Source organism: Kogia breviceps, chromosome 4 (assembly GCF_026419965.1).
Source record: "Kogia breviceps isolate mKogBre1 chromosome 4, mKogBre1 haplotype 1, whole genome shotgun sequence".
NCBI classification, from domain to species: domain Eukaryota; kingdom Metazoa; phylum Chordata; class Mammalia; order Artiodactyla; family Physeteridae; genus Kogia; species Kogia breviceps.
This window is the reverse complement of record NC_081313.1, coordinates 150,569,059-150,855,190: the sequence shown is the minus strand read 5'-3', so window position 1 is coordinate 150,855,190 and position 286,132 is coordinate 150,569,059. Positions and strand designations below refer to the sequence as shown.

The 286,132-nt window shown below is 49.3% G+C and overlaps 1 protein-coding gene and 1 pseudogene across 2 annotated transcripts; one reads left to right on the top strand and one right to left on the bottom strand.

Annotated features, from left to right (window-relative positions):
* Positions 1-48,714: 48,714 nt before the first annotated feature.
* Positions 48,715-279,429, top strand: ADAMTS2 (ADAM metallopeptidase with thrombospondin type 1 motif 2). Of its 2 annotated transcripts, none has more exons than XM_059060511.2 (22): positions 48,715-48,968; positions 49,987-50,381; positions 125,840-125,999; positions 188,775-188,977; positions 211,075-211,158; positions 231,581-231,737; positions 236,200-236,305; positions 236,959-237,102; positions 237,462-237,594; positions 238,210-238,323; positions 253,542-253,687; positions 256,362-256,537; positions 257,692-257,825; positions 262,237-262,360; positions 263,389-263,469; positions 265,146-265,312; positions 267,184-267,343; positions 269,207-269,339; positions 270,154-270,361; positions 271,820-271,949; positions 272,865-272,954; positions 278,945-279,429. In XM_059060511.2, exons 1-22 carry the CDS (start codon positions 48,854-48,856, stop codon positions 279,400-279,402), a joined length of 3,618 nt encoding a protein of 1,205 aa, XP_058916494.1. In that variant the 5' UTR covers positions 48,715-48,853; the 3' UTR covers positions 279,403-279,429. The 2 variants fall into 2 exon arrangements, with proteins under 2 accessions (XP_058916494.1, XP_066888300.1); XM_067032199.1 differs by lacking the exon at positions 48,715-48,968 and adding an exon at positions 49,226-49,645.
* Positions 211,683-212,657, bottom strand: LOC136794185 (eukaryotic translation initiation factor 2 subunit 3 pseudogene; annotated as a pseudogene).
* Positions 279,430-286,132: the final 6,703 nt, after the last annotated feature.

The window sequence follows — 286,132 nt, the reverse complement described above, 5'->3', positions numbered from 1 at the left end:
CTTCCTGCCCTGTGTCCTCAAGTCTGTTCTCTATGTCTGCATCTTTATTCCTGTCCTGCCACTAGGTTCATCAGTACCATTTTTCTAGATTCCATATATATATACGTTAGCATATGATATTTGTTTTTCTCTTTCTGACATTTCACTCTGTATGACAGACTCTAGGTCCATCCACCTCACTACAAATAACTCAATTTCATTCCTTTAAACGGCTGAGTAATATTCCATTGTATATATATGCCACATCTTCTTTATCCATTCATCTGTTGATGAACATTTAGGTTGCTTCCATGTCCTGGCTATTGTAAATAGAACTGCATTAACATTCTGGTACATGACTCTTTTTGAATTATGGTTTTCTCAGGGTGTATGCCCAGTAGTGGGATTGCTGGGTCATATGGTAGTTTTATTTTTAGTTTTTTAAGGAACCTCCATAGTGTTCTCCATAGTGGCTGTATCAATTTACATTCTCACCAACAGTGCAAGAGGGTTCCCTTTTCTCCATACCATCTCCAGTATTTATTGTTTCTAGATTTTTTGATGATGGCCATTCTGACTGGTGTGAGGTGATGCCTCATTGTGGTTTTGATTTGCCTTTCTCTAATGATTAGTGATGTTGCGCGTCCTATCATATGTTTGTTGGCAATCTGTTTGTCTTCTTTGGAGAAATAACTATTTAGGTCTTCTGCCCATTTTTGGACTGGGTTTTTTTTTTTATTTTTATTTTTTTATTTTTTTTATTTTTTTTATTGAGCTGCATGAGCTGATTGTATATTTTGGGGATTAGTCCTTTGTCAGTTGCTTCATCAGCAAATATTTTCTCCCATTCTGAGGGTTGTCTTTTCAACTTGTTTATGGTTTCCTTTGCTGTGCAAAAGCTTTTAAGTTTCATTAGGTCCCATTTGTTTATTTTTGTTTTTATTTCCATTTCTCTAGGAGGTGGGTCAAAAAGGATCTTGCTGTGATTTATGTCATAGAGTGTTCTGTCTATGTTTTCCTCTAAGAGTTTTATAGTGTCAGGCCTTATATTTAGGTCATTTAATCCATTTTGAGTTTATTTTTGTATGGTGTTCGGAAGTGTTCTAATTTCATTCTTTTACATGAAGCTGTCCAGTTCTTCCAGTTCCTCTTTTTGAAGAGGCTGTCTTTTCTCCATTGTATATTCTTGCCTCCTTTGTCAAAGATAAGGTGACCATATGTGTGTAGGTTTATATCTGGGCTTCTATCCTGTTCCATTGATCTATATTTCTGTTTTTGTGCCAGTACCATACTGTCTTGATTACTGTAGCTTTGTAGTATAGTCTGAAGTCCGGGAGCCTGATTCCTCCAGCTCCGTTTTTCTTTCTCAAGATTTCTTTAGCTATTCAGGGTCTTTTGTGTTTCCATACAAATTGTGGAATTTTTTGTTCTAGTTCTGTGAAAAATCCCATTGGTAATATGATAGGGATTGCATTGAATGTGTAGATTGCTTTGGGTAGCATAGTCATTTTCACTATGTTGATTCTTCCAATCCAAGAACATGGTATCTCCCCATCTGTCTCTATCATCTTTGATTTCTTTCATCAGTGTCTTGCAGTTTTCTGCATACGGGTCTTTTGCCTCCTTAGGTAGTTTATTCCTAGGTATTTTATTGTTTTTGTTGCAGTAGTAAATGGGAGTGTTTCCTTAATTTCTCTTTCTGATTTTTCATTGTCAGTGTATAGGAATGCAAGAGATTTCTGTGCATTAATTTTGTATCCTGTTACTTTACCAAATTCATTGATTACCTCTAGTAGTTTTCTGGTAGCATCTTTAGGATTCTCTATGTATAGTATCATGTCATCTGCAAACAGTGACAGTTTTACTTCTTCTTTTCCAATTTTCATTCTTTTTATTACTTTTTTCTCTGATTGCCATGGCTAAACTTCCAAAACTATGTTAAATAATAGTGGTGAGAGTGGGCACCCTTGTCTTGTCCCTAACCTTAGAGGAAATGCTTTCAGTTTTTCACCATTAAGAATGATGTTTGCTGTGGGTTTGTCATATATGGCTTTTATTATGTTGAGGTAGGTTCCCTCTATGCCCACTTTCTGGATAGTTTTTATCATAAATGGGTGTTGAATTTTGTCAAATGCTTTTTTTGCATCTGAGATTATCATATGGTTTTTATCTTTCAATTTGTTAATATGGTTTATCACATTGATTGATTTGCGTATATTGACAAATCCTTGCATTTCTGGGATAAAACCTGCTTGATCATGGTGTATGATCCTTTTAATGTGCTGTTGGATTCTTTTTGCTAGTATTTTGTTGAGATTTTTACATCTATGTTCATCAATGATACTGACCTGTAATTTTCTTTTTTTGTGACATCTTTGGTTTTGGTGTCAGGGTGATGGTGGCCTCGTAGAGTGAGTTTGGGAGTGTTCCTCCCACTGCTATACATTGGAAGAGTTTGAGAAGGATAGGTGCTAGCTCTTCTCTAAATGTTTGATAGAATTTGCCCGTGAAGCCATCTGGTCCTGGGCTTTTGTTTGTTGGAAGATTTTTAATCACAGTCTCAATTTCAGTGCTTGTGATTGGTCTGTTCGTAATTTCTATTTCTTCCTGGTTCAGTCTTGGAAGGTTGTAGTTTTCTGAGAATTTGTCCATTTCTTCCAGGTTGTCCATTTTATTGGCATATAGTTCCTTGTAGGCGTCTCTAATGATCCTTTGTATTTCTGCAGTGTCAGTTGTTACTTCTCCTTTTTCATTTCTAATTCTATTGATTTGAGTCTTCTCCCTTTTTTTCCCTGATGATTCTGGCTAATGTTTTATCAATTTTGTTTATCTTCTCAATGAACCAGCTTTTAGTTTTTTTGATCTTTTCTATCATTTCCTTCATTTCTTTTCATTTTTTTCTGATCTGATATTTATTATTTCTTTCTGCTAACTTTAGGGTTTTGTTGCTGTTATTCTTCTTCTTCTTTCTCTAGTTGCTTTAGGTGTAAGGTTAGGTTGTTTATTTGAGATTTTTCTTGTTTATTGAGGTAGGATTGTATTCCTATCAACTTCCCTGTTAGAACTGCTTTTGCTCCATCCCATAGGTTGTGGGTCATTGTATTTTCATTGTCATTTGTTCCTAGGTATTTTTAAATTTCCTGTTTGATTTCTTCAGTGATCTCTTGGTTATTTAGTAGTGTATTGTTTTGCCTCCATCTGTTTGTATTTTTTACAGTTTTTTTTTCCTATAATTGATATCTAGTCTCTTAGCATTGTTGTCGGAAAAGATGCTCAATACAATTTCAATTTTCTTAAATTTACCAAGGCTTGATTTGCGACCCAAGATGTGATCTATCCTGGAGAATGTTCTGTGTGCACTTGAGAAGAAATTGTTTTCTGTTGTTTTTGGATGGAATGTCCTGTGGATATCAATTAAGTCCATCTGGTCTAATATGTCATTTAAGGCTTCCATTTCTTTATTTATTTTATGTTTGGATGATCTGTCCATTGGTGTAAGTGGGGTGTTAAAGTCCCCTACTATTATTGTGTTACTGTCAATTTTCCCCCTTATGGCTGTTAGCATTTGCCTTATGTATTGAGGTGCTCCTATGTTGGGTGAATAAATATTTAAAATTGTTATATCTTCTTCTTGGATTGATCCCTTGATCATTATGTAGTGTCCTTCTTTGTCTCTTGTAATAGTCTTTATTTTAAATCCCATTTTCTCTGATATGAGTATTGTCACTGCAGCTTTCTTTTGATTTCCATTTGCATGGAATATCTTTCTCCATCCCCTCACTTTCAGTCTGTATGTGTCTCTAGGTTTGAAGTGGGTCTCTTGTAGACCACATATATATGGATCTTGTTTTTGTATCCATTCACCCAGTCTGTGTATTTTGGTTGGAGCATTTAATCCATTTACATTTAAGGTAATTATTGATATGTATGTTCCTATTACCATTTTCTTAATTGTTTTGGGTTTGTTTTTGTAGGTCTTTCCCTTCTCTTGTGTTTTCTGTCTAGAGAAGTTCTTTTAGCATTTGTTGTAAAGCTGGTTTGGTGGTGTTGAATTCTCTTAACTTTCACTTGTCTGTGGAACTTTTGATTTCTCCATTGAATCTGAATGAGATCCTTGCTAGGTCGAGTAATCTTCATTGTAGGTTTTTCCCTTTCATCACTTTAAATATATCCTGCCACTCTCTTCTGGCCTGCACAGTTTCTGCTGAAAGATCAGCTGTTAACCTCATAGAGATTCCCTTGTATATTATTTGTTGCTTTTCCCTTGCTGCTTTTAATATTGTTTGTTTGTTTAATTTTTGTTAGTAAGATTAATATGTGTCTTGGCGTGTTTCTCCTTGTGTTTATCCTGTATGGGACTCTCTGTGCTTCCTGGATTGATTGACTATTTCCTTTCCCATGTTGGGGAAGTTTTTGACTATGATCTCTTCAAATATTTTCTCAGACCCTTTCTCTTTCTCTTCTCCTTCTGGGATCCCTATAATTCGAATGTTGGTGCATTTAACTTTGTCCCAGAGATCTCTGAGGCTGTCCTCAATTCTTTTCATTCTTTTTTCTTTATTCTGCTTTGTGGCAGTTATTTCCACCACTCTATCTTCCAGCTCACTTTACCATTCTTCTGCCTCAGTTATCCTGCTATTGATTCCGTCTAGAGCATTTTTAACTTCAGTTATTGTGTTATTCATTACTGTTTGTTTGTTCTTTCGTTTTTCTAGATCATTGTTAAATGTTTCTTGTATTTTCTCCATTCCATTTCCGGGATTTTGGATCATCTTTACTATCATTACTCTTAATTCCTTTTCTGGTAGTTTGCCTATTTCCTCTTCATTTATTTGGTCTTGTGGGTTTTATCTTGCTCCTTTGCCTGCAAGATATTTCTCTGTCTTCTCATTTTGTCTAATTATAGTGTTTGAGGTCTCCTGTCCTTAGGCTGCACAGTTGTAGTTCTTCTTGCTTCTGTTTTTTGCCTTTGGTGGTTAGGTTGGTCCAGTGGCTTGCATAGGCTTTCTGATGGGAGGGACTGGTGCCTGTGTTCTCGTGGATGGAGCTGAGTCTTTTCCCTCTGATGAGTAGGGCTATGTCAGGTGGTGTGTTTTGGGGTGTCTGTGAGCTTAGTATGACTTTAGGTAGTCTGTGTATTGATGGGTGGGTTTGTGTTCCTGTCTTGTTTGTTGTTTGGTGTGAGGTGTCCGGCACTGGGAGCTGCAGGCAGTTTGGTGGAGCCAGGTCTTGGATTCAGATAGAGGCCTCCAAGAGAGCTCTCAGTGATTAATCGTCCCTGGGGCCATGAATTCTCTAGTGGTCCAGCATCCTGGACTTGGTGCTCCCACCATAGAGCCTCAGGCCTGACTTCAATTTGGGGAACCAAGACCCCACAAGTTGCTCATCCCAGCAATAAAGGGGAGTAAAAAAACCTTTTTTTAATTAAAAAAATGATAACAAACCCCCAGACAAATGGTAAATAGTAAAATCAAACAAACAAAAATAGAAACAAGGAAATATGCACACACACAAAAGAAACAAAAACAGAACCAAATAAAACAGAAAGCAAGAGAACAATCAGACAGACAAGAGAATCCAAGAACAAAATCAAACAATTAAAAAGAAAACTAACAAAAACACAAAACCAGAAAACAAAACCAAAGCAGAGTGAGGTTGGGGTGATTAAGACTTACTTTGACAAATGGAATACGGGAAAGTGATGCTGTGTCAGTTCCACATGTATCCCTTAAGAGCCCTGGCCGCTCATTCTTTCCCTCTCAAAGTCAGCCACAATGTAGAAAATATGACTACTCTGAGGTTGCACTGCTAAGAGGGAGCTCAAGAGGACAGACCATCTGAAGGAGCACTGAGGTACCAGACATGTGAGTAATGCATCCATGGACCTTCCAGCTTTGCCCAGCTGCTGGCTGAAAGTGGCAGAGTGAGTCATCCCAACCAACACCATTTGGAGAACCACCCAACTGAAGTCAATTATTTTAGCAACAACAAAATGATTGTGATTTTTGTTATTTTAAGTTGCTAATTTTGCAGACTGGTTATGAAGCAATAGGAAACTGAAAAGCAGGGCTTTCCATGTTTTCTCATTTTTCGTGTGTCATTTTTGGTTGTGTTTCAAGGAATGTGTCCATTTCATCTAAATTGTTGAGTTTATTATCATAAAGTAGTTTATAACATTTCCTTATTCTTTGAATATCTGTTGACTCTGTGGTGATATCTTCTGGTTTAGATGTTTTGTAAGTTTTCCTCTTTTTCTTGATTAGTTTTGCAGGGTTTTAAAAAATTTTTGTTAAGCATTTCAAAGAGCTATATTTTGGCTTTATATTTTTATTTGCTTCTTTTTTATTTAATTGATTTTGGCTTTTTATCATTTCTTTCTCTCTACTCACTGTGGGGTTAATATGTTCTTCCTTTTTAGATTGTTAAGGTGTAAATTTGAACTACTGATTTTTTTATATGAAAATATATTTTTAACATCTTTAATGGCGTATAATTGCTTTACAATGGTGTGTTAGTTTCTTCTTTATAACAAAGTGAATCAGCTATACATATACATATATCCCCATATTTCCTCCCTCTTGTGTCTCCCTCCCACCCTCCCTATCCCACCCCTCTAGATGGTGACAAAGCACTGAGCTGATCTCCCCGTGTTATGCAGCTGCTTCCCACTAGCTATCTATTTTACACTTGGTAGTGTATACAAGTCCATGCCACTCTCTCACTTCATCCCAGTTTACCCTTCCACCTCCCCATGTCCTCAAGTCTATTCTCTATGTCTGTGTCTTTATTCCTGTCCTGCCCCTAAGTTCTTCAGAACCTCTTTTTTTTTTTTTTTTAGATTCCATATATATGTGTTAGCATATGCTATTTGTTTTTCTCTTTCTGTCTTACTTCACTCTGTATGACAGACTCTAGGTTCATCCACCTCACTACAAATAACTCAATTTCATTTCTTTTTATGGCTAATATTCCATTGTATATATGTGCCACGTCTTCTTTATTCACTGTCAATGGACACTTACGTTGCTTCCATGTCCTGGCTATTGTAAATAGAGCTGCAATGAATGAACTATTGATCTTTAATCTTTGCTTTTCTTCTATTATAGACATTTATAACTGTATATTTCCTTGTAGGCACTGCTTTAGCCTCATCTCATAAAATTTGTTATTTTTTGTTTTTATCATCATTCAGTTAAATTATTTTCTAATTTCCCTACTAATTTTTTTGTCATGAGTATTTAAAAGAATGCTGCTTACTTTTCAAATATTTGGGAGGATTTTCTAGGTATCTATTTTTCTTGATTTTAAATCTAATTCCATTGTGCTCAGGAAACACACTCTGAAAGATTTTAATCTTTTGCCATTTTACTGAGACTTGTTTTATTACTCAGCATATGGTCTATTTTGGTAAACGTTCATGTGCACTTGAAAAAAAGGTGTATTTAAAAATTGCTCAGTGAAATATTCTGAAAATGTCAGTTAGATCAAGATTGTTGATAATGTTGTTCAGATCTTTTATATCTTTACTTTTTTTTTGTCTCCTCATTCTGCAAATTACTGAGGTAGAGGTGTCAAAATCTCCAGTCATGATCAGGGAATTGTCTATTTTTCTCTTTCCTTTAGTCAGTTTTTGCTTTATGAATTTTGAAGCTCAGTTATTATGTACAAAGTTAAGATTTTAACAACTTCCTGCTGAGCTAACTCTTTTGTTATAATGAAATGTCCCTCTTTATCTGTGGAAATACTCTTTGCCTTGAAGTCTACCTCATCTTATTTTAATATAACCCTACCAGATTTCTTATTTTTACCATTTTCATCTTTTTCCATCCTTTTACCTTCAATCTGTGTCTTTATATTTCACATTCATACAGTTGGGTAATGTTTTTAAAAAGTTTACTCTGACAATCATTTCCTTTGAACTAGAGTATTTGGTTCATTTTTACTAAATTATATAGTGGATTTTAAGTCTAACATCTAGTTATTTTATAAAAATTTTATTATCTTTGGCTGCATTGGGTCTTAGTTGTGGCACACAGGATCTTCGTTGAGGCATGTGGGATCTTTTGTTGCAGCGTGTGGGCTCTTCAATGTGGTGCATAGGTTTCTCTCTAGTTGTGGCATGCAGGTTTTCTATCTTTAGTTGTGGTGCCTGGGTTCAAGAGCACATGGGCTCTGTAGTTTGCAGCATGCAGGCTCTAGTTGAGGTGTGCAAGCTCAGTAGTTGTGGCACACGGACTTAGTTGCCCCACGGCATGTGGGATCTTAGTTCTCTGATCAGGGATCGAACCTGCGTCACTTGCATTGCAGGGCAGATTCTCTACCACTGGACCACCAGGGAAGTCCCTAGTTATTTGTTTTATATTTGTTCCATCTGCTTTGTGTTCCTCTTCCTCTTTTGTAGAATTCTTTTGGATGAATTGAATACTTCATATTCTTTTTTCATCTCCTTTATTGGCATCAAAGCTATTCCTCTTTTTTATTTTTATTTTTTATTAGTTGCTTTAAGGATTATAATATGTGTTCTTAATTTATCACAGTCTAATTGTAATTATTATTGTTTCATTTCACACATTATTATTTACACTTCACAAATATAAGAAACTAATAGCAGTATAACTTTATTTTCCTCTTCATCCTTTGTGATATTGTCATAATTTTAATTATATGCATATTATAAATCTCAATTTGTAATGCTATTATTTTCACTTTAAATGGACATTTGTCTTTTAAGGAAATTAAGGGGAAAGCTAGTGTTTTAAATTTACATTTAACATTTTTCAGTGTTTGTCATTTCTTCCTATAGATCTGTGTTTCCATTTGGTGTCATTTACCTTTAGCCTAAGAACTCTTTTTAGTAGTTCTTATAGTGCCGGTCTGCTTGTAACCAATTCTTCCAACTTTAAAAAAATCTGAAATGTTTTTAATTTCACCCTCATTTTTAAAGAATATTTTTGTTGGATACAAAATTCTTAGATTACAATTTTTTCTTTCTTCATTTCAGTGTTATTCTGTGATCTTCTTATCTCCCTTGTTTCTAATGAGAAGGTAATTGTCTTTGTGTCCGTGCTTCTGCATATTTATTTTGTCATTTTGCCCTGATTGCTTTCAAAGTTTTCTCTTCATCTTTGGTTTTCAGCAGTTTGATTATAATGTACTTACTTGTAGTTTTCACTGTATTTATCCTGCTTGGGGGTTCATTTAGTTTCTTGAATTGGTAAGTTGATGCTTTTCACTACATTTAGGAAAATTTCAGTCATCATTTTTTCAAAAAATTGTTTCTTTCCTACTCTTTCTCTGCTTTCCTCTGAGACTTGAATTGGACTTATGTTAGACTATTTAACATTGTCCCACAGGTCACTGGGACTCTGTTCATGTTTTTAAATTAAAAAATTTTTTTTTTCAGAGTGGAAATTTTTATGAACCTATCTCTAGTTCATTTGCTCTTTCTCTTGTCATCTTATATTTGCTTTTAAGCCAATCTAGTAAATTTTTGATTTCTGATATTTTCTTTTCAGTTCTAGAATTTCCATTTGTTTCTTTTTTATAATTTCTATTTCTCTGTGGACATTTCTTATATGTTCACTCATTAGGACCATATTTTTCTTTAAGTTTTTAACATATTTGGAATAGCTTTTACAAAAATCCTTGTGTGCTGATTCTAACATCTGAGTCATCTCAGGATCTGTTTCTAACTGCTTTTTTTTCTTGATTATGAGTCATAGTTTTTGCTTCTTTTCATGCCTAGTAATTGTTTACTGTATCCCTGGACATTGTAAGTTATACATTTTAAGGAATCTGGCTTATTTTTTTTCTTTAAAGAGTTTTGAGTTTTGTTCTGGCAGACAGTTAATTTACTGGTAGCTCTCCTTGATCCTTTTGAGGTTTAGTTTTAGGCTTTGCTAGGGCAGGGCTGTTGTATTTATCTGTTGCTGGGTAACAAATTACCCCAAAACTTAGCACTTTAAAACAACTTTTATTATCACACCATTTCTGAGGATCAGGAATCTGGGAGTGACTTGGTTTGATGGTTCTGGCTCAAGGTCTCTTATGATGTTGCAGTCAAACCGTCATTTGGGGGCTGTAGTCATCTAAGGCCCCATCATAGTTGCAAAATATGCTTTCAAGAGCACTCATGTGCTTGTTGGCAGATCTATTCCCATTGCTGGCTATGACAGAGGCCTCTGTCCCTCTTCATTTGGACTTCTCCATGGGGGGGGGGCTAGATAAAGTTATAAATAACACGTGAGGATCATTGAGGAGGGGGCTACCAGCTGCTACAAGGGTCTAGAGTAGCACTTACTCTAGGTTAGGGTTTCTCAACCTTGACAATATTGACATTTTGCGCTGGAAAATTCTTCACTGTGTGGGATTATCTTGTGTACTGTAGGATATTTAGTAACATCCCTGGCTCTACACACTAGATGGCAGTAGTGCTTCCTATCATGACAGTGAAAAAAGGTCTCCAGACTTTACCAAATGTCCTTTGGGGGAGGGGCAAAAATCACTTCTCCCCTCCAACTGACAGCCACTTCTCTAGGACCCGAATCTTATTTGTGAGATGTGGGATAAATATTCTGTCACAGATCAGTGTCTTAATGAGGTCTCTTTAATCTGGTTGGGCTAGAACTCCAATGACTCCTAGCACTGTGTGACCTTTAGTATCGCAGCTCTGCTTTCAACCATGCGTCAACTGCTTTCTGCTGTGTCTTTCTGTTTTTCTCTGTACATGTGCAGCGCAGGTCTCATCCAGTTCCCTTCTCTATGCTAGTCAACTCTTTTTTTGGTTAATTAATTAATTAATTAATTTTTTGGCTGCAGTGGGTCTTCATTGCTGCACATGGGCTTTCTCTCATTTCGGTGAGCCGGTGTTTTACTCTTTGTTGCAGTACGCGGGCTTCTCATTGCGGTGGCTTCTCATGTTGTGGAGCACAGGCTTTAGGTGCGTGGACTTCAGTAGTTGTGGCACGTGGGCTCAGTAGTTGTGGCTCGTGGGCTCTAGAGTGCAGACTCAGTAGTTTTGGCTCATGGGCTTAGTTGCTCCGTGGCATGTGGGATCTTCCCAGACCAGGACTCGAATCCATGTCCCCTGCCTTGGCAGGCAGATTCTTAACCACTGCACCACCAGGGAAGTCCTGCTACTCAACTCTTCACATTTTGGGTGCTTCAACAGCCCGAAACTCTTATCTCTGCCTTTTCAACTCAGCATTTGTGCTCTCTCTGCTATTTGTGCTCTCTCTGCTATTTGTGCTGGGGCTCTTTCTTTGCCGTGGTCAGGAAATTGTCCTAAGTCAAGAGCCAGACAGCACATGGGGCTCACCTGATGTGCTTCCTTCTCTTAGGGGTTGCAATCCTGAGCTGGCTACAATAATGCTTTACAGCATTTTCCTTAGGTATTTTGTCCCGTTATATCTATTTATGGCAGAATGGCAAGAGTGATGGCAATTATTCCATTATGGCTGAAGGTACACATTCCCAGCATATTGTTGTTGTTTTTAAAGGAACCAACATTTAAAAATCAGAAGATTTCACTGCTCTGGAGAATCTCATGGGACTGACAAATGGCAGTATTTGTCCAGACTGATGGTTGCTGTTCATCTTCACATTTATGCTGTTGTTTTTCTCATTTCTATGAATCCAAGTGCCTCCACCTCTGTGTCTCACAAAAAAATGGAAAGGTATTCTGAGTGGACAGTGTGGTTTTTCTCACACATGTCCAACCTCACTTGTTTTTGTCATCCACACTTGAGCTGGTGACCCCTTTTCTGAAATTTAGGGGAAGATGAGATCCAGGGGAAGAAAACATTCTGGTGTTATCTTGGAGACTGTTTGATTTGAGCCAGTGCATCTCTCATGAATTCATTGGGCTGGGGTTAGCCACATGGCCACCACCAGGCAATTAAATGAACAGACTTCCTGAGGGATTGGCTCTGATGTGGTTATCTGAGTCTACTCAGAAGCTATTCATTTTCCTGAGGGCTCTGGAAAGAGACCCTTCAGTAGCACGTTACTGAAAGAAAACTCAAAGAGGAGAAGAACTGTGCTTCACCATATCATGGTCATCTTCTGAATCAGATCCCATTTCACCCTGTCTAGGGGTTCTGAAGGAGCAAGAACAGGCTCTATCTTAAATGGAGACCAGTGGCTTATCCCCCAGGAGGTCCCTATGCACGAAATCAGAACAATCATCACTGAATCCATAAAAGCAGGAAGAGCGTTAAACTGCACTTAAATGGGGTTTGTACATTTGAATGCCCAGAGGCGCCAGATATGCAACATAAATGAATCAAGTCAGATGTTGAACAAAATACAGTGGAGGGGTCTGTGGCCCCTGGAGGTCACCTTTCCTGGTTGGGCAATCCATTTACAGAAGTTTAAAACATGGAGCCAGTCAAACAAATCCACACCTGGGTTTGCCTGTGGACTGCCAGTTTACAGATCTGGTTCACATTCTTTATTAGTTCAGTGGAAGACACTGTTGCCAGTTTTCCCTGGGGGGCATCAGTTGTCTTGTCGGGATGTACACAGTATGGAGGAGGCTAGTTTCAGTAGCTTGGGCCATTCCTGGGGGATTTGGGTTGCACCCAAGGGCAAAGGAAGAGCCCAGCATGAGCTTCATGGTCTGGACTTGATGGCTACTCTGAGCTGTCCCCTGACGGAGGATTCCTGCCCCTCAGTATCTCATGCCTTAGGGAATGCACTCTTCTGAGAGCTTTTCTCTTTTTGTTGGAGTTGTGTGATTCTCAGTGAGTGCAGGGCTATGGAGGGGAGTGGAGGGGAGTGAAGGTAGCTCCAGGCCACCCAGCCATTCACCCTGAACTGACACTTTCCCTCAGATCACCCTAGTGGGCCTGACTCCAGCCTGCCCAGCTATGGCACACACCAATGCTGCAGTCTGAGTTGCACAGGTAGGAATGGGGGACAGGCCCACCTGAGCCCATGGGGCCAGGAGGAGAGATCACACTGAAACCCCTTCACCCCATTTCTTGGCCACAGCAAGTAGCCCTCCTCCACCCTGCAGCCATCTCTCCTATGCACACAGTCAGAAAAGCCCTCTTTTCCCTGCAGTCTCACTTTAGCTCTTCACATGCAGAGGTGTCTCCACTTTTTCTGCAAAGAGTTCCCAGCAGGGCTGGGATAGAGCTAGTGGCCCAGGCTAGTTTTTCATCCTCCCCACCTGATTGGTTACCTTACAGTGTCTTCCTGGCTTCTCTAGATTTTTCTTGGTGTTCATGAGAAAACTGTGCACACTAGTCTTTTAAATATTATATTTTTTATAAAGTGCTGATCTTAAGTATTTTACTAGGTTCAGAAAAAACAGTCCAATGCTTACATAAGATTTTTAAAAAACTATCAGAAAACTAGGAATAGAAAACTAGGACAGAAACTTCTTTAACTTCATAACAACTTCTATGTTTCAAAAGCCTTCAGCAAATAGGATACTTGGTGAAAACATATGCACTATGAACAAGGCTGGGTGATAAGGCCCATCCCCACGGTTAACACCACATTTAAGATTTGGGCACCAATGCTCTATGGAATGAACATGTCATAAGACCTGTCAGAATTGGAAGAAAAAATTAAATCCTCATTACAAGAAGAGAATAGCATCACATATATATTAAACTCAGCCGAATCAACAGACAAAATAATAGAACAAACAAGTTGCTTAAGCAGTTTTCTGGATGCACAATCAGCCTACAGACAGCAACAGCCTCCCTCTATATCAGAAACAACCATCTAAAAAGTAAGAAGTCATTGAGCTTCTTGGTTGGTGACCATGTCGAGGTGCTGGGAAGGTGCTGCACCTGGAGAAAGCATGGAAACTCTGTGCCCTTTCCCCACACATCACTTAATGCATCTCTTCCATTCAACTGTTCCTGAGTTGTGTCCTTTATAGTAAACCAATAAACAGACTGAAGGCAAAGCCTGTAATACCTTTTCTAAAACAGAATTCTCTTTTTATTGATTCAATTTCGGTGTGGAAAATACAGAAGGCTCCTTGGTTTATACATGACTTTGTAAGAGAATCAGTACTTATAAGGCTATTGAAATTCCAGGTATTGAAGCAATAGCAGAATTACCCCTGGACTACAGATGAACAGGGTTCTCTTCAAACAATCCCCAAAACAGCTGACTACTAGCCAAATTCTCCATTGGTCCTGTCAAATGATGAGACATTGCCAACCAAAGAAATTACCTTTACTGAAAAAGAAGTGAGGAAACATATACGCAGCAAATGTACTGGAAAGATGTTGATATTCAAAAGATACCATAAAGTGCTTTATAGGAACAAATTCTTAATGAAAAATGACCAAGAAATTTTAAAAAGTCACCATTTGCAATAGCAAAAAAGCATCTAGAAGTCAACCTGACAAAGAATGCAGAGGACTTTTCTGTAGAAAAATGGAAACTTCTAGTAAAGGACATAAAAGGAGACATTACTACATGGAGAGATTACTGTGTGTATGGGTGAGATTTCTTACTGTTACAAGGCTTTCAAGTCTCCCAGATTCATCTAGGCATTGAATGCAATCCAGATCAAAATTTTAGCTGGAATTGTTGAGGAAATCAACAAACTCATTGCCAAATGTATATGGAAGAATCAAGGTATAAGAAGAGGTGAGTCACTCCAGGCCAAACACATGTAGGTCTTTCCATTGCTTCTCATGTGATGAGGTTTCCAGACCCTACACCATCCTAGGCCTCCACCTTAGTATATTCCAGTTCATCAAAATCCTTCATAAATTGCTGTTCCAAGTAGCAAATTCATTATGGTCATTATGGTCACCACAAGATTCAGGAGGGCCACAAGCCTCCAACTAGGTACTCTGGAGTAATGGAAATGGCAGAAGCCTTGGAGTCTGGTAGATGTGGTGGGACAACCCCCAGCTCTGATCCAACTTCCATCTGTCACTCAGCCTACACTCCAAGGAGGTGGATTTAACAAGCTTACCATGATAGGGGCATTTCCATCCCTTCTTTTTTTCATGTTCAATCCTTTCCTACTCTTTGTCTTCACATATTACTTGGTTCTTTCCTTCTATCCTCTTTATTTATTTTTAATACACTGGTTCATAACCAGTGTTCTTTTTTTCCTTTTTTTTGGCTGAGTTTGGGCTGCGTGTGGGCTTTCTCTAGTTGCGGCGAGTGGGGGTTACTCTTCGTTGCAGTGCGCAGGCTTCTCATTGTGGTGGCTTCTATTGTTGCATAGCACGGGCTCTAGGTGGCGGGCTTCAGTAGTTGCTGCACGTGCACTCAGTAGTTGCGGCTTGCGGGACTTAGAGCACGTGGGCTTCACTGTTGTGGCTTGTGGGCTCTAGAGCGCAGGCTCAGTAGTTGTGGTGCACAGGCTTAGTTGCTCCGTGGCATGTGGGATCTTCCCGGACCAGGGATTGAACCCATGTCCCCTGCATTGGCAGGTGGATTCTTAACCACTGTGCCACCAGGGAAGTACATATCCTCTTTATTTTTAAAAGAGGTGGAAACATAAAAGCAAAAAAGGAGGTGAATGAGAAAGGAATCTGAGCAGGTATGAAAAAGTTTTTTATAGCAATTTTATAAAAATTAGGCACACAGAGTATTCCCAATTTCTAAATAAACTATCAATCTAGTTTGCTAATTGGACTTCTCCAAGGGCATCACGAAAGCCCAAGAGGGAGAACACTGAACCCATTGCAGATGAAAGGAACAGACCTGCCTACCACCCAGTGTCCACCCAGTGAAGCCAGGAAAGGTCAGAGGGAAGGAACTTCTGGAGAATTCCTGGCTGGAAAAAATGCTTAGGCAGGGCAAGAGCTACTGAGGAGAGAGAGGGCCTGCAGGTTAACAGCACTTTCCTCAGGGTCACTGGACCTCTGCAGCACTTGAGAGGTGAAGGTTGAGACATATTAACCAGAGGAACTTGTGATATCTTAAAAGAATTTGAGAGCTAAGTCATATAGGTCTCAACTGTTGTAGACAAATAATAAATCAGAATGTCTGTCAAAATTTTTTTTTTTTTTTTTAAAGAAGAGCTAAGTCAATCTTTCAAAATTTCTCGGTCACAGCATGTCATGGAGGCTGTGGTCCTGGTCATGGGATAGACTTGGCATGTCCATAGCATGAAATAGAGAACTTGAAACAGACCTGGTATTCATGGGAATTTGGTATACAAGTGGCACCACAAAGAAAGGGGGAAAGGACAAGTTGTTCAGTGGATGAGGCTGGGAAAACTGGCTCACTTTAAAACTGGACTCTACTCCAATATCCCATGTGGTCTCTGGATGGATTAAAGGATGACAGATGGAAGGCAAAGCTTTAAAGCCGGCAGAAGATTATGCAGGACAATATCTTTGAGATCTAGAGTGGTAGACTTTGTAAACAAAACTCACCACAATGCAAACCGAGGTGAAAAATTGATGCTTTTGGCTAAATCAAAATTAAGTATATCTGTTCAACGAAGAACTCCACAGCCCAAGTCAAGAGAGGGCAGACTGGGAGAAGACATTTGTGATGCCTGCAACTGCTAAGAGATTACTTTTTAGAATACAGGAAGGTCTTCGGCCAGTCAGTAAGAGAAAGGCATGCAACCCGATAGAAAAATGGGAAAGGAGAGGAAGAGGCATGTCTTATAAGGAGTTGATGCCCAAATGGCCAGCAAGTGTCTGAAGAGATTTAAACACACCAGGGATCAAAGAAACACAAAGCAACAGTAAGATGCCACTGGACATCCAGCAGAGTGGCAACATCAAAAAGGTGGATGATACCAAGTGTCAGTGGGGTGTGTGCTAGGATTTTCAGGCATGACTGGTTGGGGTGTGGTTCTGGCAACAATTACACAGAGTTTTGTGGATGTGCCCTTTGACCCAGGAATCCTAGAGAAGCGTTCACAGGGATGCCTGAGGGGACATGCATGGCTATATTTATTATGGCATCGTTTCTGAGAGCAGAATGCTGGAGATAGGCTCCAGGATCCCAGCCAAGAGAACGTTACAGGTTCGATGTAGCAGGTGCAAAATGTCATGTATGAAGCAGCACGAAGGAACACTGAATGAGTTATTCATACAGTTCCATAGACAGAGCTCAAAAAATGTGTTAAGAGAAGAAAGTAGGAATGGAATGGAGTTTGTAGCCCAAAATTGTTTATGTAAGGCAACATGGGGAGAGTTCCATGCACACTTCACAGGGAAGCCTGCCTTTTTAAGGTCGGATCAGACATGTTAGAGAATGTGCTTATGGAGGGAGGCCACTGAGGGGGGGTAGTAAGTAGGGAAAAATTAAGTGGAATAAAATAAATCAGGGGCTTGCATGCATCTGTGTTAACAGAGCTGTGATCTGAAGAGTATGGTTTTAGCACAAATATCTGAAGCTGAAGTTCAAATAAATGAGGAAATGAATAGGCAAGCAAGTTCCAGGTTTTAAAATAAATTCACAAGTCATCTGTCCCTATATGGAGGAACCATTAAATAAATGTAGGTGGGAAAACTGGCTTTTAATCTAGGGAGAAAGGAAATCTTAATCCAGTCATATCCCAGACATCATGATGAATTCCTCATGCTTTCAAATGTAATTAAAACAGTGAAAAGACAAAGTGCTTGCATGTTGTCTCAACTCCGGAAGGAAGAAAATGCTGAGTGACAGTGGTGGTAATATGAGAATACAGATTTTAAACATGCTTACTATGTGTTAGGAACTCTGTACTGTGCAATGAATTTTACATGGATGGTTCTTTTTATTGCTCATGGCCATCAGCTGCTATCCATCGTACAGATGATGCTCTTGACTAGGGAGGTAAGGATCTTGCCTGAAATCATGGAGCAAGGGCTTGACCAGCTTGGAACTCAGCCCGCCAGCCTCAGAGCCTGTGCCTTGACCCAGTGACGTGACAAGCCTTGGGATAACAGCAAAACAGAGGAGGCTCTGCAAATGGAACACAACCAAGATAAAAAGCAGCAACAGATGGGAAATAGCAGGTTCCATAACGATGATAGGAAAATTAATATAAACATAAGGGCTTGTTACAACTCTCATCCTCCAGGACACAGTGTCCAAAGCAAGTGAAAAAGGAATTTACTTAAACGGGAACTAAAGCGGTAAACCCATGTCTCAAGAAGTTTCACTTTAAGTCATTAAAAAATGCCAAGTAATAATGCGTTTTCCCCTTACCCAGTTATTGTTATAAAAAAATAAGCGCATGCCATGAAACTTTGTGTTATTGAGAATGTGGGGGACAGGCACAACCACGCCCAGCTGGTGGAAGCTAAACATGTAATGCAACTAATATGGGGAGCACACGCCCCTTGAAGTAACAGTGTTTTTCTTCTACTTTCCCCTTAACATGTGTTTGGTTGGAGGACATCTTGCCCTCTACATATGTGGGCAGGTGCCATGCCCTCTTTTTTTTTTTTTTTTCCGGTACGCGGGCCTCTCACTGTTGTGGCCTCTCCTTTCGTGGAGCACAGGCTCCGGACGCGCAGGCTCGCATCGGCAGGCGGACTCTCAACCACTGAGCCACCAGGGAAGCCCCCCATGCCCTCTTAGTTCTCTCTCAGATGACAGGTCTCTCGCAGAGTCCATTCAGAAATCAGCACGACCAGTTCAAGGTTGTGACTAACGTCTTAATTCAGCAGAATGTGCCATTTTCTGCCTGTCCCCAGGCTGGGCTGACTTCTGGTTGGAGTTCTACCATAGGAAGTTGGTGGGGTTGCCATCTGCTCTGTTCCTCCCCCTGGAGCTTCTCTCGCAACCTTGTCAGTCAGGGTGGGCTGGCTGCCTGCTCTTGGCCTGGCCGGTGTTGGGCTGTATCTCTCACGTGTGCTGTTTGCTGGAAGGTTCCAGCTCTGTGACCATGGGGTTCTTGGGATGGAAAGTCCCCTATCTCACGGGTCCCTCAGGAAGAGACAAAGCTTTCCTCAGGAGGGGGCAGTGTAAGGGTGGGTGGTCGGGCGCTGCAGTTGTTCAGCAGGTGAACCATGTGCTTTTTCCTCTGCCAGCCTCTCCTCTGGTCCTCAGCTTCTGGTTCCTGCCGGTTCATTGCATGCAGACTCCCCCTAAGCTCCTCATCCCTTCAGCCTGGGGTTCTGGGTTCCACCACATCTGGTCACCAGGAACATCCTTCATCTTTGGTCCTGATGCAGTGGGAGGCGGGCTGTTCCTAGTACAGCAGCCCCCTCCAAAATCTGTTTCTATGACCATGATACTGGGCCCACAATTGGCTGGCACTGGCTCCCAAGTGGGAGTCAGGCATCAGTCCTCAGTGTCCAAGGCCTCCAGGTGGCCTCATGGAAGTGCCCTCAGTAGACTAGAGGTGAAGAGGTGGCACTCCACACCCCTCCACCTTGGAGGGGGCAGCATTCATAATATGAAAGTGGCTCCTTCCAAACAAATGTACTCCAATCCTTCAAAATCCTCTCTCAGCACCTTTATATTCTTCTAGTTGGTGACGAGGTTCAGTAGGAATTGGGATGCAGGCTGAATTTTGGGGTGCCCACCTACTTTTGAATTCCTCATTGCTTCCATCTGGGACTGACCATTAATTAGGCTTACATGTTGGAGCACTAGTGTGTGCTGGGCACACCACCAGAAGGTTTTAAGTATACAAACGTGCCTATGATATGGCCTTTGTCTTGAGCATCCAAGGAAGCAGACTGGATGGGGGGGTAGGACAGGGCCAAGGAGACATCTGCCTGATGACACCAGGATGAAATTCATGGAGTTGATGGCATGTGTACCAGGCCCATGTCCAGGATTGGGCTATGGGGTCCACTAGGAATTTCTGTAAGTGACAGAAGATCCCACTTAAACTGGCTTAAGCTCTAAAGGGAATTTATTGGCTCACGTTACTGACAAGTCCAGAGAGACTGGCTGCAGGTGAGGTGCAACTCGCCACTCCAGTGACGTCACTAGGAACCAGCTCCAGTACTCTGGAATTCTCTTGGCTCTGCTCCCTCTGAATGCTGGGTTCATCCTTAGCCTGGCTCCCACCATGGAAGCAAATAGCTGCAGCAGCTCCCGACCATCCACTCTCACACCGCTTCCTCCTGCAGAAGAGGTCTAGCTCCTCTTAAGGTACCCGTGGGATAGAGGGACTTTCCATCCCAGAACCCCGAGGATCACTCCAGGGGTGCCCTCTGGCCTGGTCAGGGACCGGGAGGTGCACAGACCAGGGCATGAAGCTTCTATTCTTGGAGGACAGGAGGGCATGTAGAACTGGGGGTGGTGGGAGCCTAAGAAGGGTGGTCTAGGCTGGATAACAGGCCTTGAAGGTCAGGCAAAGGCAGTTGCCCTTTATCTTGTAAGATTTGGGGAGTGATGGGCAGGTTTCAGTGAGGAAGTAGAGGGATTGGCTCCAGGTTTTGAAGAGAGCACCAGGGTTCTGGGTGGATGGATGGGAGGCAGACACAAGGGCTGTGGTGACACCTGGGACTATATACCTGGGCTCTACCCCCCACAACTCCTGGTTATTGCCGTCCATGGCAGCACCTCCAGCTTGCCCAGGCTCGATTTGGAGGCAGGGCCTTTGCCCGGATGCTGAGCTCTGGGAGAACCAGTCACCATCGAGTCCCTGACAGTTTACATCCTATTGATGCTGGAAGGGATACCTATTCTCTGTTACTGATCAGGGGATGTTCTGTGTCCATCTCATGCCCTACCTCCTGGTCCTGTGGCCTGCGCCCTCTTCTCTCAGCCTCCTCTTCATGCTGCTCACTGGCCTGAGTAGATGAGAATTTTTTCCCAAACAATCATACAGGATCTAGTATGTCCTTTCCTAAAACAATGGAGAAATTGTGGTTCAATTGAGGACATCCAAATCCTCCCCTGAATTCCTGACAAAAATCTACCCAGAGGGCTTCCCTGGTGGCACAGTGGTTGAGAGTCCGCCTGCTGATGCAGGGGACATGGGTTCGTGCCCCGGTCCGGAAGGATCCCACATGCCGCGGAGTGGCTGTGCCCGTGAGCCATGGCCGCTGAGCCTGCGCGTCCAGAGCCTGTGCTCCGCAACGGGAGAGGCCACAACAGTGAGAGGCCCGCGTACCAAAAAAAAAAAAAAAAAAAAAAAAAATCTACCCAGAGTGACGTCCAAACCCCTTAGACTGGCAGAGTCACTCCCGTTCTCCAGCTTCACCCACAGCCCCATGCTGCTCCATATCTAAGGCATTCAACTCAGCTCCCCTCCCTTACCAGGTCACATGCTTTGATACCTGCCTGCCTCGGCACAGGTACCCCGCAGACAGGGACCCTGCAGGGGCTGCATGTTTGTTCTCTTCTGAAGTTGCAGGCTGTTTTATGAAAACCCGCCTCCTCCAGGCACATCTCTTGCTCTGTGATGAAGGTCTCCCTCGGTCACATAAATGGGAGGTGAGACATTTTCACGGGTCTGGGACTCAGTAACTGGGCTGAAGTCCTCCCCTTCTAGATCTGCCCCCATCTGGGCTCTTCTTTTTTCAGACCTAGCTCAAAGTCTCTCAGAATCAAACTGTTGCTGTACCCAAGGGACACTGGACCTAGGATCGGCATGCCCGGACCGTCCTCTGTCTGCCTTTGGGGTCTCCCTCAGGCCAGCTTCTTCCCCATAGGTGTGACTATCCCCTTTTTTCATATGAGGAAACTGAGGTCCAGAGACCTAAAGAGACTCTAAGAGGCCAGGTCACCAGCCTGCAGAGTCATATCTGGGTCAAGATCTGCCAGGCTCCCAAACCTGAGTTCTTCCCTCCAAAAATACCCATGGCCAAGGCCATTCTTGGAAATCAAACAATAAAGTGTAAAAACAAGATAAGGGAAGCATGCTAGATGAAATGAACTGATAGCTTCCATGATAAAAGTCTGAGATAATACAGGAAAAGAACTACAAAATTTTTTTAAACTTAAAAGTACAAGAGTAAATGACATTAGCTAATGGAATAATCAAGACAGAAGAAATAGTAAAATAGGGTAATTAAAAAAATTTGACTCTGGATGGGAAGGAGGGGGATGGGCTGGCAGCACAGTCCAGATGAGTCTGGCGTGGGCTCCTGCCATCTGCCTCTTTCCCCAGGGCCAGTGGCTGGCAGCCCCACCTGGCAGGGCCCCAATGGAAGGTCTCACTGCTGACCAGGCTCTCTTTGCTCTGGAATTAGGTACCCCGACCACACAAGCTGATGTCCAGCAGCAGTTCTGACCAGACAGGGAGGGGATGGCCCACAATCTCCACTGGGTCTGGGTTAGCACTCACTTCTGTAGCTGGTCTCTTTGCAGGATGATAATACCTTCCCGATTCAAGTAGCTGCATCTCCATAAAACATCCTACACATGCATTTATTTACAGACTCATATCTTAGCTGCTCGCATTTCAGACAGGCCTCCCTGCAGTTTACCCTGATCTAAGAGGATTCATTACCTGCTAGGAAGGCAGCAGAACCCAAGGGCCCCACTTGGTGGGGTCTTTGGCCTAGACACCTTTCTCAGCCTTGCCTGCTGGGAGTTGGTCTCTGGCCCAGGAGGTGAGCCCAGGAGAGCCCTGAGTGGAGGCTTCAGGCTCAGTGGCTCCAGCCAGAACTGGCTGGGCTCTGGTGTCTGAGAGCAGCATCTTCTCAGTAGCCTGCAGACAAGAGGATGCGCGTGTTGTTGCTGGGATACGGTGGAGGCCCGGGAAGCAAGGCCTGGCTGATTGCCGGCCAAAGCATTGATTTTTACCAAGGGGCTCCGCAGGATCCTGTGTCTGGGCAGACCTGGGACTGGGGGAGCTGGGGCTGGCTGCCAGGGGGCTCAGCTCTGAAACAAGCTTTGAAAGAGAAGCCTGTTGTGAGGGCTTCAGTCCTTGGAGGGTAAGGACCAGTTTAGCCTGAACATACCCCTCTTTGGTTGTCACTTCCTCATCCAGCACCTTCTCTGTGCTGGCATCAGGGAGGGAACAATCTACTCCTACCTTCATGAACCCTGCTTCTAGTGGGGGGACCAACAAGGCCCAGGCAGTGCAGGTGCTGAGAAGGTGGTGGAGAAAATAAACGACTGCAGTGATGGGAGGCAGAACAGCACTATGGCTGGGTGACCTTGGATGATTGCCTTACCTCTCTGAGCCTCAGTTTTCTCATCTGTAACATGAGGATGATAAAAATAGTGTGTGCCTCAGGGGGTTGTTGAGAGAATTACATGAGATAAGGGGTAAGGCACTTAGAATATTGACCACACATAACAAGTGCTTGACAAGTGTTATGGGCTGAAATGTGTCCCCCCAAATTCATGTGTTGAAATCTTAGCCCTTAGTACCTCGGAATGGGACTGCATTTGGAGAATAGGTCTTTAAAGAGATGGCAAGTTTAAAATGAGGGTGTTAGGACGGGCCCTAATCCAGTATGACTGGTGTCCTTATAAGAAGAGGAGATTAGGACACAGACACACACAGAGGAAAGATCATGTGAGGACACAGGGAGAAGACAGACATCCACAAGCAAGGAGAGAGGCCTCAGAAGAAACAAATCTTGGCCACGCTTTGATCTTGGACTTCCAGCCTCCAGAACTGTGAGGAAACAGATTTCTGCTGTTTAAGCCACCTGATCTGGTACTTTGTTATAGCGGCCCCGCGAATTAATACAAGCGTTAACTACAAGCATACGTTGTTTTATTGCAACTTCCCAGATACTGCAGTTTTTACAAATTGAAGGTTTGTGGCAACCCTGTGTCGTTGGATTATGGTTAGAATTTTTTTAGCAATATTTTTAAACTAAGGTGTGCACATTTTTAAAATACATGCTGTGGCACATTTAATAGACTACAGTATAGTGTAAACATAACTATTATGTGCACTGGGAAACCAAAAAATTCGTGGGGCTTGCTTTATTTCAACATTTGCTTTATTGTGATGGTCTGGAACTGAACCCTCATTATCTCTGAGGTCTGCCTATACTGTTGTTATTTCCTTGCCCCAGCACTCAGCCCAGGGACACACAGCAGGCGTTGGGGAGTTTATGGATGGAACCCTCAAGAGTAGATGACCCTACAAAGTGGCAGGCTGCAGTGAGGTGAGCAGCACGGGAACCCTGGTGAGGCAAAGGCCCTCCTTGTAGTGAGAGCGGCAGGCTCCCAGGGGCATGGCCCCAGGGAAAGAGAAGGAGGTGGGGAGGAGGGAGAGAAGGGGGAAGAGGGGAGGGGGAGGGGGAGGAGGGGGAGGGGAAGGGGAGGAGGAGTCTTCTGTTGTTGCTGTCTGTAAATGGCATCATCTGAACTGCAGCACTATGACTTGCATTCACCACATAGACAGCGAGAGTAGAAATCTCTGCTGGTGGTCCGCAGGTTCTCCCTCTCAGTGTGGGGGGCAGCTTATTCAGCTGGTCTACTGTTAATTGGACATCACTGTTGTTCCCGTTATTCTGCTCTTACACACAACACTGAAGGGAGCAATCTTGCACAGCCCCACTTGGGCACATGGGCAAGTCTTTTCTCACCCAGGTGGGTATGAAGAACTGCTGGCTTGTGAGGCACATGGATTGTTTATTTTAATTTTAATAGATTTTTCCTTTAGACTCATCTTTTTTTTTTTTTTGGTGGTATACGGGCCTCTCACTGTTGTGGCCTCTCCCGTTGCGGAGCACAGGCTCCGGACGCGCAGGCTCAGCAGCCATGGCTCGCGGGCCCAGCTGCTCCGCGGCTTGTGGGATCTTCCCAGACAGAGGTACGAACCCGCGTCCCCTGCATCAGCAGGCGGACTCTCAACCACTGTGTCACCAGGGAAGCCCTAGACTCATCTTTTTAATGGTAACCTAAAAGTCAAAGTAAGGGGCCAGCAGGGGTCTGTGTTCAGAAGCTTGGTGGGGCCCTGACATCCCTTAAGGCAGGTCACTGCAAGAAGGTACTATGAAGGGGTTACAGGCCCCTCCACCATTTTTTCATATAGTCTCAGTTGTTGGGAACCCTATGGGCGACAGACTCAGGAGATCATTGCTTCCAGCATATGGATAGATGCTGGGAGCTGGGGGAAAGGAACTGCTCAGTCCCTCTAAAATCGGCAGGCTGCTCCTCCACTGCTTCCACTGCATGCTCAAGCCTCCTCCTCGTCTCCCTTCTAGCTGGTACCATGTTTATGATCGTCACCCTGGGTGGTGAGCAACCCAGAAGAGGGCCTGGTCACTGCTTTCCTTGATGACCATCGTATATCAGACCTGGATCCTGAGACCCTCCCCCTCTTCCCTCTCCATGTGGGGGATGTTGAGGCGGGCACACATCAGGTACTCCTTGCTCCCAGGAAGGACTTAAGACTCCAAATGAGTTCAAGTAGATTCAATAGGCCAGCCTGCCCTGATTTATATTCCCCCAGCAGCTTGGGAGAGGACCCATTTCCTGCTGTCTGGCAATGCCATTCCCAGCTGAGGAGTGACAAACGCTGGCTGGTGGTTTGTCTGCACATCCCTGGCTATGGATGAGGCCCTGCATCTTTGCCCTGGCTTATGTGGGCCTTTTCTCCTGTCGAATGGGTGGGATTGGGGCAGAAACTAGAGGTGGGAATTCCAGGTGGAAGAAGAAGCCCAGGCAAAGCAGAGAGGCAGGGTCATACGAGGTGTCTTCCAAGAACAGGGGCAGTGCTGAGGGCTGGAAGGTGAGGCCAGTGTGAGGCACAGAGGGCGGGTGGGGTGGCAGAGGGTGGGTCTGGAAGTGCAGGGAAGGGCTTGGGCTCAACCCTGGGGCAGAGGAAGTCCGGGAGGACGATGGAGGAGGGTGGGCTCCCAGGCTACTGCAGGGTGGATTGGGAGCTGGGGGGGGAGGGGGGGAGGCAGCAGCCTGCCTAGAGCAGCCAGAGTGTGGCCAGGCAGTGGGACCAGTGAGGGGAGTGGCCTGAGAGGCCATGCAGAGGTAGCCCCAAGGGACACTTGACTGACAGATGTCGAGGTATAGGTATAGGTAGCGGGTGCTGAGGCTCTGATGTGACAGCAGCGCCCTGCAGCACTGGCCCAGGAGACCACTCAGGGCTTCCTGGACGACAAGCCTGCTGAGCCATTACTTCCACTGGCCCCAGCATGGCCTGCCGGTAGTGGCCGGAAGCTTCTGCAAGCCGCTGGTGCTATGCCCAGATTGACTGGTGCTCCATGGATGAAGGCAGCCCTCATGTTTGCCCCGAGGAAGGGAGTGGGGTCCTCTCCAAGCCACCTCAGGCCTTCTGTTTCTCCAGCATAGGAAAAGAGGGCTGAGCCTGCTCCAACTGCCTCGGGCTCTGTAAGTCTCTCTGACTTGCAGTAGAAGGCCTTGTGGAAATAGCCCTGAACCAGGTTCCTGGAGCAGCCAGTCTAGGGGCCCCCTGGTACTCACCAGTGAGCCGTTGGGAGCATGGGAGGAGAAACTGTTTGGGTGGGAAATGTGGCTTTAGAGCCTGACAATTGTTGGTGGCAGACCAGTATTATCCTGGGACTTCTGTGTCAGGGAATTCACCAGGATCATTGCCTTGGGGATGGGGAGGGACCATCTGCTGAGCTGTCCCACCCCTCGCACCTGTGATATGCCGGCAGGGGGGAAGGTCAGCAGGAATGTGTTTCCTGGATGGCCTTTTGTGCTGTAACTTTGCCCCACCCTTCACTGGGGGTCTGGGGTCACAAACTCAAAAGTCCCCAGGCCAAGTGGCCCTGCAGGGCAGTGGTGGGGGAGCTCAAGCCTGGTGGAGAGGGAGTGGAGTTTCTTGGCTCGGGGCTCCAGCCGGTTGCTGCATCAGGACATGGACCCTTGGATCCCTACTCTTGATTTTTCAAGAGAAGCTGCAAATCCAGATTTCCATGTGAAATCCTTTTGTATTTATTTGCCAGGGCTGCTATTACAAAATACCATAGACTGGGGAATTTAAACAATAGAAATTTATTTTTTCACCGTTCTGGAGGCTGGAAGTCCAAGATCCAGGTGGCAGCAGCCTTGGTTCTTCCACTCTCCTTGGCTTGCAGGTGGTCTTCTCACTGTGTCCTCACATGGTCACCAGTCTATGTGTACATCCCTGGTGTCTTCTGTGTGCAAATTTCCTCTTCTTATAAGGACACCAGCAAGATAGGATTAGGGCCCATCCATATGACCTCATTTTATCTTCTGTCTCTTTAAAGACACTATCTCCAAATACAGTCACTTCTGAGGTACTGAGGGTGAGGACTCCAATGCATGAATTTCTGAGGGGACACAACTCAGGCACCACATTCCCTAACGGTTAAATGTTGGCTTTCATTAAAAAAAATTCAAAATCTCTGTAGGGGCAAACGAACCTGCCCATGAATTGGATTGGGCTTGTGAATGGTCTGTTTGAGGCCTCTGATTTCAGGCCTGACCTCAGACCCCCAGGAGCTCCCAGGTGTGATCCGGACTTGTACACAGGTAACTTTAGCCCCAACCACAGCGTCCTGTGCATTTGAGCTCTGGGGATGAAGATCCTTCCCCCACTGGTGAATGAGCTGAGGAAGGAAAGAGTTGGAGAGGAAGGGAGATAAACTGAGCACCTATTATGTGCTGATGCTGTGCCAGGCACTGGTGACCCAGATGTGTGTCAGACACCCCTACCCCATCTGAGGGGCACACAGGGGCTTCCCTGGAGGCCTGCACAGGCCATGGGTGGGTGCTCAGATGAGCAGGAGCCTAGTACGACCTTCGTATGGGGTTGGGGTGAGGGTGGCAGGATCGTGGGGCAGCGAGAAGTCTGGCTGGATGAAAGGCAGGACGGCGCATCTTCTCATGTGTTCTGACCCATCCAGTGTGGGCTCCGATGTCAGTCTCAGAGCCTCCTGATGTTCTAGTCCAGCCCGCAGTAAATGAGGAGCTGGAATAGACTTTCTCTAGGTCCCATGGGCTCCTCTCACCTATCTGCACCGGAGTGGACATTGGGAAGGGGAGGGGAGTGAGCGAGATGGGCCTGAGCGGGCTGAGGGCGGGGCTGAGTATCACCCATCTCTGTGCACCCTCCCTGTGAAACCGAGAGTGATCGTCTGTTGGATCCGTTACACCTGTAACCTGCCTTCACGGATCAAGCTCACTTTAATTTTTGCTGCAAAAAAAGTTGCATGTCCTCCAAGAGCTCATGCAGCTTAAACAATGTTTGCCTGAATTGTTTTCCAGGAACTTGGAGTCAGCTGTGTCTCGTTCGAGCTCCAGCCAGTTAAGGCTGATATAGACCACCGACCCTGCAACTGGGCCCCTGCAAGTGTCCACTCAATGACCTTTTAACATCAGAGGGCTGAACACTCCACCCTCCGTGTGTGCCACCGCTGCCATATTCTGAGCATGCGTCCCATGGAGAAGCCTGTCGCTAAGCTGCACCTGCGCAGAACAACGATTATCTCACCTTTTTCTTATCTCCAATAAACTTTCCCCACGCTCCCCATGCCTCAGACCAGCCTGATTCTTTATCTCATAAATATCCCGAGCCCCTCGCCTTCCAGGAGGCCAATTTGAAATTTCTTCTCCCGTCTTCTTGCTTGGCTGCCTCATGAATAAACTCTTTCTCTGCTTTAGTGTTTGGCTTGCTGTGCGTCGGGTAGACACACCTAGTTCGGTAACACCGGGGTCTCAGGCCCGGCGAGGTCCAGGGCTGGGCCATGCAGAGCCATGGGAAGGAGTCCCTGACTCCAGCCAAGGGCACATGAGGCTGCGCCTGGGCAGCACTGCACAGGGCTGAGAAGGAGGTGCACGGGGATCATCTGCCCATCTGGCCTTTCACAAGCCAGTGTTCGGCTAGTGTGGGAGAATGGCAGACAAGGTGTGCTTTCCTTACCAGAAGCGAGGGTGACTCGGGAGCTTGGAGAAGCGGACCACTTCCTGCAGGACGAGGGCCCTGCATGGATATGGGCTGAGGGCCCATGGACACTTCCCAGTACTTTTACAGTGTTACCCTGAGTGTGTGTCACTGCATTGTGTGTGGTTACGATAATTCCGGGCCCCATATCCCCAGAGAGAGTGACTGGGGACAGGTAGCCCAGGCTCTCCCTGCTCATGGGAGCTCATATAGGCTCTGGTCCCCCTCTCTTCAGAGGCCTGAGCCTGAGGTGCTGCTGCCCCAGGCTGGCGGCTCCATCTTGGCTCATTCTACCTTCCCCTGCCTCCTCCCCCAGCCCCTGCCCAGCCCGAGGGGCGGCCTGGGGAACTTGCATGTTGAGAGCATGCTGTGGCAGACAGACTGCTTTCCTCACTAGCCCTGCATGTCAGCCTGAATGGACATGAGGCCCATTTGTCAGGTGGGGAAAGTGAGGCTCAGAAGATTTCTCAGATGGGATCAGCAGAGCCCACCACCCTGCCCTGCCTCCCGTCCCCATCTGAAGGCAAAGTTGGAAGGGGCTGGGACACTGGCCCAGAGAGGAGAGAATGCGGGATGGCGACGGAGAATGGTCTGGTCCCACAGGCAGGATGAGAAAATGCCCTGGAGGAGGCAATGAGGCTCAGCTGGGACCTTCCAGTGAGTTCCAGTTCCTCGAAACCCAAGACGATGTTGATGGTGCTGTGCCTGCCTGGCTCTCTGTCCTCTGCACGCACCGGGGCTCCTGGGCCACCCCAGCCTCTCTCTGCTGGTGGCCTGTGCCTACATCTCTCCAGTCTGAGCAGGGGGACACAGGGAATATGGACAGAGGAGAGCCAGGGCCCTGAAATTTCCAGGCTGTTGGCCCAGTGTGGGATCCGTTGACCTTTTCATTGATAATCTGGACAGCGAGGAGGGGGATACCTCCATTAGAAGCAGAATTAACCCACTGGAGGCCGTTTCACGCATCTCATCAGAGGAGAAACGCCCAGAGGTGCTGAGGCCTACAGCACGCAGGGTGCCGGTTTGAGAGTAGGAGCTGAGAGGTCTCCTCCTGGGGAGAACCTGAGTCTTGAGGCCTCAGGGCCCCGGCATGGCTGACCCATCCGGTCTGCTGACCTTGTCTGTGTCCTCACCTAGGCTGGCCCTTTGGTAACAAGCAGTCTCGTGGTTACTTTCCACGTCACATACTGTGTCTTTTAAATACCTTTAGGTGTCCTGTCCAGCATATTCATCACCATTTCTATAATAAGATGCCTCCTGCCCTGCTGGGGTGCTGTCTGCCTGGGCAAGGGGCTGGATTGTCTTCCTCTCTCTGTCACTCACTGGGCGGTGCAGTGGTGGGGAGCTGGGCCAGCTGGGAGTGTTCACAGGTGAGGACCACTGCCGAGAGATGGCCCTGCTCTTCACCTATTCTTGGAATACTTCCCCCAGCCCCACGGCCCCCCCACTCCTTGTTGCGGCAGGGAGTCTCCAGATGTATGCTCCTGACCCCCTCTGACCAGCAGGCCACCCTCTGGGGCGGGACTCCGTGTGAAAGGACCCGCACCGGGGTCCCACCCCAGTCTCAAGGCTCCATTTCTCTGAGGCCATCCTCTCACATTCACACCCTGGAAGAAAGTGAGGGGCTCAAAGTCACAGAACTGGTTCATAGGAATTCCCTTGAAAACCTGCTCTGTTACATGGCTCCCTCTTGGGGCTCCCGAAGCCTTTAAACATGTTTTCTAATTAACGTTTATAAGATGGAGCTGCTTGTTCAGGCTTTTACTGGGCCACTCAGATTATCTTAGAGCTAAAAGGACTTAGGGAGCTGGCCCAGTTGATCTCCTAAATTTACAGGTAGGGAAACAGAGGCCCAGAGGGGAAGGGGCATGCCTAGGGAGATGGTTACTTGATGACAGAGCTGGGCTGGAATGGAATCCCTGGCGAGTTGCTTATATGAGCTCAGGGATCCCTTTTAAAGGCATTTAAAGGCCACAACCCTGGTGCTGTTCACAACCACTGGCTGCTGCTTTTCCCACCCTAGTCCTCCAGTCACTCCATCCACACTGCTCTCCTTGAATCAGCTTGAGAGCTGTTGCTGAGTCCTCTGTGTGGCCTCCTCCTGCTCTTCATCTCCTCCCCTCCCTGCCCTCTTCTCCAGCCTCATTCAGTTAATGCATATCCAGAACTCACGGCCTCAGGAAAGCCTTCTCTGACCCCTCAGTCTCCATCGGGTGCCCCAGGGACCTGTAAACACACACGACCACTTCAGCCTCCTCTCTGGTGGTCAGGAGGTGCAGATTAAAACAATGAGGTGCCATGGTCACATATCAGATTAGCAAAAATGATGTGGGAGAAGGGCCACTCGTGCACACAGCTGATGGAAGTGAGAATTGCTCGGTCCTTTTGGAAAAGGCTAGTGACATCTGTTAAACTTAAAAGACGCATTAACTTTAACCTGCCATCCCACCCTGGGATTTTATTCTGTAGAAATAAAAGCACCAGCATACAAGGAAATAAGGCTGTTTATTGCAGGACTGCTGGTAGTAACACACACACACACACACACACACACACACACACACACACACACACACACAGAGCCTTTAAACAAGCTAAAGAAGTCAATAAATTTGGAAGTGGTTGACAAACTGCAGCTATGGGCTTTCAACCAGCTGCTAAGAGAAGGTAAGAAGGCGGTAGATACCTCGAGTTACCATCCTGGAGGGATGGCTATGATGTGTCAGCAAGTGAGAACTGTTAGTTGCTGATATGTATGATGTGATTCCATCTTTGCCAAACCTTCAAAGACCCTTCCATGTCCATGAGGGTGGGCTGTGCCAGAGCTGGGAGTCACCAGGGGTGAGGGTGTAGCACAGAGAGAGGCAAGAGAGGCAGGTGGCTTCAAGGGGGCAAGGAGACCCTCAGGTTGGGATTCTGAGACTGGACTCTAAAAGGAGGTGAGTGCAGCCATTAGGGCTGGGGTCCAAGGCCAGGGTGGACCCAGCACCAGCTGACCTGCCCTTGACTGCACCAGAGCTCCTCTCTCCCCCAGGGTGATGGTGGTCCTGGAGCAAGGCTGGGCTGGCTGGTGGTGATGTGATGGAAGAAGAATTGTAGGAGTTAGGAGACAGTCAAAGTCAAGGTGGTAACCCTGACCTTTAACTCCTATTTGATCTGGGACAGCTCCTTACTTGCTTGCTAAGTTTGTATTTCATGGAATTTCATGCCATGCTCATACAGGACCCAGTAGAGATACACAATTAGCTGGTTAGTTTGACCATTATTCTGGATGAATTGTGTCCCCCCGCCCCAAATTCAGGTGTTGAAACCCTAACCTCCCGTGTGACTATTTGGAGATAGGACTTTTAAGGGGGTAATTAAGGTTAAATGAAGCCATAAGGGTGGGCTCTGATCTGATAGAACTGGTGTCCTTATAAAACAGGAACAGACACTAGAGACAGATGTGTATGTGTGTACGGAGAAGAGGCCATGTGAGGGCACAGAGTGAAGGCAGCAGTCTGCATGCCAGGAAGACAGACCTCACCAGAACTGGACAATGCTAGTACCCTGATCTCAGACTTCCAGCCTCCAGAATTGTGAGAAAATGAATACTGTTGTTTAAGCTACCCAGTCTGTAGTATTTTGTTATGGCAGCCTGAGTAGACTAATACAGCCATTAAACAGGACAATTCAGGTTATAAGGATTAACTTCTTTTGTGACTTAACAGGCACACTCTAAGTCAGAACTGTTAGGGTGGTACAGGGGACATTTACTGTTTTGTGGCCACTTATACCCCTTTACTATGGGTCATATAATGAGGGTGAAATTGACCCAGCCCTGGCTTAGAGGGTGGATCACATGGCCCAGTCCTGGCCTCTCAGTGAATTTCACCATCTTGACCATGGGGTGGATTCAGGAATGGGCATCTGACCCCATTTGGGCCCATCAGATACTTGGGACTCAATCTGAGCCCTTGGGGCAGCACTGATTTTCCCTCAGTGTTTGAGGTTGTGAGAATGTGAAGCTGGAACTACAGTAGCCTTCTTGGCATCATGAAGAGACTTCTTGCCTTAGAAGCGAGTGACCCAAAGGAAGAGGGGAAGAAAGTTGTAGGGAAAAAACCTGGGTTCTGGGGACATAATTTCATATGTCTAAGGCCAAACTATCCCTGGATTTTTAATTTTGTCAAGCAATAAATTCCCTTTTTGCCCGAGTCAGTTCCTGTCACTTGTTATATAACCATGACTGAGCCACCCGTTCTTGTCAACCTCTGAACCTTCCTGTGGTTGGGTGGGACCCCTCTGCTGTCCTGACATGGAGTGGACTCCCTACTTATCTAGTGACTGGTTTTGGTGCCCAGGTGTCTTTCTGACTTCCAGCCCTAGAGCTGAAACAGCCCTGTGGGCGAGAATTGCACCCAACCTCTGAGAACTTTGCAGGAGGAAGACGCTTTGAAAGGCATATCAGAGCATTTCCCTTCAGGAAGGCAAGCCGAGCACTGAGTCTCCATGGCCCAACTTTAATTTAACTGACAATTTAAAAAATCAAAACCAGCCCCTGGGCATTTAGAATGTCTGTCTTCCTGGTTTAATTTCACTGGGATTGTGTTATGGCTTTTGATAAAATGTTTCATTTTGAAGGACTGGTTTCATCAAAGCAGGGCTTTCCTTTACAGGGTCAGCTCCACAGATAAGAGACATTTTCATTACGAAAAAGTGGCATCTGGCTTGGAATTAATTGTAGGTTCAGAGAGCAGAGAGGAAATGCCTGTGCCCTTTGGTGATCCCTCATGGTCCCTGAGGAGGCAATATAGCTGAAATCTGGAGTAATTTCTTGAACACATCATGCATGGTCACACCTCCTGACTTTGTCCATGATGCTGCCTCTCCTTGGATGTCTTTCCTCTGCCCGTGGCAGGCAAAATCCCATGCTTACTGGCTTACCTCTGCCAATTCTGGGTGTGGTCTTGGGCAGCTCCTGCAGTTTGCCAGGGCTGGTTGGTTGCAAAATGGTGTAAATATGACCTTATTTGCAGGTATGATTTAATTTGAAGACTTCGAGATGAGGACATTGTCCAGATTTATCTGAGGGGGCCCTAAATACAATCACAAGTGTCCACATAACTGGGAGACTGAGGGAGATTTGACACAAACATACACAGGCAGTGAGATCAAGGAGGTGGAGACAGGAGTGATGCAGCCACAAGCCAAGAACTGCTGGCAGCCACGAGAAGCTGGGAGAGTCGAGGAATGGAGTTTCCCCTAGAGTCTCTGGGGACAGCTTGGCTCTGCTGATGCCTTGACTTTGGCCTCTGGAACTGGGAGAGAATACATTTCTGTTCTTTTGAGCCACCTGTTTGGTGTTGATTTGTTGTAGCAGCCATAGGCCACTAATACAGAAGGGAAGGCCATCTGAACTTTCTTGAGTAAACCAGGGACTTTGTGTTGAGGATGGTGGAGGGGGTAATTCGTGAAACCCAGAGTGGAAAGAGCATTCTACCCTCCTAGGGCTGGAAGCAGGGCCAGAGAGATGCCAGCGACCTGACAGCCCTTTCCCTGCTTCCGTCTTGCTCCCCCCCACTCTCCCTGGCTTCCCCGTGCATCATATGCTCCATTCTTTTCTAACCAGAAGGAGAAGAAAGTGGGAGGTTCACAGGGAAGAGATACTTGCTTTTTTCTCACATGATTTGGAATTGTTTCACTTGTTACGACAACTTGTACTTTCATAATCTGAAAAATGTCAAATAAGGAAAATTGAATCTAAGCTCTTTCCCAGTTCCATGCCCATCTCTTTGTCCATGCCTTGTGCTACATCACTTTGCAACTTCTCCCTCTAGAATGGAGTAGGTGTTCTGCCCCATTCATGTGGCTTTCCTGTCCCATGGAACATGGGGGGAAGTGACCGTGTGCTGGTTTGGAGCCCAGTCCATAAAGGGCTTCATGCTCTCATGCTCAGCCTCTGAGAAGCTCCTGACCTCCTCCATGAGATGGGCTTCCCCTGGGCCCCAGGGTGCACACACAGGGAGCAGAGCTGTGGGCCTGAGCAGACATTATTGTTGTTCTAAGTTTCCAGGTTCTAAGGTGGTTTAATAGCCAGTGTTACTATGGCAGTGGGTAACTGCTACAGAAATTGGTACCTTGATAAGAAACCTGCAATATGTGGCATTGGCTTTGGAATCAGAAACTGTTATAGGTGGCTGGGAAAATAATGGCATGTGTTATGGAGTAGTGGAATGTTTGCTGAAAGGGAAGGTGTACCTAATACACTTGTGGCCTTGGGCAGGGAGTGTCCAGGTAGAATGTTGCAGGCACGATCAGCTCCTGCTGTCTGCATTTAATATGGAACTACAAAGAAGAGACAGCTCAGGAAAAACCTGGCCAGATCTCAGAAAGAATTAGAGGGAAGGAAGAAAGTCTGGAAAATCTGGGACTTACTGGATTGAAAAATAAAACTATTTCTAAATCGCCAGCTTCTCCATTCAATAAGAGAGTCTCAAATGAAGCACAGCCTGAGAGAAAAGTCAAATCAAGGGCATGGCTATTAAGATATAGCTTGGGGGGCTTCCCTGGTGGCGCAGTGGTTGGGAGTCCGCCTGCCGGTGCAGGGGATGCGGGTTCGTGCCCTGGTCCAGGAGGATCCCACATGCCGTGGAGCGGCTGGGCCCGTGGGCCATGGCCGCTGGGCCTGTGCATCTGGAGCCTGTGCTCCACAGTGGGAGAGGCCACAGCAGTGAGAGGCCCACATACTGGAAAAAAAAAAAAAGAAAGATATAGCTTGGGGGTCTAGAGTGAACCAAAGGCATAGCACTTGCACTCATGTGAAGGCCTCTGGAAGAATTAAATGGTGCCTAGAAGTTACTAAAAGATCAGTGGTGTGGTCCTGCAGCAGCCTGAGCTGCCCACAGTACCTGTAATTAAGTACAGAGAGAGACATGTCTTGCAATGAATTGTGAATATGGCTTTTGGCACATGATATCAAATATATAGGAAATCCACAATTTTTGAGAGGGTTGTATTGGCAAAAGCCCACCAATCTGGACCGAAAGAGACTGAGATTATTCAAGATGGAAAAAAAATCTCTGGGCCACTAATTTGTTATGGGTAAGATGCAGGCTGAGAAAACATTCAGCTGCCATGAAGGGCATATTTTGGAGTGTCCTTCTCAGAAGTGACCAAGGAAAATGATGGAGAAGGAAAGATATCCTAGAGAGTAGAGCCAAGAACCACTTACAACAAGGGACTGAGGATCCAGGCCCAGGGAGTGAACCTGAAGCCTAATCCCAGAACATTCCCTACTCCAGGGTAGCAGTTCCTGGCAATGTTTCTCCAACAGGATGTAAGAATTGCTGTGGACCAATGACTATTTGGGGCCTCCTGTCCTCCTCCTTTTTGAATGGGAGTGTTTTTTCAGTGATCTGTCCCTGTTCTACCATGGTGTATCGGGGCTGTGTGTGAGACATTGGAGGGGAGGAGGGGTGCAAACAGCTTCTCCTTTTGTTCCACAGGTCCCAGGAGCAAGGGGAGCTGCATTCAGATCTGACTTAGACTATGAGATTCTCATCTTCAAGCTTGACGCCATGATTGGGTGTCTTGGGTGAGAATGAGTGTATTTTGCAAGTGGGAGGGTCTTGAGTAACTATATCCAAGAGGGCAGTTTGTGGTAGATTTTATCATTATTCCCAATTGCTCACGCATCCTGTAGTGGTTTCCTAGAGTTGCCATAACAAGTTACCACAAACTTGGGTGGCTTTAAACAACAGAGACTTATTGTTTCATGGTTCTGGAAGCCAGAAATCTGAAATCAAGGTGTCAGCAAGGTTAGTTTCTTCTCTCAGGGAGAATCTGTTCCATGACTCTCTCCTAGCTTCTGGTGGTTGCCAGCAAGCCTTGGCATTTCGGCCTCTACTGTCACATGGCCTTCTCCCTGTGTGTCTCCATCCCCTTGTCTCTTTTTTTTTTTTTTTTTTTGTGGTATGCGGGCCTCTCACTGCTGTGGCCTCTCCCGTTGCGGAGCACAGGCTCCGGACGCGCAGGCCTAGCGGCCATGGCTCACGGGCTTAGTTGCTCCGTGGCATGTGGGATCTTCCCGGACCAGGGCACGAACCCGTGACCCCTGCATCGGCAGGCGGATTCTCAACCACTGCGCCACCAGGGAAGCCCCCCTTGTCTCTTCTTATAAGGACACTGGTGATATTGGATTAGAGGTGCACTCTGATTCCTTATGACTTCATCTTAACTAATTACTTCTGAAAAGACCCCATTTCCAAATAAGGTCCCTTTCTGAGGTTCGGGGCAGACATGCATTTTTTGGGGGGAACACGATTCGGTCTACTACATGTCCCTATATTCACACCCTTTGCCCTGTGACTCTGCAGCTTCTCTCTCCAGGTTGGAGAGTATATCTGTGCCATTCACGGGGCTTGTCCATGTGACTCATGTGGCTAAGGGACGTGGGTGAAACAAACTGTGGGCCAGTTTGGAGCCCAGGTCTTAGAGGCATCGTGCATTCATGCTTACCCTTCTAGAAGCCTCTGATCTCCTCCGTGAGATGAGCTTCCCCTCAGAGCTGCACCTTGGCCTACATATGAGCTGCCCCAGCTGCCCCGCAGACCTGCCCTGTCAGGAGAGCTGCCTTGGCCAGGCTGTAGAGCTGTGAGCTGGGGGACAACACTTGTTGTCTTTCTCTACTAGGTTCTGGGGTGTTTCGTGAGGCAGTGTTCTTGGAACAAGAGTTAATCAGTATGGTGGGAAAGGGGCAGCTTTTTCCAAGCCCTGCTCTGGCTGCCATGCTGAAATGTGAGCCCAGTGTTGCCAGAGTATATTATTTTATCAAAAGGAGACAAGAATCTCGATTTCAAACCCATAATCTCCTAATTTTTATATGTGTGTATCTGAGTCAATTAAAAATATCACTGTGCTTTCCCAACCAGACACACCTGAGGTTAGGATGCTGCCTGTAAGCTTCCAGCTTATGGCCTGGGCAGACTGGTTGGGCCAGGGGGATCCCTTTGCTCAGCTGCTTCCTGTCAGAGGCAGCATCCTGGGCAGATCCTGACTCGAGGAGGAGAGGGTCCTTCTGTGTGACACAGAACCCAAGTGGGCCCAGCAGCCACCGAAGTTTCCCATCAGGAGGAAGTACAGAGCCCGTCTCTGCAGATGGCCGTGCATGGGATGATAAGACCATTTAGGGGATCTGTCATCTTGGTGCCTTTCTGCCCCTTACAAGGGCATCTTAGATTATGCTGTTAAGAAATATTTGGCAAGAAGATGCCCATGGTATTTCTTTTACAAAAATGGTGGAGTTTCAGGGATTGCTCTAAAAAACCAAACCAAACCAAATAAAGCCAAAACAATTACTGGAGAAGGGGGCAAATCAAGCACCACCAAGGTGAAATTGATTTTACTGGATGAACATCTCACTTTAAATTTAAATTGAGTCCAAGTTCATTTTCTCTCCCAGACTTCTAGAAGGTGGCATTCAAAATGTTTACACTTGTTTCATCTGCCTTTTTGCTTAGCCCTGGTCCCCCACCTCCTTCCCTTCACTTCACACTTATCGTTTCATTGCACACATATGCTCCACTTTATATTTACATATATCTAATTTTTATATATGGCTTGTGAAATATGCCAGACGAAGAGTGAAATGGTCCTGAAACAGCTGGAAAATTATGCAACAGCGAGGAGAGTGGGCACATTCACATTCTGTACTGCAAAGTTGCACAACAGACCAAGTTTGTTATAAGTGAAGCTGGGAGGTTTTTATTTTTTCTCCAGGGTGACAGCTTGCATGGTGGAGTAGGCCTTCTGCAGAAGGCATTTCCTCAGGAGCCTCAAACTCCCCTCGAAGGGAGAGGCGAGGCTGGAGCTTCACTGGGAGCACAGAGGCTGAAGCCCAGGCGAGGCTGTCGGAGGGCTGGAGGCAACTCCAGAGGTCTGGTGAGGTCAAGGCCAAGGGTCCAGTGAGACTGAAGTCCGAGGTCCAGCAAGACTGAGGCCCAGTTTCTAGTGAGAGGAGGTCTGGCCTTTTGGAGGCATCCATGTCCCTGCTGCCTTGTGTTGGGAAATCCTGGGGACAGAGAGCCTCGGATGGATCTGGAGCCAAGTGGTCCCTCACTGCCTGCTGCTCCCAAAGCTCAGGGTCTTCGACTGCCCAGCACCACCCTGGTTCTGCAATTCTCTCCCAGACCTTCTGCAAGGTCTCTCCCATGCCCCAGGAAGATTCAGGAGAGTAGGGCCTTGGGCCCTCAGACCAGGGCTGGGTCATCCCTGGAGCCATCAGGCCCTGCAACACTGCTCGGCTGTGTACCTCATCTGTGTCTCACAGGTTAGAGCCAGTGAATCCTGCAACTGAGTTCAAAATCTCCATTGCCGACATCCAGTGGTGGGGGGAAGGCTTCACTATGTATACATTAAAAAGATCTGAGGGTCTCAGTCGACCTCAGGTATAACAGGGTGGCCGATACTGTGATTTGCCTGCTCAACAATTTAAGATAACATTATGGTCAGCAGTGACCTTCTGTCTGGGCTCAGTCTGACAACCTGTGTGGAGTAGGGAGCCTGGCACGTTCTGGAGGAGGGACTCCCCATCAGAGGGTCTGCGGAGCAGGTCAGGAGGAGGACGGACACCACAGCACAGCCCCATGGGGAAGGGAAGAGCCTCTGTGAAGCTGGAGCCCAGCCCTTGGCACAGGGTTTGAATTTACCCTGAGACATGGGCAGGGCTATTGGATTCTCCCCAGTAATGATGGGGAAAATCAGGGGTTCTGTGCTCTGAGGGGGACTGAGAACAGAAAGCCTGTTGGGGGCTTTGGCTACCCCGGCAAGCAGGCCAGCGGCTCCTGGGTGAGCTGGCAGGTCCTGTTCACGGCCTTCGTGGCGAGGGCAGGCCAGGACATGGCAGAGCCCGTAGGCCAGCCGAGGCTGGGGACCTGCTGCAGTGTGGACCCTGCGGAGGGTTGCTAAGGAGTCTGGGGCTCAGCTGAGAACTTGGGCTGCCGCGGCCACTCAGAATGGAGATGGGAATCGCCGTGGGGGAACAGTGCTGCTGGACTCATTCAGTTTCCTCTTTCTCATTTTCAGAAATGCGATTAGGGAGGCCAAGGCGCTGCATGGGCTCTGGAGCGAATGTCTGTGTGTCTGGGTCTGTGCGTGTTTGTGGGCTGGGTCAGCATGCGTCTGTGTGCTTGTTTGTGCATATGTATCACCACATGTATGTGGCACAGTGTGTGTGTGTGTGTGTGTGAGAGAGAGAGAGTATGTGTGTGTGCGTGCACACGTGTTCATAGGTGCAAACGAACACTCTTGCCTCCCATCTCTCAGGACAGTCGTCTATCAGGTGCCTCGAATTGGCTTCCTGCTTTCCATTCCTATGAACTTGTTGACAAGTCCCCAGACCTTGAAGTGACGGTTCTCCTGTGGCACTCCCCAAACCCTGCACTCCCAGGTCCCCTCCACCCCTGCTCCCAGTATCTCCCAGTAGCAGCCTGTGCTTTCAGACTCATCTTTGGAGGGCCCTGTATTCTCAGCCAGGGGGGACAATCTCAGTGGGCAGCAGGGGGCCAATGGTGCCGGATGGGGACCATGAAAAAGAGTATCTTAGAAAGTTCCAGCAACCTGAGGCCCTAGTGGAGGTCCTGAGTGAGCATAGCAGAGAAGCCTGGGATGGGGGAGGGGATGCAAAGTCAATTTGTGCTGGAGAGCTGCCCCCATAGGCTGCAGGTGCCTCAAAGGCCATGCAGGGGCTGGTTGAGCACAGAAGCCCTTGTTCTAGCCTCCCCATCTGAAGAAACCAGAGGTGGGCCCTGCAGTGCAGGGTAGAGGCCCTGATACCCCTTGGTGAAGCCAGCTGGGTGGAGACCATGAGGTCAGGAAAGCATCTAAAGGCTGTGCTGCCCTTCAGATCCGGCTCAAGCCTGCCTGTGGCCTGGTAGGCCTAGTGTGGCCAGATATGCTTTTTTTTTTTTTTTTCCAAGAGAAGCCAGAGATACATATTTTAATGAGATATCTTTTGATTTTTTAAAAAATCTAAGCAAGTAGTTTGAGTTAACAAACAAAACCCTGTGGGCTGCTAGTTGGCAGCCCCTTATGCATCAGCTATGATACTTGACTTTATAAGCACTAGCTAATGACTCCACTGCTTTAGGCAACAAGCAGGGGCTGATAGGAAGGAGGCTCAGCAGGCCTCAGAGGAGCACTCAGAGGAGCTCACCTCGTGGGTGATGAGTGTTCTGGTTCTGGAGTGAGTCATGAGGTCTGGTCTGGCTCTGTCCCTGGCGGCTATCATCTCTAAGGCTCACCTTCTTCATCTGAAAGTGGGAATGTTGCATTTCCACCTGGTGGGATGTAGTAAGGATCAAGGGAGATAGTTTATTTAAGAGCTCTGCTAATTCACCAACAGAGCTGCGGGCTTGCAGGAAATACTGTGATTGACAAAACACAGCCTGGCACATAGAGGTGCTTCCCAAGGGCACACTGCCCCCATTGTCTTCACTGGGAAGAGGAAACTGTGGGGCCCATGCTGGCCAGTCATATTTGACCAGGGCACACAGGGATGGTCACAGGACATGGATGTGTGAGATCCTTGCCCTGAAAAGGGAGCCAGGAAGCCCCAGGACTCACCATTGTCCTAGTGAGTGCTCCCAGCTCCCAGAGCATTTTGAGATGAACTTGCATCATGAAGCAATGATCTTGCTTCATTCTCCTACTTAAATCTTCCACTTAGAACAAAATGTAACCTGCAGGCCAAGGCCTTGCCTCATCTATGATCCCCTGGTTGCCTCTCTCTCTTCATCTCTTCCTTCTTTCACTACCTTCTGGCTTCACTACTCTTCTTTCCCTGGAGCAGTAAAAGCTCTTTCCTGCCTTAGGGCCTCTGCATGTGCTGGTATCTCTGCTTGAGATGCTCATTGCTTAGATTGCCCTTTCCTGGCAACTTCTCTCTGATCAGCTTTCACCTTTCCTCCATCTTCCTCTCCCTTGTCCCATGCATTCTATATCATGAACCACGTTTTATTTTCTTCATGGCATCTATCTTTGAAATTTATCTTATTTTTTAAAATTCACTCTGCAAATAGTTACTGAGTGCCCACTATGTGCCAGGCTGTTTTTTGTCAATCACAGTATTTCCTGCAGTTCTTCAGCAAGGTTCCTTATTAGGCCATGGCATCCCAGTCACCCATGTCCTGCAGTACAGCCAAGGTTTAGTTCTAAAGTCAGTGATGATATGAAAAAAGCACGTGGTCAAAATACTTTGGAAAATTTCCAATCCACACAGCTTTGCATCTATAGGCCAATGCTGAACTGTGTACAGCTGGGTACAGGGAGTGCTGGAGAGCAAAACTAACTAAGGTATGGAGGGCTTCATATTGTGTTAAATCATTTAATTCTCCAAGCCACTCTGTGAAGTAGGTGATATTACTCTGCCCATTATACAGTTTAAGAAACTGAGGCATGGGGAGGATAAGTAAGTTTCTCAAGGTCACGTGACTGGAAAGTGACTGACAGAGCCCGAGCAACCTGTTGCAGGGCTGCTATGAGGAGTTGAAATCAAATATGCTGGAGAGCCATCACGAAATTTCCCTCTCAGCAGCCCTCAGGGAGCAAGGCCTCCACTGCCCAGGATGACAACACTGACAGGGTATGGGAAGAAACACTCTCATTAGGAGATCTGCCTTGTTATTCTAAAATAATACCTATATTTTCAGCTGCCAGTGTGCATTAAGGGCTCTCACGTTCATCCTGCATTGAAAATGAGGGTGTGCCAGGCCCCAAGCTCTTCCTGACCCTGGGAGGAAGGCGTGTGGTCCCAGCCCTGCAGATGAGGAAATGGGCAGTGGAGAGACTGGGCACCATGTGCGATCACAGTGTGCAAGGGGCCGGAGATGCCCCATCTGACTTTCGGGAGAGAAAGTCACTAGACTCAACATCTCAATTTCAGGCCTGATCCTAAGGGTGTTGCCGCTGTGCCAGAGAGAGGCGGCCAGGTCTGGGATAGAGGGAGTGGCAGGGAAGAGGGGCAGATTTCTTTTCCTAATGAGAGGGTAGATGGAGCCGTGACTGCCTTGTTGTGAGGGGGGGGCCTCAGATGCCCCTGGGGCCGAGGAGGGAGAAGAGGTGCCAGATGTGAGCCCAGGAGGCTGAGGGTGGGGTGGAGGTGGGGGCTGTCAGGAGCTGCGTCTCTGAGACACCTTGATGGAGATGCCTAGGGGTTACCGTATTTACAGGTGGATGGACCTGGCTGGGGTGGTCTGTGAATAGACTCTTGAACCCATGGGAAAGGGTAAGATTGCCCAGGATGGGTGGGCCTGGGACATAGGTGAAGAGGAGTCATGTGTGTGAAGAGAGAGTGGCATCCATTGGGACTGGCCCTGAGGAGTGGCCAGAGGCTCTGGGGACAGCGTGAAGGGTAAAGCCCTTTCCTGAGGGGCAGCCTGGAGCCAGATTTGCAGAGTCTGCAAGGGACGATTTATTTTACCCTAAACAAAAAAATTTTAAAACATTGCAGAAAAGATACAGATATATCTCTTTTCTTTTTTTTGAATGATCGAAAGATGGGGACTCTAATTTGCAGGGAGCAGAGGTGACCCGTTCTTCCATGGGCTCCACTTTGAATATCCTGCGGACTTTGGGTCGGGTCTCAGCATTTCTGCAGAGGAGGAACCATCTGAAACTGGGAGGGAGATAGTCAAGAAGCACCCTCCTGCTAGCGATGGGGACTTTGGTGAGGCAGAGGCCTCCTAGCACCCCCCGGAGGAGCAGAGGGTCCCCAGGGAGTGTCCAACAGCAGCAGTGATGGCCAAAGGCCCTCAACCCTGCATCCAGAATTTCTTCCCACTGGGTCTTGGCCTTTGGATTCCATGGTTAGTGCTACTGCCAGCCCCAGCCAGAAGCTTTGGTTTCTTTAAGGCCCACATCCTAGATGCTGTGAACCCTGCAGGGTTAGGCAGGACTGCAGTGGAAGGAACTTGACACAAAGGGAAGGCAATCGAAAGAGAATAAAGCTCTGGAGGCCAGGGATCCTGGGATTTTGCAAGACATTGTCCAGGGCCAACCGTTGACATTCCCCGGATTGTAAGTGAGGAAATGTCCAGTTAAACTTACAAAGGATTTGAACACAAAGTGCCACAATGTAATAGGATTGTGTTCCTTCACAAGTTACATACAGGATTTATATGTAAAGAAATTAATTCTCCAGGCTCTGTAGATGATGTCATCTGGGAATGGGAGATAAACAAAAAGTCCAGTGAAGAACGTATTCTTTCAACAGACGGGGTAAGCCGGGGACTGTGCCATGCTCTCATTTGGACATAAGGGCAAGCAAAGTGCTGGGGGGGCATTAGGGCTGACCCCTAACATGTTTCTGCCCCAGATTGTTATTCCAGGCTTGCCCCAGTAACACCCCCGCCCCTTGTCAGCAGCTGGTTCAGCAATGGGCATGTGAGCCTGTCCTGGCCCATAGATCAGAGGGGAGTCAGCTGGTCCATCTGGGAGAGGGGAGGACACCTGCATGTGGTTTGGTCATCCTGCTACCTGGTTGAGCTCCAGAGCTGCCATACCCGCAGACCTCCCACATCCCCTTATGGTTTAAGCAGGCTGGGTTACTTGCATCCAGGGACATCTTAAGGGACCCAGAGGCCTTTCTCAAATGGGAAGTCTGGACCAAATGTCCCTCCTGACCTCTGTGAGAAGCCAGACACAGCTAGACCCTGATCCAAGTAGACCCAGCACCTCACTACCTGCCACATCCAGACATCTCCTTGAAAAATCTTGGGCCTTGCTGCCTCTCTGCCACGTTGAGCACATGTTGACAGTCACAGGTGGGCACTGAGCTTTATCTTTCCCCAGATCGTTACTGCTTAGGTTGAGCCTGAGCCTCCAGCTTGTGTCTCCATGTAGAAGTGTTGAATGAGCCGGCATCCCTAAGCCTCCAAACCTCAAGCACCTTGCTTTTTACTTCCAGGCAGAACTGACTGTAATGGGGGTGGGACATCTCTGTGTGAAACACGGCAATGAAAATAATTGTTGCCTGGACACCACCTACATTTCCTCTTTTGCCTGACACAGATCCCTGTGCGGGGACACAGATCCCTGTGCGGGGATGCTCAAGAAACTGCGAGAACCACACCCTCAAAGGTCACCTGGTTGCCATATTCTGTTTAATTAGCATTATTGCTTACCAAGGCCGTTCCTGGCCAGAACTCTGCCTGTGCATCTGACGGGGCCACTGCACCCGCTGTTTGCCAACAGCAGAGGGGGGCAGAACTGCTGTCTTCAGAGGCCCTTTGACAAGGTCACCAAGTCCTCATGGCTTGTTATGCTCAGCATACGGGTCCCCAGAGGACTAGAAAAGTCTAGATCCCTTCCCCCAGCCCCCGGGAGCTTGCTTGTTGGGAGAGAGGACAACGAACCCTCACTACTTCCATCTGCTTGTAGCCTGCAGTGCGGGCAGGTCCTGCCAAGGATGGTGACCTCGTCAAAGGGCAGAAGCACTTCTAGTTTCCGTGTGGCCTCCAGGGGACAGGGATGGCTCTGATGAAGTCTGTGCTGGCACATGTGGCCCGGAAGTCAGAGATGGGCTGAGAGCCCTGCTTCTCCTTTTCAGAATAATGCAGGGCACTGCTCCCACCAGAGAGCTTGGGCAGGTACAGGGAAAGAAATCTCCTTTCTTAACGTTCCTGCTCGGAGGCATGCGTGGTGATTTGTGACACCCAAGATGACCAGGAAAGGTGCCCATCTCTTTCTGCTCTTCACATTGTTGGGAAGATTTTAACGGGTCCGGAGGGCTCAAGCTCACCCTGAGTTGTTCTCATCCTTTCCCCACAACATGGGGCTGTTCTAGATTAGCGTTGCAACTCATCCTGGTAACAACCATGAGCAAAAGGCAGGTATAGGACAATAGGGAGTGGTAGGGACTGTCAAGTAGGAGAGTGCAAGCCAGACCTAAGGACACTCAAGTTCAATTAAAATCAAACACACATGACATGCACTTAATAAGTGTTCCAGCTGAGTTTGTTCTGTGGTCCTTGCGTTGTCTTTGGGATCTAGACTGAATAAGGAGACTTGAACAAAGAACCACTGGGGATTTTTGTGTTCCACTTTCACCTGGATTAGAGGAACGGGGAACAGAGAGGTAAGCACCAGTGGGTGGGGTAGCATTTTCCAGAAGAGGAAGAAGAGAGATCTGAACCATGGAGGTTTGAAGAAGTAGGGGTGACTCTTTTTTTTTTTTTTTTTGAGCTGAGGACAAGTGATCAGGAAGCTGGGATGAGTCCACAAGGGCCCCCGACATGGAGGATTCAACCATAAATTTTGATGCATGTGTGCTTGGTTCTTCCGCTCAGCCTAGAGGGGTGTCTTTGTAGGGACTAAAGATGGGGTGGTTAAGGGCCGTGGTCTGCCTTCCACTCATGAGGAGTCTCTGTCTGGGTGGAGACCCAGGAAGCTGGGGGTAATTTGGGAAGGAACAGTTGCCAGAAGTGACTCAGGAGAGTCAGAGAGACAAACCTTCTTTCCAAAAAGATATTCTAGAGATGGTTTTCCAAAGTGTGCAAGATAATTTTGTTACATGGACCCATCAGAAAATATTGACTCGCGAAGTGAGAGAGTCGGTCATTTTCAATTCTCCTTTTGTCCTTCTGATTGCATCAAAGGAAAGGTCTTTGCTTCTTCTAGTCTGTCTCACCACTTTTCCAACACTTGTTAACCAGCTTCAGCCTCCGTGCCTTTTGCAGGCAATAGTATTTACAATTTGATAGCAGCTTTTTGTTTCATATATTTAGGTTTGGCAGTTATCTTTTTTTTTTTTTTTTTTTTTTTTTGCGGTACATGGGCCTCTCACTGTTGTGGCCTCTCCTGCTGCGGAGCACAGGCTCTGGATGCACAGGCTCAGCAGCCATGGCTCACAGGTCCAGCCGCTCCGTGGCATGTAGGATCTTCCCGGACCAGGGCACGAACCTGTGTCCCCTGCATCAGCAGGTGGACTCTCAACCACTGTGCCACCAGGGAAGCCCTTGGCAGTTATCTTTGATTTATGGCAAGATGTTGGCTTTCCCATTTATGGTAGTGATTTAAAGTATCCTTTAAAAACTTAAGTACAGTATAAAGAAATAATGGTGGTGGTAGGAGGATTATGGTAATCACCATAAACCTGGCAGGGAAGCAAGTGAGGTAGTAGAACATCACCCTCATCAAATAGGTGAGGCTGCTGCTTGGGTCTCATTCATCTTTTGAGGCGGATGAAAGTACGACAGCCACAGGGGGAATGAGTGGAAGTGTCACGGATTCCAAGACAGCACCTAGCTGGACTCAGCTCTGGGCTGCCTGGCTTTGTCAGCCTTCAGGGTTCGACCCAGGCTACTTCTTATGGGAAGTCCTCCAGGATACCTGGCTCTGGAGTCATCTCTCTTCCCATACATTGATCACCATCCACTTTCTCTGGAACCATCAGAGGTCACAAAAGTGGATGCCTTCTGGGGGTAAGGGAAGGGAACCTACAGCAACCTGCAGGGCATTTGCCCCACTCAATGGCTGATAAGCAGAAATGAAGGCCCAGTGTGGTCACACTGTCCAATTTCTCAAAAGAAGTCAGAAGTCTAAATTCTTATGTGAAATGTTACCATTTTTAACACTGACAACAGATGTTCACCATGCCTGGGGGCTGGATCCTGTCTTGGGAACCCTCAGGTGTCACAGAGGAAAGGTTCCAGGTGAAGATGGCCATCAAGCCTCAGTGCCCTCTGAAAATGACGGGTCCTGAAAATGAGGGAACTGAGAATATGAAATCACAGCTAGAGCAAGTTGTGTAAGTCATGTGTTTTACATAAGACTGGGGCCTTCTGGTGGGCAGGGAGGGACCTGAGTCATCAGGCCCTGCCTGACCAAGGCCAGCCCCAAAGCCCTGGCCACACAGGCCTGGGGCAGGGTGAATGAGAAAATCCAAAGGGACAGGTGTCCACCCTCCAGGGAAGTGAGGTCACATAGCAGAGGTGTTCCCACAGACACATGCTTGGGAGTGGGTTCCCAAGGGGAGGGAAGCTCATTGTGCTGGGGGACAGCAGACTTGGTAGGACAGGCAATGAAGATTCTGCTGGAGAGGAGGGAGTCCAGCTGGGAATGGGCTTTGACAGCAAACTGGCTCCAGGATGGAGAGGGATGCCTTGGATGCCGAGTTGGGAAAGGTGGGCAGAGTGTAGAGAGGCTATTTCAGGCAGAGCTTGGGGGTGTGCAAAGACCAGGCGTCTAGAATCCCATGTAGGATTCAGGACAGGTGAGGGAGGCAACCTGACTGAGCTCTAACAGGCAGAGCCCAGGTCTAGGTGGAGGAGACTGTGCTCAGAGGCTGCAATGGAGGGTTGGGGAGGCAGATGGAGGGGGAGATGGACTTCAGGCAAAGAGGAGCTGGAGACTGAGGGAAACTTGCCTCTCTCGGTAAGGGTAAAAGTTGATCTTTGGGATGGCTCTTGTGGTGCATGCACCCTCCTTGTAAAACTGTTTTTCAGCCTCTGGGGTCTCCAACTGGTCAAAAGGCCTGGCTCAGCCCCATGGACCAGTAATCAGGCCTCCCCACCCCTTCCCAGCTCTGCTCCCTATCCTGCCCCAGGGCGCACAGAGGGAGAGGTGGCCCCTTGCGCCCCAGGGCTGACGATTGGGACCCGGGTGCTCCGAGGACTCTTTGGGTGGGGATGCTCGGGCGGGCTTTAGCTCCTCCGAGGTTTCGCGCCACGAGTGCGCGGGGAGCCGCAGAGGGTGGCCAGCAGCGGGGCTCTCCCGACCCGGCCCGCGGCGCTTTTACGCCGCCGCCTCGGGGTGTCTCTGCTTCGCTACGAGCCGGGAACCGCGGCGGGGACGGCGCGAGGAGGGGAGCGGGCGGTGGCGGCGGTGGCGGCGGCGGCGGCGGCGGCCTCGCCAAGAAGCGCCGGGTCACCGCAGGCTGAGGCGCCCGCCGTCCCCGCCCTCCCCTTCGCTCGCCTTCTCCCTCCCTCCCGCCTCCCTCGCTCTCTCGCTCCTTCACTCTCCCCGCCTCCCTCCGCTCTCCCCCGCCCTCCTCTCCGCGCCTCGCCTCCTCCGCCCCGCGCCCTGCGGTGCTGCAGCTGCGGGCGGCTCCAGCTGCCCCCAGATGTGGGCTGGGCGGCGCGCGGGGAACTTTCGCGCCGGCTGCGAGTGCGGGGCCCCGGCTGCGGTCCGGCTGCCATGGATCCGCCGGCGGGAGCCGCTCGCCGCCTGCTCTGCCCCGCGCTGCTGCTGCTGCTACTGCTGCCGCCGCTGCCCGCGGACGACCGGCTCGCCGTCGCCGCCGACCCCCCAGGTAGGTGCGGCGCGGCCCTCACGCCTCGCGACCCCAGTCGGCCGGGCTCCTCCCCGCCCCGCGTGCCCCACCGCCCCCTCCCCAGGCGTCGTCCAGCCTGACTTGGGCAAACTCCGCGCGCCCCGCCTGGGGCCAAGTTGGCCAACTTCGGGGCCGGGTTGGTCGCGCAGGGGGCGCCCTGCGGCGCACCTGGGCGTCTCGGGCTGCGGGGAGCCTCGGAGCGCTCGCGGCTCCCGGGACGCGGAGCTTGGAGACCGAGGGCCGGGAAAGCCCCGCGGCGGAGAGCGCAGCGCCAGCCCCAGCGTGTCCGGGGGAGCCAGGGCGAGGCGGCGCCCCGGCTCGCGTCCGGGGACGCTCGGGAGGAGTAGGGTGCGGAGCGCGCCGCCTTGGGCCCTGAGGATTGGTTGGGGCGACCCGGAGGGGATCCTCGAAGATCTGAGGGACCCTCCTTCACCCTCCCTGCCCTCGGGCACGCGGGGAGGGGGGCCGGCAGCGGGCTGACCCGGAGCTGTACACGGAGGACAGGCCGCCAGTGCCCGGGGGAGCCGAGTCCTCGCCGCTCCGGAGGCGAGCGGTGAGGGCAGTCGGGCGGCGGGGACTGCTGAAGGGGTAGAGGCACACGGATAGGGGGCCAGCCGGGAACGGCTTCGGAGCAGCCCCACGTACTGCCGAGGACGGTAGGTTCAAGGGGCGGAGGATGCTCTGACCGGGCCGTCCCCTGGGGAACTGTGAGGAGCCGCGGAGCCCCAACCCGGAACGGGGCAGGGTGCAGAGCTCTTGGCTGGGAGGGCTCCAGAGCGGGTCGGCCCGGGGTAGGCGGGGGTCGGGAGTGGCGGCCCTGTTAACGCCCCTTCCCGGTTGGAAGAAGGCCGGGGAGGTGCAGGCTAGTTTCTGGGGGTTGCCTAGCGGAATGCCCTTCCCTTCGCAGTGGGGGAGGGGTTTGTGAGGATGCTGTACTCGGTGGCGGGGCCCTGGGGTTCCCAGGTCTCAACTGTTCTAACGTTCCTTCCCATTGCAGGCTGGTCCCAGGGGCACGGAGCGGAGCGCATCCTGGCGGTGCCGGTGCGCACTGACGCTCAGGGCCTCTTGGTGTCCCACGTGGTGTCGGCGGCGACGGCGCAGGCTGGGGTACGGGCCCGCAGGGCCGCCCCTGTCCAGATCCCGGGTTTCTCTGGAGGCAGCGAGGAGGACCCTGGCGGCCGCCTCTTCTACAACGTCACGGTCTTCGGCCGAGACCTGCACCTGCGGCTGCGGCCCAATGCCCGCCTCGTGGCTCCCGGTGCCACGGTGGAGTGGCAGGGCGAGTCGGGCGCCACCCGCGTGGAGCCCCTGCTTGGGACCTGCCTCTACGTCGGAGACGTGGCCGGCCTGGCTGAAGCCTCCTCTGTGGCGCTCAGCAACTGCGACGGGCTGGTGAGTACGCACTTCTCTCCCTTCTTTCTGTCCATTGCCCTCGCCTGGGCTTTGGAAGCTGTTTATCTGGGAGCCCCCTGGGAGGGCAAGGCCTGTACTGAGGACCTTCTCTGCACCCCTGTGCTTAGGGACCACTCGGTACAGACTGAAGGGGTTGACTGGAAGGCAAGTTGTTTCGATTGGACAGAGAGGGTGATTTATGCAGGGGGAAGGCCACATTTCCAAAGCACTTATCAAGTAGCAAAGTGTGGTCTCCCTTATGCCTGCAGGCACAGGTCTTCATCTTGCATCCAGGTGTGTGTATATCTCTGTGAGTGCGTGCATCTGCACATGTTTTTGGGAATGGGTACTAGCATCTGAGTACCTGTGTACGTGTGTGAACATGTGAATGTGCCATTGTGTCTTGTCCATGTGTGTATCTGCAGGCTTCTGTTCATTTGTGTGTCCGTGTCTGTTGAGTGTGCTGCTGTGCATTGTGGCATGTGTGATATTTGTGTGTGGGCATGTGTGCTGGCAGTTGGTCTTCTCGTTTCTGTGTGTGCAAGCGGTGCCAGCCTAGGGAGCAGGCAATGGTGCTGAAATACCTAATTTTCCCTCTGCCCCCTGGCTGACCAGGAACCACTGATTTTTATGCTGTGGTTTCCTGTTGGACTTCAGCTCGTTATTTGAAAAGTTGGTTTTCTCTCTCTATTTTGAGCCAAGGGGAGCATTTGGAAATACAGCCTCTGGTGCCCATGGGCAGCCCCTGAAGGACAGGAGAGCCTGGGGAGCGGGTCTCTTTTGGGACTGCCTGGGCCACTCAATGTGACCAGAGCCCTGGGAGGTTCTCCTGCTTCTGAGGGCCTAGGGGGACCATGGCCTGGCATAAGGGGTCCTTGGAGGAAGCCTGGATCAATGCTCAGGGAGGAGGCTGACATTGGCGGTGCTCCGTCCGGCCACCCTGAGGCCTGGCACGTGGGAGAAGCCACTGCAGTTTTCTATTTTGGATTGGGTGTGTGGTGGTCAGGCTGGCTGTGCTGGCCAGACATCTGAAGCCGCCCACCATGGGTTCCGCTCTAATTGCTGCTCAGGGAACTCCTACTCTGAGCAAGTGGCCTCTCTCCCAGTCCTGCTGGCCCTCAAGCCCCCTGTACTCAGTCTCGCCCTGCAGGCTGCAGAGCCAGCAATTACACAGAGCCCCACAACCGCTGACGTTCTTTTTATGGAGACACAGGAAATGTCACTTGTTGCTTCGGAAAATCACTGCCTTTGGCTGGATTTAGTTAGAACCTGGGCGTACTGCAAACAACTATAAATGTCCTTGGAGGAGTTGGGTTAACACGGTGCAGCCCTTTATATCCTTGTTGCCTCTGAGGCTGCCCTGGACCTCATACGTGTGTCTCATTTTACCCTGGAGGTGAATTTCCTAAATAAAAGGAAATTGGTGCTGGGGGCTCTGGGGGTGGCCTGGGCTGGGGTGGGGGAGTTGACATGGAGGTAGTCTGTTGCTGGGTCAACTCCTTTGTGCTAAGTAATACTTGATGGAGAGCATTTCAGGGAGGCTTTGTACATGCATCATTCATTCTGTGATTTTTTTTGTTCAGCCAGCACCTCCAAGCGCCATTGTCCACTGTGATGGTCAGAGATGTAGCTGGCCTGGTGCCCACCTGGGGCACACATGCTCAGCTGATGGGCTGGGGCCCACTCTGGTCAGGGCTTGGAAAGCGTGCTCCTGGAGGCTATTTGAAGAATGAGTTGCCAGGGGCAAAGGCACATAGAGAAGAGCATATGCAGAGAAGTACCAGGTGTGTATTGGCTTGGTCAGAACAGGTGCAGTGAGATGTCACATGTACTGGACACACACCAGCAGAAGTGCAAGACACAGCTGGAGAGAAGACTGGAGTTGGAAGAGGCACTGGCGTCTGCCTGAGTGGCCTTGAATGTTGTCAGTGAAAACTGGCCTTGAGATAGTGGGGCAGCATCATTAGTTCTTCTCTTTTTCCTTCTTTCTTTTTCGCCTGTGTGTGTCTGTTCTGATCTTATACCACTTAATTCCTTAGCCCATTAAGTCCCTCTGTGCATCAGTGATAGGCCCACTTGCTAAGGACCCGGGGTTTAAACATCATGTTTCTGGTCCACAGAGACCCTGTGGGGGAGGATTCTTCATCCCTGGTTTACAGATGGGCAGCTGAGGTTCTGGGAGGTTGAGTGACTTGCCCAAGGCCACACAGCCTGTGGTGGCAGGAGTCTCACCTGGTTCTGTCCAGCCCCTTCTGCCATGGTGCTCCCAAGTCTGAGTGGGTAGAAGCCCCTGAGGTGTAGTAATAGAAGCTGCAATTCCTAGGCACTCCCTCTCAATAGTCCTTACAAGGCTACATGCATCCCATCCTCCCAGCACCCATGCCACACAGTACCCCTTCCTCTGCAGCCCTGCTCTTCCTTCATAGATAGTGAAACACACTGAAGCAGGTGTGTCAGGTTGCAGTGTGTGCAGATCCCCAAGGATCTTGTTAAAATTCAGATTCTGAGCCAGTATGTCTGGGGTGGGGTTCAAGGTTCTGCAGTTTTAATAAGCTACCAGGCTTGTGCTCCTGGGCTTCAGGACCGCCCTTTGAGAAGCAAAGCACTACACCCCCATTGCTGCAAAGGAATACTACAGGATTACACCACAAGTTTCTCTGAGCAAATGCGGTTCAGTGGACAACTGGTGTGGGGAACGCTGCACCTTTGCTTTCAGCCTGGGAGATTTAAGGAGGCCCACTGGGTTCTCTGAGAAGTTCTGTAATAAAGAAACCTCTTGAACTCCGTGTAATGCAATACTTCCCATGCAGATGGGCCATCAACACCTTCTTTGCAGAACATGTGGAACTAGACTTCCTGGAAGATGTGTGGAGAAACCGTGGAGCAGGGTCACTGCAGGCAGCTGTGGTCTTACAGCTTAAGTTTAGATGCTTAGGTGGGACAAGCCTCTCCCAAGAGCCATAGGCCCTTTCAGGCCTATCGTCCTGCTCCTGGCCTGGGACACACATTTGCTCATATACTTGCTTGGTCCCGAATTTGTTTCTCTGCCTTAAAGGAAGGCAGTAGTAGCTTTGTTTTCTGTGAACCGGAGTCCCCTAATCTATTCAGCACAAGGGGATTCTTAAGGTCAGCATCCTTTCAGTCACAAGCGAAGGAAAACTCAAGTCAAATTAGTTTAAGCAGAAACGGGCAGTTAGCAGCTCACATAATGGTCAGTCTTTAGGCATGGCTGGATCCAGGTGCTCCTGTCATTAGGACTCTTGCTGTCTCTTGCCTCTGCCTTCTTATGTGTTGGCTTTGTTCTCAGGTGGAGTCCTGTGGTAAGTCAAGGGGCCACACCGGTGCTGGCTGACATCTTTTTCTGATAATTCCAGCTGAGTCCTGGGTAGCACTCTCTTCAGGCTGGGGCCAGATGCTCCCATGAGAATCAGGACATGAGGTTTGCAGAACCCCATGGATGGAGAGGGCAAGGGGTGCTGCTCCCTATAATGATATGAGGTTGCAACCTGGGTGTGCCAAGGTGAAAATTCTACTAGAGTCAGGTAGAGGTACAGACTCAGGAAATGCCACATGCTTCATAAGACATACCATGCCATGTACTTTATTTCCAGAGAGGTTGGTAGGTGTAGTTTCCAGGTTCTTTTACGGCCACTAGACAGGTATTGTTCATCATATTCACAGGGAAAGGTTAACATTTGCCTTTTCACAATGCGTGAGAAAGTAATGCTTAACAAAGGATTCTTGTATATCTCATTGCTATGGAAGAGTTTTCTAGTACATCTCAGGCCACATGATAGGTGTACTAATTTCACATCATTCTTACATGCTCATTAAAAACCCAAGGAGAGAAGCCTGTTGACATAAAAAGTAATAACAGAACGTCACAGTACACCGTGCCCTTATTATGTGCCAGGCTTTCTTCTGAGCACCTTATGCTGTATCACCTTGATTAATCCTCACAACACCCTATGGTGTATGCTGATATTATCCCCATTTTACAGATGAATAAACCGAGATAGCTTACTTCAAGCTTTGCAGTCTGTATTTAAACGCATGTCTGTTTGGTTCCAAGCCCCAGCTCACTACATGTTATTGTGTTTTTTGCACACCAACAAGAAGGATAAAAATGAAGAAATGCATTTCTTTAAAACATTTCTAGTCAACTCCTGGAGACCTTCTCAGTCAGTGGTGTTGACTGTTGTCAGTGTCAGTGAGTGGGAGCTGGGAGCAGGTCTGGTGGCCAAGTGGCTTGGTGACTTGCGTCTGACTTGCTCTGGGCTGCAGCTCCTTTCAGGTGGCCTGAGTCCTCATGGCTAGGTGATGGCAGTGGGGACTCCAGTAGGATGGAAGCACCCTGCCATACCTCTGTCTCCCTCACGCAGTGCGGCTCAGGGGACCACTCTGGCCTGGTGATTCTGGTTGGCAAGGCCATTGGTGGAAGCCTCCATGGGCTGGGCAGTGACTCTGTGAGGCAGGCTCAAGGGCTGCTGCCTTGTAGGCTGGCGCTCCCCTGCTGGGCTGCCATCCTGGCCAGGCACCTGCTCTGTATAGTCTTGATGGGCATTAAAAGTCACTAAGGGCCACAGAGAAGTCATTTCCTGGCCTAAGGGACTGAACTAATTGAGTTTCATTTTTCCTAAAAAGGCTGCTATCTTTTAGGCCACACGCGGGGCTCCAGCTGGAATGCGGAGGGCAGGTGCAGCAGGCTTGGGCTGCAGGGCTGGGGGTGAGAGGCGTGTGGGACTTGTAACTGCCCTTTGTAGGGTCTTCCTACCTTTCACCTCACCTTGACACTGCCTGGAGGGCAATGAGCAGGTCTCAGGAACACCAAAGAGGGGCTGCGGGAATGTCCGGGTTCCCTGGGTGTTGGAGCTGCTCAGGTCAGAGGAGCAGAGGTACCTGCTTGGCCCTGCTCTTGAGAATCTACACAGCTGCCCAGGGTGGTCTCAGCCTCCTCCATGGCTTATTATTCTCCTTGTTGTTTAAGACTCGCTCAGTTTAAGTGGCAGAAAACCAACTTGGATGAAACAAACAAAGGATGTCATGGGCCCAGTTATCCTTGGGGTTCTGAGGAGTTCCAGCTTCAGGCATGGCTGGATCTAGCGGATTCAGGGCTGCTTTTAGAACATGCTTTCTGCCTTTCAGCTCTGTCAGTGTCTGTGTTCATCTCAGGATGGCTCTCCCCATGTGGGGTCCACCAGCAGCTCCTGGCTTAACTTGTCTCCCACGGTAGCAATCTCTTGGAAATGGAGAGCACTCCTTCTTGGATGGTTCTTGCTAGAGTCCTGGGGAGGGTTCTGTTGGGTCCTACTTAGGTTATAGGCCCACCTTTAAATCAACCACTGTGATGTGGGCCTGGCCAGAGTCTCTTGCCCCTCTTTGGGGTTGAGAGTGAGGGTCAGATCCCCAAACTCTGGAATGGATTGGGGTTTTATCATAAAAGCAAGAGGAAGGACCAGTGTGCTGGCTGCCACTCTCCACCCAGACTTCAGGCCCTGCATCTGGCCCGAAGCTCTTTCTGTGCTCCAGACTTGCCTGCCCAGCTGCCTTGGGGGCTCTTTCCCTGAGTGACTCCATGCTTCTGAAATGGAACACAGGTCTCTCTACTCTCTTCCAGACCTCACCCTTCACTTGGGCAGGAATCCCAGGATCGCCCTTCCCCTCCCACTCCATGACCACCACATCCAGCCAGTCATCAGCCTAGACATCTCCGGACTTCATCCCAATTCCCATCTTTCCACCACACTTAACTCCGAGCCCCGACTTTTGCCCGTGTGCTCCTTAGTCACTCCAAATTGGAGCAACTCTTTCCCACCACAGCTGCCAGACTGATTTTTGTAAACCACACATTCAATCCTGTCACCCCTTTGCTTAAGACCTTTCTTAAGTGGTGGTCTTAAGTCTTTCTTAAGTGGTGGTCTTAAGTGGTTCTTATTGCCCTTAAAAAAAACCCCAAACTCAGGGGCTTTCCTGGTGGCGCAGTGGTTGGGAGTCCGCCTGCCGATGCAGGGGGCTCGGGTTCGTGCCCCGGTCCGGGAGGATCCCACATGCCGTGGAGCGGCTGGGCCCGTGAGCTATGGCCGCTGAGCCTGCGTGCCCGGAGCCTGCGCTCCGCAACGGGAGAGGCCACAGCAGTGAGAGGCCCGCGTACCGAAAAAAACAAAACAAAACAAAAAAAACCCTAACTCAGAAAAATAAATTCAAACCAACTGGCCTGGCATACAAGGCCTCCCATGACCTGACCCAGTAACCTTCAGCCTCGTCTGTCACTGTGTCCCGCCTCATGCCTGTGCTCCAGTCACATCAAGCTTTCAGTTTCTCCACCACTGGACACTCCCATCCTAGGGTCTTTGCACAGGCTGTTCCCTCGCCTGGACCGCTCTTATCCCTCCCTCTTTACCTGGCTCACTCTGTAGGTCTCAGCTAAATGGCACTTCATCCAGGAAACTGTCCTGGACATTCACATGCCACGTTGTACCCCATGCTTCTTTGGTAACTTGTACTATGGGCAACTTGTACCTGGGCCCACAGGGCCCAGCTGCACCTGGGTGGAGCTCAGCTAGGGGCCATGAAATGAGTGTGCCTGGAGAGTGGGGGCTGGAAGGCTGTGAAGTTCCTTGCCCCCTAAGACCCTGTGCCCCATGCCCAGGGATGGCCCACCTCTCCTTGTATGCTTTGCCGCAGACCCAGAATGTCCACACTCAGTGGGGTAGGCCCCCTTGGAGAATGGCCAAAAGCTCTGCTTCCTTTCCCGCAGGAAAGCACTTATGCACACGTGTGGTTTTGCACAGTTTTCTTGCCCCCGCTTTGGGGTTCATGAAATGTGAGTTCAAAACCCGTGGTCTAAATGAAACTAAGTAAGGAGGGAAGCCCCTCTGGGCCTGTTTGGAGGAGGGTTGGGGGTGGTGAAAAGACCTTGGACTGGGCTCTGGCAGGTCATCATGCAACTCTGGGCAAATGCTCCCACCATGAGCTTCGCTTTGTCCAGTGACAAGTGGGGCTGGATCAATTATTTCTGAGACCCTTCTAGGGCAACTCTGGGTTTCTTAGGGGCCAAATGGGGACCAGTTGAGGGGATCGGGCTGATGGAGAGATGGGGACCCTGGCTAGTCTGTGCCCTGCCTCCCTGATAGATTGTTGGCCCTCAGGAGCATGGGCTCCTTGCTGCCGGACCTACGGATGTTTCTTCAGAGAAGCTGTATTTCTGAGTCTGTTGATATCATGTGGGCAAATGAATCCAGTGTGAATCCAGTGAGCTCTGAGGTCCCCTGACCGGGCCTCCAGAGGCATATGTGGAAATGTTGAGAGCTCTGCTGGCAGCAGGATCATTCGATGGGCCAGGGCTCCCTGCAGGCATGGGCTGTCTTCGAGAACTTGCTGAGAACCCAGCCTTGCTTCATCACAGCTACCCCATGCCCTCTTCTGGGGCATCCACAACCTCCTGTCTGGCCTCCTCACCACTTCTCACTGAGTGCCATTTGGCAGGAGGGAAGGGGCTTCCCAGGGGCTCTTCCCTGCTGGGACTGGGGAGGGATGTGCACTGACCTGTGGCTGCCATGGTGGAGGCTGGCTTGTCAGGGGTTTGTGCTAGGAGTGGTAGAGCAGCAGCCTGCGGCCCCTGCCCACCTCATGGTGGCCCCTCAGAATGGTGTAGGCATGTCTGTGGTCTGAAACCCAGACGCAACAGGCTTCAGCAAATATGGCATCTGAAGGCACTTACAGTTGTCCAAATCTTAGAGACAGGGGGTAGAGTGGAGGTTGTCAGGGGCTGAAGGAAGGAGATGGGGCGTTGTTTCGTGGGTACAGAACTTCAGTTTTACAAGAAGGAAAGAGTTCTGGAGATGGATGGTGGTGATCGTTGCACAACATTATGAGTATATTTAGTACCACTGAATTGTACACTTAAAAGTGGTTAAGATGGTAAATTTTATGTTATACGTTTTTATTTTATTTTTTAATATTTATTTATTTGGTTGGGCCGGGTCTTAGTTGCGGCTCGTGGGCTCCTTGGTTGTGGCAAGTAGGCTCCTTAGTTGTAGTACGTGACTCCTTAGTTGTGGCAAGTAGGCTCCTTAGTTGTGGCATGCAAACTCTTAGTTGCGGCATGCTTGTGGGATCTAGTTCCCTGACCAGGGATTCAACCCAGGCTCCCTGCATTGGCAGCACGGAGTCTTATCCACTGCACCACCAGGGAAGTCCCTGTTGTATGTATTTTACCACACACACACAAAAGGCGTCTGAGGACTGGTGGGATTGGGTAGGTAATTCAGGGGTGGAGTGGTGCCCCTGCTTGCCCAGCTCCCTCTCCCCAGTGTGACTCTGTTCCTTGGTGGACCATTGGCTGTAGTTGCACCCACACCCCTCACATCCCCCAGGTATAACCAGGTGCAAAAGGGAAACAGACTACTTTTTGGAGGTTCCTACCACAGTTCTGACTTCACTCTGAATGGCTAGGCTAGGTCATGAGACCTTTCCATAGCCAATCACTGTGGCCCAGCAATGCATAGTGCAGGAGCATAGTGAAGCCTCACTGGACCCCTCATGAAGGCCAGCATGGCTGGTCACCGATCTCTGAGCCTCAGCCCAAGGAGGCCAGCTCTTTCTGGACCATCTTCTGTGACATTGCCGTCCCTGCCCTGACTTCACTGCCTGGTTGTGTGTTCCCGAGTGTAAGGATGCTGCTCCTTCAGGTGTTGGCAGGTTTCAGGTTTCCCTTGCCTGATGGCCAGCCTTGACTGCCCATCCCCCCATATCCCCAGCACTTAGTGAGTGAGGAGTGACCCAGCATCAGCTGGGAGGTGGGGGAAGGCTGGGTCTTCACCCAGGCCTGTTGTGAGGACCACAAACGCCACAATCTGTGTGAGTAGAGAAGTCCTCGAAGGGCTCATCTGCTCTGAGCCACAGGGATGCCCCCCCTGCCCCCCACCGTGGCCTGGTGTGTCCACTCAGCATAGAGGATGACTTTGCTGTTTGGTGGTCTGAGCTGTGGCCTGGGCCTCCTCATTCTGGTCTCTGACATCTGTAGGGTCAAGTATGCATGGGGCCTCTCTTGGGACCATGGGTCTGTACTGGCAGGCAGATGAGTCCTTGATTACCCCGACTGCCCTCCTGCACTCGGGCAGGCTGGGGGGTTTTGTGTTGCTGCCAGAACACGGCAGGCTGCTGGTGTATGTGAATGTGTGTGCATGTTCCTATACATGGGATGTGTATGTGGAAATGTGTGCATGTGTATGCATGTCTGTATGAGTATGATGTGTATGCATGTGAGTGTGTGTGGGTATCTGCGCGTGTGCCTGTGTGCATTTAAGTAAGCATGTGTGCGAGTGTGTGTATTCAAGTGTGAGTGTGCATGTGTGGTCATGTATGTTCTTGGCAGGGGTTTCCTGCAGGGGAGGGGACTGAGGTGGGATGGGGACGACTCCGGTCCCCTGAATCTTGGTGCCACCTTGGGCCCCCCTGCCCCATAGTGGCAGGCATTCTGGAATGGGAAGGCCCAGGTAGGGGCCTCTCGCTCTGCTGCATATGTTTCATATTAAATATCAGCTGTCCACTGGGTCTGCTGTGCTGCCATTAATATGGAGAAGTTATTACTGAGCCTGGAGCCAGCTCCTCAGGCTGATCCATGAATTTCAGTTACACTGCATGTCTACTCCAGGGCCTGTGGAGCGGGGCACACAGCTTCTGCTCCGAGGCAGAGGAAACCCTAGCATCTAGGACCAAGGCTCAGGCAGGCTCTGCACTGCCCTACCGTGCCCTTTACATTTCAGTGTTCACCATGGTGAGAAGTGGACTTAGCGTGGGCTGGAGGCTGCCATGTGCCATGGTCAGCTTTGCCCTGCGCAGCTGGGCAGCCTGGACAAGGGCCACAAATGCTGCCGAACATCAGTTCCTTAGATTGCCAACCTCACTGGGCTTTGGAAGGGTGGGTGCACTTAGCCCAGGCCCCGGGTTTGGGAAGTGTTGGCCGTTTCTGTGTTTCATTGCATCTAAGGTACCATCAATTATAGGGCTCCACAAGAAAGAGGGGACACTCCCAACTAAACCACACCACTGCACCTTAACGGTAGTCCCGTGAGGTGTAGGTACCAGCCACCGCGCCTGTAGTTCCTCTGAGTGGTGGGCTGTTTTTCCTGGCTTGCTCACTTTGCTTACTTAGTGTGTGACTGGCTTCGTCCGCTTCTGGGTGTCTTCCTCTCTTTGGTAAAGGAATGAGGTTACAGTCCTTCCTCCAGGGACGTTCCTCACGGATGCCAAAGCTACACACTCTGTCATCTCCGTGCCTTTCTGCACACACTGTAATGTTTTACATCACAGTGTGACTTCTTGAAGACATTTTGGGTGGGAAGGGTCTCAACACAAGAAATGTTGACCCTACAAGTAACTCAAGTGAAGTAATGGCAGGACGAAACACCGTGGCAGAGCTGGTGTGTGCCAGGAAATGCCAGCCACATCATGGCTGCTGCCAGCTGCCAGCAGTGATAAGACCCATTGACTTCATCCTGAGTTTGGATGTGGTAAATGTGAAAAATGGGTGTCTTGGAGTCCCGGACACATAGTTTTATTATTATGATGACGTTACAAGTGATTTCAGGGCCTGAGAGTTGGCATGTAATTTCCATGCTGGGGAAGCAGGGCAGCAGCAGAGACTGGGCTGTTCAGACTGAAGGGACAAGCCCTTGCTGGCTCTGTGAGCAGAACATTCAAAGATTTATCTTTGAGGGACTTCCCTGGTGGGACGCGGGTTCGGTCCCTGGTCGGGGAACTAAGATCCCACATGCCGCGGGGCAACTAAACCCACGCGCCACAACGAGGATCCCGCGTGCCTCAACAAGATCCCACGTGCCACAACTAACACACGGCACAGCCAAACAATAACAACGACAACAAAAAAAGATTCATCTTTGAACCAGGATATTTCCCCTTTGAAAACAGGGATTGGAACCACATGGCAAATAAGGTGTATTTATGTTTCATGCAAGGTATGTCTAAGGCTCAGCGGTGGACAGTCTGATTGAGACAGAGCTTCTGGAGGTATGGTAGAAACTGGCTCAAGAGCTGTGAGTACGTATAATTTTTTAAATGAATTATGCCACATACTGTCTCCAGTCAGTTGCAAATGAAACCTCAGGTCTGATATCACAGATAAATTCTTTTTTTCTTTCATCCTCTTCTTGTACCAGTACTGAATTCTGTTCATTATAAGAGCTTTAAAGCTCTAATATCTAAAGTACTGGCTACTTGACAGCTGTGCTGTTCACTACTATGGTAGCTACAAGCCACTTGAGGCTGTTGGCTATTTGAGATGTGGCTGGTCTGAACTGAGAGGTGCTCTTGAGTATAAAATATACTCCAGAATTCAAAGACTTAGTACCCCAAAAAAGAATAAATAAAATGTCTAATTGATGAATTTAAAGTATTGATTACAGGTTAAAATGATAATAGTTTGGATGTATTGGGTTAAGTAAAATATACTGCTGAAATTAATTTCACCTTTTTTTTTTTAGCATGGCTACATGCGACATTTGTATTACATTTCTGTTGGATAGTGCTGCTATGAAACATCTGGCTGGATACTCCCCATTTCGCTGTTATTCTTTTGTAAAATTTTCTTGGCTGGTCACATCTGTTTATTGTTTCAATTGAATTTTAGGATTGTTTTGTCAGGTTAGAAAAATCCCTTGTGAATTTGATTGACATTAAATTAAACTTAGAAACCAATTAAAGGAGGAGTGGACAAAATTTATAGTATTTACCAGGAACGTGGTGTGTTTTTCGATCGATTTAATTCTGCTTTGATGTTGCTTAGTAAAGTATTACACATTTTTTATATGGGTCACCTATTGTTTTAAATCATGGCCATTTCAAGGATTTTTTTCTTTTTGCCATTGTGAATTGAAGCATTTCCATCTATCGCTGGTATACAGGATGGCTATTGATTTTTATATAATTATCTTTTATCAGGATGCTTGATTGAACTCATTAATTCTTTTTCTTTGAACTCATTCATTCTAATACATCTTTGTGAATTCCCTTGGGTTTTCTGTGTGTACAATTGTACTATCTGTAGACTATGGTAATTCTGGAGGCTCATTTTCAATCTGTGCCATCTAGAACCTTTGGAATAACGTTAAGTAACAGCAGTGGCTTTGCGTATCCCTTTCTGTGCCTGACTCTGATGGGGACGCCCCTGGCGTTTCTCTGCTTGCTCGTGGACTAAGATGGATTTCATGCGAAGGCAGTATCCTTTGAATTCCAGTTTTCATCAGCAAAGGAGCTGAAATATAGATAAAATATGTCTAACCCTCTCACTGCCACCACCCTCCTTAAAGGCTAAAGACATTGCAGTTCCCAGGGGCTATGTCTCCTGCTGTCCTGGACCTCAGGGCTGCTGCCGGCTCTCCTCAGTTGCAAGCTTGCTGGCCCAGAATACAAGCCATCCCCTGTGTACAGCTGTCAGCCACTCACAGGAAGCGTTTGTGGGGTGCGGGGAGCTTTGCCGAGGAAGGTGGAGGAGGCTGCACCGCCCAGCCGTGCAGGTGGTGTTTCCCTGTAGAACAGGGACTGGTTCATAGAAAGTCCATCTGTGGGGGAATTGTCACTTTGACGGAAGGTTCCCCTCCTCTCAGTGATGTCTCTCCCATCCTCCAATTTCTCTGGGGCAAGCCTCCTGGCTCCTCCTCTCCTGAGTCTTACAGAAGACTTTGTCCCCCTTTCTGAGTCACTGGTACCTGCTGACCCAGGCCCCCTACGTCCCGCTGTTACCTTTATTCCCACATGCTTCTAGAAGGTCTTTTTCCAAAGACTGTTGCCCCCTAGAGGAAATCTGTGGCCTGTAAAAATAAATTTGTTTTCCATCATGTTATCTGTCTGCCCACAGACAGGCATGGGTTTTGAGCAGCTTTGAACAATGCCTGTGCCTAGGCCTCACCCTGAGAGATTCTGACTCATCAGACCTGGGCAGGACCTGGGGGTCAGGAGGTGTGAGGTTGGACAGAACCAGGTTCAGGACCCTGCACTTCTTTTGCTGGCCTGTGACCCTCAGTTTCCCTACTTGCGATGCCACCTGCCTCGGAGGGCGTCTGTCTGTGAGGGAGTGACAGGGAATGAGGCTGGCTGGCCTCAGTCCAAAGGAATGTCGTGGGGAGATTGGGGCGAAAGGAGATGATGGCCAAGAGGGACGGCCAGGCCTCCAGGCAGCCTGGGACCAGGGGAGCTGCCTTTGGGGTGGTGGCTCCTGACCCTCTGTGCCCTGGGTCCCTCACCTAGGAATTCAGAGTCTGTCAGAGGGAGGACACCCTCCCTTGCATGGCCATTCCACAGGCTGGCTCTGCATGCTGCAGGCACATGGAACTCAGTGGGCACCGATGCCGCAGATCCTGTCAGCAGGGTAGGCACAGGGGCGTCCTCCTCCTTGAAGCCCCCCCAACCAGGCTGCAGGCCCTATGAGGCTCCCAACCTTATCCCCTCCCTTGGATCTCTGCACCCGCCGGCTGGCCATTAGCCCCTGGCCTGAGCTCACTAGCTCCAAGCTGGGGTCTGGGCATCCGGGTGCATGGGTCCGTCACAACCTGGAGTGGCTTGTCTGAGACCCGCATGCACAGTGCAAGGAGAGGTCCTGGCCCCGGGCTCAGCTCAGCTGACAGAGGGCGGACCTGTGTCTCCTGAGCAGCTCCCAAACAGGGAGAGGTGGAGGGTCTGGGGGTAGTGCTGGATCCTGGCTCAAAGGCCCCTGGCATCCCTTCTCTCCCTCTCTCTTCCCCGCCTTACCCCTCCCTCCCCTCCCTTCTTGTCCCTTGCTTCCCCTCTGTCTCTTTCTCTCTTCCCCCATCCTCCCCTTCCCTCCTCACTCCACCCCCCCTTCTCTTTTTTCTCCCCTCTTCTCTTTCCTCCCTTCTTTCCACTCCCTCCCTCCCCCTCCCTTCCTTTCCCTCCTCTCTCTTCTCTCTGTCCTCCCCTTCTTTCCCAGAGTGACGGGAGCCCCCTTCATCACCCTGGGTGACCTTCCTGGGCAGTGGGCTCTTCATCACTGGCCCCAGGCTGCTCCTGCATTGTCCTATTTACAGTCACCTCCTGTGATGCTCACAAGCTCCCACCGGCAACAGGCACACTCAGGGAAGGCGACATTATCCCGCCGTACTTGGAGGAAAGCAGGGCTCAGAGAGGGGGGCCATGACCTAGCTCAGGTCACACAAAGTCCAGAGCCTAGGCTCCTTCTGCTGTAGTTGGAGCTCTGGATCCAGCCCCTGTGATCCTCAGAGGTACCCATCACGCCCCCCCGCCACCATCCACACAAGCAGGGTTATCTGAAGGTTATCTGAAGTGGAGTAGCCCCCACTTCAGATAGTGTGGCTTGGCCTTTGGGTGCCATCTTTCCTGCCAGGGTGCCCAGGCCCTTGCTGACTGTGTCCTTACTAGGGAGGCTGGTCAGACCAAGCTGTGCTCTGCCCCAGGGCTGCCATAGAAGGTTGTGCAGGTGGTGTCCTGCACAAGGGCATCCGGGCAAGGGGACGAATGAGGTTGGCTTCTGCTCAGTGTCTGGGAGTGGATGGAGTAGAAGGCAGAGGGTGGCCAAAGCTGAGTGGTGGACACCAGAGGGACAGGAAGGGTGTGCCAGACATCTGCCCCCACCATCAAGGTCACTGGAGTTGCTGCATTCTTCTCTCTGAGGAGCTCCCGGGTCTGCAGGATTTGGAGTACAAGAAGCAAAGCCAGGGCCAGTCGCAGGGGGCTGCTCTCTGTGGATGATGGCTCTGGTGACCTGGGTGGATATTCTGGGACTGGGCATGATGGGGGAGGGCAGATGGTAGGCTCTGTCCAGGCGTCAGCTTGTCCTGCTGGGGGGCAGGGTCCTCGAAGTCCTCCCCAACCTGAAGGTGCTCCTTGGTTCCAGTGGAATGAGCTCGGCTCCTGAGTGCAGGGGTTGGGCTGGGCCCCTCAGCCCTGGGCATTTGCTTTGGGTTAATTATATGGGTGTGGCTATGATCCTTCCTATTGTTGCTGAAAATTGTATTTCTGTGATGACTGGTCGTTGCTCCTCACCACCCCCCTCCCGCCTCCCCTCCCCTCCCCCTCCCCCTTCCCCACATGCCTTTTCCTCTTCTGAGGATGGCTGGTCCTCCTTGGTGCTAAACGTTAACCCTTTATCATCTTGGGTAGATTTATATTCATGAAGTTTCCTTTCTTATTTTACCTTGCTGACTTTCATTTCTTCTGGTCAACTCTGCCAGGCCCTTCCTGTTGATTTCTTCTGTTTATTTAAGCTGTAGAATATAATCAGCCTTTCAAAGAAGTGCTTCATAGGTTTTGATTTTTTTCTGATTTGAATTTTAAATATTTAACTTCTTTAATTCCAGTGAAGTGTGTTTCCTGTACTGTATAAGGTATTGGTTTTAAGTATTTATTTTTTCTAAATTGCCTCTCTGGGGTCTCAGCACCATTCATTTACTAATTTCACCCTTCCTCCTGACTTTGGGGTGCATATTCCCTATCTATGAAGTTCATGGAAGTGATCTGGCTTCTTTCTGGACTTTCTGCTCTTCTTCTTGCAACAGGACTACTTTTGCTTAACAATATGTTGTGATACCTAATAGGGCAAGTATCACCATCATGACTTAAAATGGCTATTTTTGTCCATTTTTCAAATGGATTTTAGATTTGTTTTCTTGTGGTTTTAAACAATATCATAAGAGCGTCTTTATTTTGGATGATATTGCATGCTTAAGTTAGTGTCCAGCATACAGCAGGGCCTCAGCAAATCTTTACTGAACAAGTGAATGACATCTTCATGACGGTTAATTTTCTCAGGGAAATAAGAATATTAGTTCAAATCTTTTAAAATATATCCCTTATTTACTACCAAGAGTTAGAATCTTATTGCCATTGTGAATAGGATCTTTTCCATTATATTTTATAGTAGGTTATTATAGATGTCTAGGAACATTTTTAATCTAGGATATAGCAGGTGATCCTTTACTCAGAGTACCTGGGACCTACTTGTTCCAGATTCAGAATATTCTCAGAGTTTAGACACTTTCATTCCCAAAGAGCCAACGGAAATAAAAACAGCATGTGAGTACAAATTATATATGCATTTGCACAATTGCTGCTAAACACACGACAGCCATTGTTGACCTACCAAACTCAAGCCCCATCAGGCCTCACCGGCTCCTTCTCATTTGTTCCCAATGACTTGCATCTTCCTCTTGCACTTCAGCAAAATCAATCTTCCATCATCATAGTGGCACAGATGCAAAACATGGATAATCACAAAAAATCCTTTTAAAATAAATCTCTCGATTGGATGTTTCCCATGTTTGCACTCTAGATATGCAAGTTTCCATATTTATTTCGCATCTAGGCATTTTCATGAACTTCCATATTATTATGTTTGTCCTTTTTGGTGGATTATTTTTGCAGGAGAGGATTTTCTAAGTATGCAGTTATTTCTGCAATTCATAATATTTTCGCATCTTTTCCAATATTTATTCATTTTATGTCTTATTACGTTGGTTAGAGTATAAAATTGAATTTTAGTAATTTTGTGTGGGAGCCACAACCATGTATTCAGAACATCTGGCCTGCCGCCATCTACGAGAGAGCAGGACCAGGTCCTGCTTCTCCTTCTGTGAATGCTGCAGACGGTGGACCTAAAGTGGACAAGTCTGGGTGGAAGTGATCTCCCGTCTTCACTTACCCTTGGTGGAGCAACTTTTCTTTTCCTGGTCTGTTGCATCAAGTAGAGCTTGAGCATAGAACATGGATGTGTGGTGGTTTTGGCGGGGTGGGGGGGGTGAGTAGCAGTGACTGGTGGACTTCCATTAGGCCCACCATTAGGTCAGGGAGTCTCTCTCAGCCCAGTGTGGCCTGTTAGGTGTCCCCTACAGACAAGGAGTTGTGCACCTGGGCAGGATGGTTTGCAGGGCTGGCAGGAAAATGACTGTCTTTGAAAGACTGTCCTGAGTTTCAGCTGGGGAAGTGGTTCAGTGAGACGGAGGGCTGGCAGGTAGATCCAGATGTATAACCTGAAACTCTGAAGGGAATGAATGAATCTGAACTTTGAAACCCCGTTTTGAGTCCCTGCCTTGCCCCGTAGCAGTGTAATAATTTCTGAACCTCAATGTTCTCATCGTGCAGGGCGGAGTTTGCAAACTGGCGGGCTGTGTGCCATGTCCACCCACAGATGAATTTTGTTTGGCCTTCCCAGTGTTTGACAAATTTCTCACAGAGCTCCAGATTTCCAGTTTCTCTGGAGGACCTGGGAGAGCTGTTAGGCCTGTATTCCAGAGGGTTGGAACTGAGCAGGGCCAGAGCCCTCCAGAGGGATCTCACAGCCTCAGCACCACGGTCTCTGCTGCTCCCTGTGGCCACCCCCCGACCCCGCCGCAGTCACCTTCATTTCCTGCGTGGGCCCTGTGTCGGCACCTGAGCATTTCTCTTATGTTGCGGTGGATGCCGGAGGGGTTTCTGAGGCTGGTTGTCTCTTCCTCCCACCTTTGTCTCAGGATTTCGGCTTACCATTGTCTCTGTCAGATGCGGTCCCGCCCCATGCTTGATTCTGGCTCCCTCACTCGCAGAGCCTCCTATTTCTCATCTGTGAAAGGTAAATTTGATGGCAGCAAACAGTCTGTTGGGTTATTATGAGGATTCAGTGAAGTGAGGCCCACGGCTGGCACTTAGTAGCGAATGGCCCTTGTTACTACGAGGTAGTATTTTCCTTATGGTGCTGTTAGGAGGAACCAAAGTGTGAAAGTACTTAGAGACGCATGAAGTGCAGTGCAGTGCAGATATTCATCACTTCTGAGTGCTCCGTGGGTGGGGCTTGGGCTGGGTGGGCGGAGTGGAGAGGCAGGGCTGGGGGCCAGCAGGCCCCTGGGTAGGATGCTCTCCCCGCCCCAGGCCATAACCAGCCTGGGACCTGTTGCCAGATGAGGCTGTGACTATTCTGAAATGGAATTCCTGGGTTAGGATAAGGAGAACAGATGTTTACTGGACGAGGCCAAGAGCCGCTGACATCACTGAGAGCCCGTCAGGACACAGACTGCAGCCCAGTGTCCTCTGTGCCTTCCTGCCGACACAGCATTCCTGGGGCAGCTGCCAGGGCTGGGGGTGGAGACACACACACACACACACACACACACACACACACACACACACACACGCCATTTCTTCCACCAAATCCTCCCCACCTGAATACAGTTAGCCAGGATGTGGGAAAGATTTCCAGCCTGGAAGGAGAGAAGAGTGTCTTGTTGGCAGGCAGGCTGGGGAGGGGAAATGCAGGGCAGGTTGATGAGTGGACTCTGTAAGACAGAGGAGCAGGTTTTGGGGGTGAAGAGCTGTCTGGAGCCACTGGCCAGGGAAGTGGGGGGCACATGTCATTTCCTCCCACCATCCCCTGAGGGGGAGAGCCTGTCCCCTAATCTCTTCTTTGGATGTGAATCTGGAGGGTGTGACTGAGAGGCTGAGCCGTTGCTCCTGTGCTTTCACCAACACCTGTGCAGCTGGTGCTGCCGCCCTGTCCCTTCCAGAAGGCCATCCCCAGGTCCAGACCCCTGCCACTGCAAGTACAGAAAACCCAATGTGAACCAACTCGGGCCAGAAGGGGATGCTCAGGCCTTCTGCCCTGTTTCAGCTCTACTTCCCTCCTCCTTGGCTTGGCCTCAGCAGGCTCTCCCCAGAAAGGGGCTGCAGGCTCACCTGGCACCAACTGCCAGCCCAGCGGAAAGACCTTCTTTTCCCCTGGGGTTTCAGCAAGCAAGCATCCTGAGTCTGGTTCTTACTGGCTTAGGCTAGGTCATGAGTCAAGCTTTGAGCAATCACTGTGGCCAGGGCAGGGAGCAGGGCTTCTACTGGCCAGGCCCGGTCACTTGTCCACTGGCTCCAGGGAGTAGAGTCAATGGTTTGAAGCACTGGGACACGGACAGGGAGTGCTGGGTACGCAGAGGAAAGCCAGGCTGCTGTTGGTGGGGGAGCAGCAGGGGCCCACGGCCTTCTCTGTCTCCCAGAGTGCTGCCCACCTTGCCCTTGCTCTTCCCTCCCATTTCTCCTGCTCTTGTCTGCCTTGCTGTGCCTTCCCCCTGAGTGCCTCCAATGGCTCTTCTTCATCCACTGGGTAAAGCACAGGCCCGGAGACCAGCAGTCAAGACCCCCTCGTGACCAGTCAGCATTTCTGACTTAGTTTACCCACCTCCCTCTCTTCCATCCTGTGGGCCCGGGACAAGAGCTTTCAAAGATCAGACACTCCCATCAAGGTATGGGAATGTAGGCTCTGCCCATGTTGAAAATAGCCCTTGTCGCAGCACTAGGAGGGAGCTGATTGTCTGGGCTGCAGTTAAAACTAAAAACAATCTGAGGGTGAGAAGTTTTAACTGGGGCCTAAGACAAGTCAAGGGTGTGATTGGGCAAGGAAGCTGAGATTCTGTGGGCCCATCTGGGGTAGCACTGGCAGAAAAGATGGAGTGGGGGGTCCCCAAGGACCTCTGTGCCTTTGTCTTAAGTGCTGGGAATCCTACATGCCTGGCCGACTCACCATCCCTGTTCCAGAAGGCCTTGCCTGTTCTCTGTGTCATGGCAGGTGACACAGCTGCATCATAGCACCCATTTTCTGGCCTATAGACTCCTTCTGTGTCATGAACCTTAGCAGTCTGTTGAGGCCCTTTATCAGAATAATGTTTCGGGGACTTCCCTGGTGGTCCAGTGGTTAAGAATCCGCCTTCCAGTGCAGGGGATGAGAGTTCGATCCCTGGTTGGGGAACTAAGATCCCATGTTCCTCAGGGCAACTAAGCCTGCGCCATAACTACTGAGCCTGTGCACTCTAGAGCCCATGTGCCACAACGAAAGATCCTGTGTGCTGCAACTAAGACCCAAAGCAGCCAAATACATAATTTTTAAAAAAAGAATAATGTTTTTAAGGCATAATTTAAAATACAAAGAACACCAATACTATTGAAATAAAGCTGTTAACATTGAAAACAATTTATAATACAGCAGTACGTGTGCTTTAAAATTTTTTATTGTCATGCTTTTTTTTTTCGTAATGGTTTACTGAGATATAATTCACATACCATGCATTTCACCCATTTAAAATAAAATTCAGGGCTTCCCTGGTGGCATAGTGGTTGAGAGTCTGCCTGCCCATGCAGGTGACACAGGTTTGTGCCCCGATCCGGGAGGATCCCACATGCCGCGGAGCGGCTGGGACCGTGGGCCATGGCCGCTGAGCCTGCACATCCGGAGCCTGTGCTCCGCAAAGGGAGAGGCCACAGCAGTGAGAGGCCCGCGTACCGCAAAAAAAAAAAAAAAAAAAAAAAAAAATTCAGTGGCTTTAGTATGTTTACAGAGTTGTGCAACCATCACCCATCAGTTTTAGAACACGTTCATCACCCCCTAAAGAAACCCCATACCCTTTGGCTATCACCCCCAATTGTCCTGTCCCCCCGGTCCCTGAGAACCACTAATCTACCTTCTGACTCTATAGACTTGCTTATACTGAACTTTCCATCTAAATGGAATCATACAATATTTGTCCTTTTGTTTTCAAGTGTCTTCCATGTTGTATCTTGTGTCAGAACTTCCTTACTTTATTATTATTATTATTTTTTGCTGTACGCGAGCCTCTCACTGTTGTGGCCTCTCCTGTTGCGGAGCACAGGCTCTGGACGCGCAGGCTCAGCGGCCGTGGCTCACAGGCCCAGCCGCTCCGCGGCATGTGGGATCTTCCTGGACTGGGGCACGAACCCGTGTCCCCTGCATCGGCAGGCGGACTCTCAACCACTGTGCCACCAGGGAAGCCCTTCCTTACTTTTTTTTTTTTTTTTTTTTTTTTTTTTTTTTTTTTGCGGTATGCGGGCCTCTCACTGTTGTGGCCTCTCCCGTTGCGGAGCACAGGCTCCGGACGCACAGGCTCAGCGGCCATGGCTCACGGGCTTAGTTGCTCTGCGGCATGTGGGATCTTCCCGGGCCAGGGCACGAACCCGTGTCTCCTGCATCGGCAGGCGGATTCTCAACCACTGCGCCACCAGGGAAGCCCGCCCTTCCTTACTTTTGATGGACAAATAATAATCCATGGTATGGATAGACCACAATTTTAAAAATCCGTTCATCAGTCATTGGACATTTGGGTTGATTCCACATGTTGGCTCTTATAAATAGTGCCACCATGAACATTTGTATACCAGTGTTCCATGTGCTTTTCAATTAATGCATGAAATAAGAAGACCCAGCTGCATGTGTCACAACCTCTGTCATTTGAATCGTGCTGTTGTGTAAACGCCACTTGGTCTCATCCACACCAGCGGGAGTGAGAGACACATAGCCCGGTCATGGCTGTCGTGATGGGCACAGGTTCTGCTCCTTCTGCTGGGCTTGCTGCCTCTACCCAGGGTGGAAGGAAATGCCGGCTGCTTTAAGAGCCATCCAGGAAGCTCCCCGAGGGCAGTGGTAGGCTTCTTGCTGTGGGTGCCCAGTGCCTGGCACCTGGTACAGTGGTGCAGAAAGGCCTTGGTGAGTGCTGTGGCCTGTGGGGGGATGGAGTGTCCAGATCAAGACGGTTGCTGCCCTGCTCTGCTCTCGGCCTGCTGTGAGGGGGTGATGTCCTGCTACTGTTTCCTCCCCACAGGTGCTCTCTGTGCCTCTGGCTTGGGAGTCCTGCAGCTGGAAGGTGGGGGGCCCAGGCCCCCCTCGACTGCTGGGGACCCCTTCCCTTCCCTGTCTTCCCGCTTGCCATGTCACTTCCCTTCACAGCTGCTTAGGAGGAAACACCACCACAGGCTTGTCAGCAGTGGACTGCCGATGGATTTTACGTCAGACACACAGACCCAGCTCCCTGCCACCAGCTGAGGGCACTGGGTTTCTGTCACTTCTTGTGCAGTCCCTGCCAGCCACGGGGCTGCTGAGGGTTCCTCGGCTGTGTGGGGGCCATGGCTCCTGGCTCTGGGGTGGGCTCAGCCTGGGAGGCTTGGGTTCTGCCTCCTGCTTGTCCATGTCTACGGGCAGGATCCAGTCCTCCTGGCCCCATGTGGGCACTGAGGAGGGAGAGCGCCTGTGACTGGGAGAAACCTTGCCAGGCACCTTTCCTTGGGGACACCTGCAGTTGAGGATCAGGTTTCAGCTTATATATGAGAGACCAACTCTTCCCATGGTGCTCCTGGAGGCCCCCGCTGGAAGGAGCTCTAACCACTCTAGCTCCTCAAATGCTGTGCTTGGGTTAATACCCTGCCCGGCCTGGGCCTCACCTGCCCGTGGAACTGCCATGGTCCTTGTCTCCTAGAGGGGCCTCCTGTCCTGCTTTTTGTATTTCAGAGGCAGCCAGAGGCTTCTCTGACTCTGTGGTTGGTGGCTGCCTTGCTGAGCCATCTAGAATTGGCTCCCGGCCTCCCCGTGTCCCCTGGGTGTCTTATGTGGCAATGCAGCTCTATTTCAGGGCCTGCGGGAGCCCTGGGATTGCTTCAGGGGGTGCCCCAAATTGAGGAGATAGCTCACAGCCTGTAGTGGGAACCTGGTAGTGAAGGGAGGACTCGGCTCCGTGCTCACTCCTTTCTGACCTCAGGCAGGTCACTTCACTTCTTGGAGCCTCCAGGGCTTCAACCATGAGGCTGCAAGTGAGGACTTATCCAAGGAGGGGATGGGCTGGGGGCACAGCCTCTGGTCCTCTCCCCACGTGTACATCTCCCATCAGATCTTGGGAGGCCCGGCACCAGCGGTACTGGAATGGTTTTAAATGGTTTACAGTGGGTGTTTTTTCTGTCTGTCTTAAATCCAAGAGTGCCTGTGCATTGAAAACAATGCATAAATAAACCAAAGGAAGAAAATCGAAATACCTTGTAATCCCATCAACATTTTACTGTGTGTTTTGCATATATATGCACATGTATACAAACATACTTATAAAAAAGGCTGTATTGTACATCCTGTAACCTGCTTTTGTTCTATATATATATATATATATATATATATATATATATATATGTATGTATATATAAAATGAACATATTTCTGGATCATTTTATGTTCTACCTTAATGTTTGGGCCAGAGGCAGCAGAATCTATTTAGGAAATGTGGAGAGGCCAGTGTCCCTGGGTGCTGGCAGATGTGGACCCGGGAGGTGAGGGAGAGGATGAGGAGGAACACTCCCAGGCCTCTGACTTGGGTGGGTGGGAGGAAGGGTGAGAGGTGCGCTGGCTGGGAAGGAGGAGCAGCTTGGAGGGGAGCGTGTAGCTGAGGCAGTTTCCCAGGAGGAGTCCTGAGGCAGTTAGAAGTGCAGGTTCTGTGTGTAGGAGCAGAGTCTGGGCAGAGCTCATGAGGGAGCTGTCTGTGCAGAGGGCTGAGGGTGCCATTGCCTAGGGAGGGTGAGCACCAAAGGAGAGAAGCCAGGAGGAGGACACTGCCTGGCCTTTCACCACCTCGGGGCCAAGTGGGGGAGGCAGTGGACACCTGAGGCACACAGGGTGCGCTCCTGTGCTAATGGATGAGAGAGATTTAAGAGCGTGGGGCTTGGTGAGGCAGGCTGTTCCCAGATGCAGTGCGCGTGAGGTCCATCATCAGAGAGGGGGCTTTGCAGACGTCAGGGCCAGGGTGTGGGGAGCGGGTGGAAGTGAGACTGACCAGGGGAGGGGCCAGGGAGAGGTAAGGAAATGGAGGAAAGAGGGTGCATCATGGGGACGCTGTAGCCGGGGGAGATGTCCGGGTGAAGAGGACTTTTCCTTTTTGACAGATTTGAATGTACATATGTGCATGTAGTAGTCACATGTGCACATATATATATGTGTGTTTGACCTCTGCCTCTTTGTACAGAGGAATTTTTTTGGACACTTAAAGAAGTTTTTTATAATTTTAATTTTTTTATTGAAGTATAATTGCCATATTATATTAGTCACAGGTGTACAATATAATGATTCAACTTTTTATATATTGCAAAATGATTATCAAAATGAGTCTCGTTAATATCTGTCATCATGGTTACATGCTCAGAGGATTTTAGTTGGCTTAAGTTTGGTCATAGATGGAGGACAAGGATTTAGGAGAGAGGGAAAGTTTGAAGATATGGAAGAGAATGGGTGTATTAGTCAGGAGTTATTCTGCAAGTGTCAGAAATCCAAATGAAATTGGCTTAAAGAAAGAAGAATTGGGCTTACCTGGTGGCGCAGTGGTTGAGAGTCCACCTGCCGATGCAGGGAACACGGGTTCGTGCCCCGGTCCGGGAAGATCCCACATGCCACGGAGTGGCTGGGCCCGTGAGCCATGGCCACTGGGCCTGCATGTCCAGAGCCTGTGCTCCGCAACGGGAGAGGCCACAACAGTGAGAGTCCCGCGTACCGCAAAAAAAAAAAAAAAAAAAAGAAGAATTTATTGGTTAATAAGTCTGAAAAAAAAATACAGGGCTGACTAGCTTCAGGTATGGCTGGATCCAGGTAACCAAATAAAGTTTTAGTCTCTTACTTTTCTCCAGCTCTTGGCTCTACTTCCCTCAGTGTTAATTTCATTCATGCATGAGAAAAAGGCTACAGGCAGGGGCTACCTCACATTCGTACAGTTTAACAACCCCAGGGGAAACAGCTCTTCTTTTCTAATAGTTACAGCAATAGTTTCTGGATTTAATCTGATGGACTGGCATCAAGTCCTCATCCGTGAGCTGTGTTTACTGCAGTTGGGTTGGCCTGGCCTGGGTCATGTGCCCCCTTTCCCCCCATGTGACCTGGAGGGAGGCAGTGGGGAGTGGCTCCCGACAAACACAGGGCTGTGTTATCAGAAGGAAGGCTGTGGACTCTAGGCAGGCCTGAGGTCCCCAAGGAAGAGGCGGGGCTGGGATCGGGAGCCCTAGATGGCTGGAGGAGGCAGTTGCTGCCCCACAGGATGGAAGGAAAGAGAAGGATGAGGATAAACAGCAGGAGGGAGTTTCCTCTGTGGCCTCCCCTCACTCACTGGGCAGGGCAGGTACACCGAGGTTGCCAGCGAGGCTGTGCAACTCTCCTGGGAGTTGGCCAGCCCTGGAAGGCGAGTATTAGGCTGGGGGAGGTTGACCGACCACTGGCCGCCTTGGGAACCTTCAGCCTGGGCAGCTAGAGTGGGCTGAATGCAGAACAACATGCACCAGGGCCAGGCAGGGCGGTCCGCCTACCTCAGGAACCAGAGACCAGGAATTATCAGGGCCAGTCTGAGGTGAGGTACATTGGATAGGAAGGTGCTGGCCAGCAGAGAGACAGGCAAGAGTGCTGGGGAGCCAGGCGTGACCACACTGCCCAGGAGAGGCTCACGGAGGCTGAGTCCATCCTGCAGACATGCTCTGTGTGACTGTCGCTGAAAAGACGGGCACAGCCCTGCTTGGCAGAGGGTGGCGGGTTTTATTCTGCTGGATGAATATGGTCAGGGTAGTGGGGGGAGATAGGCATGAACCTTTCAGAGAGTGGTAAGAACCGTGAAAATAGGTAAGCAGATAAAGAGGCCAAGAGCAGCTAACAGGGTGAGTGCATGTGCATGCGAGTGCATGTAGGTGTATGTGTGACACCTGTGCAGGAACAACACATGTATGCACATGTATATGTGTAAACACATGTACGTGTGGTGGATGAGTGCACGTGTTGTGTGGGCGCACGTGTGTGCACGTGATACACTTGTACAAGTGCCTGTGTGGTGCATGTGGATGCATGTGTGAGGCATGTGGGAGTGCACACGGATATACATGCATGTATGTGGTGCACGTGTACGTGTCAAAGGGCATAGCTGCTGGGCACCTGCAGTCATAACTGAGAACAACCTATAATCTTTCACCAGACCTCACTCATGGCTGGAGGAAAACAGAAGAGAAATAACATGCAGGGGGAAAGAAAAGTCAACATGGCAAACATCGACCCTTTCCCCAAGTGCACAGTTGAAGAAGGCTTTCCTCCCCAGTGGCTGGTTCTGTCTGTGACCTGCTCCTTCGGGTTGGGGCCTGACCTTCCTGGATGGCCCTTCAGGCCTCTCCCCCAGAAGATGCCAGGGCTCAACGTCTCAGGGCCCAAGAGAGGAACATCAGTGCTCCTCCCAGGAAGTTGCCCTGGAGGACAGCTCCAGACTGAGCCAAGGGGCCTCAGGGTTGCCCCCGAACCCGGGTCCAGGGCAGGAGCTGTCCTCTGCCGCATGGGAACGAATGCCAGCTGCTGGGCTGTGCCGCTTGTCTCTCACTGTTCAGTTTCAAAAAGAGGAGACCCAGTGTTGCTGGAGCACCTACAGCGTGCACTTGGTTTATTCCCCCCTCGCAATCTTGTTGAGAAAGGACTGGAAACAGCTGTAGCAGGCACATTCTCCAAAAGGGGTTTGTGCTGGGGCCCCTCCCTGCGACAGGGCCCATGGCCTTCCTGGCCCTGTCTGCCCCATGCCTCTCCCTCACCGCTGTCTCTTCCTCTCCCCGTCTCATGTCTGGCTCCCCCTCTACCTCTGCTACCTCTCCTGGCTTCAGTCTCACGCCGTTTTAATGAGGGCTTGGCCTCCTGTGTGGGGAGGCTCAGCAGCAGTGCATTTAATTAATAATCTTACATTGCAATTCTTCAGGGTAAACGCTGCCATTTTATTCTTCACTAATTGGAAGAGGCTAGTTAAGCTCAGAGATGAATGGCCTTTTCTGCAGGGGATGTGTTAGCCCAGGATCTCTGTCTGGGTGGCCATGCCAGGCTGGGTCCTGTGGGCCCTGGGGTGGGGCTCTGAGCTAGGAGGGCAGAAGGGCTGGCCTGTCCCACCTGCCTGGTCCAGGGAGGGCCCTTTTCTAGTGGCCAGGGCAGCCATCTGGCCCAGGATCAGCCTGCTTGAGACCTGGGGAGGGCTTGCAAGTAGGGATCCTGCTGGTGGGGGGGGGCGGGGATTGGACTCCCTGCTGCTCATTCTTCGTGTCCCGGCTCTGTGTCAGCCCTGGGCAAGGCCCCCAAGGACCCCAGAAAACCTCGGTCTACACCCGCCTCCTGCTCACTGTGGCCCAGCCCTATCTCCACCCTGCGTGCCTGCACCACTCTCCTCACCTGGCCAGGGCGTCCTGCCTGGTGCTGGCCACATGGCAGGTCCTCAGTGAGATGTGTGCTGAGATGGATGTTCCCCTAACAAGCATAAGCTCTGAGTTGCACTGGCTGTTAGAGAAACATCAATTACCCCAGTGCTGCGGTGCTACTGGTCAGCTGTGGGTAGGCAGCAGCGAGGAGGCTGGTCTGCTGTGTATGGGGGCGAGGAGCACCCACTGGGTGGCCGCCTACCCTGTGCTCCAGGCCTTGAGATCTCCCCGAGACGCAGACGTGCTGGGCACCATCCTGCGAGATAAGACGTCTTAAAGTACCACCATGTCCGTCTGGAGGAGAAAGGTCAAATGAACTGCATACCCCGAGTTGAGCAGAGCAGCCTCGAGGAGTGAGGCGGAGGTGTGGGTACAGGGGTGGACAGGTAGAAGTGGAAGGGAGGAGCGGACGGCATGCTGACACACCAGTGATGCCCAGGAGAGTATGTTTACGTAATACTTGTGTAATTAATACAAGAAAGTAAGTGAGGTTTCCCTGTAATTATTGGGGCACGTGGTGTTGAATGCCAACATCATTCCTGGAAAGTCCCCGTGTGTGTGTCCAGCCAGTGAGCCCAGTGGTCCTCGATGGCCACAGAGCTCTTGGCTCTGGTCCAAGGCGTGAGATCCTGTTTCCTTCCCGCAGTTGGCCTCCTCTCTGGACAGTTGTGTGGCAGCAGGGTGATGTGAGAAAAGTGGGGAGGGACGCCCACTCAGCTCCTTTGTGTCCCTGGGGTCTCCCTCCCTGTGGACGAGGTTCACTGAGGACCAGTGTCTTTGCCTCCTTGGACACCCACCTGTTTGTGTCTCTCTCTCTCTATGTGAAGCTGTGCTGTGGGCTTTTGGGGTCTTCATGCTCCCTCCCTGTTGCGTTGGTGACAGAAATTGGGGTCAGAAGTGCACCACCTGAGCAGGCTGGCCCCGCGGTGCGATATTGTATGGTGATGTTAGCTGCTCTGTCAGGGACTTCAGGGACAAGGACGGCTCAAACCAGAGCCCAAGCACAGCTTTATGAGGAATTATCAGGTAGCCATCAGGAAGAAAGAAACCAAGGTGCTGTGGGGAAGGGCTGACAGCCGCTGGCTCCAGTGGCCCACAGGTGGCCTCTGAGCAGAGCTGGGAGGAGGGTGAGGCTCTGCTTTTGTCCTTGCATTACCGCACTTGTATGTTGCTGAGAGTTAGCTGGAATTTCTTTCTTTCCTTCCTTTTGTGGTTTCCTCCTTCCCTCTCCCCTCCTTTCTTCTTTCTCTTTCCTTCCTTCCTCCCCCGTCCTTTCTTTATTCAACCGCATTTCTCCATCCTTCCTTTGCCCGGACCTTGTGGAAACCGAAGAGGCAGTGTTCTCTGGGAGCACACAGCGCCCTGGAGACAGCATCCGGCGGGTCTGAAATCCCAGGGAGTGAGGGGGTGTTCCGTGGGTGGGATCCCCTAAGGGACTTAGGCAGGAACCTCATGTGCTCATGGTGGTGTGAGTCCTCTGACACAGTGGCTGGGATGCTCTCAGAGGCCCCGCATGCCACCTGCTAAAGTGTCCCCCAAGGTGCTGACCCCCTGGGTCCACTGGGTCTCTTTTGCTCTGGTGTGGCCTCTGCTACTGCCCACCTTCCTGAGGGGACTTGGCTGTTCTCTGCTGCCTCTGCTGTTACTCTGGCCTCAGGGAATGGGCTGTGCCCCCCACCCCACCCCCCACCGCCACAAGATCCTTTTCTTGAATTCTTTGCAAATATTACTTCCTGGTACTTGTCTCTTGTCTGTCGCCACTGGTGCTTGGTTCTGATTCTAGAGTTTCATGTCTGAAGACGCTTTCCTCTGTATTGATCTGCTCTTTCTCTCTGGGAGCTGTCAGAACTTTCTCTTTGTCTTTGATGTTCTTGGGTTTCATGATAATGTGTCTAGGTGGGTTTTTTCCTTAGATATGTCTTGATCTGCTCTCTGTGAATCCACTGAAGTTGAAATCTTTCATCTAATTTTGGGAAATTCTTGGCCATTATTTCTTCAAAAGTTTCTTCTTTCTCTCTCCTTTTCTATGTCATGTGGACGATGTGGATTCATCTACATCGTTTACGTTTTCTCATATGCCTTCTCTGTCTTGATCCCTGAGCACCCGGAGTGAGTGCTCCCACCACACCCTCAGCTTTGGAGTTGGTTGGTTGGCTTATTCTTTGTGCTCTTCTGTCCAGTGACTAGGTCTTCTTCCAATTATAAACATTTGCCCTAACCAGGTTTTTTGTAGCTGCTCATTCCTGCTTTGTGTTCCCAATGTTGTTTGCTACCTCTTTGAGAATACATATTATCTTTATTTCAATTTTCCCTCATCAGTAGGCTGTTCTGGGCATGACTTTTCTTTGAAAGCAGTACTGCTCAGATCAGATGGACCTCTTATTCTCCAGGGAGTATGACCATGGCTGGTTATGTGGGTGGAGGGCTCACGTCCTTTCTTGTGAATGGGACAAGGGAGGTGGAGAGGAATGTCCCCGGAGCTGGCTTTCTTCCCACCCCTGTGTGCACCTCCTGACCCCAGCTCCCATTTCCTGACCCTTGATCCTGGCTCCCTGGATTAACAGTGGCAGGAATGAATGCACTTGGGGACACCTCCATGTTACTGACAGGAGTGCAGTCAGCTGGCCTCAGGACCTTGACATGACCCTTGCACAGTGATCTGGTCTCAGTGCATTCCAGAACGTGGGGTATTCAGTCTTATCCATGGTCACCTTGTGATGTGTCTCTTGGGAAGAGCTCTCTGGGGTGAGGTAGAGGCTGGGCCAGATGGACAGGGCCTGAGTTGAGGCCCTTGGAGGAATAGAAGAGAGAGGTGTGAGGCTCGTGCTGAGGCAGGAACAGGGAGAGGAGGGGTGGTTGTGGTGGTGGCAGATAATTGGGAAGTGGTAGGGTTGAGTCTTGGGGACATGAGTGGGAGGGAGGAGGAATCTGGACAACTTCCAAGCTCCTGACTTGCATGACTGGGAAGAGGGCACATGGCTTATTAGGCTCCCAGGGAGGGAAGGAGCAGGGTAGAGAGGAAGAGGAGAGTTTCTGTCTGGATAGGCTGGGCTTGAGGCTCCTAGGGCCATGCTGAGGGAGCGTCCTGCGTTCCTGTGGCTCTTGGTTGGCCCTGGCACAGGGAGGTGTGGGGACCCCGGACAACTGGGTGGAGAGTCGGCCGGCATGGAGGCTGGGGCAGGACATGACCTGGGTGTGCAGAGGCCATGAGAGCCAGGTGGAAGGGAGCAGCCCCCAGAGCTGGGGGTTGGATTCTGGCCAGGGTCACCCCCATGGGCTCTGTGACCTGGCAGGCACATTGGCGTCTAAAGGCTTTGTTTCCCTTATCTATAAAATGGGGCCATAATCCATGGGGATGTGGCAGAGTACACGCCATGAGAGGAGGGACATGGCCTGGGGCCTGTGGAGGGACGAGCAGACAGGAGGGCTTGTGAGCCCAGGGGGTCTGAGTAAAGCCTGCTGGACTTATTACTCTTATTTCAAAAGGGGTGGGAAAACAGTGTCTGTTCTGGCCACGATGAGGGAGGAGGAGCAGCCCTGTCCCTGCCCAGTTCCCTGCAACCCCCTTCCACTGTCCGCACTCACTTAGCTCAGAGTTGGCGCCTGCCCAGCTCTGAGTGAGACGTGGCAGCCAGGAGGCTGAGGCCCAGCCAAGCCCCAGATGGCTGGTGAGAGGTGCTTCCCAAGAGCTGAGTGAGACAAGAACAGGGGCCGACCTGGCGGGGACAGGAAGGGGCCCGGAGCCCAGGAAATGCCATCCCTGGGCCTGGCTTTGGCATAGCCCTGCCTGCTCTGAGTGGTTGCAGAAGCACGGCACTCAGGGGTGGGCCATGGGTGGCGGTGTGTGTGCTGGGTGCAGGGAGCCCTCATCAGGGTGTGGTCGGGAACCCCTAGTCCCAGAGCTGACACCCTGGCTCTAGTCAGGGACCCCTCTGGCTCCCCCTCTGGCTCTGTGTGGTGTATGAGTGTGTGTGCATGCACGTGTGGGTGTGAATGGATGTGAAGATACATGCAAGCGTGAGAATGCATTTTGAGTGTATGTGTGTGTGTCTGAGTGTGTGAGTGCATGTGTGGGTGTGAGTGTGTGTGAATGTGAGGATGCCCATTAATATAAGAGTATGCGAGGGAGGTCTAGAGACCTCCCTTAGTGCGATCGGGGTTCCAGTGCCCCTTCTGTCATCTCTACTTCTTCTGCACGGCAAGGTTTCCACTGTTCACATTCTTCTCTGTGGCTGGGCCTTTGCCGACAGGTTTATGTCTGATTCTTTGTGTGTTGCTCGCAGCCGGCTGACCCTGGCCCCTCACCACGTCTCTGTGCAGGGCCTGTGCCTGCCCTTAGGTTACTGAGAGCAGTGAGAGCACTCGGAGAGGGGCTGGGCTTACAGCCCTGCTCAGGACTGTGCAGAACCAGAGGCGTGTTCAGCCAGAGGCCAGCTCCTCCTGGGCCGGGAGGGCTGGGCCCTGAGCGGAAGTGGGCAAGGCTTTCCTGATCCAGAGGGGTTGGGGAGGATCGGCATCTGGGCAAACATCTGTTGAACATATGCATCTTTCCCTTATATAATCTGGTTTGGAAGAATTGTTTCCTGTTGTTGTTGAGCTGGTGGACAGCAAGCACTGGTCCTGCCCTCAGGGGGGGTCCTTGGCCCTACCCCAAAATGGAAGAGAGGGGCCAAAGGCCACGAGGAATGAGCTAGTTGGTGGGTGGCAGCGGGCTGGGGCAGGTGGGTGGCTTGGTCCTGGGTGCTGTGTGGTGAGGGTGGGCAGCCTGTGCAGGATAAGGCCTCCCTGATCCCACAGTGTGGCCTTGGTGTGGTGTGTTGACCCTCTTACCATCACCAGGAGGCCAACCAAGGCCCTGGGGCTCCCGCTTCCCCAGCTTCCTCTCCTTGGCCCTCCTCTCCCTTGGGCCTGTGCCAGCCCGAGAGATTCCTCTCATTTCACTGCTGGGGTAAGTGAGATTTGGTGAGCAGGAAGGGCTTCACTACCCAGGCCACACAGCTGGTAAGGCTCCTCCAGGGGCTCTCTGCTGGTCTTCAGGGGGCCCTGGAGAGTGTAGAGTGGCATGTCTCAGACTTACTTTAAAATAAATTTTATTTTTTTAAAATAAAAATTGTATATATTTAAGATATGCATGATGATTTGATATACGTATGCATAGTGAAGTGATTATTCCAGTAATCATACAGACAAATGGATGGATAAAGAATTGTGACATATATATATATGGGAATATTATTTGTTCTTAAAAAAGGAAGGAGATCCTGCCATTTGTGACAACGTGGATGAACCTGGAAGACATTATGTTAAGTGAAATAAGCCAGACAGAGAAAGACAAATACGTATGAGCTCACTGATATGTGCAATCTAAAAAAGTCAAATACATAGAAGCAGAGAGTAGAACAGTGGTTACCAGGGGCTGAGGTGGTGGAGGAAATGGGAAGATGTTGGTCAGAGGTGTAAAGTTGCAGTTATTCAGGATGAATAATTGCAGAGATCTAATGTACAGCATGCACATTATAGTTAATAATAATGTACTGAATGCAGGAAAATTGCTAAGAGGGTAGATTTCAGGTGCTCTCACAAAACACACACACACACACACACGCACACACACCCTTAAAGGTAACCATGTCCCAGACTTTAATAAGCATCAGATCACCTAGGAACTTGCAATAATGTAGGTTCTGGTTCTTGGGTCTGTGGTGGAGGTGGGATTCCTCATTTCTAACAAGTTCCCAGGTGAAACACTGTGGTCTGGGGCTGCTGACACACTCACTGGGCCCACCACCCCCAGGAAGAGGCACTTCTCTGGGAGGGCTTGAGGCTTCACCCCCTCCCTCCCCAGCGATGCACATTTTGAGAGAATTTATTCTGTGAATACAGTTAAAAAATTCCTTCCAAGTATTTGTCTAGAAAAAGAAAATGAGGGGATCTATTGTGTGGGGTCTGCAGTGGGTAGTTATCACATCGCAGGGATTTCCAAGGCCCCTTGCCCTCCTGTACCCTTGCTCTGGGAGCAGTGGTGGCTGCCTGAGGCCCACCTTCTGCCTGCTCGTGGGGCTACGCAGCTCCCCTGCCAGCTGGTGTGCGTGGCCTTTCCAGCTGGCATTTCAAGTGCTTTCTCCCGGTGCTGCTGATCCCCAAGGTGGTCATTTGTCAGATGGTCCTGGTGCCTCCCGATATCCCTTCCGATTCTCCTGCTGCTAAGATAACCCATGTCAGACAACTCCCAGGGCCTGCCTTTCCACTCCAAGCAAGCAGCCCGAATGTTTTATACACCAGAGAGAAATCAGAGAACCAGAATTCTCAATATAAACATTTCTTTTACACTTCTTCTCGTGTATGCCCTACTCATGCCAGAAGGCAGTGAACTTGGCCCATTGTGTGAGACAGTGACCTTGAGAAGGAAGCCCCACGCAAGTAGGGGAAATGGAGCCTCCAAAGGTGAAGCGACTTTCCCATTACTTATTGACCACCTCTGAGGTGCTAGGCACTGGTCTGGGGGCTGAGGGTCCAGCAAGGAAGAATCCATTCTCCTGGGGTCTTCTGGTTGGAGGGCAGACAGCGACCCAGTAAAGAACCCGCATGTCGATTATTGGAAAATGGTGTTATGAAAAAAATGGAACAGGATGGCAGAACAGAGAGTGACAGGGAAGGAGCACTTATAGCCAAGGTCCTTCTGAGGAGGAGACATTTGAGTTGAGACCTGGACTTCCAGGTCAAAGGAACAGCAGGTGTAAAGGCCCTGGGGCAGGAACTAAGTTGAAACGTGCTAAGGACAGAAAGAAGATATCTGTGGCAGGAACTTTGAGTGAAGGAGAAGTCAGGTGACAGCACAGTCATGTTGTGGGAAGCCTCTGGAGGATTTGGGGACAGGTCTGATTCATGTTTCAGAGATTCCATTGAGCAACTATGCGGAGAATGAGGTCACATGGGCTCAGTGTGTCCTGGTTCCCAGCCTGGAGTGCTCCGTGGCACTGTCAGCAAACAGTGCAGCCTGGCCTGGGAAGCCACTGCAGAGTGATGGGCTCCAGGACTGGGCTCCTTAAGCTGTTGAGCAAAGTTTCTGCTGTGTCACAGAGCTTTCCTCACATGATGAGCAATGCCTCCCCTGGGCCAGTCTGGTGCTGGAACCCTGGGATGGCTGATGGGCTTCGTGGAGGGTAGTGATACCCTCACAGCATCTGCTGGGGTGGACGGCAGTGCACAGCAGGGACAGGTGACCTGGAGGCAAGGGTGCTGTGTGGGTGCCAGTGTTTGCCCCATGCTGGCAGTGGAGTTGGGCTGGGCTCAGGCTGGCTGGCTGCTGGCTCATCTCAGGGTTCACCTCCCTTTGTTGTCCCTGGTGAATGCTCATCCTCTGCTATGTACTGGGCTCTCTCACCAGCCCCAAGGACTCAGGCCCAGGGTTGAAGCTTCTGGGGATATAGCAAGGGTGGGACTGGCTTCCTGGGATGGACCTCTCAGCTCATCCCCCACCTGGCAGCTGGCTATGCTCCCTGAGGCCCTAGGGCCCTAGATCCAGTTGGGCCTTGTCCCAGGACAAGTGCTGTGTCCTCAGAGGGGCCCTTCCTGAGAGTCTCCAGTGCAGAATACTGACCCAGCACCTGCAGGAGCACTTGATGCTACAGGAGACCATCTCACAGCTTTGTTCCTCCTGGAGCGTCAGTTCCAAGGTCAGGTTCATCTGCATGGCTTTCTGCTAGCATGGGGCCTGGCTCTAGAAATTAGCAGTCCAGCGAGGCTGGAGGATAGAGCAGGGGCTCCCTGCTTTTCCTGCAGCCTGTTCCCTGGGCATCTTCCTTTCCGCAGGAATATAGGCTTGGAAGAGCACTCTGGGGCCTCTTCCTCCTCATAGGCTGCCCTGGCCCCAAGGGTCTGTGAGTGTTCGGTGTGTGTGAATGTGTGTGTGAGCAAGCATGAGTGTGGACCCTGAGAGAGTGTGCAAGCATCTGTTTGAGTGGTGTGCTTATGTGCCTGTGAGTGTGTGTTTGCATGTGTGAGTGGTGTGTGAGTGTAAATTTGTGGTGTATGTCTATGTGCCTGTGTTTAAGTGGTATGTGTGTGAGACTGTGCACTGTGAATGTGTGTGTGTGAGTGTACATTTATATATGTACATCCATGTGAGTGCCTGTATTTGAGTATGTGTGTGAGTATGATGATATGTATGTGTGTGGTGTGTTTGTATGCATGTGTGCTAGTGTGATGATGTGTGTATGCACATGTGAGCATATGTGCATGTGTGTGTTCTAAGCTGCCAGGCCTGCTTGCTGCCAGACAAATCTAACTGTGCCCTGTGGCCTGGGTGAGGCCCCTGCACTGAGCCATCCTGTCTCCTGTGCCAGTGCCATCTCATCTCATGAGGGCAAGGAATGGGAATCCTGTGTGTGCAACCCGGCCTCACCCTACGGGGCCCTGACCACCAGGGTCAGCCCTGGAGATTTCATGGCAGGGTTTTCTCTTTTGAAAAAAAATTCTAATTGCAGTGAATTCATCTGCTCTCATTATATTTTAGTCACCCAAGTCATTTGAATATGTTCTTTTTGTAAAGCCTACAGCTGTGCAGATTAGGCCAAAGCCCTGGCTGGCCTACCCAGACTCTTGGCCCCCACAACTTTGAGAGAATGGAGGCCCTAGAAAAATATCTTTCTAGATCTTTTTCTATGTGTTTACATGCTCCTAAATGCACTTTGAGAAAAATACATAGAATTGTTTGTATATTTCTCTCCTTCCTTTAAAAATATTACATATATATTTAAAACACATTCTATAATTGTCATCCTGTAATTTGCATTTTTCACTCAAAAGTATATCCCGGGGACCTCACCATGTTGATGTGCAGAGATTGAACTCATTTTACAACCCCTCACCCAGCATTGTATCATGTGGATACCTCACAGAATATTTAATAGGCCCCTGTGGTTGGGTACTTGGGTCATTTCCAGCTTTTTGCCATTAAAAGCAAAGCTCAGTGAGCCTGTCTCCTGGTGCTCTGAGGTGGCAGTTGCGTCTGTAGGGTGGATATCATGAGTGGAACTGCTGGAACAGAGCATGTGAGTGTTTTAATGATCAGAGATTTGGTGTGGTGGGCTGGTTCTTGCAGGTCTGGCTTTCCTGTGCATGGGGAGTGGGGGCAGTAAGGAGGCTGTTTCTAGCCTCTCCCACAGCACATTATTTGCTCATTGAATTTTCTCCTTACTGCCCTCCTTGCCCTGCTCTTCCTCCCACTTTCTGTCTAGGCCCAAGGTTGTGTCTGTAGAAGGAGGAGGGGGACATTGGAGTTGGGCCCTGAAGGTTGAGTAGGAGTTTGCCAAGTGGGGATGAGCGTCAGGGTATTCCAGAAGCTGTGCAGAGGCAGCCAGATTTTTAGCTTTCTGAACCCCAGGTGTGGAGGGGTGTAGAACGTGATACAGCTTGAGAGGCAGAGGCCAAGCACACAGGCCCTGGGTGTGAGCTGTGGGAGACTTGGCCCTGCCATCCAGTGGTTATCAACCTCCTGTCCCTCCTTAGGACACTAGTGAAGCTCACAGACAAGGTTCACTCATGGGCATTTGTAAGCACAAATTGTATTTTCCCTGGCCTCACTCAGGACAGTTCCTGAGAAAGCCAATAAGTGAGTGTGGTAAGATTCCAGAGCCATCTCGGACCTATCTGCTCTGGCTTGTTCCAAATTGGAGTCAGAATCACCCTCCTTGTGCCATGTCTCTCACTGCTAGCTGAACCACCTTGGAAGTTGTGGCCCTCCACTGAGGTACATGATTACAGTTTTCTGGGGACATACACCCGGGTCCTGGCTATATTTGCTGTCTGCAGAACCCCCATCAACCTCAACTTCATTGATCTATGTGTCTATCCTTTTGCCAGCACCACACTGTCTTGATTACTATAGCTAAATTACCTATAGCCTAATGGCTTTGATACTGGGCAGAGTGATTGGCCCCACTTTATTCTTCTTTTTCAAGATTGTCATAGCTAATTCTAGTTCCTTTGCTTTTCCATATAAATGTTAGAATAATTTTGTCTATATCTGTAAAAAGTCCTGCTCATATTTTTGTTGGAATTGCCTTAAATCTATAGACCAATTTACAGAGTACTGACATCTTCACTATTTTGAGTTTTTCAATCCATGAACATAGTATATCTCTTCATTTATTTAGTTCCTTTAAAATTTCTTTTTATGGCCTTCCCTGGTGGCACAGTGGTTGAGAGTCCGCAGGGGACATGGGTTTGTGCCCCGGTCTGGGAAGATCCCTCATGATGTGGAGCGGCTAGGCCCGTGAGCCATGGCCGCTGAGCCTGTGCGTCCAGATCCTGTGCTCTGCAATGGGAGAAGACACAACAGTGAGAGGCCCACGAACCGCAAAAAAAAGAAAAAAAAAAAAATTCTTTTTATAAGCATTTTTTAGTTTTCACGATACAAATACTGCATATGTATTTTAGATTTATATCTAAGTGTTTTGTTTTTAAGTGTTGTGAATGGCTTACTTTTTTTTTTTTGTCTCCAAGAGTTTATTGCTAGAATATAGACATATGATTGATTTATTGTGTTTTGACCTTGTATCCTGTTACCTTACTAAACTCATTTGTTATTTCTAGAATTTCCTATTATAGATTCTTTGAGGTTTTTTACATATACAATCATGTTATCTGTGAATAGGGACAGTTGTATTTCTTTCCTTCCAATCTGTATGCCTTGTATTTATTTTTCTTGCCTTACTGCACTGTCTAGGACTTCCAGTACAATGTTGAATAAGAGTAGGGAGAATGTTTCCTATCTTAGGGGGTAAAATATTCAGTCTTTCATGATTATCATGTTAACTTTAGGGTTTATTGGTAGATGCTCTTTATCAGGTTGAGAAAGTTCTTTTCTAAATTAGTTAGCTGAGAGTTTAAAATTTTTACTTAAAAATGAACGTTAAATTTTATCAAGTTCTTTTTCTGCATCAGTTGATATGACAATGTGTTTTTTCTGTTTTAGTCTGTTAATATGGTAGATTACATTGACTTTAAAATATTGTACCAGCCTACATTCCAGGAAAAATTCTTCTTGTTTGTGATGTATTATACTTTTTATTCATTGCTAGATTAGCTGCACCAATTTTTGTTTTGGATTTTTGCATCTATGTTCTTGAGGGAAATTGGTCTATAATTGTTTTCTCCTGAACTATCTTTGTCTGGTTTTAGTATCAGGGTAATACTGGCTTCATAAAAGGAGTTGAGAAGTGTTCCCTCCTCTTTTATTTTCTAAAAGAGATTGTGTAGCATTGGTGACATTTCTTCCTTAAATATTTGGTAGAATTTGCCAGTAGAATAGTCTGGGGAAGCTTTTAGACTGTGAGTTCAATTTCTTTGATAGTTATAGTACTTTCAGGCTTTCTACTTTATTTTGGGGTGAGTTTTGGTAGTTTGTGGTTTTTGAAGAAATCATGAATTTCGTCAAAGTTGAATTATATGCACAGATTTGTTTGTAGTGTTGTTTTATCTTTTTAATGCCTATGAAGTCTTTAGTGATATCCTTTAAAAAATTCCTGATTATTATTAATTTATATGCTCTTTCCTTTTAAAAAAATGTTAGTCTTGATAGAGATTTATCAATTTTATTGGTCTTTACAAAGAACCTGTTTTTGGCTTCATTGATTTTTCTCTATTATTTTTGTGTATTCAGGTTCATTGATTTTTTTACTCTAATTTTTATTTCCTTCCTTCTGCTTGCTTTGGGTTTATTTTGCTCTTACATTTCTTTTTTTTTTTGCGGTATGCGGGCCTCTCACTGTCGTGGCCTCTCCCGTTGCGGAGCACAGGCTCCGGACGCTCAGGCCCAGCAGCCATGGCTCACGGGCCCAGATGCTCCGCAGCATGTGGGATTTTCCCAGACGGGGGCACAAACCCATGTCCCCTGCATCGGCAGGCAGACTCTCAACCACTGCGCCACCAGGGAAGCCCTACATTTCTAACTATTGAAAATTTTTTAGTATTTAAACTTATCTTTGTGTTTGACTGTAACTCTTTGTGTAGTTGTTTTAGTGGTTGCTCTAGGGATTACAATAAACATACTTAACTTATCACTGTCTACTTAGAACCAATATTTTCACAACTTCAATTTGAATGTTGAAACTTTAGCATCATATAGGTCCCTTTACTCTACCTCCTTTCTGTTCTAGTTGTGTTTTATACAAATACATACAGCGACCTTGCCATCAGACAATATTATAATTCTTACTTATAATAGTCTATTATATTTTTCCAGATATTTACTATTTCCATTGTTCTTCCCTTATTCCTGATGTTCAAAATTTTCTTCTAGTATAATTTCCCTTCTGTCTGAAGAACTTCCTTAGGCAACTATTTTAGGGTAAGTCTACTGGCAATAAGTTCTCTTAGTTTTTCTTCCTCTGAGAATGTCTTTATGTCTCCATAATTCTTGAAGGATATTTTTGTTGGAAATAGAATTCTGTGTTGGTAGTTCTTTTCTTTCAGCATGTTAAAAATGTTTTCCCACTTCCTTTAGACTCCATGGTTTTGATGAGAAATCTGTGCTAATTAGAATCATTTTTCCCCCTATAAGTAATGTACTGTTTTTCTTTGGCTGCTTTCAAGACTTTCCTTTTGTCTATAGTTTTCAAAATTTGATTATAAAATGTAAGAGTAGAATTCTTTGGATTTATCCTGTTTGAGGTTCACTGTGCTGTTGAATCTGTAAGTTTGTATATTTCACCAAATTTGGGAAGTTTTCAGCCATTATTTGTTCAATTCTTTTATCACTGTACTCTTTCTCTTCTCCTGAAACACTGATGACATCAATGTTAGATTCTTTTGGTATTTTATCACAGGTCCCTAAGGCTCTTTTCATTAGAAAAATATTTTTTCTCTCTGCTGTTCAAATTAGATAATTTCTATGAATCTGTCTTCAAGTTCACTGTTGACTCATTCCTCTGTTATCTCCATTCTGCTGTTGAGCCTATTCAGTGAGGTGTTTTTTTTTTTTTTTTTTTTGGTTATTGTATTTTTCAGTTACAAAGTTTCCATTTTGTTCTTTATTTTATATCTTATATTTCTTGCTGAGACTATCTTTCCATTCACACACAGCAAGAGTTTTTTTTTTAATACATGACTTCCTCTTTATTAGTACTTTTCTATCAGATTTGCAAATGAAGTTTTTTTTTAAACATCTTTATTTGAGTATAACTGTTTTACAATAGTGTGTTAGTTTCTCCTTTACAACAAAGTGAATCAGTTATACATATACATATGTTTCCATATCTCTTCCCTCTTGTGTCACCCTCCCTCCCACCCTCCCTATCCCACCCAGCTAGGTGGTCACAAAGCACCGAGCTGATCTCCCTGTGCTATGTGGCAGCTTCCCACTAGCTATCTAATTTACATTTGGTAGTGTATATATGTCCATGCCACTCTCTCAATTCGTCACAGCCCACCCTTCCCCCTCCCCATATCCTCAAGTCCATGCTCTAGTAGGTCTGTGTTTTATTCCTGTCCTACCACTAATCTCTTCATGACATTTTTTTTCTGAGATTCCATATATATGTGTTAGCATACGGTATTTGTTTTTCTCCTTCTGACTTACTTCACTCTGTATGACAGACTCCAGGTCTATCCACCTCATTACAAATAACTCAGTTTCATTTCTTTTTATGGTTGAGTAATATTCCATTGTATATATGTGCCACATCTTCTTTATCCATTCATCTGTTGATGGACACTTAGGTTGCTTCCATGTCCTGGCACAGCAAGAGTTTTTGCCCTTACATTATAGAGACTTTTTATGACAGCTGCCTAAAAATCTTTGTCAGATAATTACAACATATGTGTTATCTCATTGTTGATATCTGTCAATTGTCTTTTCCTATACAAGTTGATATTTTCCTGGTTCTTCAAATGCCAAGTTATTTTGGACTGGATCCTGGACATTTTGATACTATGCTATGAAACTTTTGGTTTTATTTAAATGCCATGGTCTTATTTAAGTTCTATGGAGAAGGTTGATATTTTTATTTTATTAGATAATTGACCCAGCTAGGTTTGGACTGCAAGTTGCAACCTGCCTTCTATGGATTGTGATTTCAATGTCAGGTCCATTTTTGAAGCCTCTGCAGTGCTATTTGTATCAGTCCCATATGTGCACCACCCACTGGCCAGTCTGGGACCTGGGCATTGTTTTGTCTCATAATTCAGTTCCCAAAGCCTGTAGTGTGTTGTTTGGAGTTAGATCCATGGATGCACAGCTCACGGGTGAGCCCAGGAGATTATAAACAACTTATGACATCAGTTTCCCAAGCTCCACTTTGTCCACCATCTCCCTAGTATTTTCCAGTTTCCTGGTGCTCCCTAAGGCTTTCTGGCCAGAAAGTTGGGGCTCTCTTTACCCTGCTCTGTTGCACACTTCCTGCAACTGCATGAGAGGACACAGAAAGAAAAGAGCAACAGGTATTTGCTTCACCTTCCTAGGACCACAGTTACTCTAATCAGAGAGTAAGGCTCCCCTCTCTCATATTTTTTTGAGTGCGCTGCCAAGGACTGGAGTGTGAGAGAATGGCGAAAAGGGAAATAAAAAAGAAAAATGGGGGATTTCCCCCACTCTGAGTGTTAGGAGGTCCTTTCTCTCTCCTTGAGCCACAACTAGAGGGCTTCTCTCAGCTCTCTCTGTCTGCACCTCATTGCCCACTTCTGGGGTTTCACCTGCCTCGTATCCAGACTGAGAGATATTGGAAGATTAAAAAAATATTAAACTTACTGTCAATTTGGTGGTACTTCAGATTCTGGTTTTCTTCCTCCAGTTGCATGTAATTGTTTACTTTTCAGAGTCCTCAAATAGCTGCTCCATGACTTCAGTCCATATTACGTAGCTGCATTCAGTGGGAGAGACAAGGCAAAGTGTGTGCTTACTGCAACTTACCTGGAACCAGAACTGGAACCTCACTCTTAGGAGACCTTTTGTGTGTTGGGTAGTTTATAATCTGGGGTGGGATTTTAACCACAGAAACACAGGCATGACTAGTTACCTGGGTAAGGGCATTTCATAGAGAGAGAGGGGAGGGAGGCTTTGTACCTCTTCCTCACTGACCCCCTGCTTTCATACTTGCTGCCCTGCAATTCTTACAGCACGCCCAGAGCAAATGAGATGGGAATCAGATCTCATTAGGCCCTGCCTAAGACCTCCCGCGGGCTTCCCACTACAGAGAGGAGAAATGGGAATTAACCACAGCTGACGAGGCTCTACTCCATCTGTCTGGACCACGACTCATGACCTCATGACCTGCCCACTCTCCAATCACATTGGCCTTCTTTCCCTTCCTCAAACATGTCAGGTTCAGGGCTTCCCTGGTGGCGCAGTGGTTGAGAATCCGCCTGCTGATGCAGGGGACACGGGTTCGTGCCCCGGTTCGGGAAGATCCCACATGCCGCGGAGTGGCTGGGCCCGTGAGCCATGGCCGCTGAGCCTGTGCATCCGGAGCCTGTGCTCCGCGCAACGGGAGAGGCCACAGCAGTGAGAGGCCCACGTACTGCAAAAAAAAAAAAAAAAAACAAAAAAAAGAAAAAAAAAAAAAACATGTCAGGTTCATTCTGGCCTCAGTGCATTTGCATTTGCTGTTCCCTCTGCCTGGAACCTACTTCCCTAGATCTCTGAATAGCTGGCTCCTTGTCATTTGGGCCTCAGCTCCAATGTCACCTCTTCTGGGAACCTCTCCCTGCCCCCATTCCCACGACATTGCCCTGCAGTTATCTTCATGGTTCTGTCACTCTCTTATATTTCCCTATTTCCTGCTTGCTTGTTTGCTGCCCATTTTCGCCACTAGGAGGTGGTGCCCATGGTCTGCATCCAGCCCCCGGTCACAGATGCTGGCCATGTGTTTGCACGTGTGTGGACACATCTATATGGTGTTGCTGTCAAGGTTGGTTTGGGGAGCTAGATGCCCTGGACCCCAGGCCCTCAAGGATCCTTCCTGGTCCAGAGGACCCCAGTAGGAGGCAGCTCTCCTCTGCTGAGAATCTTGGTGACCTCAGTTTGGGGTACCCTGGCCTGACCACCCCATCTATTTTCATAAATGTGGTCGGGTAAGAGGCAGACATCCTGGCAGCCCAGCCTCTGCTGAGGGCTCTGCCCCAAGAGATGCCTGCATGGGCTTTCAATTCACTCTACGCTTTCTTTCCTAAAACTGGCCTGAGGCTGGCTGAAGGGCCATGGTGGGTGGGTCTGACTTTCCAGGCTCCTTGCAGGGAGTCCCTGAACCCAGAGCCTAGGTTGTTTCAGAGGGTGCCGACAGGCTGGGTGTGTGGGCCCAGCTTGTCTGGAGCTGTAGGAGGCTTTTTCTTTCTCCTCTCCCCAGCATCCCCCACTGTGGTCTAGGTCTCTGGCTGTTCCCTCCCTCTTAAAGCCTCCACTGGGTAAGAGGACACTTCTGGGGGGTACTGTCTTAATTTGTTCCTTTCCCAGGAAGTAGGTTGGATTCAAGTCCTGCATCAAATCCAGAATTCAGCATACCCAAACCCAAAGCATTCATGAAGGAGACACTTTAAATCCACTTCAGTCCCTCAGTTACTCAGGTGCTACCATGAGGAGGAAGGTCTCTGTACAGCTTTGCACCTGGGTGGCATCCATGAGCCACAGGGCAAACCTCTGGGGACCCCCGTCAGTGTTTGGTGGGGGAAGAGTCAGCTTTGGGGTCAACAGACCTGGGTCAGCCAGTCATTAGCTGTCTGACCCTGAAAGAATCATGTAACCTTACTTCAGCTTCCCAATCTGTAAAATGGGAATAACGATGCTGAGCTCACTAACTTTGCCTTCATCGTCTTGTTTTTATTCCTTAACAACTCTGTAAAGTAGGTAATATTGTTCCATTTTACATGTAAAAACACTGAGGCTAAAAAAGGTCAAATAGCTCAGAAGTGACAGGGCAGGGATTTGATCTAGAAGCCTCATACAGGTCTCAGCTGGGCCCAGTTTGCTCTTTCTTCCAGCCTGGGGGATTCGGGGATGGCACAGCCAGGTTGAGCCTCTGAGCAATGCCCTCTGCTTTCTAGGGCTTTTCCTTGGTGGGGGGGGGCAGGGATAGGCTAGGCTCCCAGATCCTATCCCAGGTCACAGTGGGATGTGCAGTGGGACCAATGTGTCCTTTTTGGCCAGAGTGAGGAGTTAAGTGCTTTCCAGAAGGCTTGTGCTCTGTGGGGCCTTCTGGCTTTTAGCATCTCTATTTTGGCTCTGTACAGAGGAAGGGTTTTTTCCAGAGCCCAAGCAATAACACTTTCTCTGTCTGCTGGATTTCCCTACACAGATTGCTTCTGAATTAAGTTTTATGTATGAGGCCTTTTCAATAATATCATTATGTTTATTTGGATCTCGGCTTTGAAGTGCATTTCTGAGTATGCACATCATTCCCCCAGAACCAGAGTCTTTTTGATAAAGGGATTTACCCTAAGTTCAAGAAACGTTAGCTTAAGCCTGCTGTGCTAAAAAAAAAAAAATGCCTTTGCTTGGTGCTAGGGACACAGAAGGGAAAGGGTCTGCCCTGTCCTTAAGCAGGTCACAGTCAGGGGAAGAAGATAAGAAAACCAGCCAGAAATGGTGTTGCAAAAGCAACATCATTGGGGCCTGTAAGAGGATGTTATTATTTCTTTTTTCTTTCCTTTTTTTTTTTTTTGGTTTTCTGTATGTTCACCATTAAAAGTTATTTGTTGAGCATATAAATATATGCTTATTGTAAACCAAAAACATCAAACAGTGTAGAGAAGTATAAAGAAGAAGATTAAAAACATGAAATCCTACCATTTTGACACAGCCACTATGGGAAACATTATAATAACCTCCAAAGAGCCCATGTCCAAGTCTCTGGGACCTGTGGACATGTTCTGTTATGTGGCAAGGGGGAATCAACGGTGCAGGTAGAAGCGAGGTTTTAATCAGCTGAGTTCACGGTAAGGAGGCTCTCTTGGATTGTCTAGTACCCCAATGTAATCACAAGTCTTCTTAAATATGGAAGAAGGAGGCAGAAGAGGATATCAGAGTGAGAGAGAGATTTGAAGATGCTAGCTTTAAGGATGGAGGAAAGGACCACAAGCCAAGGAATGTGGTAGCCTCTAGAATCTGGAAAAGGCAAGGAAACAGATTCTCTCCTAGAGCTTCGGGAGGGAACTTAGCCCTGCCAACACATTGATTTTAGCCCAGTGAGACCCATGTTGGACTTCTGACCTCTAGAACTGTAGAATTATAAGGTGTGTTTGCAGTAATTTGTTACACCAGTCACACAAATGAATGTAGCCACCACTGATATTTTGGGGACCATTTTCCTTTCTTTTTACATATATGTATTTTTTCATAAATGGGATTCATATCACACATGTTATTTTAATTATTTACTTTAGGTTCGTTTTTCTTCTTTCTGCCTTCTTGAGTGTCCACTTCATTTATTATCATTCTGTTCCTATAATTATGGAGCATTTGAGGCTGTGAATTTGCTTCTGGTGGCAGCTTTGTTCTTACCTACTAACTTTGTTATGCTGAATTCTCACTGTCATTTAAAAAAGTATTTGTGCTTTTGATTCGAATAACCTGAGTTATTTAGGGGAAAGTTTAAAAAACTTCCAAGTGGTTGGGTGTTAGGTTGTTCCTTTGATGTTTCTTCCTAGTACAAGCCAAATGTTTTTAGATCTCAGTGCCTGTGGGTTTAAATCAGGTTTCTTCACCCATTCAGTGACACCCACCTCTAGCCATCTGAGACTCAGTTTCCTGCAAGACCCTGCTTCTACTTCCACTCCAACACGATCAAACACTTCTGGGCATCTCTGGATTCTATCTCAGTTCCAGAGAGCCTGTCTGCACCTTCCTGCCAGGTGTCTGGACATCCATAGTTCCCAGCCAGCACCCCAGGCTCCATGGAGCTTTGGGCACCTTCCTCAGCGGCCAAACTCCAGAGGAAGGAGAAGAGCCAGTCTCCATGGAGACTTGGCAGAGATGCCCTGGTCCAGGCCAACACATTCTGAGTTATGAGCATGGCAGACAACCTGGGTGCTATGAGACTTTGGGAATTTCTGAAATTGCCCTTGTCTCTGGTGTTTGCTCAGCTTTGTAAATGTTAGGGGGCTTTCAAGGAAATGCACATTCTATGTTACAAGATGAATGCAGTAAGAGGGAACCTGTAGCCTCTGGTGCCATGGAAACCAAAGGGGGCCAGAGAGAAGCTCAAAGAGAGTAGTGAGAAGTCCCTGAAGGTTGGGCAGAGGACACGGGTGTTGGGCGTGCAGGGTAGGAGATGTAGATCTAAGGCCAACACAAGCCAGCGTGCTGGGAAGAGTGGGTGAGGGGGAGCAGAGGTTTTGGTGGTAACTGGAGGGAGAGGCAGGGTTTTCTTGCTTAGAATTGGAGAGACAGACCCCAGTGTGCTGCTGGCCTGAGAGAAAGGAGTCCTGGAGTGGAGGTGGCTGAAGATGCCACTGGGCGAGGGACAAGGAATGCCATGCAATTCTTGGGCAAATCAGGGTGGTGGAGCATTTTGGGTTGTCTTGACTCAGAGGAATTCCTCCTCCTATGAGACTGCATAAAAGGGGGGTGAGGGGACCATGCCACTAGTTGTTTCATCAGTTGGTGGGTGGAAAGTTGGGCATTATGCCCTATGATGCCAGAGCCGGGGCTCTTGAGAGAGGGCCCTAGGACACAGTCCAGGCTCTGAATGTTGGGGCAGTGGGTGTGAGGAGGGCAGGTCAAGAGACAGGCCTGACAGGTTCTGCTGGGGGGTGGGGAACCTCTGGCCAGGGAGCGTAGGCAGGAGAGGGGCCAGGTGGGGACAGCCCCTCGCCTCTTGAGAAGCAGCACCTGGTGGGGGTCTAGGTTGTGGCTTTGTGAGGCAGGGGTTTGGGAGGCCGAGGATGAGGGGCTTGGGGGGCCAGGGTGACAGATCAAGGCTTTTAGCCTGGGCTGGCTGGAGGTGCTGGATCAATTTTTGTAAATGCTTCCATGTGCTTTCAGTCATAAGTTGTCATGTCCACTTGTAAATCAGCCCTACTTGTTTCGTTATTAAAATAATCTGTCCCTCTCTGCTCCTGTCAGAAGATCTGTCATCAGCTGAGACATGCCATGAAAGTCCCACCAACACCATCTTTTGGTCATTCTCTCCTCATATTTCCAACAGTGGCAGATGCTGCATTACTTGCTTTGCAAACTTTGTGGCTATTTTCACCATGCATTGTCAATAAAACAGGGGTCTCAGAGATATTTCATACTTCTTGATTTGAATTCTCTGTTTATGATATTAAAGATCCCTTGCTTTCTCTGAGTCCATTTTCTTTGTCTGTCTTTTGGCATTTTTACTTATTTCTTTAAACAGCATTGCCATTTATTTTTTAAAACTTAAAGTGAACCTAATCACAAGGAAAAAAAATTTTTGTAACTATTGGGCTGGCCAAAAGTTTCATTCAGGTTTGACCATGAGATGTTACAGCAAAACCCGAATGAACTTTTTGGCCAGCCCAATATACGAGGTGATGGATGTTAACCAGACTTATTGTGGTGATCACTTCAAAATATGTGTATGTCAAGTCATTATGCTGTACACCTTGAACTTGTACAGTACTGCATGCCAATTATATCTCAATAAAACAGAGAAAAAACCCCAAACTGATAGATCTTTAACCGGAAGGTAAACCCATTGCTAGTTATTAGTGATCCATGTGGTCTTGATGTTTTCATTGTTTCTTGGCCTGTATCTATAAGTGTGACTTGTCCCCCAACCCCCAGGAGCACACAGGGGAGCTGGTCTCACCGGACACTGCACCCTGACACTCACTGTGCAGCCGCCCCCACCCCCTTACCTCCGTCCTGCCCTCTCAGGACCCTGTCCGCCCAGCCCAGCCCAGCTCCACCTGCCCTGCCTTCTTGTCCCTCCTCATCCAACCTGAACGCCCGCCACTGCTCCTCTTTATGCTTACGCCTCCCCGGTCCTTGTCTTCTTTAATGAATCGCTGGGCCAACCCCTATCCCACTCCTGCCTGTAAGCCGGAGAAACTCTCCAATCTAGCTGAAGGATCTACCTTTAAATTCCTGACTGCAGGCCTCAGGCTGGTAGTGTCCCCTCCTGGTGGGATGACCCGTCCCCGTGGTCCAGGGCCCCGTCAGCCCACCTGCTCAGAAGCTGCTCTCTATGTCTCCCTTAGTTCCCCCTTGAAGGCCATTTCCCACTTCAGGGCACATTAGGCCTGGTACTGCTGCTAAACTATAGCCCGCCAGTCCCTGGGGTTACTGGCCGGTTCCCTGCTTTCTCAGAAGCGTTGCCTTCATCCTCCACTTCCTCCACTGCCCCCTTGCATCATCAAAAGTGTCCAGACACGGTCCCCCCCCTGACCATGGGGTGTGGTCATTCATCTGTCCCATGTCTCAGGCCTCCCATGCTCCTTCCCTGCCATCACAGTGTTGACCTCGGCACCCCTGGCTCCTGGCTTTCTTCCCACTCCACTGGCCCTCTTCTACCCACCTGGCTATGGCGGGAGTCCTGGGGGCTTGACCCCTTCTCCTTTCCCTGCACCTCTTCCCAGAGCCATCGTGACCATCCTCCAGCATTTGATGGCTTGGCTGGCCTTTCCCTGAGGTCGGTCTTGACTTTATGTGCCTGCTCGCCCACTCATGAGGGCAGTAATTCCAGAATGGAAGTCTTGACTCTTTCCACCCAGCTCCTTCATCCTCACCCCCCAAATCAAACCCAAAACAAGGCTCCAGTCCTGCCTCCAATCCTGAGCTTTCACCGTCTCGGTAACGGCACCCCCATGCAGGGGCTTCCACTGGTGGGCTTGGCCTTGGTCTTGATCTCCACCGTCCCTGCCCTACCACTGGTCCTTAGCAAGTCTCCTCATGCTGCCTCCAAAGGGTGCCTCAAAGCAGGCCCTTCCACAGCCACGTCAGATCGCCCTCCCCTCCTGAACACCCTCTGTTGGACGCCACTGCTCTCAGGGGAAATCCCACAGCCCTGGCCAGGGCCCAGCAGCCCTCCTGCTGTCTCGCCTCCCCCTCCCCTGCCTGCGCATGTCACAACTCAGCTCTGCCCAGCTCCTTTCTGCCCTGGGCCTCAGCCTGCATCTTCCCTTCCTTAGGTCTCAGCAAAGATTTGTTAATTCATGGTTTTTAAATTCTTTTCTTATCTTTTGTTATCTAGACTATGTTTTCTACTTTGTTCCCTTCTGCAGTGACTTCATATAAGATACACATCCTGTTATTATCCTGCTAGCTGTTATCTTTCAGTTTTTAATACCTTCTTAAACTTAAGTTGCCTTAAGAATTAAACAAAGCGGTGGACTGTTTCTGTTCAAAAGGACTGGAGCATCTCACTTCCAACCATATTCAAACCTAACTGATTTCACTGTGGATAGAATATGGATTTCTTATACTTGTTATCACTACTTTTAAAAAAATTAATATGCATCTTCTATTTCAATAGTTGTCTCTGATTTCTGTGTTAAGTTTCACAACTGTTCCAGGATGATGTAGACCTGCGTAGTCCTGGGCAGTTGTTTGCGTTGCTGCTTCTGGCTTAAGCCTTCCCTGTCTACCAGTGCATTCTCCTCCCTCCCCGGCTGGCTGGGGGCCCTCCTGGTGGCGAGGCATCCCTCTTGTAGCCAGAACGGTGACCCTCTCCACGGGGCGTGATATCCTCGGCAGGCTTGTGAGCCACGTGTATGGTCCTCCGACCACTGCCCAGCAGGGTGTTTCCTCCTGGGATGGGGTGTCCTGGGTTGGAGGGTCCTTCCCTCTTCATGGGGCAGCCTCCTCCGGAGGCCCGTGGTCTACACGCCCCCTTGTTCCCAGCACAGATCTATCAAGTTGTTTCACTTGGAAACCACTGAATGTTTAGGGCCTGTGTGTGGAGGGTGGCCCCAATGGGCCGTCCCTAAATTCCTTTCAGAGCACCCAGTCATCCTACTCTGACACTTTCCTCCTGTCTGGGACCGCCCACAGCAGCAGTGGTGGTGGGGGCGGGCTGGGGGGGGTGAGGTGGGGGGGTTGCGTGCCTTGCTCAGAGTATTCTGGGCGGGCCTTGGATTCTGTCTGCCTGAGTCTGTCATGGTCGCAAGCAGCAGGCTAACCCTGTGTGCTTCAGGGCGGGAACTGGGCTGGCGTGGTGGAGTCCCATCCTGAACCGGAGGGATGGCACCAGTGCCGTGAGACTGTACTGCTCTGTGGGAATGCCCATCAGCCCAGAGGACCCGGGAGTCCACTGGCATACCTCATCGAGCCTTGGGCAGGATTAGGGAACCCACAGGGTGGGTGGAGCTCATGGACCGCTGCTGGACGTGCAGGGCCAAAAGCAGAGAGAAAAGCCTCTCTCCAGCCCCCGACTTCCTGTTGGCACCTCCCTTTGCCAAAATAGCCGGGGAGAGGTCACCCACCCTGTCAGCCTCCAGCGCAGGACAGGGCGGAGGTGAAGCGGGTTGGGTGGCAGCAGGAGAACAACAAGCCCCGAGTTTCAACCTGAAAGGAGAGAAGCCGGGGCCACATTCTCTCTGTCTTCTCAAAGTTAGCTTTCCTTCCCAATCCAGAGCCGATTTATTCAGTCAGCACCTTTTGCTAGATGCTGTCACATTATGAGGATGACAAACCAACCAGCAGCCTCCAGGAGGGGGCTAGAGGCCTGATTTGGAGCAGAAACCAATGCACCATGCGGCCAGCAGGAGCCCTCCCAGCTCCCAGCCCTGCCCTGATCACCTGGGAGGCAGTAGTGCCGGGCTGACAGAAAGGGTAGCAGCACTGGACGTCTGCACATGGAGTTTCTTTTCTTCCTTCTTTAGACTGCCTCGGTGGGTCTCCACATTTGTGTGAAAAACAGTTATCATATTGAGTGTCTACAAAACCCACGTCTATTCAACCTGATGGGGGAATTGAGGGCGATTCAGGGATAATCTTAACATTTCCTGCTGACTCTATATCCCTCCCCACTCGGTCAGCAAGCCTGCCTTAGAAGCTGGGGCACTGTGCTGAGGCCACCCTGTGGGTTTGGCTGCAGCGATGTTGCTGGTGGGGACAGGGCCAGGGCCTGGGGCAGCCCTGCCACTTCCCAGAGCCTGTGGTACCATGGGTGTACCAGGGCCACCACTCCTGGGCTCCACAAACTGCCCGCCTGAGGCTATGCCGAGCAGATCAGACTGGCTGGAGCAGCTTGGCATCCCTGGGCCAGGCTGGGTCCAGCATCCCCAGGCATGGTCCTGCTAGGACCATGCTCAGAATGTAGGTGGAGCTCCCAGTCAGGCTCGCCTCATCCCCGTTCACGGGATCGAGTTGCTAAGGAAAAGAGCACTGACTGAAAATAATTGGCTGGCTGGATAAGCTTCTGGGCTCTCAGCTCTGGCTACAGGCTACACACCTTCATCAGCACCACACGCCCGTGTCCCAGGGATTAGGCTGAGCGCTCAGGATGCACCAACACCTAAAGAAACAAACAACTGAACAAAACAAGACAACTCTGGAAAGCAACTTCCAGTTCCCATCCTGGCCTGGGTCCTATCAGGCCATTGGCATACTCTGGTCCACGGTGAAGGGAAGGTGATGTCCCACATATGTCTGAGCCCAGGGCCCTGAGTCACCGTACTATGAGGGAAAACACTGTTCACATTGAGATGTCAATTTTCGCTTCAAGTCTAATTTCTGACCTGTAAACAAAGCCTGCAAGAATAAGAGGCTCCTCATGTGTGAATTGGCTAATTAATCTGACTTACTTAGAGGGACGCATAGCGCCCCAGACTCTTTTGTGACGATTAGCACTTTTCGAAGAAGTGCAAGTCTGTAGGGACAAAACAACACCATGAGTGTCACGTCCCCTTTTTTGGGAGAGCAGAGAGATGAGGGGCCAGACTATTTTCCCGCATCTACCTGTCTGTGAACAAGGAGGGAGGCTGTGGGTTAGCACTTACTCTGCGTGTGTGAAGGAGGAACCACGGGCCCTCACTGGTGAGGTCACGGTGCCAAGGGCTGCAGAGGGCGTGGCTGGGGACCTCTGGTGCTCAGAGCTCCTGACAGCCTCTAGGAAGACGGGAACAGAGGTTGGCAGTGTCCAGCAGATCCCACCTTACTTAAGCAGAAGGGAATTAAAGGCAAGGCTTGGGGACTGGTGATGGAGACCTGGAAACGGGGTGCCTTGGAGATCCCCAGCCAGAGCCTCAGGAGCTGCGTGGGCAGTGGTCAGGGCTCCAGGGTGGGGCTCGGGGCTCGGGTTGGCCACACTGTGGTTCTTCTGTTTCAGATGTACATTCCAGGAAGAGAGCGTCACCGTGCGGGAGCTGGCTCCCACCTCTCCCCACCCAGGCTCCTTATTAACAATTCTTCTAGACTCTTTCCAGAGGTATGGCTGTCTCTAGGGTGTCCAGGGGTCCTGGGCAGTTATGTTTTTCAGGGCCCTTGTCTATATAAACAATTTGATTAAAGTGTATTCCAAGATCCACGAGCCCATGTGGGGGTATCGTGATATTATTGATGCAGATGTAGAGGAATGGGGAAGAAGGGGTGCCAGCCTGTTTGTTTACTGTCCAATCCATGCAGCAAAGATCCTTCGTAGTGTGTACTCACTGTCTCTTCCTGTTTGGGTCCAGGAAGCATCTCTTTGTGTTCTTTATTGTTGAGTGTTCTGTTCCTATCTAATTTCATGTATCTCCCACAGTGAGGGGAAAAATAGCAATGTGGTTATTACTCACAGTGCATGGCTCTATGGAACCTGCTTATGTAGAGATGCTAGAGATCTCTTGATTCCACATTCCCGAAAATTCTATGTATTTAGTGCTGGTTATGTACGGTGTTTCTGCTGACTCAGTTTCATCCATCCATCTGGCAATGCTGGCGTCTATGGTGCTCTCGTGCTTTGTTGATGATGACCGCCAGTTCAGTTCTGACCCAGGCTATGCAGGAAAATGTGAACCATTGTGCTTTTCTGGTCATACTAAATTTACCGTTTGGAACTTTATAGTGTAAGCAAAGAACCACACATCCAGCCACATCTTCTTTACAGTCCTTGGGCTGTTATCACGCACCCTAGACTAGGATCTCCTCGCTGCCTGCTGCACGCTGCCACCAGCAGATAGAGAGAAGAGCTGCCCCATCTGTGCAAGGCTTGCCGTCCCTCGGCAGACCAACCTGTGGGAGTGTGGCATTCAGCGTGGCTCAGATGCAAGAGAGGACTCAGGGCAAGAGCTCCCAAAGCCCTCAAAGCCGATGAGTGTGGCCAGCCCCCGAGGCCTGCCCGCACGTGGCCTGGAATCTGTGAGCCACCACCCTGGGCTGCTGCTGGGTGCTGGGGACTGGAGGTGCCACTGAAGCCGAAGCACGGGTGGATGAGAGCCAATGCCCGAGCCGACACACACATCTCAAATGGAAGACCAGGCCTAGAGCTCTGGACTCACTCTGTGTCTGATGTGAAGGAGAGTCACCAAAAGGAGACCGTCAGCACTGCTCTGGTGGCTCAGCCCCATGCACGCCCATGAAGGGAATACCCCTTCCGCTAGTGGGAGTGACTTCCTTGCCCGGGACCCTGAGACAACCTCTCAGACACAAGTCCTGGAGTTCCTGGGGCACCTGGTGGGCTGCGTGTGCACGACAGAGGGTTGGAGAGCGTCCAGAGGGCAGCAACAGGGCTCATGTGGGTGCTGGTCAGGTGTAGGCCTCTGCCTGAGAGCACTGCTTTGGCCACAGCGTTTTCCTTGGTGTTTGTGGAAAATGCCAGGCTAACTTCCTCCTCAGGGCCTTTGCACTCGCTGCCCTGTCCCCTGGAATTCACCACTCTGGCGGGGCCCACTACTAGACTCTGGATGCCGCAGAGAAGCCCAGTATGTCTGCTCCGGGGGAGAGGCAGCCAACACACGCCCAGCAAGTGTCTAGTGATCAGTGAAGAATGAACTAGCCAGAGGGTGCCAAGAACGGCCTGGGGTGCATGCCATTTTATGTGTTTAAGCTTTTCATTTTAAAATAGCTTTAGACATAGAGCAAAGTTGCAGAAACAGCACAGAGATTTCCTGTGTGCCCTTCCCCCAAGCTTCGCTATGTTAATGTGTCTGTGACCTGGAACAATGATTGAAACCAGGAGGTTCACCTTGAACAATGTGGTGTCATCACTTAGAATCCAGACTGCATCTGAATTTCACCTCTTTTCCGACCCCTGTCCCTTTTGTGGTTCAGGATCCCGTGCAGGATCCCATGTGGCATTTAGTTGTTGTGTCTCTGAGGTGTTCTCCTGCCTGAGATAGTTCCTCAGTCTCTCATTCCTGGCCCCAGCTCTTTTGAAGAGGACTGGTCAGTTATTTTGTAGAATGGGCCTGCACCTGGGCTTGTCTGGTGTTTCCTCAGGCTAGACTGAGTTATACGTTTGGGGCAGCAATATCACAGGAGAGATGTTGGCTCCACATTGTACCACACGATGTCGAGTTGTCTTGCTGCTGGAGACAATAATCCTCATCACTTTGAGAACTCCCCCTGCTGCCCTCATCTGTGGGGTTCTCTGTAAACTTACTGGTTTTTCCTTTCGAATTCATAAATATCTTGTGAGGAGGTACTTGGAGATTATGCAAGCATTCTGTTTCTCGTCATATTTTCACCCACTGATTTTAGCACCCGTGGGTGATTCTTATCTGCGACGATCCTTACTGTGGTGTTTACCTTGGTGATTTTCTCTCTCCATCATTTCTTCTACATTTGTTAATTGCATTCCACTGTGAGGAAGAACTGCTGTTCCTCCCCATTTATTTATTATTCAGTTATTTATTTATACCAGTATGGACTTGTGGATGTGTATTTTATTCTATGGGTTATAACCTGTTACTGTTATTATTTGTTATTTTTTAAAAGTTATCCCAGATTTGGCAAATGAGAGCACCTTCAAGATGGATCCTCTATCCTTTTGACATGCTTGGGTATGATTTAAAAAGTTGTTTTTTCATTATGGTAAAATACGCTTAACCTAAGCTTTACCATCTTAAACCATTTTTAAGAGCACAGCTCAGTGGTGTTAAATACATTCATATTTTTGTGCACCTATTACCACCATCCATCCCTGTAACTCTTTTCATCTTGTGAAACCAAAACTCTATACCCATTAAACAATAACTCCCCACTTCCCCCTTCCTCCCAGCCCCTAGAAACCACTGTTCTGCTTTCTGTCTCTGGGATATAAGTGAATTCATACAGTATCTGTATTTCTGTGATTGTCTGGTCTCACTTAGCTTAATGTCCTCAAGGTCCATCCAGGTTGTAGCATGTGTCAGAATCTCCTTTCTTTTTAAAGCTGAATAATATTCCATTGTATGTATATGCCACATTTTGCTATCCATTCATCCATTGAGGGATACTTGGGTTGCTTACCCATTTTAGCTATTGTGAATAATGTTGCTGTGAACATGGGTGTACAAATATCTCTTTGAGTCCCTGCTTTCAATTCTTTTGGGTACATAATCAGAAGTGGAATTTCTGGGTCATACGGTAGTTCTATTTTTAATTTTGAGGATCCGCCATACTGTTTCCCACAGTGGCTGCCTCATTTCACGTTGGGTGGTGAGGCAAGCTGTCTTTGAAGAGGGAGCATTGTTGTGAGTGGAGCCGTGAAGAGGGGAGGCACTCCCAGGGCGGTGAGAGATGGCTGGAGCATCAGTCTCCTCTTAGGGTTGGCCTGGGGTATGTGTGGTCTGTACCTGCTTGGAGCTGCTGTCAGCTCTCCTGCCGGCTTCCAGTGGAGACCCCAAGAGCCAGGCTGGGCGCTGCTGGTGGGCAGGCTGTGTTGCCGTGCGTGTGTGCCATGCCATGCCATGCCCGGGTTTCCATGGGTGAATTTGGAGTAGGGAGGGGACCAGACATCTGTCTGATGTCACCTGTTATACTCTGGGACTCTATCACTGTCTCCCAGTGCAACACCTGGTGGTTCCCTGTTGGGAGCAGGAGCCTATGGGGCACTTGATTCCATGTGGGAACTTCCCCTGAATTCCCCGCGGCGTCCAGTGACAGTGGACCCACTGAGCCTGCCTTTATTTTGGATGTAGTGCCTTTGGTCATTGCTGGCCCTGCTGCTCAGGCCCCATGTCTAGGCAGTGACGACTCAAAGAAGGGCCCAGGGGCATATGGGCTGCCATCCTGGCTCTGGAATTAATAAACATTTCAAGGTCACTGGTGCTGGGGCCCCGTTCCTAACCCAAGACCTCGATGCTTGGCAAGGGAGAATGCAGCACAGGCAGCATCTGAGGGACTGTGGAGTAGCCTGGCCACAGCCCAGAGAACCTGACCCTTATAGCCCTGTCTTTCCCCATAAATAAACCAGACAAGATCCTTCATCAGATGGCGTGGCCTTATTTTTGTTTTGGGAAATCTGGATGAGAAGGGACAGTGGAAAGCCTTGGGCCCTGGCAGGGCTGCCCACCCAGGAGAAGCAGCTGGGCAGGCTGGCAGAGGACGGTTGGCGGTCAGCCTGCCCCGGATACCACCGCAAGCCCCAGAGATCCAAGCAGGAAAAGAAGCCGGATTTGAAAGAAACCAAAGTCAGGCAGGGCGCCAGCTTCTCTGTGAGCATGAGGCCTGAGGTGCCTGGAGGGGGGCTGGTTGCCCAGAGACCCAGGGAGGCGATGGCCTGTGGTGAACACGGAAAGCCAGGCTCCTCTGCCTGGAAAACTTCAAGACTTGGGTGCCTAGCAGGTGTGGGCACATAGGACAACCCCCAGCCTCACCCTTGTGACATTGCCTTCTACCTTTGGGGAAACTGAGGCTCAGGAAGAGGAAGGCTGAGCCAGCACTGCACAGTGAAGCACAGGGACTTGCTTTGGCGTCCAAGTGGTAGCCTGCGCTTTCCCTGCCAGGGTTTTTGTGTCTCTGAGGGACACATCCACTGGGCAGTGCATCTTCGCCTTGCTGCTCTGAGCAAGACCTAGTGTCCCTGCTTCCTGCTGTGGCCCTTGCTGCTCCCACCCTGCCCCCACCCCAACCAGATCTGTGTTAAGGGGATTCTGGGTTGAGGCTGTAGGCTTCCCATGGAGTCTAGCTGCCCCACAGCAACCTGGGTAGCAGCCCGGCCCACCAAACCAACTTTTGTCCATCAGCCAGGCCACTGGACCATTGGTGAGCCCGTGTCTCCCCTCTGGCCAAGTGGATCCTCCTGGAGCAGCATCCCACATGAGAAGGAGCAGGACACTGCCTCCTGGGCCCCTGGAACAGAGGGCTTCCTTTCTAGAAGGGGCGTTGCATCTTCAGATGTTCTGCCCATCTAAAATTACATCCCCATGTCTTCCACAACTGGGTGGGCTCAGCCTTGGGAGCCCATAAAATTCTGGGGTTCTGTGGGCATGTGGGGAGCCCCTTGGCAGGAGCCTTAGCTCCTCTCTGCAAGAGTGGAGGGAGGATCGATGCCAGCCTGGAGCTGCCCCAAGTGGGGCTCTGGAGCAAGCCTCCCTCTGGTTCCCAGAAAGGGAGTTGGGTTGGAAGGCAGGGTCCTCACACGTGCTTATCTGGCTGTGCAGCATTCCCATCCCCTTGGGCCTGCGCTCACTGCTCTGTCTCTGCTCTGGGAGTGAGAACGTCCACTCTAGAAGGAGGGAGTGTCAGGAGTCCCACGAGGCCAGCCTTAGGTGTGCTCCAACTTGCCTGAATGCTGGCCCACTTGGGTGTGACTCAGGGGGTGACCCTCCTTTCTGCTGCTCAGAGTTACTCCCTGAGCAACAGACCTGCCCAGCTCTGTCATTCTGGGCCCAGGGACCACCTGGCACCCCTGCCAGTGGCCAGCTCTGAATCTGGGCAGTGTTGGTGCACCGAGGCTGTTCTGGGCTAAATTGTGTCCCCTCAACCCCCATTCATATGTTGAGGTCCTAACCCCCAGTACCTCAGAATGTGACTCCCAAACAGGAGATTAGGTCTTTCCAGGTGTTAACTAAGTTACATTGAGGTCATGTGGGTGGGGCCCTAATCCAATGTAACTTCCTTTTTAAGAGGAAATTTGGACACAGACACACATAGAGGGGTGACCATGTGAGGACACAAGGAGAAGATGGCCACCTGAAAGCCAAGGAGAGAGGCCTCAGAAGAAACCAGCCCTGCTGATAACCCTCCTGATATCTTGATCTCTGACTTCCAGCCTCTGCGACTGTGAGAAGATAAATTTCTGCTGTTGAAGCCACCCAGACTGCAGTATTTTGTTGAGGCAGCCTGAGCAGACTAAGGCAGAGGTAATGGAGGAGGTGCTGGCCCTGGCATCTTGTGGGAGGATATGTGTCAAAAGCTTTTTCCTGGAGCATCGGAGCTGGCAGGTGTGAAGTGAGCCAGTTTGAATGCCAAGGGGCAGTCCTGGGGTTGCCAGGCATGTGAGCCTTGTGGGCTTTGCTTGCCAGCGTGAGTCTCCTGGAGGTCCAGGATGACTGAGTGAAAGTGTGTGCAGAGTCTGGGGCTTTATGGGTACAAGTGGTTGGTGACACCTTGGCCCAGGGCCCCTGCCACCAGTAACATTGCTTATGGGGATATTAGCCCCTTCATAGCAGTCCTCAGCACCTCAGATAGCACACATCTAAGGAAAAAGCAGACATTGGTGCTGCTAGACAAGTGCCCCAGCTCCCCAGCCCCCGACCAGACCCTGTCTGGACCAGGCTGGGGGTGGTGGTGGGGCTCAGACATGCTGGTCCCAGCCAAGTTGGAGGATGGGAGCAAGGGCAGGGTGTGCATGGCTTCCAAGGAGGCAGGGAGGCCTGCTGGGACAGCAGTGCAAATGTGTTGGGTTCTAGCTGGTGGTGTGTGTGTTATGCAGGCTGGGATGCCCTAGGGTTGGGTGCCAGCTCAGGGGAGCGTCTGTTGACAGACCTTGACGTTAATCAAGGAACTTGGGCCTTATCCTGTTAGCTCACTTCCACCTTGAGTCTCAAGGCCACAGTCTGCTGGGGCCCAGCTGGTGAGATATGGGAGCTCAGAAAGAAAAATTCCACTTTTTGATATTTTGGCAAATGTTCCTACAGCAAGAGTCATTTTTCTTCTTCAGGGGCGAGCGCCCTGCTATTTATGTGAATGTTAATTTGTGACTGGGGACATTCCCCGACACGGTCTTCATGCTGAGCAAGACCTGGGAAATGTCAGCCAGAGCATCTGGCAGGGATAGGTGTCAGGTCTTGTGATGGATGGGCAGGCCTGTTGTGGTCCTGGGGTCTGGGCCTGACCTGCTGACCCCTCTCTCTTGGCCAGGCTGGGAGACCAGCTCCTGGCGGCCCTCCCTGGCACTGGTGTGGACTCTCACAGACTGGACAGGCCAGCTCCCATGGGAGCCATCCTGGTGCTGCCTGATTTAGTGAGAAGACCGACTGGCCAGGCCCTACTTTGGTCTCTGTGAGGGGTTCTTGTCAGCATCTTGTTTATCCTATTTTTTTCTCCCTTATCTTTCTCTCCCAGCCCCTTTCCCCCTTCCCTGCTCCTTTCTTTAAACAAATTGTCTGTTTTGATGTGTGCCTTTTGTTTAAAAAAAACAAAAAACCTCAAAAACTACAGAAAATACTAATAAAAAAGCAAAACTCTCTCCAAACCTTGACACTGTTAACTGTTTGTTATATGTGTGTCCAGACAACTCTCATTTCATCTTACTAATAATGATGATGTCAGGCTAGTTTATTATGCAGTGTGCCAGGTGCTTTATCTGGTTTAACCCTCAAACCAATTGTGCAAATACTTCTATTATCCTTATTGTACCCTGGCAACACTGAAGCTCAGAGTCCACAGTTAGCCAGTGCTGAAGGCAGCAGTTGAATCAAAGCTGAGTGACTTGGTGGGCTTGCCCTGCATTGTTAGGCTGTGCTGCCATTAGGCACAGAGACACAGATGACTTTACATAAGTGAATCATCCTAATGGAGTTGGGTCTGCCTTCCTTAGTCAATGATATGACATGGATATATTTGTTCCTTAAGTGGTGAAAAGTCTCACCTGTAAAACTCTTTTGGCCTGGCCTTTTTTGTCGTTTTTTTTTGGCAAGTCATAGAGATTTTTGGAAGTAATCTGACCATTTACATTTATTGTTATAACAGATATATTTGTTGTTACTTCTGTCAACTTACTTGTTTTTTTTTGTTTTTATGCTTTTTTTGCTGTTTTTCTATTTGCTGTATGATCTGTTCTCCATCTTCAGTTATTCGGAAGGAATATATTAATGTTTCTAACTGTGGCTTTTTTAGTATTCTTAAACTTATAGCTATCAACTTTAGCAGCTTGTCAGTAACTATTGATCCTTCTATGGAAATTTAAGAAATTAATGCAGTTAAACTACTTCTTCTACCTCCTCTACCCTTTTCTTTCATTTTTGCTGACTTGTTTGACAGCTTTTGCCCCACGTTATTAAAGTCAAATTATGAATTATTCTTACATTGCATAGATTTCCTTTCCAAAATATATGGTAAATGACTTCTGGTTTGTAACCATAATTATCACAGCGGAATGGATGAAGAGATCAATTCTGGTATTTTAACCTGTGATTTCCCTACTTGGAGGGACTAGATTTTAGATTTTTAATTCAAGTCTGGGCTGCATTAAGTGGCAGGTGAGGAATGATGGAGAGAGATGTAAAGTGGAGCTGAGGTGGATGCTATTGAGAGGATTCTCTCTAGCGGTAGAGGTGAGTACAGTGCCTCTATACACTGCAGCTTCCTAAGGCTCTGATTTGCTCAAGGTCACATATCTGGTTAGTCTGCAGAATTTAGGTTCCCATCCCAATCTCTTGGTTTCTAATGCAGTGTTCTCTCTAGGCAAGCATTCCTCAAGGGTTAGCATAAGAGGTGAATTAATGTGACACCAAACATGAGATTAAAAAACATTGTATTCTGTCACAATCCCAGTTGGCTTCTTGTCAGGAATTGACAAGCTAAAATTCATATGAAGATACAAGAAACCCAAAATAGTCAAAATAATGTTGAAAAAGAAGAATGAGGTTAGAGAACTCACTTTCTGATTTCATAACTTACTACAAAGTTACAATGGTCAAGACTGTGTGGTACTGGCAGAATGATAAACATATAGATCAATGAAATAGAACTGAGAATCCAGAAATAACTTCACACTGATTTTTGACAAGAGTGCCAAGACATCAGTGGAGGAAAGAATAGTCTTTTCAACAAATGGTTCTGGGACAACTGGATATCCACAAGCAAAAGAATGAAGTTGGATCCCTACCTCATACCATAGAAAGATTAACTCAAAATGGATCATAGATCTAAATATAAGATCTAAAACTATAAAACTCTTAAAAATATTGGAGTAAATCTTTATTATTTTGGGTTAGGCAAAGACTTAGATATGACACCAACAGCACACAAAAGATAAAAGAAAAAATAGATAAGGTGGACTTTATGAGTGTCCTTTATAACTTCAAAGAACACCATCAAGAAAGTCAAAAGATAACCTACAGAATGATAGGAAATATTTGCACATTGTATATCTAATAGGGAATTGTACCTAGAATATATAAAGAACTCTCACAATTCAAAAAGGAAATTAATCCAATTAAAAGATGAGCAGTGAGTCTAAATAGTCATTTTTCCAAAGAAGAGAAACAAATGGCCAATAAGCACATGAGAAGATGCCCAGCATCCTTAGTTATCAGGAAAATTTTAATCAAAACCACAATGGGATATCACTCCATACACATGGGGATGGCTAGGAGAAAAAAGGTAGATAATAACAACTGTTGGTGAGGACGTGGAAAAATTGGAACCCTCATACACTGCTGGTGGGAATGTAAAATGGTGCAGCTCATTTGGGAAACAGTCTGGCACAGAGTTACTGTATTACCCAACAATTCCATTCCTAGATCTGTGCTCAAGAAAAATGAAACCATATGTCCACACAAAAACTTGTGTTTACATGTTCAAAGCAGCATTATTCATAAAAGCCAAAAAGTGGAAACAACCCAAGTGTCCGTCAACCAGTGAATGGGTAAATAAAATGTGGTATATCTGTAAAATGGAGTATTATTGGACAATAAAAATGAATTTAAGTACTGACATTATTAGGAATCTTGAAAACATTTTACTAGGTGAATGAAACCAGTCACAAAAGATCACATACTATATGATTCGATTTATATGAAGTGTCCAGAATAAGCAAATCCATAGAGAAAGAAAGTAGATTAGTGGTTGCAGGGGCTGGTGCGTGGCAGCAGGGTCAGTGGGGATATTGGGAGAAAATGGGGAGTGACCGTAGATGTGTACAGGGTTTCTTTTTGGGGTGTTTTGAAAATGTTGTAAAATCGATTGTGGTGATAGTTGAATTGTACAGTGTAAGTGAATGAATTGTATGATATGTGAATTATAGTCCAATAAAGCTGTTATATATCTTAAAAAGCATGAGTTTCATAGTGAGAAAATTATTCCCTTTTCAACTCTATTTTAAGTTTTCTGATTGAGTCAAGGATAGTCTCAGTTTGATACTAACAGATCTTTAACGGCTCTGTAATTGTTTATAAGGAGAGAGATCAGGATTCAGGCTCAGAGTCTTAGCAGTTAGGAATATCGAGCTAGAATTTAACAAAGTTGAGTAAGGCAAAAACTGCGATGGTGGTGAAGAGAATGCTGGGGTTTGGTGCCCTCCCTGCTGGATCTTCTGGGAGCCAGTGTTGGGAGGGCAAGGCTATGTTCCCGAGCCTGTTCCCGCCCCGCTGGGAAATCTGAGCAGTAGTTTAACTTCTTTGAACCTTAGAGTCCCCTGGAAATGAAATGTTTTGCCTTCAAGAATTTTAGGGGGGTTGAATTCACACTGTATTTGAAGGCTCCCATAGAACACCTGGCTTACATTGGGGACTGAAGCCCAGGGGTCACGCAGGTGCCACCACGCCCCTAATTTGCAGGTCATCTGGCTCTGCTCCTCACTTTGCAGTTAAGGGGCCTGCAGAGGGAACAGGGCTGGCCCAAGACCAGGATTTGGAGCCAGGTCTCCTGGCTCTGAGTCCAGTGATTGCTCCCTGTGGTCACCTCTCCCTCCACCCTGCCCTTCCAAGTGGGGTCCGGCCTTCCTTAGCACCTGGCTGAGCACAGAGCTTCATGGTTTTGAGCCTCAGAAGCTGACTCTGGCCATCTTAGGGCAAAAGAGGAACTTTCTGGAGCAAAGGATCCAGAGGTCCTGAAACCAGTTCCAAGAAGGGGCTGGACCTGTCGAGTGAACTCGTCGGGGCTCTGTGGCACTCAGGGACGATTCCGTTTGTGGTCACTCAGCTCAGTAGAACCCTGCAAGGCCCAGTTCCAGCCATAGCTTCCCCTCTGAACTGGGAGGACAAGCCACGGCCTACACACCAGGAGGAGAAATGACTTCCCAAGAGGAAGGAGAGGTGTGGATGGCACATGGGAAGACCCCGTGGATCCACCAAATGAGGCAGAGAGCAGGGGAGGCAAGGGCATCCGTAACAGACCGCTCCAGAAGGTGATGTTCTGGAAGGGTTAGAACAGTAGCTGACAGAGATGCACGGGAGAAGACAAATGACTCCATGGAATTGCTGTCACTTGCTAGTGGCCAGTTCCCCCCAAGAGATGGCTGGTGCTACTTTTGGAAAAGTGGAAAAATCAGTATGCAGAACATCTGCTGTAATGCTGAACTGTGAAGGAGCCCTTAGTAGCTAAGATGGAGTGGCTTAAATCCAATGGGATTTGGTTATAATGCCTATGAGGGGTCAGCGGTTGGGGTCCAGTCGCCTCCCCATCAAGCTTCCAGGGTTGCCCTTGTCTTCCCCAGGGAGCTGGGAGGGGAAAGAGTGCCCAAGCAGGCTGGGTGAGATGCCCTGGAAGAGGCAGACCCCGTTTTGGCAGTGTCGCCACTACACCATCATCAGACCAGGCCTGGCCATGTGGCCTTTCTCCCTTCAGGGGAGGCTGGTGCCCAACTGAATCTCATGGGTTCATTACCAAAAGGAAGAATGGAAGAAAGGATACAGTTCTCTTGGAGTTAAAATATCTCCAGGAGCAGGAATCTTACCAGATGCCAGCATTTTGGGGGAATTCCTGTGGCAAGAGTGTGTGTGTGTGTGTGTGTGTGTGTGTGTGTGTGTGTGTGTGCACATGCACGGGTATCAGAGCAAGGTTTGGGGCGAATGTGAGCTGATGCAGATGCATGCTGTCTTGTCCTCTATCAAAATCTAGATCCTTCTGTTTTTGGACCAACTTCTTTTTTTCTCTCTATTCTTGATTGTCACTTCTGCAACCTTGACAGACATCTGACAGTCTTGGTACTGGAGGTTGCAAAAATGATAAGGCTGAGTGACAGACCTGGTCCTCATCACACACACGCAGGTGCCCGTCACATGCTGCAGCCTGTGGCTTCCACTGAAGGAGCCAGTGGGGACAGCAAACTGGGCACCTCACACATAGGAACAGGATGCACACTTGCTTGCCTGTGAGACCCCAACACTGAGAGTGTCAGTATATCTAGTGCTTTAAAATTCAAAGTAATAGAGGATATCTGTCAAGCCTCTTGATTCTGATAAATGTTTGACTTTTAGTTTCCATTTCTAGTGACTACTTCATCAAAAACCAAACAGCAGGGAATTCCCTGCCGGTCCAGTGGTGAGGACTTGGTGCTTTCACTGCCGGAGCCCAGGTTCAATCCCTGGTCGGGGAACTAAGATGCCACAAGCCGTGTGGTTCAGCTTAAAAAAAAAAAAAAGTAAAAAACCAAACAGCAAAGGAACAGGGCATAGAGGAAGGAGGAGGTAGGGCAGGCATCTTATAATTCACCAAGTTCTGAGAACTAGTGATTTGATTTGATGACCAAAGAACTGCCAGGTTCCAGGCCTCTGTGGAGGCACCTGAGGGTTGTGAATAGAGTCCTCCCATGAGCCTCCCTCCTGGCCAGGTTAGGCTGACAGTCACAGAGTTCAAGAGCAGAGTGGATTTCAGGTGAGAGCCAGGGTCTGGGTGTCAGCCCCTCCGTGGAACACCAGGCTGGACAGACACGGTCAGGCTCCTGATTGAATGCCCTTCATCTCAGTGTGCTTCAGAGACTTCTTTAATATTTACCAAGTGGGAGAAGAAACTAATTCCTATTAATAAAAATTACATATAAAACCAGATATACTTACCACTGGCAGCAGGAAAATCAAAGTCCTGGAAAAAACTCAGCAAAACATAGCCCACGTTCTGTACCTTGTCCTCTTGTCAATTTTCTTTTGCAGTTTTTCAGACAGATTATTCCTGGCATGCATACTAAAATGCTTGAAAATCAGGCAATAAAAGGAACCCTGCTTTCTGTGTGGAGAGCCCCTCACCAGGCAGTACTCTGGCCAATGGCCTTGAGGGGTGATCAGCTGCTGGGCTCAGGTGGTCATCCATTGCTCCTGGGATGGTCAGTGCTGGTCTTGAGGTGGGCAGCCTCTGGCCTCAGGGTGACCGAATGCTGGTCTGGGCTGGTCATCCACTGGTCTCGAGTGGTCAGCTTCTGCTCTTGGGGCAGGTGCCATCCATGTTCATCAATGTGACCCCCAGGTATGTTCCATAGTACCTGTCAGAGACGGGCTGATGATGGTGAGGGATATAACTTCTCCATGAGAGGACTGTCAGTTTGAAGTCTCTGGTTGCACGAGGAAACCTGAGTAAACTGGTGCCATACTTCTGATTTATCTTAGGGCACTTCATTGCCCTTCAGATGGGCCCTTGGGAGGGTCCTTGCCAGGCAGCTTGGCCAACTTGGGCCCTGGCTTCCTGACCACAGCAAGGTAGAGGTCAGCATCAAAGAGATCCAGTGCCCTTTCGTCAGCCCAGCGGCCTTTCACCAGAAGGCCGGTCAAGGAGAAGAACCCGATTCCTGTGTACAGAGAGACTCCAAATTGTCCTGGGGTCTCTCAGGCCAGAGAGGACTGCTCCTCACCAGATTGGCTTCTGGGTCATTGTCACGCTGGGTCCCTCCAGAACAGCCCCAGGATGCTGGGCCTGTGGCATAGATGGCTCTAAGCCTGGGGTACAAGTGTCCCTCCAGAAGAGGGGACTGCCCTGCTGGACCCTGATGCCCCAGAGCCCCGCCTTAATTGTCAGGATAGACCTCGTCTCCACCCAGGAGATACTCGTTCCATCTGGGGTCTGGGGTTTGATTCTTAGACCCCGTGTGTCCCTGGCAGGCCTTCCCGCCCCTCAGTCTGTTTCCTCCTTTGGAAAGCAAGCAGGTGGATGACATCACTTGGGTTGCAGAGTGCTTCCTACATGTGCCCTGGTTCTGAGTGCCTCCCAGGCTGCATATGCTCCTTTAGCAACCACATGAGGGGAGGGAGAACCACCCCCCTTTACAGGTGAGTAATTGGAGGCCCAGGAGCTTTGGCACCTGGGCCGAGGCAACCTGGCCAGACAGAAATGGTGCTGGGAACTCAGAACACCAGACTCCTAGACCGTTCACCTGCTGCCACCTTGCCACATGTCCTTGAATGGGTTCCATTAATTAGAGGGGTTTGAGACACCAGTCTTCCCCCAAACCACAAACACGGGAAACATTAATGGCTGCGTAGAGAAATGTTTGCTATTGTAAACACTCTTAACCATGTGCCAGTAGAAGGGGATGGCCCCCAGTATACTCACCCTGCCATCTGTCTCTCTCTCAGAGAACACGTCCTGCAGTTTTGGGGTCATTTATTTACTCATCTTGCAAACATTTGCTCACTTCTCCAGGCCTGGAAGGGCCCTGGGATCCAGGGATGAGTCAGAGTATGGGGGCTTGCAGGGTTCCCATGGGTCTTTCCTCTCCTGTATCTTCCCACGGTCTGGTGACCTTGGTATCCTAGTCTTGGCCCTCATCGCTCTGGCTCCTGCCCTTCCTCTTTGTCCTGGACCCCTTCCCCAGAAGTCCAAGATGCCTTAAAGCTGTGTCCCCAGGGGTCTGCAGCTCTTGCGCCTCATCCTGTGCTGTTCAGAGAATGGCCACCCACTTCATTCCACTACCCACTGGGACCATGTATTAGTTTCCTGCGGCTGCTGGAAATTACTGAAAACAACAGAAACTTTCTCTCTCACAGGTCTGGAGGCCAAAGTAGGTACTGGCAGGGTTGTATTCCCTCTGGAGGCTCAAGGGGAGACCCCTAAAGGGGACCTCTGGCCACTGCCAGCTAAGCGGATGGACAACAGGAAATGCTGGCCTTTCTGATGTTTTGAATCTGGAAATCTGCTCATTTACGTGGAACCCTCTGATTCTTAAGTCGGAGCAACTAATTCAAGCTTTTAAAAACCTGAGTGAAGTCACTAAGTTGATGTGTTAGGGGACCCCAGCCTCCATCCCCCAACAAAGATGAATAATTAAACAGCTAACCATGAACAAAAACAACTGTAGGAGAGCTCAGGAGTCCACTTAAGATACTTCAGTAACACAGTGGAACAAAAAACTTGAGAATAACTGCACAAGAAGAGAAGGAAGGCGGCTTCATTCTGCCTGCATCATCCCGTCATCCCCAGCAAGAAAGAGTTTCCCTCACCGGCAAACGGAGAGTGGGGTGAGCGACCAGTTTCCCTAGCCTCTTTGGGCACTGCACAAAGGACCCACTTTGGTTTCACCCCACCCAGAGGCCAGCAAAGGTGAGATGAATAGAAACAGCTAGGAACAAGGAAGAAGGACAGGGGCTCCCACCAGCCATGTAGTGGGAGTGACCATGGTTCTTTGTGGCCTGCTCTGCAGAGGACCCCAGCAGCTTTCACCACTGAAGAAACCATTGGCCAGCACAGCTGCTGCAAACCTCCTGCAGATTTTAGAGCTGAGGTTTTGCTCTACAGGTTTTTGCATTCACAGACACCAGGCACCTGAGCCCTCTTGCTTCTTCCATCCCCGCCCCCGCCCTCAACAAGGAACTGCACAGGCAACTGGCCCAGGCCTCTGCAGATGCATAAGTGCAAAATGCCAGCCTAGACCACTATGGTTGACCCCTACCACTGTGCATACACTCAGGACTAGCCTCCAGCTATGCACATGTATGCCATCACCCCGATCCCCATTACCAACCTCCACTGCCATGTGTGCCCCCATGGTGAGACCCTGCAGCCCTAAGAGTGCACATCAACAGCCAGGGCTCAGGTAGCTAGTGTGCCCACAGTTGACACTTGTCCTTCTTGCTGGCCCTGACCCTTGTCATGAGTGTGTCTGCAACTGGACACTGCTTCTACCCAGGCACCTGCAGCTGCCCCCTGAAGCTGTGTATGTGCATACCATTGGTTCTGGCCACCACCACTGCATACCCTGGTCCCTAGCTGCTGGACCTGGAGGCCCCACTGAAGACCTCAAGAGTCCTTGCAGCCATTGTGGGCTCCTTGCAGCAGTTGTCACCAAGGACCACAGAACTGTTGATGTCATGGATCTAGCAGCCTGAGCCAATGAGACATCACCTCTTCTCTGGACCCAAAGCCACCATACTCCCCACACTTGGTGCTCTGCATCACTAGATCCAGTGTGCCCCCCACCCCACTGCAGGTGAAGGTCTTTCTTACTGAAGTCAGTCCATAAAATTTGGAAATGTGCAGAAAGCTATGCAAGGCACAAGGATTTTGAAGAATTGGGGAAACATCACATCATCAAAGGAACACAGTAAATTTCCAGTAACTGATCCACCAGAATGAGATACATGAATTGCCTGACAAAAAAGTCAAAATTATTGTTCTAAAGATGTTCAGAAAGCTACAGGATAACACAGATAAACAATTTAATGAAATCAGGAAAACAGTACAAAAACAAAATGAAAATTTCAACAAAGAAATAGAAAACATAAAAAGAACCAAACAAAATTTTTGGAGCTGAAGAATACAATGGCTGAAGAATTCAACAGAGAGCATCAACACCAGCTGGACCAAGCAGAAGAGAAAATCAGTGAACTAGAAGACAGATCATTTGAAATTATCTAATCAGCGGAGCAAGAATAAAAAAGAATAAAAAGGAATGAGGAAACCTATGGGACTCATTAAGAGAAACAATCTATGCATTATTGAAGCCCAAGAAGGAGAATAGGGGGAGAAAGTGGCAGAGGGTTTATTTAAAGAAACAGTAGCTGAGAACTTCCCAAACCTTGGAGAGATATTTAGACATCTAAGTTCATGAAGCTACTAGGTCACCCCAAAATGATCTTCTCCAAGTCACATTATAATAAACTATCTAAAAGCAAAGACAAAGAGATCATTTTAAAAGTAGCAAGAGAAAAAAATTCTCTCATACAAGAGAATCCCAATAAGGCCATGAGTGGATTTCTCAGCAGAAATCTTGCAGGCCAGGAGAGAGTAGAATGATATATTCAAAGTGCTGAAAGGAAAAAACTACCAACAAAGAATGCTTTACTTGGCAAAGTGTCTTTCAGAAATGAAGGCAAGATAAAGACTATCCCAAACAAACAAACAGAGAGCTCATTACTACTAGATCTACCTTATGAGAAATGCTGAAAGGAGTTCTTTAAGCTGAAGCAAAATGACACTAATTAGTAATATAAAAACACATGAATATATATAACACACTGGTGAAGGTAGGTATATAGTCAACTTCAGAATACTCTAATTCTGTAATATGGTGGTGTGTTAACTACTTAACTCTAGTATACAGGTTAAAGAACCAAAGTATTACAAATAGCTATAGCTACGATGACTTGTTAATGGATACACAATATAAAAAGATGTAAATTGTAATGTCAAAAACATAAAATGTGGGACTTCCCTGGTGGTGCAGTGGTTGAGAGTCCGCCTGCCAATGCAGGGGACACGGGTTCGTGCCCTGGTCTGGGAAGATCCCACATGCTGCAGAGCGGCTAGGCCCATGAGCCATGGCCACTGAGCCTGCATGTCCAGAGCCTGTGCTCTGCAATGGGAGAGGCCACAACGGTGAGAGGCCCGCGTACCGCAAAAAAAAAACCAAACAAAAACATAAAATGTGGAGGTGAGGAATAAAAGTACAGGGTTTTTGCATGCAATTGAAATTAAATTGTTATTAACTTAAAATAAACTGTTATATCTCTAAGACGTTTCAAGTAAGCCTCAGAATAACCAAAAAACAAAAACCTTTATACACACAAGATAAAAATACACACAAGATATAGAGAAAGGAATCAAAGTATACCACTACAGAAAGTCATCAATTCACAAAGGAAGACAGGAAGAGAGGAAGAAAGGAATTACAAAAAAGTCAGAAAATAATTAACAAGATGGCTTTGGTAAGTCCTTACTTATCAATAATTACTTTAAATGTAAGTGGTTTAAATTCTCCAATCAAAAGATATAGAGTGGCTGAATAGATTAAAACAAACAAACAAACAAAACAAAACAAAAAACCAAGACCCAACTATATGCTGCCAACAAGAGATTCACTTCAGCTTTAAGGACACACATAAGCTCAAAGTGAAGGGTTGGAAAAAGATATTCCATACAAAGGGAAACCAAAAGAGAGCAGGGGTAAGCTATACTTACATAAGACAAAACAGACTAAGTCAAAAACCTGTAACGAGAAACAAAGAAGGTCATTATATAATGATAAAGTGGTAATTCATCATGAGAATATAACAATTGTAAATATATATGCACCCAACATCAAAGCTCCTAAATATATTAATCAAATAGTAGTAGATCTGAAAGGAGAAATAGACAACAGTACAATAACAGTAGGAGACTTCAGTGCCCTACTTTCAGCAATGGATAGATCATCCAGACAGAAAATCAATTAGAAAACATCAGACTTGAGCTATACTGTAGGCCAAATGGACTTAACAGATATTTAACAGAACATTCCACCCAACAGTAGCAGGATACGCATTTTTCTCAAGGCTGCATGCAGCAATGTCCAGGATAGGTCATATATTATTAGGTCAAAAAAACGAGTCTTAGCAAATTTAAAAGACTGAAGTCATACCAAGTAACTTTTCTGACTACAATGGTATGAAACTAGAAATCAGTAACAGGAGGAAAACTGGAAAATTCACAATACATAGAAATTAATACACTCCTGAACAACCACTGGGTCAAAGAAGAAATCAAAAGGGAATAAAGAAAATATCTTGAAACAAACAAAAATGGAAACACAGCATACCAAAACTTATGTGACACAGCAAAAGCAGTTCTGAGAGGAAAGTTTATAGCAATAAATGTCTACAATAAAAAAGAGAGATCTCAAATAAACAACCTAACTTTATATCTCAAGGAACTAGGAAAAGATGAACAAACTAAGCCCAAAGTTAGCAGAAGGAAGGAGGTAACAAAGATCAAAGTAGCAATAAGTGAAATAGAAAAGAGAAAAACACTGAAAAATATAAACAAAACTAAGATTTGGTTTTTTTGAAAAAATAAAATTGACAAACGTTTAGCTAGACTTACCAAGAAAAAGAGAAGACTCATAATAAATGAAAGAGGAGACATTACAGCTGATATTACAGAAATATAAAGGATCATAAGAGACGACTATGAATACGTATACACCAACAAATTGACCAACCTAGAAGAAATGGATAAATTACTAGAATCATACAACCTACCAAGACTGAATCATGAAGAAAGGGATCATCTGAACAGACCAATAATGAGTAAGGAGATTGAATCAGTAATCAAAAATCTCCAGAAAAGCCCAAGACTACATGATGTCACGGGTAAATTCTACCAAACATTTATGGAAGAATTAATGTCAACCCTTCTCAAACTCTTCCAAAAATTTAAAGAGGAGGGAACACTCCTAAACTCATTTTTGTGAGGCCAGCATTATCCTAATACCAAAGCCAGATAAGGACACTATAAGAAAAGAAAACTACAGGCGAATATCCCCGATGAATATAGATGAAAAAATTCTTGACAAAATATTAGCAAACCGAATTCAACAGCACATTAAAAAGATTATACACCATGATCAAGTGGGATTCATCCCTGGGATGCAAGGTTGGTTCAACATATGCAAATCAATAGATGTGATATTCCACCTTAATAGAATGAAAAATAAAATTTATATGAACATTTCAATTGGTGCAGAAAAAGCACTTGATGAAATTCAGCATCTTTCATGATAAAAACTCTAAACAAATTAAGTATAGAAGGAACATACCTCAACATAATAAAGACCATATGTGACAGCCCATAGCTAATATCATACTCAGTGGTGAATAGTTGAAAGCTTTCTCTCTAAGGTCATGAATAAGGCAAGAGTGGCCATTCTCACCACTCCTATTCAAAATAGTACTGGAACTTGCTTTCTTGCCAGAGCAAGAAAAAGAAATAAAAGACATCCAAATAGGAAAAGAAGTGGTAAAATTATCCCTGTTTCCTTATGACATGATCTTGTATGTAGAAAATTCTAAAGACTCCACCAAAAAAACTGAACTAATTAACAAATTCAGTAAAGTTTTAGGATACAGAATCAACATACAAAAATCAGTTGCATTTCTATACACTAATAGTGAACTATCTAAAAAAGAAATAAAGGAAACATTTCCATTTACAATAGCATCTAATATAGTAAAATACTTAGGGATAAATTTACCCAAAGAAGTGAAAGATCTGTGCACCGAAAACTATAAGATACTGATTAAAGATATTGAAGAAGACACCAATAAATGGAAAGATATACTGTGTTCATGGATCAGAAGAGTTAATATTGTTAAAATATCCATAGTGCCCCAAACCATTTATAGATTCAGTGCAGTCCCTATCAAAATTAAAAATTCCAATAGAAAAAAAATCCTAATATTTTTATGGAACCACAAAAGGCTTCAAATAGCCAAAGCAATCTTGAGACAGAACAAAGTTGGAGACATCACACTTCCTGATTTCAAACTATATTACAAAGCTGTAGTAATCAAAACAGTATGATCCTGACATAAAAACAGACACATATACCAAGGGAACAGAATCAAGACCCCAGAAATAATCCTATGCATATACAGTCAACTTATATTTGACAAGGGAGTCAAGAATAATTAAGGTGAAAAGATAGTCTTTTCAATAAATGGTGCTGGGAAAACTGAATATTCAAATGAAAAAGAATGAAATTGGACCCCTGTCCTACATCACTCACAAAAATTAACTGGATTAATTTGGAAATGGATTAAAGACTTAAACCTAAGACCTGAGACCATAAAACTCTTAGAAGAATACATAGGGGAAAACTCCTTGGCATTGGTCTTGCCAATGATTTTTTGGCTATTACACCAAAGCATAAACAGTAAAAGCAAAAATCAACAAGTGGAAGTACATCACACTATAAAACTTCTGCATAGCAAAGGAACTATCAACAAGATGAAAAGGCAACCTAGAGAATGAGAGAAAATATTTGCAAACCTCTTATTGGATAAGGGATTAATATCCAAAATATAGAAGGAACTCATATAACTCAAAAGCCATATATATATATATCAATTTAAAGTGGGCAAAGGACCCAAACAAACATTTTTCCAAAGAAGACATACAAATGGGCAATAAGTATGTAAAAAGGTGCTCAACATTACTAATCATTAGGGAAACACAAGTTAAAACCACAATGAGATATCATGTCACATCTGTTAGAATAGTTATCAAAAAGACAAGAGATAACAAGTGTTGGTGAGGATGTGGAGAAAGGGAACCCTTGTGCACTGTTGATAGGAATGCAAATTGGTTTAGTCACTATGGAAACCAATATGGAAGTTCCTCAAAAAATTAAAAATATAACTACCATGTGACCAACAATCTCACTTCTGGCAATGTGCCCAAATAAAATGAAAACAAGATACTGAAGAGATATCTGTACTCCCATGTTTATTACAGCATTATTCACAATGGACATGGAAACAATCCAAATGTCTATCTGTGGATGACAAATTGATAAATAAATGTGATACATATGTACAATGGAATGTTATTCAGCCTTTATAAAGAAGGAGACCCTGTCATTTGTGGCAAAATGGCTGAAACTGGAGGATATTATGCTAAATGAAATAAACTAGACACAGAAAGACAAATACTGCAAGATCTCACTTACGTGTAGAATCTAGAATGGTCAAACTCATAGAAGTAGAGTGTCAGATGGTGATTGCCAGGGGCTGGAGGGAGGAGGAAATGGGAGGTGATTGTCAAAGACCACAGAATTTCAGTTATGCAAGATAAGCAAGTTCTAGAGGTCTTTTATATAGCACAGTGCCTATAACTAACAATATTCTATAAAAAAATATCATATACTTAAAATTTGCTAAGATGGTTATTACATATAGTGTTCTTACCACAAAAAAATGATAACAATAAAAAGGGTGGGAGGATACTATGAGAGGTGATGGATATGTTTATGGCCTTCATGGTGGTGATGGTTTCATGAATGTATACTCATTCCTAAACTCACTGAGTTGTATATATTAACTATGTACATCTTTTTACATGTCAGTCATGCCTCAAAAAAGTGGTTTAAAAAAACCCTAAACCCGGAGTGGGTCGTAAGTGTGTGATCTAAAGGAAATACATCTGCAGGTTGGCACAGTGGAGACTCCTAGTGCAAGACTATTGGTTTATGGATAATGGACCAAAAAATCAAAAGTGTGGGAGCTGGATGGGGATGGCCTCAAGGGGAGGGCAGGGCCATGTACCTGCAGTAGGGGTGTGGCATTTGGGGGGTCTGAGCCAAGCGCTGAAGGGAGAATTAGAGTTTACCTGATGGCCAAGGCTGGAGGCAGGAGCAGGGCCTTCCAAGCTGAGGGCTTCGTGGGGTCAGGAGCCTGAAGGCCAGGCAGTGTGCACTGTATTGGAAGGACAGGACTGTTTCAGTGACTGGTGTGAGGTGTGTGAGCTGGGGGCAAAGAGGAAAGTGGCAGGCTAAGAGCCTTGGATGCCAGAGTACAGAGTAGCCTGAATCCTGATGGGGACAAGGGTTCATCAAGGGCTTTGCAGCATGGAAGAGCCATAGCCAGTTTTGGGGGAGGCTTCAGTTGCTGTAGAGTCTGGGCTGGTGACTGTTGTGGATACAAGGATAGACAGTGGGGACTGTGGCCAGCTGTAATGGTGCGTGCTCCATTTGTGGTGTCCACTGCTGGGTGCCATGCACTGTGGTCAGAGCCTGCATTTTCCAAGGAAAGATGGAATTCCATTTTTGAAACATGAAATCTCATCATTTTGAGTGTTGGGTTCAGAACTTTGAAAACACTCTTTGGGTCCAACTGAACATATCTGTGGCAGATTCAGTCCTGACAGTTTTGGCCTTTCTCTTGGACTTTGGGCTCCTGGGGGTGAAGGTGGGGGATAACCCAGGCAAGAACCTCTTCCTCAGACAGGGTTCATCACCCTCAAATGGCTCTGGCCTTGGTGGCTGGAAGTGGAGCCTCTGGAATGATGGGGCCTCTAGGGCCACCTGTTTGTGCCCTTCCCAGCCTGGGGTTCAAGCCTAGCACCTAGCTGGGGTGCTGGGCAGGGTTCACTGGGCTCTGCTCAGCCAGGTTGGAGGTTCTGCTCTCTGCATCCCTCCTCACTGCTTCTCTTCCTTGGCCTGCTGTGCGCTGGGAATTTGAACAGTCTCCTCTTTGCCCTGCAGAATTTGAACAGTCTCCTCTTTGCCCTGCAGGCTGGCCTGATCCGTATGGAGGAGGAGGAGTTCTTTATCGAGCCCCTGGAGAAGGGTCTGGCTGCAAAGGAGACTGAGCAGGGCCGTGTGCATGTGGTGTATCGCCGGCCACCCACCTCCAGACCCCCTCCTCTTGGGGGGCCACAGGCCCTGGACACAGGTAAGGCTGCTGCAGGTGGGAGGGTTGCATGGTGGACCCTGAATGTCTCCCATGGGGAACCCAGGCGCCCTTTCTGTATCTCTGGTCCCAGGCCAAGGCTGAGACCTGCCCTTGCTGACTACATAGCACAGTGGGCATGCTGGGATGCTGGGTCAGGGACCTCTGCTTTGGGTATATGTGGGCCATAAGCTTGTAGGCCTGAGGCCTCAACAGCAGGCAGTAAAGGCTACCTGAGGGTCTTACCTTTGGCTGCCTGAGGGCTGGCAACTGTCAGGAAGGAGGCAAGACCCAGACCAGACCTGTACCCCAGCCTGAGGCTCGCGCCCGTGTCTCTGAGCCTATGCCTCTGAAGAAGACGTCTGCTGCCCCCTCGCCCCCATCCCCAGCCTTTTTACCTGCCTCTGTGCTGTGTTTTCCCTGCAGTGTTGACCACACCTCCCTGGCTGCTCACAGAGAAAGTCCCTGAATGCTTCTTTGGCCCCGATTGGACCCTGCTTCCTCTGGGAGACAGCTCAGATGCCAGGAGGGGAGGGAAGGGCTCCACAAAGACCCCAGAGGTGCTCCCAGCAGCCTCAGCAACCTATGCACAGACTCATGTGGTTTTATCTTTTTCAGCTTAGAATCAAAGTATGCTCTGGGCCCAGGAGCGTGGAAGGAGCTACTGGGCAGGCGGTGCAGCCTCTCAGAGCCCTCCAGGAGGACACACCTACCCTCAGCCCAAACCTCCCCAATGTTCTCAGGATCTCAGGTCCCAGGCTTCAGTGAGGCCAGGTTGGGGTCTGGCTGTGGTCCTGGCAGTGCCCAGGCTCTGGGCTTGCCTCTTGCAGGGTGAGCTTAGCCCTCAGTTTTGGGTTCTAGATTCCTGGCTGCGCTCGCCCATGGCCAGGGCAGGTGGCAGCAGGCAGGGCATTGAGGCCTGGGTCTTGAGTCAGGCTCATCTGCATGTTTACAGTGAGCCCCGGAGGCCCTACTGGGCCAGCCCAGCCGTGCTGTGATTAGCCGAGACACCCCCATTGCCCCAAGCAGCCTTGGCTCATTTAATTTAGGTCTCTCTGAGTTCCCAGCTGGCAGATCAATTGGGTGCAGCCTGGCAAGGCACCATTCTAATTTCAAGGAATGGTATCAGAGATACTTTTGCAAAGGAATTGTCCCATCAGGAATCCCAGGGCTCTCTAGAACCGATCAATACTTCCGGCTGCCCCTTCTTCCCAGACGATGAATCGTAGGTCTTCTGCCAACAGTGAAGGGGGCACCCCAGGCGCTGCCCATCTGGCCTTCCCCAGCTTCAGCCCCTCCTACCTCTTTCCCACCCTTGGGCTTCTCTGCATGGCGGGGAATGGAGAGTAATCCCATTGGGTGAGGGCAGGAGTGGAAATGGGGCAGGGGAAGTGCCCCAGACCAGGGATCAGCGCCCTGGTGTTGCTCCTCGCTGGCTGTCTGCCCTTGGGCAAGTTTGGGCCTCTGGCCTCTGCCTTCTCATCTGTCCTGTGGGATTAGAAATGCCTGTGTCTCACAGAGCTGAGGACCTGGTCACTTTGGGCTTGGTGCTTCTGGGCTGGCCTCTACCGGAAGATTCAGGGGGTTCCCTGGGGGCCCACTTAGACTGGGTGAGGTGGAGCCTGCACAGTGAGGCTGCCAGGTGCCCTGGGCCAGGGTGCCAATGTGGTACCTAACTCCTGAACATGGCAGCCCTCCTTCATGGCCTGATGGGCCTCGCCTTATTTCCTGGGCTTCTGTTGGCCTTTTGGCATCTTCTCTTGAATCCTTCCCCCAACCTTCTCATCCGGCTATCTCTTGTGAGAGCTTGGAACTCAGAACACAGGAAAGGAATTTCAAACTCAGAATAAGCCCAGAAACCATTGACCTTAGAAGAGGGAAGGCCAATTGCATGGGTCTGGGGCTGAGCCTGCACTGAAATGGGGTGGGGTGAGCTCTAGACCTCAGCCCGGTGCTGTGGGTGTGTAGGCTGAAGGCTGTGGGCCGAGGGCAGTAGGTCTCAGCCACAGGCTCCGAGTCTGGTGCCAGACCCCCTTTCCTTGACGTCCCTGCCCAGTGTCAGCGTGACCCTGTGTGGGTGACTTGTCCACAGAGAGCACATTTCTCCCTGCATGTGCCTGATTGTTTCCACTGGGCCCAGGGCTGAGGCCCACTCACTGACTGGAGGCGGTCCAGACATATTTTATGCTGGAGCTGGTCTGAGGGCCCGCGGTGACCCCCGACATTCTTGCTCTCCGTCAGCCCAGGCCTTGTCAGGGCTCACAGTGGCAGCCGGGAGATATGTAAAAGGAGTGTCCTTGGCTGAGCATTTTTGCTCTGTGCTCTTTCCTGCAAGAGGACATGGTCTACTGGGCACAGAACACCAGGACCTCCATGCAAAGGCTTTCAGGATGTGTGTGTGAGTGTGTGTGTATAAGGCTAGGAGACCCTTCTGGTGAATTCTGATGGGAACCCTGATATGTCAGTGTGGCTCTGGCCAAAGAAGCCAGGAGGTACTGACTGGAAGCTTCCTTCTGCCCCCGCAGGGCAACTCCTGGAAGCAGGTTTGAAATACCCTGGCCATTTATCAATGGACAATGGATATAATGGGTCATCGGAGGAAGGGAAAGGGGAAACACCTGTCCTGGGCCTCCTGGTCTGGGAGATTAGCATCTGGCTGGGTGTGGGTGCGCGAGTTGGGGTGGGGGTGCCTGCAGAGGGTGGTGAGGGTATGGATGAGGGGGCCTGTGGGGTGGGGTGTTTGTGGGAGCGTGTGTTGTACACAGCTCTTCCAGAGCATTGAGACACGCTGCCATTGCCCTGTTTTCCCTGAGCAGCCAACAGGCTTCCTGGGGTGGTCTCAGGGGCTCCTGGACCCTCAGAGCGTCATTGTCACTAACGGTCTCCATCATCTTAGGTCAGCTACTGGGTTGCAGACTGCCCAGGGAAAGGATAGAAAATGATGCTTTTAGCGTGTCTTGCTGGACTCAGGCCACGGTTAGAGGTTGCACTGGGCAAGCTTAGCCCACGACCATGTCACCCTCAGGCCCTGGAGGAGGGTACCAGGGTGGGCAAGGGACTGAAGAAGACCAGGATGACTTTTTTTCCTTCACTGGACTCACAGGTGTTGCAGAAGTGTCTCTGCTTGGCTCTGCTGGGCCTGGAAGCCTGGCTGGGCCAGAAGGGCAGAGCTCCAAGGCCAGGGTGCCAGTGTGGCCTTTTGGGGAGAGGAGGTTCAGGCATCTCCAGGCATCTGCTGGACTGGACCTTTCCCCAGTACCCTGAGTCCCTTTCTCAGCCTTCCCCAGAGCCAGCCCTATGCCCAGGGCCATATGTTGGGAGGTGTGCTGTGTATCATTGGCCTCTCTGGTGTTTGCACGTGTGTGCATGCGTGTGTGTTTGCATTTGTATACAAGCATGGAGAGAGCCTCGCTCCCAGTTCTAGGTCACAGCCTGAGCACCGCACTGGCTGCCATCTGTTAACACTGTCTGGGGTTGTTGAGGGGGAGCCAGGGCCAGTGGGTACAGGATAAGGAGCCCAGTCCAGCCTGGAAGCCCTGCTCACAGCTTGCACTGGGTGATCTTGGCATGTCACGCCCCTCTGAGTCTCAGGCTGCTATGACACATTACCACCAACAGGGCGGCTTAAAACAACAGCACTTCATTCTCTCATAGTTCGGGAGGGTAGAAGTCTGAAGTCAGTCAGTGTCACTGGGCTGAAATCAAGGTGTCAGCAGGGCTCATTCCCTCTGGAAGCTCTAAGGTGAATCTGTTCGTTGCCTCTCCCAGCTTGCGGTGGCTGCTGGCATTCCTTGGCTTGTGGCTGCATCACTCCAATCTCTGCCTTTGTGGTCACATCACCTCCTCCTCTTTTGTGTGATGTCAGTCTCCCTCTACCTCGCTCTTATAAAGGATGCAGGTAATGGCATTGGGATTCACCCTGATAATCAGAATGATCTCCACCTCTCAAGATCCATAATCTAATCACATCTACAAAGTCCTTTTTTGCCATATAAGATAACATTCACAGGTCCTAGTGATTAGAACCTGGTATCTTTGGGGGCTACCATTCAGCTTATACAGTAAGCAAATCAGCCTCCCTTTCAAGGCTGGCTATGCAATGAATGGGGTGCAGATCCGTGGAGGAGCAACACTGCAGGTACCCTTTACTCCTTCTCAGGGGACAGTGCTCAGGCACAGCCCAGGCAGACCCCTTGCCCCTCTTCTGCCTCTGCTGGACCCTAGTGACATCTCAGCCAGACTGTGGGGCCTGGTGTGCTACGGCTGGTCTGACCCTGAGACCAAGTCCGTGGAGATGCGGCCTTGCTGTGCTGGTCACACCAAGGGGGGCTGAACTTGGGACTCTGGGAAAGTCCCCACTGGGTGGGAAAGACCCCTGAGTCACATACTGGGCATGTGGTCTCTCTGTCAGGCACATTTGCAAGAAGTCCTGCCATCCCAAGACAAGGGCTGCAAACTCAAGAGACCTGCAGTGCCCGGCAGGCAATGCCAGTGAGGACAGTGGCAGAGGGTAAGAAAAAGAATTACACCCACCCTTGGCCTGGCGTGAATTTTCCTGCTTTTGATATAAACACGGACACAGAGAGAATGTCTCTGCTAAAATGGAAACGGCAATGTGAGTGCAGTGGCACATGGCATCTGGCCCTGGCTTCACCGTGGGCACAGCACAGATGACAGACTTCGTCCACAGGGGCAGCCCCTCCTCAGCTCCCCTGACCAAGACCTGGTGGGAATGTGGGCCTGGGGCAGCCAATCCTCTTAGTGTCAAGAGAATCCAGACATCAGAACTTTTATTTGAACCCTCCTGATTTTAAATTGTTGCTTCAAATTTCTGAAAAGTACCACATGGGCCAAATAAAACATGACCCCCTTTGGCCACGTGTGCTTTATGAGAGGCAGAGGTGGACGTGTCCTTTACCCTCCTCCACAGGCTTCCTGCAGTCCCTGGGCATGGCCTTGGGACTTCCTTGGGACCAAGGAAGGGCTGTGAGCTCCTGCTAGGCACATGGTACCCCATCCTGCGAGCTGCTGCTGGGCTGCACTGTCTCCCACCCTGCCTTGTATTTGGCCCTGGGCTGAAGGAAGAGAAGCCAGACAGCTCAGTGTCTGTGACCTTGGCTGCCTCCTTCTCAGAAACAGCCAGTGCCAAGCCTTTGCCCGCTGCTGTCAGGCTGCAGCGTCCTCCCTGGCGGGCAGAGGAGGCATGCTGCCCTCGGGAGCACTCTGCCCTGCTGCTGCCAAGGAAAGCCTGTGAGGAGGGAAGGGCAGGGTACCAGTGCTGCGTGGCTTCTCCACGTGGCCAAGCGTGGCCAGCCCGCACAGTCTCCACCTGGCGACCCGCAGCCCTTCCTCCCCTCCTGACCTGCTGTGTGTCTCTGCCCCGTCCCATTGCCTTGAGCCACATAGTTTTCTGGGCTGCTGAGGAACCAGGAGTGAAGCTCACGTAGGCCCTCAGGGCAGGAGCCAGAGGGCTGGAGCTGATGCTGGGAGCTCGCAGAGGCTGTGTGATGTCCTGCAGGCAGCCCCAGCAGGGAAGGGGCCTGACAGATAGTGCTGTATTTCAGCCAGCCTGCTGTGGTCCAGGCTGAAGGCAGGGAGGCCAGAGCGATGGAGAGTGCAGCCCTGTCAGGACAGGCCATGGGTGGGAAGTGAGCAAGGCTCCACTTGGTGGTAGTAGGTTGCCAGGCGTACCTTGGTGATGCAGAGGGTATGAGTCATAAGGGAGAAGGCCCAGTCAAGGGTGAGGCCTGGTGGGGGGTGAGGGGTGGATAACGGGGTAGGCGATGTGGAGGGGGCACTAACTTGCTGGAAGCCAGATTGGGGAGGCTTTCTGTGCTATAGCGGTTTATGTCTTAGTGTCCTGTTGTCACTGTAACAAGTTCCCATAAACTCAGTGGCTTAAAAAATCACAGATTTATTCTCTTACAGTTCTGGAGGTTAGAAGTCCAAAATGGATCTTAAGGGGCTAAAATCAAGGTGTCAGCAGGGCTGGTTCCCTCTGGAGGCTCGAGAAGGGAATCTTCCTTGCCTCTACCAGCTTCTGGTGGCTGCCGGCATTCCTTGGCTTGTGGCTGCATCACTCCAACCTCTGCTCTGTGGTCACAGTGTCTTCTCATCTGTAGTAACTTTCTCTCTGCCTTTTATAAAGACACTTGTGATTACATTTGGCTCACTGGGATAATCCAGGAGAATTTTCTCATTTCAAGATCCTTACCTGCATCTTGATGTGATGTAGGTAAAAAAAAAAAAAAAAAAAAAAAAAGTCTCTCTCTTTTTTTTTTTACTTATAACAGATATAACAAAAGTTTACTATCCTAACTATATAAAGAGCTCCCAGAGATCAATATAAAGAATTACAAATTATCTGGAAAAAACAACTGAGGCACAGATATTAAGAGGCAAATAGGAAATGCATGAACAGAGGGAAATACTGATCGTTAATAAACATCTACAGAGTCTCTTTAGCCATATAAGGCTACACTCACAGGTTCTGGGGATTAGGATGGGACATCCTGGGGGCCATGATTCAGCCTACGTGATATCAAAGTGTTGAAGACTGAGGTCCTGGCAGAAGTGGAAGAGAGACCCTTGGCAGGCTTTGCACCCTGAGTCCTAGATCTGGCCAGGGTCCAAGTGCTGGGACCTCTCTCTGTGTCCCTAACCCAGGTACTTCCTGAGCCATTTGCAGGAGCCTGGGGCCTGGCCTGGCACTTTCAGGTGGTGACCCAGGGGCTCTCCCACTGGACTTGACTTGTGCCCTGCCCAGCTGGCCATTGCCAACTCACTGAATTGCAGCTGAAAGTCTGGACACCTCAGTGCTAGATGCCCAGGGCCTTCTCAGTTCCTCCTCCTCATTCCACCCCTGAGCTGTGCTTACAGCTTGGGGATGAGAGGAAACCCAAAGAGAAGCACCGATTGTGAAACCTGACGCAGTTGACCCGACAGCTGCCGGGGGACGTGTTTCAGAGCTGAATGCATCCTTGGCAGAGGCCTCGGCGTTCCCACTGCTTGCGGCCAGCCCCCTGCACAGCTGTTGGAGATGCCAGTGTGGTGATGTGGCCACATGCCGGGGAGGTGGGCGGGGGGCCAGTGCTGGGACAGCCTGAGGCTGCACATTCTCTGAGACCTGGTGCTGTCTGGGGTCAGACTTAGGAGACCACTCCAGAGCTGTCGGCTGAGCTGGGGGACTTTCTGACTGGGATCTGCGGCCTGGGAGCTCTGCCTAGGGGCTATGAAGGCAGAGGTGATGCCTGCAAGCAGGCAAGGGCTTGGGCCCACCTCATCCTGCAGTGGAGACTTGCCTGGCGTGCCCCCTCCTCCCTGCTGCCCAGATGCAGTCTGTGACGATACTCGACCTGGCTGGCACAGACAGCCCACGAGCTCAGCTCCTCTCCTCAGACACAATTCACTGATATGCTTTCTTCCTTCCCCTTGGATTGTGTAGTGAATGTCCCCCAAAGAGCTTTCTGTCGGCACGTGGTAACCACGCCTGGCTTCCAGATAACAAAAGGTCTCAGGAGCAAAGCTGTGCTCTGCTCTGGGTGCATCTGGAGTTTAATTAGCAAGAGTGGTGTGCCTGGTTGTCATATTGGCCGTGGGCTCTGCAGGTCTGCTCTTTGCAGGTCCCCATAACAGCAGACTGGGATGTTTCTGGGAGAGACATGATGTCTCCAGTGGCAACTTTACACGTCTGTGGCATTTGTGCTTCATATGTGTCGGCCGGCCTGCCTGGGTGGGAGCAGCTGGGCCCGAACATGCATCGGGACCCTGACAAGGCTCCCTCCTCACCCCATGGGACAATTAGAAAGAGATCTGGGTTTTCTGCATACTGTATCTACATGATGGGGGACACAGAGGGACAGATGTCCCACAGTATGTCCCTGGACAGAGGCCTCTCGGAGAAGCTCTAGGCCCTGATGACAGGTGAGAGGCGCTGGGTCCCAGTGTAAGAGGGTTCAGGCTACAGAGACAGCTCTAGGGACGTATGGAGGGGAAAGAAGGCCCTTCCCCAGAAGCAGTGAGGCCGGGCATAGCTCAGAAGCTGGGTTTGGGCCCAGGGTCCAAACTCTGCCAGTTTGTACCAGTCAGAGACCTCTGACAAAGGCCTGTTTCCTCTAAGAATTCTCTGCGGTTGGCAAACACTTCAGCCAGCTCTAAGCCTGAAGTGTTTTCTATAAAAATTTCCAACTTTCCTTGACCTATTTCTCTTTCAGATTAATACCAAGCAGCGCTGTGCACTTGGCCCTGAAGGAACTCTGAGCTGGGAAAAGGTCATGCAATTAGAGGAAGTGTTGGTGCCTGGCTCCTCTCTCCCTCCCCCGCTCAGGTTTTATTCTTCTCTCCCTCAGTCTGGCCCTCTTTTTCGCCCACACATACTCATGCGCATACGTTTGGAACTTGGGCTGGATTCTAGAGTTGGGATGTTTCTCCCAGAGCTCTTGACCTGGCTCCACTGGCCTGGGCTCAGTCTTGGGGTGTGGGCTTCACCTTGACCTGGAGCAAGGCCTCAGGGAGTATGACTGGAGCTCATGGGAGAGCCTGGTGGCAGAGTCCAGCTGGGGTACCTTTCGAGGGGTGTCCAGGCAAGATGAAGGTGCACACTTGGTATGAGGTCAGGGCTCAGGTGATGCTTGTAGGATGGCAGAGGATTCAGGGGAGTCCAGGGCCAGGCCCTGGTGGAGGAGGTGGCCTGGGAGCTGGGCTTGCATGGGGAGGAGGGTGGGGCTGACCTGGACTGGAAGGGACCAGGCACCTAGTGATGTTCCCAGTCGTGGGGGGAACTCCTTGATGGGGCACTCAGGCTCAGGGCAGGCACCCTGCCAACTGCTGCAGAGAAGGGTAAAGCCGTGAACAAAGCAAAAGCCAGGAAAGGGTAGACTGAGTCGGGGGGAGGTTTTCTGGGTCAGAGAAGATGCGCCTGGCTGGTGGGAGGGCCCAGCCTGCGAGATTGATCCAGACAGAGGGGACAGAAACACTTGGCACTCTCTGAGGCAGGAGTCACCCCAGTGTGGCCAAGGGGCAGAAAGAGGGCCACATGCTTGGCGCTGAGGGATTAATGGGGAGAGAAGAAGGGCTGGGCCTGGAGAGGTGGGGAGGGCTGGATTGTGTCCAGTCATGGAGGAGGTGAGGTCTTATTCTCCTCGCAGTGGGAAGCCTTTGGAGGACTCTCAGTGGGGAGAGTGGCTGCAGAAAGGTCCTTGGGGGGCCCTGGGTGGTCCTGGTCGTCGATGACAGATGGCCAGGTAGATGATTTCAGGATGCTTTTGGAGGTAGGGCTCACAGGACGTGGGTGTGAGGGAAGGATCGAGGACGGCTCCTGGCTTTTGAAAGGCCTGAGCTACTGGGAGGATGGTGGATGGTTGCGACACAGCCTGAGGTGGGGATGCTGGGGGAGGAGAGGCAGGTCAGGTGGCCCGGCCAAGTGCAGAAGCCAGAATTGGGGCACAATCCTCAGACTTCAGAGCTGTGCCCCTCCTGCTGTTCCGTGCTGCCCTGGCTCAGAGGAAAGGATTTCCCAGGAGAGGTAGCGCTGGCCACGGACCAAACCCATTTGGCTTCCAGACTCTTGCGGAAGGGGACAGGGATCCCAGACTTGACCCCACACAGGTGGGCAGGCTCTGGGGTGTGCTCCCAGCAGCTCTTGCCCCGGGAGTCAGAGGCCCTGCTCTGTGGGACGGGGTAGCTGGGCATAGTGTAAAGTCTAGGGTCCCTTGGACGCGCATGTGTCCTGGCATCTATGGTAGTCCAGATCCTCCTTCCCAGCCTGCCACTTTGGCGAGGGGGCCCGGACCTGCTGGGGTGGATGGAAGCTTGTGAGAGTGGGCAGGATGGGTTCTGTGCCTGCTTCTCAGGCCCTCCAGGCAGAGGTCTGCTGTCACCCAGTGGGCTGGGGGCAGTGCTGACCAGCTGCTCACACAGCCTGGATGGTAGTAATGACCCTGCCCTTTGTGCAACCTCTCTTGGAACTTGAATTTGGGGACCTCCTGGCCAGGGCGCCTCAATTCTTCTGTGAATAGGTATCTGTTGTTGACCCTGAAGGTTATGACCTGAGCCAGCCCGGACATCCTCGAGCCCTGGCTGTAAACAGGGAGTACTTGCTGTGTGACCGAAATAATTATGGGATCCAAGCACGACAGACTCACAGTTCTGGGGCAGAGCCAGGTTGGTTTCCTACCGCAGCTCCCAGAGACACGAAGTCCTTACCAGCACAGGGGCTTTGCCGGCTGATACTTTGCTGATCCAGCAGTGAAGCACTGCTGCTTTTTGCTTTAATTTGTGCTGCTTTGATGGTCGGCAAGGACGAATGATCTCCCCGCGTTTGATTACTTTGTGCGTCTCCTCTTCCTGTTTAAGTCCTTTGCCTGTTCATCTCCTGGGGTCTTTTATATCGGGATAAGCCCTTTATCTGCTTTAGATATCGACTTTCTGTCATGTTTGATACAAGCCTTTTCCCCAGGCTGTATTTCCCTTCTCCTTTTCAGTTTTGTTAGTTTTTGTTGCACAAAAGCCAGTGTTTCCATAGCGCAGTCTGTGGGTGAGTCTTTTCCCCCATTAGAGCCAGTCGGTCGTTTGGGGACATGTACCTTTATTGAGGGCCTGTGTAAGGACAGGCGCTCTTCATCTGTGTGTCATTCAATCTGTACAGCAGCCCTGGGAGCAGGCAGAGAAGCGGACCCAGGAACACTGCCGTGTGAGCAATAATGAGAGTACCAGGCAGAGGAGAGCGCAGCATTGGTGGAGCTCACGTGTGCAGGTGTCCCCAGAGTGCTGTAGGCACATGATCTCATGGATTCTTGTAACGACTCCACGGGCTTGGTTGGTGCCATCATTGTGCTCACTTTATAGATGAGGAAACTGAGGCACTGACTGTCACAGCTTGTGAGTTGTAGAGCCACAGTTGAAGCCAGGCTGTCCAATCTTGTGTGGGCAGGGAGGAGCAGGCAGGGAGCCAGGACTGCCTGGTCCCCTGGGCAGCACCTCCTGTCCACCCCTAAAGCCTGGGCCCCACCTGAAGGCTGGCCATCTTTGGGACATCTGGGGCTTTCCAAGCCCTGAGGCGCTGCCTACTGGCTGCAGGAACTGAGGCCCAGAGAGGGTGAGTGAGAAAGTGTCTCAGGTCATTTAGCACATCAGCTGTGGGGAGAATCTTTTCCTTACTGAAAAATTCCCAGCATTGGGTGGGTTGCCTGGCACATAATTGGTGCTTAAATTATGCATGAAAAGAAAGAAGGAACTTGGCTGCCTGGAAAGCCTGGCCACACGTTTGTCATTCCTGAGGAAGTTGTCCCTGGCAGGCACTTGAGGGCTTGCCACTGAAGCCCACTTTTATTGTTCCAATAGCTCTTACACTCCTGGCTTCGGATTCTTGGGTTTGTGCAGGTGGGACGTTGCTGGGGCCTCAGGCCCCCTGGGATGTCAGGTGGTTGTGCACCTTCACTGCTACACTGGGGAGATGAGCCGGGCAACAGTGCCTGGGGCCAGGGGGAGGTCAGCCTCGCTTCGCCCAGCACACTCTGGCTACCATTCAAAGACCATGCTGTTGTCTTGCCACATATGCCCCGTGGAAACCATATCCCATGCACTCATTTGTTCAGTTCATTCAACTTATATTTACTTATGGCCCACACAGGGCCTGGCACTGGGCCAGGCACTGGAACCCTGGGAACCAGACAGACACAGCATCCCCAAGCCCAGCGTCAAACAGCTCATGGTGAACTGGTGGGTCTGCAAATGCCTGCACAGTTAGAAACAGTGGGAGATGCCACAAAGTGACCACACAGTAACTGGAGGGTGGAGTTGAGATCTGAAGTGTGGATTGCAGTTCACTAGGAGGCGGGGGCAGCGGGGGCAGCAGGGGCGAGTGTCCTGAGGGGAGTGGACTTAGCCTGTTTGGGGGTCCAGCAGGAAGGACTGGTGAGGGCAGAGGCATCCGAGGTGGGCTGTCTTGGTGTGGAGGGGTGGTCCTCTGCTCTAAGTAGAGAAGCAGTGTGACCTGGTTACTTTGGAGGAGGGTGAGAGGAGGAGAGGCACGAAGCCAGGAGGAGGCTGCCGCTGTGAGCCCGGAGAGAGACTGTGGCCTGGGCAGGGTGGCCCTGGGAGTGGAGAGGGATGGCCAGATGCAACATGGAGCGATAGAGCAGCAAGGGTCTTGGGGGTCCTGTTAGGTATTCCCCATGGTGGTCAGAGGGGGTTGCTGCCCACTGGGCAGAACCACATTCCGATCCAGGCTCTCAGGGTCCTTCCAGGATCAGGGAGGAGCCAGAACCACAGCTCCCAGCCAGGCCCCTCCCATCCCTACCTCTGCCCCACCCTGGCCCTGCAGATCCAGGTTGGTGATGCTTGCTAGAATCATCTTTGCTGAGGTCCGGTCTTTGTGTTTCTGGGCTTCTTTTTTTTTTTAAGGCTTCTATCCAGATCTCTCTGAACTCATGTTTGGGCCAAGTAAAAATGCCATCTGCAGATTCTTGGCTGAGGAGAAATGCTGCCTTGGGTCTGGAGCTTTTCTTTGGCCAACTGCAGGGACTCTGTGGGGTGTGCCACAGGGGCCAGTACCACCCTCTTTATTCTCAGTGCTTTAGTGGTTCGTGGGCCAGGGCCAGGGCTGGACAGGCATAGGGGGACAAGTAGGCTTGGCAGGTGATGGAGTCAGGGAAACAAAGAGCTGGGGCACCAGGCCAGTCTGCTGATGTCCAACAGAGTAAGAGGCCAAGGGCTGCCCTGGGATCCCCAGAGCCCCCAGGTGTGAGCCCCTAGCGGCCTGTGTGAAGTGAGATTCAGGGGGTCGAGTTGACTGAAGTTCAGTACAGATTGTTTGCCTCCGGGAGCTCAAGGGGGTGCAGGTTGGGGACAAGGGGAGTGATGACTTGCTCGACCCCACCCACCCAACCCAGAGCCACAGTTGTGGGCAGCCACAGGCTGGAGTGCAGGTATAGTGCGCCCAGTGCCCAGGCTCAGGAGGGGTGGGCTGGGTGGGCAGCGACACGGACTCCGGATGGGCCAGAACCCCCAAGGACAAGAGCTTATCTCCTTGCCACCTTGTGCAGAGCCTGGGGTCAGGTATCTGCGGAGGGCAGCGAAGAGCATATTTCTGCAGGGGTGTCCGATGCCAGCATCGCTGGGGTGCAGGCCAATGTGGGGTCAGTCGCAGGAGGGATTCCGGTTTCTCAGGAGTAGCCGGAAATTGTGATTTTATGTAAAACCTTTTCATTTTCAAATGTTGGCAGCTAATTCAAAATTTTCAAAAGCTGTGTATGAGCCAAGCAGGCCCCTGGCAGCAGCAGGGGTGAGAGGGTCACAGGATGGCTTCAGTGCCCGGGAACCCAAGCCCACGGTGACCCTGTGTGGCTGGGACTGAGCTCTCGATGTGGCGGGTGATGCCACGGAGTTGAAATGCACTTCAGAGGAATTTTTATTTTCCTTTTGGGAACGTTGCAAGAGACCTTTCCAGCGGTTCCGTTTCTGTGAAGAGAGATCTGCTGTCGTTGTGTTTTTCTTGGAGGTTGCTGGGGAAGCCCATCTGCAGAGCATTAGTGGGAAGGGCGTGTGGCTGGGGACGCTCCATCCCAGGCCTCCAGACAGAGTCTGGGTGGGGGGGAGGGGTTTGGTTGGGATCAGCCCCCACACCCCTGGAGATGGGCCCCCTGCCCACCAGGTGCTGGGGCCACCCCTCCCCACTGGCCAGGCTGCATGGGGCTGAAGGGACAGACCCTGTGCTCATTGCATCTTGGTGCCGAGTCCCAGGGCCCTGAAATTCTGCTTTCCCAGCATGATTGTTCCTTCTCAGGGTCCCTGCAGCTTGGGGAACAAAGATCAGTTGTAGGTGCTAGAGGACTCTGGTCAGGGACTTCCCTGGTGGTCCAGTGGTTAAGAATCCACCCTCCAATGCAGGGGACACGGGTTCGATCTCTGGTCAGGGAACTATGATTCCACATACCGCGGGGCAACTAAGCCTGCACGTCGCAACTACTGAGCCCACACGCCACAACTAGAGAGCCCACGTGCTGCAACTACTGAGCCCATGAGTTCTGGGGCCCACGCACCACAACTAGAGAGCCCACATGCCACAACTACTGAGCCTTCATACTCTGGACCCCACACGACACAACTAGAGAGAAGCCTGCATGCCACAACGAAAGACCCCACATGCCACAATGGAGATCCCACATGTCACAACTAAGACCTGACACAACCACATAGAAAGAAAGAAAGAAAAGGAAGGAAGGAAGGAAGGAAGGAAAGAAAGAGAGAGAGAGAGAGAGAAAGAAAGAAAGAAAGGAAGGAAGGAAGGACTCTGGTCAAATGACTGAGCTCCTCTGTTCTGGGCTGTGTCCCAGAAGCTACTTACATTCTTGGCAAAGTCACCAGTAGGACAAAACAGGGATTGTCATTGTCCTGGGACCTTGGACTGGGAAGGACACAAGGTCTTCACATGCCGAGAAGAGGACCCACCTTGGGCTACCTCAGGAAACTCAGTTTGGGCCCTTGGTGACAGAGACAGCAGGCGCCAGGGCCCGAGTCCCCCTCTCTTGGTGTCTTCAGTTGCTGGAACGTGTGGGTGCTCCTCAAGGGCTATGATGGCCTAGAGGGAGTGAGGGAGCCGAGGGGCTCAGCATGGCCCTGGCTTGTTGGTCCCTGCTCTGGCCCATCCTCAGTTTCCCCATTTATAAAATCAGGGGCATTGGACCAAAGCCAGGCTCATCTGTTAGCTTACAGGCTGTAACCCCATAACCTACCCCCCTCCCCGCATGTGTTATTTGATTTACACAATGTCTTCAAAAACTGTGAGAGTACACTTAAAAGTCAGGAGGTTTCACATTAAAATCTCAATTTTCAGTTTCTCAGAAAGAACAGAAGGCCCAGCAACCCTGGGCCTGTTCCTGAAGACTGTATTTAGAGGGAGGTGCCAGACCTCTTCTCCCCAGTTTTTCCTGTCTGGCCTCCCACCTCATGTTGGCCCCACCTGCCCTCATTGGCAAAGGAGAGAGACTCCAGGACAAAGATGACCTCTGGTGGGTAGTTATACACTCACAAACTCTCTCTCTGTCTCTCACACACACATGTACACACAGAGGTGTACATATGCACACACGTGTGCACACACATGTACATGCACACACATGCACAGTGCAGACACATCTACGTCTTCATGGAATGAACCTTGGGACCCTGAGGGGTTTCCCAGGTCCCTTTCCCTTTGGGCACCCAAGACCCAAGTGAGGGGTCACAGGACTAGGCAACCTGGGGCATAGGAACTCAACTGTGCCCTGGGCCGAGCTGGCTGCTGGGCCCTCAGCCTGAGCGAGAGGCACCTGTGCTCCCACCTGAAGGGGACGTGGGGCTGCAGTACTCTGAGGGCAGAACAAGACCCTCCAGGTCTCTGCAGGAAGGACAGCCCCTGAGGGCGCTCACCATGGTGGGCACAAGCCGAGCTGTGGGAGGCTCTGGGGGACAGTGATGGGGAACTGATGGGGTGATTTCCCAAAGCTTATGTGTGGGGACGTAGGCAGCTCCTGGGCCTGCCAGATTGGCCTGGGAGCTTCTGTGCAAAGGGGCTTTCTGGGGCTGGTGGCCTGGTGGGTAGAGGGCGATTGTGCCCATGTGTTCCAGGCCCTGGCAGCCTGACCCCGCATCTGCTTCTGCAGAGTCACCTGTTCCCCTTGGATGCTGGCAGCAGGAGAGAGGGAGATTCTGGCCTCTTGTGTAATTCGTGTTTGTGTCACGTTTGGCTCCCGCAGTGGCTGAGGGCCAATTCCCTGGGAACACAGTGGTTTTCCCACCTGCTGTGCCTTGAGAGCAGGCAGGACGGGTCCCAGTTGCACTGTCTTTGGGAGCCAGCCCTGCCTCAGGGATTTGCCAACCTGCTCTGAGCTAGGACCTGGCTGGCTGTCAGGAGAGGAAGCAGTAGTCCGGGGACGTGGGTGGAGGGAGCTGCTCCAGCCCTGTCCCGTCTCCCCAGCCTTAGACCCACACCCCAGAGCCCTCCTGGAGGTTTTTGCCAGGAGGCTGTGATGCCCTGAGTCAGACACCCCCAGGCCCAAATCCAAGCCCCAGCTCTGAGCCGTTCAGCAGTCCTCTGCTCCCTCCTCAGGCTCTGGTTGCTTTGAGTTACTGTGGATTCCAAATTCAGGGATGCAGAGCCCTGCAGGCCTGGCCTAAACTGAGGGCACAGCAGCTGAATTCAAGTTTGAATCTCCTCTCACTGATGGGCAGGCTCCTTCTCCTGTCCAGCTACAGTGACTGCCTTGGCATTGCTGATCCCCAAAGAAGGTGTCCTGGGCTATTATCTTCAGCCCCTCCCTCACCCTCTGGAGCTGATTTGTGAACAAGCCTAACCAGTTCTACCCTTAAAATGCCTAGAAATTGCACTACCACCATTTCTGCCCCTGACTTTGTTCCCTGATTCGGTTGTCATGGACGCAAAGAATTCACTTTCCAGTGTCAGAGTCCATTCATTCACTTGTTCATTCACTCGTTCACTCATCCATTCATTCACTCATTCATTTACTCATTAATTCATTCACTCACTCATTAGCTTATTCACTCATCCATCCATCTGTCCGTCCATCCATCCATCCAACAAGTGTTTGCAAGCACCCCTGTGCCAGCCCTGTGCTGAGCATTGCACATGCACAATCTGGTCTCTGCTTCTGAGGAGTCCTGGTTTAGGGGAGAGGCAGAGAAGGGGATGAACCATGACAAGTGCTGCTAACACGCTGTAGAGGCCCAGGGCGTGAGCGGCTGATGTTACCCTGGTGGGGTGAGCTCCAGGAAGCTCATCACAGTGTGGCTGCCAGGCCCCAAGGCCAAGTGGCTGTGCTAGGGCTCCAGAGACAAGAGCAGGGTGTGCTAGCTCAAAGCACAGACTCTGAGGTCTTGCTACCTGGTTTAAATCCTGGCTTCTCCCTCCACCTCTGTTTCCTCATCAGAAAAATGGAGGTAGGGGATTTCTACCCGGTAGCGTTGTGGGAGGATTAGTCCCCATCAAACTTGTGAAGAGCCCAGTGTGGGCCTGGTGTGTGCTGAGCACTGAAGCGTTGCTTTGAGCAGAAGGGAAGCCCCACACCTGTCCGTGGCCACCAGACCGTCAGGCTCTTTCTCACAGGTTGCCACCCACACTACGTTTTTTCAGCAGATGGTTGCTGGGCTGCTGTCCCGTGCCCATTTTAGGGGGGCTCTGGGTGGGGCAGTCTTGGGCCAGACCATTTTGCCCTCCTGCCTTGTCAGGTCAGGTGAGGGGAGCAGGTGCAGTGCAGGGCCATGGGTCCTGTTGTAGAGGGGGCATTGAGGCCCTGGGGGAGTGATGGGGGGGCGTCATTGACTCTGCCTGCTGCACCAAGACAGGCTTCCTGGAGACTGCGGCTCTGCGTAGTCCTGAAACATGGTAGAACCTCTCATCAGAGCCTTCCCCGTGCACCCAGCACCTTATACACTGAGCAGAAGATGCGAACTGCCAGCCATAGAGCTTGTCGGACCCCGTGGTATATTTGTCACAGTGACACACAATAAACTGAACAAACTGAACTAATATTTAAGAGGATTTATATACACATATGGATTTCCAGCTTTCCATGAGAGATCAGGACCCCTGGCAGCACCGGGCCTGCTCTACCCTCCCTCGTGTCTCCAGTGGGTGGGTGCTGAGGGCCCCTGGGTGGGGAGAAGTGTTCTCCTTTCCCAGTTCCCACCATTTCCACTGACTCCCTGGCCTGGAGTCTGAGGCTCGGGATCCTTCATCATTGTGCCCTATTGTCTTTTTTTTTTTAGTCAAAATATATTTCTCTGGGCCTTCGATGCTATCACAAGTAGATATAGGACAGCCAAGCAGAGAAGGCCTGTGAGAGGCAGTGTGTGCGAGACCTGGTGGCATAGAGAGTATTCTTAGGGCTTGATTTGCAGCCTTCCAGCTGATGTCACTCATTTCTGTCTCCCCTGGACTCCTGTTACATTTGAGTTGCTCCCCCTGGTCTTTATTTTTTTGTGACATAAAATTCATGTAACATAAGATGCAACATTTTAACCATTTAAAAATATATATAATCCAGTGGCTTTTAGAATATTCACAGCGTTGTGCAACTATCAGTACCATTTAGTTCCAGAACATTTTCATCCCCCCAGATGGAAACCCCGTACCCACTCCCACTAGCAGTCACTCCCCCCTCCCCTCAGCCCCTGGCAACTATTAATTGACTTCCTGTCTCTATGGATCTGCCTATTCTAGACACTTCATTTAAATGAACTCACACAATATGTGGCCTTCTGGGTCTGGCTTTACTCTTGGTCTTCTAAAATAATCTGTTTTGCTGGTGTGCAAGCCCATGGTTTACCCCATGCCGTGCCAGCTTGATCTTGTCCCTTTTTGGTCTCTGATGCCCTTGCCCATGCCCTGGCTCTTCTGGGCAGGTGGTCGTGCTGTGTCTTCCAGAGCCTCGTGCCTGTGACACTGACCACTCTTCAGGCTCCTGGCATGGGGCAGTGGACCAGCCTCCTGGCTCTTTCTTCTGACTTGCCTATGACTATAACCACTTCTCTATTGATTCCAGGTATTCTCCAGAAATAGGCATGAAGGAGCTTTAATGATTTCTTCAGAAAACTTTTAGTTTAAGGCTCTGTCACATACATTTTCTAAGCCAGTCCCCAGGGAGGGTGTGTAGTTCCAGGGCCCCTCTTCATGGGAGTATAAGGTGCCCAGTGACATGAATGTAAAATGCTACCTACTGCTGCTGCTCTTTGAATCCACAAAGTAGCACCCAGCGGCAGAAAGAAGGCCCTGCTGGAGCAAGGTTCAGGGCCTGCCTGCATCTCACATGCCTAAAATAGGCAGCAACGTGCTTTTATGAAGCCCAGGGGCATGACACAGTAGGGAGCAGTGGGGACTGTGGTAAAAAAAAAAAAAAAATCCAGCACATTTCCATCAAAGGAGTGGCCTCCTCCACACCCCTGAAATGAGTTCTGTGTTGACTCTGAAGTGGCCCTTGAGGTTCCTCCCAAGATGACATGCTCGCACTGGCATGGATGAGCTCTGGACAAGCTCTAAACCGGGAAATGTGGAATCTGAGAAATAACACCACCAACCCCCTCTACACCCCCATTCCCAAAGAGAAGATACCAAAACTATGAGAGCCCCCCACGGAGGCCAACCTGGTGCTGGTATTCAGATCTGGAGCTGGTGTGGATGTTGTGTGTCTGTGTGTGCACATGTATGCACATGTCCATGGGCTGCAGTCAGGGCCTGGACGGCCAGCATAGCCATAAAAGGATGTGTTAGAGAAAAGGGGGTATCATTTTTTAAAGAAGAGTTAGAAAGGAGAACAAGGAAGCCAAAACAATGAGACAGAATAATGGAGGAATACGGGAGAAACAAATCTAAATTGATCAATTATCAGAGTAAGTGTAAATGGATTAAACTCACCTGTTCAAAGACAGATGTTGTCATATTAGAGAAACAAAACCAAACCAAAATCCGAAATCTAAAATCCAGCTCTGTGGTATCACCAGAGCTACGAGTGCAAAGGCAGGAAAAGGTCGAAAGGAAAAGAATGGAAACAAATATCAGGCAACCAAAGGCAGGCTGTCACATCAATCTCGGACTCCATGGACTCGAGGCATTTTCAGGGAAGGATGGGTCACGATCTAATGAGGACAGGTTCATTTCCCCAAGACGACAGAATAGTTTTAAAGGTTCACTCATTCAATAAAGCAGCCTCAATGTATTTGATGTAAACTTTGCTAGAAATAGAGGAATTGACAAATCTATCATCATTTGGGGAGATTTCAGCCATTTTTTTCCAATTAGTGTTGGATTAAGTCGACAGAAAATCAGCAAAGATAAGAAAGTTCTGAATAACACAAATAACGAGCTTGATTTAATGGAAGTAGATAGATTTTGCATCTGATGAGTAGAGGTCCCTCATTCTTCTCAAGCACATGTATAAAACTCCCATGAAAAAAATTAATCAATTAAGTGCAAGTCTCATGAAAATTAAAAGAATAATTATGATGATAATTATGATGTCCTGTTCCCTCACCACCAAGCCTGTAAGCTAGAAATTAATAACCCCCCAAATAAAAATCCCCATTATTTGGAAATAAAAAAACTCAAGTAATTCATGGATCAAAGAAGGAATAATAATGAAACTTCAAGGATACTTAAAACTGAATGATAATAAAAGCACTAAATATCAAAACTTGGATGGAAATTTACATTATAAAAGAAAAAACCTGCAAATTAAAGAAATAAATTTCCAATATAAGAAGTTAGAAAAAAGCAAAAGTTACGCAAAGGAAGTAGAAGGGGAAAGATAATACAAGATAAGATCAGAAATCAGTGAGCCAGAAAACCTCTCTGTTCTGATGATTGTTGCCATTACAAGGATGCAGGGTCAGTGTTGCCAGATCTTTTGGTTTTTCAAGAGAAGTCAGAAATGAGTAATTCTGGAAGAAATTCCTGCATTAAAAAAATATGATGTGGGGCCATTCAAAACATGTCAGTAGCCTAAATTGGGCCTGTGCACCTCTTTTATGAGCACTGCCTTCTTTTAAACAGCCCTTGGAGGGGCCGTTCACCTCATTTAACAGGGGATGACAAAGGTGACTCGGGGAGAATGGCCAACCTGATTCTGGGCAGGAACTGGAGCCTCAGCCCCAGGCCCTACTGCAGGGCCCCGGGAGCCACCTCTGCACACAATACCTCCCCCGGGTCTGTCTTCTCCTCTATGAGTTTTTGTGTAGATATATATTTTCATTACTATTGGGTACAAACTTAGAATTGCTGGGTCATATGGTAACTCTACTTTTATCCTTTTGAGAAAAGTGCCAGACTGTTTTCCAGTGTGTCCTGAGCATGATGTCCCCTTTCCTGGGGATTGGTGGGGGGTGGTGTCGGGGCCAGTTACCATCCCCAAAACATTTCTAGTTCTATGGATGTGTGCTCAGCTCACTGTGAGTTCTCAGACTTCATTTCAGGGCTCCTGTGTGGATGCCTGAGAAGGCCTGCTGCTTGTTCCTCATTAGCAGGAACCAGCCTCTCCTTGTGCAGGTTTCTGTCTCTCGTCTGAGGACGTGATGTTCTCAGGCCCCGGCCTGTTGGTTTTATCCAGAAACTGGGGAGGCGGCGGAGAGGATTTGAGTTCTGCTTCTTTTGGCTGGAGAATAATTTCCACGTTGGGTCTGTGTTGAAGTGAATCCCTAATTGGCAGAAATACAATTCCTGAGGCTTTTCTGGGAGAGCAAGCTCAAACCTTCCCTGGCTGCCGAGCCTTTACACAGCTTTACTTCCAGTATCATGTGGATGTTCTTTTCACATAACACAGTACATGATGTTTCACAAGGGCCTGGAGAGATAGGAAGAACCCCATAAATGGGTTGGAAATGGGAGGCTCAGAGATGGCACTTGACGGAGCTGGGACTTGAATCTAGGCCTGTCTGATGCAGAAAGTGGGTTCTTTCTGCTACACTAGCTTTAGGTACTTCCTGAGCCCCCAGGAGTTGATGAGAGAGAAGACAAGTTGATGAGGTCTTTGCCTCTCCCCCTGGCGAACACTGGATGTCTCTGGGTCTTTCTTGTTCAGTTAGCCAGGGCCCCTCTGGCAGAAGCCACCTGTGAGGGCAGAATGGAAGGTGCCCATGGGCTGACTGCAGCTGTTGGAACACAAGCAGAAGCTGTTTGTATGAGGCAGTTAGTATGGTGAGGAAGAGTGTACTTGTCTCTCACCAGAAGGACTCACCCCCGCTTGTGGTGAGAACTCAACTAACCCAGTGGCCTCCCACGACTTTGCACTGTGCAGCACTGAACAGCCACAAAGCAGGACCAAGAGGCCTTGTTAGCTGGTGCTTGAAGCACAGGTGGTCATGTGGGTCACCACCAAGTATCACCTGGGGTCTGGTCCTGACTGGGAATGTCTCAGAGAAATCCGAGGTCAAGGGGCAGGTTATTCTTTGACTTTTTCTTTATAATAGGCTTATTGAGATATGATTCATATGCTATAATTCACCCATTCTAAGTATACAATTCTATGAGTTTTGGGGTAGTCACAGAGTTGTGCAACCATCATCACAATCAACTTCTGAACATTTTCACTGCCCCCCAAAGAAAACTCTTATTCATTAGCACTTATTTCCCATTTCCCATCAAGAAGTTTTACTTTCTTCCTTTCCAGTTAGGTACCTTTTATTTCTTTTTCATGCCTAATTGCTCTGGCTAGAACTTCTAGCATTATGTTGAATAGCAGTAGCAAAAGTGGGCTTCCTTGTCTGCTTCCTGATCTCAGAGGAAAAGATTTCAGTCTTTTACCATTGAGTACGATGTTAGTTGCGGGTTTTATCATGCCTTTTGTCATGTTGAGGGAGTTCCCTACTATTCCTAGTCTATTAAGTGTTTTTATCATGAAGGGTGCTGGATTTTGCCAAATGCTTTTTCTGAATCAATTGAGATGATCGTGTGTTTTATATTCCTCCATTCTGTTAATGTGGTGTATTACGTTGATTGATTTTTGTATCTTGAACCACCCTTGCATTCCTGGAATAAATCTCACATGGTCGTGGTGAGATTTTTTTGGAAGAGTTTAACAAGGATTGGTGTTAATTCTTCTTTAAATGATTGATAGAATTTACCAGTGAAGCAGTCTGGTCCTGGATTTTCTTTATTGGGGATTTTTCAATACTAATTTTGTCTCCTTTGTTATAGATCTGTTCACATCTTCTATTAATCCTTGAGTTGATTTTGGTGGTTTGTGTGTTTCCAGGGATTATTTTCATTTCATCTAGGTTATCTAATTCGTTACTATATAATTGTTCATAGTATTCTTTTTTTTAAAGATCTTTATCGGAGTATAATTGCTTTACAATGGTGTGCTAGTTTCTGCTTTATAACAAAGTGAATCAGTTATACATAGACACATGTTCCCTACAGTATTCTCTTATAATTCTTTTTATTTCTATAAAGTCAGTAGTAATGTCCCTGCTTTTGTTTCTGAGTTTAGTAATTTGAGCCTTCTCTCTCTTTATCTTGGTCAGTCTAGCTAAATTTTGTCAATTTCAAAGAACCAACTTTTGGTTCCACTTATTCTTCCTATTGTTTTTCTATTCTATATTTTCTTTATGTCTGTTTTAACCTATATTATTTCCTTTCTTCTGCCAGCCTTGGTTTTAGTTTGCTCTCTTTCTTCTAGTTCCTTAAGGTGTAAGTTAGTTATTGATTTGAGATCTTTATTTTTTTAATGTAGGAGTTTACAGCTATAGATTTTCTGGTCAGTATTGCACTTGCTATATCCCATAAGTTTGGGGTATGTTGTATTTCTCTCAAGATATTTTCTAATTCCCTTGGTAATTTCTTATTTAAGCCATTGGTTGTTTAAGAGTGTGTTGCTTAATTTACATATGCTTGTGAATTCTTCCAGGTTTTGTTCTGTTACTGATTTCTAATTTTATTCCATTGTGGCTGGAGAAGATACTTCATTTGAATTCAGTCTTTCAAACTTTATTTAGACTTATTTTGTGGCCTAACATATGGTCTTTTGGAGAAAGTTCCATTGTATATGAGAAGGATGTATAGTCTGCTGTTTTGGGGTGGGGTGCTCTGTATATGTCTGTTAGGTCTAGTTGGTTTACAGTGTTGTTCAAGTCCTCTATTTTCTTACTGATTTTCTGGATGGTTGTTCTATCCATTATTGAAAGTGGAGTATGTTTATAAAAACTATAAATGGAGCATAAACTTTAAAAGTTGTGAATCACTATATTGTAGATTTGTAACTTATATAATATTGTACATCAACTATAGTCCAATTTTTAAAAAAAGAAAGTGGAGTATTGAAGTCTCCTCCAACTATTAATGTAGAACTGTCTATTTCCCCCTTCAATTCTGTCATGGTTTTCTTCGTATATTTTGGAACTTTGTTGTTGGATGCAGATGTGTTTATCATTTTTATATCTTCTTGATGGATTGATCCTTTCATCAATATATAATGTTCTTCTTTGTTATAAACATTTTTTACTAAAAGTCTATTTTGCCTGATATTAGTATAGCTACCTCAGATCTCTTTTTGCTTACTATTTGCATGGAATTTGTTCTTCCAACCTTTCACTTTGACCTATTTGTGTATTTGGATCAAAATTGGGTCTCTTATAGACAGCACGTAGTTGGATCGTGGTTTTTTAAAAAATTCATTTTGTCAGTCTCTGCCTTTTAATTGAAGAGTTTAATTCATTTGCCTTTAAAGTAATTACTGATAAAGAAGGGCTTCTGCCATTTGCTATTTGTTTTCTATATGTCATATCTTTTTGTTCCTCAGTTCCACCAGTACTGCTTTTTTGTGTTTAATTTATTTTTTCTAGTGTACTGTTTTGTGTCTCTTCTTGTTTCCTTATCTGTATATTTTTAAGTCATTTTCTTAGTGGTAACCCTGGCGATTATAATTATTACCTTAAATGTATAACAATTTAGTTTGAATGAATACCAACTTAGTTTCAACAATACACAAAAACTATGCTCCTATACACCTTGGTCTCCCCCACCTTTTATGATATTATTGTCACAAATTACATCTTTATACATTGCATGCCCTTTAACATAGATAACTGTTGTTTTATGCATTTGTCTATTAAATAACATAGGAAAAAAAGAGGAGTTACAAACCAAGAATATGTTGTTCTTTATTTTTCATATAGATTGGAATTATTGTCTAGTGCCCATTTATTTTAACTGGAAGGACTTCCTTTAACATTTCTTGGATGGCAGGCTGATTAGTAATAGACTCCCTCAGTTTTTGTTTATCTGGTAATGTCTTAATTTTTCCTTCATTTTTGAAGAATAATTTTGCTGGATATAGAATTCTTGCTTGACAATATTTTTCTTTGAGCACTTTAAATATCAATATGTCATCCCACTGTTTCTATCATCTCTCCATAGTTTCTGATGAGAAATCAGGTGTTAATCTCATTGAAGATCCCTTGTAAGTGTGGAGTTGCTTCTCTCTTGTTGCTTTTAAGATTCTCTTTTTGACTTTGATTTTTGACAATTTGATTATAATGTGTCTCAGAATGTATCTCTTTGAGTTTATCCAACTTGGAGATCCTTAGCTGTGTAGATTCATGTTTTATCAAATTTGGGAAAATTTTGACCATTATATCTTTAAATATTCTTTCTGCCCTTTCTCTCTTGCCTCTCTTTCTGGGACTCCCATTAAGTGTATGTTAGTGCACATGGGGGTTTCCCACAGGTCTCCTAGATTCTGTTCACTTTTCTTCATTCTTTTTTCCTTCTGCTCCTCATACTGGGTAAGTGGCCTATCTTTAATTTTACTGATTTGCTCACCTCTGTTGTTGAACCTATCTAGTGAATTTTTCATTTTGGTTATTACACTTTTCAACTTCAGAATTTCTTTTGGTGCTTTTTCTAATTTCTACCTCTATATTGACATTCTCTATTTGGTGAGACATCTTTCTCCTGGTTTGCTTTAGGTCTTTGTCCATGGTTTCCTTTAGCTATTTGAGCATATTTAAGACAGTTGATTTAAAGTTAAGTCCAGTGTCTGAACTTCCTCCCGGAAAGTTTCTCTTAATTTCCTTTTTTCCTGAGAATGGACCATACTTTCTTGTTTCTTTGCATGCCTCATAAGTTTTTGCTGGAAACTGAACATTTTGAGTATTATAATGTGGCAACTCTGGAAATCAGATTTGCCTCCCTCCCCAGGGTTTGTTGTGGCTTGTTGTGGGTTTTTGTTGTTTGCCTAGTGACTTTTCTAAACTATTTTTTAAAAAGTCTGTACCCTTTGTTGTGTGCGGCCATTGAAATCTCTGTCCTGTTAGCTAGTGGTTTGAGAGATTTTGGTAAATACCCTGGGCCAAAGGAGAAATAATACTCTTTCAGTCTTTCCAAATGGGCTCTGTGTGGCAGCACTCCTTCAATGCTTAGCCTATTTAACTATTTAAACTCTGTCTTAACGTTCACTTCCTACTGCATGGAGCATAAGGGTCAACCAGAGGTGAAAGCTTTGGGTCTTCTCAGGTCTTTTTGGGCATGTGTCTAGCCCTGGGTATGTGTGTGGCCTTCCAGATTCCTTGGTATATGTGGGAGTTTTCCAAAGACCTTATTTCTCCAAGTATCTCCTTCCCCAGCCTCTTCTTTCCCAGTCTTTTTGATTTATGTATTGCTTGCATTGCCCTGACTGCTGTCCCAAGTGGCTGTGGCTAATACATTTGCCTTTAAATGCTTTCAACAAACACTACCCAGGAAACCACTTCAGCCTTGGGGAAGCTCCAAAGCAGGAGAAACAAAAGCAAGCCCTTGAGCTGATCTTTCAAGGAGCCACCAGATAGGTCAAAACACAAAATCACAATTCTTTGGGAATAAGGTTCATATTGCTCTCACTGGTACCAACAACCTACCCCAGGAATGTGGGCTGCCTTCTTCATGGCCAGCTTTGAGGTGGGGAGTAGGGGATGGTAAGTGGGTAAATTAAAATGCCACAGCACTCTCTTACTGAAATTCAGCAGCATATTTCTTCATTAAGCATTTCCCTTGTAAATTTTTTATCAAATTCTGGAGTTCCAAAAAAGTTGATTCTGACAGATTTTACCAGGTTATTTGTTGCTTTTGTGGAGGGACAGACTTTTGGAGTATCCTACTCTGCTGTTTTAGTGATGTCCTCTCCCTTACCATATACATCTTATCAGAATGGACTTCAGATTTATGTTAACTTAATTCCAGTGAGCTATGAAATGTTACTCCTATGTAGCTCTATTTCTCCTTACCCTCTTTGAACTATTTTTCCTATACATCTTACATTAATTTTCTTTCTTTCCTTTTTTTAAATTAATTTATTTTTTTGGCTGCATTGGGGCTTCATTGCTGTGCGTGGGCTTTCTCTAGTTGTGGCAACTGGGATCTACTCTTCGTTGCGGTGCATGAGCTTCTCACTGTTGTGGCTTCTCTGTTGTGGAGCACGGGCTCTAGGCATGTGGGCTTCAGTAGTTGTGGTGCGTGGGGTCAGTAGTTGTGGCTTACGGGCTCTAGGGCACAGGCTCAGTAGTTGTGGTGCACGGGCTTAGTTGCTCTGCGGCATGTGGGATCTTCCCAGACCAGGGCTTGAACCTGTGTCCCCTGCATTAGCAGGTGGATTCTTAACCACTGTGCCACTGGGGAAGTCCCTATATTTGTTTTCTATTGCTGCTGTAACAAATTACCACAAATTTAGTGGCTTAAATAATACAGTCTTATTGACTTACAGTGCTGGAGGTCAGAAGTCTGAAATGAGTCTCACTGGGCTAAAATCAAGATATTGGCAGGGCTTTGTTCCTTCTAGAGACTTTAGTGGAGAATCTGTTTCCTTGCCCTTTCCAGCTTCTGGAGGCCACCTGCATTCCTTGGCTTATGTCCCCTTGACTCAACTTCAAGCCAGTAACATCAGGCCAAGTACTTCTCATGCTGTTATTTTTCTGGTTCTCTCTCTTCTGCCTCCCTCTTCCACCTTTAAGGACCCTTGTTATTACATTGGGCTCACCTGGCTAATCCAGGAAAATTTCACTATCTTAAAGTCATCTGATTTGCAACCTTAATTTCCCTTTACCGTATAACCTTACATATACATAGGTTCTGGGAATTACATATGGGCATCTTTCAAGGGCTGTAATTCTTCCTACCACACATTTGTATATTTTATGCATAAAATATACACATCTGTATATTTTATAAACCCAATGACACATTGTTATAATTATTATTTTATATAATTTTATGCTTGAAGAAGCTGAGAAAAGAAAGGAGAACAAGTATATATATTTATAGTTTGTTATATTAACCATTTTATTTACCGTTTCTTACTCTTTTCATTTTGCTACTGTGGATTCAAGTTGCCATATGGTATCATTTCCTTACTTCAACATGGCTTTGTTCTCATCTACCTCCTTTGTGCTCTTATTGTCAAATTACATTTCTGTATGACACAGACCCAACAATACAATTATATGCATATTGTTTTATAAAATTGCTTTTTAAGTCAGTTAAGGGAAGAAAGAAGAAATATACATTTATACTGTCTTTATAATTGTATAATTACCTTTACCAGTGCTCTGATTTTTTGTGAGAATTTGAATTAATATCTGGAGTCACTTACTTTCAGCCTGAATAACTTCATTTAAGATGTCTTGTAAGTACTTACAAGTTCACTCAGTTTTTGTTTACCTGGGACTGCCTATATTTCATGACTTCATTTTATGAAAGATAGCTTTGCTGGGTATGTTTCTTGATTGATGGATATTTTTCTTTCAGCACTTTGAATATGCCACTTTGCTTCCCTTCTGGTTTCATTACTTCTGATGAGAAGTCAACTGTGAATCCTACTGGGGCTCCCTTATGTGTAGCAAGTTGTTTCTCTTGCTGTTTTCACATTTTTCTCTTTGTCATTGTATTTTAGCATTTTCACTATGATGTCTCTGGGTGTGGATCTCTTCGCATTTGTCCTACTTGGAGCTTTTGGGGGTTTTGGATAGATAGATAATATTTTCCATCAAATTTAGGAAATTTTCAGCCACAATTTCTTCTATTTTCTTCCATGCCTTTCTCTCCTTTTGGTACTTCCATTATGCATATAGTTGTATCTTTAACGATGTTCCCCCTTTCTCTTAGGTTCTGTTCAATTTTCTTCATTCTTTTTCTCTCTGTCCTTAAATTCACGTAATGTCTTCTGCCAGTTCAAATATACTCTTGTGCCCTTTGCTAATTGTACTTTCAACTCCAAAATTCCCATTTGGTTCTTTTTAAAAATCATTTCTATCTCTCTCTTTTCTAAAAAATGGGGCTTCCCTGGTGGCGCAGTGGTTGAGAATCCGCCTGCCGATGCAGGGGACACGGGTTCGTGCCCTGATCCGGGAAGATCCCACATGCCGCGGAGCGGCTGGGCCCGTGAGCCATGGCCGCTGAGCCTGCGCGTCCGGAGCCTGCTCTGCAATGGAAGAGGCCACAACAGTGAGAGGCCCGCGTACCGGAAAAAAAAAAAAAAAAAAAAAAATTATTTATTTATTTGGCTGTATTGGGTTTTAGTTGTGGCATGTGGGATCTTTAGTTGCGGAATACAGAATCTTTAGTTGTGGCATGTGGGATCTTTAGTTGCGGCATGCGGTATCTTTTAGTTGCGACATGCAGGCTCTTAGTCAAGACATCTGGGATCTAGTTCCCTGACCAGGGATTGAACCCTGGCCCTCTGCATTGGGAGCGTGGAGTCTTAACTGCTGGACCACCAGGGAAGTCCCTATAATTTCTCTCTTTATTGACATTCTTTAGTTGATGAGACATTGTCATAATACATAGCTCCTTTACTTCTGTATGCTTGATTTCCTTTAGTTTTTTTAAATGTATTTAAAATGGCTCCCTTGAAATCTTTGTTAAATCTAACATCTGGGCCCTCTTGCAGGCAGTTTCTGTTGCCCACTTTTTGTTCCTACATTTGGATCACACTTTCTCTTTTCTTTGCATTTCTCTCTCTCTCTCTCTCTCTCTCTCTCTCTCTCTCTCTCTCCCTCGGGTCTTTTTTTTTTTTTTTTTTTTTTTTTTTTTTTTTTTTTTGCGGTATGCGGGCCTCTCACTGTTGCGGCCCCTCCCGCTGCGGAGCACAGGCTCCGGACGCGCAGGCCCAGCGGCCATGGCTCACGGGCTCAGTCGCTCCGCGGCATGTGGGATCCTCCTGGACCGGGGCACGAACCCGCGTCTCCCGCATCGGCAGGCGGACTCCCAACCACTGCGCCACCAGGGAAGCCCTCTCGGGTCTTTTAAAACTGGACATTTTAGGTAATGTATTATAACAACTCTGGATGCTGATTCTCCTCCCCTACTCTGGGGCTTATTTTGGTTGATGTTTGCTTGTTTGTTTCTTGACCTGGCTAGACTATTGTAGTGAAGTCTAGTTCCCCGGCAGTATGAAGCCTCTGATGTTGCTCCACAGAGGGCACAGCCTTGCACATGTGCACAGTCACCCTGGGACAATAGTGGCTTTAGTGGGGCTCTTTGACACACACACACACTCTCTCTCTCTCTCTCTCTCTCTCTCATCTCTCTGTTGGCTCTCTGCCTCATTTGATATCACCCCCAGTTGTTAGGCTCCACTAATTGATGCCTGATTATTATTTTTGACAATGCCTGGGAACAATAAATTGCTTTATAGTCTGGTCCAATTGAATTTTAGTAGAGCTAGTTTTTGAGGCAAGTCTTTGAGCTCTCTTCTACCTGTAGGAGGAGGCTCATAACTGTCTATTTTCCTGATTCTCTTTAGAAAACTCTCAGGCTTATGTTTAGCTTGTTGTTTTCATAGAGCTACCAGCCTCATCTTATATGCTTACCACCAAAATCTGAATTGTTATTGAGAGCATGCTCAGGCTTGAACTTGTCCACACCCTGATACAAATAAAGTCAGCCTTTTGGGGAGAGTTTCAGAGTGTTCTGTTCTTGGGAACTGTCTTTCTCCAGCGAAAATCTGTGAGCCACTGCCCCCGTGCTAGACAGGGGAAGTAGCCTCCAAGCTTCTTAGCTTGCCTTTCCCAACATGGAATCTTTTTCCTACAGACAAGCTGGGGTGAGGATTGGGACCCCAGTATTCTCATTTTGCTGTAGCTGTAGTAGAGCCTCTTCCCTTTGAATGAGGGTTGAGTGGAGGAAGGGAGCCACTGACCTTTCAGCCAGACTCAACAGGAATTTTGCCTCTGCCACTTGGGGTTGGTGGCCAGCCTATTCCAGTGAGATGCTGTATCCGTTGACTGGAATCTGATGGGAGAGGAAGCTCCATCTTCTTGGCCACATCCACGCATCATGGTGGAGCTTCCCTTTGATTTGGTGAGGATGGGATGGGGTGGGGAGAGTAGGGAGTGGGTTATGGTTCAAGTGCCAGACTCTTGCTGTTCTTACTGAGTTTTTATTTTTAAACCAAGATTTCTTGACTAAATGATGTTTCTTCATTTGCTCTATGCCCCCAGAGACTTTAGATTATTGTTGTTGGTTTTCTTTTAAACTATTTTTTGCCAGTTATTGTTGTTTTGATGAGAAGTGGGTCCATGGGATTTCTCACACCACCATTCTAGAAGTGGAATTTGGGACAGGTCATTCTTAATCTTTCTTAGGGCCACAGCAGTGAGGAAGATAGAGGACCCTGTATCTGTCGGGGTCCTTCAAAGTGTAAGTGATAGAGACACAAATCTAATTAAGCCAGAAAAGGAAATGTACTGACACACAAGATTGAGAGGGTGTGTACAGCTGGCCCAAAGGATGCTGCCAAGGCTCTGTCTCTCCCTCTCTTTCCTGACTTGGCTGTCTTCTGCACAGACGTTCCCTCAAGTTGGCTCTCCACATAAGCAGCCCCAGGCTTGTGCTGTGAAGTTCCTGACAAGGGGCTCTCCCCCCAACAGAAAGAGGGGTGCTGGCTTGAAAAATTTACAAATAGCCTCTAGTTGCCCCTTTTAAAAAATGCACACAGACAGGTACACAAACAATTTTGTGTACAATTAACTTTCACCTGCTGTAAATCTCTTTCACATACTCAGAACTTAAAACAACCTTTTTGAGAGTTATAACTCCTTTAACTGCACTTTTCTTGCAAAGTAATTGGTCACTTCCTGAAACACTGAAACAAATGCAAATTGCGCAAGTAAAAGAAAGAGCAAACTTGAATCTCGCCCCCAAGCAAATTCCTCTAAGATGCTGCTATCATTCGACTTTAATAAATTGAAATTACAGAATGGCCTTTGACACGGCAATTTTCACGTTATTTTGGACATGAAATTGATATTGATCTGTTTTGATGGCAATGAGACTGAAAACTGTGACTCACGGAAGTGCAGTATAACAGACCGATCCCCCCTGGCTCTGCTGGAGGAGGGGATGCCTCACTGGGCTGATTTGCTGTGGCCTCACTTTCCACAAGTGTGAGGTCATCTCTGGCAGGCGTGCCTCACGGAGGCTGCCTGGGGTGCAAGCACTGGCCACTGGTCGCACATAGGAGGGCTGCCTGGGACGAGGAAGTGTCCTCACTGTCCTAAGGAGTTTCCAAGTGTCTGCACACTGTCTGCACACTGGTTGACATGATGACGAGACTTGCTGCTCAGCCCAGCCTGCGGCGACCTGGCCTCCGCCTCTGGAGGGTTCAACCCTCTTTTCCTCTCACACTTCAGTTTCTTCTTGGCCAAAGGACATCATTGTTCTCCAGCAGGTCCCGCAAAGGGCCTGGGTTTACCTCCTCCATACAGCCAAGCCCATCTGTCAGCAAAACCAATACTCAAGCTAAGTTATCCCACCCAATTCTCCTGAGAATTGGGTTTGCTCCTCCTTCACCGAACCTGAGACCCCCCCGCTTCCGACTGGGGCTGAGTGCATCAGAGTTGTGCTCTGGGAAGTCTATCAAGTACTGCCAGGAGTTCCACTTCCCTTTCTGGACAAAAAGCCCCAGAAGAGATGGGAAGTGAGCTCTAAATTTGAGACTGTTTATAGTTTCCGCCGCAGTGACCAAGGCTTGTGTCAGTGCCTCTCACAGCAGTGACTGCCGGGTGGAGGGCAGCAAGGCACAGAGATCTGGAGCTTCTGCCTCACGGTGCAACACTCCCGCACCATCACGGGAGCTCATTTGACAGAGGATCGGGGTCTGCAAAACTTCCCACTAGTTCTCTGATGCCTTCAGACGTGGTCTTTACCATCACCCACCCTGGATGATCTGGCCCCCTTGCCTCTCTGATCCTATTTTCCTCCCGGCCTCCCTGCTGGCACACGTTCTTCCTCCTTTCTGGATGCTCTTTCATCAGATGCTCCCATGACTCCCTCCCTCCCCTCATTCAGGTCTTTGCCCACGTTCCCTCTTTCAGTGAGAGCTACCTTGACCACTAGAATATTTTGTAACCTACCTACCCCCACTCCCACCTTCTTGGCCCTGGCACTCCAAATCCATCTGCTCTCCAGTTTCTTTCCCTCCCGGGGCAGCCGCTCCCCCTACCAGAGTCAAGCCAACCCTGGGCAGAGGGCTGGGCAGGATGCAAGGCCCAATGATACCTGGAAGCTACGGTGTGGCAGGGGAGGCTTCACGGCCGAGCACCATTTCAGGGCTGGGGGCAGAGGCTTCTCCTGTCTGATCTGTGCAGCTGGAACAGGAGGGCAGCTGGGACCAGGACTAGGGTTGGTGGGCACAGAGGTGACAGGAAGCAGGGCTGAGGCTGAAAGATGTCTGAGAAGGACTGAACCAGATGAGGGGCGACCTGTACCATGGTAGGTGGGGAGCACTGTTGGAGCAATCCTGGTGCGGGGGGATCTACTCTAGGATTTACTAGGGACTACTGTTGGGACTAGTGAGAGCTCTGCCTGGTTCATGGGGTTGGGGGTGTGTGTCCAGAAATAGACAGGACCAAACTGGTGGGTGTCAGTACTGGATTCTTCTTCTTCTTTTTTTTTTTAGTTTACTTTTGGCTGTGTTGGGTCTTCATTGCTGCACGTGGGCTTTCTCTAGTTGTGGCGAGCGGGGGCTACTTCTTCGCTGCAGTGTGTGGGCTTCTCATTGCAGTGTCTTCTCTTGTTGAGGAGCATGGGCTCTAGGCGTGCAGTCTCAGGAGTTGTGGTGAGTGGGCCCAATAGTCGTGGTGAGTGGGGTCAGTAGTTGTGGTGCACAAGTTTAGTTGCTCCGCGGCATGTGGGATCTTCCCGGACCAGGGCTCGAACCCGTGTCCGCTGCATTGGCAGGCGGATTCTATCTGAGGTTTGGGAAGAGGTGGTCTACACCTCTTCCCGCCTCCCTTTCCCCTCCCCTTTCCCTGCCAAGGCAAGGCCTGGCACCCGAGCCCTTCCAGTGGCTCTGGGTAGACACCTGGGCTCAGGATGGGAAGAAGGCCCTCTCCTCCATCACCTAGAACTTTGGGCAGCACCAACCCCAACAGGCTGAGACAAAGAACAGGTGAATTTCTTTAAGGCCTCCCAGCTGATTCTCTTTGGTGTCCATCTGATTTGCACTTGGCCTGGGCCTGTCACAGTTGGCAGAACTCGGACACACACAGAGAGATGGGCACTTGGTTCCACAGGCACGAAGGACCTCTCTCTGTTTCACACACCCTGAGCATTTCATGGTGTCCTGTAACATGAGGGCAGGCTCTTTTTCTTGCTCTTTTTTGATTCCTTCATCCTGTCATGCATAAGTTTTCACTGAGATCTTCCTCTCGGCTAGCGCTGGTGGTCCAGAGATGAACCCAACACGTGCTTTTCCTTCAGGAGCTCGTGAATTTAACAATTCCTTGTGATCAGTGTTTTAACGGAGGAAAGTGCAGGGAGCTATGAGAGAGTCTAGAAACGGGAGTGACTTTCTCTGTTTGCAGGGGCGATGAACTGAGCATGGGCCTGGATTTTAAAGACTGAATCGGAGTCTGCCAGAAAAGGCAAGGGAGGACATTCCGGGCAGAGCAAGCAGTGTTTTCTAGGACCCACGGCTGTAAATGCATTGCAGGGCCCTCAGCTGGAGACCAGAGTAATCGGTGACAGGGTGGCAGGGGCTGGCACAGCGTCAGGCCCATCAGCAGCCCCTGGCCAGTGAGGCTTCCACTCCTGGGGGGGTCTGTGTTGCCCAGGAACCGCTGCAGGGCCTACAGACGTGGCTAGGTCTGTACAGAGGCTGCTGCCAACCAGGTGGAGGTAATTAGGCATGACCTCACCCTCCTACCCCCGAGGGGGAGAAGGGGCAGATTTCGAGGAACAGAGGGGAATGGTGCCAGGGATATGATGACTTCTTTGTTGTGGAGGGGAGATGGGCGATGAGTGGCATCTGCCAGGATTGGGGTAAGAGAGGTGCCAGTTCTCCTGGGGCTTGTTGACATGGAGGTGCTCAGGGACAGTTGCGGGCAGCTAGGTAGCGGGTCTGGAGCCCGAGGACAGTGCAGGCTGCAGATGGGCAGGCACCTTCAACCTTCACATGGTCCTGTAGGTGGAGGCAGCAGGCAGGAAGGAGGAGAGCGGAGAGTGAGTGTAAAGCTCAGAGGATACGCAGCCCTCCATGGTGAACAGATCCGGGCGTTGGGGGCCAGAGTCACCCGAACTCTGTCTCCTGTGGGGATCCAGCTTCACTCCCTCTCTGAGCTTAGCCATGCAGAGCTGGCAGATTTCACCCAGGACTTCCTACCTGGGAGATGAGATGCAGCACGTGCAGAATTCCCTATAGAGGGGGGGTTAAGTCCCAAGGTGCCTGGACTGTAGGGAAGTGATGTCTCTGGGCGCCTGCTATGGACGCCTGTGCAGCAGGGAGGTTTAATGGTGGCAGACAGCATGAATGGAGTCTGACTGCCCTGGGAGGATGAGACACCCCCAGAATCAGTGGGGAGCCAGGGGGCCAGGCCGTACTTTCTAGTCCCTCCACCTGCCCACCTTGCCTGCTAGCCAGCCCCACCTGCCCACCTGGACCTCCTCTTGCTGAACCACTTAATCCTGCAGTGTATTTCCTCCTACAGGCCAGCCCATCGATCGGGACTCTCAGGGACTTGATTACAGTGCTTTCTAACAAAGTCAAAAGCATATTTCCACGAGAGGTTTATAGTTAAGTAATTATGGTGCTTGGTGTATGTGTGCCAAGGCACAGGAGTGTGTGGGTCAAGCATGTCAAGACAAGTGGTCAGAAAATTAAACGAGAAAGAAGGAAGGTGAGCATTAGTGAGCGAGCCTGGCAGGCGGGCAGGGGCTCCCAGCAGCCTGGAAAAGGGTGAGAAAGGGGAGTTGTAAAAACGAGCCATTTCACGCTTAATTACAATTTCCCATAAAGTACCTAAAGAGTGATGATACGCATTGAACTTGGACAATTAATGTAATTAAACACTCGTGGTGCCTGCGGCCCATTTCCTGCCTGGGGATGTCTTTGGAAGCAGAAGTGATTCTTTTTGGAGGTGATTTCAAGAGCAGCCTGGGGAAAGAGGGTTTCCTCGAGGGCTGGACCTTGGGGGATGCTGCCCCTGAGCCCCACTTGGGGGCAGGACCCCTCAAAAGAGCTTTTCCTGGCAGCAATTGGAGGCCCAGGCCAGGTTGGATACCACTGACCGGTGGAGAAAGAAACAGGGGTCTGATGTTTGTGACCAGTTTCCATATTTTGCTCAGTTCCAAGCCATTTGAATCTGACTCTCTGGCTGTCGCCTTCTTTCCCTCAATTCTCTGACAGAGGGCTTTAAGGGCCCCTCACTTTCCCTGAACCTCAGCTGTTTTATGTGCATTGAACATGTACTCTGTGGGCTGTTGCCAAGATCTTTATGCCTATTTTTCAGGTGGGGAAACCTAGGCCCAGACAGGGTGTGGCTTAGCCACGTCTCACAGCCGGGAGGTGGCCTTGCTGGGATCGGAACCCAGGGTGCCTCTCAGGTGTGGGCAGGGAGCACGGGGTCTCGCTGGACTGGCAGAATTTGGCCAGGGTCAGTGCTCGCTGCATAGACTTCCGTCCAGACTATGAGACCCAGTGCTCACCTTGGAAGGGGTACAAGGTTGAGTGGTTGTAGACCTTGAACCAGGTAACAGGTGTGAAGGCACCACCTCTGGGGTCTCCTGTAGATGCTCAGGATCAGCCTGGCAGTGCAGTGAACACCACCTGGCTTTGGTTGGTTGGGATCCTGCTGGTGCCAAGGGCGGGGCTGGCAGACCCAGACCTGTCTGGTGGGTGCTGCAGCCATGGGCACACTTGCTGCTCTGAGAGGCATCGGATAGCCAGATGCAAGGAAGCAGCCACGCTGTGCTGAGAGCCGGGACCTGTGGCAGGGACTCCTTCCATCTCACACCCAGGCTGGCCTTGGACTGCAGTGGTTAGAGGGGGAGCCCCTGCCCAGCCCGTGCTGCTGGAGGCATGCGCTGTGGTGAGGCGGCCCCCATCTGGGCCTCCAGGCTGGAGAAGACAGGACAGCGGGCTGGTGCCCAGGTGGGATCCTGGGGAGTGGGCAGGAGTCAGTAATGATGCTCCTTACTCTCTGTCTGCCTTTGCAGTCACTTTGATGTCCTTCCGCTTATGCATCCCGGAAGCCAAACCCCGTGGCTTACATACACCCAGACCACCATCCAGCCCAGCCCTCTCTCTGTGCCCCAGACCCCTCATACTCAAGTGCTTAGTGGACATCTGTCTTTGGGGCCCTTCAGGAGCCTCAGGCCCAACATGCCCCAACTGGCCTCCCCTCTTCCGTGTGACTCCTCCCAAGGTTTCCCCTGCAGCAAAGGGCTTCCCAGGGTAGCGGGGTGCCCAGTTCAGTCCCCTGCTCCCCGCATCACATCACAGCAGTGATGCTGCCTCTCAGCCCTCTGTGTGCTTTTCCGCATGCCGTATCTACCCGCTGCCCCATTCCACCTCCTTACAGAAGCTGCCACCTCTTTTGCCATGTGCTCCAGATGAGGCCTGGCTCCTTCACATAGTGGCCTCTCCGATGGCTTCTGCCCCTCCGCCCTCCTCCCTGGCTTCACCCCTCCTTGGCTTTCCACACCACAACCTGCTTATGGCTTCCCTCACTCACACCGGGATATATTTCTACTAACAAGTGCCCCTGATCGACACATTTTAATTTTGGCAATCTGAGCAGGTATTTCTTTCATTAAGGGTGAGGTTGGACATCTTTTCATATAGTTAAAAGCTGCTTGATTTTCTTTTCTGAGAACTGTCCATTTTCCTTTTAGATTGCTGGGCTGCTTCTTGTTGACTTGAAAGAGCACTTTACTTTTTAAGGACATCAAGCCTTTGTGTGTAGTGCACGTGATGTTGGGAGATTCCTTGGCTGTGTGTGGGACTGAGCCAAGACCTCTGAGAGAGGAACAGCCTGGGGCACACTGAGTGTTTGTTGCTGTGTGGATAACCAGCGGTGTATAGTGAGTCCTTGTGTGAGGATCCCACAACAAATCACAGCAACCAGAACCCGGCTTCAAGGAGAAAGGGACTCTGGTAAACAGTGGGTGAAGCTTTGGGCTGGGAAGTTTCACCTACCATGAGGCTGCGGACTGTAGACTCAGTCTGGCTTGTTAGACCCTGACCATCCCACAGGCTTCCCAGGCAGGTAGGAGGGGCCCCTAGGAAATGGGCATGCCTGGTGTGGAGCTGAGGTCACAGACTGACCTGGGAGCCCAGCTTTGGCTGGTTTCATCAGGCAGTGCAGGGCTCACATTGTTTTGAATTGCCTTCTGATATTTAAAGAACAGAGACTTCACATGCAAATCCAGATTTCAGACTTCTTTATAAACATAAGGGCCAGTAACATAGACCTACACTCTTCTAGCCACTGCCTTCTGGCCATTCCACCCCCCCTCCACCCCCGCCCCTCCCTGCCCCCGCTTTGCACCCTCATGCCTGGCCCAAGACGGTACTCCCACCTGGCTTCTCTTAGGGGAGCAATATTTCTCAGTTAAGAGTGAAAAAAACAAAAGATAAGCCAAGAGTTCCCCCTGTTTCCAGGAAAAATGAGAACATATTTCTTTCTGGAAATACAGACCATTTCTCTCTGTTCATATGTAAACAAGGTATGTCTTGGTCAAAGAGAAAAAGGGGACATTGCCCAGCCTAGCCACCTGCCGGCCCTGCAGGCACCAAATCCTTGCCGCTGGCACAGCGGGGACCCTGAGGGCTGAGGAGCCCCAGGGAGGGTCGCTTTGGAGTGATGTGTGGCCCGTGGCTGGCGCCGGCGGTATGTTCTCAGATGGCTCCTGCAGGCTGTCGGGATGTGCCAGCAGCCATGGCAGTGGCTCTCCCAGGAGAAGAGGGAAGGTCAGTAACAGCAGCACTCACTGCATGGCCAAGCTGCTGTGAACATGTAGCACCTACCAGCCCCTAACCTCCCAGCCGCCCCCGTTCTTTACTCCCGTAAACCATGGCCAGGAAAGAAGTAGACGCACCTCCCTTCAAGGTGCTGCCTGCAACTGCTCCTACCAAGGAAATGCTGGCTGTGGCTTCTTCCATGCCTGCAGCCCCTCGGGCTCTCCCAGCCTCAGTTGCTCAGACATAGTGTAAGAGAGACAGTCATTTTCCATGTATCCAACAGGTGGTTTTGGCCCCCGGCTTATCGATTTGTTTTTGTCGAGCCCCTATGGGTGTCTGGAGACCCGGAGAGAGGTCAAAGTGGGCCTCAGTCTTCCAGGAATTCCCCACAGAGGGTGTGTGTGTGTTGTGAATGAGCATGTGTGTGTGGGTGTGTGAGTGTGTGTGTGCACTTATGGGCACGCGTGTGAATGTGTGTGTGTTGGGGAACAAGTGAGAGCAAGTCAGCAAGTCTGTGAAGGTGACGTAGCCCTAGAGGGCTGTAGTGGAGGTGATTCTTCAGGTAAAAGGGACCTGGCAGATCACTGGGACCGAAATACTGGAGGAGTGAATGAACCAATGAATGAATGAATGAAAACATAGGTTTGGGGGGCCAGGGAAGGAGCCACTAACTCAGACTGGTGGACGGCATGGGGAGGGGCAGCCAGTCAGGAACTTCCCAAACAGGAGGAAGGTTGGCGCTGGACCTTCAGGGAGGAGCAGGATTTGCCAGGCAGACGGTGGTAGCTGGGTCTGGCACTCTGGCTGTTTCTGCCCCAGGGAGCAGCGTGTGCAAGCTTTAGGGGTGGGAGAAGCCAGCAAGTGGAGACCGGCAGGTGGGCCGGGGTGGGGTCATATAGGGCCTTCCTGTCCTACTTGGAGCTGCAGGAGACGGGAGCAGCAGGCCCCAGCTTGGTGTCTGCGTGCTGCACTTGGCTGGGTGCCCTGTGCAGTCCATGGCACACACAGCTGTGACGGTGGCCCCGGTGCCCTGCAGGGCCAGGCAGGAGCACTGTGGTCCAGGAGTTGACTTGCACAGACCCTGGCTGGGTCACATCTGCTTTTAAACCAGGAAAGGAAACCCCAGACATTTTAAAGTAGAACGTGATGTTTCTTGTAGTCTCTGCACGCCCAGCCACCGGCCTGTCCTCTGGAGCCCTTGGGGTGTCCAGGGCAGCCAGGGGCCTGGTGAACTGGTCCTGTGCCATCCCGTCTGCAGACAGGGCAGCCCTTGGTGGCCACGGGACTCAGGCTTGGAGTGCATCCCCCGCCCCCCCACCCAGTCTGTTAGGAAAGGCCCATGTGAGGCTGAATCACGGATTAAATTTACAGCGTTCAGCACTTGCTCTGATTTCTCCTTTCCTCCCTTCTTTAGATGGGACTGATCAAATTAAGCCCTGTCGACACCGTGGTCTGACAGGAGGCTTGGCACTGTGTAGGGAGCACGAGGAGTGTCCCTCCGTGACCGTGGAAGCACTGCAGTCCCAGGTCTCCAGGGAGTTCCTCCTCGGTGACCACAGGCTGTGGCCTTTCAAGGCAGGGAGCATCACGGTAGAGGGACACGTGGGGTCCATCAGGGCTAATCAGTGTTGCCTCCCCAGCCCCACAGGCTTCTGAACCCACCGAGCTCACACAGGAAGACAACAGGAGGAAAACCCAGTGTCTGCAGGCCTGGGTGATATGGCTGGGGCCCACGGCCGGCTGAACTGGGGGCCTCTCAGTGCCATCTCCTCAGTCTCTGCACCTTGGGATTTACCCGTGGCAGAGGTGGGTCTCTTGCTGGTGGAGGATGGAGAAAGGCCAGAAAGACAGAGAGGAAGGCTGAACCTGCCTGGGGAGGGAGGGCCGACATATCCCTGGCACTCGCTGGGAGGCTGGGGGCTGCAGGCTCCCAGTTCCTGGGCCAGCAGCATGCAAGAAAGGATGAGCACCAGCCCTCTGAGGAGTGCTTCTCTGGGCAGACCCAAGGTGACCACTCCTCCAGGTGTCCCTTGCCCACCCAGAGGCCGTGGGCGTGGAGAGTCCCATGGGTCTCCCCGAATATCAGTCAAAAGGCCTCAGCCTCCAGGGCTGCCCCACTGCCCTTCTGGCCCCAGGTATGAGGGTGGCAGGGGCAGTCCCCGGTCACTGGCTCTGCTATCTGAGCAGACCCTGGACAGGAATGGACACGAGGAACGTCAGGCAGCAGACCATGTCTCCTGGCAGAAATCCCTGCTCCCTCAGCCTTGCCCAACCTGGGATCTTTGGAATCATTCTGTCCGTTTTCCTGCTCAGTCCACGGAAAGATTTTTTTTTTTTTTTTTTTGGTAGCGTGGCCTGCAGGATCTTACTTCCCTGACCAGGGATCAAACCTGTGCCCCCTGCAGTGGAAGCACGGAGCCATGACCACTGGACAGCCAGGGAGTCCACTGAAAGGTTTTAAAGCAGTAGGGCCCCGTGCTTGTGCACCCACTGAGCATGCACTTATGAGCGGAGTCCATGCAAAGGGCACCCTCATCCCCAGAAAGGTGCAGGGCCACCACTGAGTGTGGTGGCCCTGAATATGGGTCCTCGGTGTCTCCCTCCTACCGTCCAGCACACACTCTCCTTTAAAACATCTAAAAGTTCCAGTTCAGAGCAAAACACCAACAATACAGAGAGTGAGGCAGGCAGGGATGCTGAGCAGCTAAGGCTACCTTAATGCTGCCAAAGAAACTCCGTCCTGCCTCTCTCAGTCCTTGTTAGAGCCTCACACCTCAGGGCTGTGAGTGGACACGGTGAGGCGGAGTGTTACAGGGTCATGGTGGGTGTGGCTGTGGGACGAGGTCTCCGGCTTGGCGGGGTACCCCTGGAGCTTTCAGCTGCCTCTTGTCTACCAGCCCCAGTGCAGCTGGCTCCGAGTGGTGCTGTCCGGGGTTCAGGTGCAGTGGGCTGGATTCTGGGGTCAGACACCTTACCTGCCACCCTTGATGCCATGAGGCGGTGGCTGGAGCATGACCTTCCTGAGCTTGTCCCTCCATCTGCATAGGAGGAAGTCCAGCCCCGCTCCACGGGGCTGGTGTGAAGAATAAATAAGGATGTCCGTAAAGTCCCGATGTTGCCGATGTCATCTTCATCGTCAACAGTGGGAGGCTTTTTCCCATCACGCTGCTGTTGGGGGTGTCTGGAGAATTCTCCCTCCTGGAAGGTGGCTTGGTGCTACAGTGTGGCTCATCCTTCATTGCCACCCTGAGTCCCAGTGTCAGCTGGGGGGAGCCATTTGTCCTGGCCCCAGCCCCTCTGTGTGACAGGCTCCAGGTAGGACCAGGAGGGGTACAACAGGTGGCAGGGAACAGGGGACAATGCCCCGGGCTGGGGGTGGGGGTATGGACAGGATGCTGAGAGTTCCTGCATCCACGATCATGGTCTGGCAGGAGAGGGCCTTGAGCAGGGCTCTGCAGCACCCTGCACCTGCTGCATCTGTTGGCACCAGACCCCTCTCAAAGCGCCAGGAGCACCACCCTGCAGTGTCCTTGCCCACCCTGCATGACATGGGGCTCAATATCTGAAAAGATGAAGGGCCCAATAGGAGAAACAGGTTGGCAGCTGGAGAGAAATGCCTTGGAACTTGGATTTGGAGAATCCAAAGACTGAGTAGCAGGTTCCTGGTGGAGGCATGAACTAGGGCAATGACAGAGGGATGGGGGTGGGGGCAGGTTCAGAGATGCTTAGGATGAGGACGGAGCTGACTGTGTGGGTTCGGGAGAAGCAGTCCCTGATCCTGGTGTGGGCCTGGTGCCCTGCAGGTGCCATGGCCCTAGGTGGGCACTGCAACTGAAGGGGTGGGGTGGGGCGTGGAGGAGGCATTCAGTCCTGGAATTCTGAGTGTGGGGTGCCTGAGGGCCTTCCAGGGAGCGATGCCTAGGTCGCTGAATGTCCAAATCTAGGACTCTGGAATGTGTGTGGGGCTGGCGACAGGGATTTCCCTGTCAGTGACGCACTTGTACAAGCTGTGCCTGGACACAGAAACTATGAGGACCGTGGCCCCTTGACGTTGGCCATCAACGCCCCACTTGCCAGCCTCTCACTTCCCCTACATTCAAAGCGAAATCCCAGGGAATCCTCCCTTCTGTTGGCACCTGTGGGTGTCTGTGTTTTGTTCTGAAGTTCACAGTAAATATTTTCATTAAACGATCTGCCAGCCTCTCCATTGTATCCCGCCATCTGGCTGCTGAGTGCTGGTGAGAGGCAGTGTAGAGTTAACTCGGGGGCAGTTTCCCTTCCCTCAGCTGACTGCCGCAGAAAGGACTTCGGTGCCCTGGAGGCTGAGGCCGGTTTTAGGGACCTGCCTGCCTTGGCCGTGTGCAAGAGGTCACCAGGGAAGGACTCTTAGTCCCCAGACCCCAGGGGCCTGGTTGCTGAAGGAGACCTCATGTGTCCCTAGGGCTGGGTGGGCTTCAGAAGGCGGCTGGAGCATGGTTCGGGGGGGTGAGCAGGTACAGAGGAGCCTAGGCCATTCAGCGGGTGCGGGAGTGTAGGGCAGGCCAAGGCTGTGTGAGGGCTGAGGATGGCAGGCCCCGGGCTCTGCTGCAAGGAGCTCCTGGCCATTCAGGCGGCTCCGCCAGTTTGGGCCTAACCTCAGTGGCCTCAACAATTTTGCAGGCACCCTCGCTTCCCAAGGACACGTATCTGTGGAGGACTGAACCAGATCCTGGCCCCTTTCCCTTGGCCACATACCTTAAATTCACAGTGGACTTTCTCTTTCTCTGCCCCATCTACCTGGGGTTGCTCTAAAAGTAGGAGGTGCAACAGGGCAGCACCATGTGATACGAACAGTCTGAGGGCACTCTGGCTACAAAACCAAAAGATGGTGTCTAGCTTAGGCCAGTGCATGTGATGTGTGTGTCAGGACTCTTGTGGTTTCAAGACAGAAATCCAAATGAATTGACTCAAAGAGCTGGAGAGTCCAGGGGTATATCAGCTTCAGGTACAGCTAAAATAGGGACCTAAAGGGTATCACCTGTTCCCTTCATCTCTCAGCTTTGCTTCTCCTGGGAGGAAGCGGTGTCCAGCAGCCCCTGGCCCACTTTGTACACCTCAGCAATCCCAGCAGAAAGGAGAGGGTGTCTTCCCAGATACTCCAACAAATGCTCGGCATTGGCGTTCATTGGCCAGTCTGGGCCATGCGGGCGCTTCTGGACCTGGGGTACAGCGGAGTTGGCTCCCCGTGAGCCATGTGAACTGGGAGGGGGGAGTGGTTCACCAAAGGAAAATCAGGGAGCAGCATCCAGAGAAGGGGCGGGCCACCATGCAGCACAGCTCTAGGCAGCTCTGTTCACCTCCAGCAGGGTAGGGGGGTGCTGGGCAGGTCAGGTGTTTTATGTCCACCACCGAGGAGCATTGTTGCCCCATCCCTGGGAGGGCATGCCCTGAGGGCAGTTTCTTTCCCCTTCTCAAGAGCTCCCATTTCCCCCTGGAGGTGCTAGAAGGGTAAGCAAGCCTGGACTCCAGACAATTTATGCATCTTCCAGCTCTTGTCTCAGATTCGGTGCAGCTGTTACTGGTGTGGCCCTGATGGACGAGTGCAGAGGCGCTGGCCTGGCCCCAGCAGCCCTCCCCCTCCTCCTCTCCACCTCGAGTCATAAAAATGATACTGGCTGCCAGAGTTGCAAAAATTAATTCCGATTTGGTAATAAAGTTAGAAAGGGCTGGGATGAAATAATCCTAATGAGCTTCTTTTAATAAAGCTCACCAGTGGGGCTCTGTGCTGATGGCCCCTGTGGGGCTGAGTCTCTTTCTGCTCCCAGAGCCTCCAAAGAGCCAGCCTGCTTCCAAGCAGGGCTTTTGCTGTGTCCTAATTATGCTTCTATGTAAACATATTTTATCTTAATGATCATCTTTAGGGGAATTTGCAGTCACAGAGGGCTTGTCTCTCTGTCGTTAATAAATAGAGAGGATGACTTTCCTCTAGATGACCTCCCCTAGGTGGAGGTGCCAGTGTACTCCTATGGGCTGCTGGTGCCCAGGACTCTGGGCCTGGTCCACTGCCCCTGCAGGGGCCTGCACTGGTTGCGGAAGGAGAGCTGGGCTTGCCTCTGACCCTGGTCTAGTTCCATAAGTGTCACTCTCCCCTTCTTCACAATATGGCAGTTTCTGCTCTGCAGGGTGGTTGTAGGGATTCGAGCTTCAGGGGTGCCTGAGCACTGGGGAAGGGAGAGTGATTTGTTCTCATCCACATAGCAGGGCCCTCAGCAAGCCCACCCATCCACCCATGTGATTGTCCAGCAGAGGCCAGGGGTATGAAAACTGCTCATGGGCAATGGGCAGTTGTAGGGGGACCTGGAAAGTGTACTGGCCTTGGAGTTCACAGCCTGCCTAACACGGAGATCATAAACAAGCATTTAGCTGAACTTTCTTCTAGCAATTTTATGACTTCATTTTCATCATCCCAGGTCACCAGTCGGCCAGGAACTGGTTTTTGCTTAGGGTGTGAAGCCAGGGTTTGACCTTTTCCTCCTTTATCTAACCAGTTGTCCCAACATCATTAAAGAAAAAGAAACCATTTATCTCCACAACCAGCTTTCTCTCCCTTTCCCTTGCAATGAGCAACCATTCTAAGGTGATCAAAAGGTATCCTTTCGTTAGTGTATATTTTTACAAAATCAGTGTTGGTCTTTGACAGTGTTTTTAATCGACAAATGGTGCTGCATTGTATCTCATTCTGACTCTGTTTCTAAGATCCGTCTGTCAGTGTGGATGTCAAACTTCAAACCTCTGCTTAGCACTGTGTGGAGTGCACATGCTGCATTTGCCTCTCTTGCCCACTGATGACACCCAGGTTGCCTCCAACTCCCCCCAACATACCCAAGCAACATTGCCATGAACATCTCTCAGTTGCCTCCTGAGAGACCTGTGTGAGCTTAACCATCTGCGTGCCTAGTCCAGGGGAGAGAAAAATTGCCCATGGGGCAAGGGTAAGTACAGGGAGGGGACTGGGATATCCTAAGGACACCCTATGTCTTTAGGACGTAGAGTGAAATTATTGGGCTATCAGGTTGTTACACATTGTTGAGTAAGTATTGCCAGATTGCCAGGATGTCCACACCTGCTCCACTTCCACCATTTACCAAGTCATCCAGTTTACTATTTTATTATTTGATCAGCTGTTTAAAATTTACACATAAATGAATATCAAAGGTGATTAATATTATCTTCTTTCACATCTTTATTGGAGTATAATTGCTTTCCAATGTTGTGTTAGTTTCTGCTGTACAGCAAAGTGAATCAGCTATATGTATACATATATGCCCCTATCCCCTCCCTCTTGAGCCTCCCTCCCACCCTCCCTATCCCACCCCTCTAGGTGCTCACAAAGCACTGAGCTGATCTCCCTGTGCTATGTGGCTGCTTCCCACTAACCATCCATTTTACATTTGGTAGTGTATATATGTCAATGCTACTCTCTCACTTTGTCCCAACTTACCGCTCCCCCTCCCTGTGTCCTCAAGTCCGTTCTCTATGCCTGCGCCTTTATTCCTGCCCTGCCACTAGGTTCATCAGTACCACTTTAAAAAATTCCATATATATGCGTTAGCATATGGTATTTGTTTTTCTCTTTCTGACTTACTTCACTCTGTATGACAGATTCTATGTCCATCCACCTCACTACAAATAACTCAGTTTCATGCCTTTTGATGGCTCAGTAATATTCCATTGTATATATGTGCCACATCTTCTTTTTTTTTTAAACATCTTTATTGGAGTATAATTGCTTTACAATGATGTGTTAGTTTCTGCTTTATAACAAAGTGAATCAGTTATACAAATACATATATCCCCACATCTCTTCCCTCTTGCGTCACCCTCCCTCCGACCCTCCCCATCCCACCCCTCTAGGTGGTCACAAAGCACAGAGGTGAACTCCCTGTGCTATGCGGTAGCTTCCCACCAGCTATCTAATTTACATTTGGTCGTGTGTATATGTCCCTGCCACTCTCTCACATCGTCACAGCTTACCCTTCCCCCTCCCCATATCCTCAAGTCCATGCTCTAGTAAGTCTGTGTTTTATTCCTGTCCTACCACTAATCTCTTCATGACATTTTTTTTCTTAGATTCCATATATATGTGTTAGCATACAGTATTTGTTTTTCTCCTTCTGACTTACTTCACTCTGTATGACAGACTCCAGGTCTATCCACCTCATTACAAATAACTCAGTTTCATTTCTTTTTATGGCTGACTAATATTCCATTGTATATATGTACCATATCTTCTTTATCCAGTCATCTATTGATGGACATTTAGGTTGCTTCCATGTCCTGGCTATTGTAAATAGTGCTGAAATGAACATTGTGGTACATGTCTCTTTTTGAATTATGGTTTTCTCAGGGTATATGCCCAGTAGTAGGATTGCTGGGTCATATGGTAGTTCTATTTTTAGTTTTTTAAGGAACCTCCATACTGTTCTCCATAGTGGCTGTATCAATTTACATTCCCACCAACAGTGCAGGAGGGTTCCCTTTTCTCCACACCCTCTCCAGCATTTATTGTTTGTAGATTTTTTGATGATGGCCATTTTGACCAGTGTGAGATGATACCTCATTGTGGTTTTGATTTGCATTTCTCTAATGATTAGTGATGTTGAGCATCGTTTCATATGCTTGTTGGCGATCTGTATGTCTTCTTTGGAGAAGAGTCTATTTAGGTCTTCTGCCCATTTTTGGATTGGGTTGTTTGTTTTTGTGATATTGAGCTGCATAAGCTGCTTGTATATTTTGGAGATTAATCCTTTGTCAGTTGCTTCATTTGCAAATATTTTCTCCCATTCTGAGGGTTGTCTTTTCATTCTATTTATGGTTTCCTTTGCTGTGCAAAAGCTTTTAAATTTCATTAGGTCCCATTTGTTTATTTTTGTTTTTATTTCCCTTACTCTAGGAAGTGGGTAAAAAAGGATCTTGCTGTGATTTATGTCATACAGCATTCTGCCTATGTTTTCCTCTAAGAGTTTTATAGTGTCTGGCCTTACATTTAGGTCTTTAATCCATTTTGAGTTTATTTTTGTGTATGGTGTTAGGGTGTGTTCTAACTTCATTCTTTTACAGGTACCTGTCCATTTTTCCCAGCACCACTTATTGAAGAGGCTGTCTTTTCTCCATTGTATATTCTTGCCTCTTTTATCAAAGACAAAGTGACCATATGTGTGTAGGTTTATCTCTGGGCTTTCTATCTTGTTCTACTGATCTATATTTCTGTTTCTGTGCCATAGTGCCTTGTAGCTTTGTAGTATAGTCTGAAGTCAGGGAACCTGATTCTTCCAGCTCCGTTTTTCTTTCTCAAGATTGCTTTGGCTATTTGGGATCTTTTGTGTTTCCATACAAATTGTAAAATTTCTTGTTCTAGTTCTATGAAAAATGCCATTGATAATTTGATAGGGATTGCATTGAACCTGTAGATTGCTTTGGGTAATATAGTCATTTTCACGATATTGACTCTTCCAATCCAGGAGCCTGGTATATCTCTCCATCTGTTTATGTTGTCTTTGATTTCTTTCATCAGTGTTTTATAGTTTTCTGAGTACAGGTCTTTTGCCTCCTTAGGTAGGTTTGTTCCTAGGTATTTTATTCTTCTTGTTGTAATGGTAAATGGGATTGTTTCCTTGATTTGTCTTTCTGATCTTTTGTTGTTAGTGTATAGGAATGCAAGAGATTTCTGTGCATTAATTTTGTATCCTGCAACCATACCAAATTCATTGATTAGTTTTATAGTTTTCTGGTGGCCTCTTTAGGATTTTCTATGTATAGTATCATGTCATTGGCAAACAGTGACAGTTTCACTTCTTTTCCAGTTTGTATTCCTTTTATTTCTTTTTCTACTCTGATTTCTGTGGCTAGAACTTCCAATACTGTGTTGAATAATAGTGGTGAGAGTGGACATCCTTGTCTTGTTCCTGATCTTAGAGGAAATGCTTTCAGTTTTTCACCATTGAGAATGATGTTTGCTGTGGGTTTGTCAAGTATGACTTTTATTATGTTGAGGTAAGTTCACTCTATGCCCACTTTCTGGAGAGTTTTTTATCATAAATGGGTGTTGAATTTTGTCAAAAGCTTTTTCTGCATCTATTGAGATGACCATATGGTTTTTATTTTTTAATTTGTTAATATGGTGTGTCACATTGATTGTTTTGCATATATTGAAGAATCCTTGCATCCTTGGTATAAATCCCACTTGATCATGGTGTACGATCCTTTTAATGTGCTGTTGGATTCTGTTTGCTAGTATTTTGTTGAGGATCTTTGTGTCTATGTTCATCACTGATGTTGGTCTATAATTTTATTTTTTTGTGATATCTTTGTCTGGTTTTGGTATCAGGGTGGTGGTGGCCTCGTAGAATGAGTTTGGGAGTGTTCCTCCCTCTGCAACTTTTTGGAAGAGTTTGAGAAGGATAGGTGTTAACTCTTCTCTAAATGTTTGATAGAATTAGCCTGTGAATCCTTCTGGTGCTGGACTTTTTTTGTTGGAAGATTTTTGATTACAGTTTTGATTTCATTACCTGTGATCGGTCTATTTATATTTTCTAATTCTTCCTGGTTCAGTCTTGGAAGGTTGTACTTTTCCAGGAATTTGTCCATTTCTTTCATGTTGTCCATTTTTGGGGCGTATAATTGCTTGTAGCAGTCTCTTATGATCTTTTGTATTTCTGCGGTGTCAGTTGTAATCTCTCCTTTTTCATTTCTAATTTTATTGATTTGTGTCCTCTCCCTTTTTTTCTTGTTGAGTCTGGCTAAAGGTTTATCAATTTTGTTTATCTTCTCAAAAAATCAGCTTTTAGTTTTATTGACCTTTGCTATTGTTTTCTTTGTTTCTATTTCATTTATTTCTGCTCTGATCTTTATGATTTCTTTCCTTCTACTAATTTTGGGTTTTCTTTGTTCTTCTTTTTCTAGTTGCTTTAGGTGTAAGGTTAGATTGTTTATTTGAGATTTTTCTTGTTTCTTTAAGTGAGCTTGATTTGCTATGAACTTCCCTCTTAGAACTGCTTTTGCTGCGTCCAATAGGTTTTGGATAGTCATGTTTTCATTGTCATTTGTTTCTAGGTATTTTTTGATTTCCTCTCTGATTTCTTCAGTGATCTCTTGGTTATTTAGCTGTGCACTGTTTAGCCTCCATGTATTTGCTTTTACTGTTTTTTTCCTGTAATTGACTTCTAATCTCATAGCATTGTGGTCAAAAAAGATGCTTGATACAATTTCAATTTCTTAAATTTTCCAAGGTTTGATTTGTGACCTAAAATGTGGTCTGTTCTGGAGAACGTTCTGTGTACACTTGAGAAGAAAGTGTATTCTTCCACTTGTGGGTGGAATGTCCTAAAAATATCAATTAAGTCTATCTGGTCTATTGTGTCATTTAAAGCTTGTGTTCCTTATTTATTTTCTGTCTGGATGATCTGTCTATTGGTGTAAGTGGGGTGTTAAAGTCCCCCACTATTATTGTGTTACTTCCAGTTTCTCCTTTTATGGCTGTTAGCATTTGCCTTATGTATTGAGGTGCTCCTATACTGGGTGCATACATATTTATAATTGTTATGTTTTCTTCGTGGATTGACCCCTTGATCATTATGTGGTGTCCTTCCTTATCTCTTTTAACAGACTTTATTTTAAAGTCCATTTTATCTGATATGAGTATTGCTACTCCAGCTTTCTTGTGATTTCCATTTGCATGGAATATCTTTTTCCATCCCCTCACTCTGTCTGTATGTGTCCCTAGGTCTGAAGTAGGTCTCTTATAGATAGCATATATAAAGGTCTTGACTTTGTATCCACTCAGCCAGTCTGTGTCTTTTGGTGGGAGCATTTAATCCATTTACATTCAAGGTTATTATCACTATGTACGTTCCTATTACCATTTTCTTAATTGATTTGGGTTTGTTTTTGTGAGTCTTTTTATTCTCTTGTGTTTCCTGCTTAGAGAATTTCCTTTAGCATTTGTTGTAAAGCTGGTTTGGTGGTACTGAATTCTCTTAGCTTTTGCTTTTCTGTAAAGCTTTGATTTCTCAATCGAATCTGAATGAGATCCTTGCTGGGTAGAGTAATCTTGGTTGTAGATTTTCCCCTTTCATCCCTTTAAATATGTCCTGGCACTTCCTTCTGGGTTGCAGAGTTTTTGCTGAAAGATCAGCTGTTAACCTTATGGGGATTCCCTTGTATGTTATTTGTTGCTTTTCCCTTGCTGCTTTTAATATTTTTTTCTTTGTATTTAATTTTTTATAGTTTGATTAATACGTGTCTTGGTGTGTTTCTCTTTGGGTTTATCCTGTATGGGACTCTCTGTGCTTCCTGGACTTGATTGACTATTTCCTTTCCCATGTTAGGGAAGTTTTCGACTATAATCTCTTCAAATATTTTCTCAGACCCTTTCTTTTACTCTTCTTCTTCTGGGACCCCTATAATTTTAATGTTGGTGCATTTAATGTTGTCCCAGAGGTCTCTGAGACTGTCCTCAATTCTTTTTAAAAAAATTTATTTATTAATTTATTAAAAAAATTTTTTGGCTGCGTTGGGTCTTCATTGGTGCATGAGGACTTTCTCTAGTTGTGGCGAGTGGGGGCTACTCTTCCTCACAGTACCTAGCCTTCTCATTGTGGTGGCTTCTCTTGTTGTGGAGCACAGGCTCTAGAGCACAGCCTCAGTAGTTGCGGTGCATGGGCTTAGTTGCTCTGTGGCATGTGGAATCTTCCTGGACCAAGGCTCTAACCCATGTCCCCTGCATTGGCAGATTCTTAACCACTGTGCCACCAGGCAAGTCCCTGTCCTCGATTCTTTTCATTCTTTTTTCTTTATTCTGCTCCCTGGCAGTTATTTCCACCATTTTATCTTCCAGCTCACTTATTCATTCTTCTCCCTCAGTTATTCTGCTATTGATTCATTTTAGAGTGTTTTTAATTTTAGTTATTGTGTTGTTCATCACTGTTTGTTTGCTCTTTTGTTCTTCTAGATCCTTATTGAATGTTTCTTGTATTTTCTCCATTTTGTTTCCAAGATTTTGGATCATCTTTACTATCATTACTCTGAATTCTTTTTTAGGTAGGTTGCTTATCTCATCTTCGTTTATTTGGTCTTGTAGGTTTTTACCTTGCTCCTTCGTCTGTAACATATTTTTTGTCTTTTTTTTTTTTGATGGGTGGGGTATTCCTGTCTTACTGGTTGTTTGGCCTGAGGCATCCAGCACTGGAGTTTGCAGGCAGTTGGATAGAACTGAGTCTTGGTTGCTGAGATGAGGACCTCTGGGAGGCCTCACTCCAATTAATATTTCCTGGGGTCTGAGGCTCTCAGTTAGTCCATCAGTTTGGACTCAGAGTTCCCACCACAGGAGCTTGGGCCCAACCTCCGGCTTGGGAACCAAGATCCCACAAGCTGTGTGGCATTGAAAAAAAAAAAAAGAAAAAGAAGAAAAAGGAAAAGAAAAGATAAAAAAAGGAGCAATATAATAACAAAGAATAAAAAACAAAATAAAATTAGAAAGATAAAAAATATATTAGGAAATATAAAAATATAATTGAAACAACTGCAAAAAGGTAAAATAAAACCACAACAGAGAAAAGAAAAAATAAGGGGTGGGGAGACAAGCCAAAAGGAGCAGAATAATAACAAAGTATAAAGAATAAAATAAAATTAGAAAAATAAAAGATTTATTAGAAATATAAAAACATAAATGAATGAGCATGGTAAAACAGAACCCCAATCTAAAAGAGGAAAAAAAAAAAGCCTTGGCTATGGAGGGTGGAGTTTAGGTGGGGGTGGAACTTAGGCAGGGGGGTAACACTTGAGTGTGGGGCAGGGCCTAGGCTCAGGACCCAACCAGCAGGAAAAGGCCTTGAGGGCAGGGCATAGGTGGGTGATGTTCAAGCATGGGGCAGCGCCTCTGCTTAGGACGTGCGTGGAAGGGGAGAGGCAGCACCTGCAAAGGAGGGCCTCCTGAGTGTGGAGTTCTGGAGTTTGGAGGTAAGGCCCTGGGTGAGGGTGTGTGGGTAGGTTTTAGGCCCAGCGTGTTGGAGGGGGTCTCAGAGGGGGTCTCTGAGTATAGAGGTAGGGCCCTGGGTGGGGATGTAGGGGTGGGGCTTGGGCTCTGCACGGCAGGAGGGAGGATCTGAGGGCAGAGGTTTAGGCCCTGGAGCCCAGGAGGCTCCCTGGTGCCTAAGTGGACAGGGAAAGCACTGGCCGCATTCCCTTCTGTTCCTCCGCCTCCCCCATGGTTTCCCCCAGGGTCTCCCTCATCCCTGCTGGACCCTTAACCATGGGTGGGTCCCGCTGGGTATAGGAACTGCTTCCCTCCCCCAGCCGCCCCTCAGGGGTGCCAATCCTGTAGGTCTGGCCTTTATTTTTGCTCCCCTTTCCCTCCCACTCCTTCAGGACCCACGCAGCTGGAGGGAGCATAGGTGGGCAGAGGATCAGGCCCTGGATCTCAGCAGGGTCCCAGGCGTCCAAGTGGGCAGCGGAAATCTGGCCATGCTCCCTTTTGATCCTCTGCCCTCCCAGTGTTCCCCCAATTTCCCACTTCAGACATGGGATCCCTTCCCCTCCCACCAGCCACCCCTTAGGGGCACCACTCCCATTCCGACTCCACTTCTCCTCCCTCACTACCCATCATGGCCCAAGTCCTACCCAGTCACTGAGGGTTCCTTCCATCCCCTTAGGTGTCCATGGTCCCCCACTGGTGCCTGGTAGGTGCCCTAGTTGTGCGGATACACTAATTCCGCTATCTTGTCTGCTATCTTGACTCCGCCCCCCAAAGGTGATTAATATTAAAACCAAGGGCAAGCACACACCAGCCATTCAAGGAGCGGGCAGCACTGTCCCCGCTGGGCAGAGGCTCCAGGAGGAGGTGAGTGGAGCAGTCTTGGGTCTTTGTCTGACTTCCGCTTCTCTGGGAGGTGACAAGGCCCTTTCTGGGGAACTCATGAGCAAGGTCACGAGTGAGTCTTGGGAAACACTGGGCTCTCCACAGTTGGGTGCCTGGGAAGACTGAGGTGTAGACCAGGTGCTGGACATGCAGCAGAAGTCCAGTCAGTGAGAGTGGGCTGCTCTGTCCTTTCTATATCTGAGCCCACCGTGGTCTACCTCCCACTCTCAGGGAAAAGTTGGAAACTTCTGTGAGTGATATGTGTGTCCTCAGCAGAGCCTGAAGGGAGAGACCCTCATTAACACATGGTCAAGACAAGCCAAATACCGATGAGAAGCTGGCCCAAGTTCTCCTGGGCTTCTGTCCTTGGGTTAAGAAGATGGCCTGATGGAAGGGGGGTCTTGATGATGACAGTCCATATGCTGGGTCACTGCAGTGAGGCTCAGTTGCCCTCCACAGGTGCTGCAGAGCTGTCATCTTGGGATCACCTTTCACCATCCTCCAGGGGATTCCCTCCTCATCTCTTGTGTTGGGTTTCCTTTATCTCTAGTCTTCCACCTTCTTGGTTACCTCTTTTGTTTTGAAGGAGCACATCCTTCAGTACCTTCAAAGGGGTGCTGGACAGATAAAACTTTAGACAACTTACTTGTCTGGAAATATCTTTCATACTTGTTGAGAACTTCTCTGGGTATAGAAATTTTGAAGTCTTTGCTCTATTGTTTTCCTGCTTCTAATGCTGGTTTGGGGAAGTCTACAGCCATTCTGCTTCCAATCCTTTGTGACCTCTTCTGTAACTGCTTCCCCCTGGCCCCCTCTTATTCTCTGTGAAAGTTTGTAGAAACTTCCTTGTGTTCTGAAATTTCATGATGATGTGCCATGGTGCTGGTCTGTTTTCATCTGCTGCGTTGGGTGCTAACTGGGCCCTTTGAGTCTGGGAGCACCTTTTAGTTGTAGGAAATTTTCTTGAGTAATTTCATTAATTCTTTCCTTTATGTTTTCTCCTTTTTTAAAAAAAATATTTATTTATTTTTGGCTGCATTAAGTCTTCGTTGCTGTGTGCAGGCTTTTTCTAGTTGCGGCGAGTGGGGGCTACTCTTCGTTGTGGTGCGTGGACTTCTCATCGCGGTGGCTTCTCTTGTTGCAGAGCATGGGCTCTAGGCATGGGGGCTTCAGTAGTTGTGGCACATGGGCACTAGACTGCAGGCTCAGTAGTTGTGGTGCATGGGCATATTTGCTCCACAGCACGTAGGATCTTCCCGGACCAGGGCTTGAACCCATGTCCCCTGCATTGACAGGTGGATTCTTAACCACTGCATCACCAGGGAAGTCCCTCTCCTTTCTTTTTGGAGCTTCTATTATAGAGATGATACACCTCTGGTCTGGTCCTCCAATTTTCTTATCTTTTTTCCTGATGGTTCAAGTCTCTTAGTCTTACTGTTTTACTTTCTGGGAGATTTTTCAACTTTGTCTTCCTAATCCTTTCATTAAGTTTTTAAATTTCTGCTGAAATGTTTTTAATTTCAAAGAACCCTTTGATTGCTCTCATTTTGTTCTTGTTTAGTGAATGCGATATTTCCTTCTGCCTCTTGGGGGTCACTAATTATAGGTTTCCCCACCTTCCTAGGTAGTCTCTTTTTCCTCCATTTTCCTCATTTTGATTGTTGTGCTGTATCTTGGTCTCCATCTGTTGAGTCTGGGGCTTATACCGGAGAGCTGGAGATCCTTGGCTGGCTGCTCCTGTGTAAAGTTGGGCAACAAAAGAGGTGAGCTTGATGCAGGTAGTTGGGGGAACCATGGACAGTAATATTGCCTTTTGGTCTTTGGTCAGATTCTCTAGAGAAGCCTCCTCCCAACTTCCTGCCTGAGGGGTAAAGGCTTGACTACCAACATTCTGGGAGTGGATTGTGGAAGTGAGCTAGTGTCTCAGCATTCATTTCATTTTCCTGTTCTTAGCATGGTACCTGTGCTCTCAACTACACCTGGTGCCTGAAGCCCAGAAACCTTTTCCACCTTTTTGAGAGAATGAGCTTCCAGACCAATGCAGTGTTAGTTATTGGGCTGTTACTGGGACACAGGGTGTGGGGAGGGGATTTGGCATTAGCCATCAACTAGTCCTTATTTCAATCCACCCATCATACCACTTCCAGAGGTACTTGGTGCCTTTGGAAGATTCTGCAGTACAGACTGGAAGAGTCTTGGACAGCTTCTCAGATATACTAAGTCCATCGCCATGTGACTACCTGCTTTCCAGCTTACAACAGTTCTGTTATTTTCTTCCCCTCCTTCTCCCCCTGCCCTTGTAGGCTTGTGATTTAAAAAAAAAAATCATCCCTTTTCTAAAGTTGTAATGGGGTTCCAGGGAGGAGCAAAATTAGATGTATGTGTTCAATGCACCATTTTTACTCAAGGTCCCTCCTATGATTGGATTTGTGTTTAGACATTGCATTCAGTTCCAAAATCTGTCTTTTCATGACACTCGTACCACTATGATCTAATTAATGTTATTTTGTATTGTCTTCTGAAAATTTGAAAGGTAAATACCTCCTTGTTATTATTCCTTTTTAATATTTTTTCTGGCTATTCTCTCATATGTAGTCTTCCAGTTGAACTTCGGAATTATTCTGTTGGGTTTTAACAGTTTTTTGATGGAGATTGTGTTAAATTTATAGATTAATTTGGAGGAGAATCAACCTGCAATCCAGGATAGTGTCATTGTGTCTCCAATTACTGAGGTCTTCTTTTGTTTTGGGGAAGAGCTTTGACTATATTGTATTACTCTCTGTGTAGTCTTCATACATTCCTTATTTTTGTTTATACCTAGATATTTTGTGGGGTTTGTTCCTATAGTCAATAAGCCTCTTTTCCCACTCTCTTTCCTAGCTGGTCACTGTTATGTACAAGAAAGGTATTGATCTTTGCATACAGATTCTATGTAAGTTGAGAATTAACTATTTCTTGTAGGTTTGGTAAAACTGTTCTATAAAACCTTCTGGGCTTTTCTTTGACTGCTTTTTTCCATTTCTTCTAAGGTTTATTCAGGTTTTCTACTTGAGCCAACAGTTAGAGTGTATATTCTCTATTTAGTCTAGGCTTATGAGAACTGTTTTTTAATGTCTGGTGTTTAGGGTTTGAGGGTCTTCTTTCTTATTTTCTCTGATTTTGCTCTACGGTAGTGGCTGTGGACATGATTTTTGAGTTTCCTTTTTGTCCTAACGTAGTCAGATTTGGAACTTGTTCTGCATGTGCTTGAACAGGACACATTTTCTGGTTGTTGGGCTTAAACATTAGGTTGTTTTAGTAATTAAAACCTTCTACAGTAATGCAAATCCTACCTAATGTTTTATCTAATTCATCTGTTTTTTTCTGGAATAAATGTATTAAAATGCACATAGAACTGTGGCTTTGCCTGTTTTCTCTTTGTATCAGGTTGAAGCTCTGTTAGGTGAAAAAAGTTCATATCTTTTATATCTTCTCAATGAATTGTTTATCAGTTTGTCCCTTTAATGTCTTGGAATATATATATATATATATATATATATATATATATATTTTTTTTTTTTTTTTTTTTTTTTTTTTTTTTTGCGGTTCGCGGGCCTCTCACTGCTGTGGCCTCTCCCATTGCGGAGCACAGGCTCAGGACGCACAGGCTCAGCGGCCATGGCTCACGGGCCCCGCCGCTTCGCGGCATGTGGGATCTTCCCGGACCGGGGCACAAACCCGTGTCCCCTGCATCAGCAGGCGGACTCTCAACCACTGTGCCACCAGGGAAGCCCTTGGATTATATTTTATCTCATGAATCATTACGCCTGGTTTCTTTTTGTTGGCAATTACATGGTAACTCTCTCTTCACCCCGTTTGTTTGAACTCCTCCTGGGTAATTTTGTTTTAGTTACACCTTGTATAAGTAATTTACAGAAGGATTTTGTGCCAGCTCCTGCTCCTTTGCCAGCCACCTTACTTTTGTTCTTGCTGCCCACCCCCCTCCGCCGCCCCCAGCCTGGGTTTCCTGGCCCTGCTGTACCTGCCTCTCCTTCCAGCCCAGCTTCCAAGGGCACCCCCCCGCCTCCCCACTACTGGCCCTGTGCTCCCTCCCGTCGAATCTCTGCACGGGCTCCTACCCCTAACAGCCTTGCAATTATCTGCGAGGCACCGAGGCATACAAGACCTTTGGCCCCTGTCTTCTAAGGGGCCCTCCACTCAAGTGGATCAAACAGATAATGCCCAAGTAAATTCACAAATGACATTCAAACTGCAAATGGTGGTATGTTCCATGAAGGAAGACACTGGGGAAAGGGAGAGCCTATTTTAATTTAGAATGAAATAAGGCAAGTTGCCCTGAGGGGGGGACATTTCAGCTGAAACCTGGAGGATGAGAGGGAGGAAGCCCAGTGAGGAATGAGGGGAAGATCATTCCATGGAGAGGGGACAGCAGTCTTTCCCATCACTGAGCAGTGGTGTCTCAAGGCTCCGTGCTCCTCCTCCCCTTGTCGGTGTGCAGCTGGCCCTGAGTGGGGAGGCAGAGGGGGACCGACGCATCTGAGTCCATTGCAGGAGGCAGTGGGTCCCTGACACCAAGGGCTGCGGGTCCCCTTCCCTCTAGACCTTTTGGGGGGGCTTCTGCTTGACCTGATAGTGTTGCAGGAAGGGGGACATCTTCCAGGGCCCGAGAGTGGGCTCTTGTCTAACACTCGGAAATGAATTGTCTAACGGGACACACATGCTGACAAAGCAGGAGACTTCTTTGGGAAGGGGCAGCCCCGTGGAGAGCAGGAGGGTCAGGGACCCTAGGAGAACTGCTCTGCCATGTGGCTCGCAGTCTCAGGTTTTACGGTGATGGAACTAGTTTCTGGGTTGTCTCTGGCCAATCATTCTGACTCAGGGTCCTTCCTGGTGGCCCACGCATCGCTCAGCCAAGATGGATTCCAGCGAGGAGGAATCTGAGAGGTTGGGAGGACATATGGACTGGCATCTCCTTTTGACCTTTCCCGAATTCTTCCAGTTGGTGGTGGCTTGTTAGTTCTGTGTTCCTTACCAGGACCTCCTGTCGTAAAACAGCTCATGCAAATGGTTACCTGGCCAGGGTGGGCAGTTTTGCTCAGTGGTTCCCCTCACAATAGGAAGGCTAAATTTGGGCAGGAGCAGAAAGGACATCCGAGGAGAGGCCAGTGCGGCAAAGGCCTGGGCGTGGGATTTGCACAGGGACGGCAAACACCCAGGCACCCTTGAACCTACAGAGCCAGCACTTGCTGTGTGATGCTCCCATGGCATTTACAGACTCAGGTCCCTGGGGTTTCTCTTCTCCGGGATAAACATGCTTGTTTCTATCCGTTTCAGTTTTCCCACGCCATCCCTTGGTGCTGGTGAAGGACACAGGTCACTGGGGCACGTTAACAACTTTGGATGACATGACTTGGGCTGGGTCCCAGCCCCTTCTCTGTGGTGTGACTTGTCTGAGTCACTTAATCTTCCTGGGGTTCCTTGATGCTAACACGGGGACAGTAGTGAGGTTAGTGAGGGGCCTCCCATTTGCTGTGAGGATCAGGCAGCTGCTGGACATAATGGGGGTTTGTTACTGTGAGGGGCTGTGCACATGCCCCACCCTGCCACCACATGCAAGGGCAGCAGGGTCCGGCAGGGGCGTGTGATCCAGGGGCTGTGGCTGCTGTGACCCGCTTGTTCCCCTGGAGGGCAGGCACTTCAGGATGCCCTGGATGCAGTTCTGCTCCCCCTATTCCATCCTCTCCACAGACTGTTATTGACTCTTTGAGGAATTCTGTCTGACCCACTGTAGAGACTCTAAAACGAGGGACAGCTTTTGGAAGCTTCCTGTTGTGTCATCCTTTGCCTGAGACATGAGCCATCCAGAAAGGTCTCCCCAGCACAGGGAATGCCAGGAACTAGAATCCCTGTGGTTACCCATTGAGAAGATAGGGTCCTGCCATAGACACCTCCGCTCAGGGAAGCCTCGGCCTGCCGGGGTCCAGTCTTCTCCCATCTACCATGGATCAGCCACCCAGGGGGGACCAGCGGCTTCTCCTTGTGGGGAGGCTGTGCATAGAGGGCGATTGAGTCAGGAGCCGGGGCAGCATCGCCCTCCCACCTCAGCAGGAGATGGGCAGTGCCAGCTGCTCGTTAGTGGGCCAGTTGCAAGCATGCAAGAGCTCCAGGAGGAGGAGGGGAGGGGGACAGAGAGGTCCGAGGGACCGAGAGGAGCTGAGGCCTTTAGACCAAGCAGGCAACCCAGTGCAGGTGGACAGGCCCTGAAGGCTGGGATTGGTTTCAGGGAATCACTAGGCAGCCAGCTGAGGACCTGAGGGATAGGCCCGCTAGAACCAGAGTGTGGTTGGGGTCTCTGCGTGGCCTAGCCTTTAGGATGAGGCCCATTGTAGGGAAACTGAGGAGACATCCAAGAATGACAAGGTGGAACATCCGCCTGGCTGCTGGGTCCCATCAACACTCATGGGGCCCCAGGTCTGGGCACCTGGCAGACCCTGCTGACCTTGCAGCTGTTCCCTACATCCAGCCAGGCCTGCGCAGGGCTCGGGCTTCCAGGGACCCGACTGTAGGGTGGGGCTGTCACCTTCGAGGTGCCCCGAGCGGCCCTGCCTTCCTCCCTTCATCTACACTTTACTTTGGATTTGGGCACATCTCTACAGGGGCTGGGTCTTCGGGGGGTATTCTAGAACATAATGTCCAACCCACCCTCTAAAATTATCATGATCGAGATAATAATGATAACAATAATTATGCTTGTGGTAAAATTAACATTTCTAATGCATTCTTAGAAAACACTGCTGTTTTTAATGGGCTTGTAACATACAGTTTAGTTAAAAACTGAGCTTGCTCAGCAGAAGCAGCTGCAAGATGTACCCCAGCCAGCCCTGGCCTGATGGCAGCCCCATTCCCTCCCCCAGAAAATGTCAGGAGGAGTCACTGCACGGTGACGTCTTGGGTTAGGGTTTGGGGCACACTCTGATGCCTTCAGAAGTTAAGTGGGCAGCAAGGGTGGCAGGCCAGGCAGTGGGCTCCTGTGTCCTGTTTCCAGGCATGGCCGTCACTCCACAGCTCAGTGTAAACTCCCCTCCCCCTCTACAGTGACTCCATTTCTTAATTTCTCAGACAAGCTGGCTATTCTAGGTTTTAACATGAAATCTCCACATTTTGAAATACCGTCAAGCGAATAAGGTATTTAAAAAACACCACATGGCCCTAACAGGCACCCCCATGGTCTGGTTTTGCTCAGGGACCACCTGTCAGTGACCCCTGGCTTGACAGGGGCAGAGGGTAACATCCAGCCTCTTCCCTGGGAAGAGTTGTTTATGGAAATTACCATCTTTCTGCTTCCCAAGGTGGTTCTGAAGGTGAGCTGTCCCTGCTTGTTGCAAATGCAAAGAAATAAATGTGTAAAAATAGAGTAGCAATTCCTCAAACCCACTGTCAGGTTTAAGTAGCTGATGTCTCCCCTGGGAGCGGCAAGGATGGCCCGGAATCATCTCCAGACAGCCCAGCAGAAGGATGAGCTCTGCACTGGCGCTCTCCCTGGAGTGGCCCTGGGCAGTGCCTGCCGTGTGCATGTGTGTGCGTGTGTGTGGAGTGTGTGTGTGCCTGTGCATACTGGGGGGACATGGGGGACTACAGGGCTGGGACAGGGGCACAAGGGCCCCAGGAGGTAACGAATGCCAGCAGACACTCAGCCCTGGCACTAGCCCATTCCTCTTTTCTGTGCAGCCCTTCCCCTTTTGCTGCTCCTTCACCTCCACTTTTCCTTCCATAGCCAGGGTGCAGGTTTGTGCCTGAAACCTAACAGACAGCAGGTGTAAAGAAGAGAGCTTCTCGCTGGCTGGGGGGCTCTCTCAGTCTTCTGGTCTGTAAAATGGAGGCAATAATGCACATCAAAGAGGCCTGTTGTCAGCACTGGATGAGGAGACCTACTCGGAGGGCCTGGCTGCCTCACTGTGCCTCCAGAGGAGGCCGTGGAAAAGAGCTTAGGGGACAAGTGAGAAGAATTGTTCTGGAAGACTCTTTGCTGATGTCATGATAACCTGAGGTCCTAGGTCCTTCCCAGGGCAAGAGTCTCTGAGACACACCTGTTCCTCCCCCGACCAGGAGTGCCAAGGAGGGGCAGGACCCTGGGGTCAAGGACCTGGCGTGGACACAGAGACCAGTGCAGGGTAGTGAGGGGCTTCCAGAGGCTTTGGCACTGGGACTAATTGGACAGTGTGATCTGTGGCTGCCAGTGATGCCGAAGGTCAGCCTGGCCAGCTCAGCTGAAATCCTGAGAGGTAGGGGCCAGGCCTCTGGTCCATGGTGGGCTCCAGGCCCATTGGGAAAGTAGAAGGGGATTGAGACAGATGCTGCAGCTCTGCAGATGGTGCAATGACATCCTGGGGTCCTGGGCCTGATGCGATCCAGCCCCTGGACCCCTCAGCTGCGGCCCGTAAGGCCCCATGTCCCAGGTTGTCTGCCCCCCTCTGAGCCAGGTGTTTAGCCTGTGGGGGACAGAGTGAGCCCCTGCCAGGCAGACTGTGTGGGAGTTGTTATCAGAGGGGCTCATCCCGGTTGCTGCATGATTCAGTCAGGCAACCTTTCATCTCTTTGGCACTTGGCATCAGGGGCAGGCACAGTTCTGGGATTGGGGGGCACCCATGGCCTGGCCCCAACCCAGGAGTTGAGTGGGCAGGCCTGGCACAGAGATGAGGGACCTAGCTCCAGCCAGGGACTGACCAGAAAGTTCCAGAAGGGGAGCTGTCTGAAAAGACCCTGTGAAACACATACCACCTGGGCTGGGCCTCAGTTTCCCCGGTTATAAATGGGGAGTCCAGCTCTTTGGCACTGGGTGGCCCTTTGGGAGTGTGCGAGTGTGTGAATAGGTGAAAAGAGTCCACCCTGCCCATCCGGCTTCCCACCCTGTCTGTTCATTGCTGGGTGCCGAACCTGGCCTCTGTGATGGCCGAGCTGTGGGTTTGCATGCTGCTGGGTCTGAGCTGACTCTAAACCTCAGTTTGCTCATCTGTGAAATGGGGACAGAAATGCCCTCGGTTAGGGTGCTGTGATGATGACAAGCTGATGGCCAAGCTGGCACCTGGCAGGTGCCGAGTTGCCTCTGAGTGGGGTTTTGTCCTGCTGCGGTGTCCCTGGGCTGCGGTGAGCCTGGGCTGCTGCTACAGTCTGTGTCCTCTCTCCTTCCAGGGATCTCCTCAGGCAGCCTGGACAACCTCAGCCGTGCCCTGGGCATCCTGGAGGAGCGAGTCAACAGCTCCAGGCAGAGGGTGCGCAGGCATGCTGCCGACGACGACTATAACATCGAGGTCCTGCTGGGGGTGGACGACTCTGTGGTCCAGTTCCACGGGAAGGAGCATGTGCAGAAGTACCTACTCACCCTCATGAACATTGTGAGTGGGGGCGGGGCACTGGGGGCGGGGCTGGGAGGCTAGGGGTGCAGGTGGGTCAGGGCAGCTGTGCTTTGCCACGGTTTCCTGGTGGAGCTGGGGGTGAGTTGCCTGGTCACAGGGAGGCTGTCTGGGTCTACAGGTGAGAAAAGGTGACCCTCCCATCGATTTTGTGGAACCTCAGTTTTCTCCTCTGCAAAGGGCGGGTGGAGGGGGTTGGTTCTGACTTGGCAAGGCTGTTTACATGCTAAGGCAGCTTTCCAGAAACTCATCATTTGTGTACCAGTTTTCTTAATTTTTCATCACACCCACATGGTATAGGCTGTGTATTTTCCTGTAAAATCAACTGACTTTTTTTTAAAACTTAAAATTATTTACAAAGGCAACCTCGCTTTATTATAAAGGTAACCTAGAAGTAAGATGTAAAGCAATGTTATTCAAATCCAGCTAGACAGTCCTGCCTTCTGTCTGGTCTGCACCGCAGCCCACGATGCTCAAATGGGAGATTAGTGTGTGTTAGAGAGGAGGACAGACAGACCGACACCCATCCGAGGTTTCTCCTTGAGGTAGTTAGAGGAAGTGAAGATGGAAGAGAGCATCCGTTTCTCCCTGTGAGGTTGGGCTCCTTAACTGGGTGACTGGGTGCCACCTAAGCCTCCTGTGGCACCACGGGACGCCTGCCCTGTCTACCCAATCCTGAGAGATTAAGCTGTTACCCCTCCCCTCATTCCAGCCCCTTCCACCCCAGGAGGTATAGGATGCTGACCTTGTAGAAAATGCAGTTCCTGCCTCTGCCTGGGGTGGTGTGGAGGTCCTGCCCCTCACTGCCTGGTGCCTCAGTTGGGCCCTGCTGGGAGAATATTAGGGGTTGGAGGGAGATGCAGTGGGCCTGCAACCAGGACACGCTGTGGGCCGAGCATTGTGGGAGGAGTGGATTTGTGGAAAGAAGCCTGGCCTTGTAGGGGGCTGGAGGTGGGCAGGGAAGCCCAGGGGATATGGAGCTCTAAAGCAGAAGGGCTGCTCCCCAGCCTGTCAGTGAACTGGGTCCTCCAGAGGTCCAGCTGGTGGCGAGCAGTGAGGGGGCAGGACATTTCCTCCTGGCCTGGTTCTCAGCTCTGCTTCCTGGGCCATGGTGAGCCCCTGGGAATTCAGCTGGTCCTTGGGCAAGACCTCCCAGAGCCCTAGTGAAGAGATAGGTCAGGGGCAAGAAGGAGGATATGAATGAGGTGGTCACTGGACCAGGAGTAAACCCCTGCCTGCCGGCCTGTCTTCCTCTCTACCTGCCTTAGGTAAGTCATTGACCCTCTGGAAAGCAGCCATCTCATCTGCAAAGCAGGGCCGAAGTCTGTTAACGTTTGCAGATGTTATTTTATTTTGGAGAGTGTTGTCACACTTAATCTCACTTATTTTTGAAAAGTACTTTTAATATAATAATAGTAATAATAATACCATGATGGCTACAAATATGGAGCTCTTAATATGTGACTCTGTGTGCCAGGCTTGTACTTTTCATTTATGCATTATCTTTGGAAATCTTCACACTAACTCTATAAAATTGGTAGATATAAAATCTTGTCTGCCTTCAAAATATATGTTTTTCCCCAAATATTATACTGCCCTCCAACCCAGTGGACAAAAGGACTGGTTGTGGAATTCGAGAGTCCTGAATCCTGGTAAAGGAAAACTACTTGTTTCTTCACACTGGAATTAGCATACACCCCACAGAGTAAGAGCTCAGTCTCATAAGAGGGGCCCCACTTCAAATGCCAAGCTCAACTCCCAGGTTGTCAGCTGTGCTTCTTACCAACCAGCTCCTCAGGTCCAATAATTTGCTAGAACAGTTCACAGAACTCAGGAAACCACTTTACTTACTATCATCGATTTATTATAAAGCACACAACTGAGGAACAGCCAAACGGAAGAACGCATAGGGCAAGGCATGGGGAAGGTGCATGGAGCTTCCGTGGCCTCTCTGGATGCACCAGCATCCCAGCAACTCGATGTGTTCACCAACCTGGAAGCTTTCCAAACTTCATTGTTTAGGGTTTTTATGGAGGTTTTATTTTGCCGGCATGATTGGTGAAATCACTGGCCATGGGTGATTGAACTCAATCTCCAGCTTTTCTCTCCTCCCTGAAAGTTGGGGGTGGGGCTGAAAGTTCCAACTCTAATCATACAGTTGGTTCTTCTGGCTACCAGCCCCCATCCTGAACTATCTAGGGGCCCACCAAGAATCACTTCATTAACATAAACTCAGGTAAGGTTGAAAGGGGCACATTATGAATAACAAAAGGTGCTCCTCTCACCCCTATCATTAAGGAAATTACAAGCGTTTTAGGAGGTCTGTGCCAGGAACGAGGGGCTGAGACCATATATATATATATATATTTCTTATTATTTTGCACCTGGGTTACCCCTGACCCCACCACTACCAGGTATGTCACTGAGAATGGGCTTCAGTCTTCTAAGCCTTGGTTTTCTCATCTTTAAAATGGGCAATAATTTTCATCTTGAGTTGTCGGTGAGGATTAAATGAGATGATGAAGGTGAACGTGCTTTACAGTCTCTAATAAATGTGGTTTTGCTATTGTGACGATGACAATATTTAGTTTAGCGACAGCAGGTTTAGAATTATTCTTGACAAGAGCGGCAAGGACTCTGAGTGTCTTCCTGAGGCTGGTGGATTAAATCCGCCTTTTTCCTGGTGTGCGGGGTCCCTCTGTCACACACACCTTATGCCCATGAGCTGGTAGGAGGAAGTCTAGAACTTTGTCCTGGTTTTGCCAGTTAACTTCAATTTATTCATTTACACCCCCGTGATCCAACTGTACCTCAATTTTGGATAGGGGTGTGGCTTGGTTAGTTTCTTGAAAAGCATGAGAAATAGAAAAATTCTTATATTGAAACAAATTTGGTCATAACAGAAAGGGATTTTAGGAGGTGAATCGGAGGAGCTGAGAAAGAGTACTTGGGCCGTGTCTTTTTTCCCCTTTTGCATCCGGCAAGTGGTACTTGTTCCAGGCACAGCGGCCGGTCCTGCAGAGGCAGAGGGCCTGGTGGACACTCCTGGGCTCGGGGAGACACGGCAGTGGGGGGTATCTGTACCCCCAACCTGAGCTCCCACCGTGAGAGTGCAGTGTGGTTGAGGGAGATGAGGCCCCCCGCTTGGATCCTGTGTTGCCTTGACAATACCCTCTAAGGCTCAGTGTCTTCATCCAGGGTACGTGCATGCCCCGGGAAGAGTCCCTGGGGATGATCTAAGGCACATGAGCCCTTTGGTGGTCTTGGGGAGGAGGGGGATTGAAGAGGCAGGAATATTTGAGAAAAGATGAGCTTCTTTAGCAGTGCCGTCCAATAGAACTTTCTGCATTGCTGGAGATGCTCTAATTCTGCGTGTCCAGTACAATAGCCGCTAGCCACCCTGACCCTTGAGCACTTGAAACTTGGCGTGTAATTGAAGAACTGAAATTTTCATTTAATTACGTTCCAATAGAATTTTTGTTTTAATTTTTTAAAAATTTTAATTATGAAAAAATATATAAAATCTACCATCTTCACTGTTTATAAGGGAGCAGTTCAGTGACATTAAGTATACTTAAATGGCGGCGTGGGTGGCCCTGGGTGTGCGGGCCTTTAGACCCGGTAGGTGCAGGCCCACCTGAAGCTGCAGCCAGAGCCCCATGTGACCCTACAAGGCCTGGCCAGGGTAGGGCTCCCTCTTCTTGTAAGCGCACAGCTGGTCTTGGGGCTTCCCAGCATTTGGAGCCAAAGCAGCAACGTGGAGGACAGATGTGGCGGCAGCCGGCCCAGACTGTGCTCCAAGTGAGGCATTTGGTCAGCAGTGAGGACAGCCAGGACCAGGATGGAAGTATTCCCAGCTCCCAAGGCTGGGGGCCAGCCCTGGGCGGACAGTCTGTCCCCTGAGGGAGGTCACAGAGGCCCTGGGAGGAGGGTCTGGTGGGGGTCCCGATGGCAAAAGACCTGGGGAATGTGGGCTTCAAGGAGCAGCAGAGGCCAAGGTGTCAGGCCAGGTGTCGGCGTGGCTCAGCCCTGGCTTGGTCTAAGCCAGCTTGGTCTCCCTCATCGTTCAGTTATTCTGCTTGCGGGACTCCCTTTGGGGTCTCTTTGTGGCAGACCCTGGGCTGGGATGTGGCTCCTGGTGTGACACCGACATTTCAGGTTCATCAAATATCTACATGCTCCCCTCCCTTCCATTTCCCAGCCTCGCTTGCACCTCATTTTTGGGGGCTGTGTGGCTAGTTTTAGCTAACGGCCTGTGTGGAAGGAAATGACGTAGGTCGCCTCTTGGCCAAGGCAGTTGAGAGCCAGTGTGTCCGTTCCCTCTCTCTCTCTCCTGCCACAGTGACCTTGGAAGTCACATGTCCCAGTAGCTGCAGCCACAGAATGGGGCAGGGCCACCCAACCTGCATAAGCCTGTGATGTGTGCAAGGAAACACACACCAGCCTTTACTGTATTAAGCCACTGAAGTGTGGTAGATTCTCTGTTAACTGCAACACAATCCGTCCTATTCTAATACACACAGCTCCTGTCCATACAGTATGATCAGCAAATGTTTACTGGGCACCAACTCTATGTCAGCCGTGAAATAGGGCCAATGTGGGGAACGAGGGGCCCAAGTAAGAGGGGAAGTTGGAGGCAAGGAAGGCCAGTCAATAGAGGGACTTGGATGTGACTCTAAGGGCAGTAGGAAATTGCTAGAGGTGTTACTTCCTTCCAACATTAATGGGCAAGACATTTAATGCCCTTTTTTCATAGGAAAATGGGAATTAATCCATCCCTCTTTCCATCTCAGACTCTCGAGGGTCAGAAGAATTGCAAATATTTGCTGAGCATTTCGAGAGAGCCACCTGGATGTAGAAAGGGTCTCATTGTGTTCAGAACCCTCCCACAAACCCATTCAAGCACCTCTTTCAAGGTCCAGTTTCCTTCTTTTCTTCCTCAAATCTAGAAAAGTAACATGCTTTGTTTATTAAAATATGCTATACTTAACCTGTACCATATACTATTTATGATGGAAAATTAGAATATATTCATATAGGTTTGTGAATGTTTTCTCCTATCAGTTGTTGCCTAGTACTTCATTTTAATGATGACATAGCATTGCACCACATGACTGTAGCATACTTTTTAGGTAATTGATTATTTATATGACTCATGTAACAAAATTTATTTCCATTTTAGATGTTAGTTTGGCCACTAATAGTAATGAATATCATTATAGCTGAAACTATTACTCATCCTTTACTATTTCCTTAAACTAAGTTCCTAAAAGCACAGTTCTTGGTCTGCAGTTATGTGCAGTTTAAAGCTTTCTATGTCAGAAAGCTTTCTGTTCATTTTCACCTATTCATGTTCCATTGAGTAAATGCCCATCTCCTCACCTCTTGACACTGCCAAATCCTTTTTAGCTGTGGCAGTTTGATAGCTACAACAGGGATATATTTTTTATTGTAAGTTGTAGGTATTTGATGGTAAGGAGGTCTCATTTAAAAATATATATATTTTTTAAAACAGTGATCATCTTATATTTTTATGATTGACCTATTCATGTTCTTTATTCCACTGGGACTTGAGCTTCTTTTGTGTTAATCTGAAGAACTGTTATATTAAAATAGGTTAATTTTTTGTCTGATGTTTGTGTGGGAAATGTTTTCCCCAATTTTGTTGTTTGCCTTTTGTTTTATTTTGCTTGGGGTTGGTTTGTTGATGGCTTACATTTTTGTGTGTAGTCATGTCCTGAGATCTTTTCTTCCCTGGTTTTTCCCTTGGGGGCTGTCTTTGGCATTTCATGCCCTCTCCAGAAGTTAACCTTCTGGGGTTTCTTTCTGGCTGCCCCCAACAGTGACTCCCATGGCCTGTTGTCAGCAGCATCATTTCCCAAACCCCAGCCCTCACTGACCACCTGACCATTCTTGCTGTGCATTCAGCTGCGGCAACCCCATACTCAGAATGTCTCCTGTGTACAAAACTCCCGGGGCCAAGTGCAAATTGAAAATGTGGTTCTCTTATTCAAAGAGCAGGAAAAATTGTCATAAAAGGTACATATACAGGGCTTCCCTGGTGGCGCAGTGGTTGAGAATCCGCCTGCCGATGCAGGGGACACGGGTTCGTGCCCCGGTCCGGGAAGATCCCACATGCCGCAGAGAGGCTGGGCCCGTGAGCCATGGCTGCTGAGCTTGCGCGTCCGGAGCCTGTGCTCTGCAACGGGAGAGGCCACAACAGTGAGAGGCCCGCGTACTGCAAAAAAAAAAAAAAAAAAAAGGTACATATACAAAGCCTTTTCCTTTCGTATACAGTCTTTCAACTTGTCAAGATTTAAAATTTTCTCTTTATTATCACTCTAAGTGAAGAAAAATTAGGATTTTTAATTATAATCGTGCATTTTACCATTCATCTTTATATCGTACAAGACCTGTCTTAAATGCAGATATTAGAACATTTAACTATCATAGGGAATCACCAAAATTAAGCAGATTTGTACTTTATGGCTTGTGCCTGAAGGGTGCCACAGACTGACCAGAAGTTCAGACAAAGCACCAACCAGACTTAAGAAGGTTGGGAGGAGGAAGAGAGGCCCCCCAGGAGTGGAGCCATGAGGGAGCACTCCCTGAGGGCCCCCGGTCCTGGCCAGCGATGCAGGTGTGCCCCCGGGGCCTGACAGCTGCCTGTCCTGTCTCCCGACAGCTGCCACTGAAAGAACACAGGGCATCTCCCCTTCCCACGGGCCAACCACCCCAACCCAGGTCATGCCCTGCCCCAAGATGCCCCAGGGCACATGTGTCCACCTGACCCTCCCTGCACCTGCATGCAGGCCCCTGCAGTGGTCACTGAGTGGGGAGTAGGAAGCCAGGAGCCTGTCCTATGGAAGTGGGACCACCACATGTGAGCCAAGGCTTCCCTGTCCCAGCGGATTTCACTCACAAAACACAAATTCAAAGGTAAAGTGATGAATTTCAAGATGGTAACCACAGAGCATTAAGCCCAAGTGCAGAGCCCTCCTGGGCGCGGGTCCTGGTCACTCGCCCCCGAACCCAGGAACCTGAGCCTGTGCTTCCTGCCTCAGGGCCTGTTCTTATAGCCCATCCCCATCCTCTACTCATCCGGAGGCTCAGCTCAAATCTACCACCGCTCTTGGCTCTCTGCCCAGATGAAGAAAACTGGTGCCTTCTGAGCACTGAGGCCAGGCTGCGGGTTGAGGCCTCATCCCTTGGGGCCCTCTGCACTGATTTTTACCTCTCGTACACCGTAGCCTTGAGATTGCTGGCAAACCCAGGATGAAGCCCTGTGTCCTGGGCCCAGGGTCCTTTAACCGGGCCAGAGAAGCTGGGACCCCTTGGGGAAGGCTGCCGGAGAGCCTCGTGCACATGTTTGAGGGAGGAGGGGTCTCGATTCCACCACCAGTAGGCCATGAGGATGGAGCTGGGAGCACTGGCAGATGTGCGGCCCCTCCAGCCATGCTGGCTCCTCCAGGGTCCATGCCCCACACTCCTGCTGGCTCCCGCCTTGGTCCCCTACTTAGGTGTGCCTCTCCAGCGCTGGCCTGCCCCTGCCGCCATCCCGTTCCTGCTCCTCCCAAGTCTTCAACTCTGGCTCATCTTCTGACCTTCACCAGGCTCAGCCCTGAGGACAAGGAACTCCCCCCTGCCCGGGCCCCCCTCTGCACTGGGAACTTCGGTCCTGTTGACCCCTCTTCCTTGGAAACAGGCCTCCTGCCTTGCTTGGAGCTCCCAGGCTGGGAGGCAGTCAACACACCTGAACGTGCCTGCTGCTGACTCTGGTGCTGGCCCTTGAGCTAGTCTGTGCTTTCAAACTCAGTGCTGTGGCAGTGCGAGCCTGGCACCCCAAGGAGCCGTGCAGTGACGCAGCCCTCATGTTCGCGGCACCTCCAGTTACCTTGTCAGGCGTGGGCAGTGGGTCTTCTCTGGGCTCAGGTGAATGGGAGGCCAGGGAGGAATGCCTTCGGGGAATACTCGAGAGCCATTATTAAAGTAATATGTTTACAAATGCACTTTTAAAAGTAAAACCTATTCATGCCAGGACTTCAAGAAATATAAAACTTAGGCACAAGACTAGTGCTTCCTATATGGCTTATAGCATTTAACTGAAGCATTAATTTCAATCCTACTCTTCCCTGAGCAACCAAAGGCCTTGGTGGTTGCTCGGGCTCTCAGGATCCATAGAGACCTAGCACTGCTGCCTGACTGAGCTGCTGCTCTGCTTGCACTCCTTCTAGATGTGAGGCAGGCCAGTGTGTTGGGTGACGACCTGCCCCAGAAGACGGCTCTTTGCTCCTGGGAGCACGTCCTCTCAGGAGGCCTGCCAGAGGCTGCTGAGGCCATGGTACAGATGTGAGGTGTCTCCCCCTAAAGTGCCACTTTTTCCAAATGGCAAGCATTTTAAAACATCAATTTTGGGCTTCCCTGGTGGCGCAGTGGTTGGGAGTCCGCCTGCCGATTCAGGGGACACGGGTTCGTGCCCCGGTCCGGGAGGATCCCACACGCCACGGAGTGGCTGGGCCTGTGAGCCATGGCCGCTGAGCCTGCGCGTCCGGAGCCTGTGCTCCGCAACGGGAGAGGCCACAACGGTGGGAGGCCCGCGTACCATAAAAAACAAAACAAAATAAAACATAAATTTTATATGAAAGCAAACTGGGACATATTACTGAGTTAAAGCAAAATTCACCTGAATTTTTCAAGATGAACTGGAGCATCTAAAGCAGGGTTGCCAAAACTATAGCCCAAATCCGGCCCATCATCTGTTTTTGAAAATAAAGTTTTACTGGGACGTGGCCATGCCATTCATTTATGAATTGTCTATGGCTGCTTATGTACTACAATGGTGGAGCTCAGTAGTTGGGATAGAGACCATATGGCCCACAAAGCCACTACCCGGCTCTCAAGAAGTATTCGCTCTCAGGGTGTAAAGAAATCTTCTGCTTGCTTAGGGCCCACCTTGAGCTGTGGCCCCAGCACTTTATAGTTGCATTTGCCTCCCACTGTTGCCAGTGCACACGGGCATACGTGTTAGGGAAGCATTGGGCGTAGAATGAGGACCAGCTTTGGAGTCAGAAGCAGTTGCAACCTAATCCTGGCTTTTACCTACCTGGCAAAGTTCCTGCCTTGCCCTGAAGTTGGTTTCTTCATCTTTAAACCTCCCACACACTCAGACCCATAAAGACTGGCTCACTCACTGACAAGAGGTACCCCCCGGAGACAAGCTCCCTCTCTTCCTCTTCAGGCCTCTGAGCCCCTGCAGCTAGAGCAACCCTTTCTTGCTGGCCATTGCAGGAACCTCACACTTGAGCTGAGCTCCACCCTCTGCCTGCTCAGACCCCAGCCCACCCCCACCCCAGCTTTGCCAGCCATGGGTCTGTGAGGTCACTTTGGGGATTCTTTTTAAAGCAACTGAGTGAGCATTTTAAAACAACATAGTAGGAGGAGCAAGATTTCTGGGACAGCAGAGCTGCCCCTCCCACCTGGGCTAATTGCTCATGTTCTGGAAGAATTCCTGGCCCCCCACCCCCACGCCAAGCATCTCTTCTGTCAGGGGCAGACACACTCCTTAGGCTCATGGAGAACATGGGATCCAAAGGGGCTTCTGAGCTTTCAGAGCCGAGGCCATACCCTTTGACCCTTCCTAGTGTGGGATCAGTCCTCTGTACAGTATTTTCTTAAGCATTTTTTGTTGAATGATTTCTGCCTTTGCCAGGATTCAGATATTTTCCCTCTTTTCTTTTCTAATTTAATCCAGAAATTGGCCTGGGCTCACCAAAGCCTTGCCAGCATTTGCAAACAATCAGAGGCACATGGGCTCCAGTTCTCATCAACTTCCAAGAATGCTGGGGACACGTGGTGATGGTGGGGAAGGCAGCGACAGGACAGGAATGTTTTCTGCCGTCTCGGGGGTGATCTCGTGAACTGGCCACAGAGCTGCAAACCCGCCAGGGGGAAAGCGCAGACCCAAGTCCCATTCACGTGTCTCTGGCTCTGGTTCCTGGGGAAGAGAAAAACATCTCTGAAAGTGGACACTGAAACTTGGTTCCCTTAAGCTGAAGGGAAGCAAGCAGCGCTCCCGGGGCAAGAGGGACACATTTGGGTTTGGGCCTGGCCGTAGCAAAGGATGTGAGGATGGGGAGAAGAAGTTCCCACTGTCATACAGCAGCTCCCCAGGCCCCAGGGTCTGCTGGTGCTGTGGCCACAGCCGGACGTTCCTGGCACTGTTCCTGTTCCTCATGCTTGTCCTACTGGCCTGAGAGCATGGCCCTGTGTGTCACCAGGAAGTATGACTATGAGGGCCAGCAGTGTGTGAGGCTGATACAGTACTTAGAAGAGGGCAGCGCTCTCAGATGCTGACAGGAGCCAGGCAGGAGGCCTAATCAGGGTGTCCAGGCTGTGGACAATAGGGAGTGGTGGGGACTGGGGCGACAGGAGAGGCTACACCTCTGGAGATCCCCTCCTGGGTTCCATTCACTTGTGGTCCTTTGGGAATAAACAGGCACACTCTTGTGAGCTCCCCACCCCACCCCGCCGAGAAGCTGGAAATCCAACTTTTACAGGAAATGTTATTACTTTTCAATGTTGGCAACAAATTGAAATTAAGACCTCACACTGCACTCGTGAATCAGAACAGGACTGGCCGGTCAGCGGGTGGATTGTTCCTTCAGGCCTAGAAGAAAGGAAGCTACTGCCTGCCCTGCCCTGCTGTATGCCGTGATGGGGGATAATTAGTGCACCTCCTAGGGCTGTTGTGAGCATGGCTTGAGTTAAACACCAGAAAAGTGCTTAGTGGCGCTCTGGGCACATGGAGAGCATGCCTCAAGTGTGAGCTGTCCCTGGTCATGTATTCGCTCCTTGGACGCTCTCAGAACCCTGGTCTAAATGGGCCCCACTCTGGACACTGGGGTGCAGAAGCGGGCAGTCATGTCCTTATGTTCAGAGAGATTGGAGCACGGGAGGGGTGGAGAGCAGGGCAAGGAATATGTAATTTCATCCTGGTTAATATGCCTGCTGATCATGCAAGTACCACAGGGTGACAGGGAAGGGTGCCTCAGATGAGGGCCCCTTGAGCTGCCCCTAATGCAGAGGCAGAGTTGACCAGGAGGGGAGCATCGTGTAAAGGCTCAGCGGCATCTCCACATCACAGTGCAAGGTTGGGCCCGACTGGAGTGTAGGGTGCTTGGGGAGAGGCAGGAATGAGGTTGGCAAAGCCTCCTGTGCCAGGCTAAGGGGCTTGGGATCCACCAACATACTGTCAGGGGAGTCATGAGTTTGCTTTGGGGTCTAAAGAGGCAGAAACATCTCTCTTAGGGAGTTTGGGGTTCATGTCTTTTACTATTGGAAATGCCTCTCCCTATGGCCTAAGAGGCTGAGTGTTCACACATGCTGGCCCCAGGCAAGGGGGCACTTATATGATGGCTCTACGTTGCCCCAGTGGCCCTGTGAGGTTCGGCCTGGGTGCCAGTCCTCTCCCCGCTGTCCACGGCTCTGACTGTCTTTTCCATCCATGACTCTCCTGGCTTTTCCCCTTGGCTTCTTCCTCTGTTGTGTCTCCCTGTTCTCTCTAGGGTTTGCTCACCTACCGACCCACTCATTCACTTAGTGCATGTCTCTAGAATACCTGCTATGTGCCAGACCACAGTTCTAGGTGCTGAGAATGTCGTGTTAGCAGGTCTGAGGCCCTTCCTGCCTGAAGTCACATTCCACTGGGGACGGGGGTGGACAGTAGATGCCCCCTCCTCCCAGGTATGATGATGCAGGCGGAGAACTTGCTGATGGGGGGAGCCGAGGCCTGTCCTTACCTCTGCCTCTTCTTCCCTGAAGTGTGCAGCACTCTCCTGCCCCCGGACTCCCCCACACCTCCCTCCCCACTCTGGGAGGTCCCCTGAAAGCTGATGAGGGAAGCCTCAGAGCAGCCTGTCCTTGGCCTCCCTGGGGGAGCTGGCAGTTGTCAAAGCAGGAGTGAGAGTCCCCCAAATGAGGGCCGGGTAGTGTCACTCCTTGGTGACAGCTCTGGGCAGCGGCAGAGCTTGTCTCCCGCAAGCTCCAGCAAGGAGGTGACAGCCGAGCTAGAAGAGCAGAGAGCACCACTTCCCGTCTGGCTGTCCCTCCCATCCAGGTTCCTCCTTGGCTGCCCCCTGTGCCTCAGGAGTTGTAGCTGAGTGACGCTGGAGTTCTCCTCCACTGCCCAGGGGGCCCTTTGTTGGCATGTCTCAGGGGGGTTAGGGGTTCACACAAAGATGCCAGAAATTTAATGTCAGATTCAGAGGGTCTGCTTACCTGGTTTTGCATGTTCAGCACCTGGCGAAGAGCCAGACACAGAGTAAGTGTTGAGGAAATGTCTTGTGAATGAACAAATCAATGAGTAAATGAATTCTCATAGAGTGACTGTGGTCCCACCGACTCCCATAAAAAATAGGCTCTATCTGGGACTTCCCTGGTGGTCCAGTGTTTAAGACTCCATGCTCCCAATTGCAGGGGGCCCGGGTTCAGTCCCCGGTCAGGGAACTAGATCCCACGTGCATGCTGCAACTAAGAGCCCACATGCTGCAACTAAAAGATCCCACATGCCACAACTCAGACCCAGTGCAGCCAAAATAATAAATAAATACATATTTTTTTAAAAAATAGGCTTTATCTGTCCATGGAAAAGAAGTACCAGTAGCATAAGTGTTCTTGTTCCTTCTTCCTTAAAGCTCAAGGCTATTTGTCTCCACCATAGATGCTGGAAGTTTGAATCACCAGGTCATAGGAATGTACACTTTTAATTTCAGCAGATTTGCCAAATTGCTTCCCAGAGACTTTGCCCAGGTTCCCACGCATGCTCACATGGGTGAATCTCCCAGTTTCTCTGAGCCTCTGTTCCCCAGTAGGTAAACGGGGGGTAGTAATGCTCACTTGCAGGGTGCAGGAGGTGAAAGGTAGTGCTGTGAGGAGGCACCTTTCACAGGTCTGGAAAGGTCAGAGCTGACCAACGAGGTGCAGCTTTGTTCCTTCATCCACGACACCTGCCGAACCAGCCCAGCTCTTGTCCTCGAGAAGCTTGGCTCTCTTGGGGACACACTGGCTTGCCTTAGCACAGCTGGAAGGACAAGGGCCTGGCTGGGGAGGTCAGAGCCGAGGTAAGCCTTGAGCTGATTGACCACAAGTTGGCACTTCCGAAGTGGACAAGGTGGGGAGGGTGCAATTCTGTGTAGACCTTCAGCGTGTCCTGGGAATGGGAGGCCTGGAGTGGGACAGCCACTGGGGTGCAGGGCAGGGAGGCCTCGGAGGCTAGAGCTGGCCAGAACGGGGGAGCTTGCATTGATCCTAAAGCTTTGGGAGCCAGCTGGGTTCTAGGCATTGAGGATGCAACAGCTAAGGATGCAGAAGAGGCCCCAGCTCTCAGCGGGCACAGACAGGTCCAGTGGAGGGAGGTGGCAGTTAGCAGACTAACAAACAAATGAAGGGATACGAGGCCGTGATGGTGCAGCAGAGGGAACGGCCTGGAGGAGAGCAGCATCCAAGTGAGCCTAGCAAGCTCTGGGGGAATGTCCACTGTACACGGCAGAGTGAAAGGGAGGCAGCCAGGTGCGGGGGTGGGGCAGGCTCATGCCCCTCCCCACCTGAGCCTAGCGATGAGACGGGCCTTGTGGGCTCCTGTGGCCCTTCTGACCCTGAAGTGACCTGGGGCAGGTACTTGTGTGTCCGAGAACTCAGCGCCTCTGCCTTTGGTTCTGGGCTCCCTGTGTAGCAGGGTATGTTCATCCATCTTCTCAGCTGCCTATTTGTTCTCTTCTTCCACGTTTCCGGGCGCCTGGGCCCAGGTGGTTAACACACTGCCCTGCCCGGGGACAGAGGCGGCCAAGACAGTGCAGCTACTCAAACAGAATCTCGTGGTGCGAGGGGCCATGTGCTGCACGCAGGACAGGAGTGTTTCGCACTGTGTTCCTAGGTGGCTCCTTACATTCTGGGGGTTAGGAATCGTGCCGAGGGATTTCACTCTGGAGGAGGGATATATTCGCAGCAGACAGCTCTGGCAGTGGGCTGTGATGCTGCAAGGAGGGTTGCTGTGGAGCTTGCGAATTTTGCTGGGAGGGACACCTTTCCTGGTGAGCCAAAGGCACAGGTGACAGAGTGAACGGTCAGGGTTTCCTTAGTCTCTTCTGTGTCAGTGCCTGGTAGGCAGGATCCCTCGCTTCTTTCTCATCACGTGGGGGACCCTGGGGCCCTAGTGGCAGTGGGGAGAGGCTGGCCTGAGTCCTCGCCATTTTTGCTGTCAGGTCTGGCCCCAGAATCTTTACCTGGACTGCTCAGGTATGCTGAGCCCCACCTGGTCCAGGTCTGGTGCCGTGATGACCCATCCACTCTGAAGCCTCTCCCACCCTGACCAGCGTAGCCAGGAGCTTCTGGAGCCCACACACACCTCTCAGGGGCTGGGGGTGTTCCAGGCCACTACGGAGGCCAGTTTACTCACAGGAGCCCCTCCCGTTTCTCACCTCCCGCTAGAGCCACCTTGGGAGGGGACTCTGCTCTTGCAGTGTGGTCTCCTCTTAGGGTCCAAGTGGGGAGCAGGATCCGTAGCTCTCAGGGTCTGTGCTTGACCCTAAAGGTGTGTGGCGAGCAGCAGCAGGGGTGAGGGGCCATAACCCTGGGTCTGACTTCCTACCTCTCCTCAGCCTCCTCCCCTAGCCTACATCAACCAGGACAGTTGCTTCTCCCCTGTTCCCCTCCCCAGGGACCTCCCAGGTGCCATGGCCCCCCTCCCCATGGTGGCATTTTCCCTCTTTCTTTCCTTGGGTCACATGGTGATAGGGAAACAGAAGAATATGAATTATAGGAGGGACAAAAACTCATTGTTTTTTCAAATGACATTCTGGTGCCCAGTTGCTCACATCACAGGGGTGGGGTCGTGCTCACAGGCTCTGAGACAGGGATGGGGTGGGGGGCCGGTGAGGATGCCACGAGGTGTTGCCACCAGGGGCCTCCCTGAAGTGCTTGCTCTGGAGGAGACTCCAAGCCAGGCCCTCAGGGCTCTGGTCAGGGAGGGCTGAGGAGCTCATGGGTGACATCCCAGGGCTCTCCAGGGCCAGGGCCTCTGCCAACAAGAATCAAGATCCCTGCCAGGGCTTCCCTGGTGGCACAGTGGTTGAGAATCTGCCTGCCGATGCAGGGGACACAGGTTCGTGCCCCGATCCGGGAAGATCCCACATGCCGCGGAGCGGCTGGGCCCGTGAGCCATGGCCACTGGGCCTGCGCGTCTGGAGCCTGTGCTCCGCAACGGGAGAGGCCACAACAGTGAGAGGCCCGCGTACCACACACACACACACAAAAAGATCCCTGCCTTCTCTCTGCTCCTTCCTATCAGTGACCTCCAAACTGGCCTTGGGGGGATGGTGGGCTCTAGCCTTTGGCCTCAGATGAGTCATTCTGTGTCCTGCGGCCTCAGCAGGGTCCGTCCTTCCCTGTTCTGTGGCATTATCCCTTTCTGATGAGTTCTCGGATGGTGAGTGGGAAGGTTGGGCCCCAAGTGGTGGTGTGGCTGTTGGTTACCCCGTGGTGGAGCTGGCAGGGAGAACCCCAGGTCTGGGTCACACACGGATACCTGGTGAGTCCCAGCATGGACTCTGGAAAACATCCTGGCTGTGCACCGCAATCCAGGCAGGCCTTTCCCGGTGACCCTGAGGAGAGCCCAGGGTGGGCCCAGAGAAAGGACTCAGGGTATTTGACCTTCTGTCATTTGATGACAGCTCTGCTGAGTCTGTGCTGTGTGCCTGGGATTTTGCTGGATGCTTTAAATATAGTGTTGAGGTCGGTCCTCGATACAGCCTGAGGGGCTAGAACTAGTACTGCCTCCATTTCACAGATGAGGAAACTGAGGCTCAAACAGGCAAAGTACCAAGCCCAAGTCACAGGGTAAGATGGTGGCCGAACCCCCCCTGGAACCCATGCAACCTGATGAAGTGATGAGGTATGGGCAGCGTCTTGGAAGTAATCAGCGCCAACATGGGCAGTTGTTTAAGGCAGCTTTGTTCCTTCATTTGCACAGTAAACATTTGTTGAGCCTCCACCTAGATTCTGGTCATCGACCTACTTGCCTGGGGGTGGAGGAGCCCCTGTCCCCACCCTGGGGACCTGCAGAGATGTCCCCAGGCCCAGGAGAGTGTGGCCTCATGCAGGGTTGGGGACTGAACGGTTTCACCTTCGTGAGAGGAGTCACAGTGGGGGTCCTGGGGGCTGAAGAAGGGGCTCCACCTGCCTCCCATTTTTGTGCACAGTACGACCTTAGTAATTCCTGTCCTGCCCATTTGCATTTCGTGACAGTTTGCTATTTTGAGCAGAGGCCAGAGTCGTGTTTGTTCTTGCTTTGCCTACGGAGCATTTGCTGAGAAACGAGTGGTAAAGAAGATCTGCAAAGGGAATGTTTATTCTCACAATGAGACTGGGCTTTTGCAGTCCCGTTTATGTGTCATGAGATGTACACGAATGAAAATACTCACTGGAAGCCCGCAGACTTTCTGCCCCAGGTTCTACAGCACTTTCTTCACCTCCACCTCCACCGTGGCGGTCCAAGCCTTCTCCTGGGGGGTCAGAGAGACCAGCCTTCTTCCCAGTTATGTCAAGGGTTCCTGGAGAAGCCACAAAACAAAACGGGCTATGTGCCTACCTCCTGAGGCCTCACGACAGACTCCTCCAGGCCTGGCTTCTCCCCCCAGGGTGCTCGGGCTCCTTCTTAGTTACCAAAGCTTGACTCAAGGGAAGAGGTGGTAACTTTCCTGAAAGTTGGGCGTAAGGGTTGGGAACCCAAACAGCCTCTCTGCCCCTGTCTGCCTCAGTAGGAGCCCCAAGACCTGGACCAGCCCCCTCTGTCCTGACCTGTCCCTCCACCCTGGCAGGGTAGAAAGTCACCTCTGCCCAGCAGCCTCAGGGCACCTGCCAGGGCTCACAGGTCGCCCAGGGCAGAACTCTGCCACAAAGAAAGCAAACTTTTACATTATCATGCAGAGCCTGTGTCCTTCCTTATTGTCTATTCCAGAACAGAAACTTGGCTGCATCTTTGCATAAGCAAAAGGCGCATTACGATGTATTTCCCCAAACAAGAGAGCTCTTGGCCTCTCTCTGCACAGAGAAGGGCTGCGGCTTTGAACCTTTTCCCCAAGGTTTAAAGATTCTAGGATCAATTTCTCAGACAGGGCTCAAGGACGTTGTCCCTGCTTCCCCTCCTCCTGCGGTCTGGGCAGAGGTGAGCACACAGGCCTCGGGAGGACAGGTGGGGGTGGGGAGGCACTTGGGCACTTAGCTGGGTCTTTGGTCATTACAGGGCATCGTGCACCCTGCTGCTGTCACACATTTTGCCTATTTCCTCTTGTTGCACGTTTACCAACGTTATTCACTCATTCACCCATTCAGAACTCTTTACTGAGCACCTACTGTGTGCTTGACACTGCTAGGGACACAGCAGTGACTGAGGAGGAGGGGTGCCTCCACATCAAGTGCATAGTCCAGTCTGGGGGCAACTACTTTAAGGTCTCACTTTGAACAGGGGACAGTCGTGCTGGGGGAGGAGGATGAGAAACCAGAGGGCACTGCAAGTGCAAAGGCCCTGAGGTAGGGATGGGCTCCCTGCATAAGGAGCTCACAGGGCAGTGACTGGACCATGGTGAGCAAGGTGAGGGCAACCTGAGAAGAGGGAGCAGGGCTTTGATTTTATCCCAGTTGCAGTGGGAAGGCCCTGTGGTGGCGGTAGGGGGAGGGTACCAAGGTGGTAACTGCCCTCCTCCTTTGAAATACATTGATTGCTCTTTGTTTTTTCAAATGCTCTTGTATTTCAAGAATTCAGAGGCTGGAGAGGGAACTCCAGGTATGAACCATCGCACAAGCAGCAGGAGAGGGCAGCTGGCTTCCGAGAAGGCAGAGCTGTCAGGAGTGAGGGTTCCTGGAGGAAAGTAGCTGAAGTGGAGCTCAGAGAAGCCAGCCAGGGCCAGCTTAGAGAGGGCCCCAAGTGCCAGGCTGAGGGCTGAGGCCTGTTCCTGAAGGCACCAGGGAGCCATTGAGGGTTTCAGGCAGAGGAAGCAGGAGGTCAGACCTTTTCTGATTGGCAACCATCGGGGAGAATGATGCGTGGGGGGGACACGAGGTGGGAAGGTGCTGCTCCCTTGTCTGCCTGTGGAGGAGACGGAATGGGAGTCAGGGGAGGAGGGGGAGTTGGGAGGGAGATGTCTGGAAGCTTCCTTTTGTCTTTGTGGCTCTTTGTGCCATGTCTGTTAGCTCTCTGCTTGGCGGGAATGTTGTAGCTGTGTCCCTATTATGGAGGCAAGTGTTTTACCGGGCATCTTACTTATTCCCGGGGGTCTCTACACCACAACGGGCCCTGCTGGCTTCTGGCCTCACCGGCAGCATCCCGTAGAGAGTGGGCTGCAGCTGGCCTCAGGGGGCTACAGCAATTTCACAGCGCCCTGAAAAGTTGGCGTGGCCCTGGCGGGGCAGGGCAGGGCCCACTCCTCAGCAGAGCCAGCCTCTTCGATGGCCCACAAGCCCTGCATTCTGCCCTTTCTGTTCCTGATGAGTCGCAACGGGGGATCGGGAGCCAGACACCAGAGGGGAACCCGTTTGCAGGTGGAGGGATTCTGCCACTCCACCGTAATGAGCAAGAAGACGTCCCAGGCCACCTGGTCACCGTGGGGGTCCCACCTGCTTGGGAGGGGCCTGCGGGGGGCCGGGCCTCAGGTGAGGCCACCGGGAGGGCTTGTGAGTGGGAATCCAGGTTGGGGACCACCCAGAAGGTCCAGCAGCCGCCAAGAGGTGCCTGTGCTGTAGAGCGAGGCTGGGGCACACCCAGCTCGAAGCCTTTCCTCCCCAAGAGGAGCAAACTGTGTGCAGCTGTGTCCCTGTGTGGAAGGGCAGAGGCTTCCTAGGAGAAAACAGTGAAAGGTGCACCACAGTGGAAGGCTACCAGGGAGGGCAGGGCTGGGGCATCTCGAGAGCAGGCCTGGCCTCCTTGCTGGCTATCTGCTGGGTGTGCTCCGGAGGTGCCTTGTCTAGCTCCTCAGTAGTCCTGGAGGCCCAGTTGGTCTCTGAGGCCAGAGTTGGTATGCCCAGCCCAATTGACAGGAGCTGGTGACTGATGGGCAGCTCAGAAGACAGAAGTTCCCCAGCTGGGCCCTAACTCAGCAGCCTGACAACCCCTGGCTCTGACTGCCTGGCCTCACCCCCAGCAGGAGGTGGGCCTCTGCCTCACAGAGTCCAGAGCCTGGTGGTGGGGATCCTAGGGTTCTGGCACCCTCCCGTCTCTCGAATCGGGAGTCAGGGTCAGACCTGCCCAGCATCCAAGAAGGACACAAGACCCCTTACCCGAGATGAGAGTGGCCACCATCAGCCCCAGTGGTGGGACCAGGAGAACAGGAGGATCCTGGGCCCCGATGGGCAGGGTCTGGGCCAGGAACTGAGAAGAAGCCCTGCATCTCCTTCCTCCCTTGGGGACCAGCCTCAGCTTCCTCATCTCTCAGGAGGGGCTGACCCCCCTCCTCTGGCCTCAAAGGGCTGTTGGGAGCATAAAATTAGGTAATTCTTCGAACTCAGCCCTGAATTCCTTCCACGTAACAATCTATCCTGCCACTGTCCCTGGATGCCCTAGGCATAGCTGGGAGCCGGACTCCATTTCGGCTCTCTGAAGCCACCCTTCCTTCACAAGAACCTGTCCCCTCCCAGATCCCAGAGAGCAGGTTCAAGCTCTCTCTGTTTTCCTCTTCTTCCCAAACATCGGGGCTGTTTTTACCCTCTCTGCCCCGCCCTGGCCCCCCACTCGAAGCATGACCTGAGAGTCAGAGTTGGAAGGGAGTAAAGTGAAGCTGGCCGTTCACTCCTGTCTCTCTCCCCTCTCTCCTCTCCTGCCTGCCCTCCCCCAACCCAACCCCACATGCAGCAGGACCTCCCTCCCTGTGTCGCTGCCTTCTTCCTTTCTACACCACGACTTTCAGTCAAACTCCGTGATCCAAACTGGTGAGGCTCTGCTTATGAGAGATCAAGCGATACTTTGGAGACAAAAAAATCCTCTCCCTTAAGAAAAAGTAGTTTTTAGGGCTATTGTCTCACTGTGGACCAAAAAGTCTAGTTTGACCCTCAAAAGTGGGCAAGGACCTCCATGTTTGGGGGATGTGCACCCGGTCACCGTGACCTCATGGGGGGCTGCGGGGCGATATGACTTAGCAGCAGTGACTAATACAGTTTTCCTGTTTCCACCAACATCATTCCATCATGCATGTGTGGAAGTCTAGTCCTCACAAAACTTTGTGACATGGGGACTGTCATTCTTGTTGTACAGAAGGGAAAGCCCGGCAGGGGTGAGTTGGCAGAGCCTCCCAGGGCTCCACCTTGTCAGCTGCAGGTGTCACCTTGTCTGGCAGGTGGCTCCCAGTGCCAGGGTCCACCCTCTCCAGACTCATGCAGCAAGTCACAGTGACCATCCCGTAGGGCTATCAGTCGTTCCTTCCCTGCAGGAAAGCCAGACTGGGGCAGAGAAACAAATTGTAATTGGAAGGTAGATTTGTGGGCAGGAGGCTTCCGGCAGGGGCCGCACTTCTGGCTGACTGGTGGCCTCCCTGGACCCCACCATGCCCATTAGCTCTGCCTTCCCATTGGTGCCGTCTCAACACACAGCAACGGTGACAGTAGCCAACAGGCTCCTTGTCTAGCATGCCCCATGTGCCTGCCTGGCCCATCCATCACGAATTGATTTTCCTTGCTAACTCTCAGATTTCCCAAAGGGCTTTCCTACTGTTTATAGGTAGCAATTACCATTGCTCAGATAGAGATTCTAAAAGCTGGGATTCAGGGGGAGTATGGCACTGGCCTGAGATAACAGAGTGGGCTCTGGGAGGCATGCTTGGCGGGGTCTGCCCTCACAAAGGGTAGGTCAGCAGCCTCTGGGCTCGGTCTGCAAACAGGGAGGCCAGTTCGTGCCTCTCCACTGAGTGATGGTATGAGTGGATCGGTTCTTTTGACGAGGGTGTCCCGAGTATCTGCTGTGTGCTGCTGCGTGCTGAGTGCTGGAGACATGCAGGGAAAATGCAGGTGGCCATGCAACTCACAGTCCCGTTGGGGACACTGAGAGCTCAGGAAGCAATGGACCCTGGTGCTCGCTGGGAAGCAGATCAGACCTGGGGGCCCTTCCAGGAGGAAGCAGCCACGAGGCTGGGCCTCCAGAAGAGTAGGGTTTTGTCAGGAAGCGAACGAATGAAGTGGGTGGCAACGAGGTGGCCGTTCCAGGTAAGATCCTGAGAGCGTGTGAGGGTGGGAAGGAAGGCTTTGTCGGCCCTGAGCCCAGGGTTAACCTGACCAGTGTTTCCAGAAAGTCATGCTGGCTGTGCTGTGGGGAAGGGAGGGTTCCTCACCTTTCTTGTGCAGTGGACCCCTTTGACATCTGGTGAGGCCCATGGGCACCTGCACCAATAATGTTTGTAAATGTAAAAAATAAATTACATGATAACAAAAGAGTGAAGAGATACAAATGAAGCCAATAGTATGAGCCGCAGTTATCAAAACAGAACACAGAAAGCACCTTTGTGATACAGTAATATCTGTTCTTAATTAACACATTAAAAATTAGATCTGGTGGTGTGTCTAAAATGACCCCCCTTTCCAAGTTGTGATGAGTGTAGACAACATTTCACAACCACCAGCAGCAACTGAGGAGTGATTTCTGCCAGTGACAGTCCCGGCATTGCCCCCGCCACTGGGGTTTGTGGCCTGTGTTCACCCTTGAAGGAAAGGCCATGTTGCATTTACTGGGGTCAGTGTCTCCATCCCAGTGTAGGCTCCAGGTGGAGAATCCCTGAGTTGGTGGGAGGGGCTGCTGAGGGGACATTGGCAATATCCTGGCAGGGGTTGGGTTGGCTGTAAGGGGAGCAGGAGGAGTACAGGGAAAGGAAGGGATGGATTCAGAGTTGATGGTGATGCCTGGGTATAAAGTGTGGCAAAGAGGAAGGAGTGGGGCTGGGTCCCAGGGTTCTGGCCTGCGGCCTAGCTGGGTGGTGATGCCATCTGCAAAGCCAGAGCTGGTCCTTGGGCCTGTAGTTTCTGCTGACACGTCCCTGATTGTCTTTCAGGTCAATGAAATTTATCACGATGAGTCCTTGGGGGCCCACATCAATGTCGTCCTAGTGCGGATAATCCTGCTGAGCTACGGGAAGGTGAGTGGGCACTGCAGGCTGGTGCCTTCCAGACCCACCAGAGCCCCCGCCTCTGTGGGATGAATGGGGCTCTCCAGTGAGGTGCAGGCCTCCTATAAAGGACTTTGTGTTGCCCCAAACCACCCTTCCTCCCCCTGGCTGCCCTGTGGTTCCTACAAGAAACAAAGAGCTTGTGAGCCACGCCTATTCTCCTTTCAGCCTCACTCCTTTTAAAATTTAGGTGTTTTTTTTTTTTTCAGAAGAAAAATTTTATTGCAAACAGGTTCAGTGGTATGTGCGCTACAGCAAAGGCTGGTTGTAGCAGTTTCCTTTCAAACCTGTGCTGATGTATAAATTAGACATTATTTGGGAATGATTAATTTCTGGTAAAATGTAGATTCAATCCAACATCATGCCAATTTTTACATTTATTGTAGACCCTATTTTAGTACTAGAGGTTAAATTTTCATCACCAGAAAATGAGAATAACCTTACTAGGTTGTTAAGAGAAATTCCAACTCCATCGAAATCTATTACTTAATTCTTCAGTCATCATCTACTGTTGGCTTGATTGTCATGCCTCTTCTTATTTGACCCCAGCCGATGAAACGCCAGTGTTTCTCAACTCTTTGGCTAAGGGCAATTTTTTCTCCTACTTCTGTGCACACAGGATTAGTCAAATCGATTTTGCCCAAATCAGCCTTGACTGCACTAACTCTTCCTCCTGTCCACAGGGATCCTATGTTCACCATAAGCACTTCATTCTTAGACAGCTTTTGCACTTTTGCTACTTTCTTGTCTCCTTCAGTGCGTACACCTAGAAGCCGTCTAAAGCAGGAAATAGGAAATTTCCAATTCTGTGAGGATTTCAGGTAAAGCTTCAACTACACCATTCTGTCAGCCCGGCACAAAGTGGGGTCAGTTTTTGTTCCAACTCCAATAAGACCTCCTGGAGCAGCATACTGAAGATAATTATGCTCTGCGAAAAGCGACACAATTTTGGAAAAGATGGGTTTACACATGAGTTTTCCTTCACTATCTTTGGAAACAATACCAGGTCTGACTTCTATCTCCTGGTCCACCTTTAGTACTCCTTTTAGAATACTACCACCAGCTATACCCTCCTTAAGGTCATCAACTTCACAGCCAGGTTTGTTGACATCAAAGTATCTAATAACAATAAGTCGGGGTTCTGAAGTAAAGTCTCTTGGGGGTACTGGAATTTTCTTTACTAGGTACTCGCAGACAACTTCAGGATTGTATTTTAGCAGAAGTTGGAGTAATAGGAATCCGTCTGCTACTGTACCTTCTACAGATGCAAGGGTCTGTTCATACTGTTCTTTAGCCTGGCTTTCTTTTACCAAATCAATTTTATTCTGTAGAATCAAAATATGCTTCAGTTTCATGATTTCAGTAGCAGCCAGGTGTTCAGCAGTCTGAGGCTGAGGACAAGACTCGTTACCAGCTATCTGCAGAAGAGCTGCATCCATCACTGCGGCACCATTCAGCCTAGTAACCATCAAAATATCATGGCCAGGACAGTCAACAAAGGAAACATGTCTGACTAACTTGAAGTTCCCTTTGGTCCCTGGAATGTCTGTAGGAAACTCATCAGGTGTACTGCTTCCACAGGATCTATAACATTCTGGCCGAGGACATCTTGGGTCGTCAAGTTTATATATCTTAGCATTAGCATAGCCAAGTTTGATTGTAATATTTCTTTCTAGTTCATTTTTGAACCTGACAGTGTGAACTCCAGAAATAGCTTTTACAACCCTAGATTTCCCATGAGCTACATGACCAATTGTACCTATATTAATTGTGGACTGTCTGCTGATAACTTCATGTGAAAGTGGCATCAACTTGGTAACATCCAAAGTGTTGAGATCTTGCCTAAAAAGGTGCAGCTGCTCTAAAGTCACACCAGCCTCGCCCCCCCCCCGCCACCCCGCTATCTTTCCTGGAGGCTAAAATTTAAAATTTGTTATTATTCAAGTTTGGTGAGACCAACAGATCAGGAGGTGAATTCCATGATTTTTTACCCACAGTTTCTGGCCATGCAGGGCCGTGCGGGGAAACACCATGGTTGGTCAGGAGGCCTAGGGAAGGAGAGGGAAACTGTGGGCGAGCACCTATATTGTGGTTTCCTCAGGAAGGACCAGGTGAGGTGGGGTAAGCAGACTTAGGATTGACCAGTGTGAATAATTTTCAGCGGGCTCTGGAGCATTAGGGCTGCCCCTAGTTGTCTGGTACCTGGCCCTAGTGATTTGCACAGGGGATAGTGGGCTGGAGTTTGAGAGCCCAATGAAGTAGGTGGCTGGGGGTGTGGACTCTAAACTGGTTGGTTTGCATTTGAAGAGCATATGATCCAGAATGAGTTGTTTACTGTCTCTAGGAATTGGCTGACCCTGGGAGGAACAGTTCCTCCCAGGTCAGCAAGGCCCTGGATGTCAAAGCATCAGAAACAACCCGTGTCCTCCTCTTCTCATGCCACGTAGCTGCTGTTCTAACTGAGCAGTCTTGCCCTTCTTACTTCCCTTTGTTGTCAAACTTGGAACCGTCTTTCCTAGCAACATGCACTGGTCTGTGCGCCAGGATTAGAAAGCCCCCAGGCACAAAGACCTGAGATGGAAAAATAAGGGGGTGCCTGAAAGGAGAGCTGGTGAGGAAGGAAGGAGCCCCATGGTGCCGGTCAGTGTGGACAGAGCAAGTGCCTGTGCCAGGCAGCTCGGGAACACTTTACATGAAATTATCTCACTTCATCCAAGGACAGATGGGGAGGTGGAGCTATGAGGATCCCACTTCACAGATAAGGATACTGAGGTCTAAGGCAGTTCAGTGGCATGAGTAGCCAGTGGTATTTGGCTCCTTAGGGGTCCAGCTTCTCACCCTGGCAGCCAAATTCTGGAGTCTGACCCCACGCAGTATGAAGAAAGTCAAGTCATAATAAGATGAGGCACATCAGGCATAGTAAATTATGAGAAGGGTTAACTCCTCTACTCAAAGAGAGAGAATCTCAGTCTTACAAAATAAAATCAAACTGCACACAATGTACAAGGCCTGCAGTACAGAAATGACAATGAAGGACTTTATGGCTGGTCACTTTCCAGGAACAGTGGACCTTGAGCCCACTCTCCCTACCCTGGGAAGTGTGTCACTCTAAAGTGATGGAAGCTACCACAGTGAGGATAGCACTCTTCTTTCATGCCCCATGGAGAACATAAAGTATACCAAAGCGGACTGTCAGATCAAGGGAGAAATTTGCAAAAACCTTACTGCAGGAGTCTTTCATACCCTTTTCAAAACCTTTAGCAGATCACATTTTAAAAGGCATAGGAGTTCCCCTATCTCCAGTGTCCTTTTTACTTAAAAAAAAAAAAAAAAAAAAAAAAAAAAGCCTTCTCAGTTCAAGCCTTCTTTAATAAGTTATTCGGTCATTTATAGCCAATAACAAATTTTCATGATTTTTAAGAGACAGTATCCCTGCATTGATATCTTCTGTCTAGAGCTGCACTGTCCAGTCCAGCAGGCACGAGACACATGTGGCTACTGAGCACTTGAAATGTACTTAGTCCAAACTGAGATGTTCTGTACGTATAAAACATATACCTGGTTTCAAAGACTTAGTACAAAAAAAAAAAAAAGGAGAGATGTAAAATACTTTCTTAATAATTTGATATGAATGAAATAATGTTTTAGATATATTGGAGTAAATAAAATATTTTATTAAAGTTAAAAAAAGGCATAGGAGTTTCAAATAATATAATGGATAAAGTTAAATTAGTAGTTATATCATTTTTTCCCCTTGCCCTATGGAAAAATGTGCCTTCTTTTTGAGGAATCATAGAACACTTTAAAATTACAGAAGTACTTTAGGTCATAAAGAAAATTTTAGTAAATTTTATACAGCAAAAATGGTTTGGGCTATTCTCTGACTCAGTGCTCTAAAACTAGGTGGAGGGAAGGGATATATAAAAAGAACAAATCCAGTCTCTTTGAAAAAAAAAAATCTCCTAGGAAGAATATTAGACCCTCAGTTGCAGACTATTGGGAAAACTAATGAAAACAAGAGTACTACAGATCAAAACCTGTGGGGTGTGGCCAAAGCTGTATTCATAGGCAGGTGCTTTCCAAGATCACACAGAGCGAATGAAAACAAGTCAGCTCAGTAAGTTAGAACAGATGTTAACAACCACCCAAAACCAAAAACCTAAAGAAAGTAAAAATAAGGAAATAGTTCAGAAAAAAGAAGAAATCAATACATTAGAAAATAGAAAGAAACAATAGGATCAATCGAGAGGAGAGCCTTGGAAAAAGCAAATCTCTGGCATATACAGTCTAGAAGAAAAGAGAGGAAGCATAAACTAAAAGAAAGAGTGTGTATAATGCAACCCACAGTGGGATGCTTATCCCAGCTGAAGAGAAAGCTTTGGGGGAGGTTGCTGCCCTAGGCAGCTGTTGGGAGATCTCCACCTGGGCCTTCTCCCCATCCCTTGACTCTGACACCCAGTGGTGGTCAATGGAGGAAGAGTGTGCACACCTTCTGCAGGTAAGCAGGCAGGTTTGTGGCACGGCAGTGCACTCTGGGCATGCAGACACAGTACACAGCCAGGGAAGGCTGGGGTGGCCCAGGCCCAGTGATACAGTTCCAGCCTCTGTCCTTGGAATGTCCCATGGGACTTTGCCCATCCCCACTGGAGCAGCCATCAACATGTTCGCCATCCCTTCCCCTCCTCAGGCTGGGTCCTACCAGTCACTCCATTCCTGGTCTGAGACCCCCTTAGCATCCTCGAGGGTCTGAGGAATTTTCAGGTGTGTAGTGTGAGGGATGGGCATGATTATATCCAGCCCCCTCCCCACTTTCTACCTCTGGAGAGGGGACATGGGAAACTTCACGTTGTGGGGTAGGAAGGGGAGGAGAGCCACCAAGTGGTCTGGGCACTAAAAAGAAAAATTGGAGAATTGTGCACGGTTAATTGCTTACCAGCACTGGCAAAGCTTTGGCTCTTATTTTGCCTAAAAACTGTCTGTCACCTTCTCCCAGTGTTAATTACTCAGTGGAACAAAGCCTTGTTTATTTTAACTACTTCCTGGCAGGCTCTGTGCCAAATTGCCCCCACCCAAAGCTGTTTCTTCTTGTTCTTCTTTCCTTAAGTGTCACAGGCAGGTAGAAACCTGGTAGAAACCAGGTAGAAAACCTGAAGGTGAGATTTTGAGAATCTTCGTCAGGGACATGGATATCCTGGGAAACAAGGATTTCCTGGGGAAATGGGAATATTTCAAAGCTGACTCCAAAAATGTAGAAAATACCACAATAAGCCTCATAACCATGGTGGGAACTCAAATTCTTCTGTTTCCAAAGTCATCTTAAAATTACCTCTAAATAGAGAGTCAGATAATCTATTTTTGGCAGTCTGTTCTTATTCATTTACAAGGAATTATTAAGCAAAGATAATGCAATACCACATAAACTGTTTCAGAATATATATATATATATATATATATATATATATATATGTTCTGAAATCCACCCAATTTATCTTTATAGCCAAAGTGATTCCTACACACAAAGCTGCCAAAGGTAGCATATCTAAGACAAAGTACAGACCTGTTTCACTTCTAAAAATAGATTTAAAAATTCCTGAGGTTTTAAGCATTTAATTCAATAATGCATAAAGAGAAACTCTCACCATGATAAAATAGCGTTTATTCTAGGAATATGACGATTATTTAATATTAGAAAGTCTGTTCATATAATTCATCACATCCATTTGCCTAATGACAAAGCTAGTCATCTAGCAAATACTTTTAAAAAATATATTTATTTATTTATTTGGTTGCTCTGGGTCTTACTGAAGGGTCATGCGCGGCATGTGGGATCTTTAGTTGGGCATGCGGGATCTTTAGTTATGGCGTGCAGGATCTTTAGTTATGGCATGTGGGATCTTTAGTTGTGGCATGCGGGATCTTTAGTTGAGGCTTGTGGGATCTAGTTCCCCAACCAGGGATCGAACCCAGGCCTCCTGCATTGGGAGCGCAGAGTCTTAGCCACTGGACCATTAGGGAAGTCCGTAACAAATACTTTTTGAGGGTTTTTTTGTGCCAAGCGCTGTGCCGTGTCACTGACGTGCTCTCTGACCTCAGGGGCTGCTCTGGAGCAGGGGTGCAGACAAGGAAACAGTTACAACTGAAGGCTTAGGGACTTGGTCGGGGCAAGGGGGGCAGGCAATCTTATTTAGAGGTTAGGGCAAGCGACCGGAGGCAGTGACTTTTCAGCCGTGGGGAGGGAGTGAAAGGAGGGAAAACCAGCACAGGGAGCGGTGGCTTAGGAGAGGGTGGGTGGCATCAAAGGGAGGGCAGCAGTGAGCTGTCCTGGGGCCGTGGCCACAGGGTGAGGAAAGGAGAGAAGATGAACGAGAACTTTAGGAGGCCAAACCAGGAGCAGGTGGGTGCTACGTGGGTGAATATGGAGGGAAACTGAGTCCGTGCCTTGGGCAACCTGGTAGATGATAATGCCGACCCCTGAGATGGAGAGCACGGAGCCGGGGAGAAGTGGCATGTGGGGAAGAAAGGCAGTGGGCTCAGGGGGGACGTGCTGAGTTTGAGGTGCTTTGTGCCATCCCAGTGGAGATAGCCAGGGAGATGCTGGCATGGGGAACTGGAGCCTGGAGAGAAGAGATGAGCGTCCTTTGCAAAGGCATGGGTGGGGGTGCACAGAGGAGCACACCGAGTTGGGGGCACCTAAGAGCCCCAAGGGGCTCTGCTGAAGGCACCAACAGGGCAAGGAGTGTGATCAGCTCCATAGGAACTGAGAGGGTATCTCATGGTTTTTAAAAGATCTGTGAAACTAGTAACAGATGGTAACATGACAACCCAAATTTTATTTAAAGGTAGAAAAAGAAGCACATTGTTCCTAAAAGTGTTCTGCATAGCTAATTCTCAGGATGTTCATAGATGTTTTCACAGGAGAATAGAGGGGTTCCATGGTCAAATGAGTCTGGGAAATGCTTATAAAACAAGGTAAAACAGGTATTCCTGACAGCAAAATTTCTCAGAGACTTTACTATGAAAATGTGCAGGGTGAATCTCTAGGAGATGGATCAGTATGCATGGTTTCTCCAAACTATTTCTCAACAGAACCCTTTCCCTCATGGAATCAACATTCTACAGAATTTGCTTTGGACATGCTGCTCTTATGAAACAGCTACAGTAAAATTGGCAACAAGAAAGAGACACATAACTTTGTTCCTGAGGTTTTGGAATTCTGGACAATGTCGTATGACATGAAACCAGTATCAGAGGAGAACAGATAAAATTATAATTGTTTGCTAATAATTATGTGCCTGGAAAACCAAAAGAATCCATCAGAAAACCAAGGAGTTTAGTGACATGGCCAAATATAAGATAATTACTCAAAACCCAATAATTTCTGTGTGAACCCACAATGCCCTGGTAGTAAACATAATAGGGAAAGAAAAGTTCCCTTTACGATAGTAACCAAAAATATAAAATACCTGGAATAGCCCTAACAAGACAGCTAGAAGACCTACATATAGGAAGAAAATTTCACATTGTTAATGATAGGAAAAAAATAAAAATAAATGAAGAGGCATATGCTGTTCTTTACGGGAACACTGGGTATAGTAGTGATGTTGACTTTTCCCAGATTAATAATTGGAAACTTGATGAAATGATTCTAAGATTCATCTAGAAGCATAAACAGTCAAGAATGGCTGGGAAAACCTTGAAAGACAAGCAAATAAAAAGGATTTACTTCAAACACCTTGTAAAGCAAAAATAATTAAAATATACTATATTTACATAAGCATTAACAGATCAACTGAATAAAATATATAGCTCTGAAAATACCTCTCATATAAATAACGTGCAATAAATATAAATGGAATGGTTATAAAGTGTTATAAATAAACCTATGATAAATATAAATTTCATATATAACAAATTAAATATATCAGATGATAAACATAGGCCAATAAAATTCAACTAGTTAAACCAGACAAATCAAGAAGAAAATATTCATTGTCAAGGACTTCCTAAGCATAAATACAGTAGAAGGGATTATAAAGAGGAGGATAGATATATTTGAATACTTAAAATATAAAATCATCAAAAAAACAAACAAAGGGCAAACCACAATCAGGAAAAGCATTTGCAATATGGAAAAGATATCCTAATATATGAAGAGCCCTAGGAAAAACAGAATTGACAATGGACATAAGCAATTAACTGAAGAAAAAATACAAATGGCAAAAAAAGAGAAAACATTGAACTTTACTATTAATCAAAGAAATAAAACAGTTTACCATTTTAAAAGCATCAGCTGTGTTAAGATTAAGATGAGGGATTTACTTCTGGCTTGGGTGAATGCAGCAGTACACTCCTCTGGTAGGAGTATAAATGTGTACACATTTCTGGAAGGAAATGTGACAGTTTGTCATTTCCCTTAAAAATGTTCTTCATGTTTGCCCCCAGTCATTCGTTTCTATGATTCTATTCCAAAGCAGTTAACAGAGCTGTGGATGAAGTTTTAGGAACAAGACAAAAGCCATGGCCTTATTTCTAAGTGTAAACAACTGGAAACAATCTAAATTGTCTGCCAATAGGAGTCTAGTTAAATAAATTACAATATGTCTATGTGGTAGATTATTAGGCTGCCAATAAATCCCGTTTTCAAAGCATGTTTAAGGGCTTGGGGAAATGGTTACAGCATTGAGTCAAGTTTGTTTGCTTTTTGGAAAAAAGGATATAAGCTTACAGTAGTATGATCTCAATTTTGTTTACAATTATATACACAGAAGGGATGGAAGGAATACATCAGACGTGAAGAGTACTTATCTCTGGGTAGTAGGTGATGGATTTTTATTTTCTTCTTTGTACTTTACCGAATTTGCTTAATTTATCATGATAAGGATGTTTCTTTTATAATCGAAACAGCATTTTTAATTATGGAAAATTTGTTTATATTTTTAAAAAATCATTTTAAAATGGTAGGGTCCAAGTAATTCTGTTTAACTGAATGCTAGCACCTGGGGAAGGATCTCCAGTGGCATGCCACAGGGCTCTGTCATGACCAACATTTTATTTCTGATTTGAAGGAGGATGTAGAAAGGACTTCATGCTTTTGCTTGGCACCTCTTCTCTGTGGTGGCTTGGAGGCACTTGGAGAGGGATCTGTGTTCTTCTGCCTGGGAACTCTGTCACCTGAGTGTTTGTGGAAACTTTGGGCGAGCTATCTTGGCCTGAGGGAGGATGCAGGCTGCCACAAGTATGTGGCCTTACCTACAGGTGAGGCTGTATTACCCAGGTGCTGCAGGCACCTCCCTCACGGCCATGACCAGTCTGGTCCTTTATGGTCCACCTCGTAGGGAGGGGTTCTGCTTTGCAGAGCAAAGCAGTTGGTACCCTCTGAGTCCCCCATAGGCAGAGTGAGGGTAAGGGGAGAGGGCATGGGCCCCATTGTGAGGCTAAGGCCTACTCTTCCTGGGGACAGTATGGGGAGGAGGGCAGGCCATGGGGCTGCCTGGAGCCCATGGCCAACAAGATGGGTGGCCAGAGCCCACTTGGGCAGTGGAGCAGCTTCAACAAGACCAGGACCAACACAGTGAGAAGTGAGAGGGCACAGGGGGACCAACGACCCCCTCGCCTCCATGACTTGCCGCTGGGAAGGAGTTTGGGAATCCATGATGGTGAGGTGACAGGAAGGGAGAATGTGGAGCTGGATGTGTGCTTTCAGAACTGAGTCCAGGCTGCACCCACCGCACCCCAGCAGGGCTCGGCAGACCAGCCTTAGACTTCTGCCGATGACCTCAGAGGTGTCAACATAAAAGAGGTACCAGGATGTGGAGTTGCAGACCCACATCCATCCCCAGCCCCCGAAGCCTGACCGGGAAGGATGACATGCTGCCACCCCTCTGCTGTCCCCCAGCCCCCGACGGTAGCGGGGCTGACCGGTGTCCCGTAGCAAAGCCCACCCCACACTCTGCCCACCTCCCCACCCCACTTTCTTCTCGGGAAGCCATGGGGGAGGCTGGCACCCATCAGGGCCTCTGTGTCCTGGGGGATTCCAGAAAGTTATAGGGCCAGACTTGGTCCTCCTCCAGCAAGTGGCAGGATTGTGCGGGGGGAGTGGAGTCCAGGGTGTGAATCTCACTTTCTCTGGGGAGGACACACTGCAGAAGCACAGGCAGGGGGAGAGTAGAGTTAGGAGGACACGGCTGGCCAACCACATCCAGGATGGCTGACACTAGACAGATATCCAGACGCAGAGGGACTGGGGCCCTACCTGCTGGCCCATCGTCTCTGGAACGGAGCGTTCTGTGCCTCGCACAAAGCACAGGAGCCCAGAGACAGTGCAGCATGTTTGGCTGTGGGCTCAGGAGCAACCCCCGTGGGAAAGGAGGGGTCGTTCCACCGACCTGGAGCAATCAGACCGTAAGTCTGAACGTGACAGTCCGTGGAGAGTAGCTGTCAGGGCCAAGGGCGCCAAGCCAGACACACAGAACGCCTCAGAGCCAAAGGTCACATCACGGACCAATATTTCTGTAAGTACATCTAAAAGGAATTTTCTAGAAAAGGGAAATGTGACAAAAACTAAGATTATACAAAAATACCGGCCCCGACTTTTTATTATTAAATACCACAGACATAATGTCACTCCATCAAACTGCTGTAAAAGTTTCCCATTTCTGTGCTTGTGCTTATCTTGTTGTGGGCGATAAGTTTGTGTCCACTGGTCACAGACTCCACGTGGCACAGTGCTGGGGATGAGGCCCTGTTTTTAGGTGTCTGGGGGACCTCAGGGAAGTGGGAAGCACGTCTCCTGAGCGGGTGGATCCTGGGACCTGCCTGCCAGCTCCCAGGACTGGAGAACCAGCTCCCCCACGAACTCACCAGTAAACAAGATTGTTTTGGAGCGGTGGGCACCATGGGGTGCCCTGGATGGGGTGACCCAGCAGGAGACTGCCTGGCTGGGATTCACGTAAAGGGAACGAGCTCTGGTTTTTCAAGGAAAAGCCAGGAGGGGCTTCTAGATGGGGGTTGGGGAGTAGAGTTTGGCTCACGGAGAGGATGGATTCTGATGAGCAGCTCCTCAAGGAGCCACGCATTTCCTGTCAGTGAGTGAGGCCCTGTCCCTGGAAGACTTTAAGTATAGCAAGGCCGAGGTGACTGGAGCCGGGGGCCCTGCCAGGAGACGGGCCTGAGCTGTGTCCCCCAAGGCCCAGCTGGGAGCGCTCTAGGGGCTGTGAGGCCGAAACCCATACTTGGGGCAGAAAGTGGCCCGGTGTTCAGATGCTGTTATTTATTCCAAGCTGTGATGGAAATAGAGCAGCTTCCGTACTCTCCGCTACCCCTGTGCCTGTCCCCAGGCCTCGCCGAGGCTCCAGTGGGGATAAAATCAGTGGCACTTGTGCAAGTGACATGTTGTTTGTCTTCCAGCTTATGAGAAGCCTCTGAGTTATCTCAAGTTTTGCCTAAAACAACGTTTTTCTCCATTTCTTAAAAAAAAAAAAAAAACAACACACACACAGCAGAAGAAAAGAGATTATCTTATTTTATACAATATGCCATCAGCCAGGGAGCAGAACACCAGCAACACTTGAGGGTTGCATAGCAACTGGCTTTTCAATTGATTTTTTTTTTCTTTTGAGAAGGCACCAAAGCTACTGAACTGTTCTCATTTTAAATATTTCCTAAGAAGATGAAAATCAAAGCAAATGGAAATCAGAGACTTGGGGACAATCAAAGAACATAAGGTATCTTGTTGTGAAAGACCAGGTCAAGACAAAATATGGAATGCTCTTCGAAATTTTTCAGCGTTGGAGGGGAAGGGTCTGAGAAATTCTCACTGTGAGTCTCTTAGTGGAAGGCAAGAGATGAGAATGCTGGGGCAGGGCTCAGTGATCAAGGGCCCATTGCCACCATCTGCTTACTGCGTGTCCTGGGCCATTGCCTACCTGCTCTGGACCGCCGCTTCCCTGACTGTGTGAGAGGGGCGGTGTAGGGGACTCAGAACACCCCAGGGACAGCCCCTGGTTTCCCCAGAGTCTGGGTCCCAACCCCCAATCAGATGGGGGCCAGGCATGGTGTCCAGCACCCCCACCACCCCCAGTCATTGTGGCCCACCTCCTGAGCCAGACTCTCCAGGGTCCAGAGAAGAACAGGAAGCATTAGGGCCAGATGTGCCCCATAGGCTTGAGCTGGGAAGGTTCATGTGAAGAATCCTGAGCTGGCTTTCTCTGGGAGTAGCTTCCCAGCCTCTGGGAGGATGTCTGAAATGTTCCTTGATGATACGGGAGTCCTGAGCAGAGAAATAAGGATCACGCCTTCCAGCCCTCTCTGGTGTTGGGGTTGCAGATGCCTGTCATGAGGTTGGAGCTCCAGGTACCGCCTTGCACGCCGGAGCTGCCCGGAGAAGACCCCCAGCCTAGGGGGGGAGCCCTGCTGCACCCAGCCGGGGGCTTGGTGTTAATCCTGGCCCTGTTGATCCTTGTGGGACCTTCAGTGAGCTATTTACTCTCACTGAGCCTTAGTGTCCCCTGTAAGGGGAGCGCACACTAGCAATGACAACAGGAACAAGGGTATTCATGCAAGTCACAGCCTGCAGTGCCCTCTTTGGCTCAGACCCTGTCTGCAGCCCTTTATGTGACCTCACTCACTTCACCCTCACAGCAGCTCTCTGGGGCAGTCACCATGTCATCCCCACCTGCCGGGACAGGGGAGTGGCCTACCGAGGTCACACAGCGGTGAGCAGCTTTGCTCGGGGGGAGGCTGGGCTGGGGGGTTATTCCACAGGCTGGGGAATAGAGCTCCGGGCTCTTTGGCTATGCTCCCCTTAGGGGTCTCCCATGCCAGTGGTTCCCCTCAGAGGGCATTTTGCTGCCCCCCACCCTGGGGATGCTCATGGCATGTGGCAGGTAGAGGCTGGGATGGTGCACAGCATCCTTCAGTGCACGGGACAGTCCCCACCTCAGAGAATTACCTGGCCTCAAGGGCCAGCAGTGCCAAGGCTGAGAATTGAGCTCTGCTTTCTTGAACCCAGCAGATCTGGACTCCACTCTGTGCACACTGTCCTGATTTTGTGCATCTTTGGGAGGGCGGATTGGGCGGGAGACCCTCTGGGGTCATGGCATGTGAGAAGGCTTCGGTGGGCTTCAGCTGGATCCATGGGACATGAGCCAAGGGGCAGAGACAAAGAACATTGTGGGTGCTGATCGCCACGGACAGAAGCGCCTGAGCTCCCAGCTCTGTGCTGCGGTTGTGCCCACTTTGCAGATGGGAAGCCCAGGACAGTGAGGTAACTTGTCCAAGAACACAGGGCAGATGACAGATGAGCAGGCCTCCAACCCCAGGGCCCTGGGCTGCCCAGGTGAGCCCCACCTGTCACTTGCAGGTGCCCTGATGGGCAGGGTTTGTGGTCTGCAGGGCTCCCTGATATGCCCCCAAGCCTGCAGAGCCTCCAGGCTGCTGGTCCCACTTTTCTCCTGTCTCCTTGACTGAAGGAGGTAAGAGCATAAATATTGTAATTCAGCTCATTCTGAAGCAAACAATGGAAATGTCAGAAAGCAGTGATTAGAACAGAACTTTCTGCTCAGGTCTTAACTGATTTGTTTAATGTGGGACCACAGAGGCTGTCAGGGGCTTCCGCGGTCCCCCTTGAACCGGTGCCCTGGCGTCTCAGAGCAACGCCCTGGGATCCAGGCGTCCCACCGGCTGAGGCCCCGCTCTGCCGTTCCTGCGGCAGCAGCGCCACCTGGTGGCCACCTTGGCTCTCGCCCTTCCTTTCCTCTCCCGTCTACCTAGGGGAGACGGCCCTGCAGACAAAACACCTTCAGAGGTGGTGTGGCTTCCAGGCGCTCCTCTCCATCTCTTTCTAGCGGTAGGATTTGGGGTGAGTTACTTCAGTTGTCTGAGACACGGTTTCTCATCTGGAGAATAGGTCCATAACAGCATCTATATCTTAAGGCAATTATACATTTTATGGTTTTTTTTTTTTTTTTTTTTTTTTTGCGGTATGCGAGCCTCTCACTGTTGTGGCCCCTCCCACTGCAGAGCACAGGTTCCGGACGCGCAGGCCCAGCGGCCATGGCTCACGGGCCCAGCCGCTCCGCGGCATGCGGGATTCCCCCGGACCAGGGCACGAACCCGTGTCTCCTGCATTGGCAGGCGGACTCTCAACCACTGCGCCACCAGGGAAGCCCAATTATACATTTTAAATTAGATGATACGTGTGAACGCAGAGCCCACAGCTACCACCCAGCCCCAGGGTGCGTAAATGCCCTGTGTACTGTAAAAAACAGCTCCGTGCACTATGGACAACTGGCACCCTTGGCTCCCTCAGGAGGAGGGAGGCTGGTCTGTGAGATCCCGGATGGTTCTGGGGCCACCCCCTTGCTGGGCCTGGTGTGCTGCCCCCTGGAACACCATGGCCCTGTGTGCAGTCCCCAGCCCAGTACAGCTGGGAACAGGCAGAGAAGGCAATGCAGAGAGGAGCAGATAGACGACTTTGGGGCCAGTAGGATGCAGATGACTCCAGTGAGCTGGGTGTGAGAATCTTAATTGCAATAGCAGCTCTCTCAGCCTCTCTCCATCACTTCTGAAGGAGAAATAGACACGTCTCCTGTCCTCGCTCAGATGAGGACCACAGCTCATGTGCTGTGTGATACACAGCAAAGGCACGGGATGGAGGGGTCTGAGGGCTGTGGATGTGGGCCGGGTGGCAGAGGAGTATGGGGAGATCCCACTAGAGCCCAAGTGACCCTCGTGGGTACCCAGACCTCCCTCCTGGGCCCTCTGCCTGGACATCTCTGTCTGTGAGGAGCCCTTCAAGGCAGGCAGAACCTATGGGAAGGCTGGCAGCTCTCAGGAAGTAGGAGAAGTAGGTAGAGGAAAAGCTGAGCCTGGGGAGCTGGCTTCTGCCTAGAAGCTCGTGGGTGGTTGTTTGGAGGCTGCCACTAGGCAAGCCTGCTTCAGCTGTTTTGTCGTTCTTTTGAACCTCAGTTCTACTGACTTAACTTGAATCCCAGGCTGGCTCTGGACTGTTCCCCCAGGAGCTGCACCCCGAGAAGCAGGAGACCTCCCCAGAGGAAAACTGCTGAACTTTTACCGAGGAAACAAGCTGGGCCCAAAAGGATGATCGCTGGCCTGTGTCCCGGCGTGCTGCAGACCCCACCTTTCCCTGCGAGTGTGTGGTCCTCTCCCCATGCCTCCTCTGCAAGCCCCACTGCCAGAAACCATCCTCCCTCTCCTACCAGCCGACACCTCTCTTGCTCACCTCCTGCCACCCCGTGGTCCTGACTCTGCTGACATTACACCAGACAACACCCCCATCCATCTCAGCAACTGTCCCTCTCCCCTGCCCCTCCCTCCTCACTGACTCAGAGAGCTCTTTCTAAAATGCACATGCGTCTGGCGCCTGCCACAGAGCACAAGGCACGCTGCACCCTCCTGAGCCCTCCAGACCCTATGAGGATCCCAGCCCTTAGCTCCTTGGTGGCCATCTGAGATGGGTCAGATCCTTGAGAAAGTTGGGACGTGAGTAGAGAAATAGGAAGTACAAGCAGCTCTGCACCTTGGATACCAGAACACTGACCTCACCCTCCTCCTCCATGTCTCAGGGTCCTGTCTAGGCTGCAGGTTCCCAGGGCCCAGCGCCTGGCCATTGTTTTCTGTGACCTGCCTCCCCAGGGCCACCTCGTCCTGGTGTAGCCCTTCCAAGCCCTTCTCTCTGCCCCTCCCCTTGGGGAGTCTCCTCAGAACCCAAAAGCCAGGAGGGGGTCCCAGACAACTTCTGCTCTGGACCCTGCAGCGCAAACCCCCATGGGACTGGAGAACGGAAGCGGCAGGCTGTTTCTTAGAGTGGAGGAAGGAAGACAAGGCAAGAACAAAACACCAATCAATATTTCCATAAATTATCCTGCCGCAGCAGTGAGATCATGGTGGCTGCTGAGAGGGACTGGGAACCTGGGCTGAACCCAGGAGCCTGGTGTCTGGGAGGCAAGAGGTGCTCGCCAGTGTGCCAGTGTCGGGTCCAGCCTGCTAAGGCCTTCTTTCCAGAGTTCTCAATCTGGTAACCTGAGAGATGTGTTTTCTTTTGTCCACAGAACTTATTTTAACTTGAGTCAGGGCTGGCTCTGAGTGTTGTTGCCCCTTCAGCTGGGCGTGGGCTCCTTGGTTGGCCACAGTCCTCGCCACTCCTTATCCCCCCAACTTTTTTACCATAACAGGGAAATACTCTTCTGTAACCTTACCCCTTCTGAACTGGCAAATAAAAGACAGACTGTTTTTCTTAGAACCAACCTGCCTCACTGACTTACATCACTGGCCTTGGCCTGTGGGCATTTGGGTTTACGACACCCACCCAGCACTTCCCACGAGCCCACCCCCTGAGCAGTCAGGACTGTCTCTGAGACCCCAGCTTGTTTGTTCTCACCCTGTTTCAGCCTTTGGCTCTGTCCCCAACTCCATGGCCTTATTGCTGCTCTCTGGCCCTGGCACTGTGTCTTTCTGACTGGGCTCTTGACTCCTTGTCAAAGATGTGACCAGGGCTTCCCTGGTGGCACAGTGGTTGAGAGTCCACCTGCCGATGCAGGGGACACGGGTTTGTGCCCCGGTCTGGGAACATCCCACATGCCGCGGAGCAGCTGGGTCTGTGAGCCATGGCCGCTGAGCCTGCACATCCAGACCCTGTGCTCCACAACGGGAGAGGCCACGGCAGTGAGAGGCCCACATACCAAAAAAAAAAAAAAAGATGTGACCAGAGCTTCTCTCCCACTGGTGTTGGACATACCAGCTGGACCCTGGAGAACAGCCACTGGCTTTCCTTTGCCAGCCAGTGCCCTTGACTGGGCTTTTCCCACGATTCTCCAGGGAGGAAGTCCCCTTCTCATGCTCTTTCAGCTGCAAGGGACAATGACACAACTCAAATTGACTTTCATGGGAGGAATTTCCTGACACACAATATATGAGACACATATCTGCTGCAGACAGCTTCTAGAATGGCCCCTGGTGAGCCCACATCTTGGTATTCACTCCCCGGTGTGGTCCCCTCCCTGTGGGTATGGGCAGGACTGAGATTTGCATCTAAATGGACTGAGACTTCTGTCTTGGATGTGCACTGTCATGCTATCTCTTGGGTCACTCGTGCTGGGGGAAGCAAGCTGCCCTGTGGTGAGGTCCATGTGCCCATGAGGAACTGGATCCTGCCAGTAACCATGTGAGTGAATGTGGGAGTGGGTCTTCCCCAGGGGAGCCTTCGGATGAGATTGCAGCCCCTGTCTCAGCTGCCAGCACTCTCATGGGAGACCTTGAGCCAGAAGACCCCACTGGATTGCCTTTGGATTCCTAACCCAGAAACCATGAGATAAGTGTTTGAGGTTTTTCAGACCGTAAAGTTCGGAAGTCACTCATTTTGTGGCAATAGATAACAAACAGGCCTGGGGTAGGCTGGCCTCAGGCCTGCGGGAGCCAGGTGGTTGTGTGAAGTTACCAGGAATTGACCTCTCTCCACCCTAGGCCCCACTCTATCTATGCTGGCTTCTTCCTCCCCTGGGGTCTCCTACCTTGGTGGCAGCTCCAGGCTCACAGTCTCACACCTTTCCAACTCCTTGGCCCCAACCATCCTTTGCTGGGAAGGTGCAGGGTGGGGTTGGCTGGGCCTGAGCCCTCCCACCCCTGAGCCTGGGGTCAGACCCAGATTAACAAAGAGGATATTTTACCAAAGGGGGACTGGGCTGCTGTTGTCAGAAGAGCCCAGGCAAAAGTAGCTGCAATCTACCAGGGGAATAATCCCTTGATGTTTGGGCTGAGAGACGTGGCCCTGAGGGAAACAAGGCCCTTTTGTTGGAGATGGACTAACAAGGCTCTGAACTGCGTTTTGGGCTCTGTGGAGCGGGGGGAGTCCCACTCCAGTGGGGGCTCTGCGGCCATCCTCGATCAAGTGGCCATCAGTGGCCTTTGTGATCACCCTCTGATCAGGACTTGGGCTGGCAGTCTGCAGCCCAGTGGGGTCCATACTCAAGCACCAAATCAGATCCTCGCATGAGGGTCCCTTCCTTCTCATTCCACCCAAAGGTCCTTCCCTAGAAAGGAGAGTCTTTCACTCACTTCCTCCTCCGGAGCTGTGGCCTCTCAAGGTTTTCTGGAGGCAGTGATCACCTGGCAGGGTCTTGAGCTGACCTGCTTGGATGAAATTTAGATGCTACGTCCCCTTCCTTTGCCCTTTCTGTGTCAGGCGGGGTGGGCCGTGTTGTGCTGCAGGAACAAACAAGCTCCATGTCCCTGCAGTTTACAACAACAAAGATTGATTTCCTGCTCACACTTGTATGTTCATTGTGAATTGACAGAGGACTCTGGTCTCATTGTCACTCAAGGCTTTAGGTGACAGAGCAGCTACCACCTCAACATGCTGGTTCACATGCCAGAGATCTCTGGAGGCGCTCATGTGGGCAATTAAGTGCTTGGACCGGGAAGAGACACATGTCACTTTTACTCACAGCTAATTAGCCAGAGCTCATCGCATGCTTCTCCGAATCACAAGGGGGGCAGGAGTGTACCTCCCTTCCCCTTTTCCAGCATCCTCTGGGCTGTCCACCTCTGTGCCAATGCCCAACAAGTCCTGGCCACCAGACCTCTCACTCCAGTCTATGACTGACTTCATCAGGACTCAACTACATCTTTTTTTTTCTTTTCTTTTTTAAAAAGCTTTATTTATTTTATTTTATTTATTTTTGGCTGTGTTGGGTCTTTGTTGCTGTGCGCGGGCTTTCTCTAGTTGTGGTGAGCGGGGGCTACTCTTCGTTGAGGCACACGAGCTTCTCATTGGGGTGGCTTCTCTTGTGGAGCACGGGCTGTAGGTGCGTGGGCTTCACTAGTTGTGGCACGTGGGCTCAGTAGTTGGCTCAGTTGTGGCTCTCAGGCTCTAGAGCGCAGGCTCAGTAGTTGTGGTACACGGGCTTAATTGCTCTGCAGCATGTGGAATCTTCCCAGACCAGGGCTCAAACCTATGTCCCCTGCATTGGCAGGTGGATTCTTAACCACTGCACCACCAGGGAAGCCCCTCAACTATATCTTATTAAAACAAGTAATCTCATCTCTCAGGAGCAATTTGTTCTGTGCTTAGGACTTGGGAACTGGTCTGCCATCTTGTAAGCCATTGACTTGGGTAACTCACGAGATGCCTGGCAATGACTAGTCCTCCCTGACCTTGAATCGTTCTTCCTTCTTCTGCAACATGTTGGCTTACTAACAATACCCTATATCTTACTCTCTGCTACTTATACACAAAAAGAGAACTATGTGGCTATGCTTGATGGATATATTTATGCAAGAGAAGAGATAAAACACCTGCTTACGTGTCTACCAAAGAATGCATAATTCTACTTTATGGACAGATGTATCCTTAAAGTGGAAAAGAACAGGCCCAGTACTCTCTGCCTAGAGGGAACCACTTTGATGGTGGGAGTATGTGGTGAGAGCAGAAACTGGAATGTCTGCTGTGAGGATTGTGGAGAGAAAAGGGATGAGTGCAACTTATAGGAGGCTTGATTTTGAGATGATACGGTGTATGTTTTATTTGTGGAGGAAGTTTAGGGCAGTGGATTGAATATAAACTTTGGTTTCAGGCTTCCTAGCTGTGTGACCTGGGGCAAGTAACTTGACCTCTCTGAGCCTCAGTTTCTTGCCTCTTCGGGTGGTTGTGAAGACTGAATGAGAGAGTGAATGCCAGTGCCATGGTGCAGATCAGGCTGCAGTGCTGCCAGTTCAGCAGCCAGCCTTGTCTAGGAGGTATGTGTCATGACACAAAATGGAATGTGGTTGCTCCCAGTGGCTTCCTGTCTGTGGCTCCTGAGGGAATTATCCCTGTGCTCCTGTTCCTTATGTGGCTCCTTTGCTGTATCTGCTGCAGAGTTTTTCCCCTCCCTTGTGTTGTTTTCTGCAAATAGCTTCTATCAAGGGGAAGGCACAGGGTTCCTTTCCCCTTCTCTGGGCTTGTAGCCATACTGGGAGTTCTGTCTCCCCTGTCCTGGAGCCTGCCAGAATGTAAGCTCTTCAGGGTGACCGAGGTTCATTGCATTTGCCTCCTGGCCAGGGCCTGCACAGAGCAGGGGCCGAATAGGATGCAGGGGCCCTGGAGGTGGGGGTGGGCTGAATGGACTCTTTGAGGCTTTAGAGGGCCTCAGAGCTTGGCTCCCACGTCTCACCTGAAATTGTGCAGTGACTTTGTGTGGAAACTCGTGCAGTTATGTGGAAAGGCCGGGGAGCCTTTCCATCCACTCAGGAGAATGGAGCCAAGTGGGGGAGGGGGTCTAGAGAAGGGACTGGGCTTAGCGCCACCTGGCCCAGGTCCCCGGTAGATGAGGTCTGCTCAGCTCCCATCAGGACCACCAGACGCCAAGCACTCTGTTTGTCTCTCCTGCCCCTGCAGTCCCTGAGCCTCATTGAGATTGGGAACCCCTCTCAGAGTCTGGAGAACGTTTGCCGCTGGGCCTACCTCCAGCAGAAGCCAGACTCCAAGCACGATGAGTACCACGATCACGCCATATTCCTCACACGGCAGGACTTCGGGCCTTCAGGCATGCAAGGTGAGCCCCTGGCCCTGCGAGGGCCCCCTGGCAACCTTGGCCTGGGCTGGGAAGGGTGTCGGGGCAAGGGTGCCTGTGTCGAGGGGGAAGGGTAAGTGCTAGTGACCTCCTAGCTCTTGCAAACCATCAGGAACTCTGACCTTCCCCCCAGGAAATTGCATCTCCGGGAGGAACAGGAAGGATCAAAGGTAGTGAAATGGGCATAGTCTGGTGCTGGCAGCCTCAGACCAGACAGGATCTGAGGCTGGGTTTCAGAGTTTTTGCTTCCTCCAGCTTTCACAAAACAAATTTGAATAAGTTTTCAATCTTTAAAAGTTAAGAAACTTCACTTAAAAATTCACACTATGTAAAACTGACAGATCTAAAAGAAAAAAATTGAAGGTCTACAATCATCGTTGAAGATTTTCACATATAGCAAGGCTGCACGCCACACCGTGATGGATCTCTTGCAGTGAATGTTGAGTGACATAAGCCAGTCAGAGAAGACTATATACTTATGATTCCATTATTTCAGGTTTGGAAGTGAGCAAAACTAATCTGTGGTGTTAACAGTCAGGAGAGTGGTCAGGAGGGAGGGAGTCGCTGTTGGAAGAGAGAAGAGGCTTCTGCAGTGTAGGGACAGTTTTATTTCTTGATCAGGGAGGTGGCTACACAGGTGTGATCACTTTGTGATGATTCACTAGTTGTGTCCTTAGGATTTGTGCATTCTTATGGCATATATTATACTTCAAAAGAAAGAGCTTTAACGACCTATATAAAAATGTATATTCAGGGGAGTGGACCCTCTTTCACCTCACCCCCATCCTCTACAGATAGTCATTTTTATTAGTTTCTAGCTGATCATTCCAGAGATCCTTTTTATAAAAATAAGTATATTTATCTGATACAGGTGCCGATTCCTTCCAGCACTTTCTTCCATGACTTATTTCATATGCACCGCTCTGCTCTCTTAACCTGCAGCTCCTCTCTGCCAACCACTTGTCATATTCACGTAAATAGAAAGACTTCTTAAGTGACCCCCGATCACAGCTAGGATTACTTCATTTAACAGAACACCTCTGAGGCACTACTGTTGCCCCGTTTGCCGCGCAGATCAGCACCACAGTGGGAAGCAGGTGGGAACAGAGAGTGTGACCCCAGATCCCACCAAGCACAGAGTACGGCTCCTGGTTGGTGTGGGTGCCTCTCCACTGGGAGGGGGCTGCTAGCTCCCCTTCAAGCCCTACACCAGTATGGCCAGCTGACAGACAGAGCACCCTGTCTGCCTTTGGTCCAAGTGAGAGCTCTAATAGGGAGGCGAGTTGTTCCATAGGAGGGAAACCAATACAACCTTTGTATTAAGTGACCTCATTCTTCATTTAAAAATGTGAAAGGACAGCCAAGGATTACCAGACATGAAAAAAAAAAAAACGATAGGATGAAAAGGATGGACCAAGATGCAAAATAAAATTATAAAACTGATGCCGGAGGAAACAGATAATTTAAAGAAAGGAAAAGCACAGTTTATAAAGTAATATCCCCAGAATGAGGAACTACATCTGTAAACCCAGGTTGCAAGGAAGAATTAGAGAACAAAGGGCTTTCATTAAATTAAACATTTGATGGTGTCGACTAAAAAATTAAATGCCCAACCTAAAAGTTGAGTCACAGAAATTTTTAGGACTTCAAGCTCGGGAGGCAGCATCTCAAGTAACCCTGAGAGAACTGCTTCGAGGGGACCAGAGGGGAGCTAGGATATATAGGAGTTTTGCAACAAAGGGCAGGTAATAGGAACAAAAGATTACTGTTAATTAAAGAATACTAGAAACCTCAAGTTAAGGAATTTACTGCTTTTCTGTGTATGGGAAAATGCAAGAGTCTGGGCTCACTGAAGTCATTCCTTTGATATGCACCTCAGCTATCTGGGGCCAGTATCCTGTGTTTGCATATCCAGAGTTTCCTCAGGGCTCCCTGTGGGGATTGGCTGCAGGCTGATGGCTGCTAGATGGCAGGTATTCTTTGCCTCAGGGCTCACCAGCTCACTGGTGGTGGCTGCAATCGCTGATTACTGTGACATTCTTTGTGGCAGGCAGTATTCCATTTCTCAGTGGGTAAAATAGAAAATTCAAAAGCTGAAATAAAAAGTCAATGGATCCAAAAAGATTTAAGTATGAGAGAAAAGTTGATGTAGAGGCTCAATCCAGGAAATACAATATCTATCTAAAAAGATTTCCAGAAAGAAAATAACAGCAGAATAAAATGAGGGAAGGATATAAAGAAAAAAATACAGATACATTTTCAAGTCTTCAGATCCTAAAGGTTCATGTAATGCTAATGTAGGTGAATGAGAAATACTCATACTGAGGCACATATTCATGTGCAAGCTTCGCATGCAAAGGACAAAGAGAAGACCACAAAGGTTTGCTCTGGCACTGACTGGAGAACAATCATCTCAAAATCTACAGAGCAAAAAATGCTTTACGACATAGATTTTCCTGTTTATTAGAAGGGAAAAAGACAATACGAGGCTTTTACAGACAACTCTAAAACCAGCACTCCCCGTCATGCTTCCTTCCCTTCTGTGCTTTTCTCTGGGAGCACGTTGCCTGGGACCTCCCTGTGGGGTCTCAGAAGAATGAGACTGAGTCGGGGGTGTTGACTTAAAAAAGAATATATGCACAACGTGAGAGTTAAGAGTTAAGTTTTATTGGGGGCAAAATGAGGACTGCAGCCCGGGAGAAAGCATTTCAGAAAACTCTGAGAAATTGCTCCAAGGAGGTGAGGGGAGGCGCTAGGATATATAGGAGTTTTGCAACAAAGAGCAGGTAATTGGGAACGTCAAAAGATCGTTGTTAAATAAAGAGAACCAGATATCTCAAGGTAAGGAATTTAGGGCTTTTCTGTGTATGGGAAGATGCAAGAGTCTGGGCTCACTGAAGTCATTCCTTCGATATGCAGCTCAGCTACCTGGGGCCAGTATTTTCACATCCTGAGTTTCCTCAGGGCTCACAGCAGGGAGTGGTTGCAGTCTGATGGCTGCTAGATGGCAGGTATTCTTTTCAGCCCTGAGTTTCCTGACAGCTCACCAGCTCACATTGGAGGGCTGCAATCATTGGTGACTGTGACATCCTTTGTTTATTGATATGGCAGGAAATATTCCATTTATCAGTGGACAGGCTGGCTTCTCACTTGGTGGGCCTCTAGGACGCCCAGGCTTCTAAACAGAGGCCCCCTCTGGCACACAAAGCTCTGTACGTACCTCTGTATCTCGTCCAGGGGCAAGTGGCTAGGCCCTGTTCTCTGGATTTCCTCCGTTTTGGGTGGGGTCATCATGTCCTCCCATCCCCCTCCCCCTCCCCGTGGGTGGGAATGTTGTCCTGTAAGGCTTCCCTGGGGACATCTTAGGACACCCCATGATCAGGCTCAGCCTAGTCAAGGGGGGTGGGGGGGTCATTCTTCCATGGACCAGCCATGCCACAGGGAGGCCTTCCTGGCCTTCCTGCCTGGGTGGTTCAGGCTCATTCCTCAGCCCTGTCCTCATTCCCTGTCAGGCTCCATTCCCGACTGCTTCCTTGGACCACACACTGTAACTGGGCTGGCAAAACCAACTGTGTCTCCTCACTGTTACCTGTGAATTCAGTGGCTCTTCAGAAGCCCTTGAACGGGTCGGGTGGGCCCACAGGGCTGCTGGAGGGCCCTTGGCATCTCCTGCCGGGGCTGGGCCCGCTGCAGCTGCCCCACCCACTGCGGATCCCCATTCTCCACCTTGCCCGGGACAGACCCCTGGACCCCTCAGCAGGAATGTGACTCACAGTCTCCTCAGTCCGAGTGCAGAGTTGCCGGGCCAAGGGCTCCGAGGGCCCTGTCGTCTGTGGCTGGTCTGCCCCCCAATCCATGCAGCCAGTCTCCTCTGCATGACTCAGCAGGGCAGTGTAGCACCTTGGCTGTCCTTGCCTGGCTCTGCCCCTCAACAGCTCAGGGCCACCCTCACTGTAGCCTTCTGTGCACTATGGAAATCCATCCAGTTGAGGACCCAGAGAAGGACCTACGGACCACGAGGGAGCCAGGGAAGGTCCCGAGGGAGTGGGCTCAGGGTATGGTGCCGGGCACCGGGGCCAGGGTTCCTGCAGCACCAGGAGCGGATGTGGAGACAATGTGCTACCCAGGGGCCAGAAAGCCACTCAGCCAAGCTGGGGGAGGAACGTGGGAGGTGGCCTGAAAGGCAATAGCGGGAAAGAGGTGGCAGAAAGTCTTGGCAGGTGAGACCTGGGCTCAGGAAACTGAGCTTGCTGCGGTGTGGCCACAGACGGGCAGGGCCGAGGCCTGCTGCCCTGGGGGAGGGGACAGGTGGTCTCCTGACCCATGCCAGCCACGGGGGGCAGTTGGCTCTGCTCATTTGCTCTGCGGGTGCTGGGGTCAGGGCCCCCAGATTTGGGCAGGGCTGTGAGCCTGGGCCCTGGAGCCACCCTTTGTCCCCTTCCAGGCTATGCTCCTGTCACCGGGATGTGCCACCCTGTCCGCAGCTGCACCCTGAACCACGAGGATGGCTTCTCCTCAGCGTTCGTGGTGGCCCATGAGACTGGCCACGTGTAAGTGGACTCACCATCCTTGTTGTCTGAGGAAGGTCAGGGTTCAAAGGGCCCCACTTCTCCTCTGTGCCCTGAGAGGGACAGGCCCTGTATGAAAAGCCCTTGGGATGTGATGTCCTGCCCCCGTGCTGCACAGGACAAGCTGGAGGCCCACTTTCTGCTGAAGGCCCCAGGCAGGAGCTGGGGGCTTTCCACCCATTATGTCATTCAATCACCTGGGCGGGGTGGGTGGGGTCTTCTTACCCCATTTTACAGATGTGTAACTGAGGCTCTGAGGGAGCCCTCCCCCGGAGCAGAGAGCTGGAGTTGGGGAAGCTACTCCGCCTGGGTGTGCATGCTGCTGGGTGTGTGGAGAGGGCTGTGGATGCCTCTGCCTCCACTGCATTCTCATGTAACAGTGCTCTGCCTTGGGGACAGGATACCTGAGGGGGCTGCTGCTGGATGCTGTCACCTCAGAGCGCCCCTGACTTTAAAGTTAGCTGGTAGAAAATGGGTACCACCTTGCTCAGGGCAGACCAAGCCAACTAAGGTGCGGGGGCGGGGGGCATCCCGGGGAGGTTAGGGGTGCCCTCCGAGCATCAGGGTGGGGTGGAGCTGACAGGTGAGTGTGGCCAGGTGAGGGTCCAGTGAGGCTGCCTTGTCTTCCCGCACAGGCTGGGCATGGAACACGATGGGCAGGGCAACCGCTGCGGTGATGAGGTGCGGTTGGGCAGCATCATGGCGCCCCTGGTGCAGGCAGCCTTCCACCGCTTCCACTGGTCCCGCTGCAGCCAGCAGGAGCTGAGCCGCTACCTGCAGTGAGTACCACCTGTGTCTCCCAAGGATGAACCCTAAGTGCCGGACTCAGCGCCTCCAGCCCGAGGTGCAGGGAAGGGGAGAGGGGGACAGCAGTACAGGACGGGGGTGATCCCATTGTTGGGGGCTAGGTTTTGGATGGAAAGTGGTTATGACAGCTGCACCTTTAACGGACGCCTGGTCCTGGGTAGCTTATGCCAAAGAAAACAGGTGCAGCAGGGAAACTGAGGCAGCACAGCCTAGGGCTGGGGTGTGCAGGCAGGCCCACTCCTGAGGCTCCATGTGGGGCTTCAGCTGCCTCCTGGGCTGGATGGCCAGTCCGGTTGAAGGCACCTTGTGGCATCCATGTGTCCCCTCACAGCTCCTATGACTGCCTGCGGGATGACCCCTTCACCCACGACTGGCCAGCGCTGCCCCAGCTCCCAGGGCTGCACTATTCCATGAACGAACAGTGCCGCTTTGACTTCGGCCTTGGCTACATGATGTGTACCGCGGTGAGTGTCGGAGCCCATGACACCTCCAAGGGCTGGGCGGGGGGAGTCTGCCCCAGATCGGCCTGGCTTCCTGGGAGGCGGCTGGTGTTGGGTGGCTCCCTGGCACAGGGTGGAGCAGCCCTCCAAAACAGCAGCCTCTCCCTCCATACCCACTGCTCTTTCCCCAGTGGGCACCCAGTGCCCTCCTGGCTGGTCCAGACATAGCTTTAGGAGGGACTGAGGCAGTGGAGTGTTCAGCAGGTGAACAGCGGGTGCTCATGGGACCCTGCAATGACCACCCCTCCTGCCTGGGCCAGAGGAAAGCCACCAAGTCTTCATGCCAAGCACACTTGTGCCCAGCTTTCTGTCCAGGCTCCGTGAGAGGTGCAGCCATCAAGGTCTGGAGGCTGGGGACGCCAAGCAGCCTGCAAAGATGTGAAGCACCGTGCTGTCTGCTCGAGGTCCTCACAGCCCCAGAATCACACAGAGCTCAGGGCACCACACAGGCCTGTCATGGGTGGACAAGTCATTTCTGGCTCCGCAGCTGTGCAAGAGGACCCTGGGCGACAGGGCGGCATCCCTGGAGGGTCCCTGAAGTGGGAGGTGGCCTGGCTAGCTGCTGGTGCTCTCTTCCAGTTCCGGACCTTTGACCCTTGCAAGCAGCTGTGGTGCAGCCACCCTGACAACCCCTACTTTTGCAAGACGAAGAAGGGGCCTCCCCTGGATGGGACCATGTGTGCACCTGGCAAGGTGAGTTGGGGCAGAGGGCAGGCACTGTGAGATGCACAGATGTCCAGGGACAGGCCCCGCAGGGCCCTCGGAGTAAGGCCAGGGGTCTTCTCAGGGGACTTCTTCCTCATTTCTAACAACCGCACACTCCACAGCTTCTGCCCCGTGCACTCTTTCTTCTATGGGAGGGAACCTGGTGTCTCAGAACTCCTCAATGTGCTTCAAGCCCCACTGCAGGAATACCCTCCTCTGAGGACCAGTTTCAGGGTTCCAGCAGCCTCCCATCTCCCCCTGCACACTGTGGGTGACTGGGTCACCTCATCTTGAGGCCAATATTGGCCAACATTCTGGTGACCACGGGATTGTCAGGCCCAGCTGGCGCCTTGGTGTTTGGTCCCTGGTGGGCGGACTTGTCCCTGGAGGTAGCTGGATAGCCACCCACCAGCGCCTGCCTGCTGCCCCAGGCCCTCTTCCCACCTTGCCACCTCTTACTTCCAAAGCAGCAGAACAAAGGGCTTCTCCCTCCAGCCCAAACTCCAGGCCTGATTCTCATTGGTTCAGATGAAATCACACTCCCACTCCTTGGCCAAGCACTTGCTAGGGGGCTGGCTTATGCAGATGAGCCTAAGCCTAGCCCAGGAGGATTCAGCCCAGGGAAGACATGCGGACACAGCAGCATCTCCAGCACATGTGCCCCAGAGTCAGGCCCAGAAAGGCACCCAAACCACCTGAGCCTGAGGTTCCTACAGTGCAGGTCTTAAATTCTGCTTTATTTTAGAAGCCCTGGCAGAGCTTCTTAAAGATATGGATTTCCAGGTCCACCCTGAAGATTTTGATTTGGGATGAGGACTGAGAATTGTTTTGTTTGGTTCTTTATTTGTAAAATTATGGTAAAAATTCACATAACTTAAAATTCATCACTTGAACCACTTTCAGTGGCTTTTAGTACATTCATAACGTTGTGCAACCATCACCACTATCTGGTTTCCAAAACTTTTCATCATGCCAAAAAGAGACTTCATTAACCAGTGACTCCCCATTTCTCTCCTCTTTCCGGCTCCTGGCAACCACTACTCTGCTTTCTCTGATGGGTTTGCTTATTTTGGAATTTCATATAAGTGGAATGATATAATATGTGCCTTTTGTGTCTGGCCTTTTTCACTTTGCATAATAACTTCAAGGTTCATCTGTGTGGTAGCAGGTATCAGTGCTTCATTCCTTTTTATGGCCAAATAACATTCCACTGTATGGATATACCACATTTGTTTATCATTCGTTGGACATCTGGGTTTTTTCCACCTCTTGGTATTTGTGAATAGTGCTGCTAATGAACATTCACGCGTATGTTTCTGTTAGAAGATGTGGGAAACGGTATTTTTAAGAGGTGCCCCGGGTGATTTAGCTGTGCCCCTAGACTTAATGAACTGTCAGAGGTTGGAAATGAAATGTTGTTAGTAATACTCCAGGGACTCAGTAATGCCAGAACTGACTTCCTAGCCCTGCTCCCCACAGGAGCTCGAGGGAGGGAACGGGGCCCCCAAACATTTGCCATAACCCCAGTGGGGAGCCCAGTAAGTGCTAAACTGGAGAATGAGACTAGCTCAGCATGGCCTCCTTCCCCAGTCTCCCCCTCCAAGTCCAGCCCTGGGTGGAGAGAAAGAGTGGGAGCAGCCCCTGCACAGTGTGCCCACCCAGGGGTGTGTGTGGCTGGCCTTCACCCACAGGACCACTGACCACTGCAAAATGTGGGCCAAAGAGTGCCTGACCACCAGCTGATTGGCCCACTTCTCCTGGGCAGGGGGTGGGAGTGGGCGTGGGGTCTGGTGAGGAAGGTGGGCAGATGTGGCCAAAGTACCCTTTCTCACAGAAAGCACTGACTCGGTGACGACCTTTCACTCTTTTTGGTGGTAGGACGCTTAGTTCATTTAGCCCAGTAAAAAACCCCATCATTTTATGTATTACAGAACAATCTTGTGCTGATTGAGCCGGTGGAGCTGGGGCTTAGCTCAGCCTGCCCTCATTCACAAGGAGCAGAGGTAGAAAGCTGACCTAGGTGAGGGATTCCTGGTGTGTGTGTGTGGAGTGGGGCTGGAGGGGCAAAGGGAGAGAGGAGGAGGGGAAGGGCACCTCCCGGGAGCCTATCAGAATCCTCTGCCTCTATGAGTTACTTATTGCAATGTAATCTTATATTTGGAAAGCCTTCATCCTTTGTCTCTCCCTTTCCTGCAAGAACAGCCACAGGGCCCGGGAGAGAGGAGAGGCAGAAGGGAGCAGGGGGAAAGTCTAGGCAGGTTGGAGAAATAGCATGTCATCTCAGGGACCCTCCGTCACTGGATTATATCCCTGCTTACTCACAGTTTCCTACACCCACCATTTCCCAGAGACGGAACAACGTATCTATATTCCATCCTCAGAGATGACCTGGAGAGAAGGAGCGAGACTACAGATGAGCCAACTCCACTGCCTGCCGCTCAGTTTGATGGCTTTTTCACTGTCTGCCTGGGTTCCCACAATGGGCTGGGAAGGGTGCAGAGTGCATGTGTTGGTGAGATCAAGTGGAGAGGATGGGCGGTGAGGAATGAGGGCCAGTGGGCACGCAGCTTTCCCATGGCATCAGGAGTTTGGGGCAGGCTTGTGCGGCTGAGAGGGGAGAGGTGAGCTTGTTGCTCTTGGACATAGATGTGGGCGGTGGACCTGAGGCTTTAGGCTGATGAGTCACCTCAGCTTCAGATTCATCCGTCCATCCATGTGTCAGGCTCCCTCTGCTCCGTCAGGCCTCGCTGTCTGTGGGGGTTGGCCACGAATGTGACGAGGCAGCCATGACATGGTGGCGAGGAACGGGATGGGGAGGGACCTGTCGGCAGCTCAGAGAGGCTTCCTGGTCGGTGAGCCCAGCCAAATCCAAAAGGGCAGAGAGAAGTGGGGCCAGTGCTCCAGGCGGGGGGACCTCATTGGGTGGGAGCATGGTGAGGATGGCTGGGGAGGGTGGACGAGAGGAGCATGATGTTTTAAAATATAACGTATTAGTAAAAAAGTTGAGGTATGGTAGGGCCAACAGATCAAGACAACTGCCATTGAAAAGATAGTTTGTTTCTCACAAATCCCAAGGGGAGGGGCCACACCACACCGTGGCGGGGGGCAAGGGGGGACTCTCGGGCACACGGGGAAGCATTAGGATCGGTTGGAGAGCAGAGGGCGGCAGGAACTGCAGTTTCTGCAGAAAGGAATGGCAAGGTAAGGTAAGCAGGCTTAGGATTGGCTGGTGCGAGTCATTTCAGTGGGCTCTGGGGCATAGGGGCTGCCCCTAGTTGTCTGGTACCTGACTGGTCCTGGAGTGATTAGGATGGAGGATGGTGGCCTGGAATTTAGGAGCCCTGATGAAGGAGGTGGCTCTGTGTGCTCTGGATTGATTGGTTTGCACTTGAAAACTGCACTTGTAGATGAGTTGTTTACTATCTCTAGGAACTGGCTAACGCTAGGAGGGACAGTCCCCCCAGGGTCAGCAAGGCCCAGAAGTCGAAGCATCAGAATCCAGAAAACAAAAGACCTGATTAACACACAGGGCTCCCCAGGAGACTGGGTGATGGTGGGAGAGAGGGAAGGACTGATTGAACTGATGATGGCTGTTCCTGAGCCTGCTTCATGACCTGCCCTGTCCAGGGTGCTGGGGACATGGCTCAGATCTGCTCTCAGACAGGTGCGCCCTGTGGCCACACAGTGTATACCCTGGATACCCTGGAGGCAGGGTCAGGCCAAGCACAGAGGGTCCCTCCAGGTGCCTCTACCCTGCAGGCTGGGCTTGTGGGCTCACCTTGCCCTCCTTGCCTGAGCCAGGGTCAGGGTCATGGGCGGGGTGCAGATCCAGCTGGGTCAGGATGGCTCCTGCGTCAGTGTGTCTTGGCAGGAAAGAGTCTTTCATGTGTCTCACATTCACCGGCGGTATCTTGGGGAAGCAATGCCCACCCTAAGTTTTCATGAGTTCAGAAGGACTGTTTCAGAAACATGTGCCACGGTGCTTATCCGGAGTACAGAGGCCTTGTGATGCCCCATGTTTTGCTGCACAGTTGAGAGCTGGTAGGTAGGCCTAGCAACAGGGACAGCCCACGGTCTGGGCATGGGAGTTTAAGCCCTAGGTCCCTCCCTCCCTCCTCACTGTGTGACCTTGAGCCATCCTTTACCCCTCGGGTGAGTCACCTAAGCGTCCAACTCAGTTATCCTCACATCCCAGGCTCCTGGCACGTGGTACCAGCTTGGGACATGCTGACGGGTGGAGAACGGAAACCCAGGATCACAGTGGTTCAGAAATGCTAAATGTGCACTTCCTGAAAAGAACAGTCTGCCTTTCAGGCTTTCAGACCAACCTGGCAGTGTTCCCAGCCCTGCTTAGGTGCACCAGCGCTCTCCGTGGTGCTTATCCTGAGAGGCAGCCCTCGTCAGGATTGTCCACGGGTACGTGCGGGCTCTGAACTCACTCATGACATGTGACTTTGTGCTTTTAAATGTTTAAACCTCTCTGTTGGATGAAATATTTGTAGGCATTTAAACATACGTTTATAAAGCATTTTAATAATATTAAACATGTTTCTTTTATAATAACACTGAGGCATCAGAGTATAAAATTGTTCATTTGGGATAATTGCACTCTTAAAAGAGTGCAAATGCTCATAGTCATCCAGGAGGAAATAAACCAAATATTAGAGGGACAGCTTCTGAGTGGTGGAATTAAGGGTGATGTTCCTGTCTTTCGGCTTTGCCTTGTTTTCATATTTTCTACAGTGTGCGTGTGTTGCCTCTGTGCATTTGGTTGGACCCCAGTCTGTGGAGGAAGTGATCCATCACACCATGGGCCTGTGGCGTGTCCTGAGTTGTCCCATGCCCAGCTCCCTATTTATTTGTTCAGTGGGGACAGGGGGACCACTATGTGGCCTCCTCCATCCCCCTGGCCCTTGGTTCCCATGCCCACCAGTGATTTAGAGGCTGGACCCCATCACAACCTTCAGAGGTGCCAGGACCCTTCCCATCCTCTTTGTCTTAGTCAACGGGGGCTGCTATAACAAAAAGCCAGAGACTAGGGTGGCTTAAACAACAGGCACTTATTCCTTACAGTTCTGGAGGCTGGAAATCCGAGATCAGGGTGTCGGCACGGTCGGATTCTGGTGAGGGTTGCAGACTGTCATCTTCTCTCCCTGTCCTCACATTTTGGAGAGGGAAATCATCTCTCTCTTGTCTTCTTTTAAAGGCACTAAGCTCATTCATGAGGGCTCCACCCTAATCACCTCCCAAAGGCGCCCCATTCTAATACCATCACGTTGGGGTTAGGCTTCAACATGTGAATTTTGGGGCACACGAATACTCAGTCCACAGCATTCCCCTGCCTGGGCCCTCCTCCTTTCCTACTAGCCCTCCCCTTGCTCCACCAGCTGAGGGGGACACTAGCAAGCATTTCTGTGGGTCTTTCCCTTCCCTGGTTGAGTGAGGGGAGCTCTGAGGTGAGAGCTGAGGTAACTGTGGCCCGGGAAGGATGTGAACAGCGTCACTGGTGACCTGGAGCCGGGCCTGCCGGACCCCAGGTAGCTCATGACTGTGCTTGTTGGCCATGTGCCCGGGTGCCCAGTCTGGTGGTGGTGGAGCCCTTGATCACTTGCCCAGAGCCCTGGAAGAAGAATCCAGGGAGTGGCAGCCTCTGCAGAGCCTCCTGTGGGCTCAGACTGGTGCAAAGGCAGGCCTGGGAGTGCTTCAGCTGGTTGGGAGAAGTGAGAGGCCTGTGTAAGGAAGAAGAGGCAAGGCGGGCTCCCAAGCAGGGATGTGCACAAATCTAGGAAGACAAGGGCCGATAACCGGAAGGGATACATGGGAGCAACGCGGGCATGGAGACGGGAACTTGGCTGCCCTGGAAATGGGCTCTGAGACAGAGATCTGATGGCAAGGTGTTTCCTGAGGAGCATGCTCAGTATCAACACCTGCAGAGAGAGAGAGTCATTGAACAGTGGTGTGGTCACAACGTAGGTTCAGCCTACCCTGCCCGGAGCTCCGGGCTGACCTTTCAGAGTTGTTCCCCACCTTGACCTCTGGCCATGGCTGTCCCCAGGAAAAGGGCATGACTCCAGCCTAGGCAGCTGTCTTTGGCTGAGGGCATTTCCTATAAAAGGACTCAACTGTCAGCCACGAGCAACAAGCAGCTCTCCACAGCTGGAGGAGTGAGCGTCTCTGTTCTGCAGGGGGATCCCTGCATTACTCCAGGGGTGGGGAAGGAAATGGAGCTAGGGCTTCTTTCGCAGAGGAGCTCCCAAAGACAGTGTAGTCTGTTCAGAGAGCAGTCAGCGCTCCGCTCCAGTGCCTGGTGTGGCAGTGGGGAATGGAGCAGGGTTGGTGTGTAGGAGCCAGGCCACAGGGCTAGTCTAAATCCTGCAGCAGTGGGGAACTCCAGAAGGTTTTGAGAAGGGAGCAGAGATGGGTTTACCATGAAGCTGACGATGTTTAAGCTTCGGGGCCCCATACTTGCATAAGCCCCTTCCAGGGCCCTGGGACAGGCCTCACAATGTGTTCACATGGTCATATATTTTCACTGACCATAATCGATTAGGATCACTCCTCCTTCCCCTCTGATACACTTCTCCTGTTGACATTAGAGGGGCCGTGGGTGCTTTGTGGCTTTGGCTAAGGATAAATTGGATTTGGGGTATATTTATTGGTTTATTTACATGGTTTTTAGTACCTTATGTGTACGGTTAGGTTGTTGTTTCTATCCAGGTGTAAGAATAGTTTCGAGAAATACTCCTACTGTCTCTGTGCCAACTCACCCAGGGTTGTTGAGGAATATGTGCTGTGTTCAGCACAGTGTCCTCAATTGATTGGAGAAAAAGGGCCTCACATATACTAGAGGTTGTGATATATCTATATTTGCAATAGTTCATTTTCTTTTGGGGTTTGTCTTATAGATGGGGCACTAACACAGATCCAACTTGGATACTTCTTTGGAAATGCTGAGTTTAATAAGATTGTTTGCTTATTTAAAAACTGTCCAGACCTCCAAACATACACATTACAAAACGCAAGGGGCACTAAAAATAATTTTCAAAGTCCAGGAGAGAAACCTGAATGCAGATGGGATGCAAAAAGTTTATTCAAAATGTTGATAAAGCTGTTACTAGTTTAACTGCAATTTTGAAATTTGTTTCAGAATGCTTCAATAAAGTAAGGGAGAAACGACAGACTTCTGATTTAGATATATGTATAAAGATACCTTCTTTTACCATTTTCAAATATATTTATTAAAGAAAATTCAGATAAAAATCAGTGGAAAATAAATAAAAGTTTAAAATGAGTAAAGAAATCAGTAGCAATAAATCTGACTTCAAAAATTTAATTATAACGAAAAAGGTTTTCAGATCAGACTAAAGCAGTCATTCATTAGGAGGAAGAGATAAATATCAAAGAGAAATAAGTAACAGGCTCTTGAAACGTTTGACAATGCAGTTAATGAAGAGGAGGGAATCAGATGAACACATTGGAAAAGCATTTAAACTTCTTTCTGATTTTGACGTGAAATGTTGACATCAAAGGCAATGTAAAGCTCAGAATATTGCCCCTACAATAAGAATGTTGACAGCAACAGTTACTGAGTTGCTAATCCAAAAAGCATTTTAAATCAGGCTCTGACCAAGAAAACCTGAAATACCCTGAAATCCATATCGGGAAGCACACTGGATAGCAAATTTGATCATCTACATGTTCACATAACATCACCAATAACTTCTCTAAATTACTGAAAATTAAAAAATATTTCTCTCAACCTTCTACGGCAGACTAGAGCACACATACCAACTCCACCTGCCACCTGTTTTATTTTCTCCTAACAGTTTCATTAAGATGTGACTCACATTTAATTTCACCCATTTAAAATGTACAAGTCAATGGTTTTCAGTATATTCACAGAGTTGTACAACCATCACAGCAATCAAATTTTAGAACATTTTTGTCACTCCAAAGAGAAGCCCCGTAACTGTTAGTAGTCACTCCGATTCATCCCCCCACCCCCTTAATCCTCGGCAATCACTAATCTACTTTCTGTCTCCTTAGATTTGCCTCTTCTGAACATTTCATACAAGTGGAATTGTACAAGGTGCATCCTTCTGTGACTGGCTTCATTCAGTTAGCGTAATGTTTCATGGTTCATTCAGGTTGTATTATGTGTCAGTACTTTATTCCTTTCCGTTGCTCTATAATAATTCATTGTATACATATACTATTTTTTATTTATCCATTTATTAGTTGATGGACATTTGAGCAGCTACCTCTTTTCAGCTATTATGAGAAATGCTGCTATGAACGTTCGTGTACAAGTTATTGCGTGGATGTATCATTTTTCTTGAATATGTGTCTAGGAGTGGAATTGTTGGCTCTTATAGTAACTCTATTTTTAACATTTTGAGAAACTGCCAAACTGGTTCCCAAAGGAGCTGTACCTTTTTACATTCCTACTAACAATTTCTCCACATCCTCACCAAAACTTATTACCTGTGTTTTTATTATAACCATCCCAGTGGATGTGGAGTGTTATCTCATCGTGGTTTTGAGCACCTTTTCATGGGCTTAATGGCAACTTGTATATATCCTTTTTGGATAAATGTCTATTCATTATCCTTTGCTTATTTTTTAATTGAGGTATCTTTTTATTATCAAGTTATAATCATTCTTTATGCATTCTGGGTACAAATCCCTTATCAGACTGCTCAGATATATGGTTTGCAAATATTTTCTCCCATTACGTGGGTTATCTTTTCACTTTCATGATCGTATCAGTTGATGTACAAAAGCTTTTAACTTTGGTGAAGTCCAATTTAGATATTCTTTCTTTTGTCACTCGTGTTTTGGTGTTGTAACTAAGAAACCATTGCCATTAGGTCAAGAAGATGTATTCCTGCTCTTGCTTTGGATCTATGATCCATTTTCAGTTAATATTTGTGTAAGGTGTGAGGAAGGAGTCCAGCATTATTCTTTTGCATGTGAATATCCAGTTGTCTCAGCACCATTTGTTGAAGAGGCTATTCTTTTTCCATTGAATCACTTGGTACCTTTGTTAAAAATCAGTTGATCATATGTAAAGGTTCTTTTAGGGATTCTGCATTCTGTTCCATGAATAATTTTGTCTGTCCTTATGGCAGGACCACACTGTCTTGATTATTGTAGTTTTGTGGTAAGCTTTGAAATAGGGAAGTCTGAGTCCTTCCACTTCGTTGTTTTTAAAGATTGTTTTGGCTATTTCTGATCCTTTGACATTTGATATGAATTTTAGGAGCTGTTTCTCAATTTCTGCAAAATTCCAGCGTAAGTGTAGCATTGAATCTACAGATCAATATGGGGAGTACAGGCATCCCTTGTTTTATTGGACTTTGCTTTATTGTGCTTTGCAGACATTACTACTTTTTTTTTTTTTTTTTTTTTACAAATTGAAAGTTTGTGGCAGCCCTGCATTACCAGTTGATGGTTAGCATTTTTTAGTGATAAAATATTTTAAATTAAGATATGTACATGTTTTAGTGATAAAATATTTTAAATTAAGATATGTACATTGTTTTTTTAAGACATAATGGCACACTTACTAGACTACAGTATAGTGTAAACATAACTTTTTTTTTTGTGTGTGTGGTACGCGGGCCTCTCACTGTTGTGGCCTCCCCCACTGCGGAGCACACGCTCCGGACGCGCAGGCTCAGCGGCCATGGCTCACGGGCCCAGCTGCTCCGCGGCATGTGGGATCTTCCCGGACCAAGGCACGAACCCGTGTCCCCTGCATCAGCAGGCGGACTCCCAACCACTGTGCCACCAGGGAAGCCCTAAACATAACTTTTATATGTACTGGGAAACCAAAAAAATTCATGTGACCCTCCTTATTTTGATATTTGCCTAATTGTGGTGGTCTGGAACCGAACCAGCAGTATCTCTTAGATATGACTGTGCTGCCATATTAAACTCTGATCCATGAACATGGGATGTCTTTCCATTTACTTAGATCTTCGGTTTCTTTCAACAATGTTTTGTAGTTTTCAGTGTACTAGTTTTGCATATTTTTCTTCAATTTATTCCTAAGGTTTTTTTCTGTTTCATTCTTTTTTTTGATGCTATTATAAATAGAATTGTTTTCTTTTTTTTAACTCAAAATACTTCTAATTTATTAGTTGAATTACAATGTTATGCTACTTACTGCTGTACAGCAAAGTGGCTCAGTTATACAAATATATATATGTATATATATATATTCTTTTTCATATTCTTTTCCATTATGGTTTATCACAGGATATTGAATATAGCTCTCTGTGCTATACAGTAGGACCTTGTTGTTTATCCATTCTATATATACCAGTGTGCATCTGCTAATCCCAAACTCCCAATCCAAACCTCTCCCACCCCCCTCCCCCTTGGCAACCACAAGTCTGTTCTCTATGTCCCTGATAGAATTGTTTTCTTAATTTCATTTACAGTTCATTCATTGATAGTTTATAGAAATACAATAGATTTTTGTATATTGACCTTGAATCCTGCAATCTCACTGAACTGTTAAAATTAACTTTAATATTTTTTAGTGGTTTCTGTAGGACTTGCTATATAGAAGGACATTTCATCTACAAATAGAGATAGTTTTACTTCTTCCTTTCCAACCTGGATGCCATTTACTTCTTTTTCTTGCCTAATTGTCCTGGCTAGAATGTTCAGTACAATGTTGACTAGAAGTGATGTGATCAGACACCCTTGTCTTGCTTCTGATTGGGGGAAAGCATTCATTCTTTTACCATTAAGCATGATGTTAGCTGGGGTATTTCACTGATGTCCTTTATCAGATTGAGGAACTTCTAGTCCTATCTTTTGAGTGCTTTTTTCAGGAAAGGTTGTTGGATTTTGCCAGTTTTATCTTCTGAGTCTCAAGGTAATCATACAATTTTTCCTTTATTCTGTTGATATGGTTTATTACATTGATTTATTTTCAGATGTTAAACCTTGAATTCCTAGGATAAATTTCACTTGGTAATGGTGTATAATCTTTTACTATGGATTTGATTTGCTAGAATTTTGTTGAAGAATTTTTAAGTTTTTTCATGAGATATTGTTCCGTAGTTTTTGTCTTTTGATATCTTTGATTTTTGTATTGGGGTAATATTAACCTCATAGAATGAATTGGGAAAATCTTCTCTTCCATTTTTTGAAAGAGTTTTTGAAGGATTGGTATTAATTTTTTAAAGCGTTTGGTAGAATTTATCATGAAGTCATCTGGCTTTGGCTATTTTTTGTGAGAAGTTTTAAATCACTAATTCAATCTCTTGTTATAGGTCTATTCAGATTTTTAGATCTTATCAAATCAGTTTTGGTAGTCTGTGTCTTTGTAGAAATTTGTCCATTTCCAGAACTCTCTGTCTTTTCATGTGGATTTGAATTATTCTCTGGTGTCACTTACTTTCAGCCTAAATAGCTCCCTTTAGTATTTCTTTTTTTACAGTTTTATTGGAGTATAGTTGATTTACAGTGTTGTGTTAGTTTCAGGTGCATAGCATAGTAATTCAGTTATGCATATACATATACTCATTCTTTCTCAGTTTCTCTTCCCATATAGTTTATCATAGAATATTGAGTAGAGTTCCCTGTGCTATACAGTAGGTCCTTGTTGGTTATCTATTTTATATATAGTAGTGTGTGTATGTTAATCCCAAACTCCTAATTTAGTATTTCTTATATGGCAGGTCTGCCAGCAATGAATTCTCCCAGTTTTTGTTTATCTGGGAATATTTTTATTTCACTTTCATTGTTGAGAGATAGTTTTGTTGGATATGATTCTTGGTTGACACCACTACCTCTGGCCTCCATTATTTCTGACTAAAGTCAGCTGTTAATCTTATTGGGCTTCCAGTGAGTCATTTTTCTTTTGACATTTTACCTTTGTCTTTCTATATTTGACTATACTGTGTCTGGGTGTGGATTTCTTTGCATTTACCTTACTTGGTTAAATTTTTTGGATGTGTATGTTAATGTTTTTAATCAAATTTTGGAAGTTTTCAACCATTATTTCTTTGAATATTTTCTACTCCTTTGTGTCCTCTCCTTCTGGCACTTTTACTGTGCACATTTCAGTGAACTTATGGTCTTCCATGTTTCTCAGAGGCTCTGTTCATTTTTCTTTATTTTTTCCCTCCTCTTCTCTTCAGATTGCATAATTTCTATTGATCTATATTCAAGTTCATGGAGTCTTCTGTCAGCTCAAATCTACTACTGAGCCCTCTAGTGAATTTTTCATTTGCTTTTGTACTTTTCAACTACAGAATTTTTTTCTTTTTGTTTGTGTTTTTTAGTTTCTATCTCTTTCCTGATGCCATTTGGTGAGGCATTGTTCTTTACACATGGTTTCCTTTTGTTCTTTGAACATATTTATAATAGCTATTTTGAAATTTTTGTCTGCTAATTCTAACATTTGGGACTCCTCAAAGGCAGCTTCTGTTGCCTCCTTACTTTCCTGTGTATAGATTTCACTTTCCTGTTTCTTTTCACGTCTCAGAAATTTTTGCTGAAACTGGACGTTTTAGATGATACATTGAAGAAACTCTGGACATTGATTCCCTTAGACCTTGTTGTGCTGTTGTTTGCTTATTTACCTATTTATTTCTTTAGTGACTTCGATGCACTGTTTCAATAAATTTTATTTGCCCTGCAGAATGCAGCTGCTGATATTGCCCCTCAGAGATCACAGCCTTGGGCATATGCATAGTTACCCTGGCCACACAGCTTCCCACCTCCACCCCCAGAACAGTGGGATTAGCCAGGTTCTCTTTGTCTCTTTCTTAGATCTTCCAGCTAAACTTTTGGCTGTTCTGCCTCTATTCGTATCACACCCAATTAGCTTTCACTAGCTGCTAGCTGATGCTGGGTTTTTTTTCGGTACACGGGTCTCTCACTGTTGTGGCCTCTCCCGTTGCAGAGCACAGGATCCAGACGCACAGGCTCAGCAACCATGGCTCACGGGTCTAGCCGCTCCGCGGCATGTGGGATCTTCCCAGACCAGGGCATGACCCCGTGTCCCCTGCATCAGCAGGTGGCCTCAACCACTGCGCCACCAGGGAAGCCCTGCTGTGTTGTTTTTGATACAGTTGCCCTGGGGTACAACTTGTCTACAGCCTGACCCTATTAGATTCTGGACCCTTCACAGAGGCAGGGTGTTACCAATATTTGACGCTTGCTCAGACTCCAGGAGGGCTCTTAGCTGTCTTTTCCCTGGTTACACTTCTAGTTGGTTTACCATTTTACTTGTTGCTTACTAGTATTGTGGAGCTACTGGCCTCCTCTTAGTTGCTCACTACCAAGATTTCTATTGTTTTTGACAATGCCCTTAGGCATGAACTTCCTCATGCTCTGTTCCAAATAAAGTTAGTCCTCTTAGGGTGAGCTATGGACCTCTCAGTTCTGCCTCTCCCTCTGGGAAGACTACTGCACCACTGCGCTGGAGCTAGCAGCAGGGTGGTCCACTTCCAGAGTGACACTCCTGGTCTACGAATAGGTCACTGGATAGAGATGGTAGATTCTAGTCTTCTTGGCTTTTCCCTTTCAGCATGGAACCTCTGCCCTACAAGCAAGCCAGAGAAGGGGCTACTGGAGTACTGTATTCTTGGTTTGCCATACCTGGGGTAGAGTCTCCAGTCTGGGAGTGAGGACTGGGTGGGCAAAGGGAGTTCCCTGACTGGAACAGATTTTCTGCAACACAGTGTTGGGAGGTATGGGAGATGCCAGTGGCCTGTCTTTCCCAGGGTGAAACTATAGTCCTAGACTGGGAGCTGAGGAGACAAAGACCTCTGTCTTTTAGGCAGTAAAGCCTCCATCAAACTGAGATGGGGAAGGAATGGGAGAGGGTTGTGGATCAAATGTATAGACTTTTACTATTCTTACCAAGATTTAGTAAATTTTCTCCATTTGTTGTATTGACCTTAGGACAATTTCCAGATACTTTATTTTTTTTTAATTGAAGTATAGTTGATTTACAATATTGTGTTAGTTTCAGGTTTACAGCAAAGTGATTCAGTTATATATATTCTTTTTCAGATTCTTTTCCATTATAGGTTATTACAAAATATTGAATATAGTTCCCATGCTATACAGTCAGTACTTGTTGTCCAGATAATTTAAATGGTTTTTTTTAGAAAATAATTTTCACCAGTTAAATAGTTGTTTTACTGAGGAGAGAGTTCACCAAGTTTCTTACAGCTCCAATCTAGAAGTTTCCATTTGCTGCCAACTTTTGTAAACAAAGTTTTATTGGAATGCAGCCATATCCATTATTTATATGTTGTCTGTAGTCACTTTCATGCTCTAATGGCAGAGTTGAATGGTTGAAATAGTGAGCATGTAGCCTGCAAAGACTAAAACAGTTACTATCTGGCCCTTACAGAAAAAGCTTGCTGAGGAATGACTGCATTATCTTTCTATCATCCCTATAGAATATAATCCTACAAAATTATTGTCATATGAAGAGGGCATGAAAGAGTATACAGTTAGAACTGCAGGAAATGTTGTGTCCATCAATCAATTTGAAAAAAATCATTGTTCTCTGTTTTTGGTGGTTTGTGGTATTTGTCAGTTTTTAATTTTTTTGTTTTATATTTTCTAATTCTAAATCAATATTCCATTTTATACCTAATTTAGTATTTTTAATTTTGCAATCTTCTTCAATGGGCCCTAAATTGTATAAGCTTCCTCTCTGGACCAGGAAGGGCAGCAGAGTGATAGATTCAAGTTGTAAACCCGAGTTTCCTCTACTCCAGTGTTCTACTTACTATATTCATGAATTTTTACCATGTCAACATATCACCTATCCTTTGTTTCCATATTTCTTTTAAATTGCTTTTTTTTTTACTTAAACAATAGACGTTACATGTCTCTAGAGTCACTGGCTTGATGTGCCGCTTACATCTTTATGAATGGCGCTGTGTGGGCACACCAAGCTGGGGGTTTCATCCTGCAGACACGGAGTGGGGTGGACTCTGGCTGCGGAGACAGAGTAGGCTGAACAAGGCACTGAGGATGGTGGGAGACCAGGGTGGTGGTCGGGGGAAGCTGGGTGGGCCAACACCTTACCATGCCTCCCAGCGAAGTTCTGAGCTTCTAGGGGTGAGTAGGGCCTGTTCTCCCTGTGCCTCGAGGGCCAGGCAGTCATAACGGGCACTGCAGGCTGAAGGGTGGGGGGCATGTGACCTTCTGTCTTTCAGCACTGCTTTAAAGGACACTGCATCTGGCTGACACCTGACATCCTCAAGCGAGATGGCAACTGGGGCGCCTGGAGTCCATTTGGCTCCTGCTCGCGTACCTGCGGTACAGGTGTGAAGTTCAGGACCCGTCAGTGCGACAACCCACAGTGAGTTGGCCCTGATGTTTCCCAGCCTTCCTCGGTGGCAGCTGTGGTCCCCAAGGGCCCTTGCTAGCCAACTCTATCCTGCAAGGCCCCTGCAGATGTCAGTTCTGGAGAGGGTGTGAGGGCAGACAGCTCTGGCCCCTTCTCATCTTCCTGGGAGGGACTGAGACTTAGAGAGTGGAGGGCTCATGCCACATAGCCTGCTGGGGCCAGAGCCAGCTCTGGAGACTTGGAAACCTGGTCTTCTGACCTGGTGGCCTAGGGCCATTCCTCCCACTTGGCCTGCATCCTACTCTAGACACCGACCTCCTCTGCTCTTCTTGGTTGAGGGCATCAGGAATAGGAGGTGGAACAGAGATGGGGCAATGGGGATAAAGAGGAGGGCTCTCTCAGGCCCCAGGATGCAGGGAGCCTGAGCAGGAGAGCAGCTGTTTGCAATCAGGCAAGAGGCAGGGTCAGTGACATGCCACCCATTCCCAGCTGCCCAGGGGAGAAACAGCCTGGAGAGGCTGCCCGAAGGCCCGCTGGACTCCCACCTCCACCCATGCTCCCCTTCCTGCCTCCCAGGCAGGCCCCATTCCCTGTGCTATCCTCAGAGCGCCCCTGGGGCTATAACACTTGCCTCAAGATGAGATTGACAAAACAAGAAGTTAGAAGCTCAGAGGCTACAGGGTGCTGGGTGAAGACTTCCAGGTTCTGGTCCAGGGTGCACAGTCAGAAGAGCAGATCTGGCCTGACAACCCCTCTCGCCCCCCACCAGGCCCTGACTCCTCATGGTGCCTGATGCTGGGCTCTTGGGGTCCAGGGGACTCACCCCCAGGTCTGGCCCTGGGGGAGATCATGCAGGTTCTGGGTGCTCTATGTTCTGTCCCTCCCCACCTGCGCACTCTAGGGATTTTCTTACCCCTCTGGCTGGTTCAGCTTCTCGGTGGCAGCAACGGACAGGGGCAGCAGTGACGTGAGCAAAACTGCTAGAACTGCCTGCCATTCCATCTGTTCACAAACACTGTTGGGCCTGGAGAGTAGCTAACCCCTGGCCAGTGCCAGCATTCCGTGCACATCAGTGACCATCAGACAAGAAAGATGCGCCACACAGAGCTCTGAGCACGGTTCATGTATGCCAGCCTCACTTACATCTGTGGGGAATATGCACAGCTGCAGCTCCCAGAGCATTTCAGAGCTCACAGGCCCCACACAGCCTCTTTGTCAGCAACGCCAGTGTGCCCCGTGGGCCTCCCATTTCATGTGTCCTCCTGGAGATGACAGCTGGGCCTTATGCTGCCCCATCTTTAGTTGCTGCTCCCTGGCTGAGTAGCTTTTCCTGGGACACTGTGGCCAGTGCGAAGACTCCTGAGGTTCCCAGCTGGGCCCCCGCTCACTGGATTGAGTTCCCTCTGTGTTCTTTGCCTTGCCACTCTTTTGATTGCAGAACTGCAAACAGTCTACAGCATGAGCTCAAGCTCTTCAATTTCTCTTCCTCCCTGGCCTCCCCTGAATTCTCCAACTCACATTCTCTTTTGGAATTATCATGGCTTTCCATTTGAATCTGTATGGCTCCTGTCTGGGCTGGCCAGGGCTCCAGCGACAGCCCAACCTCTTCCTGCTTTTTCCTGCGGCACAGTGCCCCTGGGCTCCCCACACCTACACCCAGGGCTGCACCCCCTCCTGGTGATGCCCTGGTTGGTGCTGTCATTGGTCTGTGGTCCCATCAGTGGCCCTGGTGTAAATCTCAAAGTCACCCTTTCTTTCATGGTTCCCATCAAACACCGAGGCCTCTTGGTTCTTTCTCCGCAGATTTCTCAGATTGTTATTTCCACTGACTTCCCCTGAGAACATGGCACTGTGCAAGGAGCCTCATGGAAGCCAACCCCTTCCATCATTCACTCTCCAATGCTATATGCTATACATCCATCATCACAGCAAAACATGACTTTTGCCCAAGTCTCAGGGGGGGCCTTGGGTTCCGCTTGGCTGAAGCCCCCCAGCTCCTCCCAGGGTGCTGACCTGCCACGCCCCATCACCCTGCCTGCCGTGGGCACCTGTTGGCCACCAGCTGGCGCCTTTCCTGTGGGGTTAGTGCTTTGTGGACTGCTGATGTTCTCAACAAAGTAAGGAAATTACAGAAACACGGCCCAAGTTTTCTTGAGATGGAGGAAAGCTGGAGATGGAGTGTCCACTGTGTACCTGACACTTGTTAAGAACACTTGTAGCAAGATTCCACTACTTCAGAATTGCTCCGAGTTCCCAGCGTGCGTGAGGCCCAGGCCCAGGCCCCGATGTAGGGGAGGCTCACCCAGCTCCACCACCCTGGGGCTTATGGCCGGGGGCACAGCAGAACCTAAACACCCTGTTACAGCTGACTGGTGGTTCACTGTCACAGCTACAGGAGCTGGGATGGGGGTGGGGGGTGCACAGGGGCTGAGTAGATGCTCCCTTCCCATGGGGCCCCCGAGAGAGGATTACCAGCGCCTTCTATAGTGATGCTCCAAGGCCCTGGAGGCTGGGGGATAGCCCAGGTCCTGCGGCTGGGACAGGGCAAGGCTGCGTCCCTTCGCTCAACAGAGCTGCCCCCTGACCCACAAGGATCAGGGATTCCCCCCAGATCCCACAAGTGGCACCCCGTGTGCTGGCCTCTTCCTGGCACCGAGCTGTAAGACCTTTCTGCTTTCTCCTCCAGCCCAGCCAATGGGGGCCGCACCTGCTCAGGCCTTGCCTACGATTTCCAGCTCTGCAACTCCCAGGACTGCCCTGACGCCCTGGCTGACTTCCGTGAGGAGCAGTGCCGGCAGTGGGACCTGTACTTCGAGCATGGTGACGCCCAGCACCACTGGCTGCCCCATGAGCACCGGGATGGTGAGCCCTAAGGGGAGTGGGCATTCAGTGTACAGGCCAGGGCTCACCTGGCCACTGATTCTGCATGGGCATCCCAGCAGAGCCCACCCTGGGCAGGTCGGCTGCCGGCTTGGGGCTCACGGCAGTACTGCAATCCCAGAAGAGCCAGACAACTGCACCTGGCAAAGGATGCAGCGGAGGGAGCGGGGCCCAGCTGGCCCCAGGCTCCTGTGCTCGCCACCCAGTGGACAAGGCTAGCGTTGCGCCTTTACCCCGGCTCAGCAATGAGGAGGAGGGCAGGGGCGGAGCCTGCCAAGGAATCAGGTTACTTCTGACCTCTCATCTTTCAGTGGGAGCTCTCAGTTCCAAGTGACTTGAACTGGTTTAAGCATCAAAAGGCATTTGTTGGCTCCTAGAACTGAAAAGTCTGGTAGTTTCAAGCATGAGAGTGTGTGTATTTCATTTGGGTCCCCCTCCCACTAAATGATGGAGAAACACAGTTTCCGTTCCTTCCAGGCATTGGGCAGAGGAGGGGAGTGGGGACTGGGGCGTGCTCTGCTGTCTCCATCACCCCATGTGTGTCACACCGGCTGAGCACCTGTTGCAAGCCCCACATGTGTATTCAAGGAGGCGGTGCCAGAGCAGACAGATTCCCCCTCTCAGAACGAGGCTTTGATCTGGCGAAAATTCAAATAATGACGTGGTGTCATAGTGACCTCGGAGGTAAATGCTGAGAAGGGAAGGTGCCAGGGACCCGAGACTGAATCAGGGGGCATATTATTTGGGGTTTCAGAGGTTGACTGAAAAGGGTCTCCAGGTAGAGACCTGGCAAACAGCCCTTTTCCCTTCCCCTCTCTATATGGGGGTATCTGGGCAGGGTCTCGGGAATCTGAGACCTGGCAGCAGCAACAACAGCCTGGCTCAGTTGGGAAAAGCTCTTCCTAAGTCCCACACAACAGGGTCACGAAGGGGGTTGCAGTTATCTACCCCCTTTCACTTCCTCTCCCGGCCCAGGGCAGGCATGTAGGGGGGCGGGTGAATCGTAAGAAGACCCTCCTGGGTGAGAGTTTCTCCTTGCAGGGTGCTTCCCTTTAGCAAACTTGGGAAGGAAACTGCAAGCAAAGTGAGCCGTGCAGCTGGCCCTCCTCACCAACACCCCGCTGCTTCCCTTCCAGCCAAAGAGAGGTGCCACCTCTACTGTGAGTCCAAGGAGACTGGGGAGGTGGTGTCCATGAAGCGCATGGTGCATGATGGGACGCGCTGTTCTTACAAGGACGCCTTCAGCCTCTGTGTGCGCGGGGACTGCAGGGTGAGTGCCACCAGGCCAGCGCGGTGCCACGGGAGCAGGGGCAGCCGCAGCTCAGGGCCTCAGCTTTCTGGGGCTCTGGGAGGATTCGCTGAGTTTGAGCTTGCAAAGTGTTGCAAACGGCCTCTAGATCAGGGCAGGCTCTCAGCAAATGTTGGTTCCCACCCCCTGCTCCCCCTCTTCATGACAAGGGTTCTCAGACTTGAGTCTGAGGAACCACCTGAGGAGCTTGGGGCTCCACCTCAGAGATTCTGCTTACATAGGTCGAGGCTGTGGCCCAGAGCATGAGTTTTTACCAGTTTTACCCCGTGATCTTGATGCACATGGTCCCTGGGGGACCCCTTGTGAAGCACTGCCATGTCCTTGCACTCCTCTGGGCACTGGACAGCTTACTCTCAATCAGGGTGGCCCACCATGGCTCTCGTTGGTTTGGCTCTTTGTAGAAATGCCCTGCTGTGTTTTCTGTTACTTTATGGTCTTTGGCTTCAATCTTAGGCTGTTACAAGAGACGGCTGTGAGGCACACTCGGCACAAAATAGTAATGTGAGTGCAGAACTGGCCCGTCCCCTAGAAATACCTGGAAGCCTCTGTGTAGATGGCACTGATCGTAGGTGTCAAAGAGGCTGATTCTCATCTTACCTTCCTGCGAAACAATTATCCTCAGGATGTCCCTGGCAGAGAGCCTGGCAGAATGCCGCAACCCCCTGGCGGAGACGGATGAGGCTGGAAGAGCAGGGAGGTGGGGTGTGGAGTAGCTGGAGGCAAGCTCAGGGATTCTCTCCAGGCCCGTGATTTCAGTAGGACCGCAGCCAGCCGGGAGGGCAGGCCATACAGTCCGCTCACACTCCGAACACTCAGCCAAATACTTAAAGTCAGCAGTGTCTCCCCTGTACCTGAGGGGTTTTCATTGATGGAGGTGACCAAATGATGACACAGAGAAGTCAGTGCCATTGAAAGAACTTATTACTTACATTTCCTGAGGGAAGGGTATGGCATGCTGTGCAGGACCACATGGAGAAGAACCAGATTCAGTTGGGAGGCAGAGAGGGAGAAGGAGAAAGTCTGAGCCAAAGCTTTTATTGGGGTTTCCATGGGAAAAGCAAGGCAGGCACAGTAAACAGCTTGGGATTGGCCAGTTTGAATAATTCTGGCAGGAGTGGTCTCTAGATTCCTGGTATCTGACCCTGGGATGATTTAGGGCAGAGACATATTGGCTTAGTGTGTGAGAGTTTGATAAAGGGAGGAATCAGTTGGTTTGTGTATGAAAGGTGTGCTTCCATTGCTGTCCCTAAGAACTGGCTAGCTAGCCCTGGGAGGGGTGGCCTCTTCTTGACTAGCAAGATTTTTAAGATGTCAAAACATCATAACACACAGAAAATATTAAAAACTGTGATTAAGAGAGGCCGTAGCATGGGAAACATTTAGTAGTGGAAGTAGCTTTAGATGGCAGCTGTGCGTATGGTACGAACATAACAGTGAAGTAGGAACACTAATTCACCCTCTTGGTTAGTGGGCGTGTCTAGAGCTTCACTCCTGACATTGACAACTGGAGAAGAATAGGGTATTTCATTAATCAGTGGTGATTTTGAACAGATAACAGTAGAATGATAGAGTTTTGCATAATTAGAAAATGTTTACATTTATATATGGTCACGTTGCAAAAGTTAGAAAACAAAGGAGACAGAAAGGTTGAAAACACACAAAGGAAATGGGAGTAATAAGATGAAATGTAGGAGTCCTCACAATACATGGGAATGTGAAACTGTTCTTTTAAAAGAATCTAATATCCAAGTGGATGCTGTCAATGCGAGAATATCAAAACACAATGACTCAGGAAGTTTCAAAGAGAAATGACAGCAAAAGACATGTCAGGAGAATAAAGACACACACACACACACACACACACACAGCAGGGAATCAGGAATTAAATGAGGCCATAAAGATTCTGATTCCAATCCCAGCTTGGGGTATTTTCCCCCACATGTCCAACAAGCAATTCTCTGACACCAGCTGGATGTTGTGGGCTGAAAAAAACTGCATAATGTGAGAGATGTTAGTTAAGTTTTATTTGGGGCAAAATGAGGACTATAGCTCTGAGGAACTGCTCCAAAGAGGTAAGCGGAGGTCAGTATTATACGTGAGTTTAGTGAAAAGGGGTACGTGCAGTCAAGCACACATTGTGGCAGAGGCTTGCCGCTGGTCACAAGAAGGTTGCTGCTAGTCACCAGGAGCAGATGTCGCCATTAATGATTTTGGTGCTTTCTTAGATAGAAGATGCAAGAATCTATGGGTTCATAAAATCTTCTCCTGAAAATATCTAACTCTCCGAAGGCCTGTTCTGTCAGTTTTTCCCAGAGCACAAGAGTGCCTCATTCCTGATCTCCACGCTGAAATCCTTTCAGGTGTGTTGAAGGTCAGCGACTGCAGTGGCTAGTGACCTAATCCTTTGTAGAAGCAGAAGGCAAGTGCCAGTTTGTAGTTGGCTGTGTCCTACAATTTAACTCAGTTCTGACACTACCTACCTGGAGATAGCATCAGATCCCACGGGTTAAGGCCTCAGTCCTATAAGACGGCCCCCGCCTTCAGATGCCAATCATAAGTCCAGGTTGTCACCCGTGCTTCTGATGAACAGGCTGTAGATTGGAGGTTTCAACAACCCCTTCCTTGGGTTCAATTAATTTGCTAGAGTGACTCTTAGAACTCAAAAAACTGTTACTAGATTACCAGTTTATTATAAAGGAATATAGCTCAAGAACAGGCAGAGGGAAGATGCTTAGGGCAAGGTATGTAGGAAGGAATGGAGCTTCCAGGCCCTTCCAGGGCGTGCTGCCGTCCCCAAATCTCTATGTATTCACCAACCCAGAAGCTCTCCAAACCCCACCCTTTGGGGTTGTTATGGAGACTTCATTACAGGCATGACTGACTACATAATGGGTCACTGACCACCTACTCACCCCCCCACACCATAAAGACAGCTTTATGGCTCTCACCACAGGAAATTCCAAGGGTTTTAGGAGGTCTAGCCAGAAACTGGATGAAGACCAAATATATATATATATATATATCATATATCACAACCGCCCTGGCTGGACAGGAGGTCCTCCCCTCCCTCCCTTCCTCTCCCTCCTCGCCTCTTTCTCTTCCCTCCTCCTCAGCATCAGCTTCATCCTTCAGGCAACGTGTGACTGTTTCCAAGGACCATATCCTCTCATCTGGGCAACAGCCCTGGCAGGGCTTGCTGCTCTGACTCCATGTCACAAATGTGCAAACAAACTCGAAGTTTCTCTGAGACTGCATAGCCAGGAAGCGGCTCTGTAGCCCCTTCATAGTCTAGAGACCCTGCCCTCAAAGGTCTTTGTAAGACAAAAGTCAGAAATCAAAGAGCAAAACTAACACAATATTGCAAAGCAACTATGCTCCAATAAAAAAATTTTTGAAGTGTGTATTTTAAAAAAGCAAAAATAAAATATGAAAAAGATATATCAAAAAAATAAAAATAAATCAAAGAGCAAAGGGAAAGGAAGCAAAGGGAAGCAAAGGGAAGTCTCACAAGAGGCGGTGATAGGAGCATCCTGAGGGGTGAATTGGCTCTGGGCTTCCTGGCAGCCAGGGCAAAGAGGGAAACCTGTGATGCTGTGGCGCGCTCAGGACAGACGGCGAGCAGACCAGCTAGGAGGAGTGGTTGTGTTCCCTGCTGAGTGTGGTCATGGATATGAAAGTGGCCTCAGGCAGTGTGTTCAGGCCCAGGGTCTGCTCCCCTCAGAGCCCTGGGGCCCTGGGAATGGTGTGCTATTGGCAGGGCTATAGAGAGTAACAGAACCGGAATTTGTTACTGCCTCTACCAGGTGGCCCCGGACAAGGAACGTCCCTGCTCTGTGTGGAACAATTTTCGATACTAGAGTGGACAGTGTTGAGAGGATTGGTTGAGAGAATGAAGGCAAAAGTGTTCCTACCAACTCTTGTCACCTCCTGCCCAGACACCCCGAGACAGACTGAAGAGGACACTGTTTCTGGGGGCCGTGTGAGGGAGGGACATCTTGGTCTAAGCTTTGGGTGCGAGCCCTGGAGGGACCGCCTCTGGGGCTGCGCTGCGTGGACAGCCGGGAGAAGGGGCAGAGGCCATGTCTGATATGCCTATTAGGATGCCAGCGTGCTGTGGCAGAACAGCCTCAGGACCAGGCCCTATTTAGGCTGTACAGGGCCCTCCACAGGTCACACTGTCCGGACAAGTGGATGAGTGAGGAGGAAAGGCTGGTCCTTGGGTGGGCACACAGGGTCTGTCTTGCTCCAAAGCCCCCTCTCCTTCCCCTGCATCCAGAACTGCTAAGAAGTGATACCCAGACCTGGGCTGTGGAGGGAACAGGTGGGGAGAGGGGGTCTCGAGTGTACACTGCACCTCCCCACCCCTCTGCAGAAGGTGGGCTGTGACGGGGTGATCGGCTCCAGCAAGCAGGAGGACAAGTGTGGTGTGTGTGGAGGGGACAATTCCCACTGCAAGGTGGTCAAGGGCACATTCACACGTGCGCCCAAGAAGCTCGGTGAGTGCGCCCCTCCCTCCCCCTGCCCAGGGCACCCAGGCCTGAATGTCTATAGCACCTGGCCAGGTGACTCTGACTGGGTTCTCAGCTGTTTGCGGGAGAGGGGGTGTAAGTCTGGGAGGGTGAGGTGGAGAGAGAATCAGGTCAGGGGCAGCTGCACCAGGCCCCAGGGTGGGTGGGGACAGGGATAATGCCAGGGTATATGTTCACAGGGTGGGTCTTAGAAGTCTTTATTTGAGGACACCCTCCCCAGCCCTCCAAGGCTTTCCAGTCGCCAGCTGGCCTCCCTTGCTCACTGCCCCCAGCCACCTGATAGCATGACTTTGATGGGCTCGTCAGTGCAGCCTGTGGCCTAGGGACATGTAAGCCTGTCCCCACGGGGCCACAGGATGGGGCTGGGGAACTTGGGGTCCCTGGCCAAGGTGGGCTCTGGGAAAACAGACCGCTTGGTGAGCCTCCTTCCACAGTGGTACCTCCGTCTGGCTTCAGTGCTCTGGGTGGGCTTGCAGCAGCTGACTACTCTACCTCTGTCCGAAATGGTGAGAAGCCACTTTGGTTCACCTCTTTTGGAAGAAGGCCATGGGATAAACCTGCCAGACTCCACTCAGAGCTGGTGCCAGGGTGCAAGGAGCTGACCTTCTGCGTCGCCCCACGTGAGCAGGCTGTCTTCAGTTTGCCGATTAAGCTGCCGAGGTCCAGGGAGGGCAAGCAGTTTGCTGAAGGCCTCCCTCCTGGATGTGGCACTTAGCTCCGTGCCCAGGTGTGACTCCAGGGACACTCACGAGGACGCCCACTAAGTTTTCAATGGAGGAGGCTGAAGGAGCACCTAGATTTGAAGATGAGCAAAGGGCTGTGGCTGGCTGGGATGTGCTAGCTTTCCCGTGGACCCCTCTCTGGGTGGGCAGTCAGAACCCATAAAACAGTGGGGTCTCTGGAACCACCTTCGAGGGCAAGGCCCTCCTGGCATGGTCTGCATTCGACGGCCTCTCCCTTCTCATTTGGCTTTGTCTCCCCACATCCCAACAAAGGTTACATCAAGATGTTTGAGATCCCGGCAGGAGCCAGACACCTGCTTATCCAGGAGGCAGACACCACCAGCCACCACCTGGGTGAGTGTCGGAGCCCAGGCAGTGCAGTGGATCTGCAGCCTGACACTTCCGGGGATCAGGGGCCCGGCTGAGAGGCGTGGCTGCAGCCCCATCTCCCCTGTCCCTGGCCTGGCCCACCTGGTGGACGTCTCCTGGAGTCATTTCCCAACGGAGAGGCCAGGGTTGGGATCAGAGGGCTTCCCTGGCAGCAGCTGCCACACCTCCCCACCCTGACTCCATCTCAAGGCCAAGGGGGAAGCCCCCTGTCCACTGGAAGGCAGGCAAGGTCCTTAAGCAGCGGCTGCTAAGACCACCTGGTAGATGGGCTCCCATGATGTAGTCGCGTTTTTTCATTTAGTTTCATTTTAAATTCAAGTGATTCTTTTGGAATAGGAATTCCTGGCATCTGTTGAAAATTTGGATGTTCTAACAACTCTGAGTGCCCCCTTCTCACATGGCAGCCCCTGTGGGGCTGTGCTCCTCCAGGCTGCCTGGGGCTCCTCAAAGGGGCTTCACCCATCCATGCCCCCCACCAAGTTGTAAGGCCAAAGTAGGAAGTGATGCCGGGGTCACTGAGGGGACCCCATACAAGTCCCTTCCCCCAATTTGGGTCCTGACCTTCCTCCCTGTGCCCTGGAGGCCAGACTGGGTCAGGGGCTCCATGACTGCCTCCATCTGGCCCCCGCCACTGAGGCGAGACAGACACCACTCTTTTTAATATGAATTTTTCTTTCTTCCTTATTTTAAGAGGAGACTTTATGTTGCTATCCCAAAATGCAAAGCCAGTGGCACTTGCCTTAAGTAGAAGGCGAATATGAAAGTTGATCCCTGAAAAAAAAGACACTTCTATCTAAACACTGTTTCCTGCCAAGGGCTCTCCCTGCACAAGAGGAGGGAGGGTTAGTGACAAGCTGAGGACCTCCTGGCTCCCGCTGAGGCTCTCAGGGGATTCTAGGAGACTTGTGAAGGGAATGGTTTCCTAACTCTGTGATCCCATGATTTTTGTGCCCAGTCTGTGACACCACCTAAAATCTTCCAGCAGACCCCCAGCAGACACCTTCCACTGTGGGAAGCGTGGGGCTTCCTAACCAGTGGACTCTCGGCTCCTAGACCTTCTTTGTGGTTGCCTAGTGGCCTGAGTGGTCCCCGGGCCAGGTCAGGCCTCTTTGGGTTGTAGGGAACTGGTGGGGACCCAGGCCAAGCCACAGTTACCAACGGGGTGGGGAGATATATGGGATGTAGGCTCACCCCAGGGAAGGAAGCCCTCACCCAGCCCTGTGCCCTGGTGTCCAGCAGATGCCCCTCACCCAGGCGGCTGGGGCAGGGAGGGCAGTGGCTCTGAGAGCCCATTGAGTGTTCCAAGTAGACAGCAAGGAGGTGGCCTTGATGCCTGCCGAGTCCCTTGCCATGTAGCATCTCCTTCAGGGCCTGAGGGGCAGATCCAGGAAAGGGCCCTGGGCCTGGCAGAAGGGCAGGGTTAGAGGGAAACTTAGTTTTGGCTGAGAGACAAAGGGCAAGTCAGGTTCTGAAGGTGATTTGGGCTGTCAGTGGGACTGACGGGCCCCTGGCAGAAGACAGCTGGGAGACGAGGGGCTCTGCTCCCTGTAACTCTCCCAACCTGTTCAAAGCAGCATACCCTGCCAGCCTTCCCGCAGTTCTGCCCCCGGGTGACACTGGCTGTCTTCTGCTGTTCTCAGCCGTCAAGAACCTGGAGACAGGCAAGTTCATTTTAAATGAAGAGAACGACGTGGATCCCAATTCCAAATCGTTTATTGCCATGGGTGTGGAGTGGGAGTACCGCGATGAGGACGGCCAGGAGACGCTGCAGACCATTGGCCCCCTCCACGGGACCATCACTGTCTTGGTAAGTCGAGGCGGGGGTCAGGCCCACTGCCTCCTGGCTGCCCAGGCAGGGGGCAAGTAGCTGCTAGGGAAGGGATGGAGGGGTGCCCGGGAACCCTGAGCCTCCCTGCATACTTTGGACCATGCTCTGAACGGCCTCTCTGGCCTGACTTTTGGACCAAGGGTCTCTATCTCTGTGTCAGAGCAAGGAACAGACATGGAGCCACCAGTTGGACTCTGGGCCCTGTATCGACCCCTGGCTGACTAAAGACAAAATCCCCTGCAAGCGATTAGGTTTCCCCCTCTGGGTGACATTCATGACCACTTTTCATCATGTTTATTCACGTCTGCCACTGTATCCAAACCCAGCCACTCTCTGGGGGTGACCAGTGGGGCTCAGGAAATTGGACTGCTAGACCCAGGTCACACTAGACTTTGTCCCTGAGCAGGACTGGACCCCGGGTCTCCTGAGTCCAGGACCACAGGCTGCTCCTGGTGATGGGAGTACAGAGGGGGCTTGATTTCCTAATTCACTTTTTAAAAATTAATTTTAATTGCATACATAATATATTTTATCAGTAAAAAAAGTTAAAACACTACAGGTAAGGCTCAGGTGACTTTTGCCCCTCTGTTAAGGTGAGCACACCATGGTTGGGTTCAGGCCCCCGGATCCAGCGGCCCACACCAGAGTGCACAGCTGTGGGGATGGGGTGTTTCACGTGCACTGTGCTCTGCTCTGCTTACCTCGGCTACATGTACTTTTCATCTCCAGAAACGCCTTTGGTGCCCTGCCTTTGTCAGTGCATATACAGTCAGGCTTCAGTATCTGCCATTTCTGTATTGGTAGATTCACCTACCGAAAGTATTTCTAATCCCAAAATCAATACAGGCGTACCTCAGGAGATACTGCAGGATCGGTTCCACACCACCGCAGTAAAGCGAATATGGCAATAACGCAAGTCACATGAACATTCTGGTTTCCCAGCGTGTGTGATAGCCTTAGGTCTAAAAAAAACAATGTACATACCTTGATTAAAAATACAAAACAAAAAATCAGTTACAATAATAACATCAAAGATCACTGATCAGAGATCACCATAATAAAAGTAATACTAATGAAAAAGTTTGAAATATTGTGGGAATTACCAAAACGTGACCCAAAGACACAAAGTGAGCAAATCCTGTTGACAAATGGAGCCAAGAGACTTGCTGGATGTCGGGCTGCCACAAAAGTTTAATTTGTATGAAAAACGTAATATCTGCGAAGCGCAGTGAAACAAAGCACCATAAAGCGAGGTCTGCCTGTACTTGCAGTGGAGCGGGAGAAAATGTGAGGAGGCCGAAACAGGCAAGGCTCTGCTTCTTGTTTCAGCTCCTACTGTAAACAAGCGTCTTTTTCACACTCTATTTACTGCCATGTTGTTCGCATTTTTGTGCTTTTGGGGGATGATTTCATTGTTTAAAATGGCCCCAAGCATGGGTCTGGTGTTCCTCTGAGCAGGAAGCTGCAGGTTTGCCCTAAGGAGAGAACGCATGTGTTAGATGAGCTGCATCCAGACACAAGTAACCAGGTGCTGGCCGTGAGTTCAGTGTTAATGAATCAATGGCATGTACTAATTAAGGTGTCTTTAAACTGAAATGCACATGGAATAAGCTTATGCATTGACTGTTAATGAAACTGTCACGACCAGAGGTTCGCAGGCCCTGACACTATGTTCCCTTGAGAGCAGCAGTTCAGCACTGGCAGATTCGGTGTTTGCCGGAACTTTCTAGAACCTGACTACCATGAATAACGAGACTTGGCCGTGCATGTTCCTCGGGCTGACCTTCCTAACCTGGTCGCCAAGGGAGGGTGGTGGTGGGCAGACACATTCACGTCCGTCTCCGGGGCAGGTCATCCCGCAGGGGGACGCCCGCATCTCGCTGACCTACAAATACATGATCCATGAGGACTCGCTCAATGTGGAGGACAACAACGTCCTGGAGGACAATTCCGTGGGCTACGAGTGGGCCCTGAAGAAGTGGTCTCCCTGCTCCAAGCCCTGTGGTGGAGGTGAGGGGCCTTCTCAGACTTGGGGCCCCGGAGGAGGTCGGGGCCCAGCGGGAGGGCTCTCCTGGATGAGGAGCTTCCTAAGCCCATGGTCCCTGCTGACAGCCTGGCATGAGAACACTAGACCCAAGCCAGTGACCTTTGCCTGGGTGACAAGGGCCTAGCCCCACTAGGGAGGTGGCAGAGGGTGGGCGGGAAGAGCAGGGCAGCCAGGGGGCATGTGTGGGGCTTGGATGACACCAGCACCCACCTGCATCGTGTGAGAGGGAGGTCTGGCCTGGCGGGAGGTGGTTGTGAGGGTGGCTTGGATGGATTACTATGACACCACGAGGCAGGTCACAGGAAAGGCTCAGGCCATGCTGGAGACCAATGAAGAGGCCCCCTCTGCAGAAATCCCTCCTTTCTGAATGCAGAAAGGCCTTTCCTCGCTGGGGCAGGGCTGGGTGCAGAGAGGTCCCACTGGCCTTAGACCTCAAAGAGTCCACAGTTGGGTGGGACATAACAGACAGACAGGAAGTTCTGATCTGCCCAGTGTAGTCCCTGCTTCTAGGGGGCTGGAGGAGATAAAAGGCAGGAGAAGAGAGCTCAGCCTGCAGGAGCAGGTGGCCAGGACAGACCTCCTTCAGGTGCCATGAAGGGTCCCAAACCTAGACAACAGAGGGAGTTTGCACAGTGGGCGAGGCACCCATGCCGGGTCCAGGCAGATGGAGGGCTCATCTTCCAGTGCTCCTGCCTGGGCGGATGGCACCCCAGCCTTCCCCTGAGCCTCCCGGCCCCCTGGATTTTATCAGCACATCCTGTTGAGTCTCCCTACTGCGTATCTCTTGGACTCATCTGCTGTTACCATCTTCCCAGTCCTGGCACCATCCTCGCTACCCAGCTGGCCCCGTGTGTCCACTCTTGCCCTCAGAGTGACCTATGAAAGGGGCAGATCAGACCACACCCCTTTCTGTTATCACAGTTTTCGGCAGCTTCTTCTGCTCTTGGGATAAAAAACAAAATTCTCCTCATGGCCTCCAAGGTCCAAGCAACTTGCTGACTTCTCCCACTGCCGTTGGCACCCCCAACCCTTGCTCACTCAGCCCTGTCCACACTGGCCTTAAGTGCTTTCCCTGGACGCGCTGTGCTCCTGCCTCAGGGCCTTTGCATAGGCCATCTCCTCCCCGGGGAGTCCCCTCCACCACTTTCCTACTAAATCACCACACCTCCATCCTCTGTTTCCTGGGACACCCCCAGATGCCCAGGCTAGATCAGGCTGCCCAGTCATATTCTTTCATGTCTAACCCACTAGGCTGAGGTTTTGAGACTTGGCACTGTTGACGTTTTGGGGTCTATAATTTTCCGTTGTGAGGGGTAGTCCCGTGCATTGTAGGATGCTGAGCAACATCCCCAGCCTCTACCTGTTAGATGTCGGTGGCATCTCCTCCCCCAGTTGTGACAACTAAGTGTCCCAGACATTGCCAGATGTCCCCGGGGCAAAATCTCCACCAGTTGAGAACTGCTACACTAGACTGGCTGGAGGAGCCTTGCAGGCTGTATTCCATGTTTAGCCAGGTCCGCAGAGCACATTAATTCAAGGTGGGAGTAAATGACTAAACAATGGGAGAGGAAATAGAACCTTCCCTCCTGCCCCAGGAAGCCAGCCAAGGGGCAGGAGAGAAGGGGGCTACTCTCCCTGGCCTGTCACCCTCACTTGGCCTGGGGTGCTGGGTAAACACCAGGCTAGATGTATCCCTGCCCGACCCCCACCCCCACCCCATTAGCAGGGTGGGGAGAACGGGGCTAAGTGGCCTGAGGAGCCGCCCCTCCACGCCTGCTGGAGGACTCATACTGTCCCACTGAGCCCCCTCGAGCTCTCATCTTCAGGGTCCCAGTTCACCAAGTATGGTTGCCGCCGGAGGCTGGACCACAAGATGGTGCACCGAGGCTTCTGCGACTCCCTCTCGAAGCCCAAAGCCATCCGCCGGGCTTGCAACCCGCAGGAATGCTCCCAGCCAGTGTGAGTGCCAGGGCTCCCCGGCCCCCAGCCCCGAGCCCCGCTAGAGGAGGGGAGGGAGAGCCCTGGGGCTCCTGTGGAGGGTGGTGCAGGATCTGGTTCCCTGGATGCTCTGGGCCTCACGTGCCCTGAGGCGTTTGACAGATGCTTTCTCACTCACCATGTTCTATGGAGTCTAAGATGTTGCAGGCTGTGCAGTGCCCCCCAGCTTCAGACCTGCTAGACGGAAACAATAATGGCATCTTAGAAATAACAACAAGTGGTAATGCTCAGGTGGGGAAACTGAGGCTCCGAGGGTGCAGGGCTTGCTTCTGGTCCTGTGGTAGGTGTTTTCCAAGCAGCTCATTCCAGAGGCTGAGGCCTTGGAATGGCCACAGCCATGACCCTCCGGCTCTGGGGTTTGACAGGGCTGCATTTCTGGGCCCAGGTTCCTTTTGCAGGACCCTGAGTGGGGAAGATGGTGGGTAAAAGGCAGGTGGGGGCCATTCGGGGACAGGCGCTGAGGGTGTCCAGGCTGCTGCCCGGAAGGGTTGGTGATGTCAGCGGAAGCTGAGGTCAGAGGGCAGAGCCAGGAGCCTAAGAAGGGACAGAGGCCGGCTCTCCATGGCCACACCCCAACCAGGATCTCCCAGCCGTGGGCATGCTTGGGGTTCATTGTCTACAGGACCTCAGGCAGGGGCCCAGCTAGCCTCCAGGGCACCTTCCTGACAGTAGGTAAAGATGTGCCTGGAGGAGCAGGCTACCTTGCCTCTGTCCACCAGGGCCTCAACCAGGCTGATTCTCCAGGGGCTGACCGTTTGCTGCTCTGCCCTGACAGGTGGGTCACGGGCGAGTGGGAGGCATGCAGTCAGAGCTGTGGGCGGACGGGCATGCAGGTTCGCTCCGTGCGCTGCGTTCAGCCACTGCACAACAACACCACCCGCTCCGTGCACACCAAGCACTGCAATGACGCCCGACCCGAGGGCCGCCGGGCCTGCAACCGTGAGCTCTGTCCCGGTCGGTGGCGGGCCGGACCCTGGTCCCAGGTAAGCAGTGCCTCGGCCCTGTGTCCTCAGCCCCCAAACCAAGCTTGGGTGGGACTGAAGTGGCCAGGGCGTTCCACCTGGGCCTGGATGCAGTTCTTGCCCTGGGCCACATCCCGTAAGTCTCAGGGCACCCGTGGTTCCACATCGCTATGGGAAACTCAGTGGAATTTGTATCTTTACTCAGCAGGGTAGAGGCTCCCATGCTTCTGGAGACAGGACCCCCAGGAGACTGGGGACAGCCTGGGCTCCAGGAAACAAAGGGAAGCCTGGGCTTTTGTCTCTGGGGGCCAGAGGTGTGGCTAGAAGGCTGGTCAGACTTGCAGGAGGAAACACGGGCATGGGAGGGCTTAGACTTGGGCTGGAAAGGATAGTCTCGGGCTGGAGGAGCCGTTCTGGGGGCAGGACTGAGCTGATGTGAGCACTGACATCCAGCCCCCGGGCCTGGTGGGTCAGGAGTAGCCAGGACCAGCCTTGGGCTCAAAGATTTGCTCAGAAGTTGCTGTAGGCATGGTTATGCTTTATTACAATGAAAGCACACAGCGTAGAATCAGCAAAGGGAAAAAGTGTTTCGGTGAAGTCTGGAGGAAACCAGGTACAAACATCTAGGTATCCAGGATTTTCACTGGGAATCAGTCACATAGTCATCGGGTGCCTGCGTGACTGACATCAGTTACTGAAGCCTCAGACCCCAGAGGGAAAGCAGATGCTCACCATAAATCATCTTGTTGGTGTAAACCAACCGAACAAATTGGTGCAGCCTGATCCAAGGCCTCAGGCACGCAACAACGCTCTTACCAGACAGACCATTCCATGAACTTAGTTCCCAGGAGTTGCCCAAGGGCCAGCCCTGAAAATAGGCCTTTCTTGGGACTGGGCAGGTTTGAGCAACCCGGTCTGCTGGGTCAACCCTTTGTCACACACAAGGCGAAGACTTGAGACTCATCCTTTGGCAGGGCTGGGCTGAGTGGTGAGCAAGGCCCCGAATCTGGGCATGACTGCTCCTTCCGGCCCCTCCCAATGTGGTGAGGCCAAGGGGGCCTGAGACTGGAGGGGACAGTGAGGGTGCTGGTGGTGTAGAACCTTGCGTCCAGAGGGAGGGAGGGTCCGCTGCCGAAGCCTCCTGGACCCAGGAAGAGCTTTCCCAGTAGCCCTCGGTGCATAGCAGCCCTTCTGGGCTTTGGGCCTCCTCTAGCCAGAGGAGTGAGGTGCTCGTTGAGAAGTCAGAAGGTGCCAGGCCCTATCTGGCCCTGCATATTTGTTCTCTCTAACTCACTCGAGAGCCCAGGAGACTGAGGCAGCTGCCCGGGGCTAGGGCAAGGCAGGGCGGGCCTCTAGCTCACCCTCTACTCTTCATGCCTCCCCACCTCCCACGTATTGTGGGGTCACCCGCTTGGGGAGCCCTTTCAGACCCAGCCTAGTGTGGGAGGCGGGCCCTGACCTGTAACCCTCCGCCTGCAGTGTTCGGTAACCTGTGGCAACGGCACCCAGGAACGGCCGGTGCTCTGCCGAACCGCGGACGACAGCTTCGGGGTCTGCCGGGAGGAGCGGCCCGAGACGGCCAGGATCTGCAGGCTTGGCCCGTGTCCCCGTAAGCCTTCTGCACGCAGCAAGTCCAGGGGAGGGGAGCTGGTCCAGGCAAATGCGGCTCTTCCCACAACTGGTCGAACTCAGCTTCTGTGAACTTGAAGGAGAGGCTAAGCCCGCCCAGGCCTGGGCTGGGACCTTTCTCTGGCAGGAAATGGAAGGAACTGGCATTTGCCATGCTCATCTCCAGGCCAGGCCCTAGTGAAGGATGGTGTGGACTCAGCCCATCCCTGCCTTCCTGGCACTCCCTTTTGGTCTGGGAGACAGAAACCGGATTCACAGTGACTGCACATCGGGGCTCAGCCCATGCCCATGCGAGTAGGGGGTGCCTGTATGAGTAGGGGGTGCCTGCCGCCCTGCAAGGAGAGCAACCAGAAAGCTGGCTGCATGTAGATGCCTGGCCAAGTGCTGGACACACGTCAGCTCTTTCGGTCCCCGCAACAGTTGAAGACGTAGATCCAATCATGAGTCCCTTCTGCAGAGCAGGGAGCTCGGGGGGTCAGGTGTGCCTCCCCCCGCTGAGGAGGGGGTAGAGCCAGGATTCACTTGTTCCCAGCACTTCCAGAGCCAGCAGTCAGGGCACTGCTCAGCCCGGAGCAGGGCATGGTGGGGACTTGGAGGACAGTACAGAGATAAGGAGGCACTGGTAGGGCCTGCGTGTGGGGATAGTAGCTAAAGCTACTCTGCATAGCTGACACCCAGATACTTGGTGTGGCAGAGGCAGGACTGGTCCTGGACAGGGTGCTTGGGGCCCATCTGTGCCTAGGGAGGCCTTGCAGGCCACACTGGGGAGTTGGGGCCCTCCTGTCACCCCGTCCCTAGGATGCCAGAATCCAGGGAGCCCTTCTGCCTGGGGTGGGTGGGTTGGGTGCTCAGCCCTGGTGCCCCAGCAGCCAAGACTCCTTTCTTTTCCCTCTAGGAAACATCTCTGATCCCTCCAAGAAGAGCTACGTAGTTCAATGGCTGTCCCGACCTGACCCCAACTCACCAGTCCAGAAGACCTCGTCAAGTAACCGGCCCGTTTATAACTCTGTCTCTGCCCTCCAGTGCATGCCCTGCGCCTTGTGGAGCTTGCCGTGGGCTCCCCTCCTCTCTTTCTATGGAAAACTGCCCTGACTCTTCCTGAGCGCTCTCTTGGTTGAATCTGTTTTCTCTGGGCCTCTGTGCTCGGCTGTCCCCTTTGGAGCCGCCTGGCCGGGAGGGCCAGTCTCGCAGCGGCACGTCCCGGGGCACCGGCCTCTTGTGGGGGTGCCAGGACCTCGTGGTGATGGCTTTTAAAGGGGCAAAGATCTGTCGCGGTGCTGGAGGGGCCAGAGGCCAAAGTTTGAATGTGACCACTTGGTGACCGCCTTGCGGGGGCCACATCCCTCCAGGCTGGAGCTGCGGGTCGGAAATCGAGGCAGAGCCCGCCCATCCCCTTTCAAACGCCGCCTACCAGCGAGGCGAGGCCAGAGGGGTCTCGCGGGTGTGCAGTTTTGCGTCGCCGTCCTGCGCGCCCGGCCCGTTTCCGGCAGTGTGTCGGCGGCTCCCTGGCCACCTCTGCTGTTGCTGCTGCTGCTGACCCTGTGCTGTGTGTCCTCCTGACTCGTGTGACAGTGGCCTGCTTCCTGTGGCCTTTGTGTCCAGCTCACACAACCCTTGGCCCCCATACGCTGTCCCCTTGGGGGTTCAGGTCAAGCAGAGGAGGCAGGGGACGTGTCCCCGCAGTGGGACATCAGGACACACCACCACTTCCATTCTCTGTCCATTCGCTCCAATGGCCTTTCTCATCGTGCACACACGACCCCGTGCACGGGCACGAGAGAGTGAGAGTGAAAGGCTGTCTCACGTGGATGCGGCCACCTATCCGTGTGAACAACTACAGAATTACCTCAATTTTTATCGCTTTTTTGCTTAGATAAAACTATGTAGAAGATGCCTTAAAGTTGAAAGGTAACAGAATTGGCTGCTAGCAACCCAGGCAGGAGGCAGGCAGTGCAATCTAGAGGGAGGCGGCCCGCTCATCCACCTTTGGTCAAGGGTAAGGCTTCCCAGTCCAGTCTGTACAGGGCCCCAGGCACGGGCTCACCTCTGCGGAAAGGAGACCCGCTCCGTGGCCCGAGCGGCCCTTCGGCGCTGACTGTTGTTGGAGCCCCGGGCACTCTGCTGCCGGCGCTGCCTTACACCAGAGGGCGACTGGCCTGGCCCTGGGCGTGACCAGTGTAGCACTCCCGCCGGTCACCCCCCACTCGCCCCAGCCCCGTCCCCTGTTCATAGCATCCCCGCTGGACAGCGCCCAGCCCTCCCCTGGCACTAGTTACTGTTATGTAAATACTCGGTGTAACACATACTAATTCTCATGACTGTTAACTTCCAACTTTGACTTAGGCAATGCAAGTGACATGAGTGACTCTGGGAAGGTGCAATACGGTCCTGAGCATCGTGCTCTCTGTCTATATGCACTTTGGTTTATCAGGGATATTTTATTAGTGTTTTGTATGTATTCAATGACGTATTATATAGGTTCCATTGTCGTTGCTTTTCTGGTTTTTTTATGAGACAACGTCAGTGTGTGCCAAAGTGACTGTGAAAATGACCTTTTACTCTTACTAACAGTGGAAAGACTTCCTGTCATGCATCCCACAAATAAACTCAATAAAAGTTCCGTGAAACTGGGTGCTTGGGTCTGGCACGCTGCTGCCTCCTTCTCTTCATCTCTGTGACCGACGGCGCTGCAGGGCTGCAGTGCCGTTCTGGTCCATTACTTCCTTGGTTTCTGATTCCAGTGACTTTCCTGTCCCCCTTACCCTGCCCAACATAGATACGGAGGGCCCCTCCCCAACTGAGGCATGTGCCCCCTCCTCAGGCATTTTTCAAAATGTGACAGCAGCCCATGCAGACACCCCCTCCGGCATTCTGAGTTTTGAATCCTTGGTGCTAAACAAGCACCTTGCAGGAACACCTTGGCTGTCTTCTTGTGGATAAGTTCTCACAGTTGGGAAAAGGGCCCCGTGTGAGCTTCTCCCCATCTTTGGGATCCCAGCCCGTGGAGTGGGAATATGGGGTTAGTAGCTGAGACAGTGTCCAGGTCACCGTGCCCTGAGCCACCATCAGGCCACTGCCCTGGTTCCTGGCACAGCTCTCAGCCTTGGGCTACCTGTTCAGGGAGGGAACAGGTCTGTCTGGCCCGGGTAGGGGCTGGGCTAGCCTTAGGAGAGTCTGGGTTGGGAGAAGGGCAAGGCAGCCGAAGGTCTGAGCGCCTGGCCTGCGACATTCGCACACGGGTGTGCTCAGCTGTGCCTGCCTTGTCTCCCGAGGCCTACAGGGCCTATGTGTCCACTCCCCTTGCTGACAAGGACCACACAGCAGGTCAGGGTCCAACCAGGGACCTCCTAATCTGGGGCCTGGGCCATGTCCTGCCAGGGGGCATCTCTCCCTCCCTTTCCCATGAAGGGGTCCCATTCCGGGGAGGAGGGAGGTCATGAGAAAGGACGACCACCCAGGGCCATGGAGACAGGCATCAGGGCACAGGGCCGGGTTCCAGGTGTCAGCCTTCGTGTGGGTGTCACAGTAGCTGTGGCTGGGGTCAGTCTGCCCAGAGCTCTGATCATTGAAAGACTCCCACCCAGCTCAAGAGGCAGGAGACCAAGACAACTGTGTCTGACGAACTGCGTCCACTAAGTCTCCTTGCCCAGACAGATCAGGAGAAATCCCTGCTGAGGGCACCTTGCTTAGAGCTGCGGGCAGGCCACCAACAGGGCTGCTCCAAGAAAACTTTTATTACAAGACCAGGTGGAGGGTCCGACTTGGCCCACAAGAGTGGTTGGCAGACCCTTACCCTAGACTGATGTGACACCCGCTTCTCGGATCCCAGCCTGGTGAAAGACAAGTGAGGGAGATGCTTGTTATTTGTGTGAAGGAAGAGGCACAGGTGACAGGAGAGGGTGTCTGTGTGGCAGGGGTGACCCCAGTCCCAGCAGCACGGCTAGGCCTGGCTGCATCCTTGTTGAGGTCTATGCCTCTGGCCTCCCCGCCCCAGCTGATGGCCAAAACCTGGGGGAGATGCTGCACCTAGTATTACCAAAGCACCCTTGTGTCTCCCTGAGGGCTGTCATGGTGGTTTCCACATGCTTACCTCAGTGACTGCCAGGGAGGGGAGAGGGACCGGGAGGGAAGAAGGGATCAGGGGCTCTGAGCATGCTCCACCCAGCTTCAAACAGGACTCTTCTGGTTTCATCTGTCTCAGATATTGGATATCTGTGTAAAATTTTATCCAAGGTTTTAAAACCCTGAAAGCCACATCTCAGCATCTTTTAGTCTGGTTTCTGGAATCGACCCTCAGCACAAGGCCATCTGCCTTTCCCGTCCACATGTGGGCCTATTTCTCCATCTCAAGGTTAGGAAGACCAGGGCTTTTCCTAAACAGCCTATCTGTCCTTATCTCTTCATACTCTGGGTCCTGCACCTAGTCATGTTTCCTCCTTATTTTGGCCACTTAGAAGCTCAGAGTCCAGGTTGGGTCCCTCTCTGATGATACATGCCTCTGTGTATTCTTCTTCCCTGTAGCATTGCCATTCTAAAATCCATGTTTTCCTTATTTTGGACTTGCTCAGTTATTCACATTGGTCTTTTTCACATTTATCCATTCTTCGATTCACTGTTCTAGGCTCTGGTATAAAGGGGCATCCAGATACAGCTCGGGGCTCTGCCCTTTGGAGCTATCAGGATAATGAAAAAGTCAGACATTAGTTACCTTATCTGACAACTAAATGTGGACTTGGTAGCTGGGATGGAATGCTGGGAAGGGGAGACCCATGGCACCATAAGACCACATGCTGGGGGATTTAACCTCCAAGGGAGGTCAAGGGATGCTTGCCTGAGGAAGATGTGTTTCAGCTGAGCCTCGGGGATAAGAGGAAGAGGGGAGGCACAGTATGTGCAAAGACCCTGTGGCCACAGAGAGCACACTGCAGAGCAAGGCAATCAAGGCCTGAATGAGACTGGAGAGGTGAAAGGGATGGGTCCTTGCCCTGAACACAATGGAGGGGCAATACAAGGGCTTCAGACTGGACGGTGACATGGTCACATCTCTGGCTGAAGAACATCATTCTGCTTGCAGCAGGATAGCTAGATAAGAAGGAGGAAGAATGGAGACAGGCAGGCAGAAAGGAAGCTCTTACCATGTTGCAGCCCAGAGGCAAGGTAGCTTGGCTCTGTGGAGGCAGGAGAGAGGGGAGTGTGGACACATCTGAGAGCATCAGGGGAAATACTGACAGACCTGGAGATGACCGGACAGGGGATGCCCGGGGTCTCGCTTGTGTGCATGAAGGGCCATTCTCTGAGATGGGTGGTGCCAGTGAAGGCCATGGGCTTGGGACGGACACGTGGAATCCACTTCTGGGACCACAGGAGTTGAGGGGTATCTAGTAGGCTGTTGTATCCAAGTCTTTGAAGCTCCGGGAGTTTGAGGTTAGTGTCCAGCTAAGTGGGTTGCCAGCCTGTAAGGGAAAATTATAAGTTGGAGCAATGGCCATGCAGAGGGCAGATATCAGAACCACAGACCCTGAATGGGAGGGGGCCTACCTGTCTGTTATTGTGGGAAATTTCAGTGAGCTAGCATAGCTTCACATGCAGATGTAGGACGTGCCCTGTGTTAGTGCACAGAGTAACCATGTCAGATGTGGTCCCCATCAGTGGCTACCCCTTCCCTCCCTCCTTCCTTCCCATCACCCCTCTTTCCTTCCTTTCAGTAGGAAATGAGGTCACCTGGGAGACTGAGGGGAAAGGAGGGCACAGCAGAGGTTTATGTGGGAAAAGTTTGAAATGCCCATTATGAAGAATAGAGAGTGACTGAGCAGGGAACATAGTTGGAGGGTTGGACCTATTGAGGTCAGTGATCAGGAATTTATACTGGATCAAATATCCCCTGTTATACTGTTAATGACTTATTCTTTTATGTTGAATGCATTTTTGTAAATCATCTCAATTTTTGTGTTGTGTGTGGAATTAGGTGCTAAGGGAAAGGGAAGGGGGTAGAAATTCAGGAAGAAGACAGAGTGAGAACAAGAGGAGTTGGATGGGTCATATTAATACAGCTGCAGCCAGGGCTGGAGCCAGGCCAGGGGGAAGACAGCCATGAGGAAAGAGGGAAAGAGAGAGACAACAGTGGCCTCTGCAGAGAGTCAGGGCTCTGCATACAAGACAGACCGTGGATGACCAGAACTTGGGTGGGAAAGAAAGGGGAGGATGTGCTGGGAAGGATTAGTCTATGTGAAGGCCTCAAGTTCTGGAGCACTTTGGAAAACGGACAGAAGGTCAATGAGGCAGGGCCATGTGGTGGACGGAGCAGTGGCAGGACATAAGGCTCTCAAGTAAGTTGAGGCAAGAGGAAAAAATCCCAGATAAGTCTGCATGATTTTTAATTTCTCTTTAGTCCCTTTTCGGAAACAAAGATCATCTGGAGAGTTTGGGTGAGGATGGGAACAAAATGTGGAGGAGTATGGTGAGGCCACAGCCAAGGCTCTGGGGTTTGCTCTTTTGGGTGTTAGGAATTGGTTCTTTTAGGTTTAATTTTGTTATAGTTACTGCTTAAAGATTACTGTAGAGTCAAACTATGCCAAAGAATGTCATTGGGGTTACCACTGGGATATCAAATGTGAAGATCTGACAAAGTCCCATTCTTTAAGATGAGCTTGGAATCACTCCCTGAGAATAGACAGGCCTCATTTCTGTCTCAAACTTTGAGAGATACTGAAAAATTTGCACTCAGTCAGGGCCTGCTTGGAGGAGGGGAGCATTTGCTCACAGCTTGTGTGGCAGCACTCAAGGGCGGGGTCCCCGGATCCACCCTGCCCAAGGGCTGCCCGATATCAAAACCACACAGGCTTTCTGTGTGAGCTCGCTTGCCTCTGTGCTGTCTCTGGGCTCTTTCAAATGCCTCCTCAAGAAAACTGCTTCCTGTGGGGGAACAAGGTCCCCCTTATCTGTCCTTTGGTTATTTGTCCCACTTTTCTCTTTCAGAGGGCCGCTGCCAAGGTGACAAGTCAATGTTCTGTAGGATGGAAGTCTTGTCTCGCTATTGCTCCATCCCAGGCTACAATAAGCTGTGCTGCAAATCCTGTAACCTGCAAGACAACCTCACCAATGTGGACGACAGGGCAGAACCACCCTCTGGGAAGCACAATGACATTGAAGAACTCATGCCCACCCTTCCAGTGCCCACTCTAGTCATGGAGGTGCAGCCTCCGCCAGTCACACCCCTGGAGGTACCTCTCAATACTTCCAGCACCGGTGTGACTGAGGACCATCAGGAAACCAATGCTGTGGATGTGCCCTACAAAATCCATGGCCTGGAAGATGAAGTCCAGCAACCCAACCTAATCCCTCGACGACCGAGCCCATACGAAAAGACCAGGAACCAAAGAATCCAAGAGCTCATTGATGAGATGAGGAAGAAAGAGATGCTCGGAAAGTTCTAATAAAATGGAAAGATAGCATCAATAGAATTTTTTTTTTTCTTGCTTATAGAGATATTCCATGGGATGGCAACTGCTGTGTTGTGGAGATGAAGTCAGATTCCTGATTCCAAAAGGTTTTGGGAAAACAAAGAGGGAGAATAATGTAAAAAAAAAAAAAAAATATATATATATATATATATATATATATATATATGTCCTGTACTGGGGTTGAGTGTGGGGTGAAGAGGAATATAGAGGTTCTACAACCCCCATCAATGAGGGAAGGCAGGAGGGATAACTCGGAGAGAGAAAACATTTGCCCCAAGTTTCTGAGCAAGTGTTTGGGAATCTTCTTTTCCTTGTGGTGACAAGCCTGCTGGAGACGCGGGACATTTCCTACCAATCTGCAGACCAAGACACAAGCCCCATGGGACTCTTGGGAGAAACGATGATTTATTTGCTAAGTGACCAGTCACTAAAGCTGAGTGTGGTGAAGTGGAGGCTGTGAACTCCAGTCTTCGACGTGGTGGGGCAGGTGATGAGGGTGAGTGTGGTGGCCAGCCGGCTCTCCCAGGCCTCTCTCTTCTTCACTAACCCTGGCCTTGCTTTTCGCCTCTGGCCAGCCTGGCCTCAGACCCAGGGCTCCCCAGAGAGGCTCTCCCCTTCCCCAGGTGCACTGGAAGGATGAGGGAGGCATGCGCTCTGCTGGAAAATCCAGTGAGTGGGCAAGGCTCTCTTTTCTGTGTGTGTGAACATGCAGCTTAAACGTCCCAAAATTACAAGACCCAAGCACATTAGCTCCTTAGCTAGGCCTAGCCTGACATGTAATTCTTAAGCTTTTCATGTCCAGGAAAGTTCTAAAGCCTTTGTATTCTCACCAGTCATAGACCTTAGAGAACTCTTTCTTATTTCATTCCCCATTCTGTGGATGAGAATACGGAGGCTCAGGATAGGTGCTAAAAACCTTTATCAGAACCTGTGCATGTGTGTGTGTGTGTGTGAACCTCTGCATGTGGTCTAAGGAACAGAGTAAGGGGTTAAGAAACAGTGAAGGGACATCTGGGATGATGCTTAACCTTCCAAATGGTTGAAAACTAGCCTCCCCATCTCCCCAGCGCAGCCTACCTCTCTCCCCTCTGCCACCATATTCCACACTTGCTCATAAATGTCCCGGTGTCTCCAAGGAGCTTGCTGGCTCCTAAGAACCAAACTGGAGAAAATTTTTCTGAATTCTCTCATAGTATCACTTCTTTAACAAGATGTAGTGTGAAGCACTTCTGCACCCTTGTCTCTTTATCATTAGGAAATGTATCCATGGATTTCCCTCGTTGGTTGAAGCCATGGCAGCTGGTGCTACTCACGGGCTGAAGGACTGGGCAGTGCTTGCTTGGGTCCGTCCTAGAATGTCGAGGAAGCTCCGGACTAACCCTAGCCAGAGTATTACTCAGTTTACCCAGCTTGGGGGCCACAGAACGGGAACACTCCCTTCTCAGATCACAGCAGAGCAAGGCTGTGTTTCTTGGGGGCTGGAAGACTTCCAGGAGGGGCCCCAGGTGGGACACACCCAGGGGGATCTCTCTTCTGCTGCAGGAAGAAAGATGCCTTCTGGGAACTGTAGGCCAGGTGGCCACGGCCCTGTATGCCATACTCAGTGCCTTGGGCCATATATCCACAGAATTCTCTAGACTAGATGGTCCTCAGAAGTCTCTCTGTCAATGAAGGCAGTGTTCACCCACTCTGAGACACTGCAAATTTCCACTGAGCTTGAGACAGGTGGAGAGCTGGCTTAGCAACAGTCCAGAGCTTCCAGAGCTGGCTGAGAGGCTCCTGCAGCCTAGGGAAGGCAGAGGATATCTTTGAGCCAAGGTTTCCCAACACCAGGTTGAGACTCAGAGGTCCTCTTTGTCTGCTGCTCTGCAAAGTCAGCTGAGGGGCCCAAGAGTCACTTCATGTTCGTGGAAAGACTAGTGTTGGAGTTTTGGGACCTGGCTCTCTGATCTACTCCTTTTGGAAAACCCATGGAATTTCACGTATAAGCCTTTCATGTGTACTTTAAAGTTGTTTGTTTGTTTGTCTCGAGTATGTTATAAATGGTGCTCAATAGCAAAGTCTTTATCAGATGAAGCATTACGACTATGTACTCCTGTCTGACAGGCAGCTGCTACATGGGTCATCTTGGTGCTGAACTCACATCACAACATTTTATCTTACTGATGACAGCAATCAGTACATTTGTTTTTCTGTATAGTAAAATTTGACTCCTTGGTTTTATAACTTATTAAAGTCAAAATGTCTGTGGTTTTGCATATCATGCCTGTGTTTGTTTGTTACCTCGACAACACTTGTCCCCCATTCCCAGCCTAAACTTGGGCAGACAGAAGGATATGCTTTCCTCGCAAAGCCAAGAGATATGGAGGGACACCAGTAGGCAGTGAGCCAAGGCTGCACAAGTCAGGATCCCATGAGGGGTGAGAGGCGCCCAGAAGAACCGACCTCTCTTCCAGCTCCTCGTGGAGTCAGTTCTCCAGGCAACACGACTTAGCCAAAGGCTCCCAAGTCAACCTTAGTTCAAGGAGGAGACACCTCCTTCTCCCTGATTGCAACCCCTTCTCTCCTATAATTAGGGTTTCCAGAAAAAAAATACTAGATGTTGAGGTAAATTTTAAATTCAGAAAAACAGCGAATATCTTTTGAGTATGAAAATGGGACATACTTATACTAAAAGTTATTTGACTCCTTTTTTAAAAAATATTTATCCATTTTTGCCCTTTTGTGTGTGTGTGTGTGTGTGTGTGTGTGTGTGTGTGTGTGTGTGTGTGTGTGTGTGTGCTAGGCGGGCCTCTCACTGTTGTGGACTCTCCCGTTGTGGAGCACAGGCTCCGGACGCGCAGGCTCAGCAGCCATGGCTCACGGGCCCAGCCGCTCCGCGGCATATGGGATCTTTCCAGACCGGGGCACGAACCCGTGTCCCCTGCATTGGCAGGGGACTGTGCCACCAGGGAAGCCCTGCCCTTCTTTTTAAAAAATAAGCTATTTTACTATTTTGAAGTCTCATAATGGGAGCATACAAATTTCTAATTGTATCTCTTGTTGGTAACATTATCCTTTCATCTTTATGAATTGATCAATTTTATTTTTAAAAAATTTGGAAATTTCCCCGCTAATATGAGTATAGTTATATCAGCTTTTTTTTTTTTTTGGTTAGTGGTTGCACAATATAACTTCTTCCATTCTTTTACTTGCAAATTTTCTAAATCTTATGTGTGCTATTTGTACTTTGTAAACATATAATTTTCAATATCATCTAACACTTTAATCTTTTGATTAGACCATTTAGTCTATTACATTTAATGTCATCACTGACACCAGTGCCCTTATATCTACCTTCTTTTGTGCTATTTGTGATCTGTAATTTTTTTTCTATTCTTTCTTGTCTTCCTTTGGATTGGGTGCTTTTTTTCCCCATTCCACCTTAGCCCTATGTTAGTTTTGAAGCTACATACTACTTTTCTCTTATTTTAATGAGTATTCAAGAAATTTCAACACACACTCTTAATTTACCAAAATCTATTATTCTTCTTAAAGTGACCTTCTTTCCAACAATGCAAATCCTTAGAATAGTGGTCTCAAGCTCTATATGCTGAGAGATAATTTTTTTAAATTTTCATTTCATCATGGACTAATAAAACATAAAGGAATTAATAGAAAAATAAGTAAAAAAGCAAAGGGATATACAAAATACAAGCTTAATTTTAAAATAATTTTGAGGTATAATTGACATACAATAAACCACACATACTTAGGTGTACAATTTGATAAGCTTTAAAATATATACAAATTGGAAATTATCACCACAATCAAGACAGTGAATATACCCATCACCCCCAGTAGTTTCTTCCCACCCCTTTGTAATCTCCCTCCCCTTCATTCCTATATCCAGGCAACCACTGATCTCCTTTGTATCACTACAGATTACTTTTCATTTTCTAGAATTTCATAAAAATAGAATTAAATAGTATTTACTCTCTCTTGCTGCTTCCAGTCCGTATAATTATTTTTTACATTCATGCATGTTATTGCATATATCAGTAGTTCATTCCCTTTTATTACTGAGTAGTATTCCATTGTATGAATACATTACTGTTTGTTTATCCATTTAGCAGTTGATGGACATTTGGGTTGTTTCTAACTTGTGGCTTTTACAAACAAAGATCTATGATCATTTGTGTATAGGTCTTTGTATGGTGTGTGTATTCCTTTAAGCAAAACACCTAGGAGTAGAATGGCTGGATCGTATGGGAGGTGTATGTTTAACTTTTTAACCAGCAGCATATGAGACTTCCAGTTCATCTACACTGTCACCAACACTTGATACGGTCAGTCTTTTAAATTTTAGCCATTCTAAAAGATATCTAGTAGATATCCCATTGCAGTTTTAATTTGCATTTCCTCACTGAATAAAAAGATGTTGAGCATCTTTTCACATCCTTACTTGCCATAGGTAGATAAATCACTTGATCAACAAATAGATGTAGATTGATCAATAGATAGATAGATGATAGAGAGATATAGATTGATCAATCTTCTTTAGTGAGGTGTATGTCAAATCTTGACAAGTTGTCATTGGGTTGTTTTCTTATTTAGTTGGGAGAGTTCTTTATATATTGTAAATACAAGTAATTTTTCAGATGCATGCTTTGCAAATTTTCTACCAGTTTGTGGCTTACCTCCTCATTCTCTTAACAATGTATTTTGAGGAGCATAAGTTTTTAATAAAGTTCAACTTTTCAATTTGTTCTTTCATGGACTGTACTTTTCATGTTGTATCAAAGAAATCTTTGCGTAACCACGAAGATTTTCAAAGGCCACAAAGATTTTCTTATATGTTTTGTTCTATAAGTTTTATATTCTTAGATTTTATGTCTATATCTATGATATATCTTGAGTTAATTTTTGTATATGAAGTGAAATATGGATCCAAGTTCACCTTTTTGCATATGGATATCCAAATGTTGCAGCACTGTTTTTTGAAAAGATTATCCTTTCTCCACTAAATTACCAAAGGTCATGAAAATTTCCTCTTATTTTTTTTCCCTAAAATTTGAATAGTTTTTGCTCTCACATTTAGGGCTATTCTCCATTTTGATTTAATATTTGAATGTGGTGTGACATTAGGATCTAAAGTCATCTTTTTTGCATGTGGATATCCACCTTGCTGTATCATTTGTTAAAAGACTGCCTTTTCCCTGTAGTCCCTGTTAAAAGACTACCTTTTCCTTGTCATGTTTTCCAAAATCAGGTTTTTCTCTAAATTCTGTTCCATTGATCTATATGTCATTCCTTATACTAGTGCTACACTGTCTTGAGTATTATGGATTTTAATAAGTTTTGAAATCAGAAAATGTAGCTCCTTTAACTTTGTTCTTTTTCAAAATTGTTTTGGCTCTTCTGGGTCCTTTGTATATACTTCCACATAAATTTTTAAATCAGCTTATCAATTTTTGCAAAAAGGCCTCCTGGAATTTGAGAGGATTACACTGAATCTATTGATCAATTTGGGAAAAATTGACATCTTGACAGTATTGTGCCCTCCAATCAATGAACACAGAATATCTATTTAGATCTTCTATAATTTCTCTCAGCAACATTTTGTAGTTTTTGATGTACAAGTCTTGCACATTTTTTATTAAATTTATTTCTAAGCATTTTATTCTCTCGATGCTATTGTAAATAGAAATATATTTTCTTAATTTTATTTTCATATTGTTCATTACTAGTATATAGAAGTACAATAGTTTTTTGTTATTCTAATCTTGGGTTCTCCAACTTGCTGAACATATTAATTAGTTTTGTTTTTTGTTTTTGTTTTGTTTTTGGTGTGGATTCTTCAGTATTTTCTACATACAGGATCATGCCGTCTATGAATATAGTTTTACATCTTCTTGGTCCATCTAGACTTCCTTTTTTTTCATCGTTGGACTGGCTAGCACTTCCAAACAATGCTGAATAGAAGTGGCAAGAATGGGTATTCTTGTCTTGTTCTTGATCTCATGGGAAAAGCATACAGTTTTTCACCATGAAGTATGATGCTAGCTGTGGGCTTTGTGTAGATACACTTCTTTAGATGAAGGAAGGTACCTGCTAGTCCTAGTTCACTGAGAGTGTTTATCATGAGTGGTATTGGATTTTGTCAAATACTTTTTCTGCATCTATTTAGATGATCATGTGGCTTTTGTCTTTTATCCTTTTGTCGTTGTATTAACTGATTTTCAAATGTCAAATCAACCTTGCATTCCAGATCTACATCCAGTTTGGTCGTGGTCTGTAATTCTTTTTCTCTATTCCTGAATTTGGTTTCTTAATATTTTTTGTTAAGGGTGATTGTACCTATATCCCATAGTTTTCTCATCATGTCTGGCTTTGGTATCAGAGAATTCTGGCCACATAGAATGAGTTGGGAAGTGTTCCCTCCTATTCTATTTTCTAGAAGAGTTTGTGAAGAATTGATATTATTTCTTTTATTTTTATGTTTGATAGAATTCATGAGTGAAGACATCTGGCCGGAGCTTTTTCACCAAGATTTTAAATTACAGATAAGTTTCTTTACTTATTATAGGTTGATTTCTTCTTGGATCAGTTTTGGTAGTTTGTGTCTTTCTAGGAATTTGTCCATTTCATCTAAATTATCTAATTTGTTGGCATACAGTTATTCATAGTATTCCCTTAAAATCTTTTTGTTTGTTTTAGAGTC

What these genes read in the sequence shown, in the direction of transcription:
- ADAMTS2 (XM_059060511.2), top strand. Translation starts at nt 48,854, where the DNA reads ATGGATCCGCCGGCGGGAGCCGCTCGCCGCCTGCTCTGCCCCGCGCTG. An exon ending in TACTCACCCTCATGAACATT is followed by an intron (nt 188,978 to 211,074) that starts GTGAGTGGGGGC and finishes ATTGTCTTTCAG; the next exon opens with GTCAATGAAATTTATCACGA. An exon ending in CGTCAGTGCGACAACCCACA is followed by an intron (nt 253,688 to 256,361) that starts GTGAGTTGGCCC and finishes TTTCTCCTCCAG; the next exon opens with CCCAGCCAATGGGGGCCGCA.